The following is a 282296-nucleotide window of genomic DNA, read 5'->3' as shown; positions in this document are numbered from 1 at the left end:
GTAGATGTTTTTCTGGAATTCCTTTGCTTTCTCTATGATCCACTGAATGTTGTCAACTTGATCTCTGGTTCCTCTGTCTTTTCTAAACCCAGGTTGTACATCTGGAAGTTCTCAGTTCACATATTGTTGAAGCCTAGTTTGAAGGATTTTGAGCATAAGCTTACTAGCATGTGAAATAAGCGCAATTGTACAGTAGTTTAAACATTCTTTGCATTGGCTTTCTTTGGGATTGGAATAAAAACTGACCTTTTCCAGTCCTGTGGCCACTGCTGAGTTTTCCAAATGAGCTGACATATTGAGTGCAGCACTTTCACAGCATCATCTTTTAGGATTTGAAATAGCTCAGCTGGAATTCCATCACCTCCACCAGCTTTGTTCATAGTAATTCTTCCTAAGGCCCACTTGACTTCATACTCCAGGAGGTCTGGCTCTAGGTGAGTGACCATGCCCTCGTGGTTATCTGGGTCATTAAGACTTTTTTGTGTGTATAGTTCTGTGTATTCTTGCCACCTCTTCTTAATGTCTTCTGCTTTCATTAGGTCCTTTCTTGTCTGTCCTTTACTGTGCCCTTCCTTGCATGAAATGTTCCCTTGATATCTCCAATTTTCTTGAAGAGATTTCTCATCACCATTTTATAAGTACATGCATTTGTTGACTATCTTGTCTCTTCAAACTAAATTCTAAACCACATATGAAACCTCTATTGTGCCTCTGCAGCATTGGAGCTATGGTTGATAAACAATACTATTCACCAGTGATGGATATGACGATGCCAATGTGGATGCAAAGCACTGCAGAGCAGGGGCCAGAAAACGTTCAATGGGAGGTACAGAGGGAAATCTACTTTAATCTCGGCTCTGTCACCTTATCAGCAGAGATGCTGTGCAGGTAACTCTTTTCCAGCCATTGGTTTTCTTATTGCTAAAATGGGCATAATTTTACCTGATCGTGATTCTGTATTCCAGTGGTATCTTTAGAGCTGTTTGGAAGTCCTTCTACTTGTCCCTGGTGAACATCTCCTGGTGACCACTTCAAATACTTACCACTTTCTGAGCTTCCTACTCTACCTCTTCCTTTCTCATCTATTACCCTCTCTTCATCATTTTCTTTGCAGCCAAGATTCGTAAATAAGCCATTTAATACTGGTGTCTCTACTTCTTCCCCCTCCCACTCACTGCTCAACTTTTGAAGGCTGGTCTCTGCCATTAGTCCTCCACTGAAAATGTTCTCATCAAGGTTACCAAGCTTGTCCCCAAATCCCTCATATCTCTGTCATCTCATCTTGTCCTTCTCCTTCATAAAATTATCTCCTCATTTGTTTTCTGCAGCATCACTCCCAGTTTTCCCTGCTCCTCAAAATGATTCCCCTAGGTCTCCTTTATAACTTCCTCCTCTTCTACCCACTGTATAAATCTGACTATTCCCCCACCCCCAGGGTTTCAGTTAGACTTCTTTTTCTTTACATTCTCCATGAGTGACATCATTCACTCCATCTCTATGCCAGTGACTCCTAAATCCATGTATCTGGCACAGATATCTCTCTCGCTTGAACTCAAGATTTTTATATGCAACTTCATTTGGAATGACCCCATCTGGATGTTTTAATGCCACCTCAGACTCAACATTTTGCAAAGTTGAAATCATATTCATTATTCTCTCTCCACTGCCAAACTATTCTTCACACAGTGCTCCCTAGCTCAGTGAGACTACCATTCATCCAGCAACCCAAGTCAGTCATCCTTGGTTCCTCATCTCTTCTTGACATATAAGCAGTTATGAAGTCCTATGAGATCTATCCTCAAAATATATCCTAAATGCATCCACTTTGTTCCATCTGTACTAGCTAGACTTTAGTTCAAACCTGATATTATCTCTGTCCAGTTGCAAACCTCACATGGATCTCAAACTGGTCCCTCTAATTCCACTTCTGCCCTGTCCCTGCGATCAATTATCCATCCAGTAGCTAAGGCTCTTTCTGAAATGGAAATCAAACAATTAGTATCGCCTCATCTCTTGGCCACACTTAAAAAACTTCAGGACTTCTTCGTTGCTTTCATGATGAAGTTAAAACTCTCTAGCCCAGGAAGCCAGGAAAGCCCTCCAATGTCTGACTCCTGCTCTTCATCCCAGGCTCATCTCTCACCAAAAACCTACAACTTCATGCTTTATGCTCCTATGTGTGCGTGCACACACATACACACACACACACACACACACACACACAATCTAATGCTACCTGAACATGTATGTGTACTTCTCTGAAGTTGCCTTTCTATGTGTCTCCAAACCCTTAAGCATGCTACTCAACCACCCAACGTTTGCCTGGGTAATTGCTAGTTATCTTCAGGACTCATCTTCTCCTTGAAACCTTCCTTGTACCACTCTTCCCCCTAAGTTGGCTTTAACACTTTCCTCTTTGTACTTCCTATCCATATCGGAGCTTTCCGTTGGGATTGGTGGGCTATCTTAAGGATTCATGGGAAGAAGGCTTCCTGCCTCCCAGAGGAGCAGCTACTGCTTCAGCTTTCCTGGGATGGTGGCAGAAGAGCCTGGTTTAAGTTTCCTATGAGAGTCAACAGTGTCCCCAAGAGGAGAGCCTCTCTCCAGAGCCAGTCCTGACTCAGTAGGAGTAAGTAGGAAGTGGTTTGGGGAAAGGGGTAGGCAGAATTTATATATGTATTTCAATTAGAGGATAATTACTTTGCAATATTGTGTTGGTTCCTGCCATACATCAACATGAATTGGCCACAGGTATACATATGTCCCCTCCCTCTTGAATCCACCTCCTTCCCCATCCCACCCCTCTAGGTTGTCACACATCTCTGGCTTTGGGTTCCCTATGTCATATATCAAACTACCACTGGCTATCTATTTTACACACAGTAACGTATATGTCTCAATGCTATTCTCTCATATCATCCCACCCTTTCCATCCCCCATTGTGTCCAAAATGTCTGTGTCTCCTTTGCCCCAACATTCAAGTCATAGGTGTCCCAGAAGAAGAAGACAAGAAGAAAGGGCATGAGAAAATATTCGAGGAGATTATAGTCAAAGACTTCCCTAAAATGGGGAAGGAAATAGCCATCCAAGTCCAGGAAGCCCAGGGTCCCATACAGTATAAATCCAAGAAGAAATATACCAAGATACTTATTAATCAAACTAACAAAAATTAAACACAAAGAATAAATAGTAAAAGCAGCAAGGAAAAAGCAACAAGAATTTTTTAAATGCCATCACTGAGGCTTGGAATCTCTAAAGAATCTGACATGGCAGAGCTGAGCAGGAGGAAGAGCAAGTTGTTGGAGCTTATTCAACTGGGAGAAATGGCCCGATAGGGTCAATTTTCAGCCAGGCTCAGGAAGGCATGGGGTGGACAAAATAGCAAGTGGTTGAACAGTGAGCCAGTCTAGATTCTGCTCTGGTTTGTGTGATAAGCAGTAGAGGGTTTAGAGAACCAGTGCTAGCCTGAGAATCAAGACTAACTTTTCATCTCGGTTCTGCCGGGAACCTGTTGAGGAAGTCCCCTCACTTCTCCAGGCCCTAGTTTGATGAGGAGTTTTGAGTCTCAACTAAGGCCATGGGCACAGGAAGCCACTTGGACAAATAGAAGAAGCTGAACAGCTGTCACTAGAGGCAGAAAACTGAACTGAACAGAAAACTAGAAAACTGAACAGCTGTCCCTTGAACGAAACTCCTCCCTCTGAGGGGTCCCCCTAGAAGCCAAGCCCTGGTGGCTTTGGAGGGACAGAGAGCTCTGGGTCTGGCCAGCTGAACTTGTCTTCTGGGCATGAGGCCAACACACTCCATGGTCCAGGGGCTGGGCAAGAAGGCTTCATTTAGGATTCTTACTTAATCTTCCTTAGGGGAGGGTCTGGAACTGCAGGGGAGGATTAAGAGGGTTAAGACTGACAGCAGTTTCTGAATTAACCCCTTCTTGCCTAGGTCCTTGCCCTGCCATTCCCCGCTTCTTGCTCTAAGAGTCTTGTGAGTGGTACCCTTTCTTTGAGGGTACTTTCATGAGACTCTGTGGGATAGGTGGATCCTCAAGTGCAAGGAAGGATATGGAGGAGATGGAGGCCACCACAACCCTCTTCTGTCCACCAGTCTCATTTCTCCAGCCCTTGATCTCACAGTCCCTCCCAGAAATCTGAGACACTTTTTCCACTCCACACCTCACCCCCAGCTCCCAAGCACTCTGGTAGGTAGCAAAGCCATTCCTTTGAAGCCCAGTTTTCTGGAAAGCTTGTCCTTGGAGCAGTTCACAGCAAACTACAACTGGATGGAGAGATTTTCTAATTGCTTTAAGAAGAAGTTGCCCCTGGAGAAGGAAATGGCAACCCACTCCAATATTCTTGTCTGAGAAATCCCATGGACAGAGGAACCTGGTGTGCTACAATCCATGGGGTCGCAAAAAAGTCAGACATCACTTAGCAACTCAACAACAACAAAATACTACAGTATACAGAATTGTGGAAAAGTAAATGAAAAGCGTCAGGAGAAAAACAATGTTTGAAGCATGGTATTCCTTTACAACTCTCTCTGCACATGGATACACCCTTCTGTGTGCCCTCAGTGACATATATATTCAGATACAAGTTTTTGTTTGTTTCATAAAAGTAAAGTTACAACTTGTATACAAAAAAAAGAAGTTGCTTTTTGTCCTGATCATCAAAGTAAAGCATTCTCATGTTAAAATGTTGGAAAACACAGAAAGACAGAATTTTAAAAAACAGAGTTCACCTACAACCTCCTTAGCTATAAGTGCTGTTAATGTTTCCAGTTCCATTTTTTAAAGAGGCCACTTGGAGAGAATAATGTCTCAGTCCAAAAAAGGAATTTCATTTTTATTCAGATATAATGAGTCGAGAAGATCCCCTGAAGGAGGGCATGGCAAACCACTCCAGTATTCTTGCCTGGGAAATCCCATGGACAGAGCATCCTGGTGGGCTACAGTACATGGGGTCACAAAAGAGTCGTTAATTATTAATTCTAGGTGTACAACATAATCATTTGATACATTCATATATTGCAAACTGATAGCCACAATAAGTTTGGTTACCATCCATCACCAAAGTTACACACTTTTTTTCTTTTTCATCTGATGAGAGCTTCTATTATCTTCTCTCTTAGCAACTTTCAAATCTACAGCATGGTATTAACTATAGTTCCCATGCTGTACATTACATCCCCCGGATTTATTTATTTTATAACTGGAAGCTTGTACCTTTTGACCCACTTCACCCATTTCACCCACCCATCCCCACCCCAACTTCTGATAACCATCCATCTGTTCTCTGTGTATATGTGCTCATTGTTTGTTTTCGTGTTTTAGATTCCACATTAAGTGAGATCATACAGTATTTGTCTGATTTATTTCACTCAACATAATGTCCTCCAGATCCATCCATGTTATTGCAAATAACAGGATTTTCTTCAAAGAAGGGCTTTCTAATGAGACACTTGGAGACCAATGGGAGAGAGTTATTTAAGGGCTTAAAGAGGAGACTTTAGGACTTCACTCAGAAATCCATCTTCTGCTGACTCCGTGAGCCTTCATGGCAAGCAAGGCACTGGAACTGGTCATGAGAAAGCACCCTTCCAGTCCTCTTCGGTGCCTCACCCCCACAGTTAAGCTGGAGGGTAAACTGTACCTCCTTCATCCCATCCCTTGATCTCAGTCCTTTTGCCCTCAAAAACTCCACCCAGAAATTATCATCTGACTTGGAGAGTGCTTCTTCTTTCCCCACAGTTTCAAAGACTGGAAACTTTGTGGTAGCCTTGAGGAAACCAATACTACAAATCCAGGTGCCTCCTGAATTTTCCCTCCCATACCCTCCCGTCAGAAACCCAAGGTGGCCCAGCCTGGCTTCACCATAGGCCAAACTGATAACAACTAGAAATTTAAAAGGTAGCAAATAAATCAGAATGGAGACACTTACGAAGCAGTTCTTTTGCAGAGCCTTGGAGGAGATGTATAGCCCTGGAGAGGAAGGAAGGGATCCTGAGGGAGGGTAGGAAGGTGCAAGGGGCCCCAGGCTGAGGTGATAAAGGATTTCTAATTGTTAGCTGCAGCTTTGCAAAATCCATCTGCAAATCTCAACCTTGGGTCAGAGACTTATTACAGATCAGAATTAAACCCCTGGAGGCTGTGAAAGATTGAGGTACTTAAAAAAAACTTCGGTGAGTTTTGTGTTTTTCCTGTCAAAAACTCCAGCTGGGCTTTTGTGTGGTGACCTCTGTAAGCCCAGGAAAGATCTTGGGGGGAGAGGGGTTTGGCCCAAGAAGGAATTTGGAACATTTCAGCTTTGGGATGGGGAGAGGAGGGGGCTCTGCTAACCCCCATTATGTGTTCCTGGCTAGTGGCCCTGAGGGCCAGCAGGAAGTAAGCCTCATAAACATGGCCCCGGTAAGCTAGTACCTCAGCAACCCTGCACTGCCCACACCCCACAGACTCGTCCACCCAGCTTCTTCTCCAGCAAACCCCAGCCCTACCCCACCCCTAAAACTGACTCCAAGGGCAGACATGTGAACTGTAGGGTCAAACTCTGGTGGCTTCAAAGAGGAGGTCCTGGTCCCTACAAGGTGGGAGTGAGGCGGCCATGATCATGATGGGCCTCCCCTTTGTATCACTCTCTATGTCACTTCAGTCTCTCCAAAGTTCTGTGGAGTGGAGTACGGCCATGGGTTTCCTCTCCAAATGGAAAATAAAAAGCTTTCTTATTATCTTTTTCTGATTAGAAACATGCTAGATGTGATTGCAAAGAATTTTTAAAAGTATAAAGAGAAAAATAGAGGTCTCTGTAATATCACAGGCAAGAAACATAGCTTTAATCACTGATAACACTTTGATGTACTATAGAAGACATGAACATTTTTTCCACAACTGAATCACTTTATTCTCTGTAATTCTGTAATCTGCTATCATTTCTAAATAATATAATAATATGACATTGACAGGATCCATTGACATGGCCCTATTTTCATGTCAGTTGAAAATCAGATCTGCATTATTCAAATGGCAGCCCACTCCAGTATTCTTGCTTGAAGAATCCCATGGACGGAAGAGCTTGGTGGGCTACAGCCATGGGTCGCAAAGAGTCGGACACAACTGAGCAACTTCACTTTCACTTCACTTATGGATATGCTACACTCTATCATATAGGAATATAATTAAACCATTAACTATTAGACATTTTTTAATTTCCATTTTTTACTATTATAACCTAGCAACTTTGCATGTAATACTAACAATTTCCTATGAATAGAATTGCTAGGTCAAAGATTATGAATGCTTTAAAAGCTTATATAGCATATTACAGAAGTAGGGCTGCTATTAATATTTCCAGACGAGAAACCCTGGGCCCACTGAGATGAAATGAATGACTCACCCAGAAACTCAAGCTGAGCAGTATTAGTTAGACCTGGAATCTAAGGCTCTCGGTGTCTGGTTCAGTAAACTTGCCAGTGCATCACACTGACTCCCTACCAAGAATTCCTCAGTAAAAATGATAGGGCCAATGGCCACTATTCACTGAACACTTTCAAGGTGTCAGGCACTGTGCTCAGGGCTTCATATGCAACATCTCACTGAGCTACTGCAGAGCAGAACCACGTGTGGGCATTAAGAGCCCACCTTGGAGCCTGACTCTTAATCATCACTCTCAACTCCATTTTGGAAGTAATATCAAAGCAAAGAGATTTGCTGCCTAGTGTGAATTCAACAAAGCAAATCAGAAACCATCTTTCTTCCAAAGGTGGCCTATAACTGTCTTCCAGGTGTTCCTGAGACGATGTTCCTGAGCCAGGGCCTCTCCAGGGGGCTACCCTATGGCAGGCTGGGACAAGCTAAAAGGGCAGCCATGCCTGAGTCCAGGCCTGAGGAGGCCTGTGGGCATGAAAGCAAGCAAGACCGAAGTGGTAGGAGGGAGAATGTGCTAATCCTCTACCCAGCTGTGTGACCTAGGGCAAGTCTTCCTATCTTTCTCCTGCTGACTTCTCAAGTCTGCTGGAGAAGCTTACATAGAGGAACATATTTTGATATGTAGAAAATGCTGGTTGAATCGTGATAGAATTTGTAGTAGAAGGGCACCTTATCAGCTCACAGTGATTCTATGCAACTGAGGAGAGGAAAAGGCAGAACCTTAGGGGCAAGTGCCAGGGCGGATGAGGGCAGGATGTGGTTAGCCGATTGGCAACCACACAAGGACTAAGTTCTAATGCTGCATTTCCTCCAGGTCGGCACTGTCAGATCCGGATGGAATGGTGCCAAGCTCTGATTCATCAGGGTTAAGGCTAGGAGGCTATATGTGCTAGGACACCTGCTGAGATCCAGGGAGCCTAGATATAGGGGAACAGAGACGAGCCTGAAAGGAAAAAGAAGAGCAGTCTGAGAAAAGAAGTATCTGTTGAAGGAGAGCAGTCCTTGGTGAGAGAATAAAGGGAGGAACATTAGATCTGGGAAGAGATGGCTTAGGGAAGAGGGCAGGAGAAGAGGCAAGAGTGGAGATTCTGAGAAAGAAAATCTAAGAGAGATCTGCATAAAGTGAGGTCTTGAGGGAAAGGGAGGAGATGGTGCTATAAAAATAGGAGTCTAGAAGGAGAAAAACGATGACAAACCTAGACAGCGTATTAAAAAGCAGAGATATCACTTTGCCAACAAGGTCTGTCTAGTTAAAGCTATGGTTTTTCCAGTAGTCATGTACGGATGTGACAGTTGGACCGTACAGAAGGCTGAGTGCCCAAGAATTGATGCTTTCGAACTGTGGTGGTGGAAGACTCTTGAGAGTCCCTTGGACAGCAAGAAGATCAAACCAGTCAATCCTAAAGGAAATCAGTCCTGAATATTCATTAGAAAGACTGGTGCTGAAACTGAAGCTCTTATACTTTGTCCATGTGAGGCAAAGAGCCGACTCACTGGAAAAGACCCTGATGCTGGGAAAGATTGAGGGCAGGAGAAGTGGGTGGCTGAGGATGAAATGGTTGGATAGCATCACCAATTCAATGGACATGAGTTTGAGCAAACTCTGGGAGATAGTGAAAGATAGAGAAGACTGGCATGCTCCAGTCCATGGGATCACAAATAATCAGACACAATTTAGCAGCTGAACAACAATGAGAAATAAAAAAAGATTCTACGGGGACTTCCCTGGTAGCCCAGTGCTTAACAATTCACCTGCCAGTGCAGGGGCTCGGGCTCAGTCTCTTGTCAGGGAACTAAGATCCCACATGCCACAACTAAGACCCAGCCAAATAAATAAATACTTTTTTTTTTTTAAAGAGTGGTTCTAGGGACAAAGAGGGAGGCATGAAAAGACCATGGGAGGAATCACGGCTGATGGCAGAGAGGGTCAGACACATACCAAACCAAGAAATTCTCATCAAGTTCATGAATGACCCCTAAAGTCATCAAATCCAAAGGCCACATCTCAATTCTTAACTTCTTGACTTTCATGCAGAATTCAATGTCCCCAGTAACTTTGCCCTTCTTGAAATGTTTTCTTCTCCTGGCCTCTGTAATATAACTTTCCCCTGATACCCCTTCTATCTCTCTGGCTACTTCTTCATTGATTCCTCCTCCCTTATATATGTGTTTCTCAGGAGTCTGACCTAGGACTTTTTCCCCTCTCACTCTGCATCTCCACTCTTGGAACTCTCATTTATCTCTTATGGTTTCAATGAACCTCTATAGTCTCATGACTTCCAATCATCACTTTTAGCCCAGACTTCTCTGAAATCTAGACCCCTATATACTGATGTGCATCTGTGTTTGTGTGCTAAGTTGCTTCAGTAGTGTCTGATTCTTTGCAATTTCATGAACTGTAGCTTGCCAGGCTCCTCAGTCCATGGGGATTCTCCAGGCAACAATACTGGAGTGGGTAGCCATTGTCTTCTCCAGGGGATCTTCCCCACCCAGGGATCAGACCCAGGTCTCTTGTGTCTCCAGCATTGGCAGGTAGGTTCTTTACCACCAACACCACCTGGGAAGCCCATGCCACCTGGAAACATCTCCATTTAAATACCTCAAAAGCATCTCAAAATCAGCATGTTCAAAATTGTATCCTGGATTGCCCTTGAACTAAAACCAATCCTCCCTCAGTTTTTTCCTTTTGAAAAAGCTAGCTGTTTAAGCCAGAAGCCTCAGAGTTAATCTCACTCTTTTCTCTCTCTCTGACCCTCCACACCCCATTGCATCTGATCTTTAAATCCTTCCAATCTTATCCCCTCTGAAATCCAGACCCTTATATACTACTGATGTGCATGTGTGTGTGTGTGCTAAGTCGCTTCAGTCATGTCTGACTCTCTGCAATCCCATGGACTGTAGCATGCCAGGCTGTTCTGTCCATGGGATTCTCCAGGCCAGAATACTGGAGCGAATAGCCATTCCCTTCTCCAGGGGATCTTCCTGACCCAGGGATCTGCCTGCAATGCAGGAGACCCAGGTTTGATTCCTGGGTCGCGAAGATCGCCTGGAGAAGGAAATTGCAACCCACTCCAGTATTCTTGCCTGGAGAATCCCATGGACAGAGGAGCCTGGCAGGCTACAGTCCATGGAGTCACAAACAGTTGGACATTACTGAGTGGCTAAGCACATACACACATATCCATCCCAAACTCCCTAACTATCCCTTCTCCCCATCCTTCCTTCTGGCATTCATAAGTCTGTTCTCCTTAGATAATCCATCTATGTTTTCTAAGTAAATTCATTTGCATCATTTCTTTTTAGATTCCACATATAAGACTACTTTAAAGTTTTAAAAACTATTTAGGAAACAACTCAATCTCTTTCAGCTACTGAATGGATAAATAAACTATGGCACATCTGTACAATGGAATACTCCGTGTATGTGTCTGTATTCTTAGTCGAGTCTGATTCTTTGTAACCTCCCCCTCCAACTGTAGCCTGCCAGGCTCCTCTGTCCGTGTAATTTTCCAGGCAAGAATACTGGAGTGAGTTGCCATTTCTTCCTCCAGGGGATCTTCCCAACCCAGGGATTGAACCTGTGTCTCTAGCATCTCCTGCATTGGCAGGCAGATTCTTTACCATTGTGCCACCAGGGAACCCCACAACGGATTACTACTCAGCAATAAAAAGGATGTATTAATACCACTGATACAGGCAACCACATGCATGAAGCTCATATGTATTATGCTGAGTGAAAGAAGCTATATTCAAAAGGCCTCTTACTGTGTGGTTCCATTTATATGACATTCTTCAAATGACAAGGCTACTGAAATGGAGCACAGATTAGTGGTTGCCTGGGACTGGGAGTAGGGACAGAGGGTGACTACAATGATGTGGCACAGGGAATTGTTTTGGATGTTGTAACTGTACAGATTGTTGCATAAGTCTACAATTCAAGGAACTGTACACCCAAAAGAATGAATTTTAAGTATCTTTTCACATTTGGCCACACAATATAGAATGACATGTATGTCAATTTAACAATAAGTAAATAACCTATTAAAGATTCCATGTTACATGCCAGCCTAGATGGGAGAGGAGTTTGAGGGAGAATGGATACATGTATATGTATGGCTGAGTCCCTTTTCTGTTCATCTGAAACTACCACAACATTGTTAATCAGCTACACCCCAATACAAAATAAAAAGTTTAAAGTTTGAAAAAAATTATTAAAGACTCTAAGAAGACTTTACTTTTAATGGGTTATATCATTTGATATTTAACATAATAGAAATTAAAATGGATAAATTTTAAAACTTTTTAATTCAAAATCACAATAATAAACCTATTGCATGTTAACATATATTTAATAAATCAGGAAAGGAGTATGTCAAGGCTGTATATTGTCACCCTGATTATTTAACTTATATGCAGAGTACATCATGAGAAACGCTGGGCTGGATGAAGCACAAGCTGGAATCAAGATTGCCAGGAGAAATATCAATAACCTCAGATATGCAGATGACACCACCCTTATGGCAGAAAGTGAAGAACGAGAGAGCTTCTTGATGAAAGTGAAAGAGGAGAGTGAAAGTTGGCTTAAAATTCAACATTCAGAAAACTAAGATGTTGGCATCTGGTCCCATTACTTCATGGCAAATAGACAGAGAAGCAATGGACATGGTGAGAGACTTTATTTGGGGGGGCTCCAAAATCATTGCAGATGGTGATTGCAGCCATGAAATTAAAAGATGCCTACTCTTTGGAAGAAAAGTTATGACCAACCTAGATAGCATATTAAAAAGCAAAGACATTACTTTGCCAACAAAGGTCTTTCTAGTCAAAGCTATGGTTTTTCCAGTGGTCATGTATGGATGTGAGACTTGGACTATAAAGAAAGCTGAGCACCGAAGAACTGATGCTTTTGAATTGTGATGTTGGAGAAGACTCTTGAGAGTCCCTTGGACTGAAAGGAGATCCAGTCAGTCCATCCTAAAGGAAATCAGTCCTGAATATTCATTGGAAGGACTGATGCTGAAGCTGAAACTCCAATACTTTGGTCACCTGATGCGAAAAACTGACTCATTGGAAAAGACCCTGATGCTGGGAAAGATTGAAGGCGGGAGGAAAAGGGGACAACAGAGGATGAGATGGCTGGATGGCATCACTGACTCAATGGACATGAGTTTGAGCAAGCTCCAGGAGTTGGTAATGGACAGGGAGGCCTGGTGTGCTGCAGTCCATGGGATCTAAAAGAGTCAGACACGACTGAGTGACTGAATTAAACTGATTTAATGAAAAATTACTATTTTCCAGAACAAAAAATATTAGCAAGAAAACTGGCATTGTACTACATTTTTCCAAATCTCTTTTTAATATCTGATGGTATAAAAAACAGCTGGATTCTCATATCTGCTTTTGCATTCAGTCTGTTGCAATATGTTGTTTTGGTTAAAGTATATGAAGAGAATATAGCCTCACAAAGATATGTAATTAGAGAAGGGAGTTATTTAATAGTTTTTAGGTAGAATTCTAAGAATGATCCCCAAAATGACCCTCACCTGTGTATAAATGTCCTCTCCTTTGAGAGTGAGTGTTAACGATGTTTATCACTCCCATGATTATGTTAGTTATTTGGCAAAGAGAGATTTTCAGTGGGACTCATCTAATCATATGAATCCTTTAAAAGCAGATTGCTTTCTCTGGCTAGGGGCAGAGAAGGAAGAGAGATTGGAAGCATGACAACATGCCATTGATGGTTTGAACATGGAAGGGGCCACATGAGAGGAAATGTGGGCAGCCTCTGGGAGCAGAGAGTGGCTTTTAGATGACAAGCCAGCAAGGCAACAAGGACCTCAAACCTACAACCTGAAGGAACTAAACTTTTCTAATGTTCTGAGTGAGCTTGGAAGCAGAAATTTCCCCCCAAGAGCTTCTAGGTAAAAATCCAGCCCAGCTGACAACTTGGCTAAGCAGAGAACTCAGGTGAAACCCCCTGGACTTCTGACCTACAGAAGTATGAAATAATAAATGGTTATCATATTAAGTTGTTAGGTTTGTGGTACCTTCATATGGCAGTAATAGAAAACTAATACACTGTGAATATTCTTCTTTGATGCTACATCTAAACTTCACAGGTGGTAATATCTTAATGTTTATTGGCAATGTTGAATCTGAAACCATATCAATGAACCTTTTGCACTCTGTTAAATTAAAATCCATTGGTCTAGCTTGCACTTTGAATGGATCTATTATCCATGATTTTGTAACATCATACATTAGTCATTTGGAAAATGACTCACCCAGTTATACAGATCTTCCAATTGTTGACTCATTTTGTGATTATACTATATAAACACTCACATTCATTAATATAACTATTAATCTTATCAAAAATGTCTTAGGGTATTGAGAAATTCTAAAGCTTACAGTAACAGTTACAGGTATTCCAAAATTTGACTTCTTACTTGAAAGCTTAGAGTTTATCATTGACAACAAATACTATCAGTTATTTCCCTTGAGATGACAGGATCACTTGATTCATTTTCAAAATGTTGGCCAAATACTGAAGTCTAAATAACCATAGTTTTCCTGTCAATTGTTCTTTCAAGTTAAAAAAAAATGTTCCATGAAAAACTGGCTAGTTTAGCTTGCAATTCAATCAAACAAGTGCTTTTCCTCATGCCAACATCATACTGCAATATGAAGTAGAAGTGCCGTAGATATCCTTCCTATTTGTCATACAAACTGTTAAAAACAAAATATACTCAAAGGATTGAGATTTATTATATTAAAAATGAAATTTCACTGTTCAATCAAAGCTTTTTTTTTTTTTTTTACCTTTTTGGTCAGACCTTGTGGCATGAGGATCTTAGGTCCCTATGCTGGGATCAAACTCAACCCCTGCATTGGAAGTCAGAGTCTTAACCACTGGACTGCCACGGAAGTCCCCTAGAACATTCTTAAGTGAAACTCACATTTCTTCTACCAGGAATATATTGATGATGAAGAATAATGTGAATGCAGTTTAGTGCCACTGCCTTGATCCATGCTTAGGTACTTTGACCCATTATTGCTTTTATTCCATCAGTGCAAATGTCAACACAATAAAAATGGCAAATAATGTCTCAGTATTACCAAGCAAGTAGTTTTGACTGAACCCCCTGATAGGGGGAGCCCCCAGATGTCTTTGGATCACACTTTTAGGCCTGCTGGTCTAGGCTGAGGCTAGAGGAGAGGGAAAGAAGGAAGGTGAAGGTGAAACTTTAAACATGCTTAGAAATGTTCTGTTAATAGACGAGACAACTGGAGATAAGGTGGAGAGAATTTCTCGATTCCTTCCCTCCAAGGACCTCTGCTGTGCTCCTTTTACTTCTGACCTGCCTTGCTCCTGAGCTGTCCCAACCAAGTCAACAGCTACCCTCTGGACTCCCCCATCCTGGGATCATGGATACTGTCTTACAAGGCCAAAATACGAACAGAGAAACCCATCCTGGGCTGTGCACCTGTCATGGCTGTTTGTCCCCCTTCCCTAGAGCCCCTAAGGCTCTGCTAGGCTGACTAAAATTTGTCTTCTCGGACCAATTACCCTGTGTTGCATGGCTCCCCAGTCACAGGGAATGAGTGTCCTCTGTGTACCCAGTCCTGTGCCGGGTGCTGATAGGGGGTGTGGGGAGACAACAGTGACACTTCAATAGGATGCCTTGCTTCACATCTGAGAAGGGAGCTTGGATGATAAGCCATGGAAGTAGGTGGATATTGGCATGTCCTGGAGTAACTGTGGCTCAAAGGGGCACAGAGAGGTAGAATATGAGACATGGGGAAGAGAGAAGGCATTCCAGACGTGGGCAGGCAGGAGCAGAGATGGCCATGTGCAGGGCAAGTGTAGTAACAAGCCTGCTGGAAGTGAGAGGAGGAACTGGGTGGAATTGGAAGTGAGGCAGAAGTTACAGGGGAAATTGTGTAATGCCTGACTTATCTGGTCATGGGTTGCCAGGGCAGATGTACGAGCAGCCTGGAAGGTGTATTTTAGAAAGCTGAATCTGGCCATGTGTGCAGAAAACACCTGAAAGTGTGTGGGAGCAAAAGAATTAATACCAGTTTACCTATACGATTTCATTCCATCCTCACTCCCGCCCTGTGAGATGGGTACTATTGTTTTCATCTCCAGGAAGTTGAGGCTCAGAGAGATTTACCCATGACCACCTGGATGGTAAACTACAGAGGAGGCATTCCAACCCAGGCCGGCTTCTGAAGCCGATGTTCTGAATAACTACAGTGATGAGGAGAAAAACAGAATAATTACAATAACTGATTACAGCCAACATATACTGGATCCTAAAGATGTGTCTGGTTGAACAAACGACACATTCTTTCATTCAGCCTTCACTACAGCCCTGTGAGATAGGCACCATTATTATCTCATTTCACAGATGGGGAAACTGAGATATGAAAAGTTATTTGCCCCAGGCCATACAGCTAAGTGCCAGAGCTGGGACACACACTAAATTGATCTAACTCTAAAGCCCAAACTTTTCCACTTTAAGGTCTACTGCAAAAATACTGACATTAGAGGATAAGGGCCTGAGCTAGAGTGGTAACCAAACATTCTATAACAGTGGCTACTGAAGGCTGAGTACAGAGCTATCATGAAGCAAGCAATGACAGCACTTCCGGTGGTCCCCATTTCCTAGTCAAGAAGTGGTGCTGTTGACAGGCCAGGTCGAGTCTCAGAGCACTGGTGATGGCCATGGTGGAGTTGTATTTGGCTTGTGGCACCAGTCACTCACCTCCATTGGCGCCCTCTGCCATGTGCTTAACTCCATAGCAGCACAGGGGCCTCAAAGTAGGGCACCCGGGGCAACGGTCACAAGGACCATACCCTACACGGATGGATGCAAAAGTCTCAGACAGCACTGAAACAAAACAGACTTAAATCTCAATCTCAGATCTTTACCCCACTAGCTATTTGCTAAGTCACTTAATCTTTTGTGCCCGTTTCCTGCATGTCTTTAAATGGGAGGAATCATAGTACCCACCTCCTAAGACTTCCATAGGAGCAAATGAAATAATAAAGGAATAAAGTGCTTAGCACAGTGCCTGGCACATCGCAAGTGCTCCATAGTAGTAGTGTTATTTGCTCAGTCTTGTCCAACTTTGGGGATCCTATGGACTGTAGCCCACCAGGCTCCCCTGCCTGTGGAATTCTCCAGGCAAGAATACAGGAGTGGGTTGCCATTCCCTTCTCCAGCAGTAAAGAATCCTGCAATGCAGGTTTACAGTAAAGAATTGCAGTAAAGAAATCTGCAATGTAGGAGACGCAGGTTTGGTCTCTGAGTGGGGAAGATCCCCTGGAGAAGGAAATGGCAACCCACTCCAATATTCTTGCTGGGAGACTCCCATGGACAGAGGAGCCTGGTGGGCTACAAGCCACAGGGTCACAAAGAGGCAGACACAACTGAGCACAGAACAGAACATTTTTGTTGTGGTGCTGATTATTCTTACTAGTTTGTCAGGACCCACCTCCCAAAAAGATATCTGCCGCTGGTTACAAGTATGTGTTATTTACCTAGGCAGGATCTGCAGGATGCCAAGACTAAAAAGAAAAGAGAAGAGAATGCACTACTGAGAATTCAGTACTACTGACAATTCAGCATCACTGCATCTTCCCCAGGCCTCAGGCCAGGCTGGGAAAGGAGGCTGGCCAGAGGAGCCAGGGCTGGACAGATTATAGAGGAGGGAGTGACGTTCCCAGGCACCCTCTCTCCCACCCTCCTGCTTCCTCAGTGCTCTGTTTTTCTAAGCCCCTGCCTTCCAAATGAGGAGCAAATGGGGAGCTGCGAGGGGCTCTGCCCAGAGAGCCCAGCACCACATGGGCCACAGGCCCTGGACTGGATGGCGGCCAAGAGGGAAAAAAGTGTAGGAGGAGAGCTGACCCAGCAACAAACTGTTCTCCAGAGGGGACCCCCATCCCAGGCACCCAAGAGGCTGGGTCCAAGGCTTGGCACATTTGGGACATTTGGACTTGAGGGCAGAGGCCCCAGGAGCCATTTGCTAGTTTTGCTCTGGCGACAGGCTTGGGTGGGAAGAGAATCGCCCCCGTCCCTCCTCTCTCAGAGCAGAGGCTGTCTTGTTTCTCGCCTCCATGAGGCCCGCGTTCTGGTTTCTAGGCTTCCTGCCGGCGAACCCAGGGACCCTGGGCCCAGAGGCAAAGGCTACAGGGAACAAGTAACATCTCCTTTCCCGAGGTGAGAGCAGAGCCTTTTCTGGACTTTTCTACCTGGCATTCTAAGTCCTCCTCTAGTTTCCTGCTGGCCTAGGCTCTCCTTTTACCCTGCTTGGCCCCCTTTCCACACCAGATCCCCAGTAGCTGGGCAGGTAGCTCAGTGGTTAAGAGAACAGGGACCACCTGAGTTCAAAGTTCAGCCTAGTCACTTTTGGTTCTGTGACCTTGTTGTTCAGTCGCACAGTTGTGTCTGACTCTTTGCGACCCCATGGACTTGTAGCCCACCAGGCTTCTCTGTCTGTGGGATTCTCCAGGCAAGAATACTGGAGTGGGTTGCCATGCCCTCCTCCAGGGGAATCTTCCCCACCCAGGGGTCAAACCGATGTCTCCTGCGTGCACGGTCGGATTCTTTACCACTGAGCCACCAGGGGAGCTGCGATGTGACCTTAGGCAAGCACCTTAACACGTTATTCACAAGAGGCATTTCAATGCCACAGACATCAGTTTCTGCAATCCGCACCCCCAACCCCTAGTCAATAATGTGTTAATCTCACCAATAAATGAGGCTGGAAATAGCATTTTCTTCACAAGGTTGTTTGTGAGACCAGTTAATCCATGCAAAATGCTTAGAACAGTGCCTGCTACATAAATGTTTAACAAATGTTCTGTCCTGTTACTATCCACTCCTGTGCCAGGATTACATTCCCTCTTCTGTCTGCCCACATAAGCCCCTCCCTGCTCAGTCGTCCCTCTTCCATGAGGCCTCCCTGGCACCACCTGTTCTCCTGACCTCTATTACACTCCCCAGCAAAAGCAAGGACTCTGGCATGAACAGCACTAATTATGAGTCCCAGAATAACATATAGTCCCTTGCATGCCTGCTTAGTCGTGCTCATCTCAGAAGATAGGCATCAGTAAGCAATACACAAACACACACACACACACACACGTGTGTGTGTGTGTGTGTGTGTGTGTGTGTGTGCTGTGCTTAGTTGTTCAGTCATGTCCAATTCTTTGCAACCCCATGGACCACAGCTCCCCAGGCTCCTCTGTCCATGGAATTCTCCAGGTAAGAGTACTGGAGTGTGTTGCCATTTCCTCCTCTAATCTAGTCCCTCAAGTGTGGTCAAATTTTATGACTGGGACCCACAGTAGGAAATGTTTGTTATGGCATAAACCAGGACATGCATTTATATATCTTTCAATCTAGATCTAGAGATATATGACTAAAGCAAAAGCCTCACAGAATAATATATGCCCTGACCTCATGTGTTTCACTCTTCCATTTGCTGTTCAGTCAATTTGTTAAATGCTGGCTGCAACCCACTAAATCAATTTTAAGCTCTGCCACTGGTTGTGACCCACAGTGTTCCCTGTGATTAACCCTATATGGGATGGGACTGAGACCTTCAGAGGCTCTAAACCATGAAAAGATTACAGGTGAAAGGCGTGACCTGTTTACAGAGTGGAGGTCTCTAAAGGGGAGCTACAGTGGAGGGTGCATGGAGGGGCTTGGAGGCAGAAGGCTGGAGAGGAAGGCTGGGCTTAGGCAGCAAAGGGCTTCAACTGCCACACAAAAGCGATTGGACATTTCCCATAGGCAACTGGGAATCACTGTAAGTGTTTAAGCCCAGAAAGAGCAAAGTACGTCCCATGTTATAGGAAGATCACAGGATGAGCTGGGAGGAGGATGATTGGAAAGACCAAGTCAAGAATGGGGGAATCTATCTATCCATGTGAGAGAGGATGGATGAGACCGTAATTGAAGAAACAACCAGAAGAATGGGGAGCACAGAGGAGACAAACGTGAGAAATGGTTTTCTCATTTTCTCAAGCTCCAAATCAATAGGACTTGGCGGCTGAGGCTTTTAGCTTGAGTGACCGGGCCAACGTGATACTGGTTATCGAGGCAGGTACAGAGGAGGTTGGTGGGAACAAAATCAGTTCAGTTTTGGAACAGGTTTGAGACACCTATCAGGAACATTTCAGGCTGGAAATATGTCTCAATTTTTCATTCATTGAATAACACATTAATGGGACTGGACATTTCTATCTTGACAAATAGGGACATTAAAGAAATAAATTAATATCCACCATTGCCATCATTTCAGGAAAGAGAGAATATTTTGCCACCAAAAAGTTTTAAAAAGGCAGAATGTCAGAATAAAGGACAATCGTTTATAATTAGATACATTGAGATTATTGAAAAACTCTACTTTTGATGTTTTTCCCATTTTGCCATGACCCGTTAAAAACATTACTGTGTATCAGCTTTGTTTGTGGATTGTAATTGACAGCCACATATTTGAGAACTGAGCAGAAGAAAAGTCAGCAAAAGATACACAGGGGGGTAGTTCCGGAAGTAGGAGGGAGATAGTGACCAAGAAAGAAAGGAGAGCCTCAGAAATGAGGACTTGGTCAAGAGTGCCTTTGGCCCCAGAGTTCAAAGAGATCATTGAACATGGCACTTAGGTGGTCATTGGTGACCTTTGGTAGTGCCCTTTCACAAGGAAGATGCGCCTGAAGCCAAAATGCAGTAAGTTGAAGTATGAATGTGAAGTTGAGAAAAGTATAGACTCTACATTCAACGAATTTGAGGGTGAAGGAAAGAAAAGAGAGAAAAGGAGGGAGGGGAAGAGAGAGAAAGATATTGAGAGTTTGGGGAGCAAGAGAATACATTTAGGAAAGGAGGGGCTTAATTCTGGGGGATAACAGAGACAGGTACTTTATAATCAGGAGGGAAAGAGCTGGTATAAAGAAGCCGAAGTTTCCTGAAGAGAAGGGTCATAATGCCCGGAGGAAGGCCCCAGAGAAGGAGGGTGGATAAGGCCAAGGCCCGGGTGAACAGATTAGTCTTTAACGAGAGGGGCACCTTGTCCCCTGAGAAGGGAGGGCTGGAGGGGAAGGAAGTTGGAGAGGCAGGCCAGTTTGGGGGGAGTGGGGCAGGGCACTGAGGTAATTCACGCTTCAAAGCCTGTGTTTTCTCAGGGAAGTGGGAGGAGAGGTTGTTCTGTGGGTAGAGGGGAGGGGCAGGAACGTGGTAGGAGTTGAAGCAACTTTGGAATGTGGCCCAGGGAACGGGGACACTCGAGCTGGGGAGAGCTGAGGAGAGCTGAGGAGTGGACAAGGGAACGTGCTCCAGGGTGGTAGGGGGAACCAGGCCCCACTGACATTGACTGAGCCTGTCCCGTGCAGGTCTTGTCTCCCTCCCTAGCTGTCAGCACCGTGAGGCAGTCTGTTCCTCTTTATAGTTCATTCTCTTGCCTGGCAAGGTCCAGAAGTGTCTGGCCCAGAGGAGGCACCAAGCCCTCTCTGAGTGTTCTGGCAAAGCAATCACTGACAAAACCCAGAGGCACCATAAGGCTGTTAGGGGTAAGGGAGGTAGGATCATAACTGCCGTGACAGGAAGTTCTTCGTTTTGATTGTTCCAGACCTTTCTTGCCACCTTGCTAGCCACCTCACTCCTTTTATGTGCAGAGGGCAAAGGAGAACAGCCAGGTTCCCATTCTTACCCAGCAAGCCTTGTGGGTCCTTAAATCCTTCAGACTGAGGAGAGGTCCTCAAGAGGGGCAGTGGCTTCATCTCCCACAAGCTAAATGAGGCTGAGGCAATTCTTAGGGAGGTGGTGAGACAGAAAGATCCACAAACATAGGCCTGAATGCCACCTGAGCTCTAGGAGAAGATGCCAGGAGCTGGCATGAGGGGAACCCTCAGGCCTGCAGCTCAGGGGAGTGAAGAAGCTGGATGGTCCTGATTGTGAGATTGTGGCTGAATGAACACAAGTTCAAGGTGGCTGGGCATGAGCCCTGGGATCTGGAGGAATATCTACCTCTTCTCTCTCTCCCCGCTCCTGACCGTTTTCAGGGCACCTAGAAGCCAAAAAGATCCCCAGGTTTGACAATAGGTCTGCTTCTTCCTCCTTCACATGCCATCTCCTTCCAGCCCAGTCTCTTCATCCTGGCTCCCTCTCAGTCTCGCCCCTCCTTTGAGCCAGTGGCACAATACATGCACATTTTCATCTCCTGGAGGTAAATTTAGCAAGAACCCTCAGAGACTGAGAGAAACTCAGGCTTCCCATCAGCTCTGCTCGCCATCCCCCACTCCCCCCTCCCTCTAGATTTTCCACTCCAAGATCCAGGATCCCGGATCCAGCCTGCACTTACACAGATCAGGGACAGAGGACTTAGACCAGTCCAAGACTCCACTCATTTCACCACATGTAATAAAGCTCTGTTTATGGAGAACCGGTACAGTGCCAGGTCTCTGGGTTAGGTGGCGGCTGGGCTGTTACAAAGTTTTCCTTTGACTGAGCCAAAATGTATCTCCTTGTAGCTTCTACGCGTGGGCCTCAGTCCTGCCCTTTGAAGTCACACAGAACAAGTGTAATCTCATTTCAGTCAAATCCTCAGACATTTGAAAATGGCTGTCATTTCCCCAGCAGTTTTCTCTCCTCTGTGGATACACATTTCTTTCTTTCTTTTTAATTTTGTGTCTTTACTTTTTATTACCCAAACAGTATCAGGGCTTGTGGAACTTTTGGGAAAACTCAGAAAAGCCTAAAGAAGGAAATAAAAGTCTACCATAATCTTATTCCCAGAAAGCATTGTAACTTTCTCCTTTCTTCTAACCAGACTCTTCCTTCCCCCCTGCACACTGTATATTCTACTCTTCTTTTTTTTCTTACCAAAACAGGATCATCCTCCAAATTATGTGGTACAGGCTTCTTTTTTTCACTCTTCAATATATTAACCTTTCCCCAGTCTTCTACCATGCCTGTTTTAATATGAACCTGTATAACTGTTCAATGATTTATTAAACTGCCTTTCTAAAGTAAGACATTTGGCTTCTTTCCAGTTTTCCTTTGCTACAAAGAACACAGTGGGGTTGAAATTGGAAATGGGGGTTTTGTGAACAGAGAGAAAAACAGCACTGGGATCAAATTATTCACACTTTTAGCATCTTTCTTTTTTTCTAAACCTTCTGTGTTGATAATTATACTTCCTAGAACATGATTATGAGTGCCTGCTTAGTATTCGGTGATAAGGACTTACCCTAAATAATCTAACTTGTTTCCTATCATTGGACATTGAGGTGGTTTCTAATTTTTGACGATTACACACCTGGCTGTGATGAATATCCAAGAAGCTAAATAAACCTGCACCGGTGCTCGACACCGAGGTCAGTAGTCATATTTTCAAACCTCTGAAGCATAAGGAACCTGCCAGTAGTTGTAACTGCAAACATTTGGCAAAGGCCCAGAAGACTGTCTGAGGCTGAGAGGATTGTGACCCAGGTGCTGGGCTTGCCGGGGTCAGTACCCACTTACCCAGCGCCCGTCACAGAGTGTTCAGCCTGACGGGGCCCTTTGGAACCACTGGGCTTGCATCCTCCTCTCACACTAGAGGGAACCGAGGCGCCGGGAATCCAGGCGCCAGGGTCAGAGATGGTCTTTCAGCAGACCTCCTCCAGCACCCTGGCGCCCGGACTGGAAGCTGAGCTTTGAGATCAGCAATCCTACCTGGAAACCCCCGCAAATGCTGCCTGCACTCCCTTCTCAAACCACTGATGGCTGAGGCTGGAGAGGGGATTCAGTCAGGCACTTCTGCAAATGTACTGCCCAGTAAAGGGGAGGGCATGGAAAGAAGACTTGAGGTCCAACCCACAGGCAGTCAGACCAGCCCCACTCAGATGCTCCATTTTTCTCTAACCCGGGGGATATGCTTCATAGTGGTCACCCCATATCCGGTCCACCTGGCCAATCTATTTGGGGTTTGAACTGAAATAACGTGAGTCTCACTGGCCTCAGTTGTCCCTTCTCACTCGAAACCAGCTTTGCTACTGGTCTCTCTCCCCAGCGCCTGACAACTTTCTGTGGTTTCTAAGGCACTTCCCTTGTTCCCTTCCCTCAGGCCTTGCTACCACCTGGGGAATTCGCACAAATGGTGTTCGATTTGCCCCTTTTGTGTTTTCCTTTCTGACTTGGAGATAAAGAACCGCACCCCCTCCTGCCTATTGACTCTCTGTTTATTCAACTGGGAGAAATTTCACACCCAGGAACACGGGTATCCCTTCCCAAGCCCCTTTTCCTAAATCTTCACACACACACACACCCCCACTGCTCCCCAGGTATCTCATCCTGGCATGTCCCTGAATAATTTATGAGTCCAGGCAGACCTTATAAAAAGGTCTCCGAGGAAAAGCCAGAAAAGTGCGGGACACTGAGGAATCGCAGCCCCCACAGCCTGCCTGGCCTTTACACCCTAAGGATGGACCTTCCTGCCCCTGCTGCTGCCACCCCTGCCCTGGCCCTGGCCTCAGCTCCAGCCCTAGCACAGGGCTCCCTGGCACTGCCCTTCCTGGGAAACCCATCGCCCCTTCTCTCCTCTGGACAAGAAGTAAATAAATATGAACGGTAAGTGGAACTTGGCCTTGATCATTTGAACTCAAGCTTAGTGGGGTTACTGGGACAACAAAGGAAATGGGAAGTCCGGGGCCCCCCGGTTCTCCCCCTGTGCTCCCTCCACAGCTCAGACTCTAATATCTCAGCTGGCTCTTCACCTCACTAATCCCTCTGACTGACGGGAGGAGACTTGGGGACAGTGGGCATTGCCAAAAGCTGAAAACTAAGCAGCCAGGCCCTCATGTGCCAAGTTGCTCAGTCCACTGAGGGGCAAAGGGGAGACTACCAGGAAATTTGGATTGGACAGGACCTATGCTGAAGAGCAGGGAACGAGGTTCAAAGTGCCAAGAGGCTGATGACCAAGGGACTGTCTCTTTCCTGACCACACCATAAGCTTTCCATTTGCTTTTTTTCTTACCTTTTGAAGCCTAGTGAGGAAGCAGTGGACCCAGAAATATATTTGGCCCCTTTCCCCATCCCAGGAAGAGGGCAGAACTGTGAGCTCTACTTTTGGGGGCAGGAGGTAGGGGGCAAGATAGTTTCTACCCAACCCTCATGCATTCCTCCAAACGTTTAACCGTTCACTAAACATTGACCAAAACACCTACTGTGTACCAGGCATTATGCTTTGGTGTTGGGGATTCAGATACCATCAAACATAAATCTGCCCTTAAGAAGTTCTAAGGTAACTAAACAGATAATCATCCAACAGGTATGATAACATTGTTGAAGCAGAGGAGGGCCATCTGTCTTGACCTGGACTCAGGGTCCTTAGGAAAGTCTTCCAGCAGGAGATGGAATCCAAGTCAAGTTTTTGGAGGGCTTCTTTTCTTATTTCAGGGAAGCCAGACTCTTTCTCCTCCACCAACTAATCTCTCCTCTTTGTCCTAGAGGAGCTTCTCTTTGGAGGCCCTGGCTGACCTCTACAAATGACCTCCCCAGGCAGGTGAGGAAACGTGTGGATTTGGTGAGTTGGAGCCCCTGTCCCACGTGTTCACATACACACATGACCACGTGCAGGCACTCAAACCTGGTCCCTTCCCAGAGGGGCCCCCAACCTCTGACCTTTGACTTGGGCTGTAGACCCGGAAAAGCACTTTCCCAGCCTTGCCCACTTTTGATTCCCACAACAGCTCTAGGAGGAAGGCAGGGAGCCGAGGCCTCTGGGGCAATTTAGCTGTGCAGAAAGCTGAGCCCCAGAGCATGAGAGGGACATGGGCAGGCTCCATGGTGCATGTGCAGTGGGGTTGATGCTAGAATCATGGTCTCGTGGCACCCAACCGCGGCGTTCTTTCCCACCCCCACCCCACCCCCGCGTCTTTGCTGCTCCAGTAGAACTCTGTCCCCTGGATCATCTCCAAACAGGTGTTAGAAAAAGGACAGGAAAGCAAACAACCCCCCGGACTCTGTCCACTTGTTGTTCAACTAGAACCAGGACAGATCCCCTTATGGGGGGCGGGTACTGAACCCCAGAGATGTCTAAGGTCTCTTCTAGATCATCTTACCTACAGGTTGCTGACCCCTGATACAGAAAAGGCAGTTATCTGACCATGCACTTTGAGCCACATGCTTTTTGCTTTTGACAGGCCCCCGGTGGGACAACAGGTGCCAAGGTCACCAAGGTTGACTTTGAGTTCCATCACCCGGTCAGGTAAGTTTCTGGCACCAGGCACAGAGCCTGATGTAGATCTATTAGCCTTTTAAATCCTCACAACAGCACTATGAGGCAGGAGGAGGGAGGTACTGCTATGATCACTCTTTCACAGACCAGGAAATGGAAGCTCAGAGAGGTTAAGGGACTTGGCCCAGGTTGCCTTCCCTAGAGTCACTGTCATTGAACGCTAAGAACAAGCCCCTGTGGAGAGATCAGTGAAGAAAGCCTTAGTAGGAGATGGAGGACACGGGGCTAGAAAATTCTTCGCTGCAGGCCTTCTGGGGTGGGGAGTAGGGAGTGGGATCAGTTGCAGGCTTGATATATGCCAGGCCTGGGTCTCTTCACAGCTATAGGCCCACCAGACATGACCTTCCTGCATGGAGCCATTTTGTAACATTCCAGAAGGTTCTGTTACAAAGCTCCCTTTCTTCTTTTTCCATCTCACCCCATTACTGCAACTAGAAGGAGTTTAGGGGCTGGCTTCCTTCTTGGTCCTACTGACCCTTCTGCACATGGCAGCCTATGCAAGTTCGGGCCATATTTCTTCTCTGTCCACAGACTCTTTTGGCCTAAATCCTGCTCCTTTGACTACCTGTACAGTGATGGGGAGATTTTACTGCAGAACTTCCCTGTCCAGGCAACCATCAACCTCTATGAGGACTCAACCAGCGAGGAGGAGGAGGAAGTGGAGGAGAGAGAAGAGGAGGAGAAAGAGGAAGCAGATGGAAAGGGGCCAGAAGGGTGTGTGAAGGTACCAGGGTCAGCACCACACAGGGCCACAGCTCATTCTCCCTCCCTGCCCCGACCTGTCCCAACTGAACCAGTCAGTCTGATGGGGTTCATTATGCCTGGCAACGTTTCAGGGCATTGATTAGCCAGGAATCCCCAGGAACAGTTCTCTGGATTGAAAGTTGGGTCCTCAAGTTACCAGCTCACCCTGGCTACACCCAACAGGTCTGTGAGCCCAGCCCTCTGGCATCTTATTGGATTGCTGTTGTGTTGCCAATGAGAGGGTCCTAGGAACTCTAGGGGAAGGAAAATTTGCTTTCTGAGCCCCCCAGGGAGCAGATGAGGATGAAGCATGCCTATGCAGAGAACGGTCACTCTTCAGGGCTCTGACTCCCCAACCATTCAGGTGGCCAAGAAGTCCTGTCTTCCTGTGGTAAGCCTGACTTCTGGCTTCACCTCCACGGATGCAATACCAACACCAGTTGGGGTGCCTTTCTGACGGACCTTGCAGGAAGGAGAGGGGACATCTAAAACATCAGTCTACTTTGGGGACCTCTTCCCTTTCGGTTGTTATCTACTGGGGTCTGTATTTTGGCATGAGACGAATCAGGAGAAAAATAAACTAGATGATGTTTACCTTTTTTCCTGGAACTGGACTGATTTCTTAACTGAACTCTGCCCATGTTTTGAAGTCATGGGCACAGGGTCAGAAACCAGCTCAAGGCCAATCCATTGCTCTACCGGAGGCCAATTGACAGATCTTTCTTCACAGGGATGTACCACGGGAGGCCCAACAGGGGGCCAGGCCTTCTTGGTCAACTTGTGCAATCAGGTTTGATTAAACCTTAAAGACAGCTTGGAAAGGAAACAAAAAAGACCTCAGAGGGCAGCTTAAAAGTCAGAAGCAGAGCTGGAGGTGGGGGAAGGTGAGAGGTGCAGCATCAGCGGAGCCTTGATGATGAGGCTGTGCGTGTGGGGAGGGGCCTGGAGAGGCGCCCAAGTCCTACCAATGTTACCTTCTCAAGTCCCTTTGTATCTTCCATAGCTCAGCTCCTCAGACCCACCCGTGTCCCAAACAGCCTTTGAGTCATTTTCTTGCCTCCAGCATGTCCTGCTGCAATTCATCCTCTATGTGTGTGCATGTGTGCTAAGTTGCTTCAGTTGTGTCTGACTCTGTGTGACCCTATGGACTGTAGCCCACCAGGCTCCTCCGTCCAAGGGATTCTCCAGGCAAGAATAGTGGAGTAGGTTGCCATGCCCTTCTCTAAGGGAGCAAACCCTTGTTTCTACATCTCCTGCATTGGCAAGAGGATTCTTTACCACTAGTGCCTCTGGGAAGCCTACAGGCCACTAGATCAGACCATGCTGTGCCCCCTGCTTTGCCCTACCACAGTTTTTCATTGCCTCAGCAATAGTTGGACTTTGTTTTTTAAGTCGCAGATCTTTCTGGGAATCTATAGCTTCTCTACTCTGCTGCTGCTGCTAAGTCACTTCAGTCGTGTCCAACTCTGTGTGACCCCACAGATGGCAGCCCACCAGGCTCCCCCATCCCTGGGATTCTCCAGGCAAGAACACTGGAGTGGGTTGCCATTTCCTTCTCCAATGCATGAAAGTAAAAAGTGAAAGGGAAGTCGCTCAGTCGTGTCCAACTCTTTGTGACCCCATGGACTGCAGCCCACCAGGCTCCTTCGTCCACAGGATTTTCCAGGCAAGAGTACTGGAGTGGGGTGCCATCGCCTTCTCCGTTCTCTACTCAGACACTCACAAATCAAGTCCTCAACTTGATATTCTAGGCTGTTCAATTGCCTGGTTCCTGCTTGTCTCTTTAGACTTGTCTCTCAACACTTGAAGCTCATGCTTCCTGTCTTTGAATGTGTCATGGATTATAATCCCTCTGTGGCTTTAATGCTGTCTGGAATGCCTTTTTTTTTTTTTTTCACTTTTGTCTGATAAGCTCCCATGCATCCAACAGGACTAGCTCAGACACCTCTCCTGTGAGAAGTCTCCCCAGACTTCCAAGCCCAGGCTGGGTGCCCCCATCATTCAGTCCCTCACCCTTCTACCATAGCATCTACCTCTCTTCCTTTGCAGTAAGATGGAGCTGTGACTTGTTTGCACAGCACACTGTCTGGCACAAGAGAGGTGCCCAGGAAATGTTGAAGGAAAAAGATTTGCAGATCTTTTTAAAACAGTTCTTAGTAGAACCACCTCCATCCCCTCACTTGCTGGCTTCCCATGTCTTTGCTGAGCTACAGACAGGACAAGATAGCATTATCTGATTCAGGAGCAGAACACTGCCCATCTTTCTTTCTCTCCTCTCTCAACTTAAGACAGGTTGCTTGAGTTCTGAGCCCTCACTGGGACTTCCCTTAATTGGACACAGCCTTGAGCAGCCCACCAAACACACACTGGTGCCATCTATTGGTCAAAATTTAACTTCGTTCCTTAATTAAGGCTGCCAGGCAGTTGACCTTTGATCACTTTAATTCTTTTAGGCCATTCTGTTTCTGCTTGTAGGTAAAGTGGAATTTATCAGTCTTCTAGCTGTATAACCTTGGGCTACTTATCCACTCTGAACCCCAGTCTCCTCATCTGTAAAATGAGAAAAGTCATGATACTTCCTCTCAGGGTTGTTGTAAGGATTCAGTGAGATAATATATGTAAAGTACTTAGCACAACTCCTGGCACATAGTAAAAGCACACAATAAGTGGTGGTATTCATAGTAATTATAGTTGTAGCAGTGGTTATTATTAATTTTATGATAGATATCAGCTAGTAGGCTAGAGTCAGCTAATGACTGGATTTATTCAACTAAAGATTGATTTATCAGCCATCTCCACCTGATCTCCCTGGCACCATTTGATGGCTTGCCAATCACAGGATGTATTGTTTGTCCCCCATTAAGCAAACAAACAAAAGGAAACAGAGGCCAAATGTGGCTTCAACTTATTTTCTGCGCTTCAGCAGGAACATCCTTCTTTTGAATTGAATGCAGAGGGCCAACATACAAGCCAGACAAAGATGGAGCTGCCCTGGGAGTTATAATGGGAGACACAAGATTCCTACTTTGGTGTCCTCTCTATGTAAACGAACTCTCTTCACCCCATTTTTTGTGAGGTACCATCAGAGGTCTCTAGATGGTGTGAAAGACTATTTGAAACCACTATCCCAAGAGTTAAACCAAGGTTGATTTGAAGTTGAAGAGGGATTAGTATTTTTAACATGTTCAGTGTTCTGATTAAAATCCTTGTTTTGGGTCCTAGGCTCCCAGCATTTCATTTCATTTGAGCATTTCATAGCTCAAAAATTGCTCAAGTCCTTGTACCATAGGTAGTAGGAGTTTAAAATCTTTGGAATCCCAATATCTTTGGTTTTAGGGTATTATGCAGCATAGAATTACAAATCCCTAAATCCCCAGGGGCTTAAAGACCCTAAAACCCTTGGGGCAGTAATTCTTAACTCAATGAACTCCTCTCACTTCCCTCTCTCCTCCCCCTTTCTGAGCATGTGCCATTGGTCAGTGGCAGCCATTTTGTCTCATTTTCCTCCCAGTCCGTTGCCCTGAAATGGCTTCCAATCCTCTTCCCCTGACATAGTTGCTAAGTGATTGGAAATCACTGTTCTGACTAATCAGAGTACAGTGTGAGTTGCTTTGTTGTCATGGATGTATCCAGTCATTGTAGCAATGTCAAATCCAGTGCACAGACTTGGGGTGGGGGGAATCTTTGCAAAACTGAGTCCTTCCTCTGGCTCCACCTAGCTGGCCCATCCTAGCTGCCCATAAGTCCTCATCCCAGCACTATTCCTCCTGTTTTCCCCATAGCAATGAGAACAGGGTACTTTGGTTGAGTGCAAGTCTTCATTTGAGCTGGGCCTTGAACAATGGGCCCAGGTAGAGATGGAGAGAGAAAACTTTCCACAAAGAGGCAGCTCTGTGAATTCCTTCATTAAGTGAATGTTTATTGAGTACCTCCTCCATGCCAGGCATTAATATTATAGTGATTAAGAGCATGAGCTTTGGAGGCAGGTGTACCTCGGTTCAAATCCCTTATCTGACACTGCTGGTTACATCCATAGGCCCACTCCCCTCAGGTGTCAAGGTCAGTTCTCTATGCTCAGCCTTTTCACTGCATCTCTGTAGTCCTTGATTGTATCACTCACACAGTCACACACATACACGCTGCATGTGCTCGTTAAGAGTTGCCTATTTTCTCCTCTGTTTCTGGGCAAGGAAAGTCCTCTCTCCAACCCCAGTGGTTGTTACCAATTCCACCTCTCTCCTCTTCTCCCGGACTGTACCTATGTGGTTATCTAGCGGGCAGTTGGTCTCCTCTTCGACCCAGGCCCTTGTTGTAAAATGGTGGCCAATCCTCCTCCCAAGCAAAGTTGTTAGGTGGCCTGAGTTCACTGTTTGGACCTCTCAGGGGCCTGGTGTTGGTTACTATGTTTTGGGTTTACTCCCCAGCTGGCAAGACTTGTAGCAACCTCCAGGTAAACACACAAACCCAGGTAGAAAACCTGGCAAAGAGCGAGTCTTTAGGAAGTGGTAGTCACACGTTCTCCAAGGCACTTGCTGCTCACATTAGCTGCCATGATCTCCTATGCTACTATAATCACAACAATCCTGAGAGAGACACCACTGTTATGCCCGTTTATGAATGAGAAACTTAAGGTTAGTAAGGATTTTGTCCCTGGGTCTGTGTGTTTGTGTGGAGGTTACTACGAGCATGGCCACTTCTTAGGATGAGGCACTTTATCCTATTACCTCATTTAATCCTTACAACAACTCTGAAACATAAGTACTGTTACTATCCTCACTTTAGAGATGAACAAACTGAGGTTTGGAGAGTTTAAGGAATCTGCTTAAGGTCACACCATGAATCAATGGCTGAGCCCAGATTTGAATGATTACAGCACTTGCCCAGGTTACACCAGTAATAAGCAGCAGAACCAGGCTTCCGGTCTGTCTCATGGCAGAGCCCCAGTGCTTTCAGGAAGTAGAGTCTACAGAGCTTGGTGAAGGATTCAATTTGTGAGAGGGCAAGAGAGAAAATGTTGCAACTCCAGTTAGAGGGAAGTAAGTCAGAGATCAGGAACAATTCTGAGCCAGGAAGAGCTGCTGAAAGGTGTCACCAAAAGACGGACATTTGAGGGCCTCCTGCTGGGCAGTGGTAGCCTCTCACAGAGCTTGGGCTCTTTGGAGCACAGGGCTACCAGAGACCAGGGCCGGATGAGGGACTTCTGTTCCCACCCTTCAGCACTGTGCAACTTCTGTGTGGACTCCATCCTGGCTGGGCGAGCTTCCTTCTGGCTGAAGGTTCTGGGCCCAGAAGGAGAAACTTTCAATAGCCCAGCTCTCCTGAGATGCACCAGGCACTGAGCTCAGCACCCCACATGCTTTATCCTGAACAAGGCTCACCAAATCCCAGCAGGGTGGGGTGGGGAGGTGTTATCCTCATGTTTACAGATAGGAAAAGGGGGCTCAGAGAGTTGAAATGACCTCAGCAAGGACAGAAAGTGGGGAACCTGAGGGAGACCCAGACAGTGTAGTCACAGAGTTCTGGCTCTTAACCACTCGGCTCCTTCTACTCATTTCCCTTCAGAGTTCCGAGAAGGCAGGCACCTTGCTGGTCTCCTGTGGCCTATATGGAAAAGAAAGAAAGAAAGTGAAGTCGCTCAGTTGTGTCCGAACTCTTTGCGACCCCATGGACTGTAGCCTACCAGACTCTTCCATCCATGGGCCAACATGGAAGAGAAGCATATAAACTGATGTGCAAGGCGTTTCTATCCCCTCCACTGGGGAAACCTGAGCCCTGGGGCTAAGTGTGAATTAAAAGGGGTTGAGCGAGAACTCAAGAAAAACCTGGAGTCAGGCTCTGGGTTCTTCCAGAATTCTTCCCTCCCTGAGAGGGAATAGCCAGCTTTGGCTTCCCTGGCAGCTCAGATGGTAAAGAATCTGCTTGCAACACAGGAGACCCAGCTTCATTCCCTGGGTCGGAAAGATCCCTTAGGTGAGAGCATGCCAACTCACTCTAGTATTCTTGCTGGGAGAATCCCATGGACAGAGGAGCCTGGCGGGCTCCAGTCCATAGGGTCGCACAGAGTGGGGACACGACAGAAGCGACTTAGCATGCAGCATGCACAAGTCCCCAGCAATTCAACCGCGGCCCATTAACAGCATGGGAGGCAGCGCCTTCTGGTGGCTGAGTTCTAAACTGACCCTAGACCTTTAGCACTGGGTGAGGGATAAGGAGGTCCAGGCACCCAGGAGATTCTATGGCCAACAATTTAGTGCCGGGTGGTTATATGAACAGGCTGTGGAGTCACACTACACACACTACACCTGGATTGCAAATACAGGTTCTTTGCTAGCTAAATGATGACAGCCAAAATAGCAAATTAGTCTGTAAGCCTCAGTTCCTTCATCTATAAGACAGGTATGATAATACTTTTGCAGGGTAATTGTAAGGATTACATTAGATAATACACGTAAAATATTTAGCAGAGTACTTGGCATGTTACAGATCTAAGACTCAGTGTGTCATGTGTTGTGTGTCGTGTGTGTTGTGTGTGTGTGGAGATAGATAGATATAGATTTATAAAATGTGTGCATACATATAATCATTTTTCTTTTTGGACACACACTTCAGGGCTCAGTTGTGTCCTACTCTTTGCAACCCCATAGACTGTAGCCTGCCAAACTCCTCTGTCCATGGAATTTTCCAGGCAAGAATGCTGGAGTGGATAGCCATTTCCTGCTCCAGGGGATCTTCCTGACCCAGGGATCGAACTCAGGTCTCCCACATTGCAGGCAGATTCTTTACCATCTGAGCCACCAGGGAAGCCCCATCATGGTATCATTTCAGTAATCACATCCTTGGCTCCCCTTGACTTCCCTTGTTGTTCAGTCGCTAAGTCATGTTCGATTCTTTGCAACCCCATGAACTGCAGCATGCCAGGTTTCCCTGTCTTTCCCTATTTGGCTCTATTAGGCCCCTGGTGCCTCCAAGCTCGCTGTCTCCCCTGAAGGGAGGCACTGTCAACACTTACCCAAGGCTTAGGCAAGAAATGGGTTAAAACATTTGTTTTTCCTCCATGGATACTTTCAAGTACCTTGGACTGTACATCTTTGTCCTTCACTATCCTGTGATGTTAGTAAGCTGGCTTTACACACAGGCTGGGCTCTTTCTGCACTTCAGAACAGCTTGGCATCCATGGTCTCATTTGAGTCTCTTACTATTCCCCATGAGATATTCCCATCTTTCAATGAGGAAATTGAAGATGATGAGAGAAGTGATTGGTTCAAGGTTGCCCCACAAGTCAGTACAGGAGCCAAGACTGGACCCCTAAATCTTATGTTGACTCCAGGGCTTTTCCACTAATCCTTGCAATCGTTCTGAGCTCTGGCTAAACATGAAGCATCTATAATCCAGGATACAGCCTTATTGTGTGGAAGCCACATCACTGCACTCTGACAAAAGGTTTCCTGTTTCTAAGGCCAGGACTGCATCTGCGTAAACTGTCAAACCATGTTATTTTCCTAAAAGAAATGACAGCAACTTCCCAGGACTGGTTACCCAAGATAGCCACATCTCCAACACATGCCAAGAATGCAATTAAATGTCAGATGACAGGTTTGAGGTGAGAAGAACATTATCTCCCCTGTCAACCTGTGGGAGAAACTAACTGCTGTCCTGTATTCACAGCCAACTTAGTTAGCCACTTGTGTGGGACTGAACCATTGTGGCCTCAGAAGGGCAAATCTGCCCTGAGTCAGTACAAACATTGGGAGGTGCTGATGTGTGTCATCAGTGTGGGTCCTGATTGGTAGTACCTGTTTGCAGGCACTAAGGGAAGCAATATTATAATAGCCCTCGGTGTCATTTGACACGAACACAGGCTTGAGTGTCAGTATCAAGGCTGGGATCCTCTCATTCTGACACGTAGGTAGCAGCACAAGCCCTGCGGAGATAAGAGGTCTTTGAGCCCAGAGGCTTCTTCCTCAGTCCCTGTGTTACTTGGAAGCCCCAGCAAGTTTGGTTCTACTGTGAGGGGAATCTTGTTACTTCCTCCTGGAACACTGCATCTCTGGATGACACTGGATTTCTCTTCATGCTGTCACTTACTCTTCTCCCTGTCATCACCATGACAACCTGAGAGGGAGCCAACATCAAAATCAACTCCTCCCCACCAAACATATGTGGAACAGTGAGGGTATTCTCTCTCATATTAGGAAAGGGAACATTTTTAAGCCTCCTCTCCACGCTTCAGCTTTGGTCCATGGTGGAGAGCAAATTCTGTTACCTACAACCTGACGTTTGCTATACCTCTTTCTGAGCTCTTCCCGCATAGAAGCTGCGAATCTGGTGGGCCTGAGATCAATCATTACGCTACATCTCACTGGTGAGCAGGGTCATCACAGTGGAAAGTGATCTATACATCTATAGACCATATTGTTGGTTCCACCTACTCAGAATGATTTAAGTTAAGTAAAAGTCACTAGGTCTTGTCTGACTCTTTGGTCCATGGAATTCTCCAGGCCAGAATAGTGGAGTACGTAGACTTTCCCTTCTCCAACCTAGGGATCGAACCCAGTTCTCCTGCATTGCAGGTGGATTCTTTACCAGCTGAGCCACAAGGGAAGCCCAAGAATACTGGGATGGGTAGCCTATCCCTTCTCCAGCGAATCTTCCTGACCCAGGAATCGAACCAGGGTCTCCTGCATTGCAGGCGGATTCTTTACCAACTGAGCTATCAGGTCAGGCCACATTTGTTCTGACCACCTTAGATTCTCAGATTCAGAGGAGGAGTAGCTTAAGATGTGTTTTCTGATTAATTTGTGAAACCAGAGAACTCTAAAACAGAGAGAATGAGGGGAGGAGGGATTACCAAGTGTATCTGAATTCTCATATCAAGCTTTTATTAATAAAAGACACTTTGCTTGCTGTTCTAATCACTCTGTGTGCCTATAGCTTTCTCAGTGGAAACCTTTTTTTTTCACTATTAGTTTTATTTCTTTAATTGGAGGATAATTGCTTTACAATGTTGTGTTGGTTTCCTGCAGCAATGTGAATCAGCTATAAATATACATATATCCCCTCCCTCTTGAGCCTTCCTCCCACTCACGCCCTATCCCAGCCCTCTGGGCTGTCACAGAGCACACGGTTGGGCTCCCTGTTATGCAGCAGCTTTCCACTAGCTGTCTGTTTTACACATGGGAGTGTATATATGTCCATGCTACTCTCTCAATTTGTCCCACCCTCTCCTTCCCCTGCTGTGTTCACAAGTCCGTTCTCTATGTCTGTGTCTCCATTTCTTCCCTGTAAATAGGTTCAGCAGTACCTCAGCAGAAAACTTTGAAGAGAAGAAGGGTGAGTGGTGGGATTCGGGCATGAAAACTCCTCCTTGAACCAATGAAACCTAGGAGGGTTGGTCTAGGGTCAGCGTCTTGTTCTAGCCGATGTCTACACTGGACAGAAAGGAGGTACTTGTTCCATTTCCTCACCTTCTCATGATCTCTGAGCATGTAGGGGAGCAAATTCAATTTAAATTCAAATTTCATATCGAGTCTGTAGATGTGTGTAACTCTTTCATGGACACCCAGGAGTCACAGGACTATGTTGTGAGATTGTGAGCCTGGGAGTAGTGGTTTTACCTTGGGCTAACAGTGAAAATGTCCCCTGCTCAAAAAGATCCAAGGAAACTTGTTTAATTATCAAAGAACCTTTGGAAAATTGATGACAAGTTCCACAGGTAAGAAAAGTTTAAAATAAAAATCCATTGTGTGCAAACTTATCAAATATTTTTCTCCTTTTCATCTGGTTTTACAAGGAGGTCTATGATCCATTTTGAGTTAATCTTTGTGTATGGTGCAAGGTATGATCAGTTGTTGTTGCTGTTTTTTGCATAGAGGTATTCAAGTGCCATTTGTTGTCCTGCACCACATGACATGTGGGATCTTAGTTCTTCTTAGTTCCCCAATCAGGGATCAAACCCATGACCTCTGCACTGGAAGGTGGCATCTTAGGCACCAGACCACCAATGAAGTTCCTATCAGACTTTATTATGGCAAATATTCTCCGAGGTGGGGGAGCACTGTGAGTAGGAGGCCTGACTGAGGTACTTGTTCAGGTTCTCTCATTTATTATCTGTAATATGTTGGACTATTGACTTAGTTTCCTTATCTCTAAAAGGGGGGCCAGTCCTTAGCCTATCAACTTCTTTGGGTTTGTTGGAAATGAGGTTTAGGTGGGTGATTATATAATGAAATCACTCTGAAAATTGTAAAAAATTTATATAGAGTTGTATTTTAATAAGCACTGTGAAGGAAACTTCAGTATAATAATAGTCTGCCTTTCAAAATGCAGGCACAAGCCCCAGAAATTTCTAGGAGAAACCCTTGGAGATCTGGCATAAAAGCCATTCAGGTAAATTATTGGAGGAGCTGAAGCTCATGGCTTTACTCCTAGAGGTAGCTGAAATATTGCCATTTTTATGTCCTGTCCAACTTTCCTGGAAACTCCATCTCCTGGTCAACTTGGGAAATCTGTCCAAGACGCTCTGTGTACAAACCTGTGAATATGGGAGCAGAACAGTAGTTTTGCTTGAGTTACTGGGAATGGTGACTTTTGGTAGTTGCCATTGGCAAGGGCATACAAAATCCTTAGTTCATACTATTTCTGCAAATCTAGGCTGCCTTCACCTTTGAGTAAAATGAACGTATTATACCACTCCAAATATAGTCAGTGTGTTTGTTCAGTTCAGTTCAGTCACTCAGTCATGTCCGACTCTTTGTGACCCCAAGAATCACAGCACACCAGGCCTCCCTGTCCATCACCATCTCCCGGAGTTCACTCAGATTCATGTCCATCGAGTCCGTGATGCCATCCAGCCATCTCATCCTCGGTCATCCCCTTCTCCTCCTGCCCCCAATCCCTCCCAGCATCAGAGTCTTTTCCAATGAGTCAACTCTTCACATGAGGTGGCCAAAGTACTAGAGCTTCAGTTTTAGCATCAGTCCTTCCAAAGAAATCCTAGGGTTGATCTCCTTCAGAATGGACCAGTTGGATCTCCTTGCAGTCCAAGGGACTCTCAGGAGTCTTCTCCAATACCACAGTTCAAAAGCATCAATTCTTCAGCGCTCAGCCTTCTTCACAGTCCAACTCTCACATCCATACATGACCACAGGAAAAACCATAGCCTTGACTAGACGGACCTTAGTCACGCCCAAGGTAAGAGAAACCCAAGTAAGATGGTAGGTGTTGGAAGAGGGCATCAGAGGGCAGACACACTGAAACCATACTCACAGAAAACTAGTCAATCTAATCACACTAGGACCACAGCCTTGTCTAACTCAATGAAACCAAGCCATGCCTGCGGGGCAACCCAAGATGGGCGGGTCATGGTGGAGAGGTCTGACAGAATGTGGTCCACTGGAGAAGGGAATGGCAAGCCACTTCAGTATTCTTGCCTTGAGAACCCCATGAACAGTATGAACAGTATGAAAACAGTATGAAAACAGTATGAACAGTGTGTTTGTTAGGAAAATGGATTTTTTCCCCTAGAAGCCATTTTAAGGACTCACACTATTCAAATTCCAAAAAGATACTGAAATTTTTACATACCGAGGAAACCAGAATTGAAAGAGACACATGTACTCCAATGTTCATCACAGCACTGTTTATACTAGCCAGGATATGGAAGCAACCTAGATGTCCATCAGCAGATGAATGGATAAGAAAGCTGTGGTACATATACACAATGGAGTATTACTCAGCCATTAAAAAGAATGCATTTGAATCAGTTCTAATGAGGTGGATGAAACTGGAGCCTATTATACAGAGTGAAGCAAGCCAGAAAGAAAAACACCAATACAGTATACTAACACATATATATGGAATTTAGTAAGATGGTACCAATAACCCTGTATGCGAGATAGCAAAAGAGACACAGATGTATAGAACAGTCTTTTGGACTCTGTGGGAGGGGGAGAGGGTGGGATGATTTGGGAGAATGGCATTGAAACATGTCTAACATCATATATGAAACGAATAGCCAGTCCAGGTTCGATGCAGGATACTGGATGCTTGGGGCTGGTGCACTGAGACGACCCAGAGGGATGGTACAGGGAGGGAGGAGGGAAGGGGGTTCAGGATGGGGAACACGTGTATACCTGTGGCAGATTCATGTTGATGTATGGAAAAACCAATACAATATTGTAAAGTAATTAACCTCCAATTAAAATAAATAAATTTATATTTTTAAAAAAGTTCTCTAAAATGATGGGAAAACTTAAAAATAATCTATAAAAGAATTGGCATAAGAACAACAGTAAAAATGGTAGGAGACATCTCAATTGACCAAAACGTTTGCTGAAACATAAAAAGTAAGATAAAAGGAGAGTAATGGGAATAAAAATAAAATTATTGAAACTATCACAGGAAAAGCCATATACAAAGAGTTTGGATTCATGGAAGAACATGAACTTGAGGGATCAATTTCAAAAGTAAGTGAGGAAAAAAATGGAACCAGTCAGGAATGCAATGAGATGGCAGATGGCCACGTGTTCCTTGATATAGTCTTTCTCTCATAATATCACAAATCTTCTGGAAAAAGACAAAAATCATCAAGTACTTATTGTGTTTTTGTTGCAGGAAAGGAGACCCCTTCCAGGGCCCGAGAGTGGGCTCGTGTTTAACACTCAGAAATGAATTGTCCAAGGAGACGCACATGCTGAAAAAGCAAGAGACTTTATTGGGAAGAAGTGCCAGGGCAGAGAGCTGCAAGGTAAGGCAACCCAAGAGGACTGCTCTGCCACGTGGCTCACAGCGTCAGGTTTTGTGGTGATGTGGTTAATTTTCGGGCTGTCTCTGGCCAATCATTCTGACTCAGGGCCCTTCCTGGTGTTGCTCAGCCAAGATAGATTCCAGTGAGGAGGATTCTGGGAGGTGGTGGGACACGTGGACTGGCATCGCCTCTCTCCTTTTGACCTTTCCCGAATTCTTCCAGTCATGGTTGTTTGTTAGTTCTGTGTTCCTTACCAGGACCTCCTGTCATAAAATAACTTATGCAAATGGTTCCTGTGGCGCCTGGCCCGGGAGGGTGGTTTCAGTCAGTGTTTCCCCTAACGTTTTGATTTCTTTTAGAAGATGGTGAGAGGGCTAAAGTTTTTGGCCAGGTTCTGATTAGAGGCACCAGAAAGTCTGTGTGCACATAGAAGCAGAAAATGATTCAGAGAAACAGAAGAAAATTGAAAGAAGTCTGAGTTTCCTGTTATCCTGGAATTGGGATTCAAGCCAAATATACTAAATCTTTGATGAGGGTTAGGATAGGTATGGTAGCTTGGTGTTCAGCTCCATTCCACCCCCCCATCCTAGTGTGTCATGCAGTTGATGGAGAGTATAAAAAGACACACACACACACTTTCTGGACTTCCTTTCAGCTGAGATTCTGAATGATTTAGGTTCAGCTAATCATATGCATAGGCTTCCCTGATGGCTCAGCCAGTAAAGACTCTCCCTACAATGATTCCTCCTTAAACTAGCTAGAGTAGCTTCTGATCTCTGCAACTGAACTCTGACCAATGAAGGGTGTAGTACCATGAGTACTCAAAGGCGACAGTGTCAATGCATGATTGAGTGCCCAATGCACAGTGAGGCCAAACAAACTGAGACGTTGGAGTTTGGAGAAGAGAAAGGTTTATTGCAGGGCTATGCAAGCAGACAGGTGGCTCAGGCTCTAAAGCCTGGAACTCCCCAAAGGGTTTCAGCAAAGCACTAAGGTCCCACTCTACAGCACAGGGAACTCTGCTCAATGTCATATGGCAGCTTAGATGGGAGGGGAGTTTGGGGGAGAATGGATACATGTATATGGATGGCTGGGTCCCTTTGCCCTCCACCTGAAACTATCACAATATTGTTTTTTAATTGGCTATACCTCAATATGAGCTTCCCAGGTGGTGCTAGTGGTAAAGAACACGTCTGCCAATGCAGGAGACGTAGGAGACACGGGTTCGATCCCTGGGTCAGGAAGATCCCCTGGAGGAGGGAACGGCAATCCACTGCAGTATTCTTGCCTGGAGAATCCCATGGACAGAGGAGCATGGTAGGCTATGGTCCATAGGGTCTCAAAGAGTCGAACATGACTGAAGTGACTTAGCATGCACGCACATACCCCAATACAAAATAAAAAGCTTTTAAAAATACAAGCCAGGTGAGGGAGAGGGTCGTAGGGTCTGAGATCAGCTTGTGCACATTTCTCTGACTGGCTGATGGTGAAGTAGCAGGGTGGTATCACAGGGGTTGACATTATCAGTCCCTAGCCTCCAGGACGGAGAAGGCAATGGCCTTCCAGTAATCTTGCCTGGAAAATCCCATGGATGGAGGAGGCTGGAAGGCTGCAGTCCATGAGGTCGATGAGGGTCGGACACAACTGAGTAACTTCACTTTCACTCTTCACTTTCAGGCATTGGAGAAGGAAATGGCAACCCACTCCAGTGTTCTTGCCTGGAGAATCCCAGGGATCGGGGAGCCTGGTGGGCTGCCGTCTATGGGGTCGCACAGAGTTGGACACGACTGAAGTGACTTAGCAGCAGGTTCCAGGAGGCCTGGGACTCTGTCAAGTAGTTAACATCTTCCATTGTTGGACAGGAGAAGGGTTTTTACATCTGCAAAACAACTCAGAAAATGTGCATCAAATACTAATATCTAGATACTTTGGAGAGGAACTAAAGCAGAGGATATGGAGGAAGGCCTGTCTCCTCACAGCTCCCTCCCCCGCAAGGCTCCATGGGGTTCTTGCTGTTGTTTAGCTGCTCAGTCTTGTCTGACTCTTTGTGACCCCATGGACTACAGCATCCCACATTTCTCTGATCTTTACTATCTCTGGGAGTTTGCTCAAACTCGTGTTCACTGAGGCGATGATGCCATCCAACCATCTCATCCTCTGTTACCCCCTTCTCCTCCTGCCTTCAATCTTTCCCAGCATAAGGGGCTTTTCCAATGAGTTGGCTCTTTGCATCAGATGGCCGAAGTTTTGGAGCTTCAACTTCAGCATCAGTCCTTCCAATGAATATTCAGGGTTGATTTCATTTAGGATTGATTGGCTTGATCGCCTTGCAGTCCAAGGGACTCTCAAGAGACTTTTTCAGCACCACAGTTTGAGAGCATCAGTTCTTAGGCACTCAGCCTTCTTTATGGTACAACTCTCACATCCGTACATGACTACTGGAAAGACTATAACTTTGACTGTGAAGAGCCTAAGCCACTCCATTTTGCACCCCCCCCTCCAAAAAAAAAGACTCCATTTTAGAATTCTGAGGAAAGAGTTTTTGGAAATCCCCTGACCTCACCCCACCACCTGCGAGCCAATCAGATCCCAGATCAGGATCTCCTGACTTTACCTTCAGGACTTATGACCTGCCCGGGAAATTTGAATTAAGCCCGGGAAATGAAAACCAGTCAGAATCCAACACCTAACCCTTCCACAGAAGGTAACCAATTAGACGTCTCCCAACCCGGAAACTCCCGTTTTTCGAATTTTTTGTGTGAGAATACCCTATATAAGCAATGTAACCCAGAGTTCAGGGCTCCTCTCCTTAGCTGCTGCGTCGGTAACGGTGGGAGCCCCAGCTAGAGCTTGGTAATAAAAACTCTTGCTTTTGCATAGGATATTGGCTCCCTGGTGGTCACTGGAGAATTCACGACTTGGGTATAACAACTGTACAGATCTTTCTTGGCAAAGTGATGTCTCATGCTTTTAAACATGCTGTCTAGGTTTGTCATAGCTTTTATTCTAAGGAGCAAGCATCTTTTAATTTCATGGCTGCAGTCACCATCCACACTGATTTTGGAGCCCAAGAAAGTAAAGTCTGTCACTGTTTCCATTGTTTCCCCATCTATTTGCCATGAAGTTATGGGACCCGATGCCATGATCTTAGTTTTCTGAACGTTGACTTTTAAGGCAGCTTACATCATCGAGAGGCTCTTCAGTTCTTCTTCACTTTCCACCATTAGGGTGGTGTCATCTACATATCCAAGGTTATTGATATTTCTCCTGGCAATCTTGATTCCAGCTTGAGCTTTATCCAGTCCAGCGTTTCACAAGGTGTACAAACAGGCTGACAATGTACAAACAGGCTGACAATATATGGCCTTGACATACTCCTTTCCTGATTTGGAACCAGTCTGTTCCATGTCCAGTTCTAACTGTTGCTTCTTGACCTGCATACAGTTTCTCAGGAGGCAGGTAAGGTGATCTGGTATTCCTATCTCTTTAAGAATTTTCTAGCTTGTTGTGATCCGTACAATCAAAGGCTTTAGCATAGTCCATGAAGCAGAAGTAGATGTTTTTCTGGAATTCCCTGTGTTTTCTATGAACCAGCTAATGCTCTAAATTTGATCTCTGCTCCCTCTGCCTTTTCTAAATCCAGCTTTTATCTTTGGAAGTTATCAGTTCACATACTGTTGAAACCTAGCTTGAAAGATTTTGAGCATTACCTTGCTAGCATGTGAAATGAGTGTAATTGTGCAGTAGTTTGAACATTCTTTGGCATGGCCCTTCTTTGGGATTGGAATGAAAACTGACCTTTTCCAGTCCTGTGGCCACTGCTGAGTTTTCCAAATTTGCTGGCATATTGAGTGCAACACTTTAACAGCATCATCCTTTAAAATCTGAAATAGCTTAGCTGGAATTCCACCACCTCCACCAGCTTTGTTTGAGGTCCAAAAGTGTTTCAGGAAAATGGGAAATTGGAATTGATTAGATAGCTTGATTGGATTTGAAAGTAGTTCTATTTCTATTAGTATTCAGAAGAGGAGATGCTGGTATCTCATGACACAAAATGCAAACCAATCAAATCATGACCAGTAGGCATCTACAATGAAGTGTCTCCTGAATGCAAGGCTTGATGGTCTGAGTAGCTGCTACTACAGATTATTTGGGCAGTAATGATGAACCCAAGAACTATGGAGTGGGATGACTTCTAACTGTGTTCTCAGTTCAGTCACTCAGTCATGTGTGACTCTTTGTGACCCCCATGGACTGCAGCATGCCAGACTTCCCTGTCCTGGAGCTTAGTCAAACTCATGTCTGTCGAGCTGGTGATGCCATCCAACCATCTCATCTCCCCTTCTTCTCCTGCCTTCAATCTTTCCCAGCCTCAGGGTCTTTTCCAAGGAGTCAGTTCTTCACATCAGGTGGCCAAAGTATTGGAGCTTCAGCTTCAGCATCAGTCCTTCCAATGAATAGTCAAGACTGATCTTTTAGGATTGACTGGTTGGATTTCCTTACAATCCAAGGGACTCTGAAGAGTCTTCTCCAACACCACAGTTCAAAAGCATCAATTCTCTGGTGCTCAGCTTTCTTTATAGTCCAACTCTCACATCCATACATGGCTACTGGAAAAACTATGGCTTTGACTAGATGGACTTTTGTTAGCAAAGTAATGTCTCTACTTTTTAATATGCTATCTAAGTTGGTCACAACTTTTCTTTCAAGGAGCAAATGTCTTTTAATTTCATTGGTGACTACCAACTGCAGTGATTTTGGAGCTCCAAAATGTAAATTCTCTCACTGTTTCCATTGTTTCCCCATCTATTTGCCATGAAGTGATGGGACCAGATGCCATGATCTTCATTTTTTGAATGTTCAGTTTCAACCCAGCTTTTTCACTCTCCTCTTTCACCTTCATCAAGAGGCTCTTCAGCTCTTCTTTGCTTTCTGCCATAAGAGTGGTGTCATCTGTGTATCTGAGGTTATTGATATTTCTCCCAGCAAGCCTGATTCCAGCTTGTGTTTCATCCAGCCCAGCATTTCACATGATGTACTCTGCATATAAGTTAAATAAGCAGGGTGACAATATACAGCCCTGATGTACTCCTTTCCCAATCTGGAGCCAGTCTATTGTTCCATGTCCAGTTCTAACTGCTGCTTCTTGACCTGCATACAGATTACTCAAGAGGCAGGTCAGGTGGTCTGGTATTCCCATCTCTTGATGAATTTTCCAGTTTGTTGTGATCCACACCATCAAAGGCTTTGGCATAGTCAGCAAAGCAGAAGTAGATATTTTTCTGGAATTCTGTTGCTTTTTCTATGATCCGAGGGATGTTGGCAATTTGATCTCTGGTTCCTCTGCCTTTCCTAAATCCAGCTTGAACATCTGAAAGTTCATGGTTCACATACTGTTGAAGCCTCACTTGGAGAATTTTAAGTATTACTTTGTTAGCTTGTGAGATGAGTGCAATTGTGCGGTATGCAGATCCCATATGCCGAGGGACAATTAGGCCCATGTGCCACAACTATTGAGCCTGCACTCTGGAGCTTGCAAGCCACAACTACTGAGCCCTCGTGCAGCAACTACTGAAGCCTGAATGCCCCAAAGCCTATGCTCTACCACAGGAGAAGCCACCACAATGAGAAGCTCACAAACCACAAGTAAAGAGTAGCCTCCTCCCTGCAAAACTAGAAAAAACCTGCACACAGCAATGACGACCCAGCACAGCAAAAACTAATTTTTTTTTTAAAGAAAATGGCAATCTTAAGATTTAAATTGCCAGCTTAAGAAACAGAGGACAGTAAGTTTCTATTATCTCTTGCTGATATAGATCACAGACCGATTGGAACCAGAAGGTTGTTGATGCTGAGTCTCACTTACTTTACTACCTACCAATCAGCAGAATGTCCACAAGCTGATCATGCCCTTTTTGAACCATTATTAAAAGAATTTCTCACTACCCTCTCCAGGTTGCAACACACAGTTTTGAGGGCATTGGCCCACTGTGGCCTCCTTCACCTGGCAAAGCAATAAAGCTATTCTTTTCTACTTCACCCAAAACTCCACCTCTAAGAATTAATTCAATGTCAGGGTACACAGGCCAGATTCAGCTTCACATAGTTGAAAATTAGTCTTATTCCTATAGGTGTTTGAGTTACAATATATAATGAACTCACAGCATTGTCATGTATCACTTTGGGGAAACTAAGGGCATTTGTTTGATTAGATGAGATCTCTAGGATATTTGGGTGAATTCAGATGATTCTAAGTACCTCATCAATTGGACTTCTTTGTCTTAAAAGCCATCCCTAGTTGATGAAGCTGGCCCTGCCTTGCTTCAGCATCCTCAAGTTACTTGCAAGGGAATGCCAATTTTCCTCATGTACCGTTCCTACCACCTCTCATTGCTTCCAGACCTACAACTAGAGTAGATCACAATATAGTCATGTATGGATGTGAGAGCTGGACTATAAAGAAAGCTGAGTGCCGAAAAATTGATGCTTTTGAACTGTGGTGTTGGAGAAGACTCTTGAGAGTCCCTTGGATTGCAAGGAGGTCCAACCAGTCCATCCTAAAGGAAATCAGTCCTGAATATTCACTGGAAGGCCTGATGCTGAAGCTGAAACTCCAATACTTTGGCCACCTGATGCGAAGAACTGACTCACTGGAAAAGACCCTGATCCTGGGAAAGACTGAGAGCAAGAGGAGAAGGGGACAACAGAGGATGAGATGGTTGGATGGCAGATGGACATGAATTTGAGAGAGCTCCGGGAGCTGATGATGGACAGGGAGGCCTGGTGTGCTGCAGTCCATGGGGTCGCAAAAAGTTGGACAGGACTAAGTGACTGAACTGAACTGATCTTCTAAGAATACAAATATAAGGCTGAACTCAAAGGAGGAAATTATGAAATTTTGCTAATTTATAATAGCAGAAATTTGGAGAATATGTGTGGGAATGTATTTTAAGGATACTATGACTTGGAGGAAGGAATGTAATTTTAATTGGGCCACTTATCAGAGATTCTGGATTCAATTACTAGCTTGCCCACTTGAAAGTGGTTCTATTTGCTTGGTTGACTGAAGTCAAGGCTGAAAATTAGACCATATTAAATGAAGTTGATATGCCAGATATCCTTGGCATAATGTAAAGGAAGTTCTCCAAAGGCTTAAGGAAATCGAAACATTGGAATACATTTATGATACATGATCTACTCACCTACATCCTAACCATGTCCCCCGATAGGACCTAGGGGATGTTCTCTTCCACAAGACACTGAAAAATACATTGACAAGAGGAGCCTTATCACTCTTGGAACATGGTACAGTGGAAGTCTTCAGTAGGCCAGAGACAGAGTTGAGAGATGCTGCCACTGAAGGTAACTTGCTAATTTCAATGAGAATAATGAGATCTTAGAATAGCAGAGACCAAGTGGCAGCACTTAATGACCAGAGATAGGGTGAGCATGGTTAACATGACAGGAACATAGCTAGAGAAGTAATCTGAATGTTCTGACCTGCAGAGAAGTTTGGTGATGGCTAATTATTCTTCAGATGGAAATAGATGAGCAATCTACTAATTCCTACTTGATCTGCATAGCAGAAACAGTTCTACCTGGTGAATAAAGATCTAATTTGAGTTATTATGATGGAGATGCATGGCCTCTTGAAGCCAAATCCAGCCTTTGTACCCCAATACCGAATTAATTCTGAGAGACAGAGTTTGGGGTGATGTGGAAAAGAATAGCTTTATCTCTTTGCCAGGCAAAAGGGGCCACAGTGGGCTAATACCCTCAAAACTGTGTGTCTTGAGTGGGTAGTGAGCAGTTTTATAGTAATGATTAAAAGAGGGCATAATAAGTTCATGGACATTCCTCTGACTGGTTGGTGGTGAGCTAAGTGGGAAAGAACATCATCAACCTTCTGGTTTCAACTGGTCTGAGGTCTACGTGTGTGTGGGCAGCATACTGTTAACTTCTCCCACCTGGTAGGGGGTTTCAGTATCTGCAAAACAGCTCAAAGATAGTGCTACGTGTATCCTTTGAGGGGGAACCAGGACTCTGCTCCAAGGCTGCACTATTGTTTCTTTTGACTGTCTTGTCTCTGCATCCTTTTCCTTCCCCAATTAGCAAATGTTTGGACCTGCTCCTTGGATCTCAGGTAAGGTCTTGGAGGCCGAATGAAGCCTATTTCCTGTAATCAAGAAATGGGGGACACAAAAAGACTTTTGTGCCCAGGAGCCCCACAGGGTCCTGCTTGGTATCAGTTTCACTTATTTGCAGATCTGAGTCAGTTCACACACTTAGAGGCCCTGGAAGGGAAAACCAGGTCCCCCTTGAAGAAGGATTCAGCCATACCATAAGCATGTGTTGTAGATTTTCTCCCTAGCTTTCCTCTTTCTTTCTAGCCAGAGGGGCCTTTGGTCATTTACCAGGGTAGCCATGCACTAGGAAATTGGAAACGTAACAGGGAAGAACTAATTCTGACTCCATGTTGGATCTGTTTGACTTTAACCTTTGCTTTTCATTGGTTTTGTTATTATAATCATACATAATGGCCTGCCTCAGGGAACCCTGCCCCTCTGCCTGAATGTTAAAGTGGCTTTGTTCAGCTCACAGGAGACAAAACTGACCCTGCCACCCTGTGAGTGGCTGAAGAAAAGATGAACACATCCCCTCCTATTTTGCAAGATAAATGGCCTTTTTACTTTATTTCCTCACCTTCTCTCCCTCTCTGTTCTATAAAAGAAACTAGTATCCAGACTCCAATAAGATGCTTTTTTTGGAGACACTACTCTGCCATCTTCTCAGTCTGCCAGCTTTCCAAATAAAGTCATTATTCCTTGCCTCAACACCTCGTCTCCTGATTCATTGGCCTGTCGTGTCACAAGCAGAGTGAGCTTGAACTCAGTAACAGAAACACTCACAGTTTTCAGTGTTTTGAACAGTGATTATGAATTCACTTTCATCCAGGATCAATGTGGGGGTGGGGTGGGGGGAGAGTTTACAACACGATGGTCATTGATTGGTCAGAGTCAGAGCTTAGGGAGTCCAGAAATAAAATTTTATCCTAAATCCATCTACAGTGGATCCAGTAGATCTGCAAATATATCATATGATTCTTAGTTTATGAATGAATATTTGAAGTAGTAATACTCAACAACTGGCAGACCTACCACATTTGTTCCCTGACCAGTGTAGTAAGGGCTATTTATAGTAGAAATGGCCAAGTAGAATTCACTGTATCTGTCAGTACCTCACCCCCAGGGAAATCACACAGCTGAGTGCCCACCAAATATCTGAAGGATGTATGTATGTATGGGAGGTGATTTCTATTACATCCTCATTTAATTTGCCTGTTTGGCTTGTGCAAAAAGCATGCAGGTCTAGGAGAATGATGGTTGATAATCAAAACTTAATAATGTCAAACATGACTTTTTAAAAAGCTAGATAAATCATAAGAAACTGCAGAACATTGGCAACACCAAGATCTTAAAAGCAGCCATAAAGAAAAGACATTACTCTCAAAGGAAGACAAGTAGAATTAAGAGAATAGGAAATCTACGGCTTGGCGCTTTGGGGATGGGGGAAAAACTGTAGTTCTGATAACAGAAATGGATGCTGCAGTAAATTGTAAGATTAAGGGTTAAATGCCCTTCTGCCAGTGAGTGTAAGCCTAGGAATGTAGCTGCCAGGATAATTTATTTGCCTGGCCTCAAGGGAGATGGTGCAACAGGGCTCCCAGGGTCACATGTATCAACCTTACCTTAGATAGCCAATGAAATGGATTCTGGCTGGCAAAAGGAGAAAGACTTTATTGAACTGTTGGGATGACAGATGTGTTAGGGGAATTGCTGACTGAAACCACCCACCCTGGCCAGGCATCACAGTAACCACTTGCATGAACTACTTTACAACAGGAGATCCTGGTAAGGAACATGGAACTAACAAGCCACCATCAACTGGAAGAATTCAGGAAAGGTCAAAAGGAGAGAGGAGATGCTAGTTCATATGTCTTACCAACTTCCAAGAGTCCTTCTCCTTGGAATCCATCTTGGTTGAGCGATATGCCACCAGCAAGGAGCCTGAGGCAGAATGGCCAGAGAAAACTCAGAAACTAACCATAAATCTGAGACTGTGAGCCATGTAGTAGAGCAGTTCTCCTGGGTTCCCTTACTCTGCTGCTCTTTCCCTGGGTGCTCCTTCTAGATAACGTTTTTGCTTCGTCAGCATGTGTGTCTCCTTGGCTCATTCATTTCCAAGGTCAAACAAGAGCCCATTCTTGGGCCCTGCAAGAGATGCACTAAGAAGCTTCTCTCCCTCAAAAAGGGGGGATAAAGTCTGTGCATCCATAAGCACTTGAAGTCCTACTTCAGAACCAGGGTGTTGATGTGAAGATGACACTACCGCCACCAGAGTGTCTTCTCTACTTTCTCTCCTGCTCTGCTATGGATTGAGAAATTCAAGCAGAAGCATGTCATTAACCAGTTCTTTGTCACATGGCTACAAGGGGTAGGGATTTGGGGACAGCAAACATCTGGTCTTTAATATGTTGGAGAAAACCCTGATGATAAGTGGTTATTAGGGGTGAGGAGAGAATGTGACTATGAAAAGACAGACTGCTTCAGAGAGTTTTGGGGGTGATGGAATTCTAATTGTGTTCTGTATTCTAACTGTGGTGATGGTTACAGGAACACATATCTGTGTTAAAAATTCATATAAGTGGGACTTCCCTGATGGTACAGCAGATAAGAATCTGCCTGCCAATGCAGGGGACACAGGTTCTATCTCTGGTCCAGGAAGATCCCACATGCCACAGAGCAACAAAGCCCGTGTGCCATAGCTACTGAGCCCATGAGCCACAACTACTGAACCCATGCGTTGCAACTACTGAAGCCTGTGCGCCTAGAGCCTGCCCTCCACAAAGAGAAGCCACCATAATGAGAAGCCTGCGCAGCACAACAAAGAGTAGCTGCTGCTCCTTGCAACTAGAGAAAAGCCCGTGTGGGGCAACAAAGACCCTGCACCGCCAAAAAAAAAAAAAAAAAAAATCGTAGAGGTGTACATTAAAAAAAAAAGCTAATTTATTGTATGATAATTAAAAAAAAAGAAACATAACTATGGTTGTGTTGTAGGAATGACTACTGTACCTATCCATAGTGTCTGCCGTTCTTTTTTAGGTACATAATTATATACAGGAGGCAGTGATCAAGACCATCCCCAAGAAAAAGAAATGCAAAAAGGCAAAATGGCTGTCTGGGGAGGCCTTACAAATAGCTGAGAAAAGTAGAGAAGTGAAAGGCAAAGGAGAAAAGGAAAGATATACCCATTTGAATGCAGAGTTCCAAAGAATAGCAAGGAGAGATAAGAAAGCCTTTCTCACTGATCGATGCAAAGAAATAGAGGAAAACAATAGAATGAGAAAGATTAGAGATCTCTTCAAGAAAATAAGAGATACCAAGGGAACATTTCATGCAAAAATGGGCTCAATAAAGGACAGAAATGGTATGGACCTAACAGAAGCAGAAGATATTAAGAAGAGGTGGCAAAATACACAGAAGAACTATACAAAAAAGATCTTCATGATCCAGGTAACCACGATGGTGTGATCACTCACCTAAGCCAGACATCCTGGAGTACAAAGTCAAGAGGGATTTAGGAAGCATCACTATAAACAAAGCTAGTGGAGGTGATGGAATTCCAGTTGAGCTATTTCAAATCCTGAAAGATGATGCCGTGAAAGTGCTGCACTCAATATGTCAGCAAATTTGGAAAACTCAGCAGTGGCCACAGGACTGGGAAAGGTCAATTTTCATTCCAATTCCAAAGAAAGGCAATACCAAAGAATGTTCAAACTACCACATGATTGCACTCATCTCACATGCTAGCAAATGCTCAAAACTCTCCAAGCTAGGCTTCAACAGTCCATGAACCGAGAACTTTCAGGTGTTCAAGCTGGATTTAGAAAAGGCAGAGGAACCAGAAATCAAATTGCCAACATCCATTTGATCATGGAAAAAGCAAGAGAGTTCAAGAAAAACATCTACTTCTGCTTACTGACTATGCCAAAACCTTTGTCGGTGTGGGTCACAAGAAACTGTGGAAAATTCTTCAAGAGATGGGAATACCAGATCACCTGACCTGCCTCCAGAGAAATCTGTATGCAGGTCAAGGGGCAACAGTTAGACCCAGACATGGAACAACAGACTGGTTCCAAATCGGGAAAGGAGTAAGTACATCAAGGCTGTATATTGTCACCCTGATTATTTAACGTATATACAGGTTACATCATGAGAAATGCTGGGCTAGATGAAGCACAAGCTGGAATCAAGATTGCCAGGAGAAATATCAATAACCTCAGATACGCAGATGACACCACCCTTATGGCAGAAAGTGAAGAACTAAAAAGCCTACTGATGAAGGTGAAAGAGGAGAGTGGAAAAGCTGCCTTGAAACTCAACATTCAGAAACTAAGATGATGACATCTGGTCCCATCACTTCATGGCAATTAGATGGGGGGAAAATGGAAACAGTGAGAGACTTTATTTTGGGGGGCTCCAAAATCACTGGAGATGGTGACTGCAGCCATGAAAGGCACCTGCTCCTTGGAAAAAAAGCTGTGACCAACCCAGACAGCATATTCAAAAGCAGAGACATTACTTTTCTGACAAAGGTCCATCTAGTCAAAGCTATGGTTTTTCCAGTAGTCATGTATGGATGTGAAAGTTGGACTATAAAGAATGCTGAGCACTGAAGAATTGATGCTTTTGAACTGTGGTGTTGGAGAAGACTCTTGAGAGTCCCTTGGACTGCAAGGAGATCCTACCAGTCCATCCTAAAGGAAATCAGTCCTGGTTGTTCATTGGAAGGACTGATGCTGAAGCTGAAACTCCAATACTTTGGCCACCTGATGTGAAGAACTGACTCATTGGAAAAGACCCTGATGCTGGGAAAGACTGAAGGCAGGAGGAGAAGGGGACAACAGAGGACGAGATGGTTGGATGGCATCACCGACTTAATGGACATGAGTTTGAGCAAGCTGCAGGAGTTGGTGATAGACAGGGAAGCCTGGCGAGCTGCAGTCCATGGAGTCACAAAGAGTCTGATATGACTGAGTGACTCAACTGAACTGAATTATATACTTAAATTTCTTTCCCTACTTCTCTACTTTATATAAGGTGAGTTGATGGTAGCTAACTTTTTGTAGTTCACATGTAAGATGGGATGGAGATTGAATTAAGACTAAAAACCTGGATTTTCCCTTAGGAGAGAGGATTAGTGCATTTTTTTGCTATGAGGATTTCTGTTCTGACAGTCAGATGCTATTAGCTCTTCTGCAGAAGTATGAGAAGGGTATGGCTATGTGGGAAAAGAGGTGGGTAACATGGATTCTTGTGGTGAACAGAATCCACAGTACACTCCCTAGAACCTTTGCTTCCTGATGTTCGTGTGTAATCTTCCCCCCTTTAGAGTGGACAGAACCTGTGGCTTACCTTTAATTAACCAACAGAATATGGCAAAGGGGAAATGTCACACTGTGAGATCACGTGACATTATATAAGACACTGTCTTGCTAGCAGACTTGCTTCAGAGACTCTCCTTGCTGTATCGATGAAGTAAGTGGCCATCTGAGTGAAGCCCACAAGGCAAGGTCAGGAAGCCTGAAGAAGCAGTTTCTGGGAACTGAGTAAAGCCTCTAGGAGCTGAGGGTGACTTCCAGTCCACCACCTGCAAGAAGCTGGGGCCTCCAGACCTATAACCATATGGAAATAACTCCTGTCAACAGTCTGAGTTAGGCTGGAAGTGGATTCTTCCCCAGTTAAGCCTCTATAATGAGAACCACCTTGGAAAAAACCTTGGTTTTGCAGCTTGTCAGATCCTAAGCAGAGAACCCAGCTAAGCTGAGCCTGGAGTCCTGACTCACTGCAATGGTGAAATAATGTGTATTGAGATAATTTGGTACCCAGCAAGAGAAAGGAAACACAGTGCTCAGTGTCCATTCCAGCCTCTAAGTGTGCCTTTCTGTACTGCCGGGGCTAAGAAACTAAGGACATTTCCCAGATTCCCTCACAACCAGGACTCTGGACATATTACAGGGCAGTCAGATACACACGTGTGAGACAACTGGCAGAAGGGAGGTGGAGGCTATGCTTCTGCCATTTCCGCTGGTAAACACGGTTTTGCAGCTGTTTGGTTGTTCTACCGCAATTTAGTCACTAGCTTGTGGGTGCTGAGAGGCAGGATGCTTGGCATCAATTTTGCTGGTGTAAATAGTAGTAGGTGGAGTGTGGTTCTGGGGACAGGAGCCATACAGCTGGCTTTTCATCATGGAGTAGGAAGCGGCAGTTTAGTTTCCTAATCGGAGAAGAATCAGCAACGCCCTTGGTGACCTGATGCTGTGGTATAGCTTTGGAAGTTGTTCTTGAATGCTCAATTTAGAGTCAGTCCTCTTGATAATTCTATAAGTCACTTAATGTCTGGTAATAAATCTTTTCCTGCCTAAACTAATTTGAGTGAATTCTGTTCTCTGCAACTGAACCTTAACTAATATAGGAGGGAAGTCCTCAAGTGATTATACATCATAATAAATAATAGTAAGATCTCTAAGTAAGCCATTTTCATATTTATTTAATAGATTTATAACATTTATTTTTATAGATTTATAACATTTATTTTTATAAAGACAAGTAAAGCCCACCTTATAACACCTAATTTAATGTATCAGGTACAATGCACTGGTTCAGTGTGACACAACTATGTAAGAAAAACCCATTTGTTCAACAAGGTAGTGACTACAAAACTATGTGTTCAGTTTATTTCTCCTGCAGACTCAGAAAATAAATGTTTGTCTTTTTAACTTGCATTTATCATCTTTTTGCAACTCAAAAATCTCTTTAGGTACTCAATTTTAACTAATCTAGGCTAAAATACAATACTAAGTAATCTTCAATATTCTGATTTTAAAATCATATCAAATATCAATAACATATGCTCTTAAGAAAGTATCTTTTTTTGTAAATACGACTGACAAAATATTGAACAATGTGCAACAGTGCATTTGAATATAAGCATAGAGCCTTGTGTCTTATAGAGCTACTACAGTATAACAATCATTGCTTAAAAGCAGATGTGTGATAGTTCACATACAAACTATTAACTGAACTCTAAAATTTGGACACATTTCAGGCAAATCATTTCTGAGAAAAGGCACAGATGTTTATCTAGCAATTATCTCTTTAAGTGGTAATTTCCTTGAAAAGACAAAGCTGACAAAATCATTTTAAAGACATTACTAGTAAGTGTTTGGCCAAGTCCAATTTACAAAAATTTTCAAGGGGTCAACTTGAAAATTCTTGAATCCCTCTGAAAATAACACATTTTGTGGTGATGAAACCCTCTGGGTTAAGCCTTGTTCACAGTGGGTTCTTGCCAAAAGCTGACTATACCAATTCTTTTCCACAAAGGGAGACTTCTTGGGTCATTCTTAAAGGATGTCTGCCTTCTCATGATTTCAAATCTGAAAAGTCAAAAGGCTTAAAACCAAAGTCTTTTGTGAAGAAACAAGTTCCAATGGATGCCTTCTTCTGAGTTTTCCAAATCAATTGATTTATAAATTGCTTTTATCAGAAACAGCACAGAATATCAGACAGCTATGTTTTTTTTTCTCTTTAAAGTGCTAACAAAGCCCATTATCTCCAAATGAACTTTCACTGTAATGACTGAAATATAAGCAGCATAAAGTATATAGAAATTACACATTTAAATCAGATAAATTACAGCATTTTAGATAGATGCCAAAATTCTATACATTATCTTAACAATCCTTATGCACAAGTACAGGCATACCTTGGATGTTGCAGGTTTGGTTCCAGATCACTGGGATAGAAGCAAATATTGCAATAAAGCGAGTCACATGAATTTTTTGGTTTCCCAGGGCATACAAGAGTTATGTTTACACTATAGTGTAGTCTATTAAGTGTACAATAATAGCATTATGTCTAAAAAAGGAACAAACTTTAATTAAAACTATTTTACCACTAAAAAATGCTAGCCATCATATGAGCCTTCAGTGAGTTGCATTAGTAACATTAAAGATCACTGATCACGGATCACCATGACAAACATAATAATAATGAAAAAGTTCCAAATATTGTGAGAATCACCAAAACGTGACAGAGACACTGAGCAAATGCTGTTGGAAAAATGGCACTGATTAGACTTGCTCAATGCAGTGTTGCCACAAGCCTTCATTTTCAATATAGTATCTATGGGAACTTTCTGGTGATCCAGTGGTTAGGAGTCTGCACTTCTACTGCCAAGGGCCCGGGTTCAATCCCTGTGGGGAACTACCATCCTGTAAGCCTGGATCCCACAAGCCCACTAGTCACAAATCATGTGGTGGCCGAAAAAAAAAAAAAGAAAAAACTGTAGTATCTGTGGAGCACAGTCAAGCAAAGTGCAATAAAACAAGGTATGCTTGTATACTTAATGAACTCGTCAGACTAATACAATAATTCAAGCTATCTACTATAACTTAAAATATGACTGGTGAAAATCCAAAATCTAAAATTAGAACCAAACTACTCTGAGAAAAATACCACAAAGAGCAATGCTTGGAATTTCAAGTAATTTCTCAGTCCAATGAGAGACCTGTACACAGTTAACTGTATATTTATTTACCCTTCTGAATTGGCTCATTTTAACCAGCTCAAATCCAAATCCAATATAGTTTTTCCTGATATCAGCCCAGTATTTGAGTTTTTTATTTTTGTCAGTAACAGAGCTGGAAGTGTGTCAGTAGCTTCTGAACTGCTCAGGTTAGGGAGAAGGTAGAATTTACTTAAAAAATAAAAACACTTAATACTAGTAGACTGAATGAGATTAACTTTAAGAAGTTAATATTATTTCAGTTAGATAACTTGAAAATGAGGTTCCCATATGGTAATCTTATAGATAATTAAGGCTACAGATCTAAGAGTCTGACTTTCTAAAGCACTGTAATAGGACTGAGGCAATTTGGAAAGTAAGATTTATCGTTATGGCATGTCAGCATCACTAATACTCAAACATAACACCACATTTTCAAAAATCATTACTCATTCATATGTAAATAGCAGCACAAACTAGTTATTTCCTTACTAAAAGTGATATGGTGGTGCCCTCTGGTGGTGACATTTAGCATACTCCCCCCGATACTGCATGTCCTGCGAAATATAAAAAGTATATTCGAATGATAGAATATCAAAATTAGATATTACCCCAAAGGAATAAATCATTGTGCTTACAATATCTTCTTTTTAACCTTAAAATACATTGGTAACAAGATAAATCCCTGATCCCTATTTCCAGGAATCAAGTTGACGGTTATAAGAAATCTTGGTAAAATGCCTGTTAAGAGCTTTACTTCTTGGTTCTAGAACTTAACTGAGAGGTTTTCGCATTTTCTAGTTTGGCTTTTAGATCTATGGATTTCTCAAAAAACTTCACCAATGCTGGTTCATTCAACAAAGAGGCAAGAATCTGTTCAAACGCAAATGACCACTGAGGTTCTTCCCTGGGCGAGGAGGGTTCTTTTTCCAAGGGTTTCTCTGCCTGCCCCTGACTGGGTACTCCAGAAACACAGGCTGCACCAGACAGTCCTTTCATTGCAGATGTAGGGCTATGGAGTTTCCTTCCAACCTCTTCCATCCTGAGCAAAAGGCTGGTTACAACAGCAATGGCTTGATATAATGACTCTTCTTCAGGGTCCCCATGAAATAAGTTATATAGTGTCTTTGAAAACTGGATAAATTGTGACTAGAAGACACAAATTAGAAATATCACATTTGATATTAGACTTAGCAAATATATAACGAGAACTTAGAAGTGAATAGTTTTCTATTGAGAATCTGCACCACATAACCTTCACCATAGAAGTTCTAAGAACTGATGATCAATCCCCAAGTAAATTTTGGTTCTAGAAAAACGGGTATGAATTATGAAACAAAATTCCACTTAAGTTTTCTCATCTGTTGCCTAATAACAGTAAATTATATATATATGTATGTATGTATGTATGTATGTATATAGTGTGTAGCGTTAGTCACTCAGTCATGTCTGACTCTTTGTGACCTCATGGACTATAGCCCACCAGTCCATGCGATTTTCCAGGCAAGAATACTGGAGTGGGTTGCTATTCCCTTCTCTAGCGGATCTTCCTGACCTTGGGATTGAACTTGGGTCTCCTGCACTGCAAGTAGATTCTTTACCATCTGAGCCACCAGGGAAGCCCCCCAAACAACATATATGTACATATTTTATATATACAATAATTCCTGGACAGTATCTGCCAGCATTCCTTCAATGTTAGGTGATACTTTTAATTAGGCAAAGTCCCATATTTGCCTACATGCAAATAATTCATTTATTAATCAATCTTAATGAACAGACTAGGATGACTCAAATTTAAGGAAGAATGTTTTGGAATCAATCCATGTGGACATGTTTCTTTTTAAAGACTATGGAGGGGCCCTAGTAAAGAAAGAAACTGGATTGCTTGCTAACTGTCCCTAGATAATCCATAGACATTCCTAGAAGATCCTTGCCAATATAGAAATTTTTTTCCAACACAAAAGTCCTATAAGTTAATCATCCTACTAGAAAAGTTTATCTGTAAATAAAAAGCAAATAAAAAAGATATACTTTGGGTGGGGGCTGCACTGTAAGGCATGCAGGATCTTAGTTCCCCAACAAGGGATCCAACCTATGCCCCCTGCAGTGGAAGCATGGATTCTTAACTACTGGACTGCCAGGGAAAGAGGAAGTGAAAGTAGCTCAGTCATGTCTGACTCTTTGCGACCCCATGGACTAGACAGTTCATAGAATTCTCCAGGCCAGAATACTGGAGTGGGTAGCCTTTCCCTTCTCCATCTTCCCAACCCAGGATTGAACCCAGGTCTCTCGCATTGCAGGCAGAGTCTTTCCCAGTTGAGCCACAAGGGAAATCCAAGAATACTGGAGTGGGTAGCCTATCCCTTCTCCAGCAGATCTTCCCGACCTAGGAATTGAACCGGGGTCTCCTGCATTGCAGGCAGATTCTTTACCAACTGAGCTATCAGGGAAGCCCCAGGACTGTCAGGGAAGTCCCCCTAAAAGATACACTTTATAAAAATTTATTATACCAAACTTTAAGCTTTATTTTTATTTCTTAGTCTGTAACACTGTTTATTAAAATTTTAGTATTAATATATTAATTTTAAGAAGTACTTATTTAACTATCAAATTACCTACTCCACTGAGAAAAATGAAGTTATTTCATATTTCTCATTTTGGTTAAGTTCTGAGAATCCTCAGTATCTGTACCAAAAGAATTTATTTAAAAAATATAAGAACATACAATGACTGAATAGTGTGCAAGAAAGAGATGGATTTATAATTGTGTCAATAGGGAATTCCCTGATGGTCCACAGCTTAAGACTGTGCTTCAATAGCAGAGTGCAGGTTTGATCCCTGACTAAGATCCCACATGCTACATGGCATGGCCAAAAAAAAAAGGTGTGTTAACAGTAGTCGTTAGTACTATCTGAGCAGATTCAAGATGATTAGGAACGAGGGTATAACCTATTTTAGTTATTTCTTATTCCTACTACCTAGTATTGGGCATGTCATCTAGTAGTCACTAAAAAATATCTACTGAATAAATGAACATTTCTAATAAAGCTAGAAGTAGAAAACACTGAAATATGTTATACACACATCTTTTCTATAGGTACAAATGTCACAGCAGAGGACTGTACTGAAACTGTAGATGCATTTAAGTGTTTAAAGTAGAAAATCATTTAAAAATTTACTCCCACTCTTCTATACTCATCTGAAACTTACAGAGATGATGCAGAGATTATTTTTGTAATAGCATGTTAGCTATTTTAGATTTGGAAACACCCACATTCATTTTAATAAAACACATAAGAAAACCAGAATTTATGAAGTGAATACCTGATTCATTCTTGGTAAATCTTTAATGTTTTCTTCTTTTTTTAGAAGCTCATCTTGCCATTGACTTAGATATGCTTGAATATTGACTTTTTCTTTTTCTAAATGAGGGGAATAAAATCATTTCATAATGAACAGCCCACTATATTTTCCCAAATCCTCAAAAGAACAATTATTATTGAAAAATATTTCATTGAGATATAAGATTCCACTTTTTTCTCCAGAAATTGATCTGACTATACCTTTTCTTTCACTTACTGGTTCTCAAAATATTCTCCATTTCCATTAAACTAAAATTTTTACTTTGAAAAGGTTGGGGACTAGAGAAGATGTAAGGTGAGGGGAAGAAGAATGCCTTTTAGATTAAACAGTACACCCTGATTTGATGATGTAAATTTCATGTAGATGTTCTCATGTATACCACTAAGTTTAAAATAGCTTCTATATGATGTTCTTAATATGCAGATACCAAAGTGGTCTATGGTGACTCTTTGAAAAATTCAAAACAGTACTTATTCATTCATTCCTTTGAAGAGTTTAACCACAATGATGTTAATGTGACTTTATTAATAATTATTCAGATCTATTGGAAAACTAGGATATACTGAACAACCTGGTGAAGTGGTCATATCTAAGCAGATCTTCAAAAATTATTTTTTAGCTGTTACTCAAAAACATAAAAAGAATGATGGACTTTTGTAGAACAATTTGACAGTCTCTGCTACTGCTGCTGCTGCTAAGTCGCTTCAGTTGTGTCCAACTCTGTGCGACCCCATAGACGGCAGCCCGCCAGGCTCTGCCGTCCCTGGGATTCTCCAGGCAAGAACACTGGAGTGGGTTGCCATTTCCTTCTCCAATGCATGAAAGTGAAAAGTGAAAGGGAAGTCGCTCAGTCGTGTCTGACTCTTAGCGACCCCATGGACTGCAGCCCACCAGGCTCCTCCGTCCATGCATGGGATTTTCCAGGCAAGAGTCCTGGAGTGGGGTGCCATTGACAGTCTCTATCAAAATACTAAATGTGCATATTCTTTGTGACCCAGCATTCTCATACCTCTATGAATTTATCCTATCTTAAAGAAATATGCCCCAAAGTATCATTAAAGGTAAGTATAAAAATGTTTGCTGGAGCATAGTTTGCAATATAATTAATTGGAAATAACCTAAGTGTTCATCAATATTGAGCTAATTACTGAAATAAATGACAATACAACATCACATCTACTTCAGGGTGGGGTTGGGTGGGGATATGATCATTTGCCATTTAAATTTCTTTTATATGAATTATCTATTACTTATACAATTAAAATAAATATTTTTAAAATAATAAATAAATATGGCTCATTTACTGTTACATTTTCTATAACTTCTAAGGCTGAAGTATCCAGAGAAGAATAAACTGTTCGACTTACACAAAGGAACTGAAAAAGCTCTAAGGATAAATCAAAAGATTTTAAAAGGAATCCATGCCTCCCCCTTGTGTAGTTAACCTTTTTTACAAAAACAATAACTTAAACTAAATGATACTCCTAAATCATATACCTTTTTCAGGGCTGTTTTTTGCTGACTTTGCTTCCTTCTCCTTTGCAGGCTTGGAAACTAGAGAAGAGGACAACTGCATTTTGTAAAATATTTTAAAAATACCTTTTGAAAGTAAAATAGTATTTTGATACACTTATAAGCACACATTATTTTCTTCAATTCAACAAACCAATTATAGCTAATCTGACCTTCTATCATGAGAAGACAAAGTATTCAAGAACTTTAAAAAGAACACTGGGTGGAAAATCCACATTAAAAAATCTTAGATAGAAGTATAAAAATTATTAATTTATTTCTGGGTGGTATGTGATATTTCTTTCCTTGTGATTTTCTTCAAATTGAATAGTATTACTTCTTTTATTAGGGAAAAAACCATATTGAGAGCCAAAAGACTGAGCCAAAAAAAAAAAAGAAAGAAAAAGACTGAGCTACTAGTCCTAACTGTGGTAAAACCTCATTGAAAAATCTCACACGAGTCACTTCTCCCTTCTAGGCCTCAGTGCCCTCTATATAATTAAGGGACTTGACTAGATGATTTGTAAGGTTGCTTCAAACTTAATGTTCAAATACCATCATACAGTAAGCATACACAAGGTTACATAAGGACTTCTCTCTAAGATACTTCTATTTATGAAAAAGCAGCAAAAGACACAACAATAAGCCCATAATACTTCCAAATTTTGTCTCAGAGACAGACTCATCCCTATCTCCTACACCTACACCAGTGATTTATAATAAGTATTCACTGCTTGAATAATAGCTATGACCTTCTATCATCAAAGATTCTATTGTCTTCACTGCATTTTAACAAGGCATTAAAAAAGTCTGATACATTTTAGAAATTTCTGCTACAAAAGTAGAAACAAAATGCATTTTCTTTCAAATTCCCCAGTAAACAAGAAATTCCATAAATCAAAATCCAAAATGTAGTTTAGTTAATCAGTCAAATATTTATGGAATACTTACCATGCATTTAGGACTATGCTAAGTGCTATGGCAGCACAAAAGAAGTGTAAGGTATAATTAACTCAAATTTTACTAGTAGTAGCTGGGTAAAGAATGTTTAAACCAGAAAGATCTCTAAGTGATTAATCAACAAAACAGATATATTCAAAACAGATATTTACCATGGAGTTGACTGAAGTACAGCAATTCTTCCTTGGAAAGTTCATCTCCCTTTGAAGGGTCTTTATACTGCACTTCAGTATAAGCTGAAAATAGATAACCCAGATCATATTTGTAACAGTGAGAGACAGAAACAGGTCCTATAATGGATCAATTAAATCTGGGGACAGAGAATTAAACAAAGGGTCCCTGTAAAAGAAAGACCTATGTGAAGAAGTATGGAAGTAGTACTACTCTACTGTAGAGCAAATATTTTAACAAGAAGTATTTGATCACTTTGAATTCTCTTATTTCTCCAAATTACTTGCTTTTTAACAGTTTTCCAAGAGCCATTACAAATTGAAATTTAAAAATATGACACTTGGGAATCTCTGAAAACGTGACCACAGTCATTTAAAAACATCATTAATAATAAGGAAAACATGAAACTGAGTGCTCTAACAGATATACAGTGTTTTTTCTATTTTTGATCCTTCTATGGAAAATCATATTCATTTCATTACAATATTAGACAATCTAATGACAATTTGACTTGACAATGTAAAGTCCTTCATGGTTAAATTATTATTTGATTTGTCTTTGGTTTTTAACACTGTGTTTGTGATTTGAGTTTGTGAAGGTTAAACATGAGTTTTAGATTTCTGGTGTGGTAAAGAATGGTTCCCAGCTATCCTGGGAAGACTTTAAAAGAGACCTCAGGTGTAGTTTTAGACAAATTATGAGGTGCTTTTTTTTTTTCTTTGGTGAATCACTCTATTTAAGCTAAAACGTACTTTTGCAATGTTCCTTTAAAGTTTAAGACTAGATTCCCAATTATGGATCAGGCTGGCAAATGCAGCCTCTTGAGCTCAGAGGGAAACACTTAAGTAGAACCGATGTGGTAACAGTAAGGCAGTATGGTAGAATAGAAAGAAACCTGCATTTTGGAGTTATACCTTAGTCTGAATTTCAGCTAAGCAATTTATTAGATATGTTGTCTTCAGCAAATTTAATCTTTCTCTTAGTTTCCATATCGCCAAAATTGGACAGATAATACCAGCTTTCAAGGATATCATGAGAATTAAATAAAAGAACGCATATAAATGCCTGAACAGAACAAGTGCTCAATAAATGGTAGTTTTTGTTTCCTCCTCCAAATGTTTAATATCCCTTGCTGCCCAGTCTCACTTTTCTGAATAATTTGTAGCATTTCACAAGTTTGGCGGTTTGTCTAAAGTTAAATTCTACTGTCTAATGACAACAATAAAAATTCAATATTATGCCAATATTCAAATGATAGACAGTTCTTACACATAAACTACTTATTAAATTGACTGACCACTAACAGGAAGGAAACTTATGAACCTATCTGTTGCACAGAATCTCTTCTACAGATTTCAGTGTAACTATATATTAGCAAAAATATTGCTAACATGATCCACAGGCCACATTTAAGCAATGACTTTATATCATATGGAAAATTATATTATTCGTTAAAATGGAATGATATCTGTAATTATACTTGTTAAAAAGTATAATTGATGTATAGAATCAACTTCTATACATCACTAACAACTATTAAACTCTTACCTGGAGAAATATGCAGCTTAAAAAGCAGCTTAAGCTTCTCAGTAAAACTTCCATTGTACATTATATCTGTTCAATAAAATTAAATTGCAAATAATCACAGCCAAAGAACATTCAATCAATTACAGCAACACAGATAATTAAGACACAGATATGAGTCAGGATTCAGAAACCTTCTGTTACTTAAACTATCAGTTAACCAAAACCCAGTAGGCCAGATTCTCTCCTTGAACTATATAAGCAAAATAAAGGGATAAATAAAATGCTCTCCTACTGAACTCTCTCCGCAACCCCAATCTAAAATTTACTTTTTCTTTTGAACGCTTCATCAGAGGAGAGAACTCCTCTTCAAGGGGCAATCCCTGATAAGAAAGCACGTTAGGGTGTCTGGAAAAGCAAAGGAACGATATAACTGGTGGACTATTTACAGGCACAAAATGTTTGTTGACTATTTCTTTACCACTTTTCTAGGCTATGTGGTTGCATTTTTGCTGAGGTAGAACATCCTCCTGAAGAATCTATATGCCTGAAGGTGGGGAAATCAGGACATTATCTTCCTTCATGTTAACCATTAAAACAACCACATCTAACAACTTGTTTTTTCTGGGAGGGTTGGGGAAAGATGAGATGAAATATTTAGATTTAGTAACAAACAAAGAAAATGGTCCAGTTATTGCTAAAGCTGGAGATAGTGTAAATCAGGCTGATAAAATCTGACTAAATTGGCAATGACAGGCAGTACTAAGTGGTACCTTTATTTTTCTGCTTTAAAAAGAAAAGTTATTGGACATCATCCTACCAATTGCAGAGGAGAATTCTTTGAAGTTGATAAGGCAGTCGGAGTTTTCATCCAACAATCTGAATGTCCATAAAGCTAGTGAATCTCTATTTGCAGAATGAGCCCAGGGACTCAACAAGTGATACAACACTCTGAACTGCTGGCAGTCAATCTGATACTGCTCCAAATATGGCAGACTGGGATCATGGTGCTTCAATACTGGAGAACTCAAACACCAATAATAAGAAAAAAATAACTCTTTCTATTTAAAAAATGGAAAAAAAGACAAAAGTCATTAAATCAGAAAAAAGTAACTTCATAACATTTTTTAAACCTGTACACTAAAATAATTAAAGATAAAATAGTTGGGTGGGTGTGGTAAAATTCTGCTAAGAATATTATTTTTCATTTAAAGAAGGAAAAGAGTACCTTAAAGATGACATAAAGTTCATCCAGTTCATGCAGGCTCAACTTCACGTCTTGTGATACAACACGCAACTTTAAAAAGATTAAAAGCAATTTAGAATTTAACACTTGGGTATAGAAATTCTCTTTGAACCCATTTAGAAAAATCCCTCTGCCAGAATACTTTTAAATACTTTTTAAAACTTTGAAAGTGAAAGTGAAGTCGCTCAGTCATGTCTGACTCTTTGCGACCCCATAGACTGTAGCCTATCAGGCTCCTCCGTCCATGGGATTTTCCAGGCAAGAGTGCTGGAGTGGATTGCCATTTCCTTATCCAGGGGATCTTCCTGACCAAGGAATCGAACCCAGGTCTCCCGCATTGCAGGCAGACGCTTTACCGTCTGAGCCATCAGGGAAGCATGTCATTTTAAACTTTAAGGAGTAACAAAAGGTAAATGTACCTATTTTGTCCTTTAAAAAACTGTGCATAGAGTATAGTTCAATTTTACTCTGATATGTAATTTGACCTTTGTCTCTTCATACACAGAGATAGCCACCAGAGGAGAGCCAGTTAATAAGTGTAAATATAATCCCTTGGATCATTGAAAAAGTAAGAGAATTCCAGAAAAACATCTATTTCTGCTTTATTGACTATGTCAAAGCCTTTGACTGTGTGGATCACAATAAACTGTGGAAAATTCTTCAAGAGATGGGAATACTAGACCACCTGACCTGCCTCTTGAGAAATCTGTATGCAGGTCAGGAAGCAACAGTTAGAACTGGACATGGAACAGCAGACTGGTTCCAAACAGGAAAAGGAGTACATCAAGGCTGTATATTGTCATCCTGCTTATTTAACTTATATGCAGAGTACATCATGAGAAACGCTGGGCTAGAGGAAGCACAAGCTGGAATCAAGACTGCCAGGAGAAATATCAGTAACCTCAGACATGCAGATGACATCACCCTGATGGCAGAAAGTGAAGAGGAACTAAAGAGCCTCTTGATGAAAGTGAAAGAGGAGAGTGAAAAAGTTGGCCTAAAGTTCAACATTCAGAAAACTAAGATCATGGCATCTGGTCCCATCACTTCATGGCAAATAGATGGGGAAACAGTGGCTGACTTTATTTTTCTGGGCTCCAAAATCCCGGCAGATGGTGACTGCAGCCATGAAATTAAAAGAGGCTTACTCCTTGGAAGGAAAGTTATGACCAACCTAGACAGCATATTAAAAAGTAAAGACATTACTTTGCCAACAAAGGTCCATCTAGTTAAAGCTATGTTTTTTCCAGTAGTCATGTATGGATGTGAGAGTTGGACTATAAAGAAAGCTGAGCACTGAAGAATTGATGCTTTTGAACTGTGGTGTTGGAGAAGACTCTTGAGAGTCCCTTGGACTGCAAGGAGATCCAACCAGTCCATCCTAAAGGAAATCAGTCCTGGGTGTTCATTGGAAGGACTGATGTTGAAGCCAAAACTCCAATATTTTGGCCACCTGATGCGAAGAGCTGACTCATTTGAAAAGACCCTGATGTTGGGAAAGATTGAAGGCAAGAGAAGGGGACAACAGAGGATGAGCTGGTTAGATGGCATCACTGACTCAATGGACATGAGTCTGAGTAAACTCCAGGAGTTGGTGATGGACAGGGAGGCATGGCGTGCTGCAGTTCATGGGGTCGCAAATAGTCGGACGCAACTGAACTGAACTAACTGAAACATAAGCCACAGTATTCTATGTCTTTTTCCATATATTCCTGTCTTACTACATAGGCAATTTGTCAAGTCACCCTGTGGGGTTGTCATTAAAGACTTCAAAGGCACTGGGAGATGTACATTCCCTCTCTGTGCCAAAAAAACGTAACCCAAGAATGAATAATCTCAGAAAATATGCAATATCATTCTACTCCAGGAAGAATAAGCACTTATGGTACAATGATTTTGGTATTTAAGACATTTTAAAGCAAGGGTAAAGATAAAGGCTAGAATTAATGAAACAGGAGTAACTAAAAAAAAAAAGTATACTTCATAAATAAAACAGAGTTTGTTAAACCAAAAAAGTAAAATAAATATCTGGCAGGTTTGATAAAAGAAAGCATGAATAAATATCATTGAGAAGTAAAAGAATACTATAAATATAGACATATAAATTATTGTGTCTAGCATATAGAAAGTAACATTAATTATCTGTTCAATGAATTCCACAAGCTATAAAACATATCTGAAAGTCTAGATGAAATGGGTAATCTCTATAAAAATATAAATAACTAAAATTAACTCAGGAAGAACAAGTTCTGAATAGACAGAACTGAAAAAGTAATCAAGTGCCCATCAAAGGCAGCAGATCCAGATGGTTTTACAGGTTCATCTCAAACTTTCAGGTACTGGGTAATTTCTATGTGGTTTAAACTATCCCAGCACATAGAAAAATATGATTTGTTCAAAACTCCATTCTATGACAAGAGTACAATTCTAATATGAAAAAATAAAGCTAGCACAAACACACTGTAAGTCAATGTCACTTTAACATATGTAAAGAACCTAGCTAAACTATTCAGGAAAACTATCAAAGCAGAATATTAAAAGAATAACACAACACGAACAAATAGGATTCATCTCAAGAATTAAACAGAAGTTCAATCTAGGAATTCTTTAACGTACTTTACTATATTATTAACATAGAAAAATATATAATCTCAAGATATAGAAAAATTATTTGATCAAAGTTAACACTCAATATTGATTTTTTAAAATGTCCCAAATCTCTTAACCTAGAAATTAAATGAAACTACTAAATTTGATTAAAAAGAGTCCTTCAAAAATTAACAGCAAACATCATACTTAATAACATAGTAGAAGCACTTCTATTAAATTCCAGAATGAGACAAGGAAGCTTGCTTCTACTGTTATTATTTAATACTTCTCTGAAGATTCTACCCACTACAATAATACAAATAAAAATCTAAAAGAGGTATACATATTAGGAAGGGTCAAAACTCTTAAGCCTAGAAAAGATAGGCCTGACTATTCAGAAATTCAACTGAAAAAAATCAGAATTAGTGAGAGTCAGTAACACAGCCATTAAAAAAGCAACATGTACCAATCAATAGGTTTTATATATAAGATAATAAATGAATTAGAAAATATAAAGGAAAAAAAGATCTCATTCATATTAGTAACAAAACCATAAACTACACAGGAGACAAACCCAACAATATATGTGTAAGATCTATATGATGAAAACAATAAAATTTTATACTAAAGGACATTTAAAAAGACGTAATTCAGATGGATTTTAAAAAGGACTTCCCTGGTGGCTCTCTGGTGAAGAATCTGCCTGCCAATGCAGGAGATGCAAGAGACATGAGTTCTATCCCTGGGTCAATAAGATCCCCTGGAATAGGAAATGGCAACCCACTCCAGTATTCTTGCCTGGAAAATTCCATGGGCAGAGGAGCCTGGGGTCTACAGTCCGTGGGGCCACAAAGAGTCAAACATGACTGAGTGACTAAGCACACTACCAGATTTCAAAATGGATTATAAAGCCACAATAATTAGCAGTGTGGTGTTATAGGGAAAAAAAGAAACTCCAGAAATAAATCCATGTATGTATATAAGTATTTAGCATATGAAAAAGGCAGAGTATAGAAAGGATGGACTATTTAATAAATGGTATTCAAAAAATCGATTGTTTCAGCTGGAAAAAATACTATTAGAATCCTGTATCACACTATTAACAAAATATATATTTTAGGTGTATTAAAGATCTAAATGTTTAAAAAAAAAAAGCAATACCAGTATTAAAAGCTAGTATGAGAAACTGTGTTTATAAATTATATAATTTTATATGGGGAAGGCCTTGCTAAGTTTGACATGAAACCCACACAATATGTAAGAAGAAAAAGATTTGACTACATAAAATTTTGAAACTTACACACCCTGAAATACATCATAAAAAATTAAAGAAACAAGATTGGGGGAAAATATTAGCCACAAATATAACTGACAAAGAATTAACACCACTAACATTTTTTAGTAAGTAACACTAGTGGGAATGTGGGGAAAAGGGCATTTTTACATACTGTCAGTGGGATTATAATTTGATACAAATCCTTTAGAAGACAACTTAGCAGGACTTGTCAATTTTTAAATGGGCACACCCTTTGACCCAGCTGCCACTTCTAAGAATCCACCTTATAGAAATATATTTACAAATGTGTAAGATTAGAAATACAGTTGACCCTTGAACAACATGGGGGTTAAGGGTGCTGACCTTCCACACAGTCAAAAATCTGCACATAGAGCTTCCCAGGTGGCTCGGTGGTAAGGAATACACCTGCCAATGCGGGAGACACAGGTTTGATCCCTGATCCGGGGAGATCCCACATGTTCAGAACAACTAGGCCCGTGTGCCACAACTACTTAGCCTGTCCTCTAGAGCCCAGTAACTGCAACTTCTTAGCCCATGTGCCACAACTACTAAAACCTGAAAGCCCTAGAGCCCATGCTCCACAAGAGAAGCCACTGCAATGAAAAGCCCACACACCACAACTAGAAAAAGCTCACACATAGCAACAAAGACCTGGCAGAGTTAAGAATGAATAAATTTTTAAAAATCTGCATATAACTTTATAGTTGGCCCTTCATATCCATGATTCCGTATCTGCAGATTCAACCAAGCATGGATCCTGTAGTACTAAAGTACATGTTCATTGAAAAAAATCCATATGTAGGTGAATCTGCACAGTTCAAATCCATGTGATTTAAATAAGGTATTACTTGTAAGAGCAAAAAATAAAATAAAATGAAAGGAGGGTATACATACTACATGCATATCAACAAGGAATAGTTAAGTCAAGTATAGCATATCCATACTGTGGTATACTATTCAGCACATTAAGAAAAGTGAGTTATACAATGATATGCAATGACTGTGATATATTTCTGAGTGAAAAAAGTAAGTTACAGAACATGTAACTAAATGGTATGATCTCATTTAGAAAGCTATATTGTCCCTCTCACCCCTTCCTTACACACAGACATGCATGTCTATAGATATTTAGAAAAAAGATCTGGAAGGACACATGCCAAATCATTTTAAATGTTGATTACTCCTAGAGTAGGTAAGTTCTACTTTTTTACATTTCTTTACGTTTGAATTATTCATAATGAGTATGTATTCAGAAATGTTAATTTTCCCAGATTTGTATATCTGATGACTTAACCTTTAAGCAAGTAGGTTTACAAAAACAATATATTCTCATGATAAAAGCTCGAACAGTACAGAAGATTCATGTGCATGTGTGCATGTTCAGTTGCTAAGGCATGACTGACTCCCTGCAATCTCATGGACTGTAGCCCACCAGGCTCCTCTCATTCATGTGTGTGAGTATTCAGTTGCTAAGCCATGTCCAACTCTTTGTGACCCCATGGTCTGTAACCCGCCAGACTTCTCTGTCCATTGAATTTTCCAGGCAAGAATACTGGAGTGGGTTGCCATGTCCTACTCCAGAAGAATTCTTTCAACAAAGTAAAACGCTCCCTCTTTCAACCAGCAATCTATTAATCCCACTCACTAGAAGCAATCAATATTAACAGCTTCTAATGTAGTCATCCAAATGTTAAAAAAGAGTACTTAAAACACATTGTTTTATACCTTTTATACTTTATCTTGAGTATCCAAGGATAATAATATATATTAGCAACCTAGACTATTATGTAGGTCAGCTGTTCTTCTTGATAAAGTACATCACAAATATGTTATGCTTAAATGCCAACATCATAGCATTCAATATTAAAGGTCAAATAATACAAAACATGTTGGAGAAACCACTGTGTTTCAACCAGAAGAAAATCACTTATTTCCTCTAAAAATTTACAGTAAGCTAAGCTGTGACAAGACTCTAGCTCAAATGTATAGTTATTCTATTTTCTTCACATGAAATGATAATTTTTTTAAAGAAGTTGAGGAAAAAAAAAAAATGTTATTCCAATTGGTTTCCCCCATTTGGTGGATACTTACCACATTCTGCTTTGTCGTTTCCTCTAGGGTCTGTATCACATACAACCTGTTTCGACAGCGCATGCTGTGTATATTTTCATAGCAAATATTACCATATTTCTGTAAGAAATATGATTTCAGTGGATACTCATTCATAATAAATACCCACTTCTCTTACAGTTGAATTTCATCAGATTCAATTCTCAGAGGCTTTGGTTCTATTTCTAGTTATTTTCCCAACTTGTTCAGTGATTATGCAAATTTTCACCTCCCACATTTCAGTTTTTCTATATATTCGCAGGGGAGCATTCCATCTACTATGGGCCTAGACTAAGTACAAGAACATTGGTAAAATTCTTAGGCTCTAAGAAGAGAATATTTTTCACCTTTAAACATAGTGATGAATATTTAAAAGTGGTCATTATTTGTGAAATCATATGAGTAATTTCATTTAATGAAAAGCAAACTGAAGCAGAGGAAGCTACATAACTGAGGAACAGTTCACAGAACTCATTTTTAAAGTAAAGTCAGATTTTAAATTACTACTTTACTTGTATCATTATCTTACTCTCAATATACTACTCTAGAGATATAGCTATAGTATCTATCATTTTAAATATGCTATTTAATTATATTTATGGAATAAGAAAAACTTACCTCATTAGATTCTCTAATCAAATCTGTAATATCCACTCTAATATGACTGCTTTTTTCATCACTTACATTTGAACCCTGCTGCACACTTGAAGGCAGTGGGCTATCCTTATTAGTGACATTGTTGAAGAACCTATCCAAAAGTGACAATAATACAGAATTAGTAGAAGTATGCAGAGAAATGCAGAGAAAATGACAACTAATTTCTCCCTAGTTAGTCAAAGGTTAATTTCAACTGAGAGGACAAGGGACAGTTTGATGAAGAAGTAGAATTTAAAGATGGTTGGGAATTAGGAGGACATGGGAGTGAGAGATGGGATGGTGATGAAGACTTTAGAGGTAGACTTACTAGGATGGAATTAAGGGCATGTAGAAGCATGTAAGGAGAAATAATTTAAGAAAGATACATTGAAGCCTTAACATTTAGAGTTCTAAATGCCAGAGTGAGGTGTTTATACTTTATTCTGTACATAAATGGGATCTGATGCATCATTACAACAGTTACCCAAATATTCATATATTCATTCATTTAACATATACATAGTGTATACATACACACACACACATATCCATATATGTACTTTAATACAAAATAGAATTCACGGAAAAGGCACCAGGAAAATAAAGCTCAGCCTATGCAATTGAAAATACCTAAAAAATCAGAACAATTTCCCCCACTGTATATTTAATATTATCAACCAACTTTCCCCCCTCAAATTACTCTTACAGACTTTATAGCTCAAACAGGGACTGTGAAAGTCTCAGCATATTGAATCAACAATATTAGTGTAAATGTGTATATAACCTAGCAGTTTCCTTCAAACTGATTTTTGTTATATTCTATTTGGAAACAGAGGAGTGAACTTTAGGACTAGCTTTTTCATTCAACTAGCTAGCTTTGTGACTTAGGGCCAATTATTTAATGTTTCTAGGGATCAGTTTCTTCACCTATAAAAGAAGGGCTTGAGCAACATAATCTCTAAGGGGCTCTCCAGATTTATATGTTATGGTTCTCACATTACCTATTTAAAGCTGTCACGGCTTCAGCATCATCTTTACATGCCAGCAGTTTGTCTAAGTTATAGTCAAGTATTGCCAATCCCAGTTGTAAAATGGCCTTTATTCCATCATAGAAGAAACAGTCCACCACATTCACTGCACTTTCAATAGGTAGCACACTAATAAAAAGTGTGAGGAACCATGAGAGAGAAATTGAGGAAAAGAATGTCATATCAGTCATATGTTCAGTCAGCTGGGGAAGGTGATCTCTGATAAGTTCTTCAAAGACTGCCTGATCCACCAAGGCACCTGGAGAACATAAAAAGAAATTTAAAAATGAACACCTTTCAAAAGGACTTGTTTTCAATACCTTCCCGCTACTATTAGTAGGCTGATCTATCTCATTTCTCTTCCTTAAATTATGAACTTCTTCAGTGCCTTTTCTATATTTCACACAACTCTTTATCTGATAGCAGTATCATGCATAAAGAAGCACTTGAAAAACTCAATTTATATTCATTTGACAGTTACTTATAGAATCTTTATTATGTCCAGAAACCTGTACTAGGTGCTATAAGAGATATACCAATTAATTAAAATGTTCTCATCCTCAGAGAGTTTAATCTCTAATAGAACTTAAGATAAATATACAAATAACTATAACACAAGATAATATAATCAGTGACCTAGCCATGATACAGAAGGCTTAGTCAAAGTTGCTCAGTTGTGTTTGACTTTGCGACCCATGGACTATACAGTCCATGGAATTCTCTAGGCCAAAATACTGGAGTGGGTAGCCTTTCCATTCTCCAGGGGATCTTTCCGCCCCAGGGATCGAAACCCAGTCTCCTGAATTGCAGGCGGATTCTTTACAAGTTGAGCCACAAGGGAAGCAAATAGAAGGCTTATGAAGGTACAAAGGAAAGACCACTTACGGTTTTAAAGTAAGGGATGACAGATCTATAAATATTTGATGACTGAAGAAAATATTATATAATTAACTAAGAACTTGATCCTTCTTTCCAAACTTTCATATATCTATACAATTAATAAAAATGTGGAGATTTTAAGCTGATTAAAATCTCATTCAAGAAACTTAACAATAGTAAACTTAAAACTTTGATTATATAAAGAAACAGGCCAGGTACTTTCTTTTTAAAAAGCAATATATTAAGCAATCTTTCCAATCATATGTCGAGTGCAAAAAGCTCTTCTCTTGAGGATGTCAGTGAATGTGGTATTTCAAAAACTTAATTGATCAGTTCTTCCATTTGATAGGTAACTGGATAGACAAGAGGCCTATAAATTCTTTAGAAAAGAAATATATGTTTGTATATGTATACATGTGTGTGTGCTTTTTTTTACCAATGATTCGACGATTAAAATAATCAGGTAACATTCGTTCACATACAGCAACCAGAAGCCAAAAAGCCTCTTCCTCTTTTGCATACAGAAGCAACACTGAAGTCAAAATATTCATTGCCTAAAATTCATAGAAAAATAAAACAGAAATGTTGCTTGGGTAATAATTACATCTCTTCTTCAAATATAGTAGTTTTCAGCAATAACAACAACTATGAGAGTAATCATAACGGAAACATGAGAACTCTGAGCCAGTCCAAAGTGAAACAAGTTGAAGTCAGTCTATCATTTGATAATCAGTTATTTTACATGATAAATTTCAGGAAAATGAAACAGTAATATCATGAACATAGAACACAGTTAAGTAAAACCTCTCTAATTTAGACTAATTTCAATGAGTAAGAAGTATAAATTATCACAAGTCTGAAAAACTACATACTTTCTCAGATCATTGCCAAATTCAGACTTAAATTGAAGAAAGTAGGGAAAACCACTAGACCATTCAGGTATGACCTAAATCAAATCCCTTACAGTTATAGTGGAAGTGAGAAATAGATTCAAGGGATTAGATCTGATAGACAGAGTGCCTGAAGAACTATGGATGGAGATTCATGATATTGTTCAGGAGACAGGGATCAAGACCATCCCCAAGAAAAAGAAATTCAAAAAAGCAAAATGGTTGCCTGAGGAGGCCTTACAAATAGCTGTGAAAAGAAGAGAAACAAAACGCAAAGGAGAAAAGGAAAGATATACCCATTTGAATGCAGAGTTCCAAAGAATAGCAAGGAGAGATAAGAAAGCCTTCCTCAGTGACCAATGCAAAGAAATGGAAAACAATAGAATGGGAAAGGCTAGAGATCTCTTCAAGAAAATTAGAGATACTAAGGGAATATTTCATGCAAAGATGGGCACAATAAAGGACAGAAATGGTATGGACCTAACAGAAGCAGAAGGTATTAAGAAGAGGTGGCAAGAATACACAGAACTATACAAAAAAGATCTTCATGACCCAGATAATCATGATGGTATGATCACTCACCTAGAATCAGACATCCTGGAATGTGAAGTCAAGTGGGCCTTAGGAAGCATCATTATGAACAAAGCTAATGGAGATGATGGAATTCCAGTTGAGCTATTTCAAATCCTAGAAGATGATGCTGTGAAAGTGCTGCATTCAATATGCCAGCAAATTTGGAAAACTCAGCAGTGGCCACGGGACTGGAAAAGGTCAGTTTTCATTCCAATCCCAAAGAAAGGTAATGCCAAAGAATGCTCAAACTATAGCACAATTGCACTCATCTCACATGCTAGCAAAGTAATGCTCAAAATTCTCCAAGCCAGGCTTTAACAGTATGTGAACTGTGAACTTCCAGATGTTCAAGCTGGATTTAGCAAAAGCAGAAGAACCAGAGATCAAATTGCCACTATCCATTGGATCATAGAAAAGGGAAGGGAATTTCAGAAAAACATCTACTTCTGCTTTATTGACTATGCTAAAGCCTCTGACTATGTGGATTACAACAAACTGTGGAACATTTTTCAAGCAAATTCTTCAAAATTCTTCACCTGACCTGCCTCTTGAGAAATCTGTATGCAGGTCAGGAAGCAACAGTTAGAACTGGACATGGAACAACAGACTGGTTCCAAACAGGAAAAGGAGTACATCAAGGCTATATATTGTCACCCTGCTTATTTAACTTATATGCAGAGTACATCATGAGAAACACTGGGCTGGATGAAGCACAAGCTGGAATCAAGATTGTTGGGAGAAATATCAATAACCTCAGATATGCAGATGATACCACCCTTATGGCAGAAAGTGAAGAACTAAAGAGCCTCTTGATGAAAATGAAAGAGAAAAGTGAAAAAGTTGGCTTAAAACTCAACATTCAAAAAACAAAGATCATGGTATCTGGTCCCATCACTTCATGGCAAATAGATGGGGAAGCAATGGAAACAGTGACAGACTATTTTCTTGGGCTCGAAAATCACTGCAGATGGTGACTGCAGCCATGAAATTAAAAGATGCTTACTCCTTGGGAGAAAAGTTATGACCAACCTAGACAGCATATTCAAAAGCAGAGACATTACTTTGCCAACAAAGGTCCATCTAGTCAAGGCTATGGTTTTTCCAGTAGTCATGTATGGATGTGACAGTTGGGCTATAAAGAATGCTGAGGGTTGAAGAATTGATGCTTTTGAACTCTGCATATAAGTAGGATAAGACTCTTGAGTGTCCCTTGGACTGCAAGGAGATCCAACCAGTTCATCCTAAAGGAAATCAGTCCGGAATATTCATTGGAAGGGCTGATGTTGAAGCCGAAACTCCAATACTCTGGCCACCTGATGCGAAGAACTGACTCATTTGAAAAGACCCTGACGCTAGGAAAGATTGAAGGCAGGAGAAGAAGGGGACAACAGAGGATGAGATGGTTGGATGGCATCACTGACTCAATGGACATGAGTTTGAGTAAACTCCAGGAGTTGGTGATGGACAGGGAGGCCTGGTGTGTTGCAATTCATGGGGCTGCTAAGAGTTGGACATGACTGAGCAACTGAACTGAACTGAACTGAGGACATATTAAGATTGGAAAAACAAACCTCATCTGTATTTTCATCTACCCACAGGGTAACATCCCTTAAATGTCATTCTCTATTGTGTCTAAAACTAAATTTTATTTCTTCTATTAAATAGCATTTTCTATGCTACCTTAATTTGATCATGCTAGAAACCCTTTATCTACCACATCCAATTTGTCTTCACATCCTAGAGTTTCTTCTTATAAGAAGTCTTTTATTTTTATGTATTTATTTTTCTGGCTGCACTGCACAGCATGTGGGATCTTACTTCCCCCATCAGGTATTGAACCTGTGCCCCCTGCAGTGGGACTGCAGAGCCCTAACCACTGGACAACCAGGGAATTCCTAAAATGTCTTTTAGATTTGCTTCAACCTCTCCATTCTCCCTAAATTTCTCCTTCTTCTAATCTATCTTCCATACTAATGTCAGATCATTACTTTTGTATAACATTTGGTCATAGCCCCTTTTATAAAGGTAATATAACGTATAGAATCTGAAAAGAATGGAAAGGTGTGAAGAAAATCAAACCTCTTGCATCTTACCTAGCCAGAGGTGACCACTGTTAATGAGTTGATGTACTTTTTTTTTTTCTTTTTCCCCTTCTAAAATTTAGACCAAACTGTATATTAAAGTTTGTTTTTTTTTCACTTAACATTATATTATACATTTTCCATGCCATCAAATCATCAAATAGCTCTTCTAAAATAGTATTTTAATGACTGTAAAAAATCTAATAAGTGTAATATACTATAAATGATTTAGCTATTCTACTATTATTGGACATCTAGGCTGATTTTAGCATTTCAGTATTATATATAACACTGTTAATGAATATCTCTGTATGTAAATCTTCATCCAAGTGGTTTACTATTTTCTCAGTAGATACATAGAAATTAAATTATTTGGTCAATTAATATTTTTAAATGACTTGATATTACTGCCAACTGTATTCCAGAAAGACTGTACCAATTTATATTCCTGACTTATAGTATTTGAATGTTTACTTCCCTGTGCCTTTGCCAATACTAAGAACTGTGACAATTCTAATTGTCTTTGCTGATTTGATAGTGAAAATAGTATGTCATGGTTTGAATTTGACTTTCTTTGAGGTTGAGCCTTCTTTTTTAAACTTTATTATCTATATTTTCTTTCTGTGACTAATCTTTTCATGTCCATTGCTCATTTTTATAACTCAATACTTTTCTTATAGATTTGTATATTAAGTATATCAATCTTTGTCAGATCTGGAGTAATATCTGACTTCAAGTTCAGTTTTCACTCCATCACTTTCCTGTTCAAGAAGCCATAATGGGAGCAGCATCAGTGAAAATGGCAGAGTAAGGCCCTCTGAAAAAAGCTTTCCTCAGTAAAAGCAACAAGAACACAAGCAAAAATAATCAAAATCAATTTTTCAGAACTTTGAAAGTTCACCAAAAGCTTACAGCAAGTCAGGAAGCATTAGTTAATAAAATGGCTGAATCTCAGTAAAAACAGTGAACTCTGTGGCATTTTAAATTGTCCAAGTCCCACCCCTCCTGAGCTTCACAGAAGCCTGAAAAACCAACACTCAGGAATCATGGTGAAAAGCAGCACCTAGCAGCCATGGGAGGAAACAGAATGGGGCTGAAGTGCCTCCAACATCACATTCCCAGTGAACTGTCATTATTTGACCTGTCTGGTCAATTCCCTAGAAAACTGCACTCACAAGGCTGTCTTTATTTGACCCAACACAGAGCTTAACCAAGGCAAAGAGCCTTTCCTTTAAACAATCAGAAGCAGTTGTTGAACATGTGGCTTCCTGAGGTAATGGATAACAACTGGGCCAAACAACAGGCTAATAAGGGGTGAAAATGAAAAGCTGCAGAATGAGACATCCATGGGGGGCTTGGAAAGCTCTAATTTATTCCTGGAATCTAGAAGGCCAAGTGCATGATATGGCTTTTTGCCTGCCCAGAGCTGTAGGCACATTCAGGAAAGAACAGAAAAAGCCCTAAGCTCTTATCTCTGGCTAATCTTGAGGCTCTGCACAAACAGGAAGTGATAGAGAATAGAAAAAAATAGGGAAAACTTAACAAAATCAAAAGCTGGTTCTTTAGAAAGATTTAAAAACCTGAAACACCTTTAGGTAACCTAACCAAAAGGACAAAAAATAGAGAGAGACTGACTCAAATTAAAATTAAGAAATAGAGAACATTACTACCAATGTTAACAGAAATAAAAAGGATTATTAAGGGAATACAAGGAATAACTCTATGCTAACAAATTAGACAACCTAGATAAAATGGACAATGTCCTAGAAAAACCAAGACCAACTTAAGAAGAAACAGAAAAATCTGACAACACTTATTATAAGTAAAGATATTGAACTAATAATAATTAAAAAAACTTTCTACAAAAAAAACCTCTAGGAACAGATAGTTTCATTGGCCAATTCTATCACAATTTAAAGAAGAATTAACACCAAATGGGAGGGCAAGAAACATTACCAAGCTCATTCTTTGACGTGCGTACATGCGTGCTAAGTCACTTCAGTCATGTTTGACTCTTTGCAACCCGATGGACTACAGCCTGTCAGGTTCCTCTGTCCACGGCCATTCTCCAGGCAAGAATTTTGGAGTGGGTTGCCAATCTTTTCTCCAGGGGATCTTCCTGACCCTGGGATCAAACCTGCCATCTCTTATGTCCCCTGCATTGGCAGGTTGGTTCTTTACCACTAGCCGCCACCTGGGAAGCACAATTCTTTTGACACCCTGACACACCCTGACACTAAAACCAGACAAAGACATCACAAGAAAATTATTATCAATACATTTTATGAATATAAATGCGAAAATCTCCAACAAAATACTAGAAAATCGAAGACAATAGCCTATAAAAAAGGATTACACATAATGACGCAGTACGATTTATCCTGGCAATGCAAGTGTGGTGAAATATGACAACAAAAGTAATACATGATGTAAAAAATTAACAAATGGAAACTTCACTTAAAGAGTTTGGAGACCAGAAGGGGGTGCTCTCATGCCCTGCAACTACAGCAGAGACTAATAGGAATAAGAGTTTTCTTTCCTGGCAAGGCCAATGCAAAGCTATGGACTCTTAGTTTACTATAGCCCTTCCAACTTCCTTTTCTTCTCTATAAAAGTTTTCTCCTCCCCTTGCCATGAGGGGACTTGCCTATGGCTCACCATGGTTGTAGACACCAAACTGCCAATTCTCTGCTCATTCTAAATAAATCCATCTTTGCTGAAGAAATATCTGGTGGTCTATTTATTTCAGGTCAACAATGATATTACTAAAATAAAGGGGAAAAGTCACATGATTATCTCAACAGACATAGAAAATTACTTAAAATCCACTACCCTTTCATGATAAAGAGACTTAATGAACTAGGAATATAAGGGAACTTCCACAACATGATAAACAGAATCTATAAAACGCCCACATCTAACATCTACTTAATGATGCAAGATTGATTGCTTCCTTTTAAGATAAATAACAAGAAAGGAACATGCATTCTCACCACTTTTCTTCAACATTGTACCCGAAGGTTATAGCCAAGTCAACCAGGCAAAAAAAAGAGGGGAAAAAAACATCCAGGTTGGAACGGAAGAAGTAAAAATATTCACTATTCAGATTCCATGATCTTATATACAGAAAATCCTAAGTAAGGAATCCACAAAAGAAAAAAATAAAAACCACACACTCCACTAGAACTAATAAGCTCAGCAAGATTACAGGATACAAAATCAATATATACAAAAATCAACTGTATTTCTATATAGTAGCAAATGAGCAATCCAAAAATAAAATCAAGAAAAAAAATTCCATTTATTGTAATGTCAAAAAGATAAAAAAAGTTAGAAATAAAATTAACAAAGGAAGTAAGAATCTAGAGCTTTCCACATAGGAAACTACAAAACAACCTTGAATAAAATCTAAAAAAGAATTAAATGGGAAAAGAAAAAAATCCTGTGTTCATGGATTAGAAGACCAGGCTTTTTTTTGCTTTCTTCAGAAATTATCAAACAGATACTAAAATTCGTATGGAAATGCAAGAGATCTATAAAAGCCAAAATAATTTTTGGAAAAATAGTTAAAGGACTCAAATTTCCCAATTTCAAAACTTACTACAAAGCTGCAGTAAAAAAGACTGTGATATTGGCATAAGAACAGAAACATAATAGAATAGAATTTTGAGTCAAGAAGTAAGCCCTAACATTTATAGTCAATTGATTTTCAGCAGGGTGTCAAGGCAATTCAGTGAGTAAAAGATTGGTTTTTTTCAACAAATGACACTGGGACAACTGGCTATTCACAAGTAAAAGAATGAAGCTGAACCTTTTTCATAGACTACACATGAAAATTAACACAAAAGCGTCCAGAAACCGAAATTTAAGCATTAAAACTATAAAACCCTTAGAAGAAAACATAGGAATAAATCTTTTTAACCTTGGCTTAGGCAATGGCTTCTTAGATATGACATCAAAAGCACACACAACAAAAGGAAAACATAAAAATAAATATTAAAACTTTTGTGCTTCAAAGGGTACCATTAAGAATTGAATTGCTAGTCTATGTCTGACGCAGGATACAGCATGCTTGGGGCTGGTGCATGGGGATGACCCAGAGAGATGTTATGGGGAGGGAGGTGGGAGGGGGGTTCATGTTTGGGAACACATGTAAGAATTAAAGATTTTAAAATTAAAAAAATAAAAATAAAAAAATAAAATTGAACACTAAATGACAAAAAAAAAGAAAAAGAAAATGAAAAGACAATTCATGGAATAGAAGAAAAAATTGCAACTACTATATTTGATAAAGGATTAGTATCTAATATTTAAAGAATCATTACAACTCAACAATAACAAACAAAATTTAAGATGATAAAGAAGAGATAAAGCCAGTCAGCCAGCCATAATGAGTCAGTATTGTTCACCTGGGTTTTTGATAACAAGCGATAAAACCTGCTTACCATATTAAATTCAAACTTTCCCCAAACTTAAAAGATTCACCACGATCTTGCTTCACACAAACTTACTTACTTCTTGAGTCCAGCATGAACCTAGTCAGTCTGAACTCCATGGCCGACTTATTTTCACCTGAATGATAGTGCTCATAGTGTTACCTAACTCAGTAACTTTCCTCTGGCCCTCCAAGTTTCTAACTTTGCTTTCATTTTTTAGAAGTAAAAAATTGAGTAATGCCTACTTTGAAGCTGCCTCTAAACTACTGCATACAGATAATATCTCAGGCTTTGTGAGTGTAAGCTCTTTGAGAAAAGAAGCATTATGCTTCTTTTTTACCTTTCAGAGACCCTGCTGCTGCTAAGTCACTTCAGTCGTGTCCGACTCTGTGCGACCCCAGAGACAGCAGCCCACCAGGCTCCCCCGACCCTGGGACTCTCCAGGCAAGAATACTGGAGTGGGTTGCCATTTCCTTCTTCAATGAGTGAAAGTGAAGTTGCTCAGTTGTGTCTGACTAGTAGCAACCCCATGGACTGCAGCCTACCAAGCTCCTCAGTCCATGAGATTTTCTAGGCAAGAGTACTGGAGTGGCTTGCCACTGCCTTCTAAAACAGGCTAAATACTTGTCATTTAGATGATCCATTCACTTAAATTACTTTTTAAACTTTCCTCTCTATTGATAAGTTTCAATGGATAGATAGGATTTATATGTAGTCATAATGGTTTGTTGTTGTTGTTGTTTAGTTGATAAGTTGTGTCCAACTCTTTTGGACCCCCATGTTCTATAGCCCACCATGCTCCTGTATCTATGGGATTTCCCAGGCAAAAATACAGGAGTAGGATGCCATTTCCTTTTTCAGGGGGTCCTCCCAATCCAAGGATTGAACTTATGTCTTACACACTGGCAGGTGGATTCTTGACCACTGAGCCACCAGAAACTGTAAAACACTGTAATTAACTCTGTAAAAGGCCTGTAATTTTCAAATATCTGAACATACAAGTATGTACTGATTCAAACTTTCTTTTGGTTTCTTCACAGAACTATCTAGCCTCTTGCTTCAGTCTTTAGTAGCTGCTCTCAAGGCATGTTTCCTTCAGTTCCTTTCCTAGGTTGATGTCCTCTTTCTGAGAATCATCTCTTCCTTTTTTCATCCTCCTCAGCTTATTTTGTGGGCTTCTTCAGGTGGACTCAGTGGTAAAGAATCCACCTGCCAATGCAGGAGACACTGGAGACATGGGTTCAATCTCTGGGTCAGGAAGATCCCCTGGGGCAACTCACTCCAGTATTCTTGCCCGGAGAATTCCATGGACAGAGGAGCCTGCTAGGCTACAATCCATGGGGTTGCAAAGAGTCAGACACAACTGAGTACACACGCAGGCACACAACTTATTTTATAAAATCATACATTCCAGTAGCTTCTTAAGAAAGGACACATGGAAGAAAAATGTTTTAAATGCTTGCATTTGACATCTAATTGACCGTTTGATTAAATATAGAATACCAAGTTAAAGATTTTTTTCCTCAAGATTTAAAGGCATCGTTTCACTGTTTACTACCTTAAGAGTTACTGCTGAGGAGTCTGGTGACATTCTAATTTTGTTTCCTTTCTGGTGATGTATTTCTCCCTTCTCTGGGAAGTTTAAAGATTTTCTCTTCACTTTTGGAATTCTCAAATTTCACAGAGATGTAACTTGGTCCATTTCCATTCACTGTGATGAGTATTGGATGAGCCTTCATTATAAATAAATGTGTGGCTAAGAGTGCTAGCTAGTCACTATAATCCAGTCTCTCTTTCTCCCATAGTATCTGGATGTACGTGCGTGTAATCATGCTGGATTTTTGCAGACTTCTTTATAAATATGTGTTGCCTGAGGCCAAGATCCTCCAATAATATGTGGGTGAAGTGATGTATACAACTTCCAGGCCTGGTCAAAATAATTTCCCATAATTGTTTCTCTATGCTTTCTCCCTTCTTCCTGTGAGTAGTAATGGCAATGAAAGAGCACCGTGGAAGGCATGTTTTGAAGATGACAGAGCCTGCTGTCATCCTATACCTCTGAATAATCACATGGAGTAAAGCTACCTACTGACCTGAAAACTTGCTCTGTTAAAGGAACTGTTTATTCCTTTAAGTAAACTTCTGTGTTGGAGCTATTATCTGTTTGAAATTATTTGTTAGCAGTCAAGCATACCCTTTAGTGTCCTCCTAAAGGATTTTTTTCAATGATTCCCCCACTGTCTACAAAGTAAAGTCAAACTCCTGACTTATCTCAATCTACCTTATTGATTCCTCCTCCACCGGCCAATTGCCCAGTTACTTCATTTCATTAACTCTACACTTCTACTAAACAGAACATCTGTCTGTTAGTCACTGTCGTGCCCAACTCTTTGTGACCCCATGGACTGCAGCCCACCAGGCTCCTTGGTCCATGGGATTTTCCAGGCAAGGATACTGGAGTGGTTTGCCATTTCTTCCTCCAAAACAGAATATGATCCTACATATATTCCATATTTACCTCTATCTGCGCCTGGTTATACTGATCCCTTCATCTAGAATGGTCTTTCATTCCTTCTCCATATATCCAAAATTCACGGATTTCAAGACCTACAAATGCCACTTCTTCCATGAAGTCTTTTCTGTTCCTCCAACTTATTCCTTTTATGAATCCTGGTGAGACTTAATATTCTCTAATAAACTGTCTCATTTGTTTTTCATTTGCCAATGAATCTGTTTTAATACCTGCCAGTCCAAATATTTCTAAGGGGAGGATTCTTATCTGATTCAGCTTTATGTAGTCCTGAGTACCCAGCACAGTATCTTTCACAGAGCAGGAATTCAATAAATATTTGTTAAATATAAAAGAAAAATGAATTAATGGAATATCAATTCTAAATATTTCTACTACCATTCTTAGATTAATAATATCCACTATCAATCGCAGCCCAACCTCTGTTCTTATTAGTAGAGTTGGATTTGATGTGATTTTATCATTTGGAACATGTAAATAGTTGAGTTCATAATGACAGCATACCTGGCAGTATCCAATTTTGGGATTTCTGAATGCATAAGCAGTAAGTACCCGCCTCAGAGCAGATATACCAGTGTCACTCTGAAAAGCTGGATGCTCAGGCAGGGAGCGACGCAAATCACGTTCAATTTCTTCAGTAGCCAAGCTGTAGGTCCCTAAGGACTGCTCAACCACTTCAGCATAATAGCCAGGATTAGCAGCCATGTCATTAACAGCACCTGTATAGATGATTACATTGACACACAAAAGAAGAGGAATATAAAAAAGCTACTATTTGCATATATACATGAAGAACTGGATTGCTTTTAAATTTAGCTCTATGCTCAAGTGTTATCTGAGTACAAACAAAATGAAAAGCTTCACAGTATACAGCAATGATAGAAGAAAAAGAAATTAAAGGAATCTAGATCAGAAAAGAAGTAAAGCTCTCACTGTTTGCAGATGACATGATACTGTACATAGAAAACCCTAAAGATAGTATCAGAACATTACTAGAGCTAATCGGTGAAATTAGCAATGTTTCAGGATACAGAATCAATACACAGAAATCACTTGCATTTCTATATACTAACAATAAAAAATCAGAAAGAGAGATTAAGGAATCAATCCAATTCACCACTGCAACAAAAACAAAATAGCTAGGAATAAATTTGCCTAACTTATATGCAGAGTACATCATGAGAAATGCTGGACTGGAAGAAACACAAGCTGGAATCAAGATTGCCAGGAGAAATATCAATAACCTCAGATATGCAGATGACACCACCCTTATGGCAGAAGGCGAAGAGGAACTAAAAAGCCTCTTGATGAAAGTGAAAGAGGAGAGTGAAAAAGTTGGCTTAAAGTTCAACATTCAGAAAACTGAGATCATGGCATCTGGTCCCATCACTTCATGGGAAATAGATGGGGAAACAGTGGAAACAGTGTCAGACTTTATTTTTGGGGGCTCCAAAATCACGGCAGATGGTGACTGCAGCCATGATATTAAAAGATGCTTACTCCTTGGAAGAAAAGTTATGATCAACCTAGATAGCATATTGAAAAGCAGAGACATTACTTTGCCAACAAAGGTCCGTCTAGTCAAGGCTATGGTTTTTCCAGTGGTCATGTATGGATGTGAGAGTTGGACTGTGAAGAAAGCTGAGTGCCGAAGAATTGATGCTTTTGAACTGTGCTGTTGGAGAACACTCTTGAGAGTCCCTTGGACTGCAAGGAGATCCAACCAGTGCATTCTGAAGGAGATCAGCCCTGGGATTTCTCTGGAAGGAATGATGCTAAAGCTGAAACTCCAGTACTTTGGCCACCTCACTCATGCGAAGAGTTGACTCATTGGAAAAGACTCTGATGCTGGGAGGGATTGAGGGCAGGAGGAGAAGGAGATGACAGAGGATGAGATGGCTGGATGGCATCACCGATGAGATGGCTGTGAGTTTGAGTGAACTCCAGGAGCTGGTGACGGACAGGGAGGCCTGGTGTGCTGCAATTCATGGGGTCGCAAAGAGTCGGACAGATATTCCATGTTCCCAGGTAGGAAGAATCAATATTGTGAAAATGACTATACTACCAAATGCAATCTACAGATGCAATGTGATTCCTATCAAATTATCAATGGCATTTTTCACAGAAATAGAACAAAAAATTTCATAATTCATATGGAAACACAATTCATATGGAGACCCCAAATAGCCAAAGCAGTCTTGAGAAAGAAGAATGGAGATGGAATAATCAACCTTCCTGACTTCAGATTATATTACAAAGCTACAGTCATCAAGACAGTATGGTACTGGCACAAAAACAGAAACACAGACCAATGGAACAAGATAGAAAGCCCAGAAATAAACCCATGCACCTATGGGTACCTTATTTTTGACAAAGGAGGCAAGAATATACAATGGGGCAAAGACAGCCTCTTCAATAAATGGTGCTGGGAAAACTGGACAGCTACATGTAAAAGAATGAAATTAGAATACCTCTTAACACCATACACAAAGATAAACTCAAAATGGATTCAAGACCTAAATGTAAGATCAGAAACCATAAAACTCTTAGAGGAAAACATAGGCAGAACACTCGATGACATAAATCAAAGCAAGATCCTTTATAACACACCTCCTAGAGTAATGAAAATAAAAACAAAAGTAAACAAATGGGACCTGTTTAAACTTAAAAGCTTTTGCATAGCAAAGGAATCAATAAGCAAGGTGAAAAGACAACTCTCAGAATGGGAGAAAATAATAGCAAATGAAATAACTGATAAAGGATTAATTTCCAAAATATACAAGCAACTCATACAACTCAATGCCAGAGAAACAAACAACACAATAAAAAAGTGAGAAAAAGACCTAAACAGACATTTCTCCGAAGAAGACATACAGATGGCTAATACATGAAAAGATGCTCAACATCGCTCATTATTAGAGAAATGCAAATGAAAACTACAATGAGATATTACCTCACACTGGTCAGAACAGCCATCACCAAAAAGTCTACAAGTAATAAATGCTGGAGAGGGTGTGGAGAAAAAGGGAATGCTCTTGCACTGTTGATGGGAATGTAAATTGATAAAGCCACTATGGAAGATGGTATGGAGATTCCTTTAAAAACTAGGAATAAAACCACCATATGACCCAGCAATCCCACTTCTAGGCCTATACTGTGAGGAAACCAAAATTGAAAGAGACACATGTATCCCATTGTTCACTGCAGCACTATTTACAATAGCTAGAACATGGAAGCAACCTAGATGTCCATCAACAAATGAACGGATAAAGAAGCTGTGGTACATATTCACAATGGAATATTACTTGGCCATTACACATTTGAGTCAGTTCTAATGAGGTAGATGAACTTAGAACCTATTATACAGAGTGAAGTGAGTCAGAAAGAGAAAGATAAATACCATATTGTAACATATATATATGGAATCTAGAAAAACAGTATTTAAGAATTTATTTACAGGGCAACAATGGAGAAAGAGACAGAGAATGGTCTAATGGACATAGGGAGAGAGGAGGAGAGGGTGAAATGTATGGAAAGAGTAACATGGAAACTTACATTACCATATATAAAACAGATAGCCAATGGGAATTTGCTGTATGGCACAGGAAACACAAACAGGGGCTCTGTATCAACCTAGGGGGGTGAGATGGGGAGGGAGATGGGAGGGAGTTTCAAAAGGAAGGGGATATATGTATACCTATGGCTGATTCATGTTGAGGTTTGACAGAAAACAGCAAAATTCTGTAAAGCAATTATCCTTCAACAAAAAATAAATTTTAAAAAAAAAGGAAAAGCTTCACACTAAAACCTCTAACTTCAGGAGACCAATCTTATCCAAAAGAGTAACATTTTCATGAAATGTCATTTCCCCTTAACTTTCCTCTGACACTAGAGGTTCCCATTCCATCCCTTCCAGTTACCTATATATTGCCTCATAAACTAATCTGCTCAGGCACTGGATGTGTGTATATAAAGGTAAGTACACATAACTATTGTACTCTGTTTGACTAGTCTGAACTCATGATGGGATGACGAGTAAGACTTTGTTCTAGCCACCTTTGTAATTATTTTTATTGGGGCATAGTTAATGTCTGTTAAATGAATAAAGTAAGTAAGCGTAATACCTGAAAAAAGCATCCAGAGCTCTCCTCTTAAGGTCTCTGGAATCCCTCTTACAACCAGATCTCGAGTCTTTTTGGTCCGAAACATGCTAACACCACGTCCACATTCTGAAAATAGAATGTTCCAGGACTGTTCCTTCATCTTTTCTTTCAACTATTAAAAAAAAAATCAAAGCAATTAAACATGGTGAGAAATCAACTTAATTTGAAATTAAGTTTCAAATAACTTGACAACTTTCTTCACCAAGAAACAACACCTATGAAAAATAAGAACATAGAAAGTCAAAATCGGTATTCACAGATGGGCTAACCACTGGAATACTGTCATCACAAAAATCTTCTAAACCCATGTGAGCATAACAGCTTTAATTTACTATTTTAGTTCTTAGCTAAACTCACGTTAAAATGGGAAAATCAGGACACTTAGAAGGTAAAACTTTGAACCATCATTCTCACCAATCACTCCAATTAGGATTGACTGTCAGAAATCAATGCAAATTGATTCAACTTCCATCTTAATTCTACATAATAGTCATATTTTGTATCTGCTAGAAAATCTTTTCCAGCCCTAAAAGAAGAATTTTCAGTTGCAATACCTTCTAGTCTAATATTTTTATTTTTAATCAATTGTTTCAATCCATAGATATAAATATTTTGTTTTCCTACCATTTTGGAATCAAGAGTCTCCAAATTCTGAGGGTGAAATACTGTCATTAAAGCTTCAGTGTTCACAGTTTTGCTGCATTCTCTCTGACCTGTCAAAGACTGTACGTCGGTATCATCAGATGGGTCTACAGAATCAGAACTAACAGGAACCTGGAAAAGAAAGAATATAATTGTTCCAAATGTATGCCTAAAAGTTTCTGCAAGAGGAAAAAGTGCTAATGTTCTATCTGTCATTTAAGAACCATGATTTATATACATAATAAATATTAATGCAATGTCTCAGAAGAACATTGTTTTTCTATCAAAATTAGAGATGTCAACAAACCAATGTCAAGAACATCAAACTTAGGACCTTAGTGAATCAATTCCTCTATATGGGCAATAAAATACTAGCAAAATATTAAAGAGCAAAAACTGTTCAGAACACTGGAAATTAACCAAAGGTACAGAATGAACTGAAAAGTATCAATTAAAAAAAAATTATTGAACCTCAGTAAGAACACCAGTCTGTTAAGTTTTAACTGGAGGTTATTCCCATCCTCCCTCCCTTCCAAGTTCAAAGGTACGGTAGTCATAAAGTCAGCACTATCACAGCCAATGGATCTCTTGGAGGTTCATTAAAAGCCCCATCCCCAGAACACAGTCAATATTTTCACCGAATTAGTAGCTACCCAGAAAACTCCATTCCCAGGGTGTTGTTACCATTGGATTTGACTCAGAGCTCAGTTCAGTACAGTTCAGTTGCTCAGTCATGTCCGACTCTTTGTGACCCCATGAATTGCAGCACGCCAGGCCTCCCTGTCCATCACCATCTCCCGGAGTTCACCCAAACCCACGTCCATCGAGTTGGTGATGCCATCCAGCCATCTCATCCTCTGTTGTCCCCTTCTCCTCCTGCCCCCAATCCCTTCCAGCATCAGAGTCTTTTCCAATGAGTCAACTCTTCGCATGAGGTGGCCAAAGTACTGGAGTTTCAGCTTTAGCATCATTCCTTCCAAAGAACACTCAGGGCTGATCTCCTTTAGAATGGACTGGTTGGATCTCCTTGCAGTCCAAGGGACTCTCAAGAGTCTTCTCCAACAGCACAGTCCAAAAGCATCAATTCTTCGGCGCTCAGCTTTCTTCACAGTCCAACTCTCACATCCATACATGACCACAGGAAAAACCATAGCCTTGACTAGACGGACCTGTTGGCAAAGTAATGTCTCTGCTTTTCAATATGCTATCTAGGTTGGTCATAACTTTTCTTCCAAGGAGTAAGCATCTTTTAATTTCATGGCTGCAGTCACCATCTGCAGTGATTTTGGAGCCCCAAAAATAAAGTCTGACACTGTTTCCACTGTTTCCCTATCTATTTCCCATGAAGTGATGGGACCAGATGCCATGATCTTAGTTTTCTGAATGTTGAGCTTTAGGCCAACTTTTTCACTCTCTTCTTTGACTTTCATCAAGAGGCTTTTTAGTTCCTCTTCAATTTCTGCCATAAGGGTGGTGTCATCTGCATATCTGAGGTTATTGATATTTCTCCTGGCAATTTTGATTCCAGCTTGTGCTTCTTCCAGCCGAGCGTTTCTCATGATGTACTCTGCATATAAGTTAAATAAGCAGGGTGACAATATATAGCCTTGATGTATTCCTTTTCCTATTTGGAACCAGTCTGTTGTTCCTGACCTGCATATTCAGAGCTCAGCTCTTTGTAAAAAGTACTTTCCTCAGGGCAATCTGCTGATAATGTCACAGCTGCCTAAGGCTATGATATCAATTTGGAGCAAACAAGAGCCTGGCTAAAATGTTAAAGAAAGGCTTTGAAAACCAGATGGCCATAAGGGAACTTTGAAAGATTCCAACATATTATTGGGAATCTGAAAGTATGCATGAGTATACAAGACTGTGAACCTGCCCAGGAACAAGATGGGACAGGAGAAGGCCCCAGTTACTCAACTCAGGCTGATCTTGGAAATAAGAAATGAAAACTAAGGCTGACTATAAACTGCCTAAAGTATGAGGAATACCTTTACACAAAGATCCCCTTGGTAGAAGGTGGAGAACCTAATGGTTCAAGGCATTTAAGGACATCTCTGACCCATCATTGGCTGACCACTCATTTATAATGACTGAGGGGGTGATCTGAAGAAGCCAGGCTTAAAAATACACACAAGCGGCTTCCCTGGTAGCTCAGTGGTAAAGGAGAAACAGAAGACAATGCAGGAGACACGGGTTTGATCCCTGATCCAAGAAGATCCCACATGCTGTGAAGCAACTAAGCCTGTACACCACAACTATTGAGCCTGTGCCACAATGAGAAACCCACACACTGCAATTAGAGAGCAGCCCCTGCACGCCACAACTAGAGAAAAGCCCTTGCAGCAACGAAGACCTAGCTCAGCCAAAAAAAATAATTAATTAAATTATTTTTTAAAATACAAACAAGAATTTTTTTTCGAAAAAAGGCAACCAACAAACGTCCCTGAAGGGTCTCACTTCTTAGATTTTTTTAAACTAAGAATAGAAACCAGCTATTATACATATATTCAAAGAACTAAAGGAAACTGTTTAAAAAACAAATAAAGGACTCAGTTAAAAAGTAGGTAAAAGACCTAAGCAGAGACTTCACCAAAATATATATATATATAAAGATGACAATCATATGAAAAGATGCTCAATATCATATACCTTTCAGTTCAGTTCAGTTCAGTCGCTCAGCCGTGTCCGACTCTTGGCGACCCCATGAATCATAGCATGCCAGGCCTCCTTGTCCATCACCAACTCCCGGAGTTCACTCAAACTCACGTCCATTGAGTCAGTGATGCCATCCAACCATCTCATCCTCTGTTGTCCCTTTTTCCTCCTGCCCCCAATCCCTCCCAGCATCAGAGTCTTTTCCGATGAGTCAGCTCTTTGCATCAGGTGGCCAAATACTGGAGTTTCAGCTTCAGTATCAGTCTTTCCAATGAACATCCAAGACCGATCTCCTTTAGGATGGACTGGTTGGATCTCCTTGCAGTCCAAGGGTCAAGTCAAGAGTGTTCTCCAACAGCACAGTTCAAAAGCATCAATTCTTCAGCGCTCAGCTTTCTTTGCAGTCCAACTCTCACATCCATACATGACCACTGGAAAAACCATAGCCTTGACTAGATGGACCTTTGTTGGCAAAGTAATGTCTCTGCTTTTCAAAATGCTATCTAGGTTGGTCATAACTTTTCTTCCAAGGAGCAAGCGTCTTTTAATATCTTTAGTAAGTAAGTAAGTAAAGCCACTCAGTCGTGTCTGACTCTTTGTGACTCCATGACTGCAATCCACCAGGCTCCTCAGTCCATGGGATTCTCCAGGCAAGAATACTGGAGTGGGTTGCCATTTCCTTCTCCAGGGGATCTTCCCGACCCAGGGATCAAACACAGGTCTCCCGCATTGGAGGCAGATGCTTTAACCTCTGAGTCACCAGGGAAGCCCCTTAATATCTTTAGGTAACTGCAAAGTTAAAGAGCGAGATACCATTTCATACCTATTAAAATGGCTAAAATCCAGGATACTGGTAACACCAAGGGCTACTGAAGATGTAGAACAAGAACTCATTGCTGATTGGGAATACAAAGCAGTACAGTACTTTAAGAGATGGTGTGACAGTTTCTTATAGAGCTAAACATAGGGTTACCTTATGATTCAGCAACTGTGCTCCAAGGGACATATCCAAATAAGCTGAAAACTTACATCCACACAAAAATCTGCACATGAATGTTTATAGCAGCTTTATTCATAACTGCCAAAACCTGGAAGCAACTAAGGTATCCTTCAATAGGTGCATGGATAAACACTGCTATTATACATATATTATATATATCCAAATATATCCAAAAATGGAATACTTTTCAGCAATAAAAAGACAGGAACAATCATCACAACTAAGAGCTGTTTTTTTTAAAAGATAAACAAAACTGATAAACCTTTAGCTAGATTTACCAAGAAAAAAAGAGAATTCAAGCAAAATTAGAAATGAAAGAGACTTTGTCTGATGACACAGAAATTAAAACGATCATAAGGACTACTATGACTGATTATATGCCAATAAATGGGATGACATTGAAGAAACACACAAATTCCAAGAGACATACAATCTACCAAGATATAATCATAAAAAATAGGAAATCTGAACTTAACCAATGATATGTAAGGAAACGGAATCCAGTACAAAATCTCCCAACAATAACAATAAAAATCCCTGGCTTCATGGGTGAAATCTGTCAAATATGTAAAGAAGAATTAATGCTAATCCTCAAACTCTTCCAAAAAATTAAATAGGAGTCAACACTCCCAAACTTCTTTTACAAGGCCAGCAGTCCCCTGAAACCAAAGCCAGATGGGAACACTACGAGAAAAGAAAACTACAGGCCAAAAATTCATGATGAATACAGATGCAAAAATTCTCAACAAAATACTGGCAAACTGAATTCAACAGCACATTAGAAGGATCATACACCATGATCAACTATGATCTCTGGAAGGCAAGGATGGTTCAAAATATACAAATCAATAAAATGAATTAGAATAAAAGGCAAAAACCATATGATCATTTCAATAGATGCAGAAAAATTATTTGACACATATTCAACATCCTCCCACAATAAAAACTTTCAATAAAGTGTATACAGAGAAACATACCTCATTATAATAAAGGCTATGTGTGACAAACCCAAAGCAAACATCATACTCCATGGTGAAAGGTTAAAAGCTTTCTAAGATTAAGAACAAGAAAAGGGTGCCCACTGTCACTACTACTATTTAACAAAGTACCATACATCCGGGCCAGAGAAACTAAGCAAGAAAAACAAATGAGATATAACTACACACTTGTTAGAATGGCTTTTATCAAAAGACAAGAGTTAAGTCTTGGCAAGAATATGGAAAAAGAGAGAGCACAAGCACAGTTTGTGATGATGCAAATTGGTGCTGCACTACGGAAAACATGTATGAAGGTTCCTCAAAAAAATTAAAACTAGAACTACCACTTGGGGACTTCCCTGATGGTACAGTGGTTAAGAATCTGTCTGTCTCAATATAATATAGGAAGGGGACACGGGTTTGATCCCTGGTCCGAGAAGATTCTGCATGCTGCAGAGCAACTACTGAGCCTGTCCTCTAGAGCCTTTTCTCAGTATATATTCAAAGGAAATGACGTCACTATCTTCAGTTGATAACTGCACCCCTTATGTTCACTGCAGCATTGTTCACAAAAGCTAAGACAAACCTAACTGTTGATAGATTAATCAACAAAGAAAATGTGGTATACAGATAAACAAAAAATTATTATTCAGCCATAAAAAGGAAGTTTTGCAATGTGCAACAATATTGACAGACATTAAGGGCACTACACTAAGTGAAATAAATCGGACAGAGAAAGACAAATACTGTATGATCTCACTTATATGTGGAATCTAAAATAGCCAGCTTTACAGAAGCAGAGTAGAATGGGGGTTTGCAGGGGCTAGGAAAGGGGAAAATGAAGAGATGTTGGTTAATGTGTACATACTTCTAGTTTATATGAGAAATAAACTCTAGGAATCTAATGTACAGCATGATGACTATAGTTATTGATAATGTATATCTGAAAGTTGCTATGAGAGTAGAATTTAAATGTTTTCACTATAACTACAAAATTGTAATTACATGAGTGGGTGGTAAGTGAGAGAACTTTACTGTGGTAATCATTTAATTGACATATAAATTGTATAAGTTTGAGATGTATGATGTGATGATTTGATACACAGATACATTAAGGCCCATTTTAATATATCTGTGTATCGAATCATCACATCATGTATCTCTTACACAATTTGTCAATTATCACAATAAATCTGGAGGGGAGCGGGGAAAGAACCTAGCAGTTCCTTACATAAATAGTTGAAGTTTAACAAGTATCAGTTGAATTTTTTTTTAATTTAAAAAATGAGATATCAAACCACAAAAAGATATGGAGGAACCATAAATGCATACTGCCAAGGAGTCACTCTGAAAAGAATACATATGTTGTATAAAATTTTGGAAAAGGCAACCCCTCATTCATAAAACTAGGATCATGGTAGCTGGTCCCATCACTTCATGGCAAATAGATGGGGAAACAATAGAAAGAGTGAAAGACTTTATTTTCTTGGGCCCCAGAATCACAGTGGATGGTGACTGCAGCATGAAATTAAAAGACACTTGCTCTTTGGAAGAAAAGCTATGACAAACCTAGATAGCATATCAAAAAGGAGAGACAATACTTTGCTGACAAAAGTTCATATGGTCAAAGCTATGGTTTTTCCAGTAGTCATGTATGGATGTGAGAGTTGGACCATAAAGAAGGCTGAGCGCCAACGAATGCTTTCAAACTGTGGTGCTGGATAAGACTCGAGAGTCCCTCAGACTACAAGAGATCAAACCAGTCAATCCTAACAGAAATCAGCCCTGAATATTCATTGCAAGGATTGATGCTGAAGCTGAAGCTCCAATACTTTGGCCACCTGATGCAAAGAGCCAACTCATGAGAAGAGACCCTGATGCTGGGAAAGATTGAAGGCAGGAGGAGAAGGGGCCAACAGATGAGAAGGTTGGATGGCACTCAGTGGACATCCGTTTGAGCAAGCCCCAGGAGATGGTAAAGGACAGGGAAGCCTGGCGTGCTGCAGCCCATGGGGTCCGAGTGTTGGACACGACTAAGTGACTGAACACACAACACAGAAGGGTTGAAAGTTAAAGAGGATTCAGGGAAAGTTTAAAAGGAGTATTGAAAACAACGTCTGAGTATAAGGGTAGGACAGAAGAATCTTAGAAAGGGAAAAAAAACAATTATTAGTGAGTATATGTCCTGTGTTACAACACTTTCTTTTTTAAAAAACCTTGTTTTGACAAGTATGGATCTGACTCTACGATCCCATGGACTACAGCTGGCCAGGCTCCTCTGTCCATGGCATTTGCCAAGCAAGAATACTGGAGTGGGCTGCCATCTCCCTCTCTACTTGACAAGTATACTTTACTATTAATGCTAAATTTTGATGTTCTAATTAGAGATTATGTTTTTCCAAAACCAACTCAAAAAGTCGTGGTTGTAGTCTGAATCTCAAAGTAAAGTGCATTCTCTTAATTTAGGACATATGACTGAGACTCCAGCTTATCTATTAGTTGTATATCTAAACTATAGTAAAAGTAGCCAAGAAGGAAAATAAAAATAACCCTTATAAAATGCCAAATATCAACATATAAAACAGACAGCAAGTGTGCTGCTTCTCTCCATCATTACCTTTTAAGTATTCACAAAAGTCACATTAACATACTGCTGCTGCTCAGCTGCTTCAGTTGTGTCCAACTCTTAGTAACCCTGTGGACTATAGCCTGCCAGGCTCCTCTGTCCATGGGATTCTCCAGCCAAGAATACAGGAGTGGGTTGCCATTCCCTTCTCCAGGGGATCTTCCCAACCCAGGTATTGAACCTGCATCTCGTATTTCATATTTACCTTCAAAGATGTTTGTTTAAAAATCAATTTAATATTTGGTTTGAAGAGCATAATAAAAAATTAGGAAGATAAGCTTAAATTTCTTAACTTTTATTTTTGTTCTGGCACTTTGAATGGGAGGATTTTACCCCAAGGCCATAACAATTCTATATATCCATATAGCTATAGAGATATGTAGAATATGCTGTATATAAATATACACTCACACTTGTGATGATTATAAATTTGGCACTCTTCAGACATTTAGTGCCTGAGCAAAATCCAATCACATGAAGAAGCAACATAGGTTGGTGACTTTATAAAGGGTATTCTTAGACTGGTTTGGTTTTTGGTATCTGCTATTGACTTTAGAAATAGCATATGGCTTCTAAAAGTGAAGAAAAGGCAGAGGAAAGATAAATATTTCTGTATGTGTAACTTTAACTTTTCCACAATTTGATTTAAATTAAAATATCTCATTAAACTCAGTATAATAATGACTGGGGGTCACAGTTGATCTGTAAATTCAAAAACTACAACAAAAATACGAAGAAATACTTCCCTTAGATATCACAAGCTTATCTTAAAATATGCTCCTGTTCATTGTTGTTGTTCAGTCACTCCGTCGTGTCTGACTCTTAGAAACCCCACGGTCTGCAGCACACCAGGCTTCCCTGTCTTCACTATCTCCCGGAGGTTGCTCAAACTCATGACCATTGAGTTGGTGATGCCATCCAACATCTCGTCCTCTGTTGCCCCCTTCTCCTCCTGCCTTCTATCTTTCCCAGCTTCAGGGTCTTTTCTAATGAGTTGGCTCTTCGCACAAGGTGGCCAAAGTATTGGAGCTTCAGCTTCAGCATCAGTCCTTCTAATGAATATATTCAGGATTGATTTCCTTTAGAATTGACTGGTTTGACTGTACATTGTACATAACTTTAAATTAGTGTTAATTTTATTTTTAATAAAACTTCTGATTTCCTAATGCTGAAATTCCAATCCCAAAGAAGAGTAATGCCAAAGAATGTTTTCAAATTATTACACAACTGCTCTCATTTCACATGACAGCAAGATAATGCTCAAAATCCTTCAAGCTAGGCTTCAACAGTATGTGAACCAAGGACTCCCAGATGTACAAGCTGTATTTAGAAAAGGCAAAGGAACCAGAGATCAAATTGCCAATGTCCATTGGATCATAGAAAAAGGAAGGGAATTCCAGAAAAATATCTACTTCTGCTTCATTGACTATGCTAAAGCCTTTGACTTTGTGGATCACAACAAAGTGTGGAAAATTCTTCAAGAGATGGGAATACCAGAACACCTTACCTCTGCTTCCTGAGAAAACTGTATGCAGGTCAAGAAGCAACAGTTAGAACTAGACATAAAGCAACAGACTGGTTCCAAATTGTGAAAGGAGTACATCAAGCCTGTATTGTCATCCTGCTTATTTAACTTATATGCAGAGTACATCACACAAAATGCCAGGCTGGATGAATCACAAGCCTGGAATCAAGATTGCCTGCAGAAATATCAACAACCTCTGATATGCAGATAATACTAATAGCAGAAGGCAAAGAGCAACTAAAGAGCCTCTTGCTGAGGGTGAAAGAGGAGAGTGCAAAAGCTGGCTTAAAATTCAACATTCAAAAGCAAGATCATGGCATCCGGTCCTATCACTTCATGGCAAATAAATGGGGAAACAATGAAAACAGTGACAGACTTCATTTTCTTGGGCTCCAAAATCACTGCAGATGGTGACTGCAGCCATGAAATTAAGAAGCTTATTCCTGGAAGAAAAGCTATGACCAACCTAGACAGCATATCAAAAAGCAGAGACAACATTTTGCCAACAAAGGTCCTATAGTCAAAGCTATGGTTTTCCCAATAGTAATATACAGATTTGAGAGTTGGACCATAAAGAAGGCTGAGCGTCAAAGAATTGATGCTTTTGAATTGTGGTGCTGGAGAAGGCTCCTGAGACAGCAAGGAGATCAAACCAGTCAATCCTAAAGAAAATCAACCCTGATTATTCATTGAAGGATTGATACTGAAGCTCCAATACTTTGGCCACCTGGTGCGAAGAGCCGACTCATTAGAAAAGACCCTGAAGCTGGGAAAGATTTAAGGCAGGAGAAGGGGATGACAGAGGATGAGATGGTTGGATGGCATTCAATGGACATGAGTTTAAGCAAACCCTGGGAGATGATGAAGGACAGGGAAGCCTAACATGCTGCACTCCATGTGGTCACAAAGAGTCAGACATGACTTAGCAGATGAACAACAAGAAATGTTGAAATAAAGCTACTCCACACAGCTTAAGCATCTCTAATTTACATTATAGCTACAGAAAATATATTACTTTATTCTGACAAGGCAAAGAAAACATCAGCTGTGTGGGTTAGATTATTCTTTTTTAAGAAATTATTTATTTTTGGCTGTGGTGTATCTTCATTGCTGCATGGACTTTTCTCTAGTTGCAGTGCTTGGGCTTCTCATTACAGTGGTTTCTCCTGTTGCAGAGCATGGGTTCTAGAGCTCCCAGGCTCTAGAGCACAGGCTCAAAAGTCATGGAGCTCAGGCTTAGTTGCTCCACAGCATGTGGGATCTTCCTGGATCAGGGATTGAACCCTTGTCTCCTCCATTGGCAGGCAGATTCTTTACCACTGAGCCACCAGGGAAGCCCTAAAGTATTATTCTTCTCTGCATTATCATGGAGGATAAGGAAGCCGTTAGATAGGGTTGATTATGAAAACTAATGAAACAAGTATATTTATAAACACTTCAATAATCTGTAATTTTGCCCTTTTAAACATTCCAATGCATAGCTCAATTTCTACCTCTTCTTGACATTCTATAGTTCCTATGATCCACTTACAATGTAGTTGCAAAGCATCAAGTAAAGGATCTTTAGCAGTACTTTCCCTCTTAAGTCACTTTGCTTAAAACGAACCTAAAAGGGCCCATTTTTCTTTCACTTATTATAGTTCTGAAAAATTATCATATCTGGTAATATTTCTTGAGTATACATGTTAATAAAAAATAAAAGATTAATGTGTTTTCTAAGCATTTGATTGGAAAATTTCAAAACCTGTGTATGTACCTGGATTTTAACTTAACAAAATGTGGAGAATTTTAATTGACATATTTAAAAATTTAGACAGAACTGATACTTATCCATACTCCCAGTTGTTTCTGGGAGCATTTGTTCTTTGTTTCACAATTTTATATACTCATGGGAAAAATTTCCTAGTCCTTCCTGTATTCATATTTAGATTTGTTGATTTAGACTTCCTTGAGATTTAGAATAAAAAGTCTTGTTGTTTGTGTATAATTTTTTAATATAATTTTTTCTTTTTCAGTATGCTAGGTGTAGCTATAAAATAACTACAATGTCTGTCATTTAGAAATCAAATGGAACCAGCTCCTCTTTAAAAAGCTCTCTTTACTATTTTTATAAATGTAGTATAAAAATAAAGCTAGACATATACAGATTATAGTAAACAAGTTAATATTCCTCCTCATTGTGAAGATAAAAATCTTAAGTGAAAATAGAATGTTATGTCAATTAAAAAAAAACAAATTTCCAAGCAAGCCAGTTTACTAACTGGTATTTCGTACATATTTTGTTAAAACCTTTAAAAATGGCTAAGAGAAACTAGAAAACCTTAGAACTTCGACATACATCTGAAAAGACGGCAAACTCATTTTGAAACAAAATCCTTTCTTGACAATTGAGCATATCCAACTATTAAGATGCATCTGAGGATTTTCAAGGGAAAAAAATTCCAGGTATTCGGGTTTAAGAGAAACAGATAAATTGACGAAAAGGAAAAGATAAGCAGAACATTACATCCAACACAGAGACTGAATCTGAAATGGACTTAGGACTGAAAAACAAAAGTGAGATAAGCAAGAATATGTGAGCAAGACTGATCAGTTTACTTATGTCCTCACATCAAACTGTTGTATACTGTGGGTATATATATTTGACAAGAATGAAAGATTAGCAAGTTGGAGCACAAAAACTCTTAATGGCCAACATGAAGGTTCTGTGTCTGGAACAGAGATTGTTGTTCTGTCACTAAGTCATGTCCAACTCTTAAACTGAAATATATAAATATTTTTAAATTATACGCTTTCACTGCACTTTTCTCTTATCAAGTAGAGAGTCAGTCTTGTTAACTCTGCATTCAAATTGACTTAGCATAATATTTTCAGTCTCTGCTCTAGGGGAAGAAATAAAAGCCTCTATAATCCAATCCAAGTAAAATAATATAGCCAGTGAAGCCAATGTTGATTTTTTTCTTTAAATTTTTAATTAAAATAAAAGTAGTTGTAATGTAATGTTTTATCAATCTATTAAAATATGAGATTGAAAAAGAAAAATTAATTTGAATTGAAACTACATTTCCATAAAAGACAAACATCAAAATCAGGCTTTTAATTATCTTTTGCCAAGAATATTTGCTTTGTCTAATATTTTACAAGTAAATAGATATGTCACTATTTTGCTTTGGCCCAGATTATATAAATAAGGCTCACCTGCTTGATGTTAAATAAAAAGATTATCAGACCATCTCCCTATAGCAATAAGAGTCCTTTTTTAATGCCCCATTGAATTCTCATAATTTGAGTTGTTAAAAGCCATGTTATGCGAAAGTACAAGGTATGTATATATGATTAAACAACAAATATAGTCAAGAAAAATAACAAGATGATTTTTTTAAAGTCTGAATTCCTAAAAAGTAATAACGTTCCTAATTTTCACTTCTGCTTTATGATGTGACTTAGAGAATACAATTTCTTTGGTATTCATCTTATAAAAACTAAACATAAGAATAATAGGAAAGGTACTGTGAGTTCCTTTTAAAGAGGGGACCACACAAACATAAATCTTTTTTTCAAAATGATTTGATTGGTATATAATTACCTCTGCGCTAATATCGTGATATTGAGTTGAAGTTGCCCCACACTTGAGCCTGAGTTTTGCCACCAATTGCTCAAATTCTCTTACTTCACTGAAGCGAAAAGCTGTTTTTCCTTTGACGCTAATGATGACAGATTTGCTGGAATCATTTGTCTTATCTATAGCTAAGACCTGGGGGATGAAAACATAAGTGAATCACTTTTTTTCTCATTTTTGACAAGGTCAGGCAAAATGGCTTAGCTTATTATTATCTGTTTTTTGTGGCAACAAGTTTTGGTCTGTGGTAGGACTTAGTAGGGAATAGACTGGGTACTAGTAGTATCACTGATACAAGCAATCTCAGCGCAAGTTATTTCACTTCTTTAGGAAAAGGTTAACATGTAACCTTTAAAAATGACAAATGTAAAAATTCAATGCTGCAATACTGATAACTGATTTTTGACTTATAGAAAAGCTATCAATTCTATTCTTTCTGACCATGTATATATATCAAATGTGATAGTGTAAGTTTTGGTATTCATGTCATAAATGTCTGAGTGATTATACTCCATGTTGCATCACCCCAAACCCTTATGTTGTACATAAACTTTTAGTTGTTTTCATTTCCAATAAGAGCTATAAGGTTCTTATCCTAATACTCTTATCCTTAGGAATGGTACTCTTATCCTGGAGAATATTATGGAACTTAAAAAAGATTATTTAAAAGTTACTAAAAAGATGTTGCACATTGTTTTTAATAATTTACAAAATTAAAGGGTATTTTACTCTGTGAATGATAACATTTTTGAACTAAAAACTGATATGCAACTAAACTTACTTTACCTCTCGTAATGGAATGATTACACTACACAGATTGCCATCGTGGCTAGCAAAGCAGATATAGTTTTCCGATATGCACATTTTTCCATGAGTGTTGAAGTGGCTGAATGGTACCCATAAGAAACATTCATGTACTTCTTTCAAAGTCTCTTCTTTGGGCAGCCTAAAAAAAGCATTAAATTGCTCACTGTGGGCTCGGTTTTCCAGACCTCTATAGGAAAGAAAAAAAGAAGGGGCTCAAATGATGCCTTCTAAAGTGTACACATGTCTACACTGATTAAGTGCACTGTAAAACAGAACGATTAAACACTACATGTTATGCTCTTCAACAAATTATGGAATGGAAGAAACACATTGGTTCCTAATCAATTTGTTTGTTCTCTTTTCCAGTTTTGTATTATTAGATTCCAGTGCACAACGGTTAGAGATGATGTAGGTCTTCAAACCATCTGTTAAAGGGTGATTTGCTAGGAGACTATTCTATTATTATATTCATATGTGAATATGGCTAAAACCAATCTTGGAAGACAATAATTTTTACACTTGGTTATCAGGAAAATGAAGAGAGTTACCCAGTTCAAACAAAATGATGAAAGTTTACGGTATCAAAATTTAGATGGGAAGACTAGTACATAAAAATAACATTAAAATCAAATGAAGCAAAAATGTAAATGAATGTTTAAAAAATTCAAAGTAGAGACACAATAAAACAACAGTGCTTGCACAGTTTTGGGCACAGGATGGGTGTCAATAAATACAGATGACTTGTTAACTGACACATAAATATATAAATAAAAAACAATTGCTTAAAATAGCACAATTTTTCTAGAGGCATTAAACACTTGTGCTAAGCAGCAAAGCCATCTGGGATAGTGAGTAAATTATGCAAGTTCTAATTCTAAGCCAAAAAAGTTAAAACTAAATTTATCCTTCCAGCATATACTGTTTGAATATGTGGCAGTTCACCATGTCTTTTAAAAATAATTCTGATAAATATGAACAGAGACTCACAATTATTACCTCACTTAAATTGCAATTTGGTGGGTTTTTCCACTATTATTGAAAAACATAAGATCTTTTTATATGAATGAAAAGATGTCTGTAATATATTATTTTAAGAGGAGAAGTAGACTGTAGCATAATATGTGATGGTTAATCCCATTCATGCTTTTGGCAAATATTTTTTTAATTCATGCATTAAAAGGTCTGGAAGGATATATACTGAATTTAGCTACTATAATACATATTTGTAAAAACAGTAAACCAAAGCAATAGATATTCCATTTTTAAAATGTCATTTGGAGACGAAGTCTAAATAATCTATTTTTTTAATGTACTAGGGAAAAGGATTTAGATATATATGATTTTCAATGCACGTGCTTAGTCACTTCAGTCATGTCCGATTCTCTCTCACACGATGGACTACCAGCCCACCATGCTCCTCTGTCCATGGGATTTTCCCAGCAAGAATACTGGAGTGGGTTGCTATTTCCTCCTCCAGGGGATCTTCCAGACCCAGGGATCAAACCCACGTCTCCTGCATTGAAGGTAGATTCTTTACTGCTGAGTTGCAGGGGAAGCCCTAATTTTCAACAGGTTCTTTTAAACATGCACATCGACAAAAATGAATCTACTATACCTCATTTAAATACAGACTTGCTAATGAATAACTTATTTATAAGTGGCCTTTTAGGATATTTTAAGGGAAATGAAATAGCTAAAATGTTTATGCTTAGGGCGGCTAATCAAAACAACCTATATAAACAAATGCTTCACTATAACATAACATAAATTATATTCTTAATCCTTATGGAGTTCTACTGATAAATCATGCACACTGGGACCTAATTTTGATAGTAAGGTGTAAAACAAATTCACCTTGCCGATCTATTTCCAGAAAAGTAAGAAGGCTCACAAAGGGAAGCCTTATGTATATAGATTTTAGGAATGGTTTAAGAATAGGTAAGAGGAACAACTGTACCCAGGTTAGGGCTATGTAACACACAGCATCCAGGTTACCAGTTCTGGTCTATCCACAGGACTGCAGCTTAGCTTTCTCTTATTTACACTTCCCCATACAGTCTATACCCTTATCCTTCTTGCCAGAAGCGGTTCTCACTAGCTATTTCTGGATTCTCTCCCCTTTGGCACACTCATTTCAGTCAACTGTTCTGAGTGTTGAGCAGGATGAAAGGGCTCTGGTCGGTTTCAGCGAACCAAATATAGTGGCAAACAGTTATAAGACAGATACTTCTGATGCAGGCACTAATAATGGTAACTATTTATCTAGTGCTTAATATTTTACAAAGTGCTTTCACAAGTTACATTGCTCATTCCTCACAAGTGCTCTCTGAGGTACAAACAACAGATGAGAAAACTGAGGTCCTGAGAGGTTACAACTTTTCCCAGGGTTGCTCTAATCTTATTCTAAAGCTCATGTTCCATTGATTCTACTAACTTATCCTTATACTAAAATGTGAAACTCTCAGGGGGAGAGAGTTGGGAGAGGGAAAAATTGGGAGTTTGGGATTAGTAGATGCAAGCTATTACATATAGGATGGATAAACAAGATCATTCTGTATAGCACAGGGAACTATATTCAATATCCTCTGATAAACCATAAAGGAAAAGAATATGAAAAAGAATATATGTATAGCCAACTGAGTCACTTTGCTATATAGCAGAAATTAACACAACACTGTAAATCAACTATATGTCAATAAAATTTTGTAAACAAAGAAAAAATGAACCTACCTATAAAATGTGTTTAAAAATAAACAATACATTTAACAATTTCAGCCTTAAATCTATCTAGGCTACTCCTCAGGCTAACCATGCACACAAAAACTTCTGTTTCTAAAAACACTCCAGAGCAAATCCTACTGAAATCTTAAGAAATAATTTTCAAATCTAACTTCTATTACTTCTTAACGTTAAATTTCTCAGAGAGGATACTATTTATGAAATGCAAATGAATAAACTTTAAAAACTCACACATCAATGATTACTCCAAAGAAAAACTATCATATAACATAGAACAGTTAACTTCTTAAAAATTAATTTATTTAATTGGAGGCTAATTACTTTACAATATTGTGGTGGTTTTTGCCATACATTGAGATGACTCAGCCATGGGGGTACGTGCGTCCCTCATCCCAAACCCCCCTCCCACCTCCCTCCCCATCCCATCCCTCTGGGTTGTCCCAGTGTACCGGCCCTTAGTGCCCTGTTTCATGCATCAAACTTGGACTGGTCATCTATTTCACATATGGCAATATACATGTTTCAATGCTATTCTCTCAAATCACCCCATCCTCACCTTTTCCCACAAAGTCCAAAAGTCTGTTTATATCTGTGTCTCTTTTTCTGTCTCACGTATATGGTCGTTGTTACCATCTTTCTAAATTCCATATATATGCATTAATATACTGCATTGGTGTTTTTGTTTCTGACTTACTTCACTCTGTATAATAGGTTCCAGTTGCATCCACCTCATTAGAACTGACTCAAATGTGTCCTTTTTAATAGCTGAGTAATATTCCATTGTGTATATGTATCAGAACTTTTTTATCCATTCGTCTTTTAATGTTATTCAATGCCACCGTTCTTTGGTCAAACAATACTTTACAAAATAATTATTAATTAAGCTTTGAATACCTTTTAGTGATTTGTAGAGGATCATCAAGGACTGGGTCATTATCAAATGTTTCTTTATCAAAAATTCTTTTTATAGCATAGTTTGCCAGTTGTTCCATAAGAAGGTATGTTTGGTTAATATGCAAAAACATCGAAAAGTAGTGATTCTCCCCTTGGGAACACACATGAATACTCTCTGTCAGTATGACATTTGAAGTCTTTTCAAGTTTTGAGACTGCATCCCAGGAGATAATGAGTTTTACTGCAAATTAGAGTTATAAGTAGATATGATTAAGTTTCTCAATGTTGATCAATGTTTATCAATCAGGTCTTTCAAAACAAACAACAGTCACTTAAAAAATGCTATGAACAATTAAAATGCTTTTGAGTTCAAGATTAGTTTAAATTTTGAAGCATAACAATGAACATACAACAACTGATTTTAGGAACAGATATAATTCACCAGGGAAGTCCCTAATTTTAAATAATTTCTAATCTTTTTCCCTGATTTGATATTTAAACCTGATATTAAATTTGGTATTTCAATTTATACAATTATATAACTATTGGTGTAAAAGCTATACATGTGCTATGAACAGTACTGCTTGATTCTTCTTTGTAGCTGTAGGACATTAGGTACTATGACTACTACACATATGTGTACTGCATGTTTAAAACAATTATTTAAATATAGATTGAAGTCAGATCACCATCATCATTTAATATTCATTTGCTTCCCACAACAGGCAAGGCATCTATATACAATCCAAATGGTTCTTATGTTAAACAACCAGTCTTAAAAGTATTCTTCCCCAGATGAAGTGAACTTTTAAATGTATAGTTTAATTACCTTTAATATCTATTCTATTACTTTACATGCAACCTAATACCATCACAAAGTTGATAGGTAAGTTTGTAAATTCAAAGTCATAGTAAACAACAGAAACCACTTACTTTCTGATCCTAACAAAAAAGAATAGAAGCTCAGAAAATTGGTGCTAAGATATAGCCAACCTTGACAAGGAACTCGTCCTTTCCAATAACTGCACGAGTAATAGGTAACTAACTTTTCCTGCTCTGGCAAACCAAAACATTTTTCAAATCTCAAAAGGGCTTCTCGAAATTTTTCAGGATCGTCTTCTTTTGCAAAAGAATGTTTTCCCTCTTCAGCAATTAATCCCTAAAGGAGACAAAATAATTTCTGAAAATTAATTATTACCCATCAACAAAAATATACCTCACACGTTTAAACAGTTCCTTGAATAAAACTGTGTATACACATACACACATACCTACATCTCTTATGACAGAAGTGAGCAGATCTTTAATTTTGTAATTCAATTTCTTTAAATTTGCAATTTTATAATTTAATCTTTTCCTAATGCCTCAAAAGAACCTACCAAAAATACAGGTGCTAAATATTATTTTGATTGAGTGAAGGGTTCTTTCAAAGAGATTCTGAAATGAAAATATCCCTAACTGCACTCACAAGGGCACCAAAGAATAACCACTACGTTTATAACTCTCTTTAGTTCTGATTCTGATATTTATATGTGTGCTTCTGCCCGTCCTGAAAGGTGCCAATAAAACAATGAGCTTCCATGCAACTTTCATCCTCAAATAAATGGGTCAAAGAGTTTAGTGTTCCATCTACAAACTATATCCATGCCACTTACTCTTATCTTTCCTTGTACAAAATTAGTAATATCTTCATTTGAATCGAACACAGATAAGGTCTTCATGATATTTTCTTCTAACCACTCCCAATGTTTGGTTATTTCTTCTCTGTCGGCTCCTGATTAATAATAAAAGAGAAAGAGAGACTCAAAGAAAACTTTACACACACAAAAAAACTGCTCTTGATATTTATAAGCTTAGTTTAAAAAGCTATAAAATAATATTTGCTCTTTTAAAAAATGATCATCATAAAGGAACAGGATACAATGTTTATTCTCCATGTCATCCTTAAATGTGAATATGAACACTAGTTTTTGTTATAAATAGAAAGAATAAAATATTTAATGAAAGTGGAGAAAAGTAAATATAACTCATGAGAAAGGATATAAAATTTTGAAAACAAGGTACCTATAGTAACCAGTTCTTTTAAGAGAATATATCGAGTGTGTGCTCAGTTGCTCAGGCATATCTGACTCTTTGTGACCCCACGGACTGTAGCCCGCAGGCTCCTCTGTTCATGGGATTTTCCAGGCAAGAATACTGGAGTGGATTGCCATGCCCTCCTCCGGGGGATCTTCCCAACTCAGGGATCGAACCTGCATCTCCTGCAGCTCCTGCACTGCAGGCGGATTCTTAACTGCTGAGCCACCAGGGAAGCCACGATATATAGAGTATGTGTGTATTTGTTAGTCGCTCAGTCATGTCTGACTCTTTGCGACCCCGTGGACTGTAGCCTGTCAGGCTCCTCTGTCCATGGGAATCTCTAGGCAGGAGTACTGGAGTGGATTGCCATTCCCTTCTCCAGGGGATCTTCCCAATCAAGGGATTGAACCTGGGTTCCCCACATGGCAGGTGGATTCTTTACCATCTGTGCCACCAGGGAAGCCCAAATATATAGGGTACTAGAATATAAATATACATAATTTAATCTTTGGTCTTCAAATAATACAGTCTTCTAATAATACTGTATGACTGAAAACAGCATGTATATGACAATCCTATGCACACTGCATAAACATGGATCTCAACTGTGGCAACCCTCAGGAGTATGAAGCTTTCTCTCAGTCAACTCTTTCATTAAAAAGCCTAGTCAACTTACAGAAATTTTATGAAAGAGATTAGAAATCCTATAGCAAGGTTAAATCCTTGTGATCTGCTGAATCAAGATGAGGTGGTTTACTGAGGGTCAGAGTACTTGCATTGACAGTCAGTATTATGCTTAACTCTGGGTTGCTTCGGTTTGAAGAACATTTTAATATCTATCAATTTTGCCCTATAACCAACATACGTTAAGATCTCCCCAGCACTGTAGATTATACAAATCTCACTCAAAAGAAATATTCTGACTTCTAAGTATGTTTTATGACATATGGAGAGTGATACACTAAAAAATGTATTGATGGCCTTCCCTGATGGTCTAGTGGTTAAGAATTCATCCACCTGCCAATTCAGGGAACATGGGTTCTATCATTGGTCCGGGAAGATACCATATACGGTGGAGCAACTAACCTCATGCCTCACAACTACTGAGCACATGCACTGCAACTACTGAGACTGCGCACCTAGAGCCTGTGCTCCACAACAACAGAAGTCACCACAACGAAAAGTCTGCACTGCAATGAAGAGTAGCCCCTGCTCACTGCAACTAGAGAAAGCCCATAAGTAGCAACGAAGACCCAGTGGCAGCCAAAAATAAATAATTTTTTAAAAAGTATTGACACTTCAAAACTGCCTATTTCCTACAGATCAGTTAGAACTGTATTCATGTTACTCAAGTCATCACACCATGTGTAATAACTTTCTTTAATGAACCACAAATAAAAGCCCTGGGGAAATTTTAAGGCCTTTATTGTGGCCCTTTAGGTAAAAAGAAGCTTCACTAATAGGTAAGTACCATATTTCTGTGCATTTCCCAGGTGGCTCAGAGGTAAAGAATCTGCCTGCCAATGCAGGAGATGCAGGTTCAATTCCTAGGTCAGGAAGCTCTCCTGGAGGAGGGAATGGTAACCCACTCCCATATTCTTGCCTGGAGAATCCCATGGACAGAGGAGCCTGGCAGGCCACAGTCCATAGGGTCACAGAGAGTCAGACATAACTGAGCAACTGAACACGCATGCACTGTTTCTGCATCAAGTTAATTTGGGAAGTAAGTTGTATGATCATCCTTTTTGTTTAAGAAATGAGGATATAATTTCTACCAACTCAACTTAGAGTTGCGGTTATAGACATCTCATGATATCAGCAAGTATAGTATCTTCCATATTTAGTTTAAATGGTATTCAGTTTGAAAGAGTCAAGAGAAAACACTCATCAGAAACACTAAAGGAAATTGAGAGGGTGATGCAAAAAACAAGCCACACAGTTTTAAAAATTAATTGTATGCTATATGTTCACACACATGAACTGTCCAGAAGTTCACATGTTTTTGTATTTTTTAAGTATATCTACTTAAAAAAGAGAGGGGGAGAAGAGAGAAAGAATCAGAAAAAGGCAACCTTTCAACATTAAAAAAACCCCATAAATCTCAGATTCTAATTTAGACCAACATTGTAATGGCATCATTAAAGAAGTAACAACTATCACTGTATTTTTTCTTAATTTTGAGTTGCTATGTTAAGAATCATCCTAATTCCTTTTCTACCACAATAGATACATGTGGAAGAATCTGAACCCCCTGAAGGACGCATTTGAACATATTCATGGATGAATATATTGCACTACGTGTAAATTATCCCTTCATATTTCAAAGATATGATGCTTTGTTCAGGTTTTCAGGCTTATATTTTCTTAGAGATCAGCCTTTAAGTTTTGGGCTTGATTCTCCTCATCTGAATTATTAGAGATGAAACAAAGAACTTCATGGGGGAGGTTCTCATCTTCCTAGCAGTTGGGTTAAACAGGAAAGGTGAGTTGAAGAAAAGAGTCAGATTAGCAGTAGCACTGATCAAAATTTGCTCAGAATCAACACTGCCAGAACACATGCTTCAGGTCTCACATATGAATGGATTTTTAAAAAGTCTGTAATCTTTCTTAAATAGATATTTTTCTAGTCTCTCAAAGTAGAGCTGCACATTTACCTCAATTCTAAATCAAAACAACTGGGAGATTCTATTCCCATATAGGTCATTACAAAGTATTGGGTAGAGTTCCCTGTGCTATACAGTAGGTTCTTATTAGTTATCTATTTTATAGTAGTGTGTATATGTCAATCCCAATCTCCTAATTTATCCTTCCCCCTCCCATATACCTCATTTTTTCCTACATCTGTGACTCTATTTGTAAATCAACTATACTCCAACAAAAATTAATTTTTAAAAACTGGGGAGTATAAATAAATTTAAATATTCAGTTTCTTAAGATCCTTATTTGTTTGAATTCTATGTTTTAAAATTCATACTCACCACATGCAATTGACAGGTAAACTTGAGAATCTGGTGTCTGATGTAGGATGCGAAATGGAGCTACTTTTGCAGTAGAGTCTAAGACTGAATCAAGAGTCCCAACCAAAAGTCCTGTTGTAATAAAGAGACCATTGAAACAAGGATCTTACAAGAGATAAAATCAATATTGCTTCACACGACTAACAACCAATGGATTTTTTTTAAAATTTCTAACTCAAAGCTTCCTTACAGAGATTTTTCTTAAAGAAAAAAATACAATCGGGATGAAGAGATTACAGTGTTCCAATGTCAATAGTGCTTTAAAAAATTATCTTTCAATAAAATAAGTCAGATTCATTTGTCTAAACCTCATGATATATTTGCAGCACTTATTTACCTCCTTTACAAGGTTATGTATAGAGCAGATAAGAATGTAGATTCTAGTAACAGAGCTTTCCTAGGTTTGAATCCTAGTACTAACTTGTGTCAACTTGACCCAGTTGTACTTACCTTTTCTTCATCCTCATTTGTAAAATAAGGGGGGTAAAACTGGAGCCTACCACAAAAGGTTGTTGGAAAGATAAAATGAGTTATTATTACACATAAAACACTTAGCACAATGCTTAGCACACAGTAAAAGACTCAATGTTAGCAAATACTATAAGAAAAACAATGGATTTTAACAAGATAAAAATCTTGATTAATTAAAATGCTTAAAGGGGATTTTTTTCTTTTTAACATTTAATTCCTCAATTTCAAATTCAAGGTTTTGATTATTTAGCTTCAATTTAATTATTTGATATTTCCTACTCCTCCTACAGTAAGTTTCCTGTTTTCTTAATTTCTCCCATAAAGTCTACATAGCAAGTCTGGGCTTCCCCAGTGGCTCAGTGGTAAAAAATCCACCTGCCAGTGCAGGAGACTCCAGTTTTATCCCTGGTCCCGGAAGATTCCAGGTGCCATAGAGCGTCTAAGCTCGTGAGACAACAATTAGGCCACTGCTCTAGAGCCAGAGAGCCACAACTACTGAGCCCATGTGCCCCAGAGTCCATGCTCAGCAACAAAATAAGCCCGGGCACTGCAACTAGAAAGCAGCCTAGGCTCTCTGCAACTAGAGAAAAGGCCCATGCAAAGCAACAAAGATCCAATACAGCCAAAAATAAGTAAATCAATAAAAACTTAAAAAGTCTCTGCTAAGCAAGTCTTTTTTACCTAGAAATGTTAATGGAAGTCTTGTAGCCCAGTGTGGCTAATCCAAATTCTATGTTTTCTTCAAGACCCAATTCCCCTATGAAATCTTCATTGGCAACCCCAAGCAATTATGCCTTCCCTTGTCTCTGATTATACACAGCACTTAAAGTCTGTATGATACAACCCAGCATTCTGATTATTAGGTTAGTTATTACAACTACTTTCTAAGTACTTCATGTATATTAATTTTGTCTCCTTACCTAGATTATTAGTTCTCTGAGGACAATAACCATGTCTTCTACCTCTAAGTTTCTATCCCTAACTTTCAGAAGCAAAATTTGTTAACTGTATCAGTGAGATGGCTGAGAAACATAAATCAATCTTTCTTTTCTGGAAGCTTTGACTGGTTGAGTGTTGGTTTTACTTTATGAGGCATTCCTCTTTGATTTAGCATACAGACTTGAGAAAAAAATAACTCAACTATAAAACAGGCCTTTGGCTATTTTCCTATCTTTACCCACTTAAAAGGAGTTAAGATTTCAAGCAAGATTTGAATGAGAATATAGGTACATTGGCAGATGTGAGGTAGGGAGTTGTTATAAGCATAGAGGGAAGTAAATTAGAAGAGTAGAAGATAAAACAAAGAAATAAAGAGAAACTTGGCTCAGGTGAAAGGAAAGGGTGGGAGAGAGATGTAGGAATTGGTAAAAAGTATAAACAGGGGTCACAAATGCAGCATATTAATTAGCAGTCTTAGAGGGAAGTCTTATAAAGAAGATTTTGGCAATCATAACATGTGCAGATTATAGAAAAAAGCAATTATCTGATATGAAAAAGTTATAATATGAAGTGAAGACTAAGAAATATGAACACCCAGACAAATATTATGAAAGAGACGGTACGGGGGAAGAGAGAATAGGAATGAAGACGCGAGATATAGGAAGTGATTCTATGTCAACGAATGAGGGAATTACTGAAGGATTGGAGATAAAAGGAAAAATAAGTCTATCACTCTCAGTATGAAAAAGTGACTGTGAGAAACTGGAGATCTGGCTAAGAGATTAGGATAAAGTAAGAAAAGTGGGAGCTGGTGAGAAAGAAAAGTGGGAGTTAAACATATGCAGATAGCCTCTTCAGAGCAACGTAACTGAAATTATTCAGGAAATAGAAAAAAAAAGGAGGATGTTTTCATTTTGAAGATGGGAAAGTAAAAATACTAAAAAGAGGCAGTGAAAGAAAACCAAAAGAGGGAACTATCTTCAGGTTGAAAAAGTGGAATCAAGTATATGAATGCCTGTTTATATAAATAAACATGCAATGACTTAACAAAATTGTCAAAACAAGGAGTTCAAATAAAAGCATTCATTAAAAACAGCACTATTTAAGCTTCTGGATTTGGCTCCCATGAATTTAATTTCTAAAAAAGCTTTCAAAAAAGTTTTTGCAAATTTGCAAGGAAAATTATTTATTGCACATTTTGCCACATTTCAAAGAAAAGGAGCTCAAAGTCTATTTCCTTCTTCATATATACTAGAAAAAGCAGTATTAGAAGAATGGGAAAAAGAACAAAGAGGTAAAGAAAAGCTTGGCTCAGCTGAAAGTTAACATGGGAGTGTGGATGTATGAGGAGGCAGAAAGGAAAGGAGAGACTACAGATCATTATTTCTGAGTAACATAAGAAAAATTAGTTTTTCGATAGAAAGTTTGAGACTGGGAACAAAGTAGTCAAAATCACTGGCATGAAAAGTCACTGTTTTTGCAACAGAAATGTTTGCAAGATTATAAGTGCCTTACGCTATGCAGAAAGGAAACTGGTCAGTTTTGGTAAGTGCTTTAAATCTGGCAGCTAGTGCAAAACCATGCAACAAATAATTTGGAAGCTAGTGCAATAAATTTCAAGTCACTTGGGGAAGTCTTCCAGCTTATTAAGCTATAATCATCATCAAGTCCCTGCAAGTCATTCAGGAATTAATATGTACCAATGTCTGGGTTCTAGAAGTACAAGAAAATAAGCAGAGAACTTTGGGTTGCTTTTCCATATAAACAGAGGTTTATCATCTGACAGCCTGAACATCCAAGGTCATGAATCAGCCTACATATGGGAAGATCTATAGCAATAGAAACGGGCTTCCTTGATGGCTCAGAGGTAAAGAATCTGCCTGCAATGCAGGAGCCTCAGGAGACATGGGTTCGATTCCTGGGTGGGAAGATCCCCTAGAGGAGGGCATGGCAACCTACTCCAGTCTTCTTGCCTGGAGGATCCTATGGACAGAGGAGCCTGGTGAGCTACAGCCCATAGGGTCACAGACAGCTGGACCTGACTGAAGTGACTTAGCACGCATGCATAGCAATAGTAAATTGGGGAAAGAATACTGCAGCTGCAGGAGAAAACAAGAGAGTTAAAAATATCAAGAAACTCAAATCATTTTTTGAATGTCTATAGCTGATTAAGGTAATGTTCTACACCCTGTTAAAGGTCTGTGCAGTTTATAGCACTCTGCCAGATAAATAGCAACAAACTTCTGAAAGAAACCATCACCATAGTTGATATGAAATATTTTTTATTAAATGATACAGCAAGATAACAAAAAGCAAAGTTCTATGATTTTAGAAAACAGACAACTTGCAGGTAATGAACTGTTCCTGAACCAATTATTTTTGGATGGATAGAGATAGAGCATGATTGATGTCAGAGATGAAAAAATATCCTAGCATGTCATACATATAGTCCAACCACCGACACATTCATCTATTCTATAGTATCCCTGATTGGAAGCCTAGCTTTTCCCTTTTTAACTCCAGAGTTATCCCAAGGCAGCCTATTGCATTGGTGGGAATTTCTACTAATTAGAAACTTATTCCTAAAATATTTTTACAATTGACCCATGAACAACGCAGAGGTTAGAGGTATCGACCCCCACGCAAGTCAAAACTGCATATAACTTCATAGTCAGCCCTCCATGTCTGCAGCTCCACATCCGCAGATTCAACAAACTGAAGACTGTATAATACTGTTGTATTTATTGGGGAAAAAAGCCACATAAAGTGGGCCCATTCAGTTGAAACTCCATGTTGTTCAAGGGTGAACTGTAAATTTCTAGATGTTATATAATTCAAGCTGGCTTCATGAGCTTATGACCTATCCATAGGGCCTCATGCCAGAAGGGCCCCATGCTTGCTTTAATACTTTTTAACACAGAGCCCTGTACATTTTCTTTCTTCTTCCCCCTGCATTATCATTTTGCACTTGAGCCCAGAGTGGTTATCTCTGGGCAGCAGGATGATAGGTGGTCATTATTTTCTTTTTCACACCTATACATATTTTCTGAAATGAACATTTTTTTAACCTTTAAGATAGAAAAATGAAAGTATTTCTTACACACTTAAAAAAAATAAAAAAATAAAAAAAATAGAAAATGATGGTCTTCCTTAGGGTAAATACTACTTTTGCAACTTTGGAGCCATACAAAATATATGCTCTATTCAATATGGTAGGCCTTCAAATATTATTAATATGATTATAGTTCTCTTGTCTCCCTGTGCTTATTCTTCTCATCTCCTGGCTTAAAATACACCTAGTTCTTTCATCTGTTTGTTGTAAGAGATTGTCTGAGTCTCTTATTATTTCTCTTAACATACCTATTCATTAAAGTCTCATAAAATGTGTCTTTCAAATCTGAATATGAGATAAGATCTGAACAAATGGAGGTTTTTTATACTGTAGGCTACATGGTTCTATTAATGCTGTCAAAGATCATACTAGCTTTCTAGTCATGATGTCATATTATCATCATACTACCCTTGTGATAAATTAACCTACTTTGACCTTTTTCACAAACACAAGCACCAACCTAGGTATTCTCTGTCCTGTACAGTTGATTAAAAAAAAAACCCATAAATACAGTTTACATTTACCTATGTTAAATTTCATCTCATTGATTTCAACTGAGCTTCTAACTTGTCCAGATATATCTGAATCTTGACTTTATTTTCCATGATAGTGATTCTCAACTGTAACTGCAAGTTTGAATCATTTGGGGGAGGGGTTTTTTTAAGATTTATTTATTTTAATGTATTTTATTTTTGGCTGTGCTGGGTCTTCATCACTCCACAGGCTTTTCTCTAGTGGCGGCAAGTGGGGGCTACTCTCTAGTTGTGGTTTGAGGGTTTCTCATTGTGGTGGCTTCTCTTGTTGCGGAGCATAAGCTCTAGTGTGCGTGGGCTCAGTAGTTGCAGCTCCCTAGCTTGAAGAGTTGGACACGACTGAGTGACTTCACTTTCACCTTTCACTTTCATGCATTGGAGAAGGAAATGGCAACCCACTCCATTGTTCTTGCCTGGAGAATCCCAGCGACAGGGGAGCCTGGTGGGCTGCCGTTTATGGGGTCGCACGGAGTCGGACACGACTGAAGGACTTAGCAGCAGCAGTAGCTCTAGAGCACAGGCTTAATAGTTGTGGCACAAGGGCTTAGTTGCTCTGGGGCATGTGAGATCTTCCGCGATCAGGGATTGAACCCATATCTCCTGCATTGGCAGGCAGATTCTTTACCACTGAGGCACCAGGTAAGCCCTGGAGGAGTTTTACAAACTACTCAAGCTCAACTTTTAAAACCACTATAGCCTGAAGATTCTAATTTAATGCATCTGGGGTAGGGCCCAGGCATTCTATTTTTCCTTAACTGTGTTTTATAAAAACTTTCAAAAAGAGAATAATAAACTGAAACTTCTAGGTGCCCATGACATAACTTCAATAATTACCAACAGTTTGCCAATCTTCTATCATTATTCCCTCCTAGAGTATTTTAAAGTAAATCCCAAATATCATATCATTTTACCCATAAATACTCCAGTGTCATTTAGTTTGTTTAAAAAGGTTCTCAGTTGAATCTAACATGCAGTCAGTACTGAGAAAACTGATCTATGGTATTAACTGTTACTTTCAATTTTCAGCCACCTGCAAATTTGATAAACATTTTTTTCTTATATTAGATTAATAATAATATGAACAAGTAGGCTGAGTGTTGGAGGAAGGGACGCTATAAAATAGCCAAAGCTTGGTACTCATTATCAATGTGCTAGTTTAGTACACTTTCATTTGACAAGTGGCTTTTTCTGCCTGTACACTAGATTGAGGACATTGTGTAAGGCAACACTGCTCCAGCTGCAGAAGTTATTAAAATGCACTTCCTAATACAAAGAACATTTAATTTCCATTCTAAGTAAAACACTCAATTATCAACTTTGGCCATAGAAATGACTGTTGAAACTTTATAATGGATTCTGTATCTTGTCTTCAGTTGCCAGGTTTACAAAGTCAAACAAGTACACCTTTACTGAATTTTTTATAATCTCAGGTTCATTAAATGTTGATGAACAAACTAATTGGTAAACTTAGTAGGAAATACATTCAAATAGGAGAAAGTAATGTTCTCAGTAAAGGCCATAGGTCTTCCTCTTTCTACTGCTTTTGCTGCCAGTTCTAAGTCCTTAAAACAAGATTGTGAACTCTTCTTTTACAGTAATCCAACAGACATAGTTGACATTTTGAAAGCTGTCAACTTTACACTAAAAGCTTTAGAAAAGTTAATAAAAATAATTATCTTGCCTTATTTTCCCTCTCCTTGCATTTTTTACAGACATTTACTTGAAAACTAGATATACATAAGCACTCATTTCCTTCCCTAACTGAAAATAAAGCTTTGTTTCATTAAAGGATTTAGAATTTTGTAAAGGTAAGTAACTGAGCATAAATGGCAGATTACAAAGTCATAGGGAAAAAAAGAATATAAGAACTATCCATTAAATACAGTTATACTTCTAAAGATTAAATCAGAGAAATATGAGAATTGTTACCATCTTTATTTACAGCACCTTAATACACTTCAAAACTTATGCATCAAGGCGCAAAAAGAATAACCCTCAGAAAATTAAAGAAAATAACAACATCTGAATTCCTAGGGGCAAAGCAAAAAGCAAGTGTGGCAGCAAATGGAAACTCATATATAGTACAGTATTTTAAAAACATTGTTTAGAAGATCTAAAGCTGGCTATGATTTTGGTCAGTTTAAAACAAGAGGGCAACTAATTTAAGGATAAAAATCAACAAATGTGATTACCTCTTGTTTTAAAAGTTCACTTTTTTATACTGGAGTGAAAGAAAAAACAAAACCATCTAGACTGAATTCAAAGGGCAGTGGAGACAAAAAACAACAAAGGTTTCATTCTCAAGTCCTTTTGATTTTCTATCTCCAGTTTTCCAGGTTTTCCTCTTCTATAGATGAAGGCATTGCTCTTCAACAGACCCGTCTGGTTACTAAGGGCAATATATCTTGAGTTTCCTATTTTCAGCCACAAATAAGTGAATCTGGAGTACTTTCTGTATCCCCAACAACTGCCATCTTTTGCTTCTGCACTAGCATATTATTCCTCTCTACCAAGCCACATCCCAGATCTTGTTAGTGCTGAGAGAAGGCTGATTTAATTTTAAAAAACAATCCAAACTGGCTTTTGACAAGTTGCTCCACAGATGTCATGCTGGAATTCTGCCACCAAAATACCACCTATTGTTATTAATCACTGCTTTTAGGAAATCTTTGTATCATTTAACAGGAAATTAGATAAAGCATACTTTATACCAGATCTGGCCCTGGAAAATTGCTTTGGGAGTTTCAAATACTCGGCATGCATGACTATTCATAAGCCACTCACATCAGGCAGATATTATTACTGACTATCCCAATAATTATATATTTGCTTGCTTACTTATTATGTGTCTGTCCTACCAGATTATAAAGTCTGTGGGGGTATAAACTATTTTTGTTTTATTCACCACTGTATACCCAACACCCAAACCAGTAGCCGGCTACCACCCATTTCTCTGCTTCTTTTCTCAGTGAAATTCCTAGACAGAATTATGTATATTCAGTCTGTTTCAAATTATCGGCTTGGCTCATGTACTCTAGTCCCTCTGGTTTCTACTCATAGGTCACCTTAAGGAAGCATTCCTAAACCACAATTATCTAAACTACCAATCCTCTCCCCTCTCTATTACCATACCTTACTTGATTTTTTTTATAGCGTTTACTGCTACCAGCCATATATTAATTTGCCTCCCTCAACTAAAATGTTAGCCCCATGAAAACGGGGATTTTGTTTTGCTCACTGCTGTTATCTGTAGCACCTAAAACAGGGCTTGATTTTTAGAAGTCACTTGGTAATTATCTGTTGAGTGAATGCATCTTGTAATATCATATTTAGGATTCACTCTTATCTGCAGTGCTCATATAGCAGCAGCAAAAGAAGGAAAACTGGGCAGATTTTCTAACATAAAAGTAATATAAAATCCATGTCATAGCTGTACAGCAACATGGGAAACAGTATAGTCCCCTTTATTTTATTAATTTTTAGCTTATTTTACATCCATACTCCTTCCACAGCTGCCCACCAGAAGCATGGCCTTTCACCAGCTGAATGGTTATTTCTTCTTCAAGTATTATGTTTTGAAAAATATAACAAAGACAACTAGAGTTACACACACTCTTTGACACCACTCAGAAAGACAAGTGATGCTTGTATCTACAGAAGCACTGTCTGAGGACTTCTGGGTTTGGGGCAATAACAGATCAAAAAGAAATGCTGTCCTGCTATTTTAGTCTAAGTCCTGTTAAATATCACTGTTTTGATTTTGCAGTGTTATCACTGCATATTGTATAGATCATGGCATCCAGTCACATCACTTCATGGCAAATAGAGGGGGGAAGTGGAAACAGTGGCAGATTTCGTTTTCTTGGGGGCTCCAAAATCATTGGCTGCAGCCACAAAATTCAAAGATGCCTGCTCCATCAAAGAAAAGCTATGACAAACCTAGACAGCATATTAAAAAGCAGAGACATCACTTTGCCAACAAAGGTCCGTCTAGTCAAAGCTATTGCTCATCCAGTAGTCATGTATGGATGTGAGAGTAGGACTATAAAGAAGGCTGAGCACCAAAGGATTGATGCTTTCTAACTGTGTTGTTGGAGAAGACTCTTGAGAGTCCCTTGGACAACAAGGAAGTCAAACCAGTCAATCCTAAAGGAAATTAGTCACAAATATTCATTGGAAGGACTGATGCTGAAGCTCCAATACTCTGGCCACCTGATACGAAAAGGTGACTCACTGGAAAAGACCATGATGCTGAGAAAGACTGAAGGCAGGAGGAGAAGAGAGTGACACAGGGTGAGATGTTTGGATGACACCATTGGCTCAATGGACCTGAGTTTGAGCAAACTCCAGAAGATGGTGCAGGACAGGAAAGCCTGGCATGCTGCAGTCCATGGGGTTGCAAAGAGTTGGATATGACTGAGTGACTGAACAAAAACCACTCCAAATCAATTTCTATAAGTTGTTGTTCAGTCATCAAGTCATGCCTGACTCTTTGTGACTCTATGGACTACAGCATGCCAGGCTTCTCTGTCCTTCACCATCTCCCAGAGTTTGCTCAAACTCATGTCCATTGAACCAATGATGCCATCCAACCATCTCATTCTCTGTCGCCCCCTTCTCCTCCTGCACTCAATCTTTCTCAACATCACGGTCTTTTCCAGTGAATCAGCTCTTCATATCAGGTGGCCAAAGTATTGGAGCTTCAGCATCAGTCTTTCCAATGTGTATTCAGGGTTGATTTCCTTTAGGATTAACTGGTTTGATCTCCTGGCTATCCAAGGGACTCCCAAGAGTCTTCTCCAGCACCACAGTTCAGCACTAAGGGCTTCCCTCATAGCTCAGTTGGTAAAGAATCTGCCTGTAATGCAGGAGACCCTGGTTTGATTCCTGGGTCAGGAAGATCTGCTGGAGAAGGGATAGGCTAACCACTCCAGTATTCTTGGGCTTCCCTGGTGGCTCAGCTGGTAAAGAATCTGCCTGCAATGCAGGAGACCTGGGTTTGATCCCTGGGTTGAGAAGATCCCCTGGAGTAGGGAAAGGCTACCCACTCCAGTATTCTGGCCTGGAGAATTCCATGGACTATACAGCCCATGGGGTCGCAAAGAGTCAGATACCACTGAGTGACTTTCACTTTCAAGCCTTCTTTATGGTCCAACTCTTACATCTGTACATGACTACTAGAGAAACCATAGCTTTGACTATACAAACCTTTGTCGGATACAACATGGGAAAAGTAATTACCAGAAAAAAATGGTACAAATATAGATCTTTATTTGCTCTTCGGGTAAAGAAAATGGCACTAACAAAGACAGAAATATAGATCAATGGAACAACATAGAAAGCTCAGAGATAAATCCATATACCTATGGACACCTTATCTTTGATAAAGGAGGCAAAAATATACAATGGAGAAAAGACAATCTCTTTAACAAGTGGTGCTGGGAAAACTGGTCAACCACATGCAAAAGAATGAAACTAGAACACTTTCTAACACCATACACAAAGATAAACTCAAAATGGATTTAAGTTCTAAATGTAAGACTAGAAACTATAAAACTCTTAGAGGAAAACACAGGCAGAACACTCTCTGACATAAATCACAGCAAGATTCTCTAGGACCCACCTCCCAAAAGAAACTAAAGACGTATATATAGAAAACTATAAAACACTGGTAAAAGAAATCAAAGAGGACACTAATAGATGGAGAAATATACCATGTTCATAGATCAGAAGAATCAATAGAGTGAAAATGAGTATACTACCCAAAACAATCTATAGATTCAATGCAATCCCTATCAAGCTACCAATGGTATTTTTCACAGAGCTAGAACACATAATTTCACAATTTGTATGGAAATACAAAAAACCTCGAACAGCCAAGGCAATCTTGAGAAAGAAGAATGGAACTGGAGGAATCAACCTGCCTGACTTCAGGCTCTACTACAAAGCCACAGGCATCAAGACAGTACGGTACTGGCACAAAGAGAGAAATATAGATCAATGGAACAAAATAGAAAGCCCAGAGATAAATCCACACACCTATGGACACCTTATCTTTGACAAAGGAGGCAAGAATATACAAAGGAGAAAAGACAATCTATTTAACAAGTGGTGCTGGGAAAACTGGTCAACCACTTGTAAAAGAATGAAACTAGAACACTTTCTAACACCATACACAAAAATAAACTCAAAATGGAATAAAGATCTAAACGTAAGACCAGAAACTATAAAACTCCTAGAGGAGAACATAGGCAAAACACTCTCTGACATAAATCACAGCAGGATCCTCTATGACCCACCTCCCAGAATATTGGAAATAAAAGCAAAAACAAACAAATGGGACCTAATTAAAATTAAAAGCTTCTGCACAACAAAGGAAACTATAAGCAAGGTGAAAAGACAGCCTTCAGAATGGGAGAAAATAATAGGAAATGAAGCAAATGACAAACAACTAATCTCAAAAATATATAAGCAACTTATGCAGCTCAATTCCAGAAAAATAAATGACTGAATCAAAAAATGGGCCAAAGAACTAAATAGACATTTCTCCAAAGAAGACATACAGATGACTAACAAACACATGAAAGATGCTAACATCACTCATTATCAGAGAAATGCAAATCAAAACCACAGTGAGGTACCATTTCACGCCAGTCAGAATGGCTGTGATCCAAAAGTCTACAAGCAATAAATGCTGGAGAGGGTGTGGAGGAAAGGGAACCCTCTTACACTGTTTGTGGGAATGCAAACTAGTACAGCCTCTATGGAGAACAGTGTGGAGATTCCTTAAAAAACTGGAAATAGAACTGCCTTATGACCCAGCAATCCCACTGCTGGGCATACACACTGAAGAAACCAGAACTGAAAGAGACACGTGTACCCCAATGTTCATCGCAGCACTGTTTATAATATCCAGGACATGGAAGCAACCTAGATGTCCATCAGCAGATCAATGGATAAGAAAGCAGTGGTACATATACACAATGGAGTATTACTCAGCCATTAAAAAGAATACATCTGAGTCAGTTCTAATGAGTTGGATGAAACTGGAGCCTATCATACAGAGTGAAGTAAGCCAGAAAGAAAAACACGAATACAGTATATTAACACATATATATGGAATTTAGAAAGATGGTAACAATAACCCTGTATGTGAGACAGCAAAAGAGACACAGATGTATAGAACAGTCTTTTGGACTCTGTGGGAGAGGGAGAGGGTGGGATGACTTGGGAGAATGGCATTGAAACATGTATAATATAATATATGAAACGAATCTCCAGTCCAGGTTCGAGGCATGATACTGGATGCTTGGGGCTGGTGCACTGGGACAACCCAGAGGGATGGTACGGGGAGGGACGAGGGAGGGGGGTTCAGGATGGGGAACACGTGTATACCTGTGGCGAATTCATGTTGATGTATGGCAAAACCAATACAATATTGTAAAGTAATTAACCTCCAATTAAAATAAATAAATTTATATTAAAAAAACAAAAATAAACAAATGGGACCTTATTAAGCTCAAAAGCTTTTGCACAATGAAGGAAACTATAAGCAAGGTGAAAAGGCAGCCTTCAGAATGGGAGAAAATAATAGCAAACGAAGCAACTGACAAAGAATTAATGTTCAAAATATACAAGCAGTTCATGCAGCTCAATACCAGAAAATCGAAAAACCCAATCAAAAAGTGGGCCAAAGAACTAAACAGACATTTCTCCAAAGACATACAGATGGCTAATAAACACATGAAAAGATGCTCAATATCACTCATTGTTAGAGAAATACAAATCAAAACCACAATGAGGTATCATCACACACTGGTCAGAATGGCTGCCATCAAAAAGTCTACAAACAGTAAATGCAGGAGAGGGTGTGGAGAAAAGGGAACCCTCTTACACTGCTGGTGGGAATGCAAACTAGTACAGCCACTGTGCAGAACAGTGTGGAGATTCCTTAAAAAACTGGAAATAGAACTGCCATATGACCGAGCAATCCCACTGCTGGGCATACACACCGAGGAAACCAGAACTGAAAGAGACACATGTACCCCAATGTTCACTGCAGCACTGTTTACAGTAGCCAGGACATGGAAGCAACCTAGATGTCCATCAGCAGATGAATGGATAAGAAAGCTGTGGTACATATACACAATGGAGTATTACTCAGCTATAAAAAACAATGCATTTGAGTCAGTTCTAATGAGGTGGATGAAACTGGAGCCTATGATACAGAGTGAAGTAAGTCAGAAAGAGAAACACCAATACAGTATATTAATACATATATGTGGAGTTTAGAAAGATGGTAACAATGATCCTATATGCAAGGCAGCAAAAGAGACACAAGTGTAAAGAACAGATTTTTGGACTATGTGGAAGAAGGGGAGTGTGGGATGATTTGAGAGAATAGCACTGAAACATGTACATTACCATATGTGAAATAGATGGAGAGTGTAAGTTTGATGCATGAATCAGGGCACTCAAAGCCAGTGCTCCGGACAGCCTAGAGAGATGGAGTAGGGAGAGAGGGGGGTTCAGGATTGGGGGGCACATGTGCACTCGTGGGTGATTCATGTTGAAGTAAGGCAAAAAACACCACAATATTGTAAATAAATTATCCTCCAATTTAAATTTATTAATTAAAAAATGCCACTAAACAAATCATTCCTTTATCAACAGATAAATGAGTGTCAAATTTTTTATCAGTTTCTCATGTTTCAAAACGCAATTGACTCACATAACAGTGCCATGAGATACTGAAGATAAGTTCTGTTCCCAGTTTACACGTGACAAAGCTTTTATAAAACAATCACAACTAAACAGACAAATAAAAATATTAAAGAATCAGGAAAGATAAAGGAAATAGGGTTAATGGGGTACATGGAATCACCGGACTAGGTGGTGCATTCATGCATTTATGGATTTTGGCTTGTAGTTGACTTACTTAAAAGAAAAATCTCATGAGGGTAACCCCTGGGGAGGGCAAATCACACTGTGCTCACTTCCCTTTCTAGGACATTTTGATACAGGTGAAATTAAGTAAAAATTACCTTCAAAGATTTCTTTGGATGATATGACAAGAACAAACAGGTCTGTAGGTTTTGAAAAATGAAGGTTGGTCAGTGTCATCACTACTTAGTATTCTGTTTTCATTAGAACAAAATCTACTTGACATTAAATATTAATTTCCCACTTACATTATAAACCTCCAATATCTTAACCAAAAAAAAGAAAAGAAATCAACCTCTTTGCACACAATCCACATCATTATCACTTTAACTCTTGAGGATTGAGGATTCTTGACCCTAAGGTGAACTGGAGTGGTGGTTCCCAGGCTACGCTTAAGGGAGGAAAGATCCTAGCAGCAAGCAGGGGAGGAAAAAGGGCAAGAGAGCAGTATATTAACAGGTATGTGAAGAAAGGCCTGAAGCTCACAGGTATGCACTCAATAATCCTTCCGTTACTACCTAGAAAAAGTGATGACACCAACAATCCTTTATGTCTCAAAACCTCCTGCAAAGCTGTCCTTCATCATTCTATGAGATCTTTAAAGGCAACTGTTTACTGGATTTCACATGGATACACGTTCCAGGAAGGGAAGACGAGAGGGGAGCATACAGTGTGATTTGCCTCCCTAGGGGTTGCCCCATGGGATTTTTCTCTTTAATAAGCCAAAATGCTATTTATTAATTTACACTGTGGTGGGGCGGGGGCGGTGGACTGGGTGGGAGGGTTGATCTTTCCTTATGTAAAATGAAATGTCAAGGCCACTATTTAGCACCCAGGTCCCAGTAATGAGATATCTGGAAGGCCAAAATTTTATCAGCTGGTTCCTTTGTGAGTATGGAATGTAGGAATATTTTGCTAAGGAAAACTTGAGAACATTTTCAGAGTTGGGTCCTTGAGTTGGGAATAGGGAAAAGGGAGAGAAAAACCTTGTATTTTTGAGGGATGGTCATGAAGAACTTTTTTAAAGGCTACCTAATTGATTTTTATGTGTGTTTATTTATGATAACTCACATAGTGATTTATTAAGTTTATATAAATATCATAAAATGGGAAGCTCATTTCAAATATTATCATGTTCTAGTGTTTACAGATGGTTTAATTTCAAAGTAGTGGTGCCAAGATGCAAAAAGGGATAAGGAAACATCCTCCATTTTCATGTTTTATTTCTTAGTCTAATTCTACATCACAAAAAAGTAAGGTCTACTGAAGGAGACTGTCAGTCAACACACAAGAACCTGCTCACACTATTCAGATATGGAAAATTCAAGAGTAAAATACTGGGTCTTCCCTGGTTGTCCGGTGACTAAGACTCTGAGCTCCCAATGCAGGGAGCCAGGGTTCAAACCCTGGTCAAGGAACTAGATCCCACATGCTGCCACTAAGACCCAGTGCAGCCAAATAAATAAAAATTTTTAAAAAAGAGTAAAATACTCTCAACAAACCATCTAAATTAAAGCTTCCTAATTGGCAGACCTTCCTAGGTCCCATACTAGAGTACTTAATAGAATGTAGCCCCATAATTTCACTCATGTAGTAGCTACCATCTGACAAGCAAATTGTTGATTTGTGCTTAATAAGCCAAATATGCATAAATTATTTTTAATTACATCAAGCCAAGTGGTAAGTGCCAGAGAAAAGTCATTACCCTTATCATCCAGGAGGAACAAGGAATACTGCAAGGTAACTGCAAAAATCTAGAAGGGTGAATTACTTCTCTAAATGAAAATCACTTTATCTGAAAAATAATCTTATGTATAAACAATTTTTCACAAGATATTCTACCCTGCTGGGAACTAGGACAATTAAGTATGATACAATGGTAAGTAATCTTACCAAATGCTAAGATATCCACTAGAAGTGTTTCAGAAAATTTAGAAAAGGACTTCAGAATTCTAACTTCCAAGTTAGTCACCTGCTAAAACCATCCTAGGGTTCTCTATTGATCCAATTCCATTACTAGAATTTTTTTTAAAAGAGCCAACTAACTTCTCCAAATCCACAGCTAAATTCATTACATTGGTGGTGCTTATTGCCAATTATCACATGGCCAAGAAATGAAATCTTTAAAAAAAGTACAATATTAGCATCTCTAGGTGTTCATTTTCTTCATTAAAATAAAATGTATAAACAAAACTCTTAAAGGGGGAACATGTGGCACTGGATTTTAGCAAACAAAATGGACAAAGGCAAGCTTATACTGGCACAGAATCAATCTCCTATGAGAGTGAATCCAAATGTGTATTTGTGGTAAAGCACAGCAAAGCTGTTGGGTTCACAATTTTAAGAATACAGTAATTGAGCAGCCATGGAAATCAGCACACACTTTTGCTCTGGACCAAAAAGAACCAAATAAACCTTAAAAACAACTCCTTGCTCCATTCTGATCCATTTTAATTTACATGAAATATAATAGTGGTAGCTCTCATGTGGTAATTTCAACCATTCTACCACACCACAGATAAAGACAAATATGCTCAGATACGAACTGATCACAAAAATGGGGCTATATCTGTTCTCATCATACAGGTATGGCAGAAATCTTGGTTTATTTCTTCAGACAAACCCTCTCTTCTTTTACAGAGATGGGGCTAGAGTAAATGCGAATGGGTGGGAGACAGACAAGAAACTGGTGCAATTGATGCATGCTTTAAGAAAAAGCACGTGAAAGGAATTCCCTGGTGGTCCAGTGGTTATGACTCCCAGGCTCTCGATGCCAAGGGCCCTGGGTTCAATCCCTGGTCAAGAAACTAAAATCCCACAAGTCACGCGGCAACAAACAAACAAACAAACACTACAGCGTAAAATGAAAACCCAAATAAAACAAAGAGTGATTATATAAAGAAAATTTGCAACAAGTAAAAACATATTTACCACTACATAATAGTGATTTGATTCTCAAAAATCTGATTTACCTATTACTTTTCAGGAATACAGTAGTTGTAACAAAGTGACATAACAGGAGCAACAGAAAATTTCTGGTCAAATAAAATTATGGGGAAACAAAATTTTATGCTATAACACTGGGCTGGAAAATATATTTTAAATATATTCTGATCTGTTTTCAATGGACTCAAATGGGCAAATTACATCACTGGGTAATTATGAACACTGATTCTCAAATTTTAATCTGGAAAATATATAAATCTATTAAATGGAAAGACTCCTCTGCAAAATAACACTTCTAATTTTTGAAAATTATAAAGTGGCAAAACATGAAGTTTAATCAGGCAATTTTTGTGGTGGTATTTTCAAGAGGGCTCTTTTAGAAGCTGAATAGGACGAATAGGTCCTGCAAGATATTTTTTTAAATGTCCCATAGGACCTCAGAATTCTCACCACACTAGCCAGATCTTGAAAAAAAAGGAAATAATAGCACATGTTCATCACCATCTCAACAATACACATTGATTTGGTGCCTATAATCTTTCATTTCATCCTCTCAACTCTGAGGTAGACACCATTTAACAGAAGAAAAAAAGCAATGCCTTCAGTTATTCGGTTCTAATTACAATTTGCCTGGTTTAGCAGTTACAGGTCATAATTATAATTTGCCTGGTTTGCTGATTATTTCCCTCAAACCCGACCCTCTCCCACTTATCTCGATTATGATCACTTCAAAGACAGGGAACTGAATATCTTTGTATACTAGCATTCCATATGGCACACAGTAGGCTCTTAAGGTTGAATGAATGAAAGAATTTGTCGAACATCATTCAACAGGAGACTATGATGGGACTAACAAGCGGGTTTTGAGACACTTCCTTCTCATTCCATCTCACTGCTGAATTAATCCTGGACCATCACTTCAAGGCCACAATATCGAACTAGAAGTTGTCACGAAAATAAGCTCTGGTCTCTCCAGTGACCAAAAGTTTGCACCTGCCCAAGAAGGCTGGTCTCAAAGCAAAGTACCCAGACTAGACATAAATAGAGTTCTTGATTAGTAAATCAAAGAAGTGAAGGCAGGATGAATTAGGCGGGAAGAGAAACTTCCGTTAGTTCAATCGGTTTGCTTTACAACCTTGGCTCTGAAAGAAAGGGCAGCCAGCGCCAAACACTCAAGAGAGAAACGAGTACAATAGTTACTTTGGGAGGGGATCCCAGGGATCGAAAACTTGGAGACAAAGTGAAAAACGCTAAATGGGGAGGAATTAGCAATTCTGAGACCTACTCCTCACCTTCCCCCCGCACTCAGACTCTCTCCACCACCCCCCCCCCCCCCCGCTCAACCCCGACTCCCGAATCTCTCTTTTGACGCCGATCCCCTTAGATGTGATTGGAGTTCCTCCCTTTCTCCTCATCCGTCCTCCCACACAATTACCCCCCACCCCAACCCCCAGGATGGTGGCTAAAGATGGGGGAGGAGGGGAGGTTGTGGGAAAAAGTTTAGTGCACAACTGCGAACTGGCCCTGATCACTAGCCTGAAAGCGATCTGCCCACGTCTAACGCTTGTCACCAGCCCCCTCCCCCATGGGTACTCTGCCTCTGAAAGAGCCTCTCCTTTACCTCAGTTTCTTCCTTGGCTTCAGAAAGAACCCCCTGCTCCCTTTCGCCGTCCCACCCAAAGAGCTACTGCTGGTCCAGGGAGGCGTTCTTAGGACTCAGTGAGGGCGACGCAAAGGTGGTGGCAGGGGGAGAAGAATCCGAGTCCCACCCACCCCCACCCTCCCCGCCCAGGGCTGAGAACCAGGCGGCGGGCGGCGACGAGTAACTGTCCCTCACCTCCTTTAAGTACCAGCGAGGGTGGGGGTAACGGCCACCGCTTACCTGTGAGTCCCCCGCCGCCTTCCTCCCCGTAGCCCCGACGCCGCTGCAGCACGAAGTAGTCATTGGACCTTTCCATCATCCACAGCTTCAGCGCATTTTTCAGGAGCACTTCCTCGGGCTTCAGCCACATCGCGAAGAACTTTATGCCGCCCTGGAGCAGCCACCCAGATACCCTCCTCACCTCACCCCTCCACTCTTTTCCTCCCCTCTACTTCTCCTCCCACTAAATCTGCCTCAGGCGGCAGCCGCTCGAGTTCTGGTTTTCCACACTTCCCCCAACCCTCCCTTCTCTCCCACGTAGGCAGCGAGATTGCCAATTCCCTCCCACAGCGCTAACGCCCGACTGGGAAATAGTCCTGTTCCTTTCCCTTCTGGGAATTGTAGTTTGCTTCCCGCTTTTCTGTATTCAAGCACCTGGAGCACGGGACTACACTTCCCACAATCCATTGGGGTGAGAACTGGGTGCGCGTCCTTTCAAAGCAAGTCCAGGCACCAGTTAAGTGGCTTTTGCCAATCGAAAGTTTCAAGCGGTTTTTGGAGCGAATAAGTGAGGCCCGGGTAGAGAGGTGTTGTTTCATCTCATCCTTTTACAGCTGAGGGTGTTAAACTGTAGTAAATAGTTTCTGGAATTTGGGAGTAACGAACGGCCATTCTGGGAAGGAGCTGTAGCAGTAATTAACGTTTTGTTGTTGTTCAGTAGCTCAGTCGTGTCCAACTCTTTGCAACCCCATTGACTGTAGCCCACCAACCAGGCTCCTCTGTCCATGGAATTCTCCAGGCAAGAATACTGGAGTGGGTTGCCATTTCCTTCTCCAGAACTAACGTTTAATGAGCTCTTGCTGCTGCTGCTGCTGCTAAGTCGCTTCAGTCGTGTCCGACTCTGTGCGACCCCATAGACGGAAGCCCACCAGGCTCCCCCGTCGCTGGGATTCCCCAGGCAAGAACACTGGAGTGGGTTGCCATTTCCTGCTCCAATACATGAAAGTGAAAAGAGAAAGTGAAGTCGCTCAGTCCTGTCCGACTCTTAGCGACCCCATGGACTGCAGCCCACCAGGCTCCTCTGTCCATGGGATTTTCCAGGCAAGAGTACTGGAGTGGGTTGCCATTGCCTTCTCTTACCATGTACTAAAGCGATTTCACTTACAATGTCTGACATAATCCTTACAGAAGTCTCACAATGTATATCTCATTCCCCACTCTGTACATAAACAAATGTGCAGTCTGGAGTGACTTAGCCAGAGTTACACAGAAAGTGGAGCCTGATACTATTCATTGTCTGATTGAAAAATCTTTCTTGGATTTTCTGCCCATACAATAAAAATATAAAATCTCCAGAAACCATATAGTGTTTTTCACACCGTGTGCTCCTTCCTTCCCAGATTTGTTCTAAATATCGTAATCAGCCACAGAAAATGTCGTCCAACTTTTCTTTACTGGATATAATAATTTTTGAGCGATTTTTTTCTTCAGTTCTTAAAGAATCCCTTTCAGGGCAGCCTGTACCTTGTTAATGATATGCAGCTGCTTAAACACTTTGAAGTTGGTACTTTGTGAGACATCATTATGAGAAATTATTTGAGGGACATTTTTATTTACTGCTGTCACTAAGCCCACCAGAGTTAAAGAGGCTTCTCTGGTGGCTCAGACGGGAAAGAATCTGTCTGCAATGCAGGAGACCTGGATTCAATCCCTGGGTCTGGAATATCCTCTGGAGAAGAAAATGGCAACCCACTCCAGTATTCTTGCCTGGAGAATTCCATGGACAGAGGCTACAGTCCATGGGGTTGCAGAGTCAGATAAGACTGAGCGACTAACACACAACAACTGAAAGTGAAAACGTTTATAGGAAGGAAAGAGTTGAGAGGCAGCGTACAAAAAAAAGGGGGGGTCTCTTGGCAAGCTATATTGAGAATGAAGCCTCAAAAATATGACTTAAAAAAAAACGGGGTGGGGCACACTCAGATGCCAAGGAGCCATAAAACTCTGCCTCAGAGCAGCATCTGTGGCTTAACCCTCACAAAACGTGGGCCAGTTCAAAGAAAGCAGGTGTGTACTACAAGCAGGGAATTTTCTTGAAAGTGAAAAAAAGGCCAATTTGGGATTCTTTTTTTCTAAAATGCAGTTATTAGTCCCAAGGCAGCTTTTTGGAGGCGGGGGGCAGGGGTGGTCGGTGTGGGGGGAGTGGTGGCAGTGGACAGCAATCTTCCCAGAGCCGGAACTGCAATGTATCCTTGGGGAAAGCCATCCTAATTTGGATATGTATTAAGGAAGATAATTTCTTAAATCTTCCTGGTGAAAGATCAGTAAATGTGGCAAATAAAAAGAGATGTGAAGTATCCTTTATTTTTTACCTTTCCTTCCCCTTTTTACCTCCTCATCAAGCCACATTCTTTTCCAATACCCTTAAACTGTAAGAGTTGTGGCAAGGGCTGTGCAGAGCTGGATGATTCTTCTGTCTCTTTACTGGGCAACTCTATTCAGATAAACCCACATGCTCCCTGTTACAGAAGTGGACCCACTTTTGGCTTGAAGCAGGGCATTTAGAGAGCTCCCGCTGTAGTAAACATTTTGTTGATTATGTGAATAAAATAAAACACGTTTAAATTACTCCTGGAATATAACATTTTGTCTTGATCATCTACTGTATTTCAAGCCTTTGCAAATAGAAGTATTTTTCTTAAAATGACTTAAAAAATAGACCATGTCACTATTCAATTGTGTGTATTAGTGTACATTGTTTTTAGAGAAGAAGGACAAGAATTACAAACTGCCATGGATATCACTGCTGGTACTGTGCTGGTAATATCTATATCTATCTATGACTGGATGCACAGATAGTCATTTGACCCTCATTAATAAACTTGTACATTTTAACATCCTTAGTTTGCAGATGAACAGGAGGCTCAAAGAAATTAACTTGCCTAAAGTCAGATAACTAAATAAATAGTGGAGCTAGGGTTTAAACCTGGGTTTGTCTGAGTACAATATGTCTGATAATATGGTTTATAGATACCTCAAAGACAATATGTCCAAAGCGTAATTTTTTTCTCTAGTATCCTCCCTCCCCAAAGTTGTCTCTTCTATTACATTCTCATAGTTCCGAGCACCACTGTTTACCAAGATGCTCAAGCTAAGAACCTTGGAATAGTCTTCCCTCCCCCCACTTTTTACATTTAAAAAAATGAGGTGTTAGTTTCAGGTGTACAGCAAGGTGATTCAGTTATATATATATATATATATCAGATTATTTTCCATTATAGATTACTATAAGATATTGAACCTTGTTCCCTGTGTTATACAATAAATACTTATTGCTTGTCTATTTTATATATAATAGTGTGGATCTGTTAGTCCCATACTCCTAATTTATCTATCCCCCTTTCTTTTTGGAGAAAAGTGTTTTCTGTATCTGTGAGTCCATTTGTTTTGTAAATAGATTAATTTTTATTGTTATCCTATATTTGTCTTTCTATGTCTCGTTTACTTCACTTAGTACGATATTTTATAGGTCCATCCATGTTACTACAGATGGTATTACTCCATTCCTTTTTTATGACTGAGTAATATTCCGTCATGTGTGTTTATTTATATATATATGTATACCACATCTTCTCTATCCATTCATTTGTTGATGGGCACTTAGGTTGTTTCTACATCTTGGTTATTATGAATAGTGTTGCTATGAACACTGGGGTGCATGTAAGGAACCTGAGAATAGTCTTAAACTTCCTATTCTCACCACCTGCACTGTTACACACACACACTACTCTTTTTCTTTTCAAAAGTCCATTCCACCCTCCTATTATCACTTCAGATAAGCCTCACATCACTTTTCTGCTGCACTGTAATAGTCTCCCAACTCATTTGTCTACTACCACGCTCGTTTTCTGATTTATCCAAGCCACATATTTATGGACACAATGTTATACAATGCAGGGCTGAATACCCCATTTATCCAAAATTCAGTCTCCCAGCTGACTCAGCCTTCTAAATCAGAGTCTCAAACACCTATATGAAAGGTACTGGGAAACACCAAATAGCATTTCCAAACCCTGTGCCATGGAAAGGCTTAGGCTGTCACTCAAGATTCCACTGGATTCTTATTTGAAGTGAATTTCACAAGCTTAGTTGATATTTTACAGTCTGAAGCAGGTTTAGAAGCAGTAAGATTCAAAACAGGTGGAGCATTGCTAGAGGAGAGCCATCTAAAACTTTAGCACTCAAAGAACAGACCCTGGACCACCAAAATCTGCATTACCAGGGAGCTTGCTATTAGGTTGGTGCAAAAGTGAAAGAAATTCAGAATCTCAGAACCCATTCCAGGCCTTAGAATGACAGCGTGCATTTTAACAAGATCCTGGTAATTTGTAGGAATATTAAAGTTTTAGATTCTCTAATTGAGTGGTGGCTGCGCAGGCACAGGAGGGCCTAGAGGAGCTATCCCATGTTGAAGGTCAGGAACAGTGGTGGTAAGGAGATACCCCTCATCCAAGGTAAGGAGCAGCAACTGTGCTTTGCTGGAGTAGCTGTGAAGAGATACCCCACACCCAAGGTAAGAGATACCCCACGCCCAAGGTAAGAGAAACCCAAGTAAGATGGTAGGTGTTGCAAGAGGGCATCAGAAGGCAGACACACTGAAACCATACTCATAGAAAACTAGTCGATCTAATCACACTAGGACCACAGCCTTGTCTAACTCAATGAAACCAAGCCATGCCCGCGGGTCATGGTGGAGAGGTCTGACAGAATGTGGTCCACTGGAGAAGGGAATGGCAAACCACTTCAGTATTCTTGCCTTGAGAACCCCATGAACAGTATGAAAAGGCAAAATGATAGGATACCAAAACAGAAACTCCCCAGGTCATCAGGTGCCCAATATGCTACTGGAGATCAGTGGAGAAATAACTCCAGAAAGAATGAAGGGATGGACCCAAAGCAAAAACAATACCCAGTTGTGGATGTGACTGGTGATAGAAGCAAGATCTGATGCTGTAAAGAGCAATACTGCATAGGAACCTGGAATGTCAGGTCCATGAATCAAGGCAAATTGGAAGTGGTCAAACAAGAGATGGCAAGGGTGAACGTCGACATTCTAGGAATCAGCGAACTAAAATGGACTGGAATGGGTGAATTTAACTCAGATGACCATTATATCTACTACTGCGGGCAGGAATCCTTCAGAAGAAATGGAGTAGCCATCATGGTCAACAAAAGAGTCCGAAATGCAGTACTTGGATGCAATCTCAAAAACGACAGAATGATCTCTGTTCATCTCCAAGGCAAACCATTCGATATCACAGTTATCCAAGTCTATGCCCCAACCAGTAACGCTGAAGAAGCTGAATGCTTTTATGAAGACCTACAAGACCTTTTAGAACTAACACCCCAAAAAGATGTCCTTTCCATTATAGGGGACTGGAATGCAAAAGTAGGAAGTCAAGAAACACCTGGAGTAACAGGCAAATTTGGCCTTGGAATACGGAATGAAGCAGGGCAAAGACTAATAGAGTTTTGCCAAGAAAATGCACTGGTCATAGCAAACACCCTCTTCCAACAACACAAGAGAAGACTCTACACATGGACATCACTAGATGGTCAACACCGAAATCAGTTTGATTATATTCTTTGCAGCCAAAGATGGAGAAACTCTATACTGGCAACAAAAACAAAACCAGGAGCTGACTGTGGCTCAGATCATGAACTCCTTATTCCCAAATTCAGACTCAAATTGAAGAAAGTAGGGAAAACCATTAGACCATTCAGGTATGACCTAAATCAAATCCCTTATGATTATACAGTGGAAGTGATAAATAGATTTAAGGGCCTAGATCTGATGGATAGAGTGCCTGATGAACTATGGAATGAGGTTCGTGACACTGTACAGGAGACAGGGATCAGACCATTCCCATGGAAAAGAAATGCAAAAAAGCAAAATGGCTGTCTGGGGAGGCCTTACAAATAGCTGTGAAAAGAAGAGAGGTGAAAAGCAAAGGAGAAAAGGAAAGATAAAAGCATCTGAATGCAGAGTTCCAAAGAATAGCAAGAAGAGATAAGAAAGCCTTCTTCAGCGATCAATGCAAAGAAATAGAAGAAAACAACAGAATGGGAAAGACTAGAGATCTCTTCAAGAAAATTAGAGATACCAAGAGAACATTTCATGCAAAGATGGGCTTGGTAAAGGACAAAAATGGTATGGATCTAACAGAAGCAGAAGATATTAAGAAGTGGCAAGAATACATGGAAGAACTGTACAAAAAAGATCTTCACGACCCAGATAATCATGATGATGTGATCACTAATCTAGAGCCAGACATCTTGGAATGTGAAGTCAAGTGGGCCTTAGAAAGCATCACTATGAACAAAGCTAGTGGAGGTGATGGAATTCCAGTTGAGCTGTTTCAAATCCTGAAAGATGATGCTGTGAAAGTGCTGCACTCAATATGCCAGCAAATTTGGAAAACTCAGCAGTGGCCACAGGACTGGAAAAGGTCAGTTTTCATTCCAATCCCAAAAAAAGGCAAGGCCAAAGAATGCTCAAACTACTGCACAGTTGCACTCATCTCACATGCTAGTAAAGTAATGCTCAAAATTCTCCAAGCAAGGCTTCAGCAATACGTGAACCGTGAACTTCCAGATGTTCAAGCTGGTTTTAGAAAAGTCAGAGGAACCAGAGATCAAATTGCAAACATCTGCTGGATCATTGAAAAAGCAGAGTTCCAGAAAAACATCTATTTCTGCTTTATTGACTATGCCAAAGCCTTTGACTGTGTGGATCACAATAAACTGTGGAAAATTCTGAAAGAGATGGGAAAACTAGACCACCTAACTTGCCTCTTGAGAAATCTGTATGCAGGTCAGGAAGCAACAGTTAGAACTGGACATGGAACAACAGACTGGTTCCAAACAGGAAAAGGAGTACATCAAGGCTGTATATTGTCACCCTGCTTATTTAACTTATATGCAGAGTACATCATGAGAAACGCTGGACTGGAAGAAACACAAGCTGGAATCAAGATTGCTGGGAGAAATATCAATAACCTCAGATATGCAGATGACACCACTCTTATGGCAGAAAGTGAAGAGGAGCTAAAAAGCCTCTTGATGAAAGTGAAAGAGGAAAGCGAAAAAGTTGGCTTAAAGCTCAACATTCAGAAAACGAAGATCATGGCATCCGGTCCCATCACTTCATGGGAAATAGATGGGGAAACAGTGGAAACAGTGTCAGACTTCATTTTGGGGGGCTCCAAAATCACTGCAGATGGTGATTGCAGCCATGGAATTAAAAGACACTTACTCCTTGGAAGAAAAGTTATGACCAACCTAGATAGCATATTCAAAAGCAGAGACATTACTTTGCCGACTAAGGTCTGTCTAGTCAAGGCTATGGTTTTTCCTGTGGTCATGTATGGATGTGAGAGTTGGACTGTGAAGAAGGCTGAGCACCGAAGAATTGATGCTTTTGAACTGTGGTGTTGGAGAAGACTCTTGAGAGTCCGTTGGACTGCAAGGAGATCCAACCAGTCCATTCTGAAGGAGATCAGCCCTGGGATTTCTTTGGAAGGAATGATGCTAAAGCTGAAGCTCCAGTACTTTGGCCACCTCATGCGAACAGTTGACTCATTGGAAATGACTCTGATGCTGGGAGGGACTGGGGGCAGGAGGAGAAGGGGACGACCGAGGATGAGATGGCTGGATGGCATCATGGACTCGATGGACATGAGTCTGAGTGATCTCCGGGAGATGGTGATGGACAGGGAGGCCTGGCGTGCTGCGATTCATGGGGTTGCAAAGAGTCGGACACGACTGAGCGACTGAACTGAACTGAACTGTGTTTCCATACAAATTGTAAAATTATTTGTTCTATGTTGTGGTCCTTTAATGGAACAGAACTTGGCGGTCTGGAGTCGACGATAAGAAAATGAAAGAGAGAAAGAGAGAGAAAGACATGGGGACCCAAGCTCTGATGGAGCAAGGGTGCTTTATTAGCAGAAATGTAGGCTTATATATCTTTAGTAAGATGATTACTCAGCTATTACACAGGATGAAATTTATCAATGACCACAATATGGATAGTCTAACACATACAAGGTCGCTGATGCTGAAAAGAGTCACTGAAGGGAGTTACTGAAAGGAATCCAAGCAGATACCCTTTCCCACGACCTCAGTCCTGAGAATTGCACACAGCTCTACTCGTTCTCAGAATAGGAACTGATAAGGAACAGAGAATCCTTGAGAAATAGAAAACAGCATGCAGGAATCCTCCTGTTAAATGTTCCCTGACAATTTACCCTTATTTATTATATTTGTTAAAAGGGTCTTGACTAATTGAGTTTGTTTAGTTTTAACAATTTTTGCATAAAGGCAATGGTAAACAACAAATATAATTGTAACAAAAGGAAGGGGAATACAAGCTTGTATGAAATATGATTGATTATAATGAAAGAAATAGTTACTATGACTATAATTACTCTCTGTGAAATGTCCAGTCTAAGTTCTAAGTTCTTTGGTGTTCACGGCAAGTTTCCAGATGTCTCATTGTTCAGGCCCAATCTGTTTATCAAGGACAATTCGAGGATGAGGGGGGTGTCATTTTATCGTCAAGCCAGCCAAGTCCTTTGTCATGGTAATGTTTTATCGTAGTATTAGTAACTTTTTGTGTTACTTGAGTAGCACAGTCATACATAGTACTGTTAATATCATCTGAGCAGTTAGATAACCACATACCATGGGGTCTCCAATCGACAATTGTATGATTAGCCATAAACATTAATTTTCTTGATTTTGGATTTTGGTCCCTTTTGATATCCTGTTCATGTCTAACTGTCTGCCTATTTTCCTTTTTAGGCATTTGGGAATCCAGTCTCAGGGGAAAGGGGGCGATGACCACTCTGGCTTTTTCAGGCTGTACAGGGGCATCATGGGGTTTTGAGTTCCCTTTGCCTGCTCTCTGTCAGGGTGTATTAACAGAGGGAGATGAGAGTCCATGGAATGATAAGGTGACTTGTTTCAGCATTGTCTAGGTGTTGGTCAGGGAATATTTTTGTCATACTACCATTTGGAGATTTGTTGTATTCTGGAAGAAACACTTAACAAGAAAGTTAAAGGTATATGGCCCAAAGATTAAGAGAAGTAGAAAAGCTGTTTAGAGGCTACCAGGAGAACTAGGACCAGACATTGGGTTCATGACATTAATGTTTCTCTAGGTATGAGAAGATGCAAGAATTTGGTCTCATAAAATCTTTACCTGAAAACATCTGACTGTCTGAAGGCTGGTTTTTCTGTTTTTTTTTTTTTTTTTTTCTTCCAGAGCATAGAGTGTCTTATTTTTGATTTCTACCCTGAACTCCTTTCAGGGGGTGTTGAAGGTCAGCAGCTTGCAGTGGTCATGATGTAATCTTTGTAGAGGCAGCTGGTGAGTATCAACTTTCAGTCAGTAGGGTCCCTTCATAGCCACATATTTGACCATGTTTGGGGGGCATTTTATGGCCATTGTGTCTCACGGTGTTGGGAAAGCTCATTCCCAGGTTTAGGGAAGATTCCACTGATAGGCCACTCAGTGTGCTGTTATTGGACCAGGCCTTGCAAGTAGCAAAAGTCTCTGGACCACTGTCTTACTAGCCTCTCGGTCCAGGAAAATATTTTCTCTTGTTGTTTTTTCCCATATCTAGAGTTACATTGTTACAATCATTGATGTCATATGGAACTGCATATCAGCATTATATCACAGGATCAGTCATACATTTGTTAACGTAAGAAATTCTTCTGAAACAAGTGACATAGAAAATAATATAGCTATAGTTAGCACTTATTAGTAAAATCATGTCTTAAGAAACTCGTATCATGCATAAAACACTTTTCTACTTGTCATAAACCTTTTGTATACTTCTTGTATTTATCTGTACATATTTTTTTTCTCATATAGAACTTTCTTTCTGGGTTACACTTTCCACAAACCTTTTTTACACTTTCTGTATTCATCACTTTATTTGTCCATTCATAGAATAGCCATCTATAAGCCATACTTCTTTGTTTTCTTAATAAAATGTAATTTCATTTCTTACACCTTTTTTACTGAAAATATGTATCGTACCTTTTTTTTAGAAACCATGAACTGTTGTTTAGCTCATTTATAAATTAACCTCAGCAATATTATCCAGAGATAAAGACATACATACATATCTAGACAGACAGAGATCTCATAGTTTTCTGCTTTAAGATTTAAAAGGTCTGTTTGTCTCTGACTTTTTTTTCTGGCTTGAAGTTGTACTAATCTGTCTAAGGCTGACATCTCAGGCAAAGTGGGTTGTCTATTTCAATAATGTGATAAGATATAAGCTTTTACCTAGGCATGTTTTTACCTAGGCATGTTTTTGTTGTATCAAGGTTGGAGCTGTTGGGTCAGGAAGTCCCATGGGAGAATGAAGAGAGGGAGTACAAATAATTTTAGAGGTAAATCTAGTCTGATGGGAGTAAGAAACTGTTTTTGTAGTTTATTTTGCACTAAATAGACTTCCTCTTGTGTCTCTTGAGAAAGTGAATGAGGGCTCTTTAAATTAGGATCTCCTTTCATTAACTTTTCTAAGGTCTGTCAAGAGACATCATTTGTTAGATTTCTTTTTTATAACAAAAAAAGGAGAATTTCAAGGAGAGCGGGTAAGTCTAGCAAAGGATTTTGGATTTGTGTCTGCTGGCAGAGGAGGAACATTTGGAGCAGCTGGGGAAGGATTTGTAGGAAAGTTCTGAAATATTTTATGTTGTTCTAATTGGGCCTTTTGTAAAGTTTCATCATCTAATTCATATTTATGTAACAAGTTTTCTGTTGTCAAATATCATGAGGGCTAGAATTACCTTGAAATGGCAGAATTGCAGCTTTAATGAGAGCTCATAAGGGCCAGAAATCAATTGGAATATTTTTTATCCGTCTGGCGGCTCATTCAACATTTTCTTTGACCCAGCGCCAAATTTCTAAATCAAAACTGCTTTTATCAAGGAACCAAGGATTACACTCAACCACTGTTTGAAGGCAAGCCTCTATTCGTTTGCATGAAACCAAAAGTCCCTGAGCTTTAAACAAATGGTGAAGTAAAGTAGAGAAATGATGGGGCTTTTCAGCCGTTTAATCCACGTCTGAGTACTTACCGACCTCAATAGGCCCTGAGTCACTCCGTCTGAAATGCCACATATACCAGGTCCCTGTTCTGGGGGCCACTTGTTGTGGTCCTTTAATGGACCGGAACCTGGCGGTCCAGAGTCGATAATAAGAAAGTGAAAGAGAGAAAGAGAGAGAGAGAGAAAGAAAGAAAAAGAGAAAGAAAGACATGGGGACCCAAGCTCTGATGGAGCAAGGGTGCTTTATTAGCAGAAATGTAGGCTTATATATCTTTAGTAAGATGATTACTCAGCTATTACACAGGATGAAATTTTATCAATAGCCACAATATGGATAGTCTAATACATACAAGGTCGCTGACGCTGAAAAGAGTCACTGAAGGGAGTTGCTGAAAGGAATCCAAGCAGATACCCTTTCCCATGATTTCAGTCCTGAGAACTGCATGCAGCTCTACTCATTCTCAGAATAGGAACTGATAAGGAACAGAGAATCCTTGAGAAATAGAAAACAGCATGCAGGAATCCTTCTGTTAAATGTTCCCTGACAGTTCTAATTCTGTGAAAAATACTGTTGGTAGCTTCAATCTATTGAATCTATAGATTGGTTTGGGTATATATTCATTTTCACTATATTGATCCTTCTGATCCATGAACATGGTATGTTTCTCCATCTATTTGTGTCACCTTTGATTTCTTTCATCACTATTTTATAGTTTTCTATATATAGGCCTTTTGTTTCTTTAGGTAAATTTATTCCTAAGTATTTTATTCTTTTTGTTGCAATGGTGAATGGGATTGTTTCCTTAATTTCTCTTTCTGTTTTTTCATTTTTAGTGTATAGGAATGCAAGGGATTTCTGTGTATTAATTTTATATCCTGCAACTTTACTATATTCATTTATTAGCTCTAGCAATTTTCTGGTGGTATCTTTAGGGTTTTCTATGTAGAGGATCATGTCATCTGCAAACAGTGAGAGTTTTACTTTTTCTTTTCCAATCTGGATTCCTTTTATTTCTTTTTCTTCTCTGAATGCTGTGGCTAGGACTTCCAAAACTATGTTGAATAGTAGTGGTGAGAGTGGGCACACTTGTCTTGTTCCTGATTTTAGAGGAAGTTCTTTCAATTTTTCACCATTGAGGATAATGTTTGCTGTGGGTTTGTTGTATAACGCTTTTATTTTGTTTAGGTCTGATCCTTCCATGCTTGCTTTCTGGAGAGTTTTTTTTTTTTTTTTATCATAAATGGGTGTTGAATTTTGTCAAGGGCTTTCTCTGCATATATTAAGATAATCATATAGTTTTTATCTTTCAATTTGTAATAATGGTGTATCACATTGTTTGATTTGTGATATTGAAGAATGTATCCTTGGAATAAAACCCGCTTGGTCATGATGTATGATCTTTTTAATATGTTGTTGGATTCTGTTTACTAGCATTTTGTTGAGGGTTTTGCATATATGTTCATCATTGATATTGGCCTGTAGTTTTTTTTTGTGTGTGTGTGTGTGGCATCTTTGTCTGATTATGGTATTAGGGTGATGGTGGCCTCATAGAATGAGTTTGAGAGTGTCCCTTCCTCTGCAATTTTCTGGAAGAGTTTGAATAGGATAGGTGTTAGCTCTTCTCTAAATTTTTGGTAGGATTCACCTGTGAAGCCATCTGGTCCTGGGCTTTTCTTTGTTGGAAGATTTTTGATTACAGTTTGATTTCCATGCTTGTGATGGGTCTGTTAAGATTCTCTGTTTCTTCCTGGTTCAGTTTTGGAACGTTATACTTTTCTAAGAATTTGTCAATTTCGTGCAAGTTGTCCATTTTATTGGCATATAATTGGTCATAGTAGTCTCTTATAATCTTTTGTATTTCTGTGTTGTCATGATTTCTCCATTTTCATTTCTAATTTTACTGATTTGATTCTTCTCCCTTTTTTTCTTGATGAGTCTGGCTAACAGTTTGTCTATTTATCTTCTCAAAGATCCAGCTTTTAGTTTTGTTGATTTTTGCTATAGTCTCCATTTCTCTTTCAGTTATTTCTGCCCTAATTTTTTATGATTTCTTTCCTTCTACTAACTTTGGGTTTCTTCTGTTCTTTTTCTAGTTGCTTTAGGTGTACAGTTATGTTATTTATTTGATGTTTCTCTTGTTTCTTGAGGTAGGCTTGTATTGCTATGAACCTCCCTCTTAGCATTGCTTTTATAGGTTTCGGGTTGTCATGTTTTCATTTTCATTTGTTTCTATGCATATTTTGCTTTCCTTTTTGATTTCTTCCATGATCTTAACACAACGTGACTTTTACAAATGAATTCTCATAAAACCCCACCATCTTAAGTTGGAGACTACCTATACATACAAATATATCTACTGTCACTGTTTAAAAATATCAGCCTATATTTTGAATGTCATGTTGTTTAGTTTCTAAGTTGTATCCAACACTTTTGCAACCTCATGGACTGTAGCCTGCGAAGCTCCTCTGTCCATGGGATTTCTCAGCAGGAAGAATGGAGTGGGTTGCCATTTCCTCTCCAGGAGATCTCCCCGACCCAAGGATTGAACCCCCATCTCCTGCATTGGCAAGCAGATTCTTTACCACTGAGCCACCAGGGAAGCCCTGTATTTTGACTATGTGAAAATAATAAAGTCTGTTGCTCAAACTCTTATTTATATCAAAATATAATACCAGGAAGAAAATTCACAAGTGACATGGATTCCTCTTCTTTGCATATACCCAAGAGAATTGAAAGCATAAATCTACACAAGGACGTGTACATGAATGTTCATAGGAACATTAGCCATAATGGCCATAAAGTGGTAATGATCTAAGTTTTCTTTAGCTGATGAATGGATAACCAAATATGGAATACCCATAGACTGGAATATTATTCAGCAATTAAAAAGGATGAAATACTGATGCATGCTTCAACATGGATAAACCTTGAAAATATGCTAAGTAGAAGAAGGCAGTCACAAAAGACCATATATTATGTGATTCTATTTAAATGTAATGTCCAGAATAGGTAAATCCAGAGACAAAAGGCTAATTGATGGTTCCCGGGGGCTAGGAATGGGAGCAGAAACTGACTAAAAATGGATATGAAGGGATTTTAGGGGATAATGTCAGTCAGTCAGTTCAGTCGCTCAGTTGTGTCTGACTCTTTGTGACCCCCATGAACCACAGCATGCCAGGCCTTCCTGTCTATCACCAACTCCCAGAGTCCACCCAAACCCATGTCCATTGAGTCGGTGATGCCATCCAACCATCTCATCCTCTGTTGACCTCTTCTCCTCCTGCCCTCAATCTTTCCCAGCATCAGGGTCTTTTCCAGAGTCAACTCTTCACATGAGATGGCCAAAGTATTGGAGTTTCAGCTTCAGTGTCAGTCCTACCAATGAACACCCAGGACTGATCTCCCGGTTAGTGTAATGTTCTCAAATTCACTTGTGATGAGCACAATTCTATCCATCTTTAGAACCATACATTTACAAGGGCTGAATTTTTGGTATATAAATTGTATGTTCATACAGCTAGTAAATATTCAAAAATTATAAATGCCTCCCCAGAAGAACCGCTGCAAAGCTTGAGATGATTAACTTCCTAAGAATATAGAGAAACTTCCTAAGAATATAGAGAAACTTTATAGTGTGGCATCACACACATTGGGCATATTGCCACATAAGACATTATGTATATCCTGGATTTCATAATCATGGTTCTGAAGTGTTTCAAACAACTGTTTATTCTTAACATGTTTGCCAAAATAAAGAGCTGCTTTTAACCCATTAATAGCATCCAAAGAATGATACTTCCAAAGAGAAGACTGCAGGAAAAGGTAATTATAAAGCAATAAAGTGGCCTTATGTTTTCTGTAATATAAAGATGGACATTTCCCTGGTGGCTTAGTGATAAAGAATCTGCCTGCAGTGCAGGAGACCTGGGTTTGATCCCTGGGTTGGGAAGATCCCCTGAAGGAGGGCATGGCAATCTACCCCAGCATTTTTGCCTGGAGAATCCCCATGGACAGAGGAGCCTGGCGGGCTATAATCCATAGGGTCACACAGAGTCAGACATGACTGAAGCGACTAAGCAGCAGCAGCAGTGTAAAGATGGACTGGCATCATGGTCCTTTTCTAACCCTAAATTTTCAGTGATCAATAGGAGGAGGGTTCTGGAGAGAGGGGACATATGTATACCTGTGACTGATCTGTGTTGATGTGTGGCAGACGCCAACACAATATTGTAGAGCAATTGTCCTCCAATAAAAAAAGAAAAAGAAAAAAACTTATCAGTGGTCAACCTCATTATTTACCTTGTTGACATTTAAAAATAATTCATGATAGATTCAGTTATTTTATAATGGCAGCAGTTCCTCACTATGTAGTGAAATATGTAAACACGCTGTGCTGTGCTTAGTCACTCAGTCATGTACGACTCTGTGACCCCATGGATTGTAGCCTGCCAGGTTCCTCTGTCCATGGGGATTCTCCAGGCAAGAATACTGGAGTGGGTTGCCGTGACCTCCTCCAGGGGATCTTCCCAACCCAGGAATAGAAGACAGTTCTCCCGCATTGCAGGTGAATTTTTTTTACCATTTGAGCCACCAGGGAAGCCCAAATACTAAAGTTTTAGTTTTTATTAATCAAATATATCAACAAATATTTACATTAAACCTTTTTCCTCCTAAATCCAAGCATATGTTAAAAGTTAGTATATGATTACTAAATACCAGACACAAACTTTTATTGGAATATTTTATTTACATTTTATATTTAAAGAGAATCAATACAAATCGGGACCTATTTACAGCATTTCAAATCAGTGTACAAGAATGCAATGGTTTCATCCACTCTACATTTAGCCAACAAAAATACATGTCTATTCTGCTTTTGCTTAAATTCTGCTGGAATTTGTACTGGAAACAAAACTCTAAAACCAAAGATAAGCCACGGAAAATATAAAGTGCATTTTTATAATAGCTCTATTTAACTTTGGTGGATGAAGCTTCAAACTTTTTATTAAGGCACCTGGAATTCTACCCCCCAACACCAATTCTTTTTCAAACACCAAGAAAATGCATTCACGAAATTTATAGCTACATAGATAGAATTTTATTTTACCTAATGTTATTTTATAAAGCCCATTTTGGTAAAATGTAAACTCAATTTTCAGTCAACTTTATTTGGAAAACATTTTCTATAGACTAATTTCTGTAGACAAATTCATACACAGAGATCAATTACCAATTTTTGTGTGACTTATTCAAAATCATTCTCAAATGGCATGATGATTTAAATGTTCTACTTTTGAAAGTCCCATAAGTAAGGTTTGAGAAATAGTTATACAGTGTTTTTGTAAGGAAAGTTTGTGTCTATGATCTTTTGTCAAATTGGTGTCATTAATATACCAATCAATCCAGTCCAGTCCATATTCTCTAAAAACCTATGCTTGACACTCAAATGAAGTAAATTTAGCCTGATTTTTAAAATAAGAAATTGTTAAAATGAGTATTTTGCTTTAATCTTGTTCTATCAACTTAATGCAGCTTAAATAGATATTTCATGAAGTACTAGCCTAAGTTTGCATTGTTTTTTAAATTACAATTCCAGATCAATATAAGCACCTGGAGAAAAACCCTGACACATATAGCCCAAGCTAAAGTAGTATTATTTTTAATTAAGATACTATCATAAAATAAAGTGATTATAGCTGTTCCACATTTTAAAAGCAACATGTTTTGATAAGAAAATTGTTATAAATGGAAAACATGATTACTTGACAAGAGTTTTGAATGTTTAAAAATGTTGCTACTGCTATCAAGAGGAAACTTGCCTATGAAAAATATTATAATGTGTTTGTGGAAAAAGTTAATAGGTTTAATATTTTAAGTCATTTAACTATAGCATAATATTAGTTATCTCAGCACTTTCAGTATCATTCTTATTTTATTAAGTTTATCCAGTTCCTTAGTAGTAAACTAGGCCCTGATTGGCAGTTCTGTTATTACTAAAGGTTCAAGTTTTCTATTGATACAGATTTTATGATTTAATTTCTTGAACAGTGGTCTCCTGATCAGGACTTTCATCTTCTTCAAAGGTTGGGTTGTCAACGTGAGGAACAACATCCACTGCCATGGAATTTGCTTCATGGTTTACCAGCTGTAGATTTTCATCTTTAAAAAAAAATGGCATTTGAATCAGTTCTAATGAGGTGGATGAAACTGGAGCCTATTATACAGAGTGAAGTAAGTCAGAAAGAAAAACACCAATACAGTATATTAACACATATATATGGAATTTAGAAAGATGGTAACGATGACCCTATATGTGAGACAGCAAAAAAGACACAGATATAAGAGTGGACTTTTCGACTCTGTGGGAGAAGGCGAGGGTGGAATGATTTGAGAGAATAGCATTGAAACATGTATATTACCATATGTGAAATACATGACCAGTCCCAGTTCAATGCAGGAAACAGGGCACTCAGAACCGGTGCACTGGGACAACCCAGAGGGATGGGATGGGGAGGGAGGTGGGGGGGGGCTTCAGGATGGGGGACGCACATATACCTGTGGCTGATTCATGTCAATGTATGGCAAAACCCACCACAAGACTGTAAAGTAATTAGTCTCCAATTAAAATTGTTAAATGGCAATTTTAGGATGCTTTTACCCCTCTGTTTTTCTTTTTTCTTTTTTTAAAAAATATTTATTTTTTAACTTTACAATATTGTATTGGTTTTGCCATCCATCAAGATGAATCCGCCCACGGGTGTACACGTGTTCCCCATCCTGAACCCCCCTCCCGCCTCCCTCCCGGTACCATCCCTCTGGGTCATCCTAGTGCACCAGCCCCAAGCATCCTGTATCCTGCATCAAACCTAGACTGGCGATTCGTTTCCTATATGATATACATGTTTCAATGCCATTCTCCCATATCATCCTGCCCTCGCCCTCTCCCACAGAGTCCAGAACACCATTCTATACATCTGTGTCTTTTGCTGTCTCGCATACAGAGTCATTGTTACCATCTTTCTAAATTCCATATATATGCCTTAGTATACTGTATTGGTCATATACACAATAGAGTATTACCCAGCCATTAAAAAGAATACATTTGAATCAGTTCTAATGAGGTGGATGAAACTGGAGCCTATTATACAGAGTGAAGTAAGCCAGAAAGAAAATACCCCTCTGTTCTTTAAGACAAAATTCAACACACATGTCTAAGAAGTCTTTCTTATCTAATTCAATCACACTCTGATTATCACACTAATTCCCTGTTTCTTTAATATGATTTTGCTGCCTTACATAAAGCACTTATATGTGTGTGCTCAGTCACTTCAGTCGTGCCTGACTCTTTGTGACCCTATGGATTATAGCCTGCCAGGCTCCTCTGTCTATGGGATTTCCCAGGCAAGAATACTGGAGTGGGTTGCTATTTCCTCCTCCAGGGGATCTTCCCAACCCAGGAATCGAACCCTTGCCTCTGGTATCTCCTGCATTGGCAGGCGGGTTCTTTACCACTGCGCCCAGGGAAGCCCTAAAGCATTTATGGCATTATATTAATTTACAATTACTATTTTGTTGATTCATACATGTGTTTATTTTTACCTACATTATAGCATCCTTAAGAGCAACAGTTAAGTCTTCTGCTTCTTCTCTATTCTAAATATAATAGCTCTTAAAATCAACTTCATGTTTGAATCACCTGGGCACTTTAAAAAATTATCCATGCTTTTTCATATACATAGAGAGACTGATAAGATAGCTCTGTGTATATGCTCAGTCAAGTCCAACTCTTTGTGACCCCATGGACTGTAGCCTGCCAGGTTCCTCTGTCTATGGGATTTCCCAGCCAAGAATACTGGTTGTCATTTCCTTCTCCAGGGGATCTTCCCAACCCAGGGATTGAACCCACATCTCCTGTGTCTCCTGCATTGCAGGCAGATTCTTTACCAACTGATAGATAGATAGGCAGAAGGACTAAAGCTAATCAACCAGGAAGTTGTGAAGGGAGTTCCCAAAATGGAATACAAGTAGTAACAAGTGAATATAATTATTTTACAAATGAAATATAGAGAGTTCAGAAGAGAGTGGGAAAGAAAAGAACTAACCTAAGTAATTTTGGAAAATAATATTTTGACTATATCCTATAAGGTTAAAACCAAAGAACTACACTGGTTAGTGAAATTGTTTTTCACAGGGTACATTGGCAATGTTACAACTTACATGTACTTTAGGATTGAACAAATAAGTAAATATACTGAGGATAATAACAGCTGGGTTTCTCAATGTCCAAGAATGGAGTTAAAAGTAAGGAAAGAGGAAGGCTAGAATAAACTCTGTGATGTTGGATTAGAATCATACATCAGTATGAAGTAGCTGTTCTTCAGATAGGTGAATGTAGATGTGTGTATATTTGTGTGAGTACATACACATATTTCCTCGCTTTGTTCCTTTAAAGGGCTAATAGCAATGATACTCCAAAAGCAATGAGCGTACCTAATGCCTGATCTTGACTCTGAGGTGCTATTCTCCAATAAAAGCCCCCACTCCCTGATTTTAGGGTTAGGGCAAGAGAGAAGATTAACCCAGATTCTAGCCTGCTGCTGCTGCTAAGTCACTTCAGTCGTGTCCGACTCTGTGCGACCCCATAGATGGTAGCCTACCAGGCTCCCCCGTCCCTGGGATTCTCCTAGGGGCCAGCAAACTACAGCTTGCAAGCCAAATCCATAGCTAAGAGTGATTCTGACATTTTTAAGAGGTTGGAAGATAAAACAACACTGTCCCAGCCCCCAAAGCAACAAAGACCTAAAGTCTTCAAAGCCTAAAATACTTATTATCTGGCCCTATACAGAAAAAGTTTGCCAATCCTTGGCCTAGAACATCTTGTGATCATAGAAAGTAAGGAAGTACTCAAAAAGGGGGGGGGCGTTATTTTGAAAGAAAATCAACCAACTTGAGGGAGTTCCCAATGACCAAATCTAGGACAATCTAAGCATGAATAAATCATGAGAATAATATTATGGAGAAAAAGAAGTGAGTCTTTGAGTCCATATTATTATAAACAGTTGAATAAATAAGTGGAGAAATGATAGCTCTTCTTTAAATTAGAAGCTTAATTAATGTAGAAAGAAGGATGGAAATAGAAAATCACCATTTGGCACACACTTCAGTAATTATTATTGTAAGCAAGAACTATCAATGATTGCTAAAATTAGTAGGTAAAAATTATGATGAGAAACAGGACATTTGCATAGTTTCCAAGTGTCTCTCTATAAAACAATAAAGGGAAAAATAATAACTTTAAAAGAAGAGGCTTGGCAGATACCACCTTAACCAAGTGAACAAAGTTAAAAACAGTGATAATAAGACATGGGCATAATGTGCCTCATTATATGATATAAAGCAGACAAGATAAGATATGTGGTTTTCCTGCCAGAAATAGACAATGAATTTAATCACTGGGAAAAAGCAGACAATTCCAAATTGAAGGATATTCTTCAAAGTAACTAACTGGTAGCCTTCAGAGGTGTCAGAGCCAAGAAAAATGAAGACTTAGAAACAGTCACATATTAAGACTAAAAGGACATGACAGTTAAATGCAATGTGGACCTCTCAGCAGATTGGGTATAGAAAGAACATATCCAAACATAAAGGACGTATACAGGGACTTCCCTGGTGGTACAGTGGTTAAGATTCCAAGCTTTCAATGCAGGGGGTATAGGTTGGATCCCTGGTCAGGGAGCTAAGATCTCACATGCCTCACATGTGTGAGATGAACTAATATTTGACAAGGGAACCAAAAACATCCAGTGGGGAAGACAGTCTTCAATAAATGGTGTTGGGTAACCTGGATAAATATGCAACAGAATGAAACCAGACTCCCATCTCACACCACTTCCCCAGAGGGATGGTACGGGGAGGGAGGTGGGAGGGGGGTTCAGGATCGGGAACACGTGTACACCCATGGTGGATTCATGTTGATGTATGGCAAAACCAATACAATATTGTAAAGTAATCAGCCTCCAATTAAAATAAATAAATTTAAATTAAAATGAACTCTAAATAGATTAAGGACTTAAAATGCCAAAATCAACAAATGGGACTACATCAAACCAAAAAGCTTCTGCTCAGCAAAAGAAATAATCAAAAGAATGAAAAGGCAAGCTACAAAATGGGAGAAAATATTTGCAAACCACATATCAGGTAAGGAGTTAATACCCAAAATATATAAGGAACTCATATAATTCAATAGCAGAAAAGTAAATAATCTGATTTAAAACTGGGCAGAATTGAAATTTTTTGGGGAAAAGATATTTTCCCAAAGAAGACATGTGTGCATGCTCAGATGCTCAGTCATCTCCAACTCTTTGCCCCCATGGACTGCAGCCCATCAGGCTCCTCTGTCCATAGGACTTTCCAGACAAGAACATTGGAGTGGGATGCCATTTCCTCCTCCAGGGGATCTTCCTGACCCAGGGATTGAACCTGCATCTCCTGTGGCTCCTGCATTGGCAGGCAGAATATTTACTGCTGACCCATCTGGGAAGCACCCCAAAGAAGATATGTGGATACAAATGGCCAACAAGTACATGAAAAGATGTTCATCACTAATCATCAGGGAAATGCAAATCAAAACCACAATGTGATATTGCCTCACGCTTGTTAGAATAGCTATTATCAAAATGATAACAGATGAGTGTTGGCAAGGATGTGAAGAAAAGGGAACTCTGGTGCACAGTTGGTGGGAATGTATATTGGTGCAGCACTATGGGAAACATGTTCTCAAAAAACTAAAAATAGAACTACCATATCATCCAGCAATCCAACTTCTGGGTATATACCCAAAGGAAATGAAAGCATTATCTTGAAGAGACAGCTGCACCTCCATGTTCACTGCAGCATTATTCACAATAGCCAGACACAGAAGTAACCTGTTTCTATTGACTGATCAACAGATATAGAAAACGTGAGATACATATATATGTACACACACACAACAGGAATATTACTCAGCCATGAGAAAGGAGATACTGCCATTTGCAACAACATGGATAGATCTTGAGGACACTGTGCTAAGTGAAATAAGCCACACAGAGAAAGACAAACACTGTATGATAACACTTATATGTGGAGTCTTTTTTTAAAAAGTCAAATTCATAGAAACAGAGAATGGTGGTTCCAAGAGGCTAGAAGCAGGGGGGGAATGGAGAAATGTCCATCAAAGGATACAAGTTTCCAGTTATAAGATGAGTAAGTTCTTGGGAATTTAATATATAGCATGGTGACTACAGTTAACAATACTGTAGTAAATACTTGAAAGTTGCTAAGTGTAGATCTTAAATGTTCTCACCACACATACACACACAAAATTTGTAATTATTTGAGATGATAGATTTGGTGACTAATCTTTCTCTGGTTATATGTCAAGTATATTACATATTATATGTCAATAAAATTGGGGGGAAATGAGAGAAGAGGAAATGCAATGTGGGATCCTAGGACAGAAAAAGTACATTAATGGGTCAACTGGTGAAATTTGAGTTAAGTTCAATTTAGTTACCAACATTTTATCATACAATTTCCTGATTTTGATAACTGTATATGGTTATATACAATGTTAATACTTGGAGAAGTTCAGTGATTGGCATTCTTTTTACTATTTTTGAAACATTTTTAAAGTCAGGCTGAAACTATTAAAAAAAAAAAAAACAACCTGTGTTTGGGCCCCACATCTCATGGATTCTGATTGAACTATTCTGGGGTAGAGTCCAGGTATCAGTAATGTTTAAAGTTCTTCTGGGTGATTCTAATGTGCAGCAAGGATTAAGAACTAGGGGCCCTATTCTGTGGTTCTCAAAGTGTGGTCCCTGGATAAGCAGTATCATTACCACCTGGAAACTTCTTAGAAATGAAAATTCTCAGGGCCCATCTCAAACCTATTGAGTCAGAAACTAGTGGTTGCCACTCTGCTTGTTTTTTTTTTTTTTTTTAATAAACTTTTATTCATTTACTTTGGCTGTGCTGGGTCTTTGTTGCTGTGCACGAGCTTTCTCTAGTTGCAGCAAGTGGGGGCTACTCTCTAGTTGCAATGCATGGGTTTCTTGTTGCTGTGGCTTGTCCTTGTAGAGCATGGGCTCTAGGGCGCTGGCTTCAAGTTGCAGTGCAGGGGCTTAGTTGGCCCGCAGCATGTGGGATCTTCCTAGACCAGGGATTTGAACCTGTGTCCGCTGCACTGCAAGGCGGATTCTTAACCACTGAACCAGGAAAGGCCCTCCCCTCTGTTTAAACAAGCCCTCTAGGTGACTCAAGGTATGCTTAAGTTTGAAAACCAGTGCTCTAATACAACTCAGCACAATGATGGAACACACAGGCACAAACTAACCAACTGTATGTTTTTGAAGCTATTTAAACCAACTATCACCATAATAATCAGTGGTTAATAGGAAATATGCCAAAACAATTATTATATAATTGTGTGTGAGTGTGTGTGTGTGCTCAGTTGAGTCTGACTCTTTGCAACCCTGTGGACCATAGCCCACCAGGCTCCTCTGTCCATGGGATTTTCCAGGCATGAATACTGGAATGGGTTGCCATTTCCTCCTCCAGTTGACAAGTCTACTTTATTATTAATGTTAAATTTTGCTGTTCTAATGTTTTTGCAAAACCAATTTAAAAATTCACAGTTGTCATCTGATCTCAAACCAAAGTGGTGGTGGTGGTTTAGTCACTCAATCATGTCCGACTCTTGTGATCCCATGGACTGCAGCCTGCCAGGCTCCTCCATCCATGGGACTCTCCAGGCAAGAATACTGGAGTGGGCTGCAATCTCCTTCTCCCTCAAAGCAAAGTATATTCTCTTAATTTAAGACATATGACTGAGGCACCAATTTATCTATTAGCAGTATCTCTAAACTATAGAAGTAGCCAAGAAGGAAAAGTAACCATTAAATTATGAAACCCCAAATATCAATATATAAAAGGGATGGCAAGTGTGCCACTTCTATCCATGATTACATTTTAAGTAGTCACAAAAGTCACACTAACACATTCACCTTCAAAGATGTTGGTTTAAGTCAATTTAATATTTGTTTTGTTTGAAGAGCATAATAAAGTATTAGGAAACTAAGCTTAAATTTCTTAACTTTTATTTTTGCTCTGACTCTCTGAATGGGAGGATTTTACCCCAAGGCCATACTAATTCTATATATCCATTTATTTGGGTGCTCACACTTGTGATGGTTGTATATTTGGCATGCCTCAAACATTTAGTGTCTGAGCAAAATCCAATCATATGAGGAAGTAACATAGGTTGTTGACTTTATAATGGGTATTCTTAGACTGGTTTGGTTTTTGGTATCTGTTACTGACTTTAGAAATAGCATATGGCTTCTAAAAGTGAAGAAAAGGCAGGGTAAAGATGAATATTTCTGTATGTGCAACTTTTCTATAAACTATTAGATGTAAATTAGAATATCTCACAATCTCAGCATAATAATGATGACTGGGGGCCACAGTTGAACTGTAAAATAAAAAATTACAACTAAAATACAAAGAAATACTTCCCTTAGATATCAGAAGCTTATCTTAAAATACATGATTTTAAATCAGGACTAATTTTATATTTAATAAAACTTCTGGTTTCTTAATGTTGAAACAAATCTACTCCACACAGCTTAAACATCTCTGTCTAACTTATAATTACAGGAAACATATTACTTTATTCTTATTAAGGCAAACAAACACCATTTATGTGGGTTAAACTATTATTCTTTTTATTTTATTTATTTATTTTTGGCTGTGTTGGGTCTTATTTGCTGTGCGGGCTTTTCTCTAGTTGTGTGAGTGGGAAAATCTATTCTGTGTGGTCACTCATTCAATACTTATTTGAGTATTTGCTGTGAGGAAGCTTGTACTAGGTGCTGGGTGTACAACAGTGAACAATAAAACACTGTCCCTACCCAAATGGATTTTTAAAAGGTTTTAATACAATTCAGTGCAATAAGTGCAATGATATAAGTTCTGTGGAAGTGACAGTAGGGCCACACATGTAACTAAAGATAGGCTTCTCAGGGGAGCAAGTTTTCTTTTCAACATTTTATTTTGTATTGGGCTTTAGCCCAATACAAAATAAAACTAAGATACAAATACAAAATAAAACTAAGATACAGAAAACTAAGATCATGGCATCTGGTCCCATCACTTCATGGGAAATAGATGGGAAAACAGTGGAAACAGTGTCAGACTTTATTTTTCTGGGCTCCAAAATCACTGCAGATGGTGACTGCAGCCATGAAATTAAAAGATGCTTACTCCTTGAAAGGAAAGTTATGACCGACCTAGATAGCATATTCAAAAGCAGAGACATTACTTTGCCAACAAAGGTCCATCTAGTCAAGGCTATGGTTTTTCCAGTGGTCATGTATGGATGTGAGAGTTGGACTCTGAAGAAAGCTGAGTGCCAAAGAATCGATGCTTTTGAACTGTGGTGTTGGAGAAGACTCTTGAGAATCCTTTGGACTGCAAGGAGATCCAACCAGTCCATTCTAAAGGAGATCAGTCCTGGGTGTTCTTTGGAAGGAATGATCCTAAAGCTGAAACTCCAATACTCTGGCCACCTCATGAGAAGAGTTGACTCATTGGAAAAGACTGATGCTGGGAGGGACTGGGGGCAGGAGGAAAAGGGGATGACCAAGGATGAGATGGCTGGATGGCATCACCAACTCGATGGACATGAGTTTGAGTGAACTCCAGGAGTTGGTGATGGACAGGGAGGCCTGGCGTGCTGCAGTTCCTGGGGTCACAAAGATTCAGACATGACTGAGCAACTGAAATGAACTGAACTGAACTGAACTGAAAGCTGATTAACAATGTTGTGATAGTTTCAGGTGAACAGCAAAGGGACTCAGCCATCCATATATATGTATCCATTCTCCTCCAAACTCAAAGGGGAGCAAGTTTTAAAGGAGGAACAGGAGTTTGGCTTGACTTCCCCAATTTCTTGGTGGAGGAAGAGTGGAAGGAATGGGCAGAAAGAAGACAGTGGTTCAAACTATGACTGTTGAATTAAGGTTAGAAATTTGGAGATGGATTAAAGGAAAAATTATATTGAATCAAAAGGAAAGGGAGAGGGAAGAATCTAGGATTCTCCCTAAGTTTCTGGATTGAGGCACCTGGGTTGGTGTTCCTACCATTTATGCAGATAAAGAATACAGGAGAAGGAATATGAATTGTCATTTTATTTGCTTTTCAAATTCTCTGCAAAAATTGTTCTGCCTTCCACCCTCCCCCATAAAAACAGAACACCAAAATAGTAGGTTGGGACTTTTCTTCTTCTTTTAAACTGACCTGGCAATAAACTGAATTATCCCATACACTCAGGCCTCCTGCAGAGCAGGCAAGAATTCTACCACTGAACTACCAATGTTGCTAAACTGAATTATGCCATACCCTCTCCTTTCTCTTCACTGAATTCTATTAGCACACAGTTACAGGAACCAAAAATTCATCTGAGGCTAAGAGACAATGATTATCTATTATAGGTAGATTATTAAGATTCTTATGACTACTTTGTACTCTGTGAAATGTTCAAAGATTAGATTACAATATGAGGTTTGCGTTTGCATGGTAGGATTCCTCGTGACCTCTGTACAAATGGTATCTATGGCACTGATAAGCCTACCAAGGACAAAGGTTCATGTCATAGGAAGCTGCAACTTTTACAAGTCATCTTGACATTTCATTTTCCTCCTATTTTTTAGGCCAGAATTAGGTCATCTCAAAATGGGGACTGAGGAAAAACTATCAAACCAACAAAAGCAAAAGACAAAGGTAGAAGTTAAAGAAAGAGAAAATAATTTGTATAGGGGTTTTCTCTAAGGAAAACAGTAACAGAATTCCCTAAAATCTCTCTACTGGTATGGCATTACTATTTTGAAATTAATATATTCACTTTTAGTTTCCAAGGTTTGTTCATTTCATGGCAAATAACAGGTGGCAGCACACTGTTCTTAAAACACAGTTTCCTATCTGGGAAAAAAAGGAGGGGGTGGTTCTGGAGAAGTTGTGTATAAATCAAGGTTATGGAAATTAAATTATATTTTATCATTATATAACTTCTTTATCATAATTTCTGGTTGATATGCAATAAAGAATGGCTTCTAAAGTTGAAAACTTGTCCTTAGCCTCTGTAAGTTAATAAATCAACACTTAAATGCATTGGAGAGCAACTTTCCAATAAAAAAATCTTTTCTTCTGTGAATAATCCCCATTCTTAATGCATTTCATCTGTTTCAGGTATATTTCAATATGTGTATATTAAGTCAAAAGAGGGGTGCATCCTGCATTGCATCACTGTCACTAGAAAAAACCTAGAATGTGTTAATTGTGTTAATGGATGAACAGAATAAATGCTAAAAAACAGGAGTACACTGCCTGGGTGTCTAATCTCCAGCAGATCATTTGTGGGGCACTTGGGGCCCCTCAGCCTGGTGCTCACTTGCTGAGTGTGCATGTTCCTCCAAAGGTGGTTCATCTGCTCCCTGAACTGAAGCATATCCAGATGAAGCCGTCTCACTGCGGTTATCCTCTTCATGAGGAGAAGCATTACTGGAAGTTTCATTGGATACAGGAACTTGTAAAGACACTGACCCATCTTCAACATCCACCTGTGGAAAGCATTTGACCACATTAACAGGCTCTGAGAGTACATGCTTTTCCTTGACATATTATTACAAAGTTTCTTCATAGGTGACTTCTTAGAGCAAGGTTTCTTGACTTTTGAAACTTACAATCCATTTTTTGATGATCACAAACATCTCTTGCTGGTCCCAGCCAGAGCACTGGACTAACAGGTTCCAATGGGGTGAAAGATGTTACAGGCAGACTGCCATCAACATTTGACATGTTTATCTGGGTGAACACTTCATAATATAATGCCTGAGACAAGGAACGCACTCAAAAAACAAATTCCTATGCTGTCCCCTACGAGTATTGAGAATCACTGTCATCTATATATCTCCTCAAGTCAGGAAGATTCTGTTGAGCTTGACTCTCTGTTGTGTGTATTGTGAAACAGGTAGTTTTTTCACTTATGAAATATAATTCAATATTTATTATACTTTCTCAAACTTTACATGGTCATTTAACTACAAGTTTGGTTGCAATGCAATAGTAAGATAGTAAAAAACAACAAGGCGTATCAGAAGTCAGCTGGGGTTATCACTTCAAGTTCTGACCACATAATAAGTACATTTGAGGAGGGGGAAGAAGGAGGAAAATAGAGGTGGTCCAACATGGCATCTCACTGTCACTATGATATAAGTAGTTCCCATTTTTGGTATAACCTATAAGTCTAGCACATTGTATAGTTTAAAAATAGCACGATAACTTCCTGAAGGTTAAGATATATAAATAACACACTGCTTAAGTTCCTTTGTATAAATAGTTTAGCAATGCCTACCTCAATTCCCAAAGCTTTGAGTATGTCACATTTGCACATGGGGCAAGTCCTGTGTTCTAACAGCCACGGGTCAACACATGTCTTATGGAAAATGTGGCTAATGAAGGAAAAAACATATAAATTGGTTATCTGTTGTGAAATAGCAACAACGCTTTGCCTAATATACTAACAGGTTACTCTATAAGTTTACTTGGTCTTTTAACAAATGACTTTTTTCCCTTTAAAACACACAATTACAGAATCAAAATTTAGAAATTTCATAATACAGTACTTTTAAATATAAAAGCCTCATTACCCTAGCTTCATAAAAACTATTTTCAATACCACTTACTTAAAAAATAGTTAAGATATTGCCTGACCTAACATGTACAGTAATTCGGATCTTGATTTTTTTGTTATACCCTAACTAGACCATTCAGGTATGACCTAAATCAAATTCCTTATGATTATACAGTGGAAGTGAGAAATAGATTTAAGGGACTAGATCTGATAGATAGAGTGCCTGATGAACTATGGATGGAGGTTCGCGACATTGTACAGGAGACAGGGATCAAGACCATCCCCATGGAAAAGAAATGCAAAAAAGCAAAATGGCTGTCTGGGGAGGCCTTACAAATAGCTGTGAAAAGAAGAGAAGTGAAAAGCAAAGGAGAAAAGGAAAGATATAAGCATCTGAATGCAGAATTCCAAAGAATAATGAGAGATAAGAAAGCCTTCCTCAGTGATCACTGCAAAGAAATAGAGGAAAACAACAGAATGGGAAAGATTAGAGATCTTTTCAAGAAAATTAGAGATACCAAGGGAACATTTCATGCAAAGATGGGCTCGATAAGGGACAAAAATGGTATGGACCTAACAGATGCAGAAGATATTAAGAAGAGGTGGCAAGAATACACAGAACTGTACACAAAAGATCTTCATGACCAAGATAATCATGATGGTGTGATCAAGTGGTGTGAAGTCAAGTGGGCCTTAGAAAGCATCACTACAAACAAAGCTAGTGGAGGTGATGGAATTCCAGTTGAGCTATTTTAAATCCTGGGAAGATGATGCTGTCAAAGTGCTGCACTCAATATGCCAGCAAATTTGGAAAACTCAGCAGTGGCCACAGGACTGGAAAAGGTCAGTTTTCATTCCAATCCCAAAAAAAGGCAAGGCCAAAGAATGCTCAAACTACTGCACAGTTGCACTCATCTCACACGCTAGTAAAGTAATGCTCAAAATTCTCCAAGCCAGGCTTCAGCAATACATGAACTGTGAACTTCCACATGTTCAAGCTGGTTTTAGAAAAGGCAGAGGAACCAGAGACCAAATTGCCAACATCTGCTGGATCATGGAAAAAGCAAGAGAGTTCCAGAAAAACATCTATTTCTGCTTTATTGACTATGCCAAAGCCTTTGACTGTGTGGATCACAATAAACTGTGGAAAATTCTAAAAGAGATGGGAATACCAGACCACCTGACCGGCCTCTTGAGAAATCTATATGCAGGTCAGGAAGCAACAGTTAGAACTGGACATGGAACAACAGACTGGTTCCAAATAGGAAAAGGAGTACGTCAAGGCTGTATATTGTCACCCTGCTTATTTAACTTATATGCAGAGTACATCATGAGAAACGCTGGACTGGAAGAAGCACAAGCTGGAATCAAGATTGCTGGGAGAACTATCAATAACCTCAGATACGCAGATGACACCACCCTTATGGCAGAAAGTGAAGAGGAACTAAAAAGCCTCTTGATGAAAGTGAAAGAGGAGAATGAAAAAGTTGGCTTAAAGCTCAACATTCAGAAAACGAAGATCATGGCATCTGGTCCCATCACTTCATGGGAAATAGATGGGGAAACAGTAGAAACAGTGTCAGACTTTATTTGGGGGGGCTCCAAAATCACTGCAGATGGTGACTGCAGCCATGAAATTAAAAGATGCTTACTCCTTGGAAGGAAAGTTATGACCAACCTAGATAGCATATTCAAAAGCAGAGACATTACTTTGCCAACAAAGGTCCATCTAGTCAAGGCTATGGTTTTTCCAGTGGTCATGTATGGATGTGAGTTGGACTGTGAAGAAAGCTGAACACCAAAGAATTAATGCTTTTGAACTGTGGTGTTGGAGAAGACTCTTGAGAGTCCCCTGGACTGCAAGGAGATCCAACCAGTCCATTCTAAAGGAGATCAGTCCTGGGTGTCCTTTGGAAGGAATGATGCTAAAGCTGAAACTCCAATACTTTGGCCACCTCACGCGAAGGGTTGACTCACTGGAAAAGACTCTGATGCTGGGAGGAATTGGGGGCAGGAGGAGAAGGGGAAGACAGAGGATGAGATGGCTGGATGGTATCACCGTCTTGATGGACGTGAATTTGAGTGAACTCTGGGAGTTGGTGATGGACAGGGAGGCCTGGTGTGCTGCGATTCATGGGGTCGCAAAGAGCTGGACATGACTGAGCGACTGAACTGAAGTATAAAATAATACAGTTAGTCAGTCATTCTTGATAATATAGACAAAAGTATTGAGTTCAAAATAATTCTGATAATTTAGGAAATGTGACAAATTCCAAGAATACCATTATTTTAATAGCAAAAAGGAAGAATGTTAAGAATAACTTCCAGGAGATGGATAATGAGAAGCTAATGAAGACTTCCAAATAGGTGCTCATAAATTGATTTTATTTTTTTCTCAACAGGATGGGCAGAAATCTTTTTAATTAAATTATCCAGTACCGCACAAGCTGGCTACACACACACACACACAATAAACAGTGGTGCTAGCTAGGTTCTCAGTTTTTTACAGAGGTAGTTTCCAAATTGTACCAGATTATGGAAACTTCATATAATTAGCCTTATACTATTTCCAATGATATTAAAAATAAAGTAATCATCTGAATTTAAGTGAAAAGAAGTTAAAAACAAACACTTTCTTTATTTGGAGACATTCAAAATAGTTTCCTGCACTATAATCATTTTTGTAAATCAGCTATTTTTTAACAACATAAAAGAAAATCAAACTTACTTGCAGGTTAAGATGCGCACCAAATCATTTGGTTTATATAGTTCAATACACACGGCACAACTATCTCCATCAGGGCCAATTTCCTAAGAGCAAAGAGTTACTGTTATAAGAAAAATACACTAAACTACAGAGCAAGATCAGAATATACATGTATTTAACACATTACTTAAATTCCTACAGAAGGAGCATCATATTACTAAAATGACTTTCAATAAGAAATTTAAAATTATCTAGACTTAACTGGAATCTTAAAAAAAGCCAAACTTATAGAAACAGAGTAGAAAAGTAGTTTCCAAGGGCTAAGGAGTGGGGAAAGTAGGGAGAAGTTAGTAAAAGGGTACAAATTTTCAACTATGAGGTCTGAAGATCTAATATAATACATGGCGATGAGAGTTGATAACACTGTGTATTATGAATTGAAATTAGAAAATAAAATACTTAGAACTTAAAAAGTAAAAGCAGAGGATTCCTGAGTAGCCTGGTGGTTAAGATTCTGGGCTTTCACTGCCATCAGTTCAGTTTAGTTCAGTTGCTCAGTTGTGTCCGACTCTTTGCAACCCCATGAATCACAGCACACCAGGCCTCCCTGTCCATCACCAACTCCTGGAGTTTACCCAAACTCATGTCCATCGAGTCAGTGATGCCATCCAACCATCTCATCCTCTGTTATCCCCTTCTCTTCCTGCCCCAATCCCTCCCAGCATCAGGGTCTTTTCCAATGAGTCAACTCTTCACTGCCATAACCTGGGTTCAATTCCTAGTCGGGGAACTCAGATCTTGCAAGCCATGTAGCATGGCAGAAATAAATAAATAAATGTAAAAGAATAAAGTCAACCCAAGAGGAATAGTATAAAGAGAAACATGTAGCACTGACGTAAACTTTTTCTTGGTTTTAGAATTTACTCAGTGCCATAAGTTCTTTCGGAGAAGGCAATGGCACCACACTCCAGCACTCTTGCCTGGAAAATTCCACTGACAGCAGAGCCTGGTAGGCTGCCGTCAATGGGGTCACTAAGAGTCGGACACGACTGAGCGACTTCCCTTTCACTTTTCACTTTCATTCACTGGAGAAGGAAATGGCAACCCAGTTCAGTGTTCTTGCCTGGGGAATCCCAGGGATGGGGGAGACTGGTGGGCTTCTGTCTATGGGGTCACACAGAGTCAGACACGACTGAAGCGACTTAGCAGCAGCAGCAGCAGTTCTTTGGCTATGTTTTTTTCATTAAAAAAATTAAGGTATAATTCACATGAAGTTAAATTCATTCTAAATGTTGAGTAAACAGTTTTGCAAGTTTGGAGAAGCATGCAGTCACTTAATCCCCACCATAATCAAGACACAGGATAGTCCTGGTACTCCAATAAATTCCTCTATATCCCTGTGTAATTAACCCCCTCCTTTTACCTCTATCTTCTGTTATCCACTGATTTGTTTTTCAGTGCCTTCTATTTTGGCTTATCCAGGGTATCTTATAAGTGGAATTGTGTATTATATAGCCTTTGAGTCTGGCTTCTTTTACTTAACGCATTTACAATTCCTCCCTGTTGGTGAATACATCAGTAGGGTTCTGCTGTTTTTATGGCTAAGTAGTACTCTTTAATATAGATGTACCACAGTTTTTTATCCATTCACCATCTGAAGGACATCTGGCTTCTTTTCAGTTTTGGGTAATCATCAGTAAAGCTTCCCTGAACAATTGTGAACAAGCTTTTACATGAATGGGTAAACACTTAGCCGTGAGATTGCTGGGTTCTTTGGAGAGTGTATATTTGACTTCATAAAATTGCCAAATCGTTTTCCAAACTGGCTGTATATTGCATTCTCACCAGCAAATGCATGAAAGTTCTAGCTGTTCCACATCTGACCAGCTATTGGTATTGTAGGTTCAACTGGTTTTAGCCATTCTAATAAATGTGCTGTGGGTATCACACTGTGGTTTTAATTTGCACTTCCCTAATGATGAATGATGTTGAGCAACATTTTATGTGCTTCTTTGCCAACCATATATTTCTTTGGTAAAATGTCTGTTTTGCCCATTTGTACACTAGGTTGCTTTTTCTTTTGTTGAATTTTGAGAGTTCTTTATATATTCTGGATACAGTCCTTTATCAGATATGGATTTGCAAATATATTCTCCAAGTCCGTGGCTCATCTTTTCAGTATCTTAACAGTGTCTTTCCAAGAGCAAAAGCTAATTTTAACAGTCAAATTTCTCATTTTTTTCTTTAATGGACTTGTTTTTGGTATCATATCTAAGTAATTTTTGCCTAACTCAAGCAACAGAGATATTTTTTTCCAAAGTTCTCTTATAAAACTTCATAGTTCTAGGTTTTATATTTAAGTCTGTGGTCCATTTTGAGTTAATTTTTACAGAGGGTATAAAGCATGGACTGAGGTTCATTTTTCATTTTTTCGGTATATGGATATTCAGTCATTGTTTCTGGTGAGCCAACAAATGGCTGTCCTTTTTTTTTTTTAACTGCTTTTGCATATTTGTCTAAAATCAATTGATCTTATATATGTAGGTCTATTTCTGGACTGTCTCTTCTGTTCCAAAGATCTAAAGGTCTAGCCTTTTCCTAATACCACACCTTCTTGACTACTGTAACTTTAAAAAAACTATGCAAATCAGGAAACATTAGTCATCCAAACTTGTTCTTTATCAGAATTATTTTGGTTATTCTAGTTCTCTTGCTTTTCCAAATAAACTCAGAATCAACTTGTCAATTTCTCCAAAAATGCAACTAATATTTTGATTGAAACTGTATTGAATCTTTAGATTAGTTTGGGAAGAGTCTTCTAACTCATGAACATGGTATATCCCCATTCCTTTAGGTCTTCTTTGATTTTTTTCTTTCTTGATATTTTGCAGTTTTCAGCATATAGATCTTATACATATTTCATAAGATGTATACCTAAGTATACAATGGTTTTGGTGCTATTATAGATGGTATTTTTTTTTTATTTCAGTTAAGTTCTATAGCTATATTTTCATTTTAGTACAAACCTCTATAGCAATTTTTTTATATGGGTTTTAAACATCAATGGTACTTTTCAACTGTGCTGAATGAAAATCGATGTTCAAGTAAAGTTGTACTTAAGTACTATATTCATCTTCTGTTGTTGCTATAACAAATTACAATAACTTAGTGGCTTAAAATGACACAAACTTATACTCTGAAGTGTTATTGCTCATGGACCATTTCTTGTACCACTCCAATCTCTTACTTCCATTGTCACATCTCCTACTTCACTGTCAAATCTCCTCTTTCCTCCCTCGTATAAGAACACTGTGATTATATTTAGGCCCCACTTGAATGATCCCCTGGAGAAGGCAATGGCAACCCACTCCAGTATCTTGCCTGGAAAATCCGACAGAGGAGCCTGGTAGGCTACAGTCCATGGGGTTGCAAAGAGTCGGACATGACTGAGGGACTTAACTTTCACTTGGATAATCTAGGATAATCTTCCCATCTCAAGATCCTTAACTTAATCACATCTGCAAAGTCTTTTTTGCCATGTAAGATAACATTTACAGGCTCCAGGGATTTAAAAAAAAAAACCTAGATGTCCTTGGGGGTCATTATTCAGCCAACCTCCTGCATTAAATAGATTAAAAAATCAGTTATATTTATAAATTCCAATTAAAATCATACTTTGGAAGAACATGAACTTTAAAAAATGGATTGGTAGCACTGCTTTAAAACAAATAGCATTTAAAAGTCATAAATGCACCTTGTCTCCTTGCTTCAGTGTACGGAGTTGAAGCCTTCCAATAGCTTTTTTAGCATCTGCCTTTAACTGTCTCTGTAATAAAAAATAGCAGGTATTAGAAAAAAATTTTTTTAACAAATATGATAAAAGAGGTAGAGAGGATTAATAAATATTTATAAGGTAAAAGTCAGTGTATAAGTAAATGCTGAAAGACACAATTTAATTAACCATAATAAATGTCCATTTATCTCATATCAAACAGGATTTTTAAAATTACTGAAACCTTATATTTCCTACCTTCTTAAACAGCAGCTTTGGGCCACAATGATAAAGCTCTATGTCCCTATTCCAAATGAATTCAGATGCTATGAATTTTCAAAGCAGTTTTCCTATTTTCAAAAGCCCAGAAGGTCTTAAAGTACATATTTTCCAATTTCTTCTTTTTTTTTTTTTTTTTTTGAATAGTGTCTTGTTTGGTAGAAAGTGCATAGGATTTGGAGTCAAATGAACCTAGATTCAAACTCTGACTTTGTCACTTATGAAATGAAAAATCCTGGACAAGTCATTAAATTTTTGTGCTTGTTTACTCATCTATAAAATGAGGATAACATCAATCCTTCCAGTGTTATTCAGTACTAGGGGAAAAAATTGCTGTTTATAACCACTACTGCCTTGTAAGGTGGGTGGATTCTGAGAGTTTTTTGTTTATTTCACTTAACATATACCTAGATGAGTCTGGATATGGAAAGGCAAGTCCATGGTTCATTTAGGGAATAAGGACTAAAATATTACGTTTATATCTATCTATTCATATATACACATATGTATATATTTGAATCAAAAGTGAGGTTTTAATATGGAATCTAGAAAAATGGTACCAATGAACCTATTTGTAGGGGAAGAATAGAGACTCAGACATAGAGAACAGACTTATAGACATAGCGGGGGCAGGAAAGGGTGGGAAAAATTGAGACAGTAGCATCGAAATGTATACATATTATCATGTGCAAAACAAATAGCTAGTGGGAAGTTGCTGTATAATACAGGGAGCTCAACCTGCTGCTCTGTGACAACCTAGAGGGGTTGGATGGGGTGGGAGATGGGAGGGAGGTTCAAGAGGGAGGGAGCATATGTATACCTAAGGCTGATTCATGTTGATGTAGGGCAGAAATCAATGCAACACTGTAAAGCAATTATCCTTCAAATAAAAATAAATTTTAAAATAAAATTTAAAAAAGTATGGGGGAAATCTAAAAGGCGAGGGAAAAGTGAGAAGGAAAGGAATCAATGAGAGACTATCTCTTTATGTGGGATGCACTGGCGGGTGGGGGTGGGGAGAAAGCCAGGTAGTATGAGACATTCAGTGTTAATTTGAAATTATTTGTGATACCACAAATAAACCTTCCTTCTATTTCAGTAAAAATCTACCACATATATGAATGCCTCAAGAAAAGATAATATATGTGTAAATTGAAGAAGAGGCCAGGTTTCATGCCTGGGTGGATGCTGTGTGGAATAGAGAGAGAGCATGTTTAGCAGGGCAAGATGATAAGCAATCTTCCTATTTTGTATTGTGAAATGAACAAACTTAGAGAAATTCAGCAAAAAGTAGATGGGTAGAACCAGAAGTCTGGGAGAATGTCAACAGCTTCCTCATCCCCCTGTATGTACCTCCATCCCCAGCAGGGAGACCCCCTAGCTGACATTAAGGCTACATGAAAATTAGAGATAATTTAAGTGTTTGTCACTCAGTCGTGTCCCACTCTCTGTGATCTCATGGACTGTAACCCACCAGGCTGCTCTGTCCATGGGATTTCCCAGGCAAGAATACTGGAGCAAGTTGCCATTTCCTTCTCCAGGGGGATCTTCCCAACCCAGGGATCAAACCCAGGTCTTCCACATCGCAGGCAGATTCTATACCATCTGAACTACCAGGGAAGCTATGTAAGTAAAGTTTCCAGCATAATGTCTGGCTGATAGCAGACACTCAATAAAATGTTTATTAAATGAAAATATAAAATATTTTCATCAATAAGCATATTTATGCCTGTCTGCAGCAAATATATTTTGGACGAGAATAATCCATGAGTATAGGTATGTGAAGCTATTCCTTAATACCCAAATCCGCCTCCGATGTAAGATATCATTTTGTGAAAGGATGCAAAGGTGATTCCTGCCAAAGTATTTTTCTGCTGTCACAGTAGCAGCAGAAACTTCTCAGATTGTTATCTGACTGGCAAACATAGCTCATAGAAACAGTTAATAGGAAGGCCTAGCCCTTAGAATAATTGAAGCCCTTTCACTCCCTGTTTGGGAGACTTAATCACGGAATTCACTCACAAGGGGAATTTTACGATGGTACTTAATTTTGAGCCTAAATATTTCCCTTCTATTTTGTTACTTGCATCACAATAATAGAATGACAGTGAAATGAGGTACACTTAGGGTCTTTAGAGCTGGAAAAATTCCTGGAGTTCACCTAGCTTGATATCTAATCTGACAGAAAAGAAAACTGATGCCTAAAGAGAAAGAATACCTTGCTCAAAATCTCAGAGTTGGTTAGTGTCAGTCCCACTGAAGCCCAGAGTTTGGGAACACTGAACTCTGACATCAAGGTAGTCATCTTTTGTTTACTGTGGCTTGAAGTAGGAAGCTAGTACTACGACTTCCTTATATTTATTAATTATTTAAAAAATTTTTAGTATGTTTTTTCTTTTTTATTTTTTTTAAATTGTGAAAGTTATGATAGCACATTTACAGGAGACTTAGAAAATACCTGTTATATAATTTAAAATTATTTTTGATATCTATTACCTCACTTAATCCTCACAATATCCCCTAAAGGAGACAATATCTCTATTTTAATGTCATTCAAATGGAGGCTTGCAAAAGTAAAATAATTTATCCAAAAGGGAATGCAATCTCTAAACGACAGAGTTAGTGCAGGAAGTCTGCTCTTCATACCCCAAGATTCCATTATAATACAGCCATCCAAAATCATTTGAAGTTTTACCAACTCCTAGATTCTATGGTCTGGCGAATTGTGGCCAGTTCTTATAGTGAACAAGCAGTATGCCCACAGGGCTCTGGCCTCAGCCTAAACTTCCAAGCATTACTACTTTCGTTTCCTATAAAACATAAGCTATTTCGACATGAAGAAGAGAAAAATGCATATGGTACAAAAACAGAGCCAACAAGAGAAAACAAGAGAAAGTGAAATAAGAGAAGGAAAAAGTAAAGTTGATGAGAAGTTTTTGACAACCATTTTGCACTTTGTCTTTAGAGCACTTCTGACTTAGGTTTAAGCAGCCAGCTCCACGACAACTGGGGAAATGTACTCACAAGGAAGTGATACATCTCTAGTGTATTTACATGATTAAGCCTGCACAGTTTGATTTCTCATCCCAAAATATTCAACAAAATATAAATACATGAGCCTCCAGTGCTAGTGCTTATCAGTTCATTAGGGATGAATGCTAACTATACAACTTTGATTATATCCAAGACTAACTGCAAATTAATTTGAGAGGTGGGATCAAAAGCAAACTTTAAATATCCTAAGCAAGGGACTTGATTATGAAGGATCTCTAAAAGATTTGTAGCACAGCATATACCAGTGTTTAAGGAAGCAGCCCTAGAATTTTAAAAAGCCTTTGAAAGGAAATCTGAATGTTTCCAAGAACTCCTACCAAGCTTTTATAAGGAAAATATATTTCTTTCAATATGGAGGTGTGACTTGTGGTTTTGTTAAGAAGCACAATTTTTAGAACCTGAATAAAGGTTTTAAAACTGCCATCAGCACTCAAAATATTAATATTTCACTGTCACATTGATAGGAGGAGTTTCCAAGATGCGCCCATTCCTCTAAATACTGACATATGAGAACAAGATTAAGACCAAGTAGTCTATATAAAGGGCTTCCCAGGGGGAGAAGGGGACAACAGAGGATGAGATGGTTGGATGGCATCACTGACTCAATGGATAAGAGTTTGAGCAAACTCCACGAGATGGTGAAGGACAGGCAAGGCTGGCATGCTACTGTCCATGGGGTCACAAACAGTAAGACACAAAGAGTAAACCTGGTGTGCTACAGTCCGTGGGGGTCGCAGAGTCAGGCACGACTGAGCAACTGAACAACAGGTGGCGGTAGTTGTATAGAATCTGACTGCCAATGTTTGAGACATAAGAGATGCAGGTTCAATCCCTGCGCTGGGAAGACCTGGAGTAGGAGATGGCACCTCACTCCAGTATCCTTACCTGGAAAAATTCCATGGGCAGAGGAACCTGGTGGGCTACAGTCCATGGGACCGCAAAGGGTCAGACATGAATGAACACAGCACAGTACAGTTTATATTAAATACATTAAATACATTGAGATTTCGCTGGTGGCTCAGACAGCAAAGCATCTGCCCACAATGCAGGAGACCCCAGTTCAATCCCTGGGTCAAGAAGATCCCCTGGAGAAGGGAATGGAAACACACTCCAGGATTCTTGTCTGGAGAATTCCACGGACAGAGGAGCTTTTCAGGCTACAATTCATGGGGTCACAGGAAGTCGGACATGACTAAGAAATTAACGTTTTGGGAAATATCTCTCCAATTCTGTCCCCTCACCAGTAAGTAGGAATACTAATAATCCTATATAGGATTGTTACAACAATATTTTGGGCTTCCCTGGTGGCTCAGCAGTAAAGAATTCACCTGTCAATGCAGGAAACATAAGAGACACAGGTTCAATCCCTGCGTTGGGAAGATCACCTAGAGAAAAAAATGGCAACCCACTCTAGTATTCTTGCCTGGGAAATGCCATAGATAGAGGAGCCTGGTGGGCTACAGTCGCAAAAGTGTCAGACACAACTTAGTAACTAAACAACACGTTTGAATAATATTAAGTCAAACCTTTGGATCCCCCTTTATGCTTTAATATTTAAAGACAATGTGCCTAATGCAAACTATAATTTATGTTTTACTTCTTAAAAAACAGAACTTCAAGAGTTTATCTACTTTGGTACACAAATTACTTCGGACACCTTTTCAGTACCTCTCCATCATATCAGAATTCCTATTCTATAAATTCCAACAGCACATGGTTTCCACCTCTTATATTCTGTAGTTGTATTATTCGTGTGTCTTTTTCTCCTAGTAGGTTGTGAGTAGGTGGAAGACTGGGCCTTAATTATTTTTTTAAAAAAATCCCCATAATGCTTAATCTTTGTTCAAAGAACAGCTTTTGAATTTAGAAAAAGAGATTTTCTCATCTAAGTTTTATTCATTAAAAGCCTCTACTCAATCAATTTTGAGGGAAAAAAAGGTTTAGAGAACATGTATTGGACTCCTGCCATGCCTCAGGTTTAACCCTAAGTTTTACAAGTGTCATCTTGTTTAAACAGTAACAACCTTATGGAATAGGCATTTTAATATCCAAATTTTATAGACAAGAAAAGGTCCTGAAGCTTGACTAAAGGCCAGGCAGCTGGTTAGTTGCAGAGCTGTGATTCAATTCAAGCCCAGGTTCTATCTGGCTTTAAAGCCCATGATCTCTCCACTATAGTACACTGCCTCCATTGTGTAACAGCAAAGAAGCCTTTAAAGGGCTTCACATTCCTTGTGAAGAAGATAAATGAAAGAAACAAACCCCTCAAAGTCAGCTATTATCCAATTTTCAAATCCTTCTTCATTTGACTACTTACTGTGATTTGGGTAACTCTCTTAAACAAGTATTTTATATCAACATATTCTACCCACCTCTTCCCCAGTTCTAAGAGATACCTGGTCTAAGAAAATTTGGCAGAGTAGAAGACTGATTCAAAGCAGCTTGGTTGTTGGCCAATTTTGTTAACAGAAGCTTAATGTCATTATTCAAAAGCTGGGATGGTTCTAGTCACTGACGAATTTCAGCTGTACAGTTTCTTTTGTTGTTGTTCTGAGTGACACTTTAAGTGGGCCGAAAATGAAGATTTGCGGCAATTCTCATCCGATATTACAATGTTCAATTTTTAAATTACAGTGAACACAAAGATATTCTACCTATTTTACCTATGAATTTATATTGAATTTATATTGAAATAAATGTTTTAGTCTGGTTATTTGTCAGCCTGATTCTTGGCCCCAAGGTATTCAGCTTTCAGTTTAACTGAAACCCACATAAATAACTAGGCATGTAGTCAAAACTAATTACTTGATGGGGGGCTGGGTAGGATGAGTATATAAAAGAAAGAAAAGAACATGGATATAAGCAAACTAGATTTTCCTGTTCTTAAGCCACCACTTTTTTAAAAATAAAAACTTTCATAAAAATTTGGCTCAGAATTTATAAAACAGAAAACTTAAAATCAAGAATTATGGTAAGAGGATTCTTTTACTCAGATTCTTGTGAACAAAATCAAAATCTGAGTGTTGTGGCTATTTTGATATATGAGAACTGAGAGAAATCTATTTTTTCCCCAATCAAAAACCTATGCATCGAATCACTGTGTCATACATCTGAAACTAATATAATATTGTATGTCAATTATACTTCAATTTAAAAAGCTAAAGTTTGCATGCTGCAACTGAAGATTCCACATGCTGCAACAAAGACCTGACACAGCCAAATAAATAAAAATATTTTGTAAGAGGAGTAAGCAAAAACACCCCTATGTATAGTATTTGAATGGGAGGATTCCTAAAGGAAAGAGGAGCTGCAGACTGTAACACAGCTTCCCATAAGTCTATGGAATTACAGAAATACAAGTACAGATCATTTGCATGAAGATGATCCCTGTGAACAGTGTGAAGAAATACACTGTAAGGAAGAGCATTGAGAAAAGGGGGAATTTGACCCAGGGGATAGGTTATGACTCAGATTATAGCATTTTTTCAAAGACACAATCAAAACCTTTATTATAGTAAGTGAATATTTTTTTTTAAAAGTCCTGAGAGACTCATTGTAAGAGCTTCCTTTTGTTCAATAAGAAAATCACAGAAAGACTATAAAACTAGGTCCTACTCAGATAAGAATTTGTTTAATCTGCTCTTCTCATGCAAGAACCAAACCAGTAGTTTTGTAAAGGGTTCTAAACCTCAAATTTAAGCAGGAACAGATACATACAAATGCACCCACTATAGATAGATAGATAGATAGATAGATAGATAGATAGATACTGGTACAGTATGCAGACACCTGGTAAGTCTTCCAGTTAATTTCATATACTAGGAGAGCAGAGAAAACTTAATGTGACCGACTAGAAATGTTTCAGATATTTTTAGTCATGCTTTAAGTTCAAGGACAAATTTTAAGATATTAATGTAGCTAAGTTCTTCCTCATCTGAGACTACACAGGAGTGCTATCTCTTTGGCAGCAAACTTCAAGGACACATGTGACAGATCTCTGCTCAGGAAGCCAATTTGAATCTCAGGATGTGAGGCTTAGATGGGGAACTGACTGGTCACTACATAATTCTGCTAGCAGTAGGCCATGCTGCCCCAAACTCAGGACCCCAACAATGAAGCCAAGTGCATATTATTTATCTTGATTATTATGCCAAGTACCCATGACAAACTGGTACAACATGGTCCATTGCTTCAGATGTATATAACAAAATCACCAACCATTAACATAAAGAACACTTTGACTAATCTATTTTGTAAATGTACCACTTAATCTCCATCATCTATTTCTGCCCCCCAGCCCGATCCCCCTCACCTTTGACAACCACCTATTTGTTCTCTGTATCTATAACTCTGTGTCTATTTGGTTATGTTTGTTCATTTGTTTTGTTCTTTAGAATCCACATGTAAGTGAAATCATACACTATTTGTCTTTCTCTGCCTGATTTACTTCACTTAGCATAATATCTTCTAGGTCCACTCATGTTGTCACAAGTGGTTAAGATTCCATTCTTTTTATGGCTGAATAATATTTCACTGTATATAGGAGATAAAGAGGTACAAATTTCAGTTACAAAATAAATGAGTAACAGGTATAAAATGCACAGTGTGTGGAATATAGTCAGTAATTATGAGTGTATGCATGCTAAGTCAACTCTCTAGGCAAGAATACTAGAGTAGATTGCCATTTCCTTCTACAGGGGATCTTCCCAACCCAGGGATCAAACTCAAGTCTCCTGCATTGGCAGGAAGGTTCTTTACCACTAGCGCCATCTGGAAGCCATCAATAATTATTCAGTATCTTTTTATGGTGACAAGTAACAACTATACAATCATGGTGATCATTTTGAAATGCACAGAAATATCAAATCATTGTGTTACGTACCAGGAACTAACATAGTGTTATAGGTCAATTATACTTCAAAAACAAACTTATAGAAAAAGAGGTCAGATTTGTGACTACCAGAGGCAGATATTCGGGGGAGAGGGGATTAGATAAAAGTACTCAAAAGCTACAAACTACTAGTTATAAAATAAGTATGTACTAGGGATATAATGTACTATATGACAAGTATAATTAACACAGTTATATATTATAATTGAAAGTTATTAAGAGAGCAAATCCTAAGAGTTCTCATCACAAGTAAAAAAAAATTGTTTTTTCTATCTCTTTAATGAGTATCTACATGAGATGATGGATGTTCACTAAACCTGCTGTGGTCATCATTTCAGGATGTATGTAAGTCAAATCATTATGTTGTACACCTTAAACTTACACAGAGCTCTATGTCAATTATATCTCAATAAAAGTGGAAAAAAACCCAGAAAATCAAACAAAACAAACAAAATAAAGCCACCTTGAGGATCATTTTCCCAGGGTTGGCTAAGGGCCAAGCATGATTTCCTGGGAGACTCCCAAGGAGTAAGCAACTAAATCTATTCTATTGTCTCTTTACAATCCACTCCCTCTCTTTTAATCAAGGTCTTTTTAACAATGAAATAGTCATATTTGGGCTTTTACAATTAGTATAGCATTTATATATAAGGTAAGCAAGAGCAACATAACCATATCTAATACTTGCAGAAGGCAATGAAGGATGAAAATAGGCTCAAATAAATTATTCTTCTAGTAATAGTAAGACCATTTAAGACATCTTTATATTGATGTAACAATTTAAATATCTGTTTACTCCCTTGATCTATGGCCACTTGAACTTGGTGATAACCTTGTACAGAGCTATTTAAAGTAATGAACTACATCTAATTCTTCCTCAGGCTAGTTACTCTCCATTGACATCACATGCTGGGAGGTTTTAGTTCAGTTTCCCAATACATTTGATTATCATAAAATTTGTTTATATAAGGCAGCTGAATCTTACCAACAATACCAGTATTACACCATCACAATATAGTTATGATACAGTTTCATTTGGTTACAAAAGAAATTGGGAAGTATCACAGAAGTGTTTATTAAATCTTCCTAGAATAATTGTTCTTTGCCCACATATCAGATATCATGGACAAGTGTTATTACCAGTGATGATGTCATTTCTAGGTTCCATGTTAGCTGAGGACAAAGCCCATCATTTGTTTCAAGTCACACTATTATACAGTTTTCCCACTGACTGTTGTGCAGCAAGACTGTCTCCCTTCCATGGGGAAAACATGTGTATCATTCAGCATTATTCCTACACCTCATCTCATTGGTCCGTCCTTTGGTAAAAGTCAGAGATCAGTAATATAAGTTACAATTTCACCCAGAAAATTTCCATAAGCTTGAGGATCTGCATGTGTCTCAAAGATGCTCTTCAACTTCCATAAGTAAAAATGGAAAGCCATTACCCCATGACTACTTGGATCTCCATTCAAAGTAAAATAGTTAACAGACCCAGTCATGTCAGAGTATATGCTCTTTCCCAGTGCTGAATGCTAGCACTCTCTAGCATTATTATTGGCTCTGTGTGACCATATTACCAAGTCTTTATCATCTTTCCAAGTAGATTCCCATTCTTTTCTTTGCTCTTGGAAGATGATTCTGACCAATTCATCTATGTCAGATTAGTTTCTTTTCTTCTGAAAGACACTTTTCACTAAAAGTGAATTCAGCTTGTTCCATTAAACCAAGGCCAGCTTCTATTTCACCTACAGCCCTCTTTGGTTTCACTGGCCGACGTTTAACCCAACATGTATCTTGTTTCCATTGAGTACTGATTCCTTGAACAAGGTTAAGGTACACGCACTGTATCCCCAAAATAGAGGGAATCCCATGCCAGAGTCATGTGTATAGTGGTCACTCCCAATTTCAGTTTAGTCTGATCATGCCATAAGGTTTTCCATACTCTTTCTTGTCTTAGGTTAGGGTGGTCCCCAGTGAAAACATGAATCCACCTGCTGCTGCTGCTAAGTCGCTTCAGTTGTGTCCGACTCTGTGCGATCCCATAGATGGCAGCCCATCAGGCTCCTCTGTCCCTGGGATTCTCCAGGCAAGAACACTGGAGTGGCTTGCCATTTCCTTTTCCAATGCATGAAAGTGAAAAGTGAAAGGGAAGTCGCTCAGGGTCTGACTCTTCGCGACTCTATGGACTGCAGCCTACCAGGCTCCACCATCCATGGGATTTTCCAGGCAAGAGTACTGGAGTGGGTTGCCACTGCCTTCTCCCTGAATCCACCATATAATGCCTAATATGTTATTTTCATTCACAACCCATTGATCCTTTTCATCTTGTTTAAAAGCTTTCCATCCACAAAACCAGGGATAATGTGTGTTCTGACACAGCATACTATGGCTTGTCAGGCATACAACCACTACATGCTATCCAATATACTTTGGCATTTTGGTCATCAAATTTATGATTATACATTTATCGATTTGCCTCACATTATCTGCTATGTGTCAAAATGGTTCAGAGGGAAGATATACTAGAATAATTTAATCAATTCCTAATGTTTTAATGAAGGTAAATTTTTATAGCTCAGTTTCAGCACCATTTCGACCAGTGAAGTGGAGATAATGCAGTCAAATATTTAGTGATAGTTATAACTATCATATGCATCAAGCTCTACATTTTAAAAATGAATAGGAAGTTATGAAAATTAAATAACATGTAAATAACATTTCAGCACTCTCAAGTATATGTAAGCAAAAGGGATCATCAGTCTCATATATTTAATCTTTTAGTCACCAAAGAATAATCAGATATAGCCCATTAAATAGTGAAAGACCTCTCAAAGCCTTCTCTAAAAGGTGAGAAGTTTTAATGCTATTCTTAACTATTTGTACAGAAGTTAACTTTTTTAAGAAATAAAACTATGAAAATTACTTAAACAAGTGATGAGATCAGAGTTAAATATCAATGTAGCTTATGCAACACCAGGTAGTTCTTTATGAACTATATTATTTGCTTATGGGGTTTAGTGCCATGTTAATAGACTTTACATAGCACTTGGAGACCAGAAATACTTACCTCACCGTGAACATTCACAAACCAAACACTCTTCTCATTGTAACTATAATCTTTGAATAGCTCATTATACTAGACACCACTTTCTTTCCAATCTCAGAGATAAAAACCAGCACAATATACAAATGTCAAATATTGACACAGTGTGAGACTACTGAATCGTCTGGCACAGGAATTTTAAACATCCTTTTGACCACAACTAGTAACAAGCTGAACCTGCCACCAATGTGATAAGCTGCTTCGTTAAAGAGAAGTACAGAAGTCAATTAACTTTAAACACTGAGAAAATCATCACTCCTTACCTTATGCTGGTGTCTAAATCTTTACAAGGGTTTTATAATAAGATTTTAATTTTTCATCTATTCCTATGCTTATTTTCTTGCTGTCCAGAAATCCTCACTGCTCCCCCACTCTCAAATAAATTGGGTTAATCTTTGCTTATTGGAGAAAAAGTTCATGAAATGGTCAGAATCTGTCTTTGGAGAAACTTTTAAGAACATATAAAATATAATCTTGCCCCCCACTATGTGATCAGCTGAAAGCCTTAAATCCCTAGTGAGCATTCTGGAGACATGGCACATTGCTTTGCTGTTGTGTTTAGAATTCTTGAGAGGGAGAGGAGGTTAGGAAATGATTGTGGTGTGGATCAGAGTGGAAGCAAAGGAAGTGCTAAGAAGTAATCAGATCCTGGATATACAATGAAGGTAGAAACAAAGGACTTACTGACAGAGGTTATACAGGAAGTGAGAGAAAGAGAAGAATAAAGAATTAACTCCAAGTTTTCTGGCCTGGGATCAAAAGAAGTTCTTTTGAAAATGGAAGCAATTACTAGTATGTTTGGGTGTCTACAGTAACAGAAGACAAAGCATAGGATAGCGGGTATAGACACAGATGCAGAAATGTGGTAGACACTTGTGGAAGTACTCTTGATTACTTCAATTTTCTCAGTGGAATAAGACCCAAAGTACAAGTCGAGAGTAAAACTGGGGGTAAGTACTAGAGATGTGAAGAGAAAGGAATGTGTATGATTAGTCATCTATGAAAGAAGAAGAAATGGCTAAGAAAAGATTGTTGTATGATTGTTGAGCAGCATTAAGCAAACTCACTCTGAGTTTGTAGTTACAAATTTAAAGTGAGATTAGCCAGTTGTAGAGATGCTAATGTTTTTCTCCTACTTCAGCTAAGCAAAGAACAGGCACAGAATAGGCGGGAAGTAGGATGTAATCAGGATTGGGTTTTGACAGCAAGTATAACAAAGAGAGAGAAGGGCCAAGGAAACCGAAGATATATGCATGGGAATGGCTATGGCAGTTAAGCTGAGTAAGGAAGAGAACTGAGGATATCAGAGGGACGAGGGGCAGTTTAAAGGTAGTAGGATCAACATTAGACAAACAGGTACTTCCCTGTTCAATGATACTTCAGTATTTTTGTTCTATTATTTCTATATCTGTCCTTGTTTATACACCAGTTGTTAATATATGGGAGAAATTATGACTCTGTCACTCTGTTTGGAATCAAGCACTATATTATACACAGTTAGATCTTTAAATTTGCCTATGCATAATATTCAGCCTAGTCTCTCTTCCCAGCCCTGCCCCCAAATGAAAATGAACACATGCATAGGCACATAGGAGAAGGAAATGGCAACCCATTCCAGTATTGGATTGGAGATTGAATGGATTGGACTGGATCCAGAATTCTCCTTGCCTGGAGAATTCCATGGATAGATAGAGGAGCCTGGCAGGCTGCAGTCCATGGGGTCGCAAGAATGGGACACGACTTAGTGACTAAACCACCACCTTGTACTTTCTAGTTTCTAAATTTTCTATATTGCATACAAAACGCTTGTCATTTAGAAAAATGTGCAAAAGAACATATGTATTTATACCCATATATACTTAAAGGTTTGCTGTGCTCTCTAATAAAGTATTAGAAGATTGAACCCAGTAGGATTAAGGCCTTAGACCAGTTTCGGAAAATAAAAGATCTGAGAGTACAGATGCTGACATACTTTTAAAAACTACCAGTTTTCACAAACTACACGCATGGATCATTGTCTAGCAAGGGAAGCATATTAAAATGCATGACACTGAATCTACAATTAAAACAGTAAAATATTTTTAAATTGGAAGAAAGGATCATTACAAACCTGCTTTCTGCTTTGAGCTCTTGCATTCCGTAATCTTCGAGCAGAATAAAAGATAAAATAGCCCACAGTTGCTGCCGTAATAATGAAAAAGGACACAGAAACAAAAAAAATCGAATAGTGATTCACCCAAGGACCATGTTTTTTCCCTACTTCAATGACCATTGTTACTTGTATGCCTTTTTGAATAGATTGCAGGATTTTGGTGCCTTTCAGATTGCCAATCATGATTGCAACAATGTCTCCTGCACCTGTAAAAGAAAAGGAATTCAGTTTTAGTTTGGTAAAGCTAAAGTATAAAATTTTCCTTAGTATAAAAATCCAATTGCTAAAATGATTTTAAAGGACACTCAATGAGACAAAGGAAGGACAATCTGTCATTCAATTAACATTTATTGGGCACATATGTATACGTAAGTTACAGGGAATATAAGCATACTGAGACTTGGTTACTGACCTTAAGGAACTCAGAGTTTAGTAAGGAAGCCATGATATTGATATATAATAAATACCTCCCCCCTTCTCAGGTTTGCTACATACAATTCAAAAGTATTGGGTTTGGAGCCCAATTTGCCTCTGACATGAAGGTTTTCTTAAAGTAGTCACCTGGATAGTACAGAATTCTCCTAGACAATGTAAGATATGGGAAAAACGAAAAATTTAACTGTATATTTCTGAATTTATAAAGTGATAGACTATCTCATGAGCCTGCTACTAAAATGTATAAGGAAGGGACTTCCCTTGAGATCCGGTGGTTAAGACTCCACACTTCCACTTCTGGGGGCATGGGTTTGATTCCTGGTTGGGGAACTAAGATTCCACATCCCATATGCAACACAGTCAAAAAAATAAAGAAAAATAAAATGTATAAGGATATATATATATATATATCAGGATTAATAAATTGTGATAATGAGTACAGCCCAAATGGACAACCTATATATATATACACATACACACATATATATACTGTGTGTATGTGTATATATATATATATATATGTCCATGTGCCATTTTTCTATATCCTCAAAAGCAATACAAAATTTGTCCAAGGTGCCCTAAGGTTTTGCATAGACATAATCAGGTTAGCTGGAGAAGGCAATGGCAACCCGCTCCAGTACTCTTGCCCGGAAAATCCCATGGATGGAGGAGCCTGGTAGGCTGCAGTCCATGGGGTCGCTAAGAGTCGGACATGACTGAGCGACTTCACTTTCACTTTTCACTTTCATGCATTGGAGAAGGAAATGGCAACCCACTCCAGTGTTCTTGCCTGGAGACTCCCAGGGATGGAGGAGCCTGATAGGCTGCCATCTAGGGTCGCACAGAGTCGGACACGACTGAAGCGACTTAGCAGCAGCAGCAGCAGCAATCAGGTTAGCAATGAATGTAACATGTACAATTGATAGAAATGTGTTTCCATTCAACTCCAACTAAAGTCAAGTCTGAAATTAGACTGAACTTTTTACTTAGTGTAATAGTCTATAAGTCTTAGTCTAAAAGGCTAAATCTCTGTAACATGTCCCACTTTACCAACTTTATAAACCTTGTGATAAAAATAAAGGACAGATATTATCTTTCCCAATGGTGTGAGAATGTTACTCTTACCAGTCCAATGCTTATCATGGTTTATATTCCTTCTAGTTTAAATGACCTGAGACCGGTAATGTTTAGGAAAAGATTAGAGTTCTTTACTATTCACACTTTCAATGATCAAATCAAGAGTACAAACCTCAAATGGCAATGTCTATAACAGAATTATTACCTAAATAATCTCCTAAATTTATGGCCCCCAGTGGCCAAAGTCTACGAAAGATCAAGATTCTCCCCTCACTTGAAGATACTAACTCAAAAAATATATTCATAGGGTATTAGAGATCCTTGAAGTTCCAAAAGACATTATTTTATCACAGGATAGCCATTCAGTTAAACCCTTTTTTATTACTGCTGACTCATTTGCCATTACTCAGTTTGGTAACACTGAAGACTCACTTTCTCCTCACTTACATAAATAAAATTTCAAAAGCAGCAGGAAGTGAAGGAGGCTAAAATGTCTTCTGTTGTGTCTCTTTCCTCTATCAGTATATAATGCAAATGGTCCTAAATAACTGGCTGTTTTGCAAGAGAGAGGCTGATTTTTCTCTTTATTTGGGAGCTTTAAGTTTCTAGCCTTGGCACTAAACGCACAGAAATTATTTCAATTCTATTTTGTAATTTTTTAGCTTTTCTCTACAAGCTATCTGTCAGGAAAGCTTCCGGTTATAAAGTTTTGATTAACTATAGCATTCACTTCTGATACTGTAAAATGTATATTTATTTGTATAGATCATTCTAAAAACGAGGTTTAGGAATATATGATATTTCTAAAGACTTCTTTTAAAATCACAGATGTGTCTTTCTAAATGTTTTTTTACTAATAGAAGTACATTTTCATTCTTTTAGAAGATATGGGGTGGGTGGCAGGGGTGGATGCTCAGGAATATACTGGCCTTTGTGGTCAAATGGAGATTAAAAAATGAGGACAGTCAAGAAATGTACATTGTCTACACATAAGGAACAATGCTGTGCTTCAATCACCCCAATTCATATTCATATATGCTATATGTAGTACAACTATCTATTGAATCAGCTTTCTAATCATATAAAAGTCCTATTTCTAAGCTTATATTATACATCCCCTAGTTTCTACACCCTTGCAACTATTTAAAAACTGCTCCCCCTCCACTGTTCCTGGTTAGTTAATGGCATCACAACCCACTGGTCACCAGGTTTAGTGACATCAGAATCACATTTGAATACCCCCTGCTAACCTAGTCAGTCATGTATTGGGTTGGCTAAAAAGTTCCCTTCGGTTTTTCCAGAAGATCATATGGAAAAACCCAAATTAACATTTTTGCCAGCCCAATAGATAATACGGGCTTCCTGTGTGGCTCAGCGGTCAAGAATTAGCCTGCAATGCAGGAGATGAGGCAGGAGCCACAGGTTCGACCCCTGGGGTCAGGAAGATCCCCTGGAGGAGGGCACAGCAACCCACTCCAGTATTCTTGCCTGGGAAATCCCATAGACACAGGAGCCTGGCAGCCTACAGTCCACAGGGTCCCAAAGAGTCAGAAACGACTTAACAACTGAGCATGTATGTGTGCAATAGATAAAACCTCCTTAGCATCTCTCATTTTCAGAACCTCCATTCCGTTCCTGTTGCCTATATAATAGGCCCTCATAATTTCTTTGACTGAACTACTTTAGTAACCTAACTGGTCACTCTTAACTCCAAATTTCCCCCTTCCCTTAAAGTTTCACCAGTATTTACCTTCCTCGTTGACTTTTGCCATTATGTAGTTGGATCATGACTCTTCCCTGCTCAAAAATCTTTAGTGGCTCCTTATTACTCATTAAATTTTTGACTTCTTGGCCTAGTATTTAAAGCCTTATATGATTTGGTCCCAAACCAACTTTTCCAGTTTGATGTATCTCCACTACAACCATATCTCATAAACACTTGGATCCATCCAGTCACATAGGATCAGCTAGCATCTTTCACTTTTCATAACTTTCCTTTTGTTCATTCTGTTCTCTCAGCCTAAAATGTCCTACATCTGCTGACACTCCTCCTCCCTTTTCTGCCTATGTATTACTTACCTCTCAGTTCAAATGTTGTCTTCTATGCTATTCCTCCCCCACAAGTTCCAAGCGAGAATGTAAATATTTCCTCTTTGTTCCCCTGTCACTTGGGTTTTAACTTTTAGCTAGTACTTCATTTTCTTCTGCATTTCAATTGGCATGCCATACTCCCTCTGTCTTTTAGTTAACTATAGCAACACTCTCCTTTATCTAGTATTGTCAGGGAATTAGGTATTCCATATAAGCCAAATTCAAAAGTTTAACAAAAAAGTTTCATACAAATACTTAATTTCAACAATTTTGAATGGACATTTTAAAAAGCCATCCATACTGCCCTACTTCCTAACTAGGATACACTAATTATGATTTACTATTGATAGTGGATCATCTTTGAAAACCATTATTTAATATAGTAGTTAGGTTATTTGTCCCTAAACTGTTATGATTTTCCAGCAAATTCCAGATTTGGGGAGCTAGAATCAACCTTCGAGATCATCCAGTCTGACTCATTTATGAGCTCTCACTTTGGGTAATTTTTTGGGAGGAGAGAGCTTGTCTTTTTTACTCTTTCTAATTTTATACCTCTAATCTACTGTCAGCTCTGAAAAGTCAATCAAGCTTGGATCTAAGCAAAGAGTAAAACAGGCTTCCAGAGAGAACTTGAGGGGTTTGGGGCAAGTACCCTCTGATATTTAGATTGGTTGCTCAGTGATATTTTTGTTTACTTCCTGAATCCTGGCTGCTTTCTGGACAATTAAAGTTGCCAGATAAGATCTATAAACTAGACTTTATTCTAAGTGTTTTACCTGCATTAACATATTTAATCCTTATATCAACCCTACAAGGTAGGCATTGCTATTATCCCATTAGAGATAAGACTGACTAACTTGCCTAGGATAACACAAGCTAATACATGCAGAACTGGTATCTGAACCCAGGCAGTTTGGCTTCAGTGCCTCTGCTCTTCACCATCATTCTACATCAGTTCTCTATCTTCAGTGAAACCTAAAGCTATTATTTGACAGTAAAAAATGAAAATTAAATAGGTACATTGGAGGAGGGAGTGGTAAGATTTAATGACTGGCTCTTAAGGGAGATGGAAAAAGCCTTGATTTGTAGGGTGTGCCAATTTCCATGTCATAAATATTACTCCCATGGCCATATAAGTGCCTTCCCTGGTGGCTCCAGTGGTAAGGAATCTGCCTGCCAAGCAGAAGACGCAGGTTCAATCCCTGGGTCAAGAAGATCCCCTGGAGAAGGAAATGGCAAACTACTCCAGTATTCTTGCCTGGGAAATCCCATGGACAGAGGAACTTGATGGGCTATGGCCCATGGGGTCACAAAAGAATCAGATGTGACTTATTGACTAAACAACAAACAACAACAATGGCCATAAAAATGTGGAGTTAGGAAAATATGGGTACAATTGGCTGAGTCAGAAAACTCCAGTGCACCACTGGACATTATAGAGTCAAAACCGAAATACATGTAGAATACAATCATAACAGAACTATTAATACTTTGCTTTTTCTTGTCACTTTTTCATACTTACTTTAAAAAGTCAGTCAAAGTTCGTGTACAGCCAAGTTAAATTTGTTTTCCTACTTGCTACTCTGTTAAAACCCAAAGAATATGTACCCCAAAACTTCAAAGAAGAACAGTCAGACTTCTTTTTGTGGAAAAGAAAAAAAAACACCTTTTTCTGACTGGGGCGTATGAATGAGTCTGTGTGTGTCTTGCCACAGCAGGCATACCAAGTCTTTTTCTCCCTTAAGCTTTCTTCTTTCTTTAAAATATTGGAGATACAGGAGGCTGTTATTATGCGTCAGCTGATTCCAAACCTCTCAAATTAAAATTAATAAATTTGTAAGTGATTTTTTAAAGTCTCACACAGCATATTCTGTACAAAAAGTTAGTCAATTATTACTAGCCTATATCACTGAATCTGTTCCTTATGCTGTGGAATTTTGCATATCAGTTTATTCTCTCATAGTAGTACAATCATGCAAATATTTTTACCACAATCTTTAATATTATTGTTATTTCCTTAAACCATTCTTACAGTTGGTATTTAAAACCAATGTTAGTGCACTAATACATATTCTTAAACAAGTTGTCAAGCGTTCCACTTTTCTATCCAACAACTTTGCTATAACAACTATCTCCTTTGGAAAGGACCAAGCCTAGGAAGCCAAATATGGGTTGCACAGCTCAGCTAATTACAACATAGTGTTAAAAAGATCAAGGCTATGGTTCAGTTAATCTTCTTGTGGATCACTTATACACAAGATAACACCTCAAAACTCATTAAGTATTTTCTAAGTATTTACACACATGACAGACACTATGCTAGGCCTTGGGGCCACAGAAAGGAATAAAATATAGTCCTTGCCCTCTAGGCATTTGCAGATGTCTCCTGTATATTAGCCTTTCACCATTAGGAATATGAACTAAGCCTGAAAAATGAATTGTATGTATCCATTTTCATGGTCAGTAGTAGAAAACAATAATTTCCAAACTGCATTCTGAACTGATCCTGGGTTAGTAGAATTGCTTCCTACATAAAAGACTATTTTCTTTCAATGTCCAGTAATTTGTAATATAACAAACTATACTTGTTTTGAAATTTCTGAACCTAGTAGAACTCTTTATTTAAAAATTGGAAACCAGAAATGGACTAGAGTTTGAGGGAGGGAAGAAGTATAATGTGGCAAAAATAACTTTGAAGTGGGAACCACACCACTGGGTTGCAGCTTTTGCCTGAAGGAGACAGGGCTGTATGAAAACTTCTAAAATAAATTCTGGCAAAGGAATAAGACAACTTTCTCCTGCTACCTTTATGGAATTTTCAAACCAGCTATTTATTAATTTCATTGTTTTTCCAAAAATCATAGCACCTCTTCCCTGCCAAAAGGAAAGTCTTTAATAGACTAAAAGTGTCATATGAAGAAAACTGATCATTAATTGGAGAACAAACGTTAATGGCATAAACCCTGATGATCACAGAACAGCTGTCATTTCAGGATTTAAATCTCTCTAAATCTGCACTTTGTTTCACGGACTTATTTATAAATTTTAATGCTTTGTCTCTGATAAATTTTCAGAGTTGAAAAGCAAAAAGGAAAAGCTGTCATGTTTACAGTTCTTATAGTCGACAATTTAATGGTCAAGAATAGCCAATCTGAACCCTTGTTGCTTAAATACACGTTCCGGGTTCCAGCAGAACTTCGACAATTATCTTGATAGACAAAATGTAGCAGTTACGCAATTCTATAGGGAATCCTTGAACTTTCCACTTAAAAACCATTAATAATATGATGTGGCTCAAGTTTGTCACATTTTAACTCTGCTATCTAGGGTATTTTGGGAGAAGAGACAGATTAGCAATAGACGATAATTTAGCATAAGAGGAAATTTAGACTCTAATCTCAAATGTTCACCAATGAATAATGGATACATGTATATGTATGGCTGAATCCCTTCGCTGTTCACCTAAAACTACCATAACACTGTTAACTGGCTATATGTGTGTGTGTGCTCAGTCATGTCCGACTCTTTGCAGCTCCATGGACTTTAGCCTGCTAAGCTCCTCTGTCCATGGAATTTTCCAGGCAAGAATACTGGAGTAGGTTGCCATTTCCTCCTCCAAGGAATCTTCCCAGCTTAGGGATCGAACCAGCATCTCAAACCCAAGTCTCTAATACTTGCAGGTGCATCCTTTACTACCAGTGTTAACTGGCCACACCCCAACACAAAATAAAAAGTTTAAAGTTTGAGGGAAAAAAAAGCAATGAATAAAGGTTTTGGCATGTGCTTATCTTGGGAACAAACGTAATAAAATAGGCTGCAGCAACTCTTACTACTGTTACTGAATATCATTCAATTAAAACATCATTCAATTAGCATCCTCATCACTACTGGCAAAAAACACTTCATAGTTATTATTCATAATATATAGAAATTTTACACTAGGATCCTGCTGGTGACCAATCTCATTCATTTCTTTCAAAAAACTAACAAAATTATTGTTGTTGTTTAGTCACTAAGTCATGTTTGACGCTTTTGTGGCCCCATGGACTGTAGCCTGCAAGGCTCCTCTGTCCATGGGATCTCCCAGGCAAGAACACTGGAGTGGGTAGCTATTCCCTTCTCCAGGGGATCTTCCCAACCCAGGGATTGAACCCATGTCTCCTGCATTGACAGGATTCTTTACCCGTGCACCACTAGGGAAGCCCAATGATATTATGCTTGCTTCATTTGCCTCAGTCGTGTCCAACTCTTTGTGACTCCATGGACTGTAACCCACCAGGCTCCTCTGTCCATGGGATTCTCCAGGCAAGAATATTGGAGTGGGTTGTCATTTTCTTCTCCAATATCTCCAATGATATTATGGTCTGGGTCTAATCTTATTTATTTGTGAACACAGACAAACTCATTGAATAAATTATTTGTCAAATGCAAACTATGTAGTGAGCTCTGTGCTTCAGGATCTTTTCCTCACACACTTTAATATTAACGTGTCAAAATGTAAAATGAACTCTAAAATATTTTATAAAATATGAAATATCCTAAGCATAATGATGACATACTTACAGCATCTTGGCATTCAAATACAAAATACAAGGAGGTGAGGAAAGCTGTTCTAATATCTCTTTCAACAAGTTTTTCACTTTTAATATTAGAAAAGAAATCTTCACAATGAGTGACTTACAAATAATAAGGGCAACTGAAAGCCAAAGTAGCTCTTAAAAAACTAAGCTCACATTCATTCTGATGATACAGTGGGGTCAACGCTTCTGAATTCACTTGTATATGGAATGAACAAGATCTAGGTGTGGTGAATTTCAACATAATTTTCTAACAAACATTTCCTCCTTTAGAAAATCTGGAACCAATTCAAGTGAACCTCTTGAATATTCATTTGTCCACAGTAGCCTTTTTTTGGTCCACACCACCATGGCATTTGGGACCTTAGTTCACTAACCAGGCCTTGAACCCGGACCCTTGCAGTGGAAGCACAGTCTCAACCACTGCACCACCAGGGAAGTCCTCACCAAGTAGCTTTTAAAGGCTCAGTTTCCCAGTTTCCTTCCCTATAGTCCAAACTCTCTGGACAACTGGGGAAGGTCAATGTACTTCAAAGAGGGATACCAAAGCTCCCCAAACCAAGCAGTCCTAAGTGGAATTTTTTTTTAAATGAGTAAAAAAAAAATTATCTAAACTTTTAAGCCAAACTAACTTCTCTTTATGCAAATTCTTGTTTTGTGACAACTTGTTTTTTGCTCGCTTCTGGTTACTACCAGTTACCAACAAACCAAATTTAGTTTCTTCAATTGACTGCTTCATAGCAGCTCAACAAACAAATATACAAGTGCTTTCTTAAAAGTATCTGGAAATATATGTCTGTGGTTTACTGGGAACCAGACAAACCAGTACTGCACATCCCTTTAATGTGTTATGCGGCTTCCCTGGTGGCTTAGAGGTAAAGAATTCACCTGAAATGCAGGAACCGCAGAAGTTCTTGCAGGAATGCAGGGAGGCACTGGTTTGCTCCCTCGATCAGGAAGATCCCCTGGAGGAGGGCACGGCAACCCACTCCAGTATTCTTGCCTGGAGAATCCCATGGACAGAGCAGCCTGGTGGGCTATAATCCATAGGGTCGCAAAGAGTCGGTCATGACTGAAGTGACTTAGGACAGACGGACACTCCTAACTAGCCTTTAGGTAAATTCTAGTCTATTGCAGAATATGAAACAGGTTTTAGTACAGGTTGCCTGTTGGTTAAAGCCATGGTTCTTAACTTTTTGCACTGTTACAGATCATCTTTTTGAGGGAAGGGTGGTAGCAGTGAAGATGACCAAAATCATCTTTTATTATTATCATTCTTTTAAGCCAACAAGTGAAACAGAGGCACACAGCCATGCGTAGTTCAACAAGTTGACTTTCTTTCTGCCCTGTATCCCCAAGTACTTCTGCTATAAGATTTTGAAGGTAATAATACTTTAGAGAATAGGTGACAGATTTGATATAGCACCAAAAAATTTCAGGCAGCTGGAACTTTCAGGAAATAGCATATTAAAGGCACTAGAAAATTAGAAACAATACTGTTCAAAAAGTCACAGATGCATAATTTTTTGATACCATATTCACAGGTAAACAATTTTTAGGATTCTTATTTAAAAAACCTAGTCCTGCCAGGCCTATTCTGATTTCCACAAGTGGTAATGTTTAGCACATTGTTAAGAACCCAAGGGCTAGATCAACATTTCTCTAAATTTCTGGATTTAGGATTCCTTTAAACTCTCCAAAGAACTTTTGTTTATGTAGATTATTTCTATTCATATAAACCATATTAGAAATTAACAGGAATTTTAGAAATATTTATTCATTCATATGTAACAGCTATAAATATATATTAATGTAATTAACATTTTTATTAAAAAAAACTATTTTTCCAAAAAATGTCATGATGGCATTTTCATTTGTGCAAACCTCTTTAATGTCAGACAATAGAAGACAGCTGGATCTTCATACCTGCTTCTGCATTAGACCTAACTGTTTTTCTGGTTGAAATATATGAAGGTAAATCTGTACTCACACAAATATGTAATCAGAAGATTGAAGAGTGTTTTAATAGCATTTTCAAATAATTGTACATATTCTTCTTTTATGTTACAACAAAACTCAATAAGTGGTAGTTTCTTAAATATTAGGTGCAAGGGAGAATTTGAAATCCTATCAGTCAATTCTTTCTACTTAGCTAAATGAAAATCCATTGATCTAATATATTGAATGGATCCGATACCATGCATTGGTCATCTGGAGAATACTGATTCACTGAATTATGCAGACTTTAAAAATGATGACTCATTTCAAGATTATACAATATTAAAAAAAAATCACAGTTGTTAATATTGCTACAGTTTTCACTGGAAAAGTCTAAGTTTTAGAAACTGTCAGGTCGTGTGGTAGGTAAAAGTTTTCCAAAATCCTAATTTTTGCTTGAACACTTGAATTTTATCATTAGCAGCAAATGTTGTCATTTGTTTTCTTTGAAAGGGCTTCCCTGGTGGCTCAGCGGTGGTAAAGAATCTCCTGCAATGCAGGAGCTGCAAGAGCCACAGGTTTGATCCCTGGGTCAGGAATATCCCCTGGAGGAGGGTGTGGCTAAGCACTCCAGTACTCTTGCCTGAAGAATCCCATGGGCAGAGGAGCCTGGCAGGCTACAGTCCATAGGGTCACGAAGAGCTGGACAGGACTGAAGCGACTTAGCATACAAAGGACAGATTCATTTAGCTCATTTTTGACAAAAGGCTACATAACTATTGTTTGTCGGTAGTTCTTTCAAATTAAAAAGCAGTTGTTTGGAGACAACAACTAGTTTGGCTCACAACTCAGTCATATGAGTGCTTTGCAACTACTTCCCATTGTCACCACACAGAACAGGTTAAAAAAAAAAGCTGTGTAGAGATTCAAAAAAATTAATTATTCTTACTGTTACATCAAGAACAGTCCTAAGTGAAACTGGCATTTGCTTTTTACTGCAAATGCATAGAACGTATACAATATAGTTTGCTGCTTCTGTCTTAATTGGTGCTAAGGTGCCAGCAGCTTTTACCCACCACTGCTTTTAAACCATCCGTGTAAATGTCAACACAGTGATTTCTGCAAATAATGTCTACATAGTATTATGAAAACAGTTTTGACCTCATGGTTCCCTGAAAGAATCACAGGGAACAGTGCTCCGAGATCATATTTTGAAAACTATGGGACTAGATCAATGATCCTCAAACTTTAACATGCATGAGATTACCTAGGAAACTTGTTAAAACATTGAAATCCCTGGGCCCCATTCCCTAATTCAGTATGTCTGGGGTGAGGCTTGGGAAACTGCAGTTTAACAAGTTCTGTGGGTTCACTGACTGCATGTAGTCTGTGACCCATACTTCTAGAAATATTGGCTGAAGTTTGGTTATAACTTGACTGATGTTATGGCCAAGGAGTTTCAAGACAGTGGTCCAGTCACTCTAGCTAGAACAATGCCAATCCTTGACTCTGCATAGAAAGACTTTGCCAATAGACTTATTTTATCAGTAAGTACTTCATAGAGAGAAGTTAGAAAATCAGCCACATAAGAAACAGGCCCATTTCTTTTCTAACACAGCTCCATTGTCACCATTGTGTCTCACCTAAATCACTGTGCTGTGCTAAGTCACTCCAGTTGTGTCCAACTCTTTGCAACCCCATGGACTATAGCCCACCAGGGTCCTCTGTCCATGGGATTCTCCAGGCAAGAATACTGGAGTGGCTTGCCATTCCCTCCTCCAGGGAATCCTCCTGACCTAGGAATCAAACTTGCATTTCTTACATCTCCTGCATTGGCTGGTGGGTTCTTTACCACTTCAGTTAAGTTCAGTTCAGTCGCTCAGTTGTGTCTGACTCTTTGCGACCCCGTGAACCGCAGCACACCAAGCCTCCCTATCCATCACCAACTCCCGGAGTCCACCCAAACCCATGTCCATTGAGTCGATGATGCCATCTAACCATCTCATCCTGTCGTCCCCTTCTCCTCCTGCCCTCAATCTTTCTCAGCATCAGGGTCTTTTCAAATGAGTCAGCTCTTCGCATCAGGTGGCCAAAGTATTGGAGTTTCAGCTTCAACGTCAGTCCTTCCAATGAACACCCAGGACTGATCTCCTTTAGGATGGACTGGTGGATCTCCTTGCACTAGTGCCACCTAAATCACTGTAACAACCTGCTAGCTAGTTTCCAAGCTACCAGTCTCAGTCCTTCAATTCAGTCCCCTCATGGCTACCAGATAAATTTTTCTAAATGGGAAAAATGTTCACGTAATTCCTTTGCCAAAGGCTCTTAAAGAGTTCTTTGCCAAAGATCCCTAACTGGACTCCATAAAGCTCTGTAGCTTCATTCACCTACAAAATAAAGTTCAGCCTCCTTTTGTAAGATCCTGACTCATCTACATTAGATAGTCAGGTTTTACACTGTCTAGTGCAGGCTTCCTTGAGGTTATCTGATTTACCTGAGTTTCACTAAATTACGGACTCTTTCACATTAGGGACTGGGTTTTTTATCACTGAAACTATAATGTCTAATAGAGTGCCTGGCACATAACACATGTCAAATGTTTGATGAATGCAATTTAAGAATGCTATATTTAGTGACAATTTGAATATTGATTGAATCTGAAAACAAATTCATCATTAAAGATAATTGTGTGAACAGTCTAAGTTGCATCACCTCCCTACATTCAACAATGGCATATCTTCAAGATACATCTGCCTACAGCAAGGACACATCTATAATAAGCAACAAATTAAATACTAATCTAATCCTACTCTGCAGATCTTGGGTTCAGTGTGACGGTTACTGCTTCAGGGCTGATGCCACTGAAATCAACATAGAGCCAGAGCAGTACTAATGATCGCAATAATCCCTCTCCATCCTGCGGTTTTAGTTCACTATAGTTTCACAATTGCATTCAGGAGCTGGACAGATATCATTTTAGTGCCAAGTTCAAGTTAGAACCCAGTCAGCCATCCTGGTTCACTAGGAGATTGGTTGTTTGGGCACTTATGAGGAAGTTCAGAGGACATAAAAGGTCTTGAAGTATTGGAACAGGTTGAGTATTTATACCACCTTAAATTTGTGCTGATACTGAGGAAAAGAAAATAATAAGATATGCTATTGCCAGGCCAGGCAGAAATTCTGAGTATGAGTATGTTATTTGGTTAAAAGGGTATTCTGTGATCGCATTAAAATGTTTATGCTAAAGTCTTCTATTGCTACAGTTTTTGTTTGGGGGAGGTAAGATTTTGAGAAACCAATTCAACATTTGTTGTTGCTATTTATTACTGTTTTCCAGAGGAATGCTAGTCAGTAAACTCCATAGCATCAATGTATTCAATCCTTTGGGATAATAAACTACACAATATCCAGAACTATTCAGAATCTGATAAGAATATTTAATGGCTCAAGGTAAAGGAATTACTGACTTACAATATATACATCACAGGTTAATAATAACCTGATCTTTATTGAGCAGTTTAAAAAAAAAAGTTAAACAGGAGATTTAGGGTTTCAAGGAAAGAAAACTTATACAAACAAATGTTAGAAAATTATAGTGCTCTTTTCTCCTTGTAGTCATTGATTCTGTTTTCTTGTAATGTGAGACCTTGAGAAGGAGAATTCCACTGAATAAATTACTACTGTACTGGGTGGGGGATGGGATGAGCACAAAAGGAGGCCATAGCCTAGGCATAAAATAAAATTCAGATATGGCCTCCATCACTTGCCACTTAACCCTCAAATTTCCAGATCATGTGAAACTAGTACAAGAATGTATGAAAGGAAAATGTACTCGGAACCTTAAATATGGCCAGACTCTAGAGAGTGACATTTTTGTGTTGATCTAAAAGCCTTAGTGACTGCAGCCATGAAATTAAAACATGCTTGCTCCTTGGAAGAAAAGATACAACAAACCTAGAGAGCATATTAAAAAGCAGAGATATTACTTAGCCTATAAAAGTCTGTATAGTCAAAGCTATGGTTTTTCCAGTAGTCATGTATGGATGTAAGAGTTGGATCATAAAGAAGACTAAGCACTCAGGAATTGATGCTTTCGAACTGTGGTGTTGGAGAAGACTCTTGAGAGTCCCTTGGACTGCAAGGAGATCCAATCAGTCCACCCTAAAGGAAATCAGTCCTGAATATCATTGGAAGGACTGATGTTGAAGCTGAAGCTCCAATACTTTGGCCACCTGAGGCAAAGATCCAACTTACTGGAAAAGACTCTGAAACTGAGAAAGATAGAATGCAGAAGGAGGAGAGGACAGAGGAAAAGATGGTTGGATGGCATCACCAACTCAATGGACATGAGTTTGAGCGAGCTCTGGGAGATGGTAAAGGACAGGGAAGCCTGGCGTGCTGCAGTCCATAAGGTCGCAAAGAGTCAGACGTGACTGAGCAACTCAACAACAAAAAGCCCTACCTTTATTGATATTAGAGTGCCAAACAAAAATATCACTATTAGCCACAAAATAGGCAACACAGGCTGAAAATGTAAGGACCAGGTCATTGTTTATCTTCACCTACTTCCTGTTACTATTCTCCTACTACAATATCCAGTCACAAGGCTGGTCATAAAGGGGTGTTCAAACTTTTGCTGCAATTGGAACCTCTTTTTGTGTGTCTTCTCTTCACGTACAGTTTATAACAGGGGAATTAGATTGGAAATTGCATTCATCATTAAATCAGAAAGAGCATTATGTTGAGAGATAAGGTATTCATTTTGATCCTGTCACAAGAACCTACGTAGGCAAAAGTTACAGATGTTAAATTAGTATTCTATTAGGTATCTGAATCAGAGAAAAAGAGAATTTGGTATGCCTCTACAGAAATTGTGGTACCATTTAGTATAAAAAATTCATAAATAAGGACACTCTGCTAGCTGAGAATACTAAATTTCCTCCTGTATTAATTATTGCAAAGGCTAAGCTAACTTAGGCCCATACACTAATTTATAAAAACAAACACAAACCTGTCTAATTTGTTTTTATCTTTTCACAATAAGTTGTTTCTGAGAGTCAATAAGGAGAATAAACCTGTGGAACTATAAAGTTACATTCACTTGAATTAAAAGGTACCATATTAGTACCAAGAAACATAAATGTTTGTCATCACAGCTGAAAACATTCTTTCTTATCATAGTGAGATAACTGGTGTAGTCACTCCTTGACACTGATAGGACTTTGGTACAGTTAAAGTATGAGGTCAGTCTAAGAGAGACACAGAAAGACAGGGGGAGGGGGAGGGGGAGAGAACGAAAGAGAGGAAAGAAGTTATCAAGTACTTGGTAATCAGTGTTTTCCAATGTATATTTCAGATGTTTAGTATTCTGAGATAAAAAGCATTCTATAGATAAATAAGTTTAGAAAATAATGCATTAGACAAAGTTAAAGTGTTTTAGACTCATCTACACTTCTCAGAGGTTCTGAGAAGTCCCACAGAGATATATATTGCCAGTCTCCAGATAGGGCTATACATGAGGATAAGGAGGTGGTTAAGCTATTTTTTAATGAACAAAGCTATGTACTAAGTGTATTATATATTGTCTAATTTATGTCTCATAATAACCCTATGAAACAGGTACAACTATCATCCCCCGTTCAATAGACGAGTCTTATACAGCAGTGATCTCCAACCATTTTGAGACCAGGCACCAGTTTCACGGAAAACAATTTATCCATGGACTGGGGTTGGTGGGAGGATGGTTTCAGGATGATTCAAGTGCATTACATTTATTGTGCACTTATTAATAGAAATTATTAATTTACTATTAATAATTATTATTAATTTATTAGTATTACATCAGCTCCACCTCAGATCATTAGGCATTCGATCTCAGAGGTTGGGGACTCCTGTTATAGAGAATAATTTGGTTAAGGTCACAAAGCTATTACATGATAGATCTGGGATTTAAGTTAAAATCTACCTCATTCCTTAGTTCCTAATCTTTGGACCACTTAGCCCTCAAAAGGTTCAAAGCCATTTCTATTGTTAGAGCTTAACATCTTGATTTTAAGGTCCTGCTGCTGCTTAAAATGGAAATACACAGGGGAGAAGGACAAGAGTTGTTTCAGTTTCTTGATTATGTGATTTCTACCTGCATTTTTCAAAAACTGCCAGAAAAATAGCAATTTAGATGCCACATTTTTTTTCCTACTTCTACATATAAAGCAATTACTTATTTCAAAATGAGGTGGTGAACAGCTGTAATAATCAAAGTTGAAATATTATGTTTAGTTAAAAAAAGAAAAAACTGTCAACAAAAGGTTCAAGAGAACAGTCACAAAACACCTACCTCAGGCCAAATACTTTATTTACAGTATCACAGGAAATGGGCATTAATTACCCCTCCTTTATATAAATCAAGATAAATGAAGTCCAGGTCAAAAACTTGCCCAAGACTACATGTATATTAATTAGTAGGGCTGGAATTCAAAAAGAGCAGTCTGACTCAAGGACATCTGTTTTTCCATTGCAGTATGCTATCTCCCAATTTCAAATAGAACACATTCACCTCTAGTACAATAGGTTGAAATAAAAAAGAGTAATCATGTATCTTTCCTTGCTAACAAAGGGTAATCTCTTAACCTTTAATTACATTAGTCAAAGTAAGTCAATTTCCTTGTCTTGATTGCCAGTTCAACCAAAAGACATTAGCCAGACAGCAGCAGCAAAGTAGGTGGAGGGGTGAGGTCTAGGGCAAGGGAGGTGACTGATGCTTTTGCACTGGCCAGTTTCCGTTTCTTCTACACATCCTGCTCTCTTGCCAAGATGAAATGATGGTGGTGGGATGCAAAACTTTGAAGCACTCCTATAACTCAAAGCACTTTGGAATTTTATGAAATATAGGTTGCTTGTGTATATCTACTAATGAAAACTTTACTCAATATAATCACACTTTTTTAGCCTTTATCTGAATGACTGTTGAAATCCTCTAAAATGAGAAAAGATGTAAGGACTTGGAAATCTGTTAATGGCTAAGCCACAAATCAAAATTACATTCTTGAAACTTTTGGGAACATTACAAATGCTATTAAAATAAGCCAACCTCCAAGATGATCATAGGTTAGGAAAACAAAATGGAGATTCCTTAAGGTAAAACACATGTAAAAGGTGAGGTAGTGCTTTGGTCAACATCGCAAAGAAACTGATTAAGTAGAGAAATCTCTCTAAACTAGCATGATTGGGGAGAACCTAATAAACTATACTTAATGGAGCTATCATTATGAACAAAAACCACAACAGAAACACTGATGGGTTGTGTTTCAGAAATTCATCTGCAAATGAGTTGTTTGGAACTAGAGACAATACATTTTCCCATAGTAATGTTGGTAAACAGAGTTTGAGCTCCCAAATTAATCCCCAGATTATTTCCATGGGAAATGCTTTGAGGACTAAAAACTTCAAAGCAAATATAAATTATTACTTAAAAACCCAAATTTATAATAAAACTTCTCAGAAAAAAAAAATCTCAGAAATACTTAGGCAAGCAAGCAAAAAATCCAAAACATTTAGAATATCTTAAATGCTGGGACATGAGAAAATGCATATTTAATCAGGAGGATTAAATGGTTGATGGGAAGTTTTTGTAGAGTCTGTGGGAGTCGTTATGGACACATTTAAGGTTGTTAAGATATTGACAGCACTGGCTTCTTTATGCCTAATTTCACTTCAAAAGAAATGGCATCACATAGAAAGAAGCTCAACTTTTTTTGTAAAAATGGGACTCAGCAAGACAGAATAAAAGCGAAAGCAAGAGAGAGAGACTATATCTAAGGTAGAATTGATTGAGCTATGAAAGGCAAAGGAAGCATGTAGAAAAGTAGGACACAAAATGTATCCTAAGAGGAAAAGAAGTGGTATAACAGCTACCCTTGAATTTGACAATTTCTTGTGCAAACCACCAACCTGTGCATAGCAAAGTATTATTTCAAAGGAAACGCCAATTTAAAAAACAAATACATGCATGCTCAGTTGTGTCCGACTCTTTGCAATCTCATGGACTGTAGCCCACAGGCTCGTCTGTCCATAGGATTTTCCAGGCAAGAATGCTGCAGCGGGTTGCCATTTCCTGTTCCAAGGGATATTCCTAACTCAGGTATCGAACCAGCATTTCTTGCATCTCCTGCATTGGCAGGCAGATTCTTTACCACTGCGCCACCTGGGAAGCCCCCAAAAAACAAGCACAGAAGGTTCCCAACTTACGATGGTGTGACTTTTGAGTGGTACGATCCTCACTGAGCAGCAGCAGTCAGCCATATTACCATGAAAGTAAACAACTAATACACTTACAACCACTGCGTATCCATACAATAATTGTTTTTCACTTTCAGTACAGTGTTCGATAAATTACATGAGATAATCAACACTTTATTATCAAATAGGCTTTGTGTTAGATGATTTTGCACAACTGTAGGCTAATATAAATGTTCTGAGCATATTAAAGAATATGCTATCATGTTAGGTAGGTTAGGTGTATTAAATGCATTTTTGACTTATGATATTTTCCATTTATGATGGGTTTACCAGGATGTAACACCATCATGTCAAGGAAGATCTGTAATTCAATTTTAATGATGTGTTAAATACAATTTTGATTGAGCTTGTATGTTCTGCACATCATTAATAAACTGTAAAATAAGAATACCATGATTCTCCTTTGCCCTTATTCTCATAAAGTTTCTTCCTCTTTTCTAGAATGACAAAAGCTAAGTCATCAGTGCCTCCTGTACCATGTTACAAACTTCCATCCGTCCACAGTTCTTCAGGAATTCTGTCTTTCAGATCTAATCCCTTGAATCTATTTGTCACTTTCACTGTATAATCGTAAGGGATTTGATTTAGGTCATACCTGAATGGCCTAGTGGTTTTCCCTATTTCTTCAATTTAAGTCTGAATTTTGCCATAATGAGTTCATGATTTGAGCCACCAGATAACTATGATAGTGTGATCACTCACCTAGAGCCAGACATCCTGAAGTGCAAAGTGGAGTGGGCCTTTGGAAACATCATTACGAACAAAGCTAGTGGAGGTGGTGGAATTCCAGCTGAGCTATTTCAAATTCTAAATGATGATGCTGTAAAAGTGCTGCACTCAATAAGCCAGCAAATTTGGAAAACTCAGCAGCCGCCACAGGACTGGAAAAGGTCAGTTTTCGTTCCAATGCCAAAGAAAGGTAATGCCAAAGAATGTTCAAACTACCACACAATTGCACTCATTTCACATGTTAGCAAGGTCACGGTCAAAATTCTCCAAGATAGGCTTCAACAGTACGTAAACCGAGAACTCCCAGATGTTCAAGCTGGATTTAGAAAAGGCAGAGATCATATTGCCAACATTCACTGGATCCTAGAAAAAGGAAGAGAGTTCCAGAAAAACATCTACTTCTGCTTCATTGACTATGCTAAAGCCTTTGACTGTGTGGATCACAACAAACCATGGAAAATTATTAAAGAGATGGGAATACAAGACCACCTGACCTGCCTCTTGAGAAACCTATATGCAGGTCAGGAAGCAACAGTTAGAACCAGACATGGAACAATGGACTGGTTCAAAATTGGAAAAGGAGTACATCAAGGTTTTATACTGTCATCCTGCTTATTTAACTTCTATGCAGAGTACATCACGTGAAATGCCAGGCTGGATGAAGCACAAGCTGGAATTAAGACTGCAGGGAGAAATATGAATAACCTCAGATACGCAGATGATACCACCCTTATGGCAGAAAGTAAGGATGAATTAAAGAGCCTCTTGATGAAGGTGAAAGAGGAAGATTGAATAAGCTGGCTTAAAATGTAGCTTTCAAAAAACTAAGATCATGGCATCTGGTCCCATCACTTCATGGCAAATAGATGAGGAAACAATGGAAACAGTGACAGACTTTATTTTATTGGGCTCCAAAATCACTGCGAATGGTGACTGCAGCCATGAAATTAAGACACTTGCTCTTTGAAAGAAATCTATGACAAACCTAGGCAGCATATTAAAAAGCAGAGACATCACTTTGCTGACAAAGGTCCATATAGTCAAAGCTATGGTCTTTCCAGTAGTCATGTACGGATGTGAGAGTTGGACCATAAAGAAGGCTGAGCACCAAAGATTGATGCTTTTGAACTGTGGTGTTGCAGAAGACTCTTGAGAGTCCCTTGGACTGCAAGGAGATCAAATCAGTCCTTCCTAAAGTAAAGCAACCCTGAATATTCATTGGAAAGACTGATGCTGAGACTGAAGCTCCAATACTTTGGCCACCTGATGCGAAGAGCTGACTCATTGGAAAAGACCCTGATGCTGGGAAAGATTGAAGACAGAAAGAGAAGGGAATGACGGAGGGTGAAATGGTTGGATGGCATCACCGACTCAATGGATGTGAATTTGAGCAAACTCCAGGAGATAGTAAACGACAAGGCCTGGGGTGCTGCAGCCCATGTGGTCTCAAATAGTTGGACATGACTGAGTGACTGAACAACAAATTGTCATCAGATGAACTCAAGTATGTCATGGGTGAAAACTGCCAATATATTGGATTCTTCATATTAAGCTATTAAATTTAGCATTAATTTTAAAAGTATTGAGTAGAAAAGATATTGAAGAGGGCTTGTGAGGGCAAGCAGGACTCTTATGGAAAATAAACAGATGAAAAAAAAAGAAAGGTAAGGTATGTACAAAAGGGGGGAAAGGAAAAATACCAATCATAATACAAAGGGTAAAGAGAAGAGAAACATTCTATATTGTAAATTGAAAAAGTCAGTCTTTAAAGTTCTTTAGTGTTCAAGGCTTATTTTACATACAGAAAAATCAGTATTAACAAGAAAGGACCATGCTAACCATTCTGTGAGTTAGATATATTCAAAAAACCAAAGTAATTCTTCTTTAAATTCTAATAATAGTCTAGAAATCATTTCTATCATTAGGTATGCTTTGTTCCTGCTATTGGCATAGTCACATAATTAATGCTTTCTTTTGGATTTATGAACACTATAGGAGTATTTTGGATTTTTAAATAATGTTATTTTTCTAAGTATAAAACATTCATTTTAGGAAATTCATAAAATAGAGACAAATTATAATGAAGAGAACAATAATCACCTATAACTCCACCAACTGGATATAACCACAGTTAACATTTTGGTGTGTTTTCTTTTCAAAGGCTAAGACTTTTTAGTTGCAGGCAGCATTTAACTAAGCTTATTCAACATTTTATCTGAAATGATAATGACTGATATCCTGAGAGAAACACAGACACACCAAGTGAGTTCAAGCACCATCTTCTTTCAAAAAAGGTCAAAATAAATAGGGTTAACTCAAAATCACTGATTTGTATCTAACTTGAGCATTCAAGCATTAAAACCAAGTAACTCATGTCTAGGTTCTGAACCTAACAGCCTCCATGAAGTCGGGCATAAATCACCAAACTTTCTTTCTGGAAGCAATCAATAATGTAACAAGCCTAGGGGTAAATTCAGGCAATAATTATATGTCATGATATACAGAAAGACGTACACACAGCTGAAAGAGGCAGAACAGGAAACGGAAAAATAACAAAGAGCCCTTGTGCTCTGCTTTGCCCACAGGGCTCCAAAGTGGGTGTTAACAGCAAAATGTGGCAATTATGAACTGGCTTAAAAACTTTGTCAAAAAGCGCTTGGAAATAACTCCTTATAATGTGTAGCTGAGGATCAACCACAGTTAACTAGCTCCAATGCAGTGTAGGATTTGTTTCTGTGGGTGAGTGGGCTCCTACCACATGCTGTAAGAAGTCATTTCCTCTGAAGACAAAGTTGACAACTGTGCTGCTTCAAAGGGTCTTCACTGTGGGGTGTAATGTAGCCTTCTGGGGTTCTGGGACTATCCTGCCTCTTGATCCAGGTGCTGGTTACACAAGTGTGCTCACTTTGTGAAAATTCACTGACCTATACACTAATTATTTCCGTACCTTTTTGGTATGTACATTATTCGTCAATAAAATTTACATATACAAAAAATTATTCACCCCTAAGCAGTACTCATGGTACCCTATCAAGCAAACTCTGGGGAAAACCCAACAACAGTTTATAGTTCAGTGGCCATCATGAATAAGAAAAGCCATTTTAGTCAATGAGGTGCTGCTTAACCAAGCAACAAGGAAACTGGGTGTAAACTTCATTTGTGACCTAATTCCTATAATATAGGAATATTATAAGAATACTATAGGAGAAGAGGAACTAAGGCACAAATGGTGATCAAATCTTTCAAAAGGCCAAGGCCACAATAGGCAATGAATATGTGTTAGACCAGATCATGTTTTTGACTAGTTAGCATATTTTATATAAAGCTCTCTGGGGTGTATTTTTGTTTTAAATGTTCCAATTCACATTCCTCCCCATCACCATTTCTGCACTTCTTTTTGCTAGTTATTGGAAAAGAAGCTCAATTCCCACCCCCACCAAAGACTGCCATCTTCAGCTTATAAGAAAACCCTCTTTCTATTTTTAATTACACAGGAAAATGCTTACAACAAGAAGTAGGATACAAAACTGCATATCTAGTATATAATTATAATTCTTTACATAATACATATACAGAGCAAAGGGAGAAAATGACAACAAAAACACCCCAAAATGGTAAAATGGTTACATTTATGGTTTTTTCTGTTTTCCTTTAAATTGTCTGTATTTTCTTAATACTGTATTAATATGCATGATAAAAGTAGGATACCAAACTATACCTATATATGGAAAAAGAGACAAGAAGGGATATTAACGATACCGTCTCTGCATTGTAGAATTATGTGGAGCTCTTATTTTTAGTTTTCTGTATTTTCCAAGTTTTCTGCAAGAAGCATAGTTAAGTTTATAAACAGAAAATAATTTAGACAATATCCTTGGTACTCTCCTCTATGTCCTCCACTGAAGCCTAAGAATAGAGACTAAATGCATTCTAGATGAGACAACACACATCTTCCATGGACTAGGGGAAAAACAATTCATCAATCAAGCTATATTGATTTTTATACTATGGAATTCAACATTCACCAACATGTTCAATGGAAGCATTTTAGTTGGAGACATAAATTTAATGGTATAAATCAAATTTTTTTAATATTAAAAAAATAGAAAAGGGAAGGTTCAACAGAAATACTGTCATTATTTCTTTGTTATCTAGGTCATATTACTATTTAAAAACCATAAACTAGCACATGATGATGACCACCATATAAGTTAGGGTGCTTGCAATCTTAAAGTATTTATATAATCTTATTTCTCCTTTTTTTGTATATTGAGGCAGGAAACTCAGTACTTAGCATACAGTAGACCCTTGATAAATGTTCAGTGAATTGAGTTTCAATCCCTTTTTTTAGATAGTTTTCTAGGGAACCTTATGATCCTTTGTCATTCTTATGTATTTAAGGCCACTCAACAAGTATTTGCAGAGCACATACAGTAAAAAGGTTTCTAAATTGTTGTTGTTTAGCCACTAAGTCAAGTCCAACTCTTTTACTACCCCATGTACACTCGCCAGGCTCTTCTGTCCGCAGGATCTTCCAGGCAAGAATACTGGAGTGGGTTGCCATTTCCTCCCCCAGGAGATCTTCCCAACCCAGGGATGGAATCTGCATCTCCTGCATTGGCAGGCAGATTGTTTACCACTGAGCCAACAGGGAAGTTAATAAAGGTTCCTATGGGGAATATGAAATTAATAAAACATTAAAATGATTATAATATAGTAGGAAGAGAAAATACATGAACAAAAACTACCAGCAAAATGCAGAAAGTATTTATAATGGATGGAATTCTATGGGACATAAGAGATTATTTTGTTTTTGGTTGTGGGGGTTGTGGTGAGAAGAGGAAAAGAAGGAATTATGAAAACCTTCAACGATGAGGAGGCATCTGTGTTGGGTTTTGAAGGATGGGTAAGTTTCTGATCAACAGAGCTGGGAAGAAAAGGGTACATAGGCAAAAGCAGAAGTATGAGCAAAGGAATGATAATGGGAAAGCGTAGAGAATATGTTTCAGGATCAATATGAGACAAGAGGTACATAAAGCTTCAAAAATAGGTTGGGACTAGATTATTAAGAGTGTATATGCCATGCTGAGAAACATAATCTAAAAATTATAAGTAATGGGCTCTTGAGTAATGACATATATGTGTCCAGAGCTATGTTCCAGTGGCCACATGGAAGAAGAACTGAAAGGAAGAAGTGACTGAAGGCAGGGAGACCAATTAGGAGGCTAAGCATTTGTTTCCACTAGAAGACATTTGAACTGTAAGCAGTGTAATAACAATTGTGAGGGAGAAGGGAACATATGTGAGAAGGAAAAGTTTAAATCAACTGGACGTGGCAGATACTTATTAGAGGGATAGTGTTGGGGGCCTGGATGTGAATGCAAGGGAGAAAAGGTGTGAGATGAATGTGTTAATAAAATAACAGAAATGAAACGAAAGAGAAGCAAGAGACTGCTTGGGAAGGAGTTTCAAAGAAGGAGCAGTCAACAATATCAAATAGAGTTCTGCAGAGAGATCAAAAAGGATGAACGTGAGAATAGATTTTGGAATGGTATTTTACCTTGGTAAATCATCACCACCCAATCTCTTCTCAACTTCTTTTTGAGCCTAAAGAGGTTCTTTTTGATGTCAACTTACTAGGGGGTAAAAAATAAAAATTAAAAAACAAACAACAACAACAGCAAAACTCAAAACAGAATAGAAACTAAATGTCAAATGGTTGAGAAGGAACTGAGTGGTAATAAACCAGTGGAAAATCCTATTCCAAAGTCCTTGTGAATGGAAAAGAGATTGGTTACTCAAGGGACAAGCAGTTATTTGAGAGAAGAATGACAAACATATGCAGGCCAAAAGATTATTTTCTTGTAAAGCATTTAGTTTACTCAACTTATTCCTAAAGAGTTACAGTTAGATATCAGATAATATGGACCTTGGAGTACTCGTGGCTATTCATTTTCAAATTATATACCACAAACATACAAATCAATTTTCATTTTCTAAAATACATTTAACTATCCCTATCCTAACTCCAAATGTATTTCTAAAATACTATCCTATCCTAAGAAAAATTATAGTTGCTTCCTAAATGTCAGGCTTTGTGTTAAACACTTTATCTGTATTATATCATTTAATTCCATTAACCTTATCAGGCAAGTTTTTTATTATGTCCATCTTACATAGGAGAAAACTAAGACATAGAGAAGTAAAATACTGGCCTAAGATTTTAAAAATAGTAAGTGGCACGGGGAGGGAGTTTGGGATTTACATATACATACTACTTTATATAAAATAACAAGGACCTACTGTATAGCACAGGGAACTATACTCAATATTTTATTATAACCTACAAGGGAATTGGGCCTTCCCAATGGCTCAGCAGGCAAATAATCCACCTGTAATGCAGGAGACGTGGATTTGATCACTGGGTCGGGAAGATCTCCTGCAGGAGGGCACAGCAATCCACTCCAGCATTCTTGCCGGAAAAATCCCACCAACAGAGGAGCCTGGCGGGCTATGGTCCATGTGGTCACAAAGAGTCAGACATGACTAAAGCAACTAAGCATGGCACATAAGGGAAAAGAATCTGAATAAGAATATATGTGTGTGTGTGTGTGTGTGTGTGTGTGCACATCTGAATCACTGTGCTATACACCTGAAATTAACACAACACTGTAAATCAGCACACAAGTATATTTCAATTAAAGAAAAAAAAACCTGGGGACTTCCTTGGCAGTCCAGCAGTTAAGACTCCTGACTCCCACTGGAGGGGGCACAGGTTCTATCCTTGGCTGGGGAACTAAGATCCCACATGCTGCACTGAGCAGCCAAAAAATAAAAAATAAATAAAGAAAAAGTGGCAAAGGTCATCTTCTTAATATGCTCTAAGAAGTCTTTCAACAGTGTATACAACGAGCAACTGTTTTATATAGCAAACTCTATTCCAAGGGAGACCTCCAAATCATTCATTAACTTAAATGGCTTGGTTCATTCACTTTTTTACAGCCCTCAGGAATAATGCTTCTCCTGCCATCCTTTTGATATGTTTCAAGTTCTGGTGAGCATGTCATGGATTATGAAGGTGGAAGCTTTGCACAGGTCTTTCAATAAACTCATGCCTGCACATGTTGACTCAAGGAAAACTATACAAGGAAGTACTGACACCACTTCAACCCGTGGGCTGTGTTCAATTAGAAAGCATGCAAGGCTCAGGCTCATCTGCTTGGGAAAGCAGTCTAGTTAGTTGTGCAATAACGAGAGCATGCGCAACGTGTCTCATCGTGACAACCCTGCATTTTAGACGGCTTTAGTGCTTACTCTAAGTTTTGGCCGCTTCTTATCTGATTTTCATATTTAAATAAGACACGAATAGTGATTTAACTGTGAAACCAACATTTTCTCTGAACTTTCTTCCCCGTTTCTGGATCAATTTGAATGAAAAATATCCAGAGATTGCAGGATCAGCTGTTAATAGAAATCTATCATTAATAATTTTTTACCTGAAAGAATCAAGATTTTCTGGAAGATAGTATACAGAAATAAACTGCTAGGTTGCTGCAAGGCTATAGCTACCCTTTGGGAAAATTTGTTATCCATAAAAACAGCCTGAATTTCTAATTGGTTGCTGTTAGATAGTGGAGTTTCTCTCCAATATACAGAAGTTTTAAAGCTACTGCTCTAAACCAGTTAGCTCTATTACTTGAAACAAATGGATATTCATGGTCACAGAACTGTGATAGGTAGGAGTGTGGATGATCAGCACTAATTCCAGTGAAGGACAATTCAAGCACAGACCCCTGTAAGAAGGGGTGGAGAAAGGTTTTGTAAAACAAAGTCCACAGCAATGACTTTTCCACATTCGGCGGCCCTTGTAGAATTCATGGCAATATATATTAAGTTAATCAACACTTAAACTTCAGTCTTACCTCTTTGCCACTAGGATCCAAGAGAAATCGTTTTTTGACCAGAGATTACAACGAAACCTGGGATTACTCTCAGGAATGCGCAAAGCAAACAACACAGCACTTTGCAAACAAAATATTTAACAACATACATGGATGAAATGCAAAGTGATTTCCCCCTGTGTTGAAAAGTAGTTTCTCCAGGAGTTAAAGGGAGAAATGTGATTCCATTTCTCAAGTAACTAGCTAGCTCTTTCAGCTAGTTAACCTAAGTGTAACATTGTTACAGTCAGATAATAATTCATTGCTACATCTCAGATAATAATTCATTTTTTAAAGTGTCAAAACACTCTTCTGAGTTTTAATTAAGTGATTGCTATTTAGGGCTTTATTTCTATATAGTATTCTGAAACAAAAGAGCCATGCTTAGATTCCCAGTGTATTTGTCTTTACCCTGACAGTTGTGTACGCCTATGTTTGCTCATTAATTTTTTTGCATCTTGTTAGCATTAGCCTATTATAATAACTAACTTTTAACTAAGTATTTATTATCTGCTAGGTAGTTTACATACAGTATCCTTAATGATCACAGCAATGTAAATATCTCCATCTTATAGATGGGAAAACTGAGACTCAGTAAAGTTAAAAAATCTGACCAAGGACACAAAGCTATTATGTGGTAAATTCAGAATTTGATTCTCATTCTTGACTACAATGCCTGTGCTTTTCCTAGTACACCATACTATCTCTCCACAAAGTATAAGTAAGATGTATGCAGAGTGCCTGGAACATAGTAGGAATGCAAAAAAAATTAATTTTATTGTCCCCTAAAACTATCAGATAAATATAAGCTTATATCCTTAAACAGAAGTAGGATGAAAGCAGTCTAAACCAGAACTCTCTAATTAAAGAGTACTTTTCAATTCCAAATCATCCGTGCAAACGAATCTCATTTAGAGGAGGCAAAGTCAAAACCTTGCATGTAAGTAGCCAATTGAAATGGAAGGACTTTAAAATTTATGAGTCCTTATTCTTCCTTTCTATCAGCCTTTAAAAAGTCTTTTCATTCTAATCAATGAATTATCAACCAAAAGAGATAGAGGTGCGGCTATCTTTACTCAATATAAAATCTAAGAATCACAGCATTTTAGAGCTGGAAGGGAGTTTATTTGGTTCATTTTTGTCTCTGCACAATCTGCAACTTGGCCTCCCCCTCCTACCTCTGTACTATCATTTGACTAAGTGAGTAACCTGTACAAGGTCACAAAGCTGGTACAGGCACAGAAGGGACTAAAATGAGCTCAAATCTCCTGAGTTCCAGTTCAGTACCCTTTCCATTATACCACCCAGCCACTCTACAAGTGCTCTCTAGGCAGGGCCAGACACACTGTTTTAGGAAAAACACAAAACCTCCAGCAGCTAAACAAGCAGATTCATCTCTCCAGTGACTCCTAAAAGGATAATCACTTCATCCTCCTGGCAAACCTGTGGGAGTGGTTCATTCTTAGTTCTTTTCCATTTGATTGAGGAGGGAACCCAGGCTAGACTTCAAATAAGTTGCTCAAGGTCACAGGACTAGCAAGCAATGGAGCGAGAATTTAACCAACATCTGACTTGAGGCCCAGCTCTCAACAACTATGATATACTGCCAGTATGTGTCTCTGCCTTTTTATCCCCCCACATTTTTTTCTTTGTCTTTTGGGGCCTAGGATCACTATGTACACATGGTATGAATGCCTCAATAGGGAGAAGGTTTCTGGAAGAATAACTGAAAAGGGAAAAAGAGTAACCCACCTCATCTGCACAAATGTAAGATCCACCTGGATTACATTTTCCAAAGTCTAGGTCCTTGCTAGCCTCGTGCATAAACCTCTCCCTTTTAAGTAACACTAATGGCACCTGTTTTGTCACTCAATAAACTAAATCAGATTTTTTTTTTCCCCAGAGGCCAAGGAAAGCAGCGATCCCAACAGTCACTTGGGACCTGAGACCCAGGGGCAGAGAAGGATCCAAGGGCTGAACATAGTTTCCAACAAAACTGGAATGAGGTTAACAGGGCACGGTAACACAATCTTGTACCTGATTCGAGGAAACACGCAGAGAAAACAGGGAGAGCGGAGGGAAAAAAATCTGCGGCGGGCCTGAGGCTGTGAATCAGGACAAGGTTGAGGAAGGGATTTTCCAGATGGGCTTCTCGGTTAGGCTGCCTCCCAGTCATATCAAACCCAGTGCCCACCACCAATGCCCACCCCATGCAAGCACCCTCACAAACAGCAGGAAAAGACGACGCAAAGAACCCCAACAGTTCTCGAGTTGCCAGCCCCCGCAATCCGTTGGTTTTTACCCTTTTCCACCAAAGAGGCAAATTCTGAAGGATTTTCCCGCCCAACCCCCCATGCAGGGTGCAGCTTGGGGAAGAGAGGACCCTGCCTCACTCGATGGGGACAGAAAGGACACTCGTTTTCCTTCGGAGCAAGGGGATAGGGGGAGGAATACCCTGAGAGAAATATGGAAAAAATGGCCTCGGCAGGGGTTTGATGGGGCGCAATTGGATAGCTGCACTCACCCGGGTGAGACATGGGGATGACCTCATTGCGGGTCCCCGGGAAGTTAAAGATGACGGCTCCAGACGCCCCTCTCTCGTAAGCCAGATGGATTTTGTCTGCGAAGGTGCAACCCCCACCGCGCTGGATGAGGGCCAACCAAGACACTTGCACGCTGCTGCCCCAGTCCCCCGGGACCGTGGGCACCGTGAAATTCGTGTGCGGGTTACAGGCATTGAGCGCCCCCGGCCCGTCGGGCGGTACCAGGACCCCAGCCACGGGCTCGAGCGGCGAATCCTGGCCGTACACGCCCTCCTCGCTCAGCTCCCACACGGTGCGGTTCACTCCGGTGTGCGGAACCCGCCAGGACACGTTGAGGTACGCGGTCCACACGGCTTCGGCTCCCCTGGAGCCGGGGGTTTGCGGACTCAGAACCAGCAGGAAGCACCAGGCCAGCAATCGGGAAAAGCCACAACCACCGCGGCAGAAGACCCCGGCCCCCGGCAGCGGCCCCATGGTATGCGCGCTCTGAGGTTCCCTAGCGCCCCTGGCACGCGCCTTCCCGACTCTCGGCGGGACCCCGGCCTGGGCCAGGTGAGCGCCAGGTAGGGAGAGGACGGGGAGAGACTGGCGCGCGCGGCGGGCTGGGTCAGAGCCGGCGGGCACGTAGCGCGCCGGAGATGTTGCCGCAGAGGAAGCCCTTTGTGGCTCGACTCCTCTTCGCGACTGCCGGGGCCGCGTCGGGCTCCGGGGTTTTAGCGCGAAGCTCCGCCCCGCCGACCGGGGGTAGAGGTGGCTGGGAGGGAGGAAAGGACACTGCGGGACCGCCTCTTAAAAGGGTAGCAGGAAGGGAAGGCTTTAGACTAAGATCGGAAGCTGTGTGGTCAGGTGTGTCGAGTCGTAGTATGAAAAACGGACAGGTGAGGAACTGTGGAATCAGCGCGAACAGAAACGCTCGCTGGTAGGATTCGAGTCCATTTTGAACTGCAAGAATGTATTTTTTCCCTCGTAACGTTTGCCCACAAGGCTGTTCAGGCTTAAGGTGCCAGAATGCGAAAAGCACTTCTAAAAAGCCCAGATCTGAAGGGTCTGAGTTGCAGTCCAGAGAATTTGGGTAGGTGGGGGGTACCTAAGCAGGCTATTTACTAATCTTCTAAGGGGGGGGAGGGGCAGGAAGAACCCATTATCTTATTTTTTTTTTAATTTTTCCTTTCCTGCTCTAAACAAGCGTCATACCTGTGTATTTTCTTTCACCTTTACCTCATCCTAAATCTACTGCATTAGGTGCCCCTTCTAAAGCTAATCTTAGCTCTCAAAAAAAGATTGACTGTTTTCATACTCCTTGAAAGTAAGCCTCTTCCATCTTCCGCAAACCAGATTTACCCAACCGGATATGTCTCCGCCAACTCATGACCTTATCTACACAATCATTCTCCATTGCCCACTAACAAAAATGAGCCTGATTCACCTTGACAATTCGCTCATGGCACTTTGGCGTTAAGATTTCTCCTTATTTTAAGTATACAATTTTCGTTTACCCTGTTAGTTATTAATTTAGTATGTGCTCAATAAGTAAGCATGGATTAAACTGAATTAATACTTCTGGTGTCTGACACATGGATAACCTTCAACCTTGGCAAAATTACTTCTCCGTGCCTCAGTTTCCTCATCATCTATAAAATGGGGGTGATAATAGTACCTACCTCATAGACTTGTCCAGATCAAATGAGTTCATACACATAAAGCCCTTAGAACAGTGCTTAGCAGAGTATAGGGCTTCCCTTGTAGCTCAGCTGGTAAAGAATCTGCCTGCAATGTGGGAGACCTGGGTTGGATCCCTGGGTTGGGAAGATCCCCTGGAGAAGGGAAAGGCTACCCACTCCAGTATTCTGGCCTGGAGAGTGCCATGTACTGTATAGTCCATGGGGTCGCAAAGAGTCAGACAGGACTGAGAGGCTTTCACTTCACTAGCAGAATATAAAAATTATATCTGTTAAATACTATTATTATGAAACAGTCAGGGACCCAATACTTTTTAAAGAATACCAAGGTTGTTACTTTGAGGTAATAATCAGAGAAAGTAATGTTCAGAATGTTTAGTTTTAACAATTTTTTCAGTTCAAATAAATATAATTTACTTTATCCAGCCCAACATTTGTTAGGTTCCTAATCAATCATTTCACACCCATGGCCCAACGTTTACTTAATCAATATTATTTGCAAAGATTAAGCATGGGACAGTTCTGCACTTGATACCCTTATGGTTTGAGAGAAACCTAGAGGAAAATTAATACCATAACTAAACAGCACCTAGAATCCAAATAAACGGGCAGTTTTGTGAACCATGAACTGTAGGTGTTGAAAGAGACTTTAGAGGTCAAGGGAAGTATATGGGACCAATAGTATGGCACCCCCCAACTACTGATTAGGTTACTCTCTTAGATAAAAATTACCTAGAGCAAAATAAAAGGATAGCATCTGCCGTCTAAAGAAATGGTATGATTCCAGAAATTGTCTGAAATTGCTGGTAAAGGGCACTCAACATTCAATCAATATTACTTGCGTGACAAACAACTCTATGGTACTTTGAGGAAACAATGTGTTCAAAAGAAAAGAGATCTTTTATGAGGTGTTTACAATAATGAAGTTTGGAGAGACATTTATTAATATTCATTCTGTCTTTTCTTAAATATTTACTGCAATCTCCTACATGTCAATCATGGGCTAAGCATTGGGATAAAAAAAAAAAAGACATTAACTCTGCTCTCAGAAAGCTCATAAATTATTTTTGATGAGACAAATAAGCAGACTGATCATTGTACTATGTATACAGAGCGGGATGTATATAGTGTAAGAGATATGCTAGAGGTAGGCGTAGGGCAGTAGTGGGTGTTAGAGAAGAGGAACTAACTCAGACTGGGAAGTTAAGAAAAGGCTTCCCAGAGGAGGTTACAATTGTGCTGATTTTGAAAGTGTCAGCCTTTCTAGACAGAGAACAATACAAGAAAAGGCATTGATGCATGAAACTGAAAATGTGGAGAAACAACAAGTACTACACATTCTATAAACACTATAAACACCAAGTGTTTGGAAGCCGGAGTACAAGAGATAAAGTTATAGAGGTTCAAACGGGTCAGTTCTTGAGAGTCCTTTGGGTAAAGTTAAGGAGTTTGAACTTGATCCAAAAGCAAGGAGTAATATAATCAGGGTTTAAGCAGGGAGTAATAAAATCAGATCTGAATTTTAGTGATCATTATGGCTTTTCTGTGAATAAAAATTTGGAGGAGACAAGAGTCTCCTGCAGGGAATCCTCTGTCTGCAGGGAACCCAGTGCTCTCCAGGTGAGAAATGAAGGTGGCCCAGACTAAATAGGTAGTGGACATAAAGAGAAATGGACAGATTATAGTGTATTTTGGAGATAGAATCAATAAGGCTTGTTTGGAGGATGAATGAGAGGGAAGAGTTAGGGACTGCTCTGAGGTTTTTGACTTGGAAGACTGAATGTCATTTAATTAGGAGGAGGGTTTTAAATATGTAGAGTTGGTAGGAAGAGAAATTATTTCAGTTTAGACATGTTGAATTCAAGGTACCCATGATATAACTAGGTAGAACTGTCCAGCTGGCAGTTGAATTTTCTGATTACTGAACACCTACTAATCACAAGACACTTGAGAGGTACAGGTATACAGGGACAAATGAAACATTCCCTGCCCTCAAGGAGTTCATAGTTTAGTAAGAAAGTCAAAGTGTTAGTCAGTTGCATCCGACTCTTTGCGACCCCGTGGACTATAACCTAACAGGCTCCTCTGTCCATGGGATTCTCCAGGCAAGAATACTGGAGTGGGTTGCCATTTCCTTCTCCAGGGGATCTTCCCTACCCAGGGATTGAACCCGGGTCTCCCACATTGCGGGTAGATTCTTTACCATGTGAACCACGAAGAGAGGCAAGCAAATAACAGCATAGTGTAATACATGTTATCACTGAGAAGAGTATAGGATGCAATATGGGCATGGCTGTCTTTATGAACAAATAGAATTAATCAAGGAAAAAGAAAATAAGGATATTCAGACATAGGCAATAGATAATAAATAGCAGGGAACATTCGGGAACTCCCATTCAATAGTTAGGTATGTCTGGGGAGCAAAGGGGGAGCCAGGAGGAGTGGAGCAGGTCAAGTGGGCTGTGCCGGAGCATGAAGAGTTCAGCAATCTGTGTTAAACAGTGTAGGCTCAATGCACATGTGTGCACACAGAGAGATAAAGTAAATATGGCAAAATGATAATTGTTGAATCTACTTGGTGGGTATATAGGTGCTTGCTATAATATTTTTTCACCTTTTCTCTATATTTTAAACTTTTCGTAATGATGAGTTTAGATTGTAAATTTATATTGAAGTGGATCAAATGAATGATGTTATCAGACCTAGGCTTACACATATCATGCAAATTGTATGAGGATAAAACAGACTTGGTATTGAGGCTAACACCCTCACCCTAGACCATTCTAGCCCAGTGGTGGAGATGGAGGTATCAGACTATCATAGACTGATGACATGAACTGTTAAAATCATCCTATGAACTCCCCTTGCTATGAGTCCACCCTCACCAAGCAACCTTCTTATTATCATTTAGCTCCTCATGTAAATATGCCTACAGGGCGATAATGCACTGATCAGAAAACACTAGTATCTGTTCCTCTTGGAAATTATACTTCTCATTAGAAATTAATCAGTTGGCATTCTGACTTGTATATGGGTCTCTTGTGAATTTGGTTAAGCATGAGTCAGTCCCCAGGAGCCCAGGCTCTGGTTATACTACCAATCATATTGCAAAGCTTTTGAAGCTAAGGACCAGACTAGATCCTGACTGCATTAGAGTGCTCCCATTTTATGGAGCCTTGACTGGGTAACTCTCTGGCTTTCCCTAACCAAATCCCTCTGTCTCACTATGATTTCTCTTCAAACTGCAACAGAGCCTTTGCTACTAAGAGTGAGATCTGTTGATCGGGAGTGTCAGTATCGTCAGTGAACTCCTGAGAAGTGAAGACTCTCAGGTTCCACCCAGACCTGATGAATCAGAATCTGCATTTAAACAAAATTCCCAGGTGATCTGTAGTCTACTCTGGGGTAGACTAGAGTATTTCTGACAGGTAGCTAGCACCCAGCCTCTGCTTGAACACTCCCCGTGTCAGAGCTTACTACCTCCCAGAGCACTGCATCCTGAAAGTTCCTAGAGATGTACTGTAATTTTGCTTCAGTCTTTCCTCTTCCTCCCATCCAATTCTTCCTACCCCAGCTGCCCAGAGTTTCCATGTTCTTCCCTAGCTGTATTATCAGCACTCCACCAGGGTCTTTGCTATGAGCAGTTTCCCTGTACCAGACTTCAACTTTTCCTGGCTCTCAAACTGAGTTTACCAGTTCCAGATGTATTCCTTCCGGGTCCTACTGTCTCCAAGGCTAACAAGAGCTACTGTTCGTTGAGCATTTACTATGCTCTTTACATGCATTATCTCATTAAATTCTCACAACCCTCCATTATTATCCTTATTTTCATTAAAAAAATTTTTTTGCTGCACCTTTGCCATGTGGGATCTTAGTTCCCCCACCAGGGATAGAACCCAACCCCCTGCCTTGGAAAGCAGAGTTTTAACCACTGGACCACCAGGGAAGTCTGCAATTTTCCTTATTTTCAGGAAAAAAAAAAAACTGTTTCAGAGAGGATTCAGTTCAGTTCATTTCAGTCGCTCAGTCGTGTCTGACTCTTTGCGACCCCATGAATCGCAGCACGCCAGGCCTCCCTGTCCATCACCAACTCCCAGAGTTCACTCAAACTCATGTCCATCGAGTCGGTGATGCCATCCAGCCGTCTCATCTTCTGTCGTCCCCTTTTCTTCCTGCCCCCAATCCCTTCCAGCATCAGAGTCTTTTCCAATGAGTCAACTCTTCGCAGAGAGGATTAGCGACTCCATAAACTCATATAGCTAGTAATAGAGTCAGGATTTCAATGTACTTCTGACTTTAAGTATTACTAGCCGATAATGACCCAGTATCTTTCCTCTCGAGAGAGGTATTTGCATTCTAACACTGCCTTACACCCAAGAAGGAAAGTTCATGTGAAAAGTTTCTTGCATGCATTTCAGTCACTATGACCAGTGACAGAGATATATTTGGGCCAGGAGTCTTTTTCAACTCTTCAAATCCTACCACAAAGGCTAGCCTTGCCAAATATCTATATCAGCAACACTGAACTGAAAGCCACCCTGAGCAGTGCCTATCTAATGATGAACTGGTAAACGGAGCAGCATACTGCAGAAGCAACAGCAGGGTACCACAGCAGCTGATTAAGTTTCTGGTCTCACGGAGTTTCTGTGGTGGTGCAGAGATGGACAAGAGCGTTCAGCCTTTAACATATCTCCAGGAAATGAGACACCACATCTGGCTTCTTACCATTAAATAAGTGGCCGAGTACCATCTTGGACAACTGGTGACCTGGCATCAAATCCATGCTGTAGCCAAACAGCTCGATAATATAGGTGCAGAGAATATATGGCAACAAATTTCCACTTGAGGCAGTTACAGATCAGAGAAAGCGATGGCACCCCACTCCAGTACTCTTGCCTAGCAAATCCCATGGATGGAGGACCCTGGTGGGCTGCAGTCCATGGGGTCATGATAGCAAGAAGAAGATGGCAGTGTGGAGAGAGCAAACAGCCAAACGAAACAGAACCCTAAACCCCAAATGTGGTGCCATGGCATACTTTCAAATTATGTCCCATGACCTGCAAGTGCAGGTAAACTTCAGTCAGCTCAAGTGGGTATACAACCATTAGAAAACAACGGATATTTTTTTTTAAACAAAGATTTCATGCACTCAAAGAAAAGACAAAATTTCAGAGAGGGGCTTTACAACAGGTAGGTGTGCTATATCTGAATCTAAGAACAGTCTTCTCATGCCTGTAATAGTAATAGCTACCATTGAGAACCTGCCAGGAGCCAGACACGTTATACCCATGTGTTAAGTATTATATGCTATATCTTACCAGAGGAGAAATGTGTGCTCAGGTTAAGTAACTTGCTGAGGTCACCCATTAGGGAATAACCTAATGGTCGAATTGGAATTTGACTCCATGTCTTAGAACAAAACTACACTCTTCTTGTACAACTTTTCATTCCATAAACTACCTACCAAAGTAGGAGTAGGAAGGAAACATATTTATTGAGAACTTACTATGTGCCAGACACTTTACATGTATTAATTATATCATTTGATTCTTACAACAAGTAATAAAATCCTGTTATTTTCAGATGAGAAAAATGAGGCTCAGAAAAGTGAAGTCTCTTGCTGAAGGTCACACAGCTAATAAGTGGCAGAGTTGGAATTCACATGGGAGTTATATTTGACTCCAAATTCTATGCCATGTTCACTTTGCTGTACTTCTTCTCCACATACATAGTGAGGGTATTATACAAGGGGGAAAGATTTGTTGTTTTTCAGTCAGATCCAGTAACACATTCAACCTACTAAGAACCCCTTCACCAGAGTGCACTGATTTCTTGCTGAGCAGCCCTAAAAATCCTAGATAACAGAGATAATGAAAGTCCATTTAGTCAAGTGCTTCATCATCCTTTATAAATGTCTACATCGAGTTGTACACACTGGCCCCTGTGCTTGTGTGGAGAGGAGTGCTTGAACACGTGTTATGTGTGGAAAGGGTGTTTTCTGTTCACTGATGCAAACTAGTACAGAAAGGAATCATACTGATAAGGACAGTGAAGAAAATTGGAAGTGAATTGTGACAAGTTGACTGCTATGGGGAAGGGGAATCAAGTTAGCTATGTTGAGTTTGGGGGGATGATTGTGGGGATCCCAGATTGCTAAAAAGGGATATGAGTAGGGAAGAGCCCAAGGCATGGGGTCAGCAATGGTTCCAAGGGGAAAGTTGGGCAAGGGAGGTGCTTGGAGGGAATGATGGATGTGAGTGATTTTTACCCTCACCTGCAGTATCAGGACGATGTTATCGGGTTGGCCAAAAAATTTGTTGGGTTTTTCCATAAAATCTTACAGAAAAACCTGAAAGAAATTTTTGTTCAACCAAATACTTGCGAAATTAATCTGTTCTCATGCAATCTTTTCTCTCTAACTCTCTCTTTTTAGGTTTCTAGTAAGATGACTTTCAAAGAATTAAATCTGTGAACACAAGAGATTTCTGTATATTAAAAGAAAGAAAAACAACTGCTTGGGGAAAATGTTTTTAATGAATCGTGCCCTACAGATCAGAGAAGGCAATGGCACCCCACTCCAGTACTCTTGCCTAGCAAATCCCATGGATGGAGGAGCCTGGTAGGCTGCAGTCCATGGGGTCAGGAAGAGTCAGACACGACTGAGCGAATTCCCTTTCACTTTTCACTTTCATGCACTGGAGAAGGAAATGGCAACCCACTCCAGTGTTCTTGCCTGGAGAATCCCAGGGATGGCGGAGCCTGGTGGGCTGCCGTCTGTGGGGTCACACAGAGTCGGACATGACTGAAGTGACTTAGCAGCAGCAGCAGCCCTACGGATATGGCCACATATCTGAGGTTTATTTCCAATCTGTCTGTGCTACTCAGTAGACTAGATCCTGTTGTTATTTTTAACTTTGTTGTGGACTGGTTATGTGACACCGAGGAAGTTTCTGTTTCTTCTTTCTCAGCTACAAAATAGGGATAATAATAATGAAAAAATTGTGTAGATATATTCTGAACCACTTAGTGTTCCTTCAGATTAAAGCCTACCAGATCAGCTAGTGTAGCTAAAATAAATTATCTAAGATTTTGCCACTGCCTAGGACAAATGATAGAACTGCTGGAGAAGGGAGTGGGCCTGGCAGGCCTGGAGAAGATCAGTTTACTAAATTAGGGAGGGGTTAAGTTCTTCAAAATGTACATGGGCAGTATTTTTTTTTAACCTACAGACAGAATGGAATTCCTTTTCAATAGGAGCCTGATTCGGTAATTCCTAGTAAAACTGAAGCTTCTGAAAAGCAATTTAAGAATAAACATAGTTATAGTGTAGTGCATAAGCACAATCACCTGTGAGGCCAAGGTTTACTCTTTAGAAACTAAAGTGTGCGCAGAGGTGGCCTTTGTATTCCAAGGGGCAAAGTCAAAAATTCACAGCTGCCAACAATATGCATTAGGATTAGCTGCTGCTGGCCAGAGCTCAAAATCGATCAAAAACTGGGAGTAAACAAGCATCTGGCAATAATGATCAGGTACTAACACACAGTTGAGACAACTGAAATTAGCTGGTCTCCCACTCATGATTCACACAGTAATTAAGTTTAGTCACACCAGAATTAGATAAGTGTCACATCTGTGTTGGTCACAGGAAACAGGCAAGAGACAGGCACATCTTCAACAAAAGGGGATTTTATGACTACAAAACTTACTTTGGTTTGACTTTAGCAGAAATCATGCCATATAAAGTATAGGAACTTTAATGACGAAAAGTACTAACAGAACCATCACAAGGAAAAAATGCCCAGATCCACTGAACCACAGCACATCCAGGAATCCATAAAATAAATTCTGCCCTAGCTGCCAATCTTCTAGTTAGCAGAGAGTGGATACACTCTTTTCTAAACTGTGTCTGTGTAACTCTGGGGGCAGATCGGATCAGTATCCTTCATGTTCTTTAGAGCAAAGTAGTTTGGATGCAGAGACCCATGACTGCTTAATATTCTGGATGTTGTCAGCTCTGATACCACAGAAAGCCTTTTAGCAGAGGCAATGAAGTGGCTTAGCAATGTTTGGTTTTTGTGTGGTGGGGGAAAAAGAGGGAGCAAGTAGACACTGAAAGCCTGAACTCCTATTTGTTTGAAGAGGTTCATCAAGTTTATGTTAATAATCCCACCAGTTCATTAAACATCTTAGTTTTGCTGAGGTGGCGATGGTTGAGATGTTTGTTTACAGACCCGATGAGAGCATGTTTGGGTTTTACAAGGTGTTTCGGGCCCAACATCCTGCTGGTTTTAGCACCTTCTGTTTGTTTGGATTCAGGACAGGATGAACACTTTTCAGCACGTACATTCCAGGAACCAGGCTATCTCAGATCAGTGCCTTCAACTCTGCCGCACATATGGTATTTTCAGCAGAGATTTTCGAGTTCCAAGATAGATGGAATAGCCAATTGCTTAAGGGTAGTGTGTGCATGGTAAGTCGCTTCAGTCATGTCTGACTCTTTGCAACCCCATGGACTGTAGCCGGCCAGGCTTCTCTTTCCATGGGATTCTCCATGCAAGAATACAGGAGTAGGTTGCCATTTCCTTCTTCAAGGAATCTTCCAGACTCAGGGATCGAACTGGTGTCTTCTGCATCTCCTGCATTGGGAGGCAGGTTCTTTATCATTAGCTCCACCTAGGATTCTGGCCTGGAGAATTCCATGGACTATACAGTCCATGGGGTCACAAAGAGTTGGACATGACTGAGCAACTTTCACTTTCACTTTCACTTAACTTTCCACCTGGGAAGTCCAAGGGTAGTTCTAGTGTAGATTTATAATGCCTGCTGTTATCTTATTTTTTAAAACAGAATCTTAGCCCTGTCACTGCAAGTCGTGTTACATAGCAGTGAACAAGCAAAGAATGGACTTTCCAGGGAAAAAATGTGCTAGACTAATCCCACCTGATCACTGCAGTCAGTATTCAAATTAGAAAAATAAAATGTTTCACTAACCTTGACCCTCTGGGCTGTCAAATGACATACAAAATGTTAAGGGATAAGCATCACTGAGCATGCAGGATTTATGATTTTCTCTTTTGGAACTTCAGTGACTTAAAACAAAATTCACAGATTCTTGAATTTATTCATTAGAATAATAAATATTTTTTAGAGCTTCTAATGTCTACAAAGTCTTATGATAGTTGCAACCAGATCCCTCCTTTAAGTATCTTAGTCTACTGGGAGTCAGTTTTACCAAGGAAAATTTTGTGAGCCCTTTTTTTGTTTTCGCCTATGTGCATCTAGATTATAGGCAATAAAAGCTTTAGTTGAAAGCCTAGTCTAATCTCGATAGCCTACTAATAAGGAATAAAAGTGATATTAATTTTCTAGACAATTGTAAATAGCCTTCTAATTGATCTCCCGGCTTTTAGTCTCTGCCCCGCTCCAAGTCACCCTTCATATTACTGCCATACTGTACTTTCTAAAACATAGCTATGATTATGTTACTTCTCATTGTATATTGAATAGAGTAGAAATTTCTAAGCTTCGAGAGCTAGGACCTCAACAATCTAGGTCCATCTGACCACTGTCTCCTTTATACCTCCACTGTATCATATATAGTATCTTCCATGCTATGGTGCATTTATTTATTTACATATCTTCTCCATCAGAGACTGAGTTCCTTGGGAGAAAGGATCATGTATTTTTCTTCTTTGTAGACCCAGCTTTTAGCCTGGCACATTAGAATATATTTGAAAAACAGTAAATGGATGGCAGGATTTCCCAGGTGGCTCAGTGGTAAAGAACCTGCCTGCCAATGCAGGACACATGGGTTTGATCCGTGGGTCAGAAGATTCCCTGAAGGAGGAAATGGCAGCCCAATCCAGTATTCTTGCCTGGAAAATTCCATGGACAGAGGAGCCTAGCAGGCTACATGTAGCCCATGGGGTCCCAAAGAGTTGGACATGTCTAAGCACACACATGCAAGCGGATGGCAAGAACTGTAGGGCAACCTCTTCAGTTTGCTGACTAGCTGGTATTAATTTTTTCCTACTGCGTTTGTTAAGGTATAATTTACACACAATAAACTTCTCTTTTTTTAAGTATACAATTCCATAAATTTTAGCAAATATACAGTCATGTAGCCACTACCACAATCAAAATATAGAAGTTTCATCACTCCCTCAAATTCCACATACTATGCCTTTATAGTCAAGTCTCCCCCTGCACCCATCCTTTATACCTGGCACCCCTTCATCTGTTTTCTGTCCCTATATTTTTTTTTCCTTTTCTAGAATGTCATGTAAATGGAATCACTAGGTATGTTGTTTTTTTGCATCTGATTTCTTAGTAAAATGCATTTGAGACTCATCCATGTTATTGCAATGGCAAGACACTTAAACGAGAGTGGTTAGAGAGATGGATGCTGGAAGGGGGTACAAAGTCCTATGTGAATGCAGATGGGGGAATGTTTGCTTTTGGCTTAATGATTTGGGGGAAGATTTCATGGAGAAAGTAGCATCTGTCTGAGCAGGGCCTTGAGGGGTGGGTAGGTGGGATTTCTGTAGGTGAGAGAAGATATTTTAGTAAAGGATATAGCAGAAACAGAAGCTCAGAGTCAGGAAAGAGCAGGGGGATTGAGGGAACATTATTTCAGTTTGTTTAAGCATAAGAGGAGGAGTATTGGGAGACAGGACAGAAAAGGTAGGTTAGGACTTTATTGATCTTGAATAATGTATTTAGGAATTTGGTCTTGATTTATTTGGCGGTGGTGGTAAAGAACACGCCTGCCAATGCAGGAGACGTAAGAGTACTGGGTTTGATCCCTGATTTGGGAAGATCCCCTGGAGGATGGCATGGCATCCCTCTCCAGTATTCTTGCCTGGGAAATCCCATGGACAGAGGAGCCTGGCTGGCTACAGTCAATGGGGTCAAAAAGAGTCGGACAGAAATGAAGTGACTTAGCACGCATGCCCGAATCATCATTGCAGGTATTTGATTCAAGCTCTTCTTAGAGGAGAGTAATAGTTCTGCCTGCAGGTAATTCTGCTGCCCTGCCTGAGTTGAAGTAGATGGCTGTCTATCTGGATGAGTATATACAACTGTGACCCAAGAAATAAGGTCACAAATGACATCTGAATATATCAAAAGCATACCAAAGATATAAAATATTTGTGGTACTGGTACTTGCTAGAAAACATGTTCATGAAATGACCTAATCTGCTCTGCCTGAGCTGAAGTAAACAGCTCTCTATCTGGGTGAGTATATACAACTGTGACCCAAGAAATAAGGCCACAAAGGACATCTAAATATATCAAAAGCATACCAAAGATATAAAATATTTGTGGTACTGGTACTTGCTAGAAAACATGTTCATGAAATGACCTAATCTGCTCTGCCTGAGCTGAAGTAAACAGCTCTCTATCTGGGTGAGTATATACAACTGTGACCCAAGAAACAAGGCCACAAATGACATCTAAATATATCAAAAGCATACCAAAGATATAAAATATTTGTGGTACTTGCTAGAAAGATATCACTTGCTAGAAAACATGTTCATGAAATGACCTAATCTAATACTTAACCAAAAGCTCTCTTATCTCTCCATTCATTTGTATTCTCTCAATTCTCTCTAGGTCAAGGAATCAAAAACCAAGTATTGTTCCTGGATTCTATTTTTCTACTTCTCCACAGAAACATCTTCACTGGGATGGTGGTGGTGGTTGTGGTTTAGTCACTTCAGTCATGTCTGACTCTTTGCAACCCTGTGGACCATAGCCCGCAAGGCTCCTCTGTCCATGGGATTTTCCTGGCAAGAATTCTGCAGTGGGTTGCCATTTCCTTCTCCAGAGAATCTTCCTGATCCAGGGATTGAACCCATGTCTCCTACATTGGTAGGAGGATTCTTTACCGTTGAGCCACTGTAAGTATCAATTAATGTTAAGGCTTCTATCTTAGCAGATAGCCAGTAAAAATTCCTGATTGAACAGCATTTCTTTCTTTTATAAAACTATATTATTCACTGGTATTATTCAAGTTCCTATGTAAAAAAAAAAAAAAAAATTCTTATTTGTGATGCTCTTCTCCCCCCTGGGACAAGAACACACATTTCACCAAAGAGGATATATAGATGGTAAATAAGTACATGAAAAGATGTTCAACATTATTAGCCATTAGGGGAATGTTTGTTAAAACCACAATGTGATATCACTGCATACCTATCAGAATGGCTTAAAAAAAATGACCACACCAAATGATGGTGAGAACATGGAGAAAGTGCATCACACACAGTTGGTGAGAATGTAAAATGATATAGCAAATTTGGAAGAGTCTTGGAGTTTCTTATAAAATTAAACGTATAACTACCATATAACTCAGCAATACTAGTCTTGGGCCTCTATCTTAAATAAATGAAAAATTATGTTCACTAAAATATATGTATATGAACATTTATAGCAGCTTCATTCATAGTTGCCCCACACTGGAAAGAAATCAAATGTTCTTTGATAGGTGAATAGTTAACCAATTGTGATACATCCATACCATGGATTACTACTCAGCAATAAAAAAGAATGAACTATGAATATATGCAACAATCTGAACGGATCTCCAGAGAATTACACTGAGTGAAAAAAGCCAATCTGCAAAAATTACAGACAGTATGACCCCATTTATATAACATTTTTGAGATGAAGAACTGTAGTAATGAAGAACCGATTAATGGTTGCCTAGATAGGATATTCAAAAGCAGAGACATTACTTTGCCGAGTAAGGTCCGTCTAGTCAAGGCTATGGTTTTTCCAATAGTCATGTATGGATGTGAGAGTTGGACTGTGAAGAAGGCTGAGTGCCGAAGAATTGATGCTTTTGAACTGTGGTGTTGGCAAAGACTCTTGAGAGTCCCTTGGACTGCAAGGAGATCCAACCAGTCCATTCTGAAGGAGATCAGCCCTGGGGTTTCTTTGGAAGGAATGATGCTAAAGCTGAAACTCCAATACTTTGGCCACCTCACGCGAAGAGTTGACTCATTGGAAAAGACTCTGATGCTGGGAGGGATTGAGGGCAGGAGGAGAAGGGGACAACAGAGGATGAGATGGCTGGATGGCATCACGGACTCAATGGAAATAAGTCTGAGCGAACTCCGGGAGTTGGCGATGGACAGGGAGCCCTGGAGTGCTGCAATTCATGGGGTCACAAAGAGTCGGACACGACTGAGCAACTGAAGTGAACTGAGAGTCAAGGAACTCCAGTACTTTTGCCAGGAAAATCCCATGGATGGAGGAGCCTGGTGGGCTGCAGTCCATGGGGTCGCAAAGAGTTGGACACAACTGAGCGACTTCACTTTCACTTTTCACTTGCATGCATCGGAGAAGGAAATGGCAACCCACTCCAGTGTTCTTGCCTGGAGAATCCCAGGGACGGGGCAGCCTGGTGGGCTGCCGTCTATGGGGTCGCACAGAGTCAGACACGACTGAAGCGACTTAGCAGCAGCAGCAGAGTCAAGGAAAGAGTATGGGGTGGAGGTGTGTGTCACTATAAAAGGGCCACATGAGGGAACAATGTAGTGATGGAATTGTTCTGAACCTTGACTGTGGTGGTGATCACATGTGATAAAACTGCATAGAAGATGTAATAGAAAGTAAAATGAAGTCGCTCAGTCATGTCCGACTCTTTGCGACCCCATGAACTGTAGCCTACCAGATTCCTCCGTCCATGGGATTTTTCAGCCAAGAATTCTGGAGTGGGTTGCCATTTCCTCCTCAAGGGTACCTACCCAACCCATGGATTGAACCCAGGTCTCCCACATTGTAGGCAGATGCTTTACCGTCTGAGCCACCAGGGAAGTCCCAGAACATGCAATGAGTGCATGTAAAACTAGTAAAATCTAAATAAGCTCAGTGGATTGCAATAATGTCAATTTCCTGGTTGTAATATTGTTCTATAGTTACATAAGGTGATAACATTCAGGGAAACTAGGTGAATGGTATATGGGATCTCTATTTCATACAACTGCACATAAATCTACAATTATCTCAAAATAAGTTTTTTGAAAAGAGAAATGTGTGTTGATTGTAGAAATGTATAATACATTACTTGAATTTAACTCTAGGAAATTATCTCCCCCCACGTTTCTTTTTTTTTTTTTTTTTTGCCAAGGGATTCAGATGCTTTCTTAAGACATTACATTTTTGAAAAAACAATAAAATTCACCAAGTTTCTAGTTCTAACTATGTTGTTAGGAGGCATACAACCCAAACAGGTGCGCTACTTCTGTTTTTGCTATGATTCTTAACTTTTTGGGGGGCCAGAGTTCCTTCTGAAACTTTGATGAAACTTTGTTGTTCTTCAGTTGCTCAGTCGTGTCTGACTCTTTGTAACCCCATGGACTATATAGCATGCCGGGCTTCCATGCCCTTCACTATCTCCTGGAGTTTGCTCAAACTCATGTCCATTGATGAAACTTATGTACAGAGTAAATGAACACACACAAATATGTGCACAGTTTCAAGGACTCCATGGACCTCATGAAGTTTATCCCAGTGACCCCGTGTTAATGTTCATCTAGTGCTGAACTGTTCAATACAGTAGTCAACAACCTCCTGTGCCTATTTAAATTTAATAAAAGTAAAAATTCAGTTCTTCAAGCACATTAGCCACATTTCAAGTGCTCAACTGCCACAAAAGGCTGTGGCTATATATATTGGACTGCATGGAGATAGAAGTTTGTATCATTGCAGAATGTTCTATTGGACTGCATTGCTCTTGACATTTAGAATGATTTTTTAAAAAATCGACTCCATGTACTGGTAACTTCAAGAATACTTTACCTTGGTACTTCCCTGGTGGCTCAGTGGTTAAGATTCCACCCTTTCAGTGCACAAGGTGCAGGTTTGATTCCTGGTCAGGAAACCAAGATCCCACATGCCACATGGCCAAAAAAAAAAAAAAGAATACTTCAGCTGCATAGAGACTTTGTATGACCTATCTGTGCATCTCCAAGGACTGCAGCTTAAGAATTCCTCCTTTAGATCGATTCTATTTTATCCACAAATGTTTATTTTTGTATTGGTCTTAACCAAGGGACTAACTGGGATGCCTGTGAACTAGGTAGGCTCTAGACACTGAATGTTTACCATTTAAATTATTATATATAATGGCAGAAGTAAACAAGGCTGGCACTTGCAAATAGGAAGAATTGTTTCAAGTGCATTATTTTGGAAGACAACAGAGATACAGATGAATAATTTCAGGAGATATTCAAGAGTCAGGCTTACCTACATAATAGCAAAACACCTGGCTAAAAGTAGAACATTCAGTTGCCTTGTTCAACTAGTATTTTTTATTTATTTTGGTGTCATGTAAACATATATGATACTAACTGTGGCAAAGGGTTATTAAAACAGAGAGGGGAAGCAAGATTTTTAACTCCTGTGATGGGAAGATAAATAGCTGAGTTGAGTAACATTTTAGATGTGAGGGCAGAAAAAAAGATGGAGAAAAATGTAAGAGAACTGGTGTCTTGCAACTTTCTCATTCATTGCAGTTTGTCAAGTATTTAGAAATAGAGGGCACTCATGCTTAAAGTAGTGGTCATTTACCAAAGCTCTGATGATCTTTCTCTTATTAGAATTATATTCTTAAAATGCAAATAATATTCTTGCCTGTCTGGCTTTCTCCTTCAAATATTGAAATCAACTTTTAAATTTTTTAATTGAATTTCATTTTCCACCTAAACTAGGTGCTCACCAGAATTATTATACTGAAGGTTTAGATTTCTTAGGGTCACTGTTTATTAGTCCCCTAAGAAAGAGTTGAGGCAGATCTCAGTTATAGATACAAGTATATGGGAAGCAGTGATACAGATAATACAAAAGAGCAGATTATCAAAGACACTTGGAGTTGGCTTTGAAATGCATTTTTCAGCACATTTTAATCTTAGGTTTTATGCAGGCATTCCCTTCAGACCCATAAGAGGTGACTCTGAAGTAGCTTGAGTGATCAAAGAAAATTAGCCTGAGATTTAAACACTGCCAGTGGACTAGCTGCATGCAGATAATTAAATTAATGGCATAACTTAGCATATTTATATTCTGTCTATAGCCTTACTCCCATGAGCATGTAACCACTAAAGAGGATCTATGAACTCACTGGTCTTATTCATTCTGGGAATTTATTCACATCTTCAAGGTAGTTGGTTTTAAAGTAATCAATTATATTGATTTTTGTTTTATTTAAATCTATTTGGCTGAACTTGACTGAGTATGTTGGTGTTCTCTTAATTGAAAGAGTTGTCATATGACATCAGAAGACACTGGAAATATTACTTCAGATGCAAATATAGCATGTTACTGCTTAAATATCCTTGAGACAAGTACCAAGGTGTTTGGATTAGCCATAAAAATGCTCAACATGCCCTCTGCTGGGCCTTTCTTTTATAAGATAGATTGGAATTGAAAAATGCTGTGTCATCTGGTTGTACAGCGGGTTGAGAAAAGGAATTCCCTACAATGATCACATGCAATGAATAAACCCTAAGTACAGATTCATGAGTCTTTCTGGCATGAATAAGTCTGGCTCACTTAGCTGGTTTCAAAAGGAAGATTTAAACGTTATCTCGACCCAAAGAAACGAAGACTTCATCATGCGTTTGGAAATTCCCTTGTGTTTTATGAAGCAAGAGCGTCTCGTTGGCTCCAAAAATATGTAAACCAATGAAACAATTCTACTATTATTATATTTTGTGTGATTATTACATTATTACAACTAAATCATTCTGCTACAAGAGAATATCCGTGAAGAGATGAATTTTAATTCAAGATTTGTGCAGGGTTTGCAAAGATGCATTTCTACCTATCCCCTCCCCCCATCCCCAGGGTTTTATCTGAGACCAAATCCTATGAATCAGTAGGTGTTCCTTCCTATAAATTAAGAGGGTGTTTTGATTTTAGAGAAGAATGGAGATTTAGGTTCAGTGTTTTTTCTTTAAGCGAAAATTATTTTCATATTTTTGTTGGATCAAAATTTTTTTAATATCCTCTGTGTTATAGTAACAAATATCCAGCAAGGATCTTTCCCACAAATTCCTTACAGTCAAATGGGGGTGTACACAGTTCATTTGTATAAACTATAATTGCCACATTTTAGTTGACCACATGTTCCTGCTTATAGCTTCAGAAGAAGCAAATCATGAAAATAGACAAAATCCAGAGACTATTGCTTCTCCTCTACCCAGTGCCAACTGGCACTCAAAAAAATAGAACTGGCCAGAATATAACTGGCTTTTTTTTTTTTTTAATGAATTTCTCGCTAAGGCACCAAGATCAGCTCTTGGAGCCCTAGGAGTCAAAAAGGAGTCAAAAAGGTTATCATTTTTATCAAACTGACAATTCTTCCAGACTCATTTAAGTCAATGCCCTCAATGAAATCATTGTACTCTGAGTTTTCTGAAGCATCCAATTGCTTCTACTATTAACAAAATAAATAATAACTGCAAAGATAATGATTGGAGCATTATAGAAATCTGCCTTGTGGTGTATATTAGTCTTTGCTGCTTTCCTTTTGTTATGAATGTTAGTGGTATGTCAAAGACAAGGGTGAAACTAACTACAGAACAGGAAAACAAACATACTAAAGGAATTTAGATTACCTTTTTTTTCATATTTCAGTAGAACATGGTGCTTTACTGTGTAGCCTTTCAGAAATCAGAATACTACAATCTATGCAGTAATTAAATTTATCTGCAGGTACATTTAAGACAATAGGGGTTTTGTGTTTTTGTTTTTTTGCCCTTTTGTTTGCTGAATGCAAAGAAGTCTTGAATTACCCTCCTGCTCTGAGCAAAAATTTTCTTTCTCTCATGTGCAATAGGTACATAATTTGAGAAGGTATTTTAAAAATATGGATTGGACAAAAAGTTCATTTGGGTTTTTCCATCCCATCTTATGGAAAAACCTGAACTAACTTTTTGGTCAAACTAGTATATGCTGTCTCCAAGATCTTATTGTAAGGGAATGGAAATATTCCCATAAGAAGTTATAGCATAAAAATGTCCCAGATAAATGTCAGAAAAAAACCACTGAACACCACAACTGCCTGTTTTTAAAATGTAATTACAGGTTAAGAGCATAGGTCCATTAAATGGCAGCCTAAGGGACCAGGTATGTGAAGTATTAGTGCTTGAAAGAGATGCATCTTTTATTTACCACTTTACTAACATTTTAAGTATTCACAGAGTGAGGATTAATGGGCTGTGGACATTGATTTTTTTTCAGAGAAGTATTAATAGGATATCCAAGAGTTAAAACAATTTTCACAAATGAACAATGTGGATATTCTTTTAGATTTAACTTTTTTCATTGCCAGAAATACAGTCCAAGTATATAGAATAAAGAAAATAGAGCTCTACTTTCATTATGAAGTTATTTTGCAGAGAGAGAAAAACTTTACTAAATCAGACTTGCTTGAAGTTGGCAAGTGCTATAATTGGAACTATAGAATAATATTTCATTATTTTGGAGAAGGGCTAGGGCTCATTCTGTGATGAAGGGAAATTTATGATGTAGATAAGTTCTGCACTGAGAATAGTTACCTTGTACAAGAAAACCAATTTTTCTAGTGCCTTAGGAAGCATTCATTTACATAAAAGCAATTAGACTATTAATTAAAATCATTTTCACTGTTCTCTGAAGCAGATTTCTATATTTCATTAGCTTTGATTACATTACTGTTATATGCCTGAAAAAAATATTCTTTCAAATGCCCTTCCAGAGTTCAGTGATTTCCTGTCACACAAGCCTTCCTATTAAAATTTTAACAACATACGAAATGCAGCTTTATTATTTTCAAGTAATACAATAACACAAATGAATTGGTACTAAAATCATGTCAAAGAGAAGCACTACTGGGGATCGTTTAATGAACAGGCAAAGATTGTTTGCAGGAAAATAGTTGCTTTTATGTACCGCATAAAAACAGTTTTCTATTCTTTGAAGCAGTTAATCATCTCCCCACCCTTCTAAGTGCCAACCTCACACTTTTAACTTAAACAGTGGTGAGAATTAATGAGGTTTTTCTTACATGCTACCCAAATTCACATAGTATGTACAGATCACTACATCTACAATAGTTTATATAAAGAAGTGAAAGAGTCATTTTAATTCCATGATATTGTGCAGTAAAACAAGACCTGAACTGGAATTTGGATCCTCCACCCCATGACCCTGTGTGGGTGTAAGCCCTCTGTGTAGGTGTGTGAATCACTGGTGGTAATCTAGGCAGTTCCTGTTGCCAGGGCTTTATATAGAAGCAGCCTAACAAAAGTCATGTCCTGACTGCCAGCTGAAGGTGAGACACCAAATAGCTTCAGGGAGAGACGATGGAGCTAAAAAGAACATGTTAATAGCCAGCAAGGCTATTACTAAGTTGAGGAACCCCAATACTTCTGGTATTACTATAGATAGAGTTATGAAGTAGGTAATATTTGTTTGGGAGAGTATACGCTTCTCTTTTTAGCCTCATTCATCAATCATCAGTGAGGGCTTAGTGTTAGTCTGTTACTGTGCTAAGTGCTATGTATATTGACATGAAAGAAACAAGGTCCCTGGATCTCCAACTGTCTAGTACTGCATCTAGGTCACAGCTCATCCCATCTGCCATTTTGCACTCAAGTCACTATCAGTGAATTAATCCTTGCTATGGTATCCAAATAGGAAAAGGAGTACGTCAAGGCTATATATTGTCACCCTGCTTATTTAACTTATATCAGAGTACTTCATGAGAAATGCTGTGCTGGAGGAAGCACAAGCTGGAACCAAGATTGCCGGGAGAAATATAAATAACCTCAGATATGCAGATGACACCACCCTGATGGCAGAAAGTGAAGAAGAACGAAAGAGCCTCTTGATGAAAGTGGAAGAGGAGAGTGAAAAAGTTGGCTTAAAGCTCAACAATCAGAAAACGAAGATCATGGCATCTGGTCCCATCACTTCATGGCAAATAGATGGGGAAACAGTGGAAACAGTGTCAGACTTTATTTTTCTGGGCTCCAAAATCACTGCGGATGATGATTGCAGCCATGAAATTAAAAGACGCTTACTCCTTGGAAGGAAAGTTATGACCAACCTAGAGAGCATATCAAAAAGCAGAGACATTACTTTGTCAACAAAAGTCCGTCTAGTCAAGGCTATGGTTTTTCCAATGGTCATGTATGGATGTGAGAGTTGGACTATAAAGAAAGCTGAGTGCTGAAGAATTGATGCTTTTGAACTGTGGTGTTGGAGAAGACTCTTGAGAGTCCCTTGGGCTGCAAGGAGATCCAACCAGTCCATCCTAAAGGAGATCAGTCCTGGGTGTTCATTGGAAGGACTGATGTTGAAGCTCAAACTCCAATACTTTGGCCACCTGATGTGAAGAGCTGACTCATTGGAAAAGACCCTGATGCTGAGAAAGATTGAGGGCAGGAGGAGAAGGGGACGACAGAGGATGAGATGGTTGGATAGCATCACCGACTCGATGGACATGGGTTTGGGTGGACTCTGGGAGTTGTGATGGACAGGGAGGCCTGGCATGCTGCGGTTCATGGTGTTGCAAAGAGTCGGACATGACTGAGTGACTGAACTGAACTGAACTGATGGTATCCGTTGGGCTTCCCTAGTGGCTCAGTGATAGAGTCTGCCTGCCAATGTAGGAGACATGGGTTCAATCCCTGGGTTGGGAAGATCCCGTGGAGAAAGGAATGGCAACCTACTCCAGTGTTCTTGCCTTGAAAATCCGAAGGACAGAGGAGCCTGGTGGGGCTACAGCCCATGGGGTCACAAGAGTCGGACATGGCTTAGTGACCAAACCACCACAGCAAAGGAGAGATCAGGGTAAGTTGTTAGTCAAGAAAGTCTTCATTGGGACATAAATTTTGGCCAAGAGTTTAAAGTGAGAAAGAATTGGATAGGAAAAGAGAGGGAATAAATCAAGAAGTGGAATTACTTCATCATCATCATCCTACTATTACAATTTTTTGAGTGTCTATGATAGAATAGGCACCATGCTAAGTGCTTTCTTTACATGTGTTATCTCATTTGATCCTTACAACCATGCTATAAGGTAGTACTGCAGTATACCCACTTTACAAATGAGATAACTAAGATGAGAAGACTGGAATTCAGAGAAGTTAAATAACCTGTTCAAGATCACACAGCTAGAAAACAAACAGTAGATCTTATATTCAAATCCAGATCTGTCTCCCTACCAAGCCCATGCCCTAAATCACTATGACATGCCACTGCTTCTCACAGAGCCCTTGTTACATTTTTGAAGGCTGAGAGCAAGCGAGCTATGAAATGTAAAATTTGGGAAGATAGGACCGATAGTTGGTCCTTGCACGTATTTGTTAAATGAATAAGTAAATCCTTGCTTTTTAGATGAAAAAAAAAAAAAAGACCCCACATTTTATGTCTCTTTCTATTCCCATGTTAGACAACCCAGTTGTCAGCCAGAACTTGCTTTCCCTAGGAGCTTACATCTTAGTAAGCTCAGTAAGCTTAGTAAGCTCACTGCAGAGCTATCCCTAGGCCCAGGTTATGAATGTGTAAACAAGGACGAGTGGCACCCAAGGGTTTTATGCCCTAGTGTTTAACCTCACCTCTTGTATCCCAGGAGTGATGGGGGAGGTGTCATGTATAATATGCATCAGGTTAGGGCCCTAGCATTTCTCTTTAGGCCTTCTTTAAGCTTCCTTCTCTTGTTCAGACAAAGAGCTGCAGTTTTCTGAGGAGAAAGGATGTGTTCTTTGTGAAATGATCAGAGAACCCATACATCTTCCTTCAGCCAAAATGCAACTAACCCCTCTCTCCATCTGAGTTCTGTTCCAAGAATTCTCCACAAAGCCCTCTGGTAAATACGGCCTTTCTGTATATCCTGGCTTTTTAACAAGACTAATTTTCTAAGAACATTTGCCTGTATGGTTGAAATAGTAATACATTTCTAAGAATTAACCACTGTGGCCTCCAATTGCAACTGATCTTTACCATACACAAGTTACTGAGCATTTAGATGTGGTTATATCCTATAAGAGGCTAATAAAAATAATCAGTGGGAAAATCAATTTGACAAATGGTTATTTGGTCCATGAAAGTATTTTTTTAGAGCTAAAATAATGTCAGACATCCTATTTGACTGATTCTCCACTCCTTCTACTCAGCCTCTATCACTGAATTGACTGCTCTCAGGAAAAGAACTCAATTTATATTTCCATTTAAAAGCTAAAAATACATACAAGTAAATGTAGGTTGGATTTAATTCAATTCTAGAATGCAGGGCAACCAGGAATTTGATCATTGCAGTTTTGACATCCTAAGGCCTTGACTAGGTTTCTACCAGTTTTTACTAAAAGCATTAGTCATAAAAAACAGATCATTTCCCAGAACATTTAATTTATTAAATGGACCCAAATAATTTTTGTCATGAGCTCACTCTTTATAAAGATTTCATATTTTTATGAAACATCCTCTAGATATCTATGTAACACTGGATGCAAGTCCCAACTTGCACCTGATTTAAGACTTTAAAGAAGTTCCATTTGGAAACATAAGGCGGTTACTTTCAGGTCATTCAGCGTCTATTACCTTCAGTGTACTCTCCCTCCCTGCCCAAACATTAACATTCCCCTCTTTCACTCTTGTAATCTATAGCCACAGCTCTAGGACCCTACTGATCTCAATTCTTTTATATTTTCATCTTTACTGTATTCAGCTCTGCCCTTCTCAACTTTTTCAAGAGTTCCTGCTCTCTTGTGAATAATTCTCTTAAGTTTTATATACACTGCCAGCCTTTTACACTGGTAAACCAAGTCCTCTATTTGTCTGAGACATCTTTACCTTCACACTAATGCTTCCTGGTCTCACATTCATATCATCCTTAGTTATTGTCCCAAATGGAAGCTAATTTGTTTAATCTTCATTCTGTGCTCCCCTCTATGTTCTGTTCATTACTTTCTTCTTCCACTGTTTTTTGCCCCAAAGTTTCCATTGAGTCTTCCAGGTCTCTGGTTCCATGACACATGCTTAACTGGTAAAATTCCCTCATTTCCTCTTCACTGAGGGTTATACTAAAACTTATGATAATTTCTTATGGTCCCTGACCCATCTTACCCCAGAGGACACCACTTTTCCTTCAGTTACTTTTAATAGAGACAGCTCATCCTTCTGTATCCCACATATTTCAGAGATATAGGGGGTCTCCTCACTCCCACATGGTTGTTTCTAGACTACTTTCCCCCCACCATCATGAGTAAAACCCATTTCTTGGAAACTCATGGCAGTCAAGAGACTTATGGCACTTGGTTTTATCACCTCCAAGTCTTTCTCTCCCTATTTGTTTATGGACCAACTTCCTAGTCATTCCCCCACGAACATGAAGACTTTGGCATTTGAATCACAGTCATTCTCTCCACCCTAAGTTCTTCCATCATCCAACCGTCTGGCCTCCTTGTGATTCAACCTCAGGGACATTTGTCTCTATTCCACTGTCGTGACTAGACTCTGGACATGATTATCATCCTGATCTGCTCAACTTCTGAAATCTTAACAGAAATAGTTCACTTCCTAATTGCCTCCTCAGGTAGCTCTTCCTTATATATTCCCATTCCTGATCTTTGAGTTCTTTGCTATCATCTTCTATAAGTTTAACATGCACCCACATTGATGACCTTTCCAACACTATGACCTCATAATTTCTTAACCTCTTCAGCTCCAACAATCTCAACACTTCTCTGAATAGTGCTTTTTATATTCTGCCTTTTACTAGTTGTGTAGATATCGGTTTTCCCTACTACATTTTCCTCTTGAGGGCAATGATCGTGTTTTGGTACTATTTTGTATGGCACCTTGTGTTGTGTATGCTCACCAGAAGGGTATTATTGTGTACTGTTTAAAAGCACAGGTTCTGATGTTAGGATTGCAAACCTTAGTTTTGTAATCTACTAGTTGTTATGACTATGAGGGGAAAGTTAACCAACCTTTCTGTGTCTCAGTTTTCATAGATATGAAATATGAATACTGACACTTTGTACCTTATGGATTTTTGAAATGATTAATTACACTATGTGCAGCACATAGCTAATAGAATATTTACTGTTAACAACTGCCCTCATAAAGGGCAAGGAAAACCAGTTTTTAATAGGAATTAGGTACAATGCTGAACGAAAAGAGCTCCAGATCTTAGGGATAATGATATGGAGACAATCATTTTTTAAAAATTAAGAGCAAGTGAATTATTAAGCACATTTTCATTTCCCTCTATTTGTACTTTCCACTAAGGAGATGCCAATGTACTTACTGATCACTGCCAGAGACCAATTTATTTAACTGTATAGTATCACTATGTATCACTGCATGTAAAGTCATTAGAAAATCACATAATAATATATATTATTAAAATTTAGATACAAATATGAGATATGTATAAAAATCTAAAATGTTAGGTAGAGTACATTGCTCCTTGTATGATGTGATAAGGGATGCTCTGAAATATGATTTCCTCCAATTTCCTGTTCCACAGTTCTGTCAAAGGTCCTGATATTATCATCAGAAATCAGGTTTGTTTGTTTAAATCATGTTTCTAGAGATAACTAGTAAAGTTCTCCCTGGGATACTTTATTAAAGTAGCTCTGGCATATCTAATAATTACCTAAATGAGTAGGACATAAGACTTGTGAGTTTAGATGGAAATGGATATAATTTCTTTACATAAAGTCCTTGCTGTCTAGGGAAGGTAAGCTTGAGTGATGGAAGAGAACTAGCTAGGGTAAGAGGACTTAGGAACCAAGGACTGCTGAAAATGAAGAGCTCACTTAAGAGAAACTGTTCTATTGTATGCAATGCTATTCAGGCATTTCTCCATCTAGTTTAGGAGAAAGAGGACAGGAGTTAAGCAGAGAATATATCAATAAACAAAAAGCACATATTTAGGCTTACGAAATATTCCTTGACTAAAAAATATATTCCTAGATTTTAAAATGGAGAAAGGGGAGATAAAGTGTCCTTTAAATAGCTCATAGTGAATTTACTCATTTTGTTCTTTTTCTGGAAACCAGCATTCAGAGGTATTGTATCTTTAACTCACTTATAAAAACATAAACTTATGCAGTTGTGTATGTTTGTGTCTATATGGCGGGAGGTGGAGGCGGGGAGAGAAAAAGAGAGACAGACACTTGGGAATTTATGTGAGAATATGAGAGAGAGGTACTAAAATCCTGTTATTGTAAGCCAGGTTATAGTAAGGCTTATGATATTTTCAGAGTTTTGTGAATTCCAAGCATAACCATGGTATTTTCCAGGCCTAACATATTATATACTTGCTGGTACATCTCATGATCATGCTAGTTTTATTTAACTTGTGGTACAATGTGACTGGGCTTCCCAGGTGGCACTTGTGGTAAAGAACCCACCTGCCACTGCAAGAGTTGCAAGAGATGGAGGTTCAGTCCCTGGGTCAGGAAGATCCTCTGGAGGAGGGCATGGCAACCCACTCCAGTATTCTTGCCTGGAGAATCCCATGGACAGAGGAGCCTGGTGGGCTATGGTCCGTAGGGTCGCAGAGTTGGACACAACTGAAGTGACTTAGCATGCATGCACAATGTAACTGTCAAATATTTTGGTTATAAACTTGTCTTAAGATTTTTCTATTTTACATCTGTCTCTATATTTATTATTCTTTGCTATTTTCTGTGGCACTTCATCTTGTTTTAATAGACACTTTTTCTAATTTGTCAAGATATTTTTAAATTTCACTTGTGTCTTACAATTTGACACTCAACTTGAAGTCATATGTATAAGCAACAAAAATGTTTTCAACCCTTTTATCAAGGGCACCTGGGAATTCCCTGGCAGTCCAGTGGTTAGGGCTTGGCACTTTCACTGCTGAAGGCGCTGGTGGGATTCCTGGTTGGGGAACTAAGACCCCTCAACCTGTGTGGTGCAGTCAATAAAAAGGCACCAATACAATGATATCTTAAAAAAAAAAAAAGGAAGAAAAACAAAACTGTCCCTTTTACCTATTGTTCCCGTAAATATATGCCTATACATATGTATTTATATTATAGCTTGCCAGTAAGGATAACAAGATTCAAAAGCCTTACTAAAGTCTTGAAACTTGATAAAGAGTGTCTCCCAGAAACTTCTCGCAAACAACACACCTACTGGTGGAACAGTGGGAGCATTTTTGTAGTAAAGTCAGGAACAAGTCAAAGAGGTACATTTTATCACTACTGGAACCCTAGAGAGTAGTGTAAGACCACTGGGAAGAATGAAGAGGTACAATTAGTATAAAAGACAAAACTTTGTAGAGAAAATGGTCATTTATCCTGAAAATTCAAGAACAATTTATTAAAATAAAATAGGAGTTTGACAAAATGGTCAGATGTAAGAGCAACATCAATAGTGATGCAAGGTCAATGTCATTAGCTTCCTTAGGTATCAGCATTAATTATGTTCATTGGAGTATTGTCTATAAAAAAAACAAAGTTGAAAACAACCTAATTGTTCATTAATAGAGGAGTGGTTGAATAAGTTATGAGTGTGCTTGCACTATGAAATATTATGCAGTAGTTAAAAATTGACACAACCTAAATATGAATTTATTAACATGGAGATAACTCCAGTTCCTACTGTTAAGTGACAAAAGCAAGTTGCAGAATAACTTCATTAATGTGAAAAATAAAAGACAGATTGATTTTGTATTTTCTATTGGTATATATATACAATAATTAATACAAAAAGCCTGAAAGGTTACCTACTGAATGAAGCAATGGTTATCTTTGGGAGAGGCCTGAGATTGGGGGCAATGGTCAAGGGGAACTTTATATTTTGTGTTTTGTTTTTTTAAAAGAGAAAGTATTACCTGCATAGGGAAAAATAAAAACAACTTTAGAGTGAAATAGTTTGCTGAATTCACCTAAACTTCATTTGAACTTGTTCATCTTTTCGTATATAAAAGGAAGTTGCTTTTTAGTTTCTTAACCTTTCATTCATTTAACAACTAGTGAAGACTCTGCACTATGCTCTGTACAATGAGTGACATGTTCTCTGCCATCCTGGAACTTACAATCAAGGGGGAGAGACGCATAATAAGCAAATCAGACAGTCGTTACACTTTATAAGAGATTTCAACAGAAATGAGCACCTGGTTTTGATTGTAATTAACGTGGTCAGGGGAGATTTCTGTGAAGAAGAGACATTTAAACTGGGATTCAGAGTAATATCATGTATTGTAGTGATGATGGTGATGAGGAGAAAAACAAGCCCAAAGGGCCTCGCAGAAAAAGCTTTGTGAGTTGGTGAAAATATTTGAGGGTCAGTGGTTAGGCTTTAGGCAGGGTGGGTGGCAGTGTTAAGTTGGGAAGGCAGGCAGAGGCCAGATCATACAAGTCCTTTCAGGCATGGTAAAGTTTAGATTTTATTTGAAGAATAACCAACGGGGGTTGGTTTGGAGAAGAGTAGCAATGTGATCTGACCTCTATTTTTAGAAGATCGTCCTAGCTGCCATGTCAAGAAACTAGTGACACAGTTATATTTTTGGAGGCAGCATTATATGAAAACATGAAACAGAAATGACTTCAGTAGAGGGGACAGCAAGTGCAAAAGCTAGCTCTTTTGGTTTAGAAAGAAGAAAGACAAGAGTGGCGGAGGCATAGTAATGTGGGTGAGAGAGGGGTGTGGAATCAGGTCTCATCACCCAGGGTCTTGTAGAACCTGCATGAAGCCTGAGTTTTATTCTGATTTGGACTGAATTCCATTTTCCACAGGATCACTCTGACTGCTGGGTGGAAGACAAGACTCTGTAGGGGGGCGAGAGTAGGAGGGAGAGCTGCTGGGAGGTTATTGCCATGGTCCAGGACCCCAGTGGCTCAGCTGGTAAAGAGGCCACCTGCCAAGGCAGGAGACGTAAGTGACATGGGTTCAATCCCTGAGTTGGGAAGATCCCCTGGAGGAAGGCATGGCAACCCACTCCAGTATTCTTGCCTGGAGAATCCCATGGACAGAGGAGCCTGGCAGGCTATGATCTATAGGGGCGCAAAGAGTTGGACGCGACTGAAGCAACCTAGCACGCATGCATGTGAGGCATCATATTGGCCTGGGCTTGGGTTGAAGCAGCAGAGGTGGGAAAAGGGACGGATTTCAGCAATGCTTGGAGATTGAATCAATAGGACTTGATGCTTAATGAGATGTGGGAGTGTAAAGAAGAGGATTCTTTCAAGTACTTTCAGGCTCAAGGCAGGGAACGGTTTATTGGGACTGAGGGCCTGAAAGGGCCCTGTGTGGCTGGAGCTCAGTGTAGGGGGTGGTGTGCGGGGAGGTGAGAGGAGATGAGGTCAGAGTGGTGGGCACGAGCCAGGTGATTCATGGCTAGGTGAGGACATGGAAAGGTGTCTGAATGTACTCTAAGCGCCATGGGAAGCTACTGAAGGGTTTTAAACAAGGTGTGGTTTGTTTTTTTCTCAAAAGCCACTTTGGCTTCAGAGTGGATAGTGGGCTTAGATGGGAACAAGAGAGGCAGGGAGATGAGTTAGAAAGTTACTGCAGAGGTCTGAGGATGAAGTCTTGGAGATGGTGCCAGGCAGATTTGAGATTCATTTGAAGTGGAACTGATTAGTTTTCTTGAATTAAACACACACCCATATATATATATATATATGGGTTTATATATATATGAGTTTATATATAGAAGTGAAAGTCAGTCGCACAGTCATGTCTGACTCTTTGCAATCCCATGGACTGTAGCCTGCCCAGCTCCACTGTCCATGGAATTTTCCAGGCAAGAGTACTGGAGTGGTTTGCCATTTCCTTCTCCAGGGGATCTTCCTGACTCGGGGACCAAACCCCGGTCTCCTGCATTGCAGGCAGATTCTTTACCAACAGAGCCATTAGGGAAGTCCATATATATGTGTGTGGGTGTATGTGTTTGTGTGTGTGTGTGTGTGTGTGTGTGTGTGTGTGTGTATCAGAGTCTAAGCCTTATTAAGTTTTTGTCATTTTCTCATTTCATTTATATGAAGTGAAGTCGCTCAATCGTGTCCGACTCTTTGTGACCCCATGGACTGTAGCCTACCAGGCTCCTCTGTCCGTGGGATTTTCCAGGCAATAGTCCTGGAGTGCATTGCCATTTCCTTCTCCAGGGGATCTTCCCAACCCAGGGATTGAACCCGGGTCTCCCGCATTGTAGACAGATGCTTTACTGTCTGAGCCACCAGGGACCCCTCATTTCTAGGATAACATTTTTCTAAAACATGTGAGTTTGCTGTTCTGATGAAACTCCTCCTTCCATGCACATAACTGCTTGGCAATTGGTGAGTTTGGGGGATTCTGAAAGACTATAGACATCACCCTGTAATCCATTTCGTTGAACATAGTCAAATAGATAAAGAACCATTCTATCCCTCTGAAATTACTGACTTTGCTGAAATAAACTACAATAGATTCAAATCTAATTGCTTCTTAGGGCAATTAACCTATTAATAGCATGTTTAACTTTCAAAAAAACCTGTTTGGTCAGAAAGCCAATACTTAACGTATTCACTCAGAATTAATTCATTCATTCTGCGTTAATAACTGAGGAGTCCTGCCTTTTCTTACACATCTGGGACAACTGGATAGATAGATGTCTCCAAACTATTTGGAAAGGGTTGTTAAGAAGTTACATAATTGCTTAAGGATACCATAAACATATCTTTCTATTTCCAGTTGCATCAAAATGCAAATCCAAATACACTGCAAACTGGGAAACTTAGAATTAAAGCTTTACTGGACTATACACCATTCTTCCTCAGTGAGAGCATGTCTCAGACTGAAGTTGTCCCCATCAGAAAAAGGATTCTGCTAGTAGGGGGGCTATGAATGAACTGGGCCCAGGAGTAAAGACATTCTGTATCCATATCATGAAACCCTGAGAGGTAAGGGGTGCAGAAACATCTCTTGGGCTTCTTGGGGACTTTGAAGGCAGGGTGTAGGGGGGTGGGGAAGCACTGATACATAAAATGGGGGGAGAAAATGTATTTGCACAGCAGTATAGACATAGACATAGTGTATTGTTGATGAGAAAGAGACAAGCAGCCCCTGATATCTGGGACCTGGCTTGGTACTAACAATCAGGACGTGGTGTTTTCTTATTGAGCATAAATAATTTCACAGAGCACCAATAGTAGAGAAGTTCATTCTGTACCCATGATGAATCAAGACAAAGACAAGACCATTCTGTAATTATGTCTGAATCCAGTCAAATATGAACAGCATCCAAGGCACAAAAATGACCAAACATCTCCCATCCTGACAAACATGAGTGACAATTACTTCTTTACCAATTATCTGCCAGTTCAGATTAGTCTTCCCTACTTACAAATAAGATTTATTTAGAAATCCAATCACAGAATTACGCCCTACTTTCTGACAGCATCCAAATCCAGAACAATGCCAGCTAGAGTGACATACTCAGCTTGGTTTTCCCAAGAATTTCCTGGCTTTAGCACTGCAAGACCCACAATCCAGGAAATTCCTGTCTCAGGCAAACTGGGATGTCTGGTCAAAGGCCTGTTTCCATAAATCCTCCCCTGAGTCATCTGAAGCAAGCCCAAATCTTAGAAATCCTTTCTAAAGCCCCACTGTTTTTGATGGTATGCATTCCTCTTTTGCTGCAGTAAGTAATAAATCCAGCTTTTAAAACTACAGGTCTGTTCCTAGCAGCCTTTGGTTGGAGGGTGTTGACATCAATAAGACATAAAGAGGCACAGCATTATGGAAAGGCTAGGGAGGCCTAGCATGGAAAATGAGACTGAAGGAATGAAGAGGTAGTGGGAACCAAGGAAGTGAAAGGGTGCTACAGCCCTGAGGCGGGTAGAGTGTGGTTTTCTGAAAAGGTGGTTTTCAGGGCTGATAAAAGATAAGGTGATGGAAGGTAAAGCCTAGAGCTTTTGTAGAAGGAGCAGGAGTTGTTCCCCCATGCTCTGTGCCTGAAAACACACACACACACACACACACACACACACACACACACACACACACTAATGAAAGATAGCGAAAACAAACACAATTTTGGCTTATGTTATATAATAATGACTCAGTTTTTAATGGTCTAGGGGCTGATCATTGACTTTTCATAGCCACACAATTCCTAATGTTTGTTGTTTGTCAACTGCATTACATAATAGTTTCTATCTAAGAGAAATTTCTAGGAAGGAAGAACTCCAGTGACACACTAGCTGACAAGTCTTATAACTGCAAAACACTAAACTTACAATTTTAATTTTTGGGGATTGGGATCATTCAGTGTTAAAGATCACCATTCATTAGTTAAAATAAAGACCCTAAAACAGTGCCTGACATATATTAAATGGCAATAAATATTAACTATTACAATTACTGTGATAATGCTATCTTTTCCCATGTGCTTATTTTAAAACAGGAGCAATGCTGTAGTTTTTACAAATGTTTTTGTATTATATATTCAATGATAAATATGATAAATATAATTGCTTTGTTTCTTAAACTGTACTCAGAGACATATACTCAAATGACTGTGCATGCCTTTTGGAGAGATTTACTGTTTTGGCAATCTTTTAAATTCAATAGCTAGGCACCTACTTTTCAGTAGTTGGCCCTTCATGTTGCAAAGCAAGTTTTGAAAATATGACTGCTGTTTAGGCTGGTACTGTTTATACTTTTAGAAAACCAGAGGATTTAGAAAACAGAAACAGTCTCACAGACATCGAAAACAAACTTATGGTTACCAAAGGGGAAAGGTGGGGAGGAAAGATAAATTAGGAATTTCGGAAATAACCTATACACGCTACTATATATAAAATTGATAACCAATGAGGACCTACTATATAGCATATATGTGTGTGTGTGTATATATATATATATATATATATAACTGAATCACTTTGCTGTACACATGGAAACTAATACAACATTGTAAATCAACTATACTTCAGTTAAAAATTATGCTAAATAAACCAGGGGAGTAAACAGCAGAATGTGACTGTCCATGTAAAAGGAAACCTTGAATACTTAGAGTTTCTAATTTGAAACAGAGCACATAGGTTCCTTAGAAGAGGTTTAACTCCTAATTTTCAACAGAAAGCTGCCTCATTTTATTTTTACAAGAATAAAACTCATCTGTAAAAATATAAGAACACAGGGAATGCTTATGGAGTACTCTTAACTTCAGAAGAAAAAACAATGTGAATACTTGGGTTCTGGTGATGTCCAGCATATGTTATAAAAGGTAGCAAGTAGAGTTTTGTACATTTACAACAATTTTGTACTGCTAAAGACCATGTTACCTGTTTTTTCAATACCCAGAGAAACAAGCAGCTTGGTTTTCACACATTAGTACCAAATTGCCATATTGTATGTACACAACGTGGATGTTTCAATCATTCTACTACTCAACACAAATTTGATTTTTTTCTTACAATTTTGAAATCTGGTTGATTTAATTTACATTAATTTTCTCAAACACAAAATTTGGTGGTGAGAATACTAATTATCCTGATATTGCATTCAACCAGATCTCACTCTGTTTGAAATTATTTTTTTCCTTTGGCCAAGGCTTCCCTGGTGGCTCAGATGGTAAAGCGTCTGCCTATAATGAGAGAGACCTGGGTTCAATCCCTGGGTTGGGAAGACCCCCTGGAGAAGGAAATGGCAACCCACTCCAGTATTCTTGCCTGGAAAATCCCATGGACGGAGGAGCCTGGCAGGCTACAGTCCATGGGGTTGCAAAGAGTCAGACACAACTGAGCGACTGAACTGAACTGGGGTCGAAAATACGTATATCCACCTAAAGTATAGAAGACTTGTTTCAGAAGTCTACTTCTTCACTGGTTTAAAACCATTTATTTCGAAACTGGCATTTTTTACAAAATAAAATAAAGGCAGTAGTTCTAAGAGGTAAATTCCTTTACAAAGTTAATATATTAGATAATTATATTTACTTAAGTCATAAGTAAACATTTTTAAGGGAAATCTTTACTTTTGGTGTGAATTGCAGAGATATCCAATTTCAGCCATACCATTTTAAATGTATAATGTTTCTTACAGAGTAGTTTTATATGTATTAGTCCCACAAATATTAAAATCTCACATGCATACAGCAGATAGTTGAATTCTCATTTCTGTAAACATTTTGAACACTTAAAACATGCTACTGTTTGATCATAATAATGAATCAGTTTTGCAGTTACTGCATACTTGAATACATACAACCCTGAATCAAAATGAAAAGTACAAATTAAGAATGAAATTAAAACATTTATATTTTCTTTAATGTTTACAGGTAAAGGCACATTTATTAAAAAGCAATTATATAATATGCACTGAGAAACCTAATAGAGCTAAGAATATCATGAAGGAAAACAGGAACCACTTCCTGAATTGCTTTTGTTCTTGAAACAAATTATTCCAAATATTAATAGTATAGTAACTCAGAGTAGTGCCGGGCAAAAAAATTAAAAATACACTTGTTTAACAGTCTCATTGCCAGATCCTAGAACCATTGTAGATAGAAATACCATTTTAAGATAAACAAAGACATTAATCCTCCTTGGGAATTGGTTCTTACCGAAATTTGCCATCTGTATTGTCTGGTTGCCAGTCTCTGGAAGATTGTAAATCACAACAGCATCAGCATTTCTTCTGCCCGCTGTTTGAATTTTTTCTGAAAATGTACAATTACCTCTTTCTATCAGCGCAATCCAGGGCTTCTTAGTATAGGTAAACTCAGTGTTGTAGTCACAAGCTTGGTAGTTATTGTTCTTAGCGATGCCTACCACCCCCATAGCATCAGCCACTGGTGAGGCTAAGCCATAAACACCACATTCGCATGTCTCTACTGAAGTGTAGTTGCTGGTTTCATTGTAGTAAGTCACAGTGACATAGGCATTAATTGAAAAAGGTGCTGTGATTTTAAATAAAAAGGTAAAAATTACCAGCAGCTGAAAACTGGACTTAGTCTCCTGGTTCATTGTTCATTCATTTGAGCATAAAATTTAAGATGTCTGCTGATTTTTCCAACTATCAGTCACCATTTGTCCATCCAGGTCCCTGCTAAGCAGAAGTTTGAAATTTCAGTTGCGAGTAGGTAACTGATCTCACCTCTAGCAATGTAAGCTCTGAATACATCAGCTCTATTTCACTCTACTTAGCTATATTCCCCTTTGCCTGTCCCTCCTCCAACTGTACACACGTATAACCCTTAATCAGGACTGCCTTAGTGATGAATAACACCATCAACTTTATTCTACGTGTCAACTTATCAGGATTGGATGACTTCCTGCACTGACATTTTTTCCTTCTTATTGTTCCAGCTAATGAACTTTCATAAACATGGAGTGGATTGGAATGAGGAACTGGACTCTTGGTACTCCCACGTGACAAAATGAAAGTCACCTCTCTCAGATTATCTAAAACACCAAACTGGTTTTCCAAGCCCTGCTGAAATATGCTGTCAGCCAATTCAGGCAGAAGTAAGTTAAGATCTGTCATTTTAATTGCTATGGCATTGGTGGAATTGATTTTGCAGCCCTTTTTGGTCTTATTTCTTTGTGGAATTTTTCTTAACAATCTCCCCAAGGAATATCTTCTGCTACCTTGTTTATTCATTGAAAGGGAAACCTATTCCAGTCACTAGAGATCATTTGAAGTATAATGCCTTGCCAGTGGTGGGCACTCAAATATTTCTCAACTTATTGATACCTATGATGTGATGCATTCCATTAATTTTTATGTCCCATGTCTTATACTCTAACAAAAGATTATTCAAGGTTTATCTCCTAACATTTAGAATAAAAAGAAATTATTGGAGTATAGTTGCTTCACAATATTGTGTTAGTTTCTGTTGTAGAGCAAAATCAATCAGCTTTATGTACACATATATCCCCTCTCTTTTTGGTTTTCCTTCCCATTTAGGTCAGGAAGAGTAGAGTTCCCGCACTAAAAGTAGGTTCTCATTAGGTATCTATTTTTTATACTGTTGTTGTTTAGTTGTTAAGTCATGTTTGACTCTTTTGTGACCCCATGGACTGTAGGCCCCCAGGTTCCTCTTGTCTGTGGGATTTCCTAGGCAAGAATATTGGAGCGGATTACCATTTCCTTCTCCAGGGGATCTTCCCAATGCAACCTGCATCTCCTGCATTGGCAGACAGATTCTTTACCACTGAGCTACCAGGAAAGCCCATATTACACATAGTAGCATATATATGTCAGTTCATCCCACCCCAACCCTGTTCCCCCCTTGATGTCCATGTTTGTTCTCTACATCTGTAGCTCCATCTCTGCTTTGCAAATAGATTGACCTATTTGTACCACTCTTCTAGATTCCACATATATGTGCTAATATACGATAATTTTCTCTGACTTTCTTCACTCTGTATGTCTCTAGGTCCTAGAATTTTTAATTCTAGTTATTTTAAACATATAAATACCTTTATTTACCTCATTGCTTCCTTTGCCGTAAGCTGTTTTTAATCAAGAGTACACTGGACACTAGCAGCAGTTGGGCATACATTGGTGTGGGCTCGATTGGTCTGGGTAAGTTGCTGGAAAAAGTAGATTGCAATGTGTACCAAGGGCTGGTGAAGGAGTAGATGAATGGACAACAAGACAGAGATATCAGGAGTCTGATTGGGCCAAGAGTCAAAAAAAAAAACCAGACAAATAGGTATCAGACTGACAGAGAAGTAGAAAGACACCAGGTCAAAAGGAAGGCAGAAACAATGGTAGTCTGAAGTCCAGGGGAAATAGTCTGGAATAAGGAATACCACTAGAGTCAACGGGACAGAACAACAGAAAACAGGAAAACAGGAGACATTGTTGAAGATGCCCAATGAAGCTATTTCCATCCCACTCCCCCACTTGTCCATTCCTGGGCATCTGAAGTATTAGCATTGGGAGTGGACCCTGCAAGTGGAAACAAACAGTTAACATCAGAAGGAAGTTCAGGGAATCTGCAGTAGAAACTTATGGATAAACCCCAGCAAATGCACAATACAAATATTATGAACCTTTCTATCCTTTTACAGCTGCTGATTACTCATGGGTGTATCCCCTCCCTCACAGTACCTGGTATTAGTAACAACTTACACACAGTAACCACTCAATAATTATTCATGGAATTGAATTGAAAAGTTTAAAGGTCTTGTGTATTAGCTTATGATCTGTTTCAGAGTAAATGCAAGTAGCTTATTATTTTGCTATTAGCACTATCATATTGATGTCAAAACTCATAATAAAGACTGCTCAATAGACAAAAAAACTATCAAACTGAAAACCGAAGTATTATTGTCAAAATGATTAGTCTGCTGATTGCTAATAGTCATCTGTGATCAATTCAACAGATAATTCATTAGTAAAGTTCGAGAGATTTAACCTTCTATACCAGTTATTACATTGATTCTAAAAGGAAAATCATTATATGATTTTAAATGACAACTTTGCATAACACTTTGTTGCAGTGCTCATGAGAAAACTTTGCTAAACTATTTTAAATTGCTCTGATGGTTGAAGCGCATGACTTTAAATGGTAGCCAACATTATATACCTTGTATGTGAGTGCCTTTATGTTTCCTTGTATAGCTTTCAGAGTCACACCTTACAAAGATAATTTTAAATTGTTTTTAAAATTTTGCAGTTAAGTAAAATTAGTCCTAGAACAATAAATACCCATCAGTGCTATTTTCTGGTTGACTCAAGGTAATTTGCTGGGGGATGAGTAGTCTAGTATTTATTCAGTGTTTTTAAGATTTTCTCTGTGAGCACCTACAGTAGAAACATTTGGAAATTTATCAAAAGTGAAGATTCCTGGGTCCTACTACCAGTCATCCTGAATCAAAATCAGAGGGAAATATCTAGGAATCCACATTTTAAATAGCTCTCCAGGTAATTCTCATGTACTCAATTTAAGAACTTTATTTTTTAAATTTTATTTTTAATTGGAGGTAATGAAAAACATCTCTTTCTGCTTTATTGACTATGCCAAAGCCTTTGACTGTGTGAATCACAATAAACTGTGGAAAATTCTGAAAGAGATGGGAATCCCAGACCACCTGACCTGCCTCTTGAGAAATCTGTATGCAGGTCAGGAAACAACAATTAGAACTGGACATGGAACAACAGACTGGCTCCAAATAGGAAAAGGAGTACGTCAAGGCTGTATATTGTCACCCTGCTTATTTAACTTATATGCAGAGTACATCATGAGAAACGCTGGGAAAGAGGTTGGATTAGAATTGACCTATCGAGTCTTTTCTGGATCTGACATGCTAGAAATCTTACAAAAATGAAAGTTGTTTCAAAACTATGAGGTTTTAATTTTTCCATCTTATCAGAACAATTCAAGATGAAGGCTGCATCGAGTGTAAATGAAACTACAGCACTTAGATAGGAGGTTAAGTTCCATGTACTGGGTAAAGCTTGAGCGCTAATAAAACTACCAAGAGCTTGAAATGGGACTATATACCTATTTAGTGGTATATAACTTTAGTGGTGTACAAACTTGACTGCACATTAGAATCACCTGGGGAGCTGTTACCTATCTTGATGTCCAGGCTACACCCAGATCAGAAACTTGGAGTGAGGGTGACACACTGGCATAGTCATTTTTGAAACTCCCCAGGTGATACCAATATGAAGCCAAGTTTGAGAACCACTATTGTGTTTCAAACATTTGATACTATTGGACTTTTCCTATTGCTTGTACCTTTATTAAGTACCTTAATACATATCAAGAATCTTAGCAAAGGTATGTAATATTAATAAAGGCATAGAGAAGGGAATTACTTCCCTTAAGAAAAATTTGATTTTTCCGTATGATTGAATAAGAGCTATGTCAAACCTATCATTTATAGATGAAGTACAGGGCTTACTAGATACAGGAATGGTATCTAATACAGATACTCCTTGATTATTCATAGCAAACTTCCAATTCTGGGCTGGGTGACTAACTTGGTGTATGTTCAAAACAACTAAGTTAACTTTATTTTTATTTTTTAAATTTAATTGGAGGCTAATTACTTTACAATATTGTATTGGTTTTGCCATACATCAATATGAATCTGCCACAGGTATACACATTTTCCCAATCCTGAATCCCCCTCCCTCCTCCCTCCCCATACCATCCCTCTGGGTCATCCCAGTGCACCAGCCCCAAGCATCCTGTATCATGCATTGAACCTGGACTGGCGATTCATTTCATATATGATATTATACATGTTTCAATGCCATTCTCCCAAATCATCTCACCTTCTCCCTCTCCGAGTCCAAAAGACTGTTCTATACATGTGTCTTTTTTGCTGTCTGGCATACAGGGTTATCGTTACCATCTTTCTAGATTCTATATATATGCGTTAGTATACTGTATTGGTGTTTTTCTTTCTGGCTTACTTCACTCTGTATAATAGGCTCCAGTTTCATCCACCTCATTAGAACGGATTCAAATGTATTCTTTTTAATGGCTGAGTAATACTCCATTGTGTATATGTACCACAGCTTTCTTATCCATTCATCTGCTGATGGACATCTAGGTTGCTTCCATTCCTGGCTATTATAAACAGTGCTGCGATGAACATTGGGGTACACGTGTCTCTTTCAATTCTGGTTTCCTTGGTGTGTATGTCCAGCAGTGGGATTGCTGGGTCATAAGGCAGTTCTATTTCCAGCTTTTTAAGGAATCTCCACACTGTTCTCCATAGTGGCTGTACTAGTTTGCATTCCCACCAACAGTGTAAGAGGGTTCTCCACACCTTCTCCAGCATTTATTGCTTGTAGACTTTTGGATCGCAGCCATTCTGACTGGCGTGAAATGGTACCTCATTGTGGTTTTGATTTGCATTTCTCTGACAAGTGATGTTGAGCATCTTTTCATGTTTGTTAGCCATCTGTATGTCTTCTTTGGAGAAATGTGTTTAGTTCTTTGGCCCATTTTTTGATTCGGTCATTTATTTTTCTGGAATTGAGCTGCAAGAGTTGCTTGTATATTTCTGAGGTTAGTTCTTTGTCAGTTGCTTCATTTGCTATTTTCTCCCATTCTGAAGGCTGTCTTTCCACCTTGCTTATAGTTTCCTTTGTTGTGCAGAAGCTTTTAACTTTAATTAGGTCCCACTTGTTTATTTTTGCTTTTATTTCCAATATTCTGGGAGGTGGGTCATAGAGGATCCTGCTGTGATTTATGTCGGAGAGTGTTTTGCCTATGTTCTCCTCTAGGAGTTTTATAGTTTCTGGTCTTACATTTAGATCTTTAATCCATTTTGAGTTTATTTTTGTATGTGGTATTAGAAAGTGTTCTAGTTTCATTCTTTTACAAGTGGTTGACCACTTTTCCCAGCACCACTTAAAACAAGTAAGTTAACTTTAATATTAGCCCAAGCCAAATAAGAGAGTCACAAGGCTATATTCAGCCACAAAGGAAGAAAGGAATAGTATTCTTTATTCTAGGTAGCTATCTGCTTAGCTAAAAATGGAGAGAACTGTTACTCTATGAGAAGAATAGGTATTAGGATACAGCTAGCAGTCTCTGCTAACCTCCTTATATTCCACTCTCTTTCCAGGAGACAGTGACCACTCTAAGACATTATGAATCCAATCAAAGCATATCAGTGGCTACAAACCATTTACTGGCTTCCTAGAGCTCTGAAGGGGCTTCTCAGGTGGCTCAGTGGTAAAGAATCTGCCTGCCAATGCAGGAGACGCAGGTTCGAATCCTGGGTTGGGAAGATCCCTTAGAGAAGGAAATGGCAACCCACTCCAGTATTCTTGCCTGGAAAATCTCAGACAGAGGAGCCTGATGGACTACAGTCCATGGGGTCGAAAGAGTCAGACAAAACTGAGCAACTGAGCAAGGACACAGCATGGATAGTCCATATTGGCAGAGGATACCTAGCTAGATTTAGTAACATCAAATGCTACCAGTCTCACAAAATAAGGGTTTCAAATTTCTTTAAAGACCTAGTCTTAATGTGAATAAAATTAATGCACGATAAGTCCAACAAAGAAATAAGTGACAGAACATAAAGGTGCTCAGGTTCTTAATAACTTACCAAAGGATTTAAATGTGTAGGCCTCATGTACCATCTAAAATTAGAAACTTCAGTGAAAGATTGTGGTCTTGTGGTAGACTATGTAACATTTTATAATTTACAAACCAGTTAATATAAAAGTGATACCATAGTAGTTTATTTGTGTTGATTTGGGAAGAATCAGCACTTACTGTCACTTGAAGATAAGGTCTTCCGATGTCATAGTTTGCTATTTTCCTTAGGAAATCACCACAGTACCTATTCAATTTTTCTGTAACTGAAAATGTAGACACAGATGTTAAAACTCCAAATTTGGACAGAAACATTAGTATAAAATAAATTGCCATGAAAGTTGTTTTTAAAGATCTTGAATCTTAAAAATATTTCCTATTTCTCATTCAGTATGAGAACAGAAATCACACCTGCTAAAGTGTGTAATTTTGCAATCTCAGCCTGAGGGTTTTTCAATCAACAGTTACTTAAGTATTAACTTTTCGCTTCTCCAGCATTTATGTGGCACTAAAACTGAACTGCCTATTTAAGTTTCTAATAGCTTAATATGAAAACCCAGATTCTATTTGATAAACAACAGTTTTCAACCCATATGGAAGAATCATACTGGCTCATTTAGCAAGTACATGTAGGTCTATTATAGGTCAAAAATATGGAAGAAAGACATCAAATACATTCAGAAAGAGACAAGTTTTGACTTCTTTAATAATACATTCAAAATTTTAATAGGAGGATTCACTACTTTAACTTTAAACACAATTTTAAGAACAAAAGACCACACACTGGTCAAAACATTTAGATATTCAAAGGGTATGAAGTCACAATAGAGTGGAAAACCTTACGACAACTGAATTCAGTATGCTCGTTGTACAGCTGACCAAACTAAAGGCCAAGGCAACTGGAATGTAACAATCCACATGTGCTTTTGAAAATGACAGAAACTACCTCAGTTATAAGAAATGCAGGTTGACCACTTTAGGGGAATGTAATCCTCAAATTAGCAATTTAGAATTTTCCACTGTAGTCTATGGCCACACCACCTGTCTGTGCCTGATGTTGTCCAATCTCAGAAGCTAAGCACGGTCAGAGTATGGTTAGCTTATGACCACAAACTTCTTCTGGTTAGAACTGGGATGGGAGAATTCCATCATAACCCAATTAAAAATGCAAGGATGCTAAATGTGCATGAAAAGTTACTCTTGTAAATTGGGATGCCTTAATGCTGAGGCAGTAGAATAAAATGGCTACACAGATAGCCACCCCTGGTGGCTCAGATGGTAAAAAAAAAAACAAACAAAAAACAAACAAATCTGCTTGCTAATGCAGGAGACCTGGTTCCATCCCCAGTAGGGAAGATGATCATAGGGAAGGGAATGGCAACTCACTCCAGTATCTTCCCTGGAGAACCCTATGGACAGAGTAGTCAGTGGGCTACAGTTTCCGGGGGTGGCAAAATCAGTCACGATGGACACTTTCACAAATAGAACAGTGAACACAAATTCTAAGTCAAGATAATATTCATATAGAAACAAGTAACATGAATTTTCTTTTTTTAAGATAAATTTATTTATTTTAATTGGAGGTTAATTACTTTACAATATTGTATTGGTTTTGCCATATATCAACATGAATCCACCACAGGTATACACGTGTTCCCCATCCTGAACCCCCCTCCTTCCTCCCTCCCTGTACCATCCCTCTGGGGCTTGATGACCTTTTCAAGTAATGAATTTAAAATGAAGTGTGTTAGCTCCAAACACAAGATGAACAGAAAACCACTTTAGAATTTATGTAATATTCTTGCTGAAAAACGGTTATTGAAATCACAACAAAATAACAGAATATCTTTAAAGCAATGCTTTATTTATAACCTTTAGTCATTTCATTTGCCAATTTTTAAGAAGCTATATTTGGTTTGTAAATTTTGTGCAAGTAGACTTCTGCTTTATTGTTCCCCAAACTGCAGATATCCAAGACACAGATGACATGTTCTCTATCCATTTTAGATACTGCTTTGATAATATCACCTAAAAGTAAAGCAGATGGAAAGTATTATAAAACAGATAAATATTTACTCAGATTAAGTATCACAAAAGCTGATTTTTCTTATAATTAACAGTGTCTCTGATTTTCTCCCTCTTCCCTCCAATTCATCACACACCTTCATCGAGTTATGTCACAGTAATTTCTGCAGATAACAGTGAATACATCAAACAAATGCTATAAAAAATGTCAAGATACAAGCTGGTACTCCCCATAATTAATTAATTAACTAAATAAATCTACATATTTTCAAGGTCATTTAGGTGCCAAGTAAACAGTTTCCTAGTACTCCTCAAGGAAATACAAAGAATAAATTTTTCTATTTTGAAATTCAATTATCAATTATTTACAAAACTTCTAAGACATAAAGCAAAGTAAGAATAATAATTGAAGCTGCTTTTAAAGTATATTTCCTTTGAAGTAGCTTTATTAACTAACTTAGCTTTGGATATTCTTAAGCACCTTTATCAAGAGGGGATTGGGTGAGACATTGATGAAAATGGCAGAGTACAGAATTTCAGGGCTCTCTCCCTCCACTAAAGCAACTTAGAAGCTGGCAAAAAGCTCAGATCAGCTTTTGCAGAACTCTGGAATTTAGAACAAAACAACAACCTGGTGAAAGATTAATGAATAGAGATTCTGCTGCACTGTGGTAAGAGTGTGCTTGTTTTGAACTGCCCACCTACTCCCCAAATCAGCAACAGTCATGAAGATGGCAGCTTGCCCTCCTGGTACAGGTTGGTAGCATCAGAGGGAGCAATGCTGACCTTTTTCTCAAAGATGTGGTTGTGTACTTTTGATGTCTTAGGCAGCTCCCTCAAGGTCAGATGCAAGAAACTGCTTTTGTTTTACCAAATTTGGAGCACCCCCACGACTAGGGTAGCTTTCCCAGTGGCTTTTGCCGAAAGCATATTAAGGGAGGCCTGGTGTGCTGCGATTCATGGGGTCACAAAGAGTCAGACACGACTGAGCGACTGAACTGAACTGAAATGAACTGATATTAAGGCAAAAGCACTGATCAATCAGAGCAGATAGAGCAGGGGATAAAGTTGGGACAAGCAATAGATAAGACCAAAAAGCCTGGAGAGAAAGGAGCTGGGAAAAGAGATGTGGGGGGAGTATTATTGGCTTTTAAGACTTCCTGTGTATTTCAAGGAATCAAGGTAGCCACGTATATGCCCAGTGCTGGATGCATGTTCAGAAAAGGCCTGAGAAAACACTCATTGTTCACCTCTGGCTAACCATCAGTCTCTGCAGAGCAGAACTGAGGGCTAAGACAGGACCACAGACAACTGGCTAAGTACTGAAGGGGCTTCCCTGGTGGCTCAGTAGTAAAGAATCCACCTGTCAACGTAGGAGATGCGGGTTCAATTCCTGCGTGGGGAAGACCCCTGGAGGACAGCCTGGTAAACCACTTCAGTATTCTTGCCTGGAGAATCCCATGGACAGAGGAGCCTGGCAGGCTACAGTCCATGGGGTCGCAAAGAATTGGACACAACTGAGTGACTAAACAACCACAAAGCACCAAAGGGGTACCACAACACGGAGTCAATCTGCAAAACATGAGGGAGTACCGTTTTTCTTTTCTTCCTTTTCTTGGGTAAAATGGGATTTAAGGAATCTCTTTCAGAACACTACCTGACCACTACTAAACTACTGTATCACAGATTCTGTGACTGCACGTGACAAAGATTTCATTTTAAATATGAGAAGATTAAAACATTTAGAGGTTAAGTAAAATAACCAAAGTCAAGGGTGATTCTAAACTGGACAGTCTGGCATCAAAGTATGGGCTCTGAACCTTTTGTGCTACTTCTCAAAAAAATTATGCTAAAAGGCTAGCAGTGCGTCTACATTTTATGGGGCCTGAAAAGGTACAGTACTGGGGGGCCCTCTTTATGAAACAGAAAGAAAAATACCTCCAAGAAAACCCCAGAAGGGCCTCGGAAGGGATTTATGCAAGTGAGAACTCCTCAAGCTTAGATTTCATCAGCTTCACACGAAAGCCACATCTGCCACAAAATCGGATGTTTTTTTAATCCTTAATAATTTTATTTATTTTTGTCTCTGCTGGGTGTTTGTTCCTGCATGGGCTTTGTTTTTAAGTTGCACAGAGTGGGGGCTAGTTGCAGTGCACAGGCATCTCCCTGTGGCGGCTTCTCTTGTTGTGGAGCACAGGGTCTAGGCACGCGGGCCTGAGCAGCTGTGGCATATGGGCTCAGCAGTTGCGCTGCATGGGCTTAGTTGCTCTGAGGTATGTGGAAACATTCTGGACCAGGGATCAAACCCACATCTCCCACACTGGCAGGTGGACTCTCTACCTCTCAGCCACCAGGGAAGCCCCTGATGAATTATTTAAAACTGTGCAAGTTCCCTAACACACAATGGATATAATAAAAGCGCTAGGTCTTCCCTGGTGGCTCAGTGGTAACGAATCCACTTGCCAGTGCAAGAGACCTGGCTTTGAGCCCTGATTCGGGAGGATCCCACATGCTGCAGAGCTACTAGGCCTGTGCGCAACAACTACTGAGCCTGTGCTCTAGAGCCTGGGAGCCATAACTGCTGACCCCATGTGCAGCAACTACTGAAGGCCTTGTGCCCTAGAGCTTGTGCTCTAAAACAAGAGAAGCCACCAGAACAGAAGCCCGTGCACTGCAACTAGAGGGTAGCCATCCTTCCCCACTGCACAGCTAAAGAACAGCGCATGCAGCAATGAAGACCCAGCACAGTCAAAATTAAAAAACAAAACAAAACAAAACAAAAAACTTGCTAGTACTATATAGTTTTCTCCTTCTTTGATTGGAATGGACTTTAATCCAGGTGCTTTGGAAAGATTTTAAGATCTTCAGATTTGATGCTAACAACAGAAACCCAAACCTTAATAATTCTAATTGTTACCATGTGGTTTATAAATACTGAGTTACACAGTACCTGCAACAAAATGTTTAAGTCAGTCTTCTGTTTAGGTGACTCTGCCTACTTGTGTAAATGACCACCTCTCTGTGCTTCAGTCTGCTTATGTAGTAACTACATCATAGGAGGATTAAATGCATGAAAAAGCACTTTGGTAGCTGACATAACAATTAAATGTCAGCAACCATCCTTTTCTACTTCAGAAAAACTGGTATTAAATTACAAATTTTTGGAGGTTTTCGTTAAATGTAATATTGCTTCTCTTGTTACCATACTGATTCTTTTCTATTTATAAATGTGTTTTGATGGGCAGTAAAACAAAGTGTCTCAAAAGTTTTAAATAGATAAAATGTGCTTTACACAGTTGTCTATAAAAAGTGCTTTATGTAATCCAAGCAATTCATACTATAAACTTCACTCTTATTGTTGTATGCAACTTTTGCTATCATGTAAATAAGTAAATAGAACTAATAGATACCCTGCTTTAAAAAATACCCTGCTATTAAATTACAATGTTATCATTTATATTACAAAGGAATTATTTTAAGAGGGTTATAGATTTTACCTATAAAATGAGCTTCTCTACATCTTGTTTTAAATTGTTAGAATTACAAAAATTGTATATTTTTAGGAACATCATATATGCATAAGGTGAGTGTGACAAAGGAATGCTATGTGTTTACCACTCCGTTTCCTATTCATGGTCACATGGGAGACAAAGAGTCCTGGCCTCCCTTTAGTTAGGTTAGCGTTAGTCGCTCAGTTGTGTCCAACTCTTTGCAACCCCACAGGCTGTAGCCTGCCAGGCTCCTCTGTCTACGGAATTCCCCAAGCAAGAATACTGGAATGTGTTGCCGTTCCCTTCTTCAGGGTATCTTCAAAAGCCAGGGATCAAACCTGGGTCTCCTGCACTGCAGGCAAATTCTTTACCATCTAACTGATCCACCAGTTAGGTTGAGATCATGTAAATAAGTTCTGGCAAATGTGAGTGGAAATGTAGCAGTTTTGCTCCAACACAATTAAAAGCCAGTTTCTTTCATCCCTTTCTTCCTCCACCTAGACAACCCTATAAGTCATTTGTTCCTGTTGGAGCTGCAGCAGGATGGAAGCAGGCTGCATTCCTGAATCACTGCTGGGGAGAAAGCTAATAACTGATTGCATCAGACTTGACTTGAGCAAGAAACAAACTTTTACTGTGTTAAGTCACTGAGACTTTGGAATTGCTTTGTACTGCAGCACAGTCTAACCTATCTTGTAATATAGTGTGTCATTCCTTTCTCTGAACATAATATTGGAAATTCGGATTACCTAGAGGATAACAGAATTATTTTCTTACATGTGTTAAAACCTTTTCATACCATGTTACACTTCTGAAATGTTTATCAATGGAAACTGCTTTCAAAGAGGTGGGATGTGTATGTGTGTGTGTGTATACACATACATATATTCTTGTACTTAACAGTTAAAAGTATAATAGCAATTTCAATATTGTATCAGTATTATTCAACATGATTTGGGAACTATGGCTAATCCCTTGGAAAAACATTAAGCTGGATCCCCCATCTCATTCTCTATACCAAAATAAATTCCATATGGATTAAAATTTTAAACTATAAAAATGAAACCATATTAACAAAAGCAAAAAAAAAAAAGACCACGCCCAAACAATCCAATTCAAAAATGGGCAAAGGACTTAAATCAACATTTCTCCAAAGAAGATATACACATGGCCAACGAGCTCATAAAAATATACTATAATTTGTAGTTAGGGAAATGCAAATCAGAACCCCAATGAGATATCACTGTAGGATGGCTATTATAAAAAAAACAATCAAAAGCAGAGCCCCCCGCCCAAAAACCCCAAAATAATGTGTTGGTGAGAATGTGGAGAAATTGGGATCCTCGTGGATTGCTTATGGGAATGTAAAATGGTACAGCTGCTGTGGAAAATGGTTTGCTGGTTTCTCAAAAAGTTAAATATAGAACTACCAAGCTGCTGCTGCTGCTGCTAAGTCGCTTCAGTCGTGTCCGACTCTGTGCGACCCCATAGACGTCAGCCTACCAGGCTCCACTGTCCCTGGGAGTCTCCAGGCAAGAACACTGGAGTGGGTTGCCATTTCCTTCTCCAATGCATGAAAGTGAAAAGTGAAAGTGAAGTCGCTTAGTCGTGTCCGACTCTTTGAGACCCCATGGACTGCAGCCCACCAGGCTCCTCCATCCATGGGATTTTCCAGGCAAGAGTACTGGAGTGGGATGCCACTGCCTTCTCTGAGAACTACCATATGACTCAGCAATTCCAACCCTAGGGATATTCTTAAAACGACTGAAATCAGGGACTTAAACAGGTACTTGCACACCAATTTACATAGCAGAACTATTCACAGTGGTCAAAAGATGGAAACAACCCAAATGTCCATCAACAGGCGAATGAATTAAAAAAAATGTGGCACATACATTCACCAGAAGATTATTCAGATGTAAAAAGAAATGAAATTCTGATATATATTATAACATGGATGGACCTTGAGGATATTATACCAAGTTAGTAAGTCAGACCGAAAAGGACTAAACTGCATTACTTCACTTAGATATCTAGAATGGGCAAATTCATGGGGACAGAAAGTAAAATAGAGGTTATCAGGAGCTAAGGAGAGGGGGGAATGGGGAGTTATTGTTTAACAGGTATAGTGTTTCTGTTTTCAGATGATGAAAATGTTCTGAAAATGGTTAACATTGATGGTTGCACAACACTGTAAATGTACTTAGTGTCACTGAATTGTACACTTTAAAATGGTTAAAGTGGTAATTTTATGTTATGCATATTTTACCACAATACAAATTATATGTGAGTAAAAAAACATATAAAAGTATCAGAAAAAAAACAGTGAATTAAAAAAAAAATCTTCCACTGAGTGATGTCTTCTTGAGTCTGACATAAAATCGATAGCCACAAAAATGAAAGACTGATATATTTGAGTACATAAAAATAAAATTACTTAACAAATCAAAATAAGATTCCCACTGAATAAATTTCAAACTGATAAAAGTATTTGCAACACACAATGAAGGTTAAATTTCTTCAGTATGCAGAAAGAGCTTACAAATTAATTTTAAAAAGAACTCAGAAAAATGGGAAAAAAACTAGCATAGAAAGTTCTAGAAAGCTCACAAAAAATATAAATGGCCAATAAATATATGAAGATATTGAACCTTAGAAATAATTCAGAACTGCAAATGAAAATAATGATAACAATACATTTTGCCTACCATCTGCCAAAGATTAACAAGACTGATACTATCTAGTATTTTTAAGGGAGTGAGTCAAGTGGCACTCTTTCTTTTGGTTGAAGTGTGAATTGTTATAACCTTTTTGAAGGACATTTTGACAATACCTGCCAAAATTTTGGGCTTCCCTGATGTCTCAAATCTGCCTGCAATGCAGGAGACCCAGGTTTGATCCCTGGGTTGGGAAGATCCCCTGGACAAGGAGATGGCAACCCACTCTAGTATTCTTGCCCGGGAAATCCTTGGATAGAGGAGCCTCATGGCTATAGTCCATGGGTCACAAAGAGTCAGACACGACTGAGTGACTAACACTTTCACTTTTCACTTACACCAAAAGTTTGAATTTGGTGACATCTAAGAAATAGGGAAAGGAATACATCAAGGCTGTATATTGTCACCCTGCTTATTTAACTTATATCTAGGGTACATCATGAGAAATGCTGGGCTGAATGAAGCACAAGCTAGAATCAAGATTGCCGAGAAAAATTAATAACCTCCGATATGCAGATGACACCACCCTTATGGCAGAAAGTGAAGAGGAACTAAAAAGCCTGTTGATGAAAGTGAAAGAGGAGAGTGAAAAAGTTGGCCTAAAGCTCAACATTCAGAAAACAAAGATCATGGCATCTGGTCCCATCACTTCATGGGAAATAGATAGGGAAACAGTGGAAACAGTGAGAGACTTTATTTTGGGCTCCAAAATCACTGCAGATGGTGATTGCAGCCATGAAATTAAAAGATGCTTACTCCTTGGGAGATAAGTTATGATCAACCTAGACAGTATATTAAAAAGCAGAGACATTACTTTGCCAACAAAGGTCTGTCTAGTGAAAGCTATGGTTTTTCCAGTAGTCATGTATGGATGTGAGACTTGGGCTATAAAGAAAGCTGAGTGCTGAAGAATTGATGCTTTTGAACTGTGTTGTTGGAGGAGACTCTTGAGAGTCCTTGGACTGCAAGGAGATCCAACCAGTCCATCCTAAAGGAAATCAGTCCTGAATATTCATTGGAATGACCGACGCTGAAATTCCAATCCTGTGGCCACCTGATGGGAAGAACTGATCATTGGAAAAGATCCTGATGCTGGGAAAGACTGAAGGCAGGAGGAGAAGGGGCCGACAGGATGAGATGGCTGGATGGCATCACCGACTCAATGGACATGAGTTTGAGTAAACTCTGGGAGTTGGTGATGGACAGGGAGGCCTGGCGTGCTGCAGTCCATGGGGTCACAAAGATTTGGACACGACTGAGCAACTGGACTGAAGAATTCATTTTACAGATATATAAGTGAACAAAGATTATAGATTATATATACATACACATGCGGCTTCCCCGGTGGCTCAATGGTAAAGAATCTGCCTGTCAACACAGAAGATGTGAGTTTAATCCCTAATCCGGGAAGATCCCCTGGAGGAGGAAATGGCAACCCACTCCAGTCTTCTTCCCTGGGAAATCCCATGGACAGAGGAGCCTGGCAGGCTACAGTCCATGGGGTCACAAAAGAGTCAGACACAACTTAACAACTGACCACCACCAACATACATACACACACACAGATAGATATAGATACTCATTGCAGTACTGTTTGCCAGTATAAAAAACATTTGGAAACAATCTAAATGTCCATCAATACAGGACTAATTAAGTAAATACCAGTATAGCTACACAGTGGAGTATTTATAGCTACTAAAATGAAAGAGGTAGCTCTCTATATATTGATAGAAGTGTTAACAGGTAAAAGTTGGTTATGAAACCATGTTTAGTATAATTCCATGTATGTATCTAAGAGAGAGAGGAACAGACTGTATGTGTGCATGTGTGCGCATGTATGTGAGACAGAAAGAATATACTGTCAAATGTAAAAATAATTTCTTAAAGGATTTAAATACAGGTTATCTCCAGAGAGTGGGTGGGCTGGTAGAAAGGGATGAACCTTCAAAGGCAGGGAGGGAAACTTTCAGTTTTACCCTGTACCATTTGGTATTATTTGAATTTTTAAATTATGAACATGGATAGCTTTTATAATAAAAAAAACTAGTTTATAAAAATGTTGAAAAGATGATACCAATGTTATACTGTAAGCCACTGCATTACATTATTCTGTATATTTTTTAAAAATTATTTTAATTGGAGGCTAATCACTTTACAATATTGTGGTGGTTTTTGCCATACACTGACATGCATCAGCCATGGGTGAACATGAGTCCCCCATCCTGAACCCTGGTCCCACCTCCCTCCCCATCCCATCCCTCTGGGTTGTCCCAGTGTACCGGCTCTGAGTGCCCTGTTTCCTGCATTGAACTGGGACTGGCCATGTATTTCACATATGGTAATATACATGTTTCAATGCTATTCTCTCAAATCATCCCATCCTCACCTTCTCCCACAGAGTCCAAAAGTCTGTTCTTTTTATCTGTGTATCTTTCCATTTGTAATTATGGAGGGAATGGAAATGTTTGGAACCAAATTGATCTGTGCTCAAATCCTAGCTGTTATCTATGCTGATGAATCTCTCTGATCTTCAGTCTAATCATCTATCAACAGGAGATAATAATGTTTACCTTGCAAGGCTCTTCTTGTTAGGATTAGTTATTCAGTCCAGTTCAGTTCAGTCGCTCAGTCGTGTCTGACTCTTTGTGACCCCATGAATAACAGCACGTCAGGCCTCCCTGTCCATCACCAACTCTCGGAGTTCACTCAGACTCACGTCCATCGAGTCCGTGATGCCATCCAGCCATCTCATCCTCAGTCGTCCCCTTCTCCTCCTGCCCCCAATCCCTCCCAGTATCAGAGTCTTTTCCAATGAGTCAACTCTTCGCATGAGGTGGCCCAAGTATTGGGTTTCAGCTTCAGCATCATTCCTTCCAAAGAAATCCCAGGGCTGATTTCCTTCAGAATGGACTGGTTGGATCTCCTTGCAGTCCAAGGGACTCTCAAGAGTCTTCTCCAACACCACAGTTCAAAAGCATCAATTCTTCGGTGCTCAGCCTTCTTCACAGTCCAACTCTCACATCCATACACGACCACAGGAAAAACCGTAGCTTTGACTAGACGGACCTTAGTCGGCAAAGTAATGTCTCTGCTTTTGAATAGTTGTAACTTATGTAAAATGTCCAGGCACAATGCTTTGCAGAGAGCTAAATGGACACTATCATTATGCCATGAAAAATACGGTATTCCATGTTTGAAATGAATTACCTTGCTTTTGATTATATCCCTTCTCTCTTCTAGTGATTCTTGCCCTTCATGTCCCAAATATTAACTGCTCTAGCAGAATGGTACCAGGTATTTTCACATGATCATGTTAAGTGACTGCTGGAAGAATGTTGGCACTAGCAAGTAGTGGGTAACTATGAATTTTGTCTTTGTTTTTTTATATTGTTAATAGCATACACAGACAGCAGAAGAAACATGACAGAGGTGGATACTGCAATGAAGCAAGAGCAAGAGTTCCATAGAGATTTCAAGTGCAGATTAGGGCCCTAATTACCAAATCCGGGGTTACTGACAGTCTAAGGAGCTGAAACGTAAGAAGTAATGTGTATGCATGCTCAGCTGCGCTTGACTTTTTGCAACCCCATGGACTGCAGCTTGCCAGCTTCCTCAGTCCATGGGATTTCCCAGGCAAGAATACTGGAGTGGGTTGCCATTTCCTCCTCCAGGGAATATTCCTGACACAGGGATTAAACCCGCATCTCCTGTGTTTCCTGAATTGGCAGGTGGATTCTTTACCACTGAGCCACCCGGGAGGCCCCGTAAGAAGTAATACTGCAAGTTAATATATCATCTTTAAAATGGACTGTGGGAAAAATAAAGAACCTTATCTCTTACAAAATTGGATACTTAAGTTCAGTTTGAAGTGAGGTGTTAGTTGCTCAGTTGTGTCCAACTCTTTGTGACCCCATGGACTGTAACCCACCAGGCTCCTCTGTCCATGGAGTTCTCTGGGTAAGAATCCTACAGTGGGTTGCCATGCCCTTCTCCAGGGGATCTTCCTAATCCAGGGATTGAACCTGGGTCTCCCGTATTGCAGGCAGTTTCTGTACCATCTGAGCCACCAGGGAAGTTCAGTTTGCAGTAACCGTTACTGCCAAAAGTTACTTCATCATCAGGCACAACTCCTAAGACTTGTTTAAAAACAACATACACTCAAGAGTTTCATCAGCTTAGAAAGACCCACCATAAAATCCCAAGATAATAAGGCGTTTCTTTAGTGCTTTTTTAAAGGGAATATTCATATAAGCTCAGTGAAAATGGCTAGAAACGTTACCACATGCTTAGGAAACAGAAATGACAGAAGAAAGTGAATAGGATAATTATAATTGGACATGTCATTTTACTCATAGATAAAAATGATTTAAAGTTCAGGATGTTATATAGCAGCCTAAACAATTCGTTGGTTGAAGGGTTTCACTATTGGGATTACACACATGCTTAGCAGTCCTCAAGGAATTTATTGCATAGCACTTGAATAACTATTTATAAGAGAAAACAATTGTACTGTACTATAGTATGGGACTTCCCTGGTAGCTCAGCTGGTAAAGAATCTACCTGCAATGCGGGGATCCCAGTTTAATTCCTAGGTCAGGAACATCCCTTGGAGAAGGGATAGGCTACCCACTCTAGTATTCCTGGGCTTCCCTGGTGGCTCAGATGGTAAAGAATCTGCCTGCAATGCAGGAAACCTGGGTTCTATCCCTGGGTTGGGAAGATCCCCTGGAGGAGGGCATGGCAACTCACTCCAGTATTCTTGCCTGGAGAATATCCATGGACAGAGGAGCCTGGCAGCCAAAGTCCATGGGGCCACAAAGAGTCGGTAATGACTGAGTGACTAAGCACACAGTATGGGGGCACTGAGATTTCGGGGAATTATAAGGTGAAAGGACAAACTGTCTTGCCCGAATTAAAAGGAGAGAGGAGTAAAAGCTGCACTGTTCTATGTGCATACCACTTCAGTTTAGTGAATACTTACATTTAGAAATGTATTATAAAAGAACATTCTTAATGCCTGCCTGGAATAGAAACCATTAATCTATCCAATTTTATTTTAAAATATATTCTCATTTATCTTTGGGTACTTTTACCAAATAACTCTTTAAACTGTATCAAATGTTAAAGCTAGAACTGTTTATATAGTAACATCTTAAGGTTGGGACCATTTGCATTATTAATTAATTTTATTTTCTGACTGCAAAGATCCTGAGATTGTCTCACCTGCAAGTACTCTTGAACTTCTAATTATTTCACTGCCAGTTGATGCCTGTGGATGCACACAGCTGTAATGCATGCAGGTTAATAATGTGTCTACTTGAGATGTTCGGGCATCTTGTAGAGAATACATGGGGAGGAAAGCTACATTGATTGCTCTCTCATGGTTCAGACCTGTTACAGAAAAATCACACATTATTAAAAGTGTAGTTAGTAACATGGTGCTAATGAAGCCAGATCTGATGGTCTGATCCTCACGTGTGCCAGATAGCTTCATAACTGTAAAAAAATAACTTTCAAAACTAAAGGACTAAACCCTTTGCCATGCAAATGCTTATAAATACATTATACTGATTGAAAGAGGAGACACTTCAGAGCAATCTAGCATCATCGTTGGAAATAACAGTCCCAAATCTTTTAAATATTGATGGATGGCTTAAATATTAATATCGAGAACAGCCTAGTCACAAAAATGAAGACATGTAGAGAATTTTCATCATCATTTATGATAGATGCCATTACAGGACAGGAGAATTCAGAGATAACTACTGGTTCTCTTACTGCCATTTTGGACTTACGGATATAACACTCAAGCAAGGCCAGGGATGGAAGTACCAAGGTTCCATTTGTCCTCAAACATATAAGAAAAATTTCAGTCACTCACCATTAGGGCTAGAAAAGGTTGCAGCTTGGGGGAACCACCACCATGCATCCTGACCTATGTCTGTTGTCTCTTTATGAGGGTCAATGTCAACTAGGGTGGATTAAAAAGACTTCTGACAGGCAAGGGTTTCAGCTGGGTATTCAAGCATGAGTAGCATTTAAATAAACAGAGAGAAGGGTATTTCAGGTAGGGCAGGAAGAAGCCAAAAGTACAGGCCAGAGTAAGGAAACCATCTTGACTGGATCAAGGAAAAAAATGCAGAGCACAGCTTGACAACTCTGAATTCCACCCAGACACTCAAACCAGAAACTCAGAAGTTACCCTTAACTCTTCCCTTTCATTCTTCCCTGATATTTAGTCAGCAAGTCCTACAGATTCTATGACTTCAGTATCTGCCCTATTCATCCCATAGCAATTCTTAAGTATAGAGCATGAGCCAATGATATGTAAACAAGTCCTTCCAGTTAAGCTGTAAACTGATCCAGTAACGGAAGTCCATTCTTTGTTTTTTACGGGTAAACAACACCAAGTTACATAGCTTTAACTTAACAAATAACTAAGGGCTACTTAAAGCTTTTTAAGGATTACTAAAATCTGGTATTCATAAACTAAAATAGTCATACCATCTAGAATTTACTGTGGATTCCAATTCAGTATTATAACTCCCTCGTAACTCAGCAATGCTGCAAAACTCATGTCAGTGTGCACATACTGCTATCCTATTTCCTTGATTCTAATACCAAATCTAAGGCATACCACCAATTTAATAATGGGTTTTTATTTTTTTTTAATTTGTATTTTTACTTTATTTTACTTTACAATACTGTATTGGTTTTGCCATACATTGACATGAATCCACCACGGGTGTATATGAGTTCTCAATTCTGAACCCCCCTCCCACCTCCCACCCCATATCATCTCTCTGGATCATCCCCGTGCACCAGCCCCAAGCATCCTGTATCCTGTATCGAACATAGACTGGCGATTCGTTTCTTACATGATGGGTTTTTAATAAAAAGAAAACACGGCATTAAATGTACCCATTGACCATAAGATGCATTCCAACTTGCAAATGTAAAAAAAGAGAAAGAGTGCTTTAGAACTGAGAAAATATCAAGTTGGAAACCTCGATTTTTAGGAAGATAGCTTTATTATCATTGTGTCATTGATACTATTATGAGTTGCTTTCTAAATTATAGAATACTGTGAGTTTAGCTTCAACATTACTGGTAGAATTTGTCATGAGTTGTTTGGCTGAACTAGAGTTCAGAGTGCAAATGTATAAGTAAATATGCCCAAGACCTCTGTACTTGATGTTCCTGTACATAGAATGCTCTTTCCCCAGATAAACACACGGCTTGGTCCTTCACCTCCGTTAGATGTCTGGTGAAATATTATTTTCTTAGGGAGACCTCCCTGACCACTCCATTTAAAATTTAGCCATTTTCAATGACAGCACTCTCTAACCCCTTTCTTCTAGCATTGATCGCCATACCTCATTTCACCACAGGGCTCTGTTATCGTTTGCATTAACTCATGTAACCTCAGTCCCCAGAGCAGCACTGAGCATGCCTTAGGTGCTCAGTAAATATTTGTGAAATTGAGTAAAAGAATGTATACGTGCACATTTCAATGTACAATTTTCAACTAACTAGACTTTAGGACATTTGTGCACTGTATTCAAATATGAATTCATCCATATTCACAATAGCAAAAGAGATGAACACAAATATCCTCCCCACAATGTACAGGTATAATGCACTTCAATGGTGACAATTTATGTGTTACTTAGGTAACTTACAACATACTACTTAGGTAAGTGTGGTAATACATGTGGATTATATTAAAAATTAGAGGGAAATAGAAAATCAAACAAATAAGCTCATATTCCTTTTTTGTAAAGTATATTGTATGCAATTCATATATCTTCCTCTCAAATTCTTCGTTATCAATGTATTCCTTTTCCAATGAAAGTCTGTGTGTTTGTGTGTGTATGTGTTGGGTAGGATCACACCACCTAGCATAGTACTTGGTATATGCTATATTTTATGAAATCTAAAATATCATTGTTTTTTAAGATGATCATTATTTTATACACCATTAAGGAAAAAAATACTACCAATTAAACAAAGGCATGGCATCAACTGTAAGATCAATATCCATTTTAAAAGATGTTAACATACAGGGAAAAAAGTGTGTCTTACACTGATGAAATCTGATAGTAGGTACTTAAGGTTTAAGGATTAAATTACTTTTATTATGCAATGGAATAAGGGACAGAATTAAGGGGTAGCAACAGTAACCCATACAATCCAGTGTGCGGCTCCATTTGGGATACAAGAATGAGAAGCATGTCAGTGGAATAGGATATCCTAAGGATACAGCCAGTGAAGAAACCAAGAGTGAGGGAATCCAGTTCTACTCAGATTTTAATGGTTCAAGTAGCCTTCAACACGGAAGGAGGCATACCTCAGGGCTACAAATAATTGGTCCTGAGCGTGCAGGCTAGTGCCAACGAGGGCAGGAATTATGTTGCTCTGCTTGGTTGCTTTAATAAGAAAAAAAAATCAAGATAAGTAAAGGCTTATGATTTCCATGTAACTACAGCATATTACATTACTTTGATGTTACAGTTAATGCAATTACTTACTTACAATTTGTGATGATTTAAATCCATTTTTCAGAAAAGGAAAAGAATGATACAAAATTTTTCAACAAAAAATCCTGATTAAAAAGTCTACAAAACACTATCTTAACATTCTCCTTAAATTACACCTATTGTTACTGGAGTTTGTATCTCTTGATATCCAAGAGATAAACAGATGGCTTTCAGAGGTTTACTAAAGGTTGGCTGAGTAATTATTTTCCTCATTGTCTAAGTCAAATGCAAACTGAAGAGAGAACTTTTAAACTTTAATTGACTCATAGCATTTCATGAGCAACTATTAATAAATTAGTGTTTGCAGAATCAGTGATGTACTAATGCCATCTCTGAGTCCAATCAAGCTTTTGAGAAGTATCTTCTTAATATTTTAAGTGAGAAATAATTCTTAAAATTGACGAACAGATTAAAAAGCTTATACTTGGGCTAAATGTATTGAAAATTTCATCTTACTTCATTCAAATATCTTCTCTTTGAAGTGTGTTATTATGTAATAGGCAATGAGCTGAGATTTTGGCACATACTATCTACTTATTTGAGTCAAGTAAGATGGCGTAACGAGAATTATTAACACAAGAATTGGTACTTTGGGGATAGGTTTCTGATATTGCCACAGTACCCAACTGGTTGTTGGGAGCCATTTGAATTGTGGGCAGGAAGATTAATGATTCTGTGCAGTATTTTCAATAATGATTCACCCTAGACCAGTCAAAGCTAACGACCAAGTAATGGGATTATGGTCTGAATAACCTTTCTGGCTCCCAAAATAAGACACTTCAAAATTACTGGGCCCTCCAGAGATCAGCAAGATAAAGCTGAAGGATAATAAACTACTAGAAGGTAGTATCAGTGTAGGCTGTACACTCTTCATGTCAGAAGAACTTTAAAAATCATTCAGACTTATCTGCCTTCATTGGTTTAGCCAGTTATATCTGAAAACAGGGATCTAGAATAGGGGTCAGCAAACTATGAGCTGGGAGCAGGGATCAAATGTAGCTTCTACCTGGTTTTGAAGAATCCATGGCCTAGGAAACTTTTTTTTCATTTTAAATGGTTGGAAAAAAAAGAATATTTCGTGATACATGAAAATTACATGCAATTCAAATTTAACTGTCTATAAATAAAGTTTTAGTTAAACATAGTCAGGCACATTCACTTACACATTGTCTACGACTGCTTTCACACTAAAACAGCAGAGCAATGAAGTATCACCTCACACCTGTCGGATCAGCCATCATTAAAAGTAAAAATGGAGCTACCATATGACTCCTGGCTATATATATAAAAAAACCCCACTAATTTGCAAAGATACACACACCCCAGTGTTCACAGCAGCATTACTGATAACTGCCAAGATATGGACGCAAGATAAGTGACCATCAACAGATGAATGGATAAAGGAGAGTGGTCTACATGCACAATAGAATACTACTCAGTCATAAAAAAGATAAAAATTTGCCATTTGCCGCACCATGGATGGACTTGCAGAGCATTATATTAAGTGAAATAAGTCAGACAGAGAAAGACAAATACTATATGATATTGCTTATATGTGGAATCTAAAAAATAAAACAAACTAGTGAGTATAACAAAAAAGAGGCAGACTCACAGATATAGAGAACAAACTAGTTGTTATGAGAAGGGGGAAGAGAGAAGGGGGAGGGACATTATAAGGGTAAAGGATTAAGACATGATTTCTAATCATGGCCTGACTTTTACCTATCTAGTAGGTAAGACTAGAAGATATCCAGGCTTCTTTTATCTTTGAAATTTAGTACCTCATCAGGAACAATCCCTTTTCTCCCTTCCTGCAAGAAAACTCACAGAAAATTACTACTGAATGCTGGTAATTTGTTATTTATAGGCACCTAGTAATACTTACTTTTTCTGTTTTATTTTAAATGTTCTGTTTTATTTAATCCACATGTAGCTTATTTTTCAATGTTTTTATCCCTGTAAATCCACTTACACCCTTGAAAAATGGTAGGATATAAAGCAGTCCAATTCTAACATGAATTACAGCTGGTTAAGTATAACAACAAATTAGCCTCCTTTATATCTGATTCTTGCTTTTTGGTGATACATAAGACAGCTGAAATGTTTAGAGGATCAGTAACATGTTGAAAAGAAGAAAAATATTCAATTTCTATGACTGCAAATGAACTCATGATTTTCATGGTTACTTCTTGTATGGGAAATCTCTGCTGTAATTATTGTTTCCTGTATATAAAACTAAGATAGATAAACTACCCAAAGAGACCAAGCAATGCAGTCTAATAAAAAGAAGCATTTGAAACTTAGATCTGAGACTGTCTAACAGTCAGTGGGAATTCATACTTTTCATAAATTATATACACAGACACAATCACATGGATGTAATATTTATATGTGAGGAGGTAGGGAAGAAGAGTGGGAGAGAGTAAGAGGGAAAAAGGAATCTTGATAAAGGTCAAGGTAATTCATTCCAGTACTAGAGATATAAAAATCTATGAAATACATTTTATTTCAGGCATTAAATTAATTTGCTAATGGCATTTCATCATTCTTTCACTTAAGGTAATCAGATCTTCCTTTCAAGTACAAATAAAAAATTTCCCTTGATCTAGAGAGTATCTCTAGATAATTAATTTTTGTGTACATTTTTCATTCACGAGAAACAAAATTTAAAAATGAAGTTTAAAAATGTTTTGACTTTAAATTTTTATAAGTTCCATAGCTACATGTCAGTTTAGAACAACCTGAGAAAATAAGTTTATTGTCACTTATCAGACAATATAGTTTTGGGACTTCCTGGGTGGTCCAGTGGTTAAGACTTCGAGCTTCCACCGTAGGGGGCTCGGTTTCAATCCCTGGTAGGGAACGAAGATCCTGCATGCTGTGTGGCATGGCCAAGACAAGAGAAAAAAACAAGATAGTTTTTTTCAGTAGCTTGTTTCTTTTCAACCTAAGTTACTTGAGAATTTTATTTTCTTCACAGGCTAAACAGACAGAAGTTCATAGGATCTTCTCTTAATTATCCCTTTCTCTTGAACTGACATTTTACCCTTCAGTGGTTCAGATGCACTGAGAAAGAGAGGCAGAGAAGATGAGCAAGAAAGTGGTGGCTAAAGGAGAAGAGAATCGGTTTTAGAGTCAGTCAGGGGATAGAAAAGTTCCCTTGGTTCCCAGTCTTCTCTCCTCAAATACTTTCCAAGGATTTGCCAATATTTGAAAGCCCACAATTAAAGCTTCATGTATTCTAGGATGTGTTCCCATTCCTTTGGTTTGAGCCAAACAGGAGCTCTCTTTGGGTTTAACTTTTTTTTGGATGGGTGGAGGTGGAGCGTTTGTTTGTTTTTTTAAAGCAAAATCATATCATCTGTATTTAAATTATGTCAAGTAAAAAACATTCACAAGGGCTTTCCTGGTGGCTCAAATGGTAAAGAGTCCACCTGCAATGTGGGAGACCTGGGTTGGATCCCTGGCTTGGGAAGATCCCCTGGAGGAGGGCATGGTAACCCTCTCCAGTATTCTGGCCTGGAGAATTCCATGGACAGAGAGGCTTAGCAGGTTCCAGTCCATGGGCTCGCAAAGAGTTGGACATGACTGAGCAACAAAGCACAAGGAGACAGAAACATTCTAAGAAAAGAACATGCGACTTACCTAAGATGGTTAATTCAGAATGTCCAAGGCTTCTGGCACTCTTAAAATTATCAAGTTTTGGGACCCTTCCTTCTGGGGGTACATATTTTGCAGGCTGAGAATTAAACTGCCGACCAAGAAAATGTCTGTGCTTGAAACTAAATTTTCGTGGAATACTTTCAGGATAAACCTGGCTGTAATGCAGGTGATCTATCAAGCCGAACTTCTTGTTTCTCCACAGCTGACTTTCCCATTTATCACTTATAGTTTTTTTTGGCTCTCACTATGAAGCTATGGCGTTTTCTGGACCTGCTAAAGAAACAATGAGATAAACACAACTGACCTATAAACTAATGAAATCAGATAATTCAGTACGAAGAAGCAGATTAATAAGAAATAGCTTAAATAACTGTAAAAATCAAACAGCCGCCTAGAAAACATAAACTGAATGTCCAAAAGATAAATCTTATTAAAGTGAGGAATGAACTAAAATTCACCTTCAAAATAAACTATTACTCCAAAGTATTAAAAATATTGTTTTCTCTCTTGCTGGAATTAATGAGATTTTTCATTATCTTCTTTATACTTTTTCTATCTTTCCTAAATGCTCTTAAACAAACAAACATTCCTTGTATTTTCAGTGATAAATTCAAGTTAAGTCAAATTCATGAGAATATGAACATTTAGAGATTGAACCACTCCTCACTACTTGTGGAAGGTAAGTTTAAAATAAATTTTGTTAACTTTTGCTAAAAGTACCCTGAATAAATACAAAATATAGCCTATTTCTTAGATATAACACTCTTTCAAAAGGACCATTTATATGATATTCCTTTCAGATATAAATAACATATGAAAAACAAAGAGGGAACTAAATTGAAAGACCACTTCAACTCTTGATTGTTCTCTGTCATCAAGTCCATTTATCATTTATGTACAACTCGCTTAACATATTTAGGTTTTTTTTTTTTTGTTGTTGTTGTTGTTATTTTTATTTTTTTATTTTTTTTAATTATTGTGGTGACCCACATACTAGAAAGATGAACAACTCCATTTTTCACAGATTTAAATAGTATATTTTTTTCTGAAACATATTTAGTTTCTAAGGCAGAATATAATTTATCTCTTACACACTGTGATAGTTATTCACTCAGCAACACCTATTATGTACCAGATACTGCACTAAGGAGTTTGGTAAGGTAACATTTTAATTGAATAATATACACTGGAATCTGAAGACATAGAGTAGAATCAGTTAAAAAGCCAGATCTTAGCACTTCTCACTTTGTCAGTTCTGCTAGCTCAGACAACCTGAATCAAGTTTTTTTTTCAGAACTCCATTCCTAAGTTTAATAAGGTTGCTGAATTGCTTCATTGTATGCTGCTCGTGCCTTGGAGTTCATTATTTTCCTAATATAAAAGACCTTGCTGAGACAGAAGGGTGTTTCAACAGCAAGGTTTCAGTGTGGTTAATATATCACTTCTGCTTTTGGACTTTATTCCATATCCCCAGACTACTTTCTTGGTTTCTTAACCCTAGACAGAGACTGAACATTTATTACGAGGTAAAATACTAGACTGAATTTTGAGAGAAGATGAAGAAGTTGAACTTCTTACCAGGAATTTCAAATACTGCAATATTACAAAAGAGTTTTTTTAATTCTCAAAATTTAGTTGATGAACACACTTAACTTCCTTATAATACCACTTGATAACAAAAAGGACAGAACATATAATCATATGCGAAAAGGAAAAGACTCAATAAAAGCCAAGAGGAAAACTCTAATAGGACTAAACTGGAGATTGGGCAATGGATTTAATCCCTTTATCTTCTAGAAATGAATTCCTCTTATCTAAACTAATAAAAGTACATAATCAGATCAGCAATAAGTAGATATTACAACCCAATATAGTGAGAATTCCTGACTGATTTGTTCTAAAATATATTATGCAAAGAACAAGTTATAGGCCATTTCAATTTTGAAAAATTAAATAATTTCATCTACTCCATAGGAAAAAAAATCCTCTAATTCACACTGTCAGGAATAAGTCTGATAGTCTATTTTCTGTGCTTATATTCTCATTTGAGTGTTAAGAACTGGCAAGGTTTAATGCTCACGTGAAAAAGATCTGAAAAAAATCATGAATTGTTTTTTCATTTAGTAACTTGGGACTGTAACTATGTTACATATAATATGTAATTATAGGTTTCAAAATTAATACAAATGGGTATGAAATCAGTACAGGAGATATTGGCAGTCCCTGGTTATGAATACTAAGATTTCAAGGGCAATAATTAAGAAAGAGACAAAATGTATCTAGAGTTCAGGTTTTTCTAAAAATGGAAAATCATATACTATAATTCTTTAATTTTTAGCTTGAATATTACTAATATTACCATACAAAACACATTATGCTTTAGGCACAATACATAACTAAGATGGGCTTCCTGGTGGCTCAGTGGTAAAGAATCCACTTGCAAAGCAGAAGACCCAGGTTCGATCCTGGGCTGGGAAGATCCCCTGGAGGGCATGGCAACCCACTCTAGTATTCTTGCCTGGAGAGTCCCATGGACAGAGGAGCCTGGTGGGCTGCAGTCCATAGTGTCACCAAGAGTCAGACAGGACTGAAATGACTGAGCATGCACATATGCACATAACTAAGATACAGCTTAATTACCTAGCAAAATTATACATATATATAGAATTATTTATCAGAATTATAGTAATCATTCTTATTTTAGTGAATCATTTTACCCTTATTCCTGATGAGAGTGGATATATATTTTAATGAAGAAAAATTTCAGAAGACCATATTTAGGTTGTGAATTGAAAAAGGTCATTGTATAAATGTGTATGTGTGGTGATTTTGTTTCTTCACTGAATCTACACTAAGCATTTCATTGTGTGGATAAGAGTGACAGATAGGGGTATATGAAGGCATACGGGAGTGGGAAGAGCTATTTCCTTTGCCTCTTTCCTGCTTGCCTTCAATGACCCCATACTGGTGCAAGATCTGTAAGACTGGAAAAAAAACAGGGTATTCCAGTCAGTGATCAGCTCTGTGCTTGGTAGCAAACATATAATGGACTTTAAAGGACTGTGTAAGTCAGAAGCTACTTATAATGTCTTATGATCTCAGTAGTACTATCACTGTTTATTGCTAGCTTTTCAGTATATGTCTCATTTATTTATGTTACCAGATACAAAGGATAAGATGTTAAACTCTGTAATCTTCAAAATACCTAACACAATCAAATTGCATACACAAATTAGCTATATATTCACAAAATGAATACTTTTGAATTTACACACATAATAATTTCCAAAACTAACATGAAATATATCTGGGAATACATTAGTAACCATGTTAACACATATAGATCCAATTCATTCATTAAACCCAAAGTATAATAACACAAAGGGGACTATGTAAAACTAGAAAGCTTCTGCATGGCAAAGGAAACCATCAACATAATGGAAAGGTAACCTACTGAATGGGAGAAAATGACTGCAAATCATATATCTGATACGGGATTAATATCCAAATATATAAATAATTTGTTTACCTCAGTAAACAAAAATAAGCAATATGATTAAAAAGGGGGCAGAGGATCTGAATAGACATTTTCCCAAAGGCATACAGTTGGCATACAGGTACATAAAAAGATGTTTAACATTATTACTAGGAAAATGCAAATAAAACCCACAAGGTATCATCTCACACCTGTTAATATGGATATTATCAAAAATACAAGAATAAACAAGTATTGGTGAGCATGTGGAAAAAAGTCAACCCTTATGCACCGTGGGAATGTAAATTGGTACAGCCACTATGAATAACGGTGTGGAGGCTCCTCAAAAATATAAAAATAGAAAAACAATATGATCCAGCAATTCCACTAGTGGGTATTTATCCAAAGAAATAAAAAACACTAACTCATAAAGATATATATACCCCCATGTCCACTGTAGCATTATTTACAATAGCCAAGACCTGAAAACAACCTAAGTGCCCATCAATGAATGAATGTATAAAGAAAATGTGGTATATATACAAAGGAATATTATTCAGTCAAAGGGAAATCTTAACTTGGATGAATCTTGAGGACACTATGCTAAGTGAAGTAAGTCAGACAAACACAAATATTATACGATCTTACTTATATGTGGAATAAAAAAAGACCAGTCAAAAAAACAAGCTCACAGATACAGAAAACTGACTGATGGTTGCCAGAAACAAGGGTTTGTGAGGGGGTGGGTGAAGTGGGTCAAAAGTTATAAAATAAATAAGTCATGGAGATGGAATGTACAGCTTGGTGACTATAGTTAATACCATACTGCATATCTGAAACTTACTAAGAGTAGATCTTTTTCATCACAAGGAAACAAAATTTTATAACTATGTATGGTAATGAATGTTAACTAGACTTATTGTGGTAATCATTCTGCTATACATACAAATACCAAATCATTATGCTGTACACCTGAAATTAATATAATATTATATGCTAATTATACCTCAATTTAAAAAAGAAAAAAATGTAAAAGAGTTTTGTAAATTAGGAAGAACCATTATCAACTTCATGTATTGGACACTTCTTGAGAAACTATCTTGTTAACAGAAATGCCATGTTGGGGGTTTGGGACACTACACCAACTGAATAAGATTTGATCTTTTGCTCACACTCTAGTTACATTTCTCTTTTTTTTTTTAACAATTGTGACTGTTTAAATTTAATTATCAGTTTCTTTAAGGTTTGCTTGCTCCGAATAGCTAAAAGTTATCAATATATTTTAAATATTGATAATAACCAAAAAAAAAAATAAAGAGAAATTAAAGGCAATTATCTATAAGCCTGGGCAAAATATTATGAAAATCATATAGATTCAAAAAAAGTAAAAAATTAAACCAATCATTTATATGGTAACACATCCAAGGGTTTATACTCACATAATCTATAAGAATTAACTGATTATTTTTACTTAGTTTCCAGATTTTTTCTGTAGAGGGATGCTATACAAATGTGACAACTCTGAGAAACATTTACAGTTTAAAAAGTACTTTCGTGGATCCATGTTGATGTATGGCAAAACCAATACAGTATTGTAAAGTAAAATAAAGTAAAATAAAAAAAAGTCTTAGGCTAATTTTATGAAGTAAATAAAAAATAAAGGAATGCTATCATCCCTTTTGAGTGCATGCCAGTCGCTGAGTCCCATCCAACTCTTTGCCACCCCATGGACTGTAGCCAACCAGGCTCCTCTATCCATGGAATTTCCCAGACAAGAATACTGGAGTGCGTTGCCATTTCCTCCTTCAGGGGACCTTCTCGACCCAGGGATTGAACCCACATCTCCTGCACTGGCAGCTGATTCTTTACCACTGAGCCATCTGGGAAGCCCGATGTCAATTTCAGAGATGAGCAGGTTGACATATAGAGTGACTGAGTTGCCTCTGTTCACACAAGTTAAAAACCAACCAACCAACCAACCCTGAGGTATAGTATTATGGTACATGAACAAAAATGAAAATACAACATAAAAACTTATAGGATTCAGTGAAAGCAGTGATCAGAGGGAAATTTATAACATAAATACTGATATTAAATAAGATATCATTCAATAATGTAACATTAAACTTAAAGGAACTAGGAGTGACAGAAGTAATTCTGCTTAAAGTAAATATAAATGAAATAGAGAATAAAAAACATAATAGAATCTAAGAAACCAAAAGCTTATCCTATGTAAAGGCCAACAAAATTGATAATCGTCACCTCTACAGACCCAAGGAGTGAAGACATAAATAACTAAATTCAGAAATACAGTGTGATTCATTACAGAGATAAAAAGGATTAAAACAGAATACTATGAACAATCATACACCATAAATTAGAAAACTGAGATGAAACAAATTCATAAAAGCAAAAAAAAATTACTGAAACTCATTCAAAAGAAAAAAAGGAAAAAAATTCTCCATAGACCTATAGCAAGTAAAGAGATTCAAAAGAAAATTTAAAAGGCTATTCCATTTAAAATAGCAACTAAAAGAAGAAAATACCTAGGAATAAAATTTAAGCAAGGAGGTGAAAGACTTCCATACTGAAAACTACAAAACATTGTTGAAATAAATTAAAGAATACCTAAAAATGAACAGACAGAAATCTCATGTTCATGGACTAGAAGAGTTAATATTATTAAGACATCAATACTATCCAAACTACCTGCAGACTCAATGCAACCCATATCAAAATCCCAAAAGCTTATTTTGCAGAAATGGTCAAATGGATCCTTAAATTCATATGGAATTACAAGTGTCCTCAACGCTAAAGCAATCTTGAACAACAGGGACAAAGTTGGAGGGCTCACACACCCCAATTTTAAAAGCTGATACAAAGCTACAGTAATCAAAATACTGTGATGCTGGCATAGGGATATACATATAGACCAGTGAGAAAGAATTTGATATTTAACAATGGTTTTCTAATTCAACTCAGTGGGTACTAAGTCAATGCAATTTTTCCTATTCATTGTCCAGGGAATACAGTAAGCTCCTTGATACTTCCCCATGTTGATGGCAATAATTTATCTGACCATTAATAACCTTTCAGGTTTATATTGGTTCTACTTCAAATGCAAGAGGCCTGTGCTCTGGACTCTGTTTTCTAAGCGGTTATTACACCTCAGTCTATGACTATTTAGGCCTCTAGTTCTTAAATGTCCATGAGCAGTTTTAGTTTTAGTTCCTATTCACCACTTAATCTTTTTTGTTTCTGCCACTTAGGGATTTTTAATTCTTGCTTTCAACTTGGTTATATATTTATACTATAATGATTTCCCTCTTATTTTCTATCTTTTATTTGGGGGGGAGTACAATCCAAATCCCTTTGTGGGTTCTTAATCTGTCAGACTGACTAGAAGTCAATTCTCAAATAAGAATAACTCATAAAGCTAGAAGGATCTGAAGTATTAAAATGTCTACAGAGACGACCCCTTATAAGATCTGCTTTAAACAAACTCACTTTAAGGATACCCTGCCAGAACTAAATTTGTGTCATGATGTCACTTCAGAAAAAAAACACCCCAAACTGGAAACTACAGCTATCTTTTAAGTTTTAACTATGGCTATTGTCAAATAAAAATTAAACTTCCTACTTCATTCTTCTGTTAATTAAAAATAGTACATCTGAAGGAATGTACTACCAGGGAACAAATTTACTAAGTGTTGTTCAGTTCAGTTCAGTTACTCAGTTGTATCTGACACTTTGTGACCCCGTGAACCGCAGCACGCCAGGCCTCCCTGTCCATCACCAACTTCTGGAGTCTACCCAAACCCATGTCCATTGTGTCAGTGATGCCATCCAACCATCTCATCCTCTGTCATCCCCTTGTCCTCCTGCCCTCAATCTTTCCCAGCATCAGGGTCTTTTCCAATGAGTCAGCTCTTCGCATCAGGTGGCCAAAGTATTGGAGTTTCAGCTTCAACATCAGGCCTTCCAATGAACACCAAGGACTGATCTCCTTTAGGATGGACTGGTTGGATCTCCCTGGAGTCCAAGGGACTCTCAAGAGTCTTCTCCAACACCACAGTTCAAAAGCATCAATTCTTTGGTGCTCAGCTTTCTTCACAGTCCAACTCTCACATCCATACATGACCACTGGAAAAACCATAGCCTTGACTAGACGGACCTTTGTTGGGAAAGTTATGCTGTCTAGGTTGGTCATAACTTTCCTTCCAAGGATTAACCGTCTTTTAATTTCATGGCTGCAATCACCATCCGCAGTGATTTTGGAGCCCAGAAAAATAAAGTCAGCCACTGTTTAGACTGTTTCCCCGTCTATTTGCCATGAAGTGCTGGGACTGGATGCCATGATCTTCGTTTTCTGAATGTTGAGCTTTAAGCCAACTTTTTCACTCTCCTCTTTCACTTTCATCAAGAAGCTCTTCAGTTCTTCACTTTCTGCCATCAGGGTGGTGTCATCTGCATATCTGAGGTTATTGATATTTCTCCCGGCAATCTTGATTCCAGCTTGTGCTTCCTCCAGCTCAGCATTTCTCATGATATACTCTGCATAAAAGTTAAATAAGCAGGGTGACAATATACAGCCTTGACGTACTCCTTTTCCTATTTGGAACCAGTCTGTTGTTCCATGTCCAGTTCTAACTGTTGCTTCCTGACCTGCATACAGGTTTCTCAAGAGGCAGGTCAGGTGGTCTGATATTCCCATCTCTTTCAGAATTTTCCACAATTTATTGTGATCCACAAAGTCAAAGGCTTTGGCATAGTCAATAAAGCAGAAATAGATGTTTTTCTGGAACTCTCTTGCTTTTTTCGATGATCCAGCAGATGCTGGCAATTTGATCTCTGGTTCCTCTGCCTTTTCTAAAACCAGCTTGAACATCTGGAAGTTCATGGTTTACATACTGCTGAAGCCTTGCTTGGAGAATTTTGAGCATTACTTTACTAGCATGTGAGATGAGTGCAATTGTGCGATAGTTTGAGCATTCTTTGGCATTGCCTTTCTTTGGGATTGGAATGAAAACTGACCTTTTCCAGTCCTGTGGCCACTGCTGAGTTTTCCAAATTTGCTGGCATATTGAGTGCAGCACTTTCACAGCATCATCTTTCAGGATTTGAAAAGCTCAACTGGAATTCCATCACCTCCACTAGCTTTGTTCGTAGTGATGCTTCCTAAGGCCCACCTGACTTCATATTCCAGGATGTCTGGCTCTAGGTGAGTGTGAGTGATCACACCTTCGTGATTATCTGGGTCATGAAGATCTTTCTTGTACAGTTCTTCTGTGTATTCTTGCCACCTCTTCTTAATATCTTCTGCTTCTGTTAGGTCCATACCATTTCTGTCCTTTTTTTTTTTTTAATTTTTTTTTTCATTTCTGTCCTTTATTGTGCCCATGTTTGCATGAAATGTTCCCTTGGTATTTCTAATTTTCTTGAAGAGATCTCTAGTCTTTACTCATTCTATTGTTTTCCTCCATTTCTTTGTATTGATTGCCGAGGAAGGCTTTCTTTTCTCTCCTTGCTATTCTTTGGAACTCTGCATTCAAATGGGAATATCTTTCCTTTTCTCCTTTGCTTTCCTCTTCTGTTCTTTTCACAGCTATTTGTAAGGCCTGCTCAGACAGCCATTTTGCTTTTTTGCATTCATTTTTCTTGGGGAATTAAGTGTTGTACTGGTGCAAAATTCAGAACAATTTGGGACTCGTACTTTTGACAAGGATTTAAGGTAATATAAATAAAAATAGAAATAAAAATAACTAGCTACATATCTATTTAAAGTACTTATATTATGCCAGTGGTAGGCACAACCCAAAAATGCAGAATCAAATCAAACAGCAGTATGTATATAATAATAGTGTTCCACAAAGTCTTCATAAAATCATCATCATTATCAAAGCAACATACAGTGGGAGGAGCTTGGCATGCTTGGTTTATTTACTTCCTTTTGTTTGTGAAGAAGTTTCTGGTTGAGGTACAGGAATTCTGCAAAAGATTAAAAAAAGATAACAGTTATAAAAACAGACTTGAATGGGAAAACTGGTTCCATTTGGAATTTATTCTAATCCAATACAATTAGAAAGTTTATAGGTTTAGTTTCTTGAAAGTAATGTATTAGAAATGTAATGCATTCAAATTGGAAAACACATTCAAATTATGAACAAATATCCATACTAACATAATTCAAATACTGAAACAGAGTTATATGTTTTTTTAAGGAGTATTACACAAAAGAAAGTGTTCAAGTTTTATTAAATTTGTTGACACTAAAGACGGATATATATATATATTTCCTTCTCTACAATATAAATTAAACTATTCAATGGCCTCCTTTCATGTTTGCTTTCTTCAAATATTCTGGAAAACAAACTGGCCTAACTCTCCAACCTCATTTCAGAGTTTTCTATAAGCCTCATGCTGCTTCAAAACGTCACGTTTTTCCTTCAGCCAGAAAAAGCTTATCCCCCCTTTCCTTTGCCTGGTTGCTTATTCAGCCTTCAAAATTTAGCTCGTAGCATTATTTTCTATAAGAAGCTATCCTTGATCTCTACTCAAGGTTCACTAATCCTTATATATGCTGTCATAGCACTAAGAATAAACATTATCATACCACCTACCACATTGTATTAAAATTACTGCCTTTTCAGTTTATCTCCTCTACCAGATTCTATTCGCTCTACAAAAACATAGACTTTATCTATTTTAGTATCTCCACAGAATAGCCATTCAATAATTGTTTATTGAAAGAAGAATAAGTGAAAAGGAAGCATCTTATTTTGAAGCTATGAGAGAAACTTGCGCTTATAACAAAGACCTCCTTCTTAAAAACTTTCAGTATATTTCTATGATGAGTATTTTCTGCTGTTGTAGTTCCAAAACTAAAAGCATAAAGCAAAACAGAAGTGTCATGTTGTAGAATACTATATAATACTGCTCAACTTACTTCAGCAATAGAAATGTCTGTTACAATAGTAGTATTCTTCATTTTCTGAATGAGTTCTTAATGAATACAAAGAACAAGCTTTCATGAAGGAAGACTTCATTTAAAGAACTCCAGGAAATAAAAACATGTTTTATAGTTGTAATTAAAACTTTTTTCTGAGTATTGAAAATGGTTTATTTCTAAAAATTAATAAACTGATAACATCAACTCTGAGAGATATTTAAATAAATAAAAAGTTAAATTACATGAATTTTGAGATCATTAAACAGTATGTATATACTTTTAAAGTAAAGAATCTGCCTGCCAATGCAGGAGATGTGGGTTTGATCCCTGGGTTGGGAAGATACCCTGGAGTAGGAAATGGCAACCCACTCCAGTATTCTTGCTTGGGAAATTCCATGGACAGAGGAGCCTGGCAGGCTACAGTCCATGGACTTGCAGAGTCAGACATGACTGAACAACCGAGCACACACAGCAGCATATACTTTAAAATACATGGTGTTATAAAGTGATTTTTTTCATCTGAAACAAATTAGAACTAGTTTTCCAAATTCTGACAGCATCATTAAAATTATATTGTATAGAATTTCTTTTAAGTGCCTTAGGAAATTTTTACCAGAACATACAATCATTCATTTGTATGCCTTAAGTGTCTTAAAGGTGAGGGCCTAAATGACAGAAGTGGAGGTATCAATGTCTATGGGTACCAACTGAGAAAGCAAAAAAAGAGATGAAAAATTAAAGCATAAGAAATATCAAAGGATGCATGAGAAAAGAAAGGGAACAGACGGCTAAGACAATAATGTTAAATATGGTGGATAGTAGCTGAATATTATAAAAATTATGTCAGAGGCAATAAGCTGTACTCTTCATCAACTTATTGGCCTTAGATAAAAGTCATATAGATTGTATAGTGTGCCATGCCCTCATCGATATAACAGTATTATAATTAATATTGTAGTCTTTCCTATGGTCTTCCCCAGTGGCTCAGTGATAAAGAATCACCTGCCAATGCAGGAGACATGGGTTCAACCCCTGAGTCAGGAAGATTCCCTGGAGAAGGAAATGACAATCCACTGCAGTATCCTTGCCTGGAAAATCTCATGGACCGAGGAGGGTGGAAAGAGTTGGACACGACTCAGCACGCATGCACAACGAAAGTCATTCCAATAGTGCCTTCTCCTTTCTTAGGGGACACTGATAATTACTTTTAAGGATTCATATAACCCTGATATGGTGTACTTTCTTGCTTTATGAAGTAAATACAACCAAGAGAACACAAATAAGTTTTAATGTCCCATTTATTATATTTTATTTCTCAGTACTAAATTTTGAATGAGTTGATATACTTTGACTACATTTTACTATCTACTAGAGAGCACCACGGAGAAGGCAATGGCACCTCACTCCAGTCCTCTTGCCTGGAAAATCCCATGGACGGAGGAGCCTGGTGGGCCGCAGTCCATGGGGTCGCTAAGAGTCAGACATGACTGAGTGACTTCACTTTCACTTTTCACTTTCATGCATTGGAGAGGGAAATGGCAGCCCACTCCAGTGTTCTTGCCTGGAGAATCCCAGGGATGGGGGAGCCTGGTGGGCTGCCGTCTATGGGGTCGTACAGAGTCAGACACGACTGAAGCGACTTAGCAGCAGCAGCAGCATTGTATATCTCATGTGATTTATTGAATACCATGTTAAAAGTGAAAATCAGAATGGCTGTCTGGGTACAGAATGATTATAAGTGTATCAGTTGTTTACCCTTGTGACTGCATAATTGATTGGGAGGTGTGGCTCACTGCCACTGCCTTGCATCACAAGAGAGTATAGTACTGCATACCACTAGCCCAAGAAAAGATCAAAATTCAGAATTTAAAGTCTGTTTCCTACTGATTTTGTATTGCTTTCACACCATCATAAAGTTGAAAAATAGTAAATTGAAACATTAATTGGGGATTGTATCATTAGTTTCATTAAAATTGAGCAGAGTGATATTAGCATCAAGGCAAAGGAAGATGCTCTCTTTGTCCCTCTCCTATCTACAACCAGGAAAACATCCACAA

General features: G+C 39.1%; 4 protein-coding genes across 4 annotated transcripts in view; 1 reads left to right on the top strand and 3 right to left on the bottom strand.

Annotated features, from left to right (window-relative positions):
- The first annotated feature begins 23893 nt into the window (after nucleotides 1-23893).
- On the top strand, nucleotides 23894-26552 carry RIPPLY1 (ripply transcriptional repressor 1). The gene is made up of 4 exons (XM_052663451.1): nucleotides 23894-24039; nucleotides 24919-24994; nucleotides 25614-25678; nucleotides 26240-26552. The coding sequence occupies exons 1-4, from the start codon at nucleotides 23894-23896 to the stop codon at nucleotides 26550-26552; spliced, it is 600 nt and encodes a 199-aa protein (XP_052519411.1).
- Nucleotides 26553-56579: 30027 nt separating this feature from the next.
- TBC1D8B (TBC1 domain family member 8B) lies at nucleotides 56580-129358 on the bottom strand. Its single transcript, XM_052663191.1, has 21 exons — nucleotides 129229-129358; nucleotides 110364-110474; nucleotides 106962-107080; nucleotides 106240-106465; nucleotides 105307-105547; nucleotides 101653-101860; nucleotides 100834-101001; nucleotides 88441-88590; nucleotides 87778-87928; nucleotides 84158-84372; nucleotides 73580-73697; nucleotides 72238-72523; nucleotides 71219-71348; nucleotides 70583-70681; nucleotides 64588-64656; nucleotides 64180-64420; nucleotides 63384-63449; nucleotides 61817-61900; nucleotides 60690-60746; nucleotides 59154-59251; nucleotides 56580-56975 (listed from the first exon to the last, which is right to left on the bottom strand). The coding sequence occupies exons 1-21, from the start codon at nucleotides 129356-129358 to the stop codon at nucleotides 56580-56582; spliced, it is 3363 nt and encodes a 1120-aa protein (XP_052519151.1).
- A 17005-nt stretch (nucleotides 129359-146363) lies between these two features.
- RNF128 (ring finger protein 128) lies at nucleotides 146364-208235 on the bottom strand. Its single transcript, XM_052663462.1, has 7 exons — nucleotides 207637-208235; nucleotides 177989-178236; nucleotides 164531-164602; nucleotides 160798-160880; nucleotides 157791-157887; nucleotides 156828-156996; nucleotides 146364-146497 (listed from the first exon to the last, which is right to left on the bottom strand). Exons 1-7 carry the CDS (start codon nucleotides 208127-208129, stop codon nucleotides 146364-146366), a joined length of 1296 nt encoding a protein of 431 aa, XP_052519422.1. The 5' UTR covers nucleotides 208130-208235.
- Nucleotides 208236-251276: 43041 nt separating this feature from the next.
- Nucleotides 251277-282296, bottom strand: part of RADX (RPA1 related single stranded DNA binding protein, X-linked) — an 81307-nt gene continuing 50287 nt past the window's right edge. The window contains 3 exon segments of the mRNA XM_052663450.1: nucleotides 251277-251407; nucleotides 262836-263003; nucleotides 269798-270053. Of these exon segments, the coding sequence (XP_052519410.1) occupies nucleotides 251277-251407; nucleotides 262836-263003; nucleotides 269798-270053 (555 nt within the window).

This window comes from Budorcas taxicolor, chromosome X (assembly GCF_023091745.1).
Source record: "Budorcas taxicolor isolate Tak-1 chromosome X, Takin1.1, whole genome shotgun sequence".
Taxonomy (NCBI): Eukaryota; Metazoa; Chordata; class Mammalia; order Artiodactyla; family Bovidae; genus Budorcas; species Budorcas taxicolor.
The sequence above is the reverse complement of the archived record's forward strand: the minus strand, read 5'-3'. Positions and strand labels throughout refer to the sequence as shown.

Bases quoted from the DNA above. Each gene is read 5' to 3' on its own strand.
- RIPPLY1 (XM_052663451.1), top strand. From the start codon at position 23,894: ATGGACCTTCCTGCCCCTGCTGCTGCCACCCCTGCCCTGGCCCTGGCC. The intron at 24,040-24,918 runs GTAAGTGGAACT...TCTTTGTCCTAG, and splicing joins GAAGTAAATAAATATGAACG to AGGAGCTTCTCTTTGGAGGC. The intron at 24,995-25,613 runs GTGAGTTGGAGC...TGCTTTTGACAG, and splicing joins TGAGGAAACGTGTGGATTTG to GCCCCCGGTGGGACAACAGG.
- RNF128 (XM_052663462.1), bottom strand. From the start codon at position 208,129: ATGGGGCCGCTGCCGGGGGCCGGGGTCTTCTGCCGCGGTGGTTGTGGC. The intron at 178,237-207,636 runs GTGAGTGCAGCT...TTTCTTTTACAG, and splicing joins CATCCCCATGTCTCACCCGG to GTGCAGGAGACATTGTTGCA. The intron at 160,881-164,530 runs GTGCATTTATGA...CTTTGCTCTTAG, and splicing joins CACTGAAGCAAGGAGACAAG to GAAATTGGCCCTGATGGAGA.
- TBC1D8B (XM_052663191.1), bottom strand. From the start codon at position 129,358: ATGTGGCTGAAGCCCGAGGAAGTGCTCCTGAAAAATGCGCTGAAGCTG. The intron at 71,349-72,237 runs GTAATGTGAGAA...ACTTTTGGATAG, and splicing joins GCCGTGACAGCTTTAAATAG to GTTCTTCAACAATGTCACTA. The intron at 64,421-64,587 runs GTACTCTTTTCC...TTTTTTAAATAG, and splicing joins AACTTTATGTCATCTTTAAG to AAAGAGTTATTTTTTTCTTA.